This window comes from Microcebus murinus, chromosome 5 (assembly GCF_040939455.1).
Source record: "Microcebus murinus isolate Inina chromosome 5, M.murinus_Inina_mat1.0, whole genome shotgun sequence".
Taxonomy (NCBI): domain Eukaryota; kingdom Metazoa; phylum Chordata; class Mammalia; order Primates; family Cheirogaleidae; genus Microcebus; species Microcebus murinus.
Genome location: NC_134108.1, coordinates 30,541,090 through 30,803,305, shown reverse-complemented (window position 1 = coordinate 30,803,305; position 262,216 = coordinate 30,541,090). Strand labels below are relative to the sequence as shown.

General features: G+C 38.6%; 2 protein-coding genes across 6 annotated transcripts; both read left to right on the top strand.

Annotated features, from left to right (window-relative positions):
* Nucleotides 1-38,429: 38,429 nt before the first annotated feature.
* AKAP7 (A-kinase anchoring protein 7) lies at nt 38,430-165,637 on the top strand. Of its 5 annotated transcripts, XM_020287200.2 has the most exons (9): nt 38,430-38,558; nt 40,991-41,122; nt 51,771-51,910; nt 60,590-60,726; nt 65,235-65,395; nt 88,050-88,162; nt 107,584-107,731; nt 139,497-139,565; nt 163,628-164,451. In XM_020287200.2, the coding sequence occupies exons 1-9, from the start codon at nt 38,540-38,542 to the stop codon at nt 163,822-163,824; spliced, it is 1,116 nt and encodes a 371-aa protein (XP_020142789.1). In that variant the 5' UTR covers nt 38,430-38,539; the 3' UTR covers nt 163,825-164,451. The 5 variants fall into 5 exon arrangements, with proteins under 5 accessions (XP_020142789.1, XP_020142790.1, XP_020142791.1 ...); XM_020287201.2 differs by lacking the exons at nt 139,497-139,565; nt 163,628-164,451 and adding an exon at nt 164,504-165,637; XM_020287202.2 differs by lacking the exon at nt 139,497-139,565 and having other exon boundaries at nt 163,628-165,637.
* A 7,787-nt stretch (nt 165,638-173,424) lies between these two features.
* LOC142870934 (endogenous retrovirus group K member 5 Gag polyprotein-like) lies at nt 173,425-178,748 on the top strand. The gene is made up of 2 exons (XM_076002940.1): nt 173,425-176,713; nt 178,670-178,748. Exon 1 carries the CDS (start codon nt 174,070-174,072, stop codon nt 175,429-175,431), a length of 1,362 nt encoding a protein of 453 aa, XP_075859055.1. The 5' UTR covers nt 173,425-174,069; the 3' UTR covers nt 175,432-176,713; nt 178,670-178,748.
* Nucleotides 178,749-262,216: the final 83,468 nt, after the last annotated feature.

The following is a 262,216-nucleotide window of genomic DNA, read 5'->3' as shown; positions in this document are numbered from 1 at the left end:
CTTTCACAAATATTTGTTGAAAGATTAAAACAGTGAGCCTAACTGAATATGGGTGATGAAACTTCTATTTCCTACAGTTTAACAGACCTGGTATTTGGAGGAAAATTCCCAGGACATAACATCTAAAAATAACAAATGTAATATTTTTTTTATTTTGGCATATTATGGGGGTACAGATTTTAAGGTTTCAATAAATGCCCATTCCCCCCCTCCCTCCACAAGTCTGAGTCTCCAGCATGACCATCCCCCAGATGGTGCACATCTCACTCATTATATATGTATTTACCCGCCCCCCTCCCCCCTCCCACCTGCCCAATACCCTATTACTGTAGTACCTATGTGTCTACTTAGGTGCTGCTCAGTTAATACCAGTTTGCTGGTGAGTATATGTGGTGCTTGATTTTCCATTCTTGGGAAACTTCACTTAATAGTATGGGTTCCAGCTCTAACCAGGAAAATATAAGATGTACTATATCACCGTTGTTTCTTAGAGCTGAATAGTACTCCATGGTATACATATATCACATTTTATTAATCCATTCTTGGATTGATATTTTTTAAACATTTTTTTAAATACATAGCTGAGCCTAATAGAAATGGTAAAGTAATTGTAAGAGGCCAGAATCTATGAGAAAGAGAAAATCCCAAAAGATAAGCAGGTGCTAAAGCTTCCAAAGGCTTCTGTACACATTGGTAAATTTGTGCTCTGCACAACAGATCGCGGTCAAGGTGAAAGGTGTGACAATGTTTAACCCACAGTCAGTTCCTCAAAGCGTGAATCAGGTCAGGTGCAGTGGCTCTCCTCTGTAATCCCAGCACTTTGGGAGACTGAGGCAGGAGCCTTGCTTGAAGCCGGGAGTTGGAGACTAGCCAGGGCAACATAGGGAGACCTCCATCTCTACTTTAAATTTTTTAAAAAAGCAAAACAATTAAAATAGAAAAAAAAGGCTTAAATTAACCCAGTGGAAGAAGTGCCTTTTTGAAATTTGTCACCCTTTTGGGGATGCCATTTATATTGTTTATCCTAGCAGAACCACTGAGCTGCCTTTTGCCTGCAGTCATCTGCATATTTCTGATGGTTTTAGAGCTTTGTCTTTCTTTCATAGGCTACATTATTAGAAGACAGTGTGATCTGAAAAGCAACATCCTTGTGAGTAAATTAGAAAAAAGTCTTCTCTTTAGAAAGACCTTGTATTTTTTTTTTGAGACAGAGTCTCACTTTGTTGCCCAGGCTAGAGTGAGTGCTGTGGCCGCAGCCTAGCTCACAGCAACCTCAAACTCCTGGGCTCAAGCGATCCTACTGCCTCAGCCTCCTGAGTAGCTGGGACTACAGGCAGGTGCCACCATGCCTGGCTAATTTTTTCTATATATATTAGTTGGCCAATTAATTTCTTTCTATTTATAGTAGAGAGACGGGGTCTCGCTCTTGCTCAAGCTGGTTTCAAACTACTGACCTCGAGCAATCCGCCCGCCTCGGGCTCCCAGAGTGCTAGGTTTACAGGCGTGAGCCACAGCACCCGGCCAGAAAGACCTTGTATTAATTTCTTTGTATTAATTCTGGGAAGAAGGGGAAAGGTAAAAACACCTCCCTGAGAATTCCTAACACAGACCCACTGTTACTCAGATTCAGTTAGAATACATGTTGCCTTTGTGGCTTGAGAATTCCGAAGACAAAAATTTAGCATCTGACAGAAATCTCTCAATATTATCTGACAGATTTACTTTGAACCAAATCTCAAGGAATTCTCACAGTTAAAACTCCAAGAAAACATGAATTTACAATCAAAAATCACAGAAGAAGGCCGGGCGCGGTGGCTCACGCCTGTAATCCTAGCTCTCTGGGAGGCCGAGGCGGGCGGATTGCTCGAGGTCAGGAGTTCGAAACCAGCCTGAGCAAGAGCGAGACCCCGTCTCTACTATAAAATAGAAAGAAATTAATTGGCCAACTAATATATATACAAAAAAAAAATTAGCCGGGCATGGTGGTGAATGCCTGTAGTCCCAGCTACTCGGGAGGCTGAGGCAGGAGGATTGCTTGAGCCAGGAGTTTGAGGTTGCTGTGAGCTAGGCTGACGCCATGGCACTCACTCTAGCCTGGGCAACAAAGCGAGACTCTGTCTCAAAAAAAAAAAAAAAAAAAAATCACAGAAGAAGCTGGGCATGGTAACTCACTCCTATAATCCCATCACTTTGGGAGGTCAAAGCAGAAGGATCACTTGAAGCCAAGAGTTCAAAACCAGCCTTGGCAACATAGTGATATCACATCTCTACATAAAAAAAAAAAAAAAGGAAAGAAAGAAAAATTAGCCAGACATAGTGATATACACCCGTAGTCACAGCTACTCAAGAGGCTGAGGTGGGAGGATCACTTGAGCCCAGGAGTTCAAGCTGCAGTGAACTATGATCATGCCACTGCATTGCAGCCTGGGTAGCAGAGTGAGACCTTGTTTCAAAAAAAAAAAACAAAACAAAATATATCACAAAACACATGCATATACCATCATGAGCAAGAGTTAGCAAAATTAAAACTGTACAGTGTCAAACCACCAAGGATTATAGTAATAGGAATTATCAGACACAGAAAATAAAACAAGTATATGTAATGTATTTGAAAAAATTAAAATAAGCTGTTGAAATAATCAATAGTAAGAAATAGTATCTACATACATATTACAACCACTTGGCCCTCTACCCATTATCTTGTGGGAAATGAGAAATCAGGGCAAAAATAATAAAAATAATGGTAAAAGAAAAGATGGTAGAAATTTATCTAAGTATATTGATTTATACCATCAATATAAATGGATCATGTGTCTAGTTAAAAGATGTTAAAAGACAAAATTACAACAAATTTAAAGATCTTAATTGTCTTTTATTTGCTGTTATAGAATCAGGCAATAACTCACTGTATGTAATGAATGTTCCCATGAGCTGAGCAGAGGAGATTGGTTTTCTAGACAGAATAAGGCTGAGGAAAGCAGAAACAGAAGGAAAAGTGGATTGGTCTTTTTTTTTTTTTTTTTTTTTTTTTGAGACAGAGTCTCACTTTGTTGCCAAGGCTAGAGTGAGTGCTGTGGCGTAAGCCTAGCTCACAGCAACCTCAAACTCCTGGGCTCAAGCGATCCTACTGCCTCAGCCTCCCAAGTAGCTGGGACTACAGGCATATGCCACCATACCTGGCTAATTTTTCTATATATATATTAGTTGGCCAATTAATTTCTTTCTATTTATAGTAGAGACGGGGTCTTGCTCTTGCTCAGGTTGGTTTCGAACTCCTGAACTCAAACGATCCGCCTGCCTAGGCCTCCCAGAGAGCTAGGATTACAGGTGTGAGCCACCGTGCCTGGCCAGGATTGGTCATTTTAAAGTTGCTTTTCTTGAAAGGTTAAAGTAGTGGGGACTTCCTTATCATGCTGGCTAAAACTGGCCCATTTGTGGATTTGGCTATTATCTCTCTCTCCTGATTTCTCAGAAGATCAGATAAAAACCTTAGTTTAGGGGGTTGGCTCACCCCTGTAATCCTAGCACTCTGGGAGGCCGAGGTGGGAGGATTGCTTGAAGATCAGTTGAGGTCAGGATTTCAAGACCAGCCTGAGCAAGAGGGACACCCCATCTCTACTAAACCTAGAAAAATTAGCCAGGTGGTGTGGCAGGTGCCTGTAGTCCCAGCTACTTGGGAGGCTGAGGCAGGAGGATCACTTGAGTCCTGGAGTTTGATGTTGCTGTGAGCTAGGCTGACGCCACAGCACTCTAGTCTAGCCTGGACAACACAGCGAGACTCTGTCTCAAAAAAAATAAAAGAATATATGTACCTCAAAAATATAATGCTGAGGTAAAAAAAGCCAGACACAAAAGAATGTACACAGTGAGAGTTTATGTTTATAAAGCTCAAAAACAGGCACTGATAATTTATGGTGATAGCAATCAAGATTGATGGTTAGTTCTCCTGGTGGAGTAGTGACCGAGAGGGTGTTCTGGGGCACTGGAAATGATGTACTTCCTGTTATGGGTGGTGGTTACACAGATTAACTTTGCAAGAATGGTGGTTAACTTTGCAAGAATTCATTGAGTGGTAGGCTTATGATTTGTGCACTTTTCTGTATGAATGTTATACTTCAGTAAATATGTTGAATTAAAAAACAAATGCCAGGAAAAAATATCTATATGATCTCTAAGTATCAGTATTTCTCTGCTTTTATCTTAGGTCTTCATAGCAGAAAGAATTAATCTTCTCATTCTATGTGTATATTTCCAATTGTGTTAAAATACTAAAACCACTTTTAAAATGACACAGACACTGCCCTTAACATTTGGTTTGATAGAATTGGCCTGTTTCCTTAAGTTAAACCTGTTAATTACTGGTATCTAAGTAATTATCAACTTTTATTTTTATTTCTGAAATTTTTTTAAAAAGAAGCAAGCTTGGTGGTCAATATTAAATATGATAGATATTTTTAAGTTTTTTATGTGAATAAATATATTTAATGTTTGTCAACAGCAGTTTTGCTTTGCACTCAGGAAGATTAATTGCTGACTTTAAAATAAATATGCAGCGGAAATGTACATCCAGCTATATGGCCTCCATGGCAATGTATATATTCTTTATTTTTGAACAACATAACAATGTGAACTTGATATGATTGTTCTTGTGAGTAGTCGAGGAATTAGGGCAAAAGCGTAAGTATGGTTTGTGTACATATGGACATCTGAAGAAATACATCCCTCATCATATATTGGTTCTAAAGTGAAAAGTATTTTTAAAAAACTCACAGAATATGGGATGCAAAGCTTTTGGGAGAACTTATCTAGGCAAAGGAAGGCTTGCCCTATCATAGCCTCCTTTTTACCCATCAAGAAAAAAAAACAACAAAAGAAAGAAAAGGAAAAAAAGGATAGAAGACAAATCAAGACAAAAAAAAATAGAATGAGAAAAGTAAACAGGTTTATTTTATTTATTTCATTTTGTGACATGGTCCCTTTATTGAATCACAGAACAATTTTAGTAAAGAGAATTCCTAGAGGAAAAGATGAAAAACAAGACCCAGGAAACAATGTAATAAAAGCAACTGAAAACCACTTCTAAATAAGTATTTAACCAAGTGTTTGGAATAAAATGGACTTAGTTCTACGCAGGTGGAATTTTATACTACGATAATATTTACAATTTATGCCTCCTTTAAATTTCTTTGAGCTACACTTTAAAAGCCAGTTTATTATGAGAGTGTTGAAGTCTTAGTTCTCAACAGTCCCTATTGGCTTAGTGCTATCATGAAAGTCATGTCAAAGAAGTGTGTGTTCTTGTACTCACACCAATTCAGATGGAAAGTATGGTGATGGCTAATAAAAAGAACACACACTGTGTAATAGAGCTCCATCCCAAACTGTGGTAGTAGGGGACATTTACTACATACCCAGAATGACAACAGCTTTGTGTGACACTCTTTGCCATATTATTACTTGTCTAAACTTTAAGCTATCCCTTTTTGTTGTTTTTTTCTGTAGCCTTAAGATATTGTCTATTATAAAAACGGAGAATGCAAATTTTAATAAGTTGTTCTCTCATCTTCAGTCAAAAGCCTTTTTTGGTTTTCATTTTGCTTTTGTTTTTTAATTAGACCCTTTAATCTTCAGACTCTTGAGATTTAAAGCATAAACATTGCCTGTAAATGTCTCATTCATGTTTCTCCACCCATTTTTCCAATTGGTTCCACATTTCTCCTCACCTTTTACTAACTCTTTTGACTATTAGCAAAAGGAAACTTTACTTTCCATGCCTCCAACCTACAAACCTAGACTTTTTACTTCCCACGAAACAAACTGTCATTCCCTTTGACATTATCTCAAGTAAATTGTTTAACTCTGTTGCCAGTGGTCTATGAGTTGACAATGAAGGTTCTGCTCTCGACCCTGACCCTTTGTACTAGGGATAGTATCCTTTGATGTCAATAAGACTTTTCAGCATGTAGAGTTTACCAGCCAATTGGTAAACATTTAAAGGAAGAGATATGAACATGGGAAGTCATTTTGTCATGATTTCTTTTTCATTTCCTTTATAATCTTACAGAAAAGTCTATAATCCTGTATTTATTATGGGACTATAACCATGTAAACTACTTTGAAGTTATGACTTCAAAAAGTTTTCAACATCAAGAGGTCCAACAGGGTAGAGATGACTTACTTTATTATAAGTCCTATTTAAACAGCAAAGAACTTCGATAATTTAAAAAGTTTCTAAACAAAATTATCTAAACATCTGGAAGCTATTAAAGAACTGAGGAAGTAATGCCACAGTTACGTTTAGAAAGGCATTTTTATTATAAATTCCTTATAAAGTCTGTAAAAAACATACCAAATTACCATTTTACGCAAATTTCTCCTATTAATTAGGCAGATTGACATTGAATATAAAATTACTCTTTGGGAGAACAATGACTTAGTGCTTACCTAGGTAAGTAAGGTGGATGATTAAGATTATGAGGTATATAGAAATGCTGATTTTAATAAATATCTAAGACATTACATACATTTTGGTGTATATTAAAATATTATAGACTTAATTAGCTTCACATTTCAACTCCACCACTTGGTAGTTGTAGGAACTTAAGCAAGATTCATCAACTCAGAGCCATGATGTTTTCCTCTATGCAGAACAAAAATGCAACACAAGAAGATTAAGAGAGGGCTTACCTGGAAGTGCCTAGCACAAGTCCTACCACTGAGTATGTGCTCAATAAATGTTTCCTTCCTTCTCTTCCTTCTCTTCCATCCTGCTTCTTTCTCCCTTGCACCATTGGTGTCAATTGGTTTTATATTGGCTTTTTACTTCAGGGTCTAAAGATATGTCTTAAAGAAGTTTTAAAAACTTCTCATATACTTTGTATTTTCCCATTGTTACTAGGAATTGAAAACACTAGAAATCCTCAAGAGGATTATGTGTTTATTTCAGGAGCAGGAGTCTAGAGGGAAAGCTGTGAGAGTATATTTTGTTTGGCAGTAGGTCATGGATAAAGGAAGAAAACTCATCTATTGAGCCATACTTTGAGTCATACATTAGATTTATAATATTTGCTCATGATTTCGGCCGGATGTGGTGGCTCATGCCTGTAATCCCAGCACTCTGAAAGGCCAAGGTGGGAGGATCACTTGAGCTCAGGAGTTCGAGACCAGCCTCAGCAAGAGTGAGACTCCATCTCTACTAAAAATAGAAAGAAATTAGTTGAGCAATTTATATATATAGCTGGGCTTGGTGGCACATGCCTGTAGTCCCAGATACTTGGGAGGCTGAAGCAGAAGGATTGCATGAGCCCAGGAGTTTGAGGTTGCAGTGAGCTAGGCTGATGCTGAGGCACTCTATCCCAGGCAACAGAGAGAGCCTTTGTCTCAAAAAAAAAAAAAAAATTTTTTTTTTTTTGCTCATTTTTCTCTTCCTACAATTGCCTGATAAACTGTTCATGGATTCCCTGACTGTGGAAAAGAGATCAAAACAATAGCTGAGAATCAGAACATGGCCTGAGGCCAGGATGTTCAAAAATGTAAGGCAGACTGGATCAGCTTAGGTTGAGCTATAAATGGAGGGTGTCTTGAAAGGAGGTTGGAAATATATTAAAGAACAGTGTGTGAGGTGAATGAAGCCAGGTGAATCAGGATGTAAATTCTCAGAGCACAGTGAAGTCCTATTGACCCGAATTGGTGAAAGGCAGAAGAAAGCAAGATGGAAGAGAAGGAAAAGAAAGAAGGAAACATTTATTGAGCATATCGTTCCCAGACTGGGGACCACTCCTTAAAGATCATCAATCAGGCTGGACAAATGGGGCTAGAGGAAAGATACCTTCTTACTTACAGTCAGTTCATTTTCTTTAAGGAGCTGTTCCTACTCTTGTAAGCCATCCCTGTCAGTGGTTCACACGTTACTATACATTGGTTTTCTGAGTGATGATAGGAAACAGAGGGAACAGATTTTATAATATAGTTATAATACATATTACTTTCTCTGTCACCTTTATAAGGATTCCTGCTACTAAATATATATATATATTTTAAGGTAGGTAACAAAGTTAAACTAAAACACTATTCTTGTAGTTATATAAAAAGTGTGTTATTGAACTGGTGTGGTGGCTCACACCTATAGTCCCAGCATTTTGGAAGCCTGAGATGAGAAGCTTGCTTGAGGCCAGGAGTTCTAGACCAGCCTGGGCAACATAGCAAGACTCAGGCTCTACAAAACATTAAGAAATAGGTGTGGTGGTGTGCACATGTAGTCCCAGCTACTCAAGAGGCGGAGGTGGAAGGATCACCTGAGCCCAGGAGTTCAAGGCTGCAGTGAGCTATGATCATGCCCCTGCACTCAAGCCTGGATGACAGAGAGAAAGCCTGTCTCTAAAAATTTTTTTAATTTAAAAAAGTTAAATAGTGTTGATTAAAATTATGGATTCTTATCAGATAAATCAAGGTTTAAGCCGTGGTTCTTCCTCCTGCATGCTATGTGACTTACCTATGCTCTTTGAACTTTAGTTTCCTCTTCTGTAAATGTGGCATTAGTGACAGTATCTATTTCAGTTGGAGACTGACAAACTAAGACACCATTATCTTCTAGAACACTTCAATCAGACTGACTTATCTCAATGCTTTGCTTTCCCACGCCTTATTGTATCCATAGACATTGGGTTATCGACTCAACCTTCCCGATATTTCCGGATAGATTTCCTTTCATCCCCTCCCTGCTCTTGTCTTGGTCTAAACCACCATCATCTCTCACCTGGATTATTGCAATAACCTCCTAACTGGTTTCAATGTTTCTGCTTTTGCCCATGCCCCTTTCAGACTTTTCTCAACACTGAATCCAGCATGAGCCTTAAAATAAAAGGAAGATGATGTCCATTGTCTTCTCGAATCCCTCATAGCTTTCCATGTTACTTAAAGAAGCACCTGAGTCCTTGCAATGTTCTCCAAGAACTCACAGGATTTAGCCCACCTGCTCTTCCCATCCTTATCCCCTAATGCACTGTCACTGTCTTATTCTATGCCATTCTCACTGGTCTTCTTGCTCTTCCTGGAAAAACACATCCATGACCACCTCAGGCAGATCCTTTGCACTTGCTAAACCCTCTGCCTGGAATGTTCTTCCCTCAGATATTTGCAAGACTTGCTCACTGCTCCTTCAGGTCTTTATTCAAATGTTATCTTCTCAAAGACACTTTCCCTTCCTACTCTAACATTGCACAACTTTTATTTCTCTGTCTCCCTCCCCCCATTCTCTGCTTTATTATTTTTTGTCTTGGATTGTATCACCACCTGACATTCTATATATTTTAGTTGTTTATCTTTATTTTTTTAACAGTCCCCACTGGAAAATGAGTGACTTGAGAGCACGATTCTGATCTGTTTTATACCTAGCCTGTAAAACAACACATAGCAAATAGCAGTCATTTGCTAAGTAAAGAAATAAACAAACAAATAAATGAATACATGTTGTACCAACGAATGAGTGATTGAGAAGCCATGATGTAGCTCAACCATGTGTTTATCCTTTTTCCCACAGGACACATTTCCTTGGACAACATTGCTTCTTGATGAAAGCCCATTCTGCTGTTCAACTCTAGCTAATAGGAAAAAGCCTTCCCAAAATGTAGTCTTAGCTACTGCGGTGAAGATTCCCCAAGGCCCTAAGGAAGCAGGGAAGGACAGGGAAGCCCTTAGGAGTCCTCAGTCAAGTCTGAAGGCAGAGAGGAGGCCAGGTGGCATACACCCAGTGCTTTGGGAGGCTGAGGCAGGAAGATCACTTGAAGCCAGGAGTTCGAGGCTGCAGTGAGCTGTGATCATTGTGCCACTGCACTCCAGGCTGGGCAACAGAACGACCTTGCCTTTTAAATAATTAATTAATTAATTAAAATAAAGAGGGCAAGGAGAAAAAGTGGGGTACCAATTTCCCAATCACACACAGTGGAGCCACTGTTAATAGGCAAGGGACATACATTGGGGAAGAGGACACCCCTGATGTGGATCAACCAAGCATTTAGGGATCAGAAAATTCCTTTCTGAATAAAGGGACAATGTCAATCACAAAAGCCTTTTCACCTTGAGGTAAGTTGCCTGTATATGGAAGAGAGATGTGGAAGGAAATTTTATCATGGGAGAGCAGAGGGACCCCAGGACATTCTCCAAAAGTCTTTATAAACCTGAATGTTTTAGAAATTTCTGTCTCCTCTCTTTATTCATTCATGCAGTTCTAAAATTTTTATATGGCATAAAATATCATCTGTAGGAGAGTTTGATAAAGAGCTTAGAGAAGAGCTTCCCAATGTTCCTGGGAATAAGAAGGGTAGGAACTGTTTACCTACATTCCACAGCCTTATACTGCTGAGCTGTAACTGAAAAGCTATTTGCAAAGAAAACGTGGAAATGATGAGTTACTCTTTTTCTCATTGCATTCATCATAATTTCTGAGAATATGTTACCAGGGAAAAAGACTTCATGTGTGAGAGAAGCAGAGAAGAACAGAGAGAGAAATGGAGGTACAAGAAAGAGATTAATCAGATTAATAACAAGCAAAGAAAGAGAGGCATTATCCAAATTTGGAAGGAGTAAAATTTTGCATAAGTTGACAGGCAGGAAAAAGGGAGCTGGTGACAGTTAATCTACAGGAAGGTCTTTTGACCTAGAATTATCTTAAAACATGCACTTCTTACTGCTACTAAAAGACCTAATTATGTGATTTTCTTCAGTCTGAACAAATCCTTTCTTATACTGCTCTTTATGGCAGACTACTATGAGTCAGAAATTCCAAGAGCATGATAATCTCCATCCTTTATAGCACCTGCTCTGACATTATGCTAATCATTGGTTGGTAATCTTTAAAGCTGCGGGCTACGTACCCTCTACTGTTGTATCTAAAACTCTGGAGTTTGGGTATCGGGTTAAGGGTCTGAGATCATCATTACTTTTATTTTCAAACATTAATTTTGATTTCAAAAAAATTCAGAAAAATAAATTCCAAGCAGAAAAACTACCATTTTTTTCCTGTTTTTTTATTTTTTGTTTTGTTTTGTTATTTATTTTTAGAGACAAGGTCTCACTCTCTGACACCCAGGCTGGAGTGCAGTGGTATGATCACAGCTGGCTGCAGCCTTGAACTCCTGGGCTCAAACAATCCTCCTGGCTCAGCCTCCCCAGTAGCTGGGACCACAGGCATGCATCACTATGCCCCGCTAATTTTTTAATTTTTTGTAGAGACAGGGTCTTGCTCTGTTGCCCAGGCTTATTTTTTTTTCCTTTAAAAGGCTTAAACATACTTACTGATATTCAAATATTTTAAAAACTGAAAAATGTCCAGTAAACACATCACTGTATAATGACTTCAGGCTGGTGATACATGCCAAAAACCTTTGTTAAATGAGGTTTCTCTTTCACTGTTGCCAATCTGCCTTTTTACTATCAGTGGTATGATAGCCCTCAAAACTACAGAACAGCTTAAATCTTCATTCAGAAGTATCAGACCAACAAAGAGGAGGTTTTGCTTTATTTTGGTAAAGTACACGTAATGTACAATTTACCATTTAACCACACAATTCAGTGGCATTAAGTACATTCATAATGCTTTGCAACCAGCATTGCTATCCATTTCCAGAACTTTTCATCATCCCTAACAGAAACTCTGTACTCAATAAACACCAACTGCCCCATTCTCCCACCCGCTCCTTGTTACCCACCAGCTCCTGGTAACCTCTAATCTACTTTCTGTTCCTATGAATTTAACTATTCTAGCTACCTCGAATAAATGAAATCATACAATAATCCATCCTTTTGTGTCTGGCTTATCTTAGCATAATGTCTTCAAGGTTCATCGATGTTGTAGATGTATCAGAATTTCCTTCCTTTTTAAGGCTGAATAATATTCTATTGTATGTGTATACCACATTTTGTTTATCCTTTCATCCACTGATGGACATTTGAATTGTTTCCACCTTTTGGCCATTGTATAAAACACTGCTATGAACATTGGCGTACAATGTGTTGTTTTTAAATGTTATTATATTTATTTTCTCCTGAGTGATCCGAAGGACTTTTAAAATGACTGTTGCCTAGCCTCTTGGCTGAGTTTACAGCCCCAAATTAAACTTTAGTTAAAAGTATTTAGGAAGTCATTTTTTAAAGTCCCTGTTCCTCAACTAGGACAACTCACAGTGGGCCGGGGGCAGTTTACATCAGTCCACATAGGGCAGTGGCCTCTGAGGCTACACATTAGAATTATGATAAAAAGTACTGAGGCTTTAATCCCTGTACCAGGACCACTAAACCAGACTTTGGATGTCGGCCCAGGCACTGGTATTTTTCAAAACCTCCCCAGCTGATTCTATTATGCAGCCAGGATGGACAACCTTTGACACAGGAGAATCTGCTATCAATCTGATGAACTGCAAGTCAGACTAAGTTAGCCTCCCACTAGAGCACCCAGAGAATTAAAAGGGAATCTTATTTTATAGCCTATATTATACACGTGATCTTACTGTGGCTTATCTTTAATTAGCCACAGTAATATTACTCAGAGTCTCCAAAGTTGTCACTAAAGGAATTCATTTCACTAATCATGGCTACCAACACCAGGCTCTGATCAGGGCACTAATGGATGTGCCATGGCCCCCGAGTCCAGGATGGTTGTGCCTGTAAAACCAACAGAGTGATTCCCCAAGGGAAAGGTGAATGTCTTACTCTGTGTTATGGGCTGAATGTTTGTATCCCCCCATATGTTGAAACCCTAACCTCCAATGTGATAGTATTTGGAGATGGGGCATTAGGGAGGTAAATCAGAGTTAGACAACATCATGAGGATGGGGCCCTGGTCCGATGGGATTAGTTCCCTTATTAGAAGAGACATTAGAGAGCTGGTTCTCTTTCTCTTGGTACCCACACTGAAGAGAGGTCATGTGAGGACACAGTAAGAAAGCAGCTGTCTAGAAGCCATGAAGAAAGCCCTTCCTAGGAGCTGACCCTGCCAGACCTTGACCTGGGACTTCCAGCCACCATACTGTAAGAATTTAATTTTTTTGTTTGTTTTTGTTTAAGCCACCCAGACTATGGTATTTTGTTATGGCAGTCTGAGAAGACTAAGGTACTCTGAGTACATATGATACAATAAGAAATACACATTTGGTCTTTCCCTAATTCCTGACACAGAGCTTCTAAAACCCTTGGAATTTCCTGAATGATAACAAGGTGACTCTTGGGTGCCCCTGGATAGCTTCAGAATGGGGGCTGGTTGCCAGAGGAACCAACCATGTGATTAGAGGGTTGGAACTTTCAGCTCCACCCCTGGACCTCTAGGGAGGGGAATGGGCTGGAGATTGAGTTCAACCACCAATGGCTAACGACATAGTCAATCATGCCTATCTAATGGAACCTCCATAAAAAAGCCCCCAAAAAACAGGATTTGGAGAATTTCTGGGTTGGTGAACACATTGACATGCCAGGAGAGTGGTGTACCCCAAATCCACGGAGGCAGAAGTTCCTGTGGTCAGGACCCTTCCAGATCTCTGTGTGTCTCTTCATCTGGTTGTTCATTTGTATCCTTTTTTATAATAAACTGGTAATAATAAATAAAATGTTTGCCTGAGTTCTGTGAGCCTTTATAGCAAATTATCAAACTTTAGGAGGGTAATCCAAGTGGTTAGTATAAGAACTGAATTGAATTGTAGGGTACCCAGCTTGTGTCTGGAGAGTTAAAGAACTGTTTGTTAGTGTGGAAAAAGCCCACACCTTTTGTGTCAAAAGTGTTATGAGTAAAAACAGTTCATAGTATTCCACTCACCCTCAAAGTAGAGCCTGAGAAAAATAAGAAAAGAGTGAAAGCCTACAAAAGAATGTTATTTTGCCAGGATCTTCCAAAGAACTTCAGAATTGTCCATTAAGGGAGGGAAGAACTCCTGTCCCAACCAGGCAAGAGCTGCTCCATGGGGCATTAATTCCCTGACACTTCCAGCATGCACTTGCTTGAAGGCTAGGGTAGGTCCCTGCAGACATCCCATCCTGTGCTATTAGGGAAGTCCCAGGATAAAAAAATGAGAGTTAAACAGTAAACCCAGGCAAAGTGCTGTTAGGTAATGACTGCATGATGCTGTTTGCTACAGAGTAACAGATAGACAAAAGGATGTGTTACAGGGCATGAGAGATGCTCAGTGCAGGAACTTCTGGAGACTCTAGTCAGACCTATAAGTTTGAGCACCAACTCAGAGCTCTAGTCACAGCCTTCGGTTGGAGGTTTTCCCTCCATACCAAACCTTGATGGCTAGAGTTGGATTCTATTAAGAGAGCTGATAGGTTTTCTCACGTAGATCTCTTGTCTATCGCACTCTCCCCAAGTGACACATAGTTTTGGAAACACAAGGTCAGTTATTTAAAAAACAAAAGAAAAAATAGTAGCCAAGTGCAGAGAGTTGTGTGGGAAGCGGTTCAACTTCCAGACAGCATATGACTAAGAACTGTGACAAATTTGAAGATAAGCCTTTATTTTTCATTTTTTAGCATGTGGTCATTTAGAGTCCTTCTCTACCAATGACTGAAATTACTCATCTAAGGAGAGCCAAGTTTGTTCCATCCAGAAATGAAACCCCTTATAACACTTTATCATCTTTCAGACACTTGATGTGAAAAGATTTTAAATATTTGCAATTTAGTTTTATATTCATTTTGATATTTTATTATGTTGCCTGCATGTCCTTCATGCTCATCTAGAACTGTGTATTTTCTTTCATAGATAATAATCTCTTAGATCAGGGATCAGCAAATTACAATCCACTGCCTGTTTTTGGCTTGCACGATAAGAATGGTTTTTACATTTTAAATGATTTCTAGAACGCCAAAAAATAACATTTTGTGGCACATGAAAATTATATGAAATTTGAATTTGTGTCCCATAAATAAAGCCTTATGGAAGCTCAGCCTTGTTCATTCATTTACATGTTATTTATGGCTGCTTTCACACTAAAAGGGAGAGTTAAGTAGTTGTACAAAGACCATATGGTCCTACAAAGCCTAAAATATTCACAACCTGGACCTTTACAGAAAAAGTTTGCTGACCCCTGGCCTAGATGACAAAAAGATGCTTGTTTAGGTTCCTTTGTGTGTCATCTAGCCTTAGGCTGTTAGGTACTTTAAACTGCTTTCTAATGAAGATAATAATTCGTATGTGTCACTGGTATTGGTTTTGAGTAGGCCACCTAGAATCTATTAGATAGGAAATGATTTTACTAATGTTTTATATTTTTTTCAAATCTAGTACATAGTGTGTATATAATAAATGTTTATCAGATAAATTAGAGAGTGAATAACTCTGATGAATCTGGTAGTGTGTGACCTCAGCAAGAAGCCAAGGAAAAGCATACTTGTTCCTGTTTCGTACTTGTCTAGAGCTTGAAGACATATCCTTTAAGAAGCATATTCATATCTGAGATTACGAATTCTTTCACAATGAGTTTATAGAATGTTAAAGTGGAACGAAAACACCCTCTTACTAGATAGAGATAGTATCATAGAATAATAGAACTAGAAGGCAAACCTGACATGCAGCTGCTAACTTTATGTAGTAGGATTATACATGAATCATTTTCAAGAGATAAGTTTGCTTTTAATAATAATAATTATCTAGAAACACTTTCCCACTTCCTGTGACTAGACAATTTAGAATATTACAACTAAACTCTTAAAAAGTTCTTCCTCTATGTTTATAATGTCAGGTTCATAAAGAAAAAAAAAAAAAGAAAAAAAGTTATTCCTGTTCTTCAGCTTAATTCCTCATGCAATAATATAAGCATATTTTTAATGCCATTTATTTAGTAACTTCATAAACAGCTTTTGCCTTAAAGTTGGACTAGTCATCTTATTCTCAGTTTGGGAGCAATGTGTGTGTGTGTATGTGTGTGTGTTTTAGAGATAGGGTCTTTCTTTGTCACCCAGGCTGGAATGCAGTGGCATGATTACAGCTCACTGCAACCTTGAACTCCTGGGCTCAAATGATCCTCCTCCTTCAATCTCCTAAGTAGGTGGGACTATAGGCATACACCACCATGCCCAGCTAATTTTTTTATGTTTTGTAGAGATGAGATCTGACTATATTGCCCAGGCTGGTTTGAATTCCTGGGTTCAAATGATCCTCCTACCTCAGCCTACCAAAGTGCTGAGATTACAGGCATGAGCCACCACACCTGGCCATGTTTGGTATATATTTATGTGCTTAAAAGTTACCACCACCACCTACTATCCTCAGTACTCACAATAATGGAAATTAATAAATTGTGATAGTAAGAATACTGAAGTTTGTTTTAGTCCATTTGGGTTGCTATAACAAAATACAATAAGTTGACCTTGTTTATAAGTGGGTATATAACTGAGTATTATAAATAACAGAAAATTTTTTCACATAGTCTGGAGGCTGGGAAGTCCAAGAGCAAGGTGCTGGCAGATTCAGTGGTGTCTGGTGAGAGCCCATTTTCTCACAGATGGCACCTAATCACCTCCCAAAGGCTCCACCTCTTAATACTATCACATTGGAGTTCAAGTTTCAACATACGAATTTTGTGGGGGACACAAACATTCAAATCATAGTACATTTGGAGTCTTAAAATCAAGGTTTGAGTTTGGGCTTAAGATAGTACCTACAATACAGTGAATGTTGGTGAATATTTTTTTCTTTTTGTCCTTTGCTTTTTGAAATTGGATGATTTACTGACTTTCTCTGAGCTTCAGTTTCCTCGTCTATGAAATGTGAGAAGAAAAATTTTCCGGGGAATTGATATGGATATCAAATAATATATTTCTGAAAACACTAAACCTATGAAAAAGCATTATATAATTATAAATTATTATGAGGATTCAAAAATATAAGAAAAATATCTACAAGTGGAAATACAAACTAAAAGGTCATAGAATCAATATTTGCCCATGTTCTCTTGCCACCCACTACTAGATTAAGAGACAGAGGATGTTTACTCTTGCCTTCCTAAACAGAGAGCTCCAGGTCTATGCTGTAGGCCAACCTCTCTTCATTCAGGTCAATATGTTCCTTCAGCAGTAATCCCCAGTGAATTCCAAATGAGGGTCCTGACTGCACCGAAATTTGCACTGGGGCATTTTTAGAACAGGCAAAAGTTTTAGTTTTTAAAACATTGTGCTTCATTGGAAGTAGTGATTTATTATGTCAATCGAGTATTACAAATTCCATTGCCCAATAGTATAAGGAAAATACACAGATTTCTCTGAATAGGCTTATTTGATCAGAAGTTAAGAGAACAGTGTAGATCTAGCTGTTTTATACTAGAATATAAAGTCTAAGGGGAAAAGCCCACTTAAATAGGTAGTAATTATTTCAAATCTGTAAAAGAAGCACTTGGTTTTAACCATTATTCATATATTTTAATGTGTATTTTTCCTAAAAGGGCCATGGTTTTGTTTTAGATGTAAATTTAAGACTTTATTTCTATTTATCTTTAGCTTGAGGGCAATATTTTGGCTGGTCTATAAACGTCTTTGCCCCAACCATTCAGGCTGCTGTTGCAGTATGAAAGCAGCCACAGATAATATGTAAATGATGGGCATGGCTGTGTTCCAATAGACCTTTATTTCCAGAACAAATGGTCAGCCTGCAGGCCCTAGTTTTCTGACTCCTGTTCTATAATAATAAGTAAAGATCACAGGAGCCCCTTACTTTTACACAGACATATAAACAGTACACAACAGTCCCGTCTCAGAGCTATGCTAAATCTCCAGCTCTCAGTCTTAATTTAATCTATAGGAACTTCATTGTCTTGCTATCCAACAGACTTCACAGTGGTCTCCTACACTGATGACATAATGATGATTGGAACAAGGGGAGAGGAATTCACAAATGCTGTTTATGTTTTAAGGCATGCGATAGAGGGTGGAAAATCATCTCCCAGCAGACTTCAGGGCTTGCCAACTTGGTAAAATGTCTAGGAATCCAATGATTCGAGGTATATCAAGATGTTACCTGAGGGAAAGATTAAATTTCTGCAATGTGCATTCCCTGTCATTGAAAGTAACTCATATTATTTGCAGTCTCAGAAAATTACTTTGACTACCTGAGGGTAATAAGTCACATATTATTCGTTGATACTCAGCATCACTTCTATTCCCTTTGATACTCCCCTCTTTGTGTCAGAGGTTGGATGAATGAGACCTACATTTTCCATGGTTCCTTGCCAGGAGGGTTCCAAATACAGATTCTGCCCATGAGGTGTATGTGTGCTTGAATGGGAAAAGGCAGAAGAGGGATAGAAGTCGTTCCTCTTTCTTCAGCCATAGTGGGGGACATGGGAACTTAAGATGTGACTTTTTGCAGCCACTTCTCTGTCCCCCTGCATCTTTCACCCCAGGGCTTCAAAGCAACTGTGATTATTGACTTTGGTCTCTTGCATCTTTCTGACTTCTGCATGAAATCAAGGTGTTTCAGATTCTTTGAATTTCAGTGACTATGAAAGCTGGTGGCAGCACCCCTGACTTTCACTCCTCATGCCCTTTTAAGTACAGTACCTAACTCTCTGTAAATTAAATGCTTTTATCTTTAAATATTTAAATTGATTTCCATTTTCCTGCCTGAGAATTGACTGCCTGCAGGAACAGGATCTAATTCATTTTTGCATTTTCTATAATATTCAACAAATTTTGTTGATGGAATGCAGCAGGTTGAATGACCAGATCTTTCGTATACCATATTCTAATCATTTTATTTGTCATGAAGCCCTGTGGCACTGTTATATTTCCTATAACGGCACAGATCATTACTGTGTGTGTTTAAACCTCAAGCAAACTAGTCCTCCTAAAGGATTAGCACAGAGCATTATCACTCAAGCCATCTGGCTGTCTGTTATAAAGATATAAACAAGATATCAGTTGAGATAAAGTCCTTGTTTATATATTGTACACAGTTTGGTCCTATGTTCTGGGGCTACTTGGGAATCATCTTTTAGTAAATAACCTCAGGAGCATAGAAAACAGTGAAATGTAAAATAATTTGAAAGTGATATGTTTTAAATATTTATTACTTTTTAAAATTAACAGCTCATTGAGATATAATTTACATACCATATAATTCACCCATTTAAAATATACAATTCAATGGTTTTTAGTATATTTATAGAGTTGTGCAGCTAACACTACAATCTAATTTTAGAACAATTTCATCATTTGAAAAGAAACCCTAAAAGCATTAGCAGTCACAAGCCTCCCTCAGCCCTAGGCAACCATCTATCTACTTTCTGTTGCTATGGATTTGCCTATTCTGGACATTTTTAATTTCTCAATATCCTTGCCAGCATTTGTTGTCTTTTTTTTGTTGTTTATTGAGAGACAGGGTCTGGCTCTGTCACCCAGGCTGAAGTGCAGTGGTGTGAATGGAATTAAAAGATAGAAATAAAAAATATAACTTTATTTCTCAACATAAGCTCCATCAAGATCAAGACACTTTTGTAAGCTATGGTACCGACCATTTATTTAGTGAATCTCTAGAGAACTAAGGGTCTTGGGAATTTAACCATGGCAATGTAGTCTTTTTTACATTATTACTAAAAAAAAAAAAAAAAAAAAAAAGGCTGCCCTTTAAAGATTTTTTTAAGATTAGGAAACAAAGAGAAGTCAGAAGGAGCAAATCAGGACTGTAAGGTGGATGCCTAATGACTTCCTATTAAAACTCTCCCTTGTTTGGTGAGAGGAATGAGCAGGAGCATTGTTGTGGCGGAGAAGGACTCTCTGGTGAAGCTTTCCTGGCATTTTCTCTGCTAAAGCTTTGGCTAACTTTTCTCAAAACACTCCCGTGATAAGCAGATGTTACCATTCTTGGGCACTGCAGAAAGTCAACAAGCAAAATGCCTTGGACATCCCCAAAAACTGTTACCATGACTTTTGCTCTTGACTGGTCCACTTTTGCTTTGACTGGACCTCTCCCGCCTCTTGATTGTGCTTTGTCTACAGCAAAGCCACATTTCATCTATAACAATCCTTCAAAGAAATGCTTCAGGATCTTGATTCCACTTGTTTAAGATTTCCATGGAAAGCTCTGCTCTTCTCTGCAGCGGCACCCATTGAGTAGAAAGTTTACTCAATTTTAATTTTTCAGTCAGAATTATGTAAACTGAACCAATTGAGATGTCTGTGGTGTTCACTATTGTTTCTACTGTTAATCATTGGTCCTCTTCCATTAGAGCACGAACAAGGTTAATTTTTTTCCTCGAAAATTGATGTGGCTAGTCTGCCACTGTGGGCTTCGTCTTCAACATCCTCTTGACCTTTCTTAAAATAAGTTATCCATTTATAAATGGTTGATTTCTTTGGGGTACTGTCCTCATAACCTTTTTGTAAAGCATCCATGATTTCACCATTCTTTCACCCAAGTTTTACCATAAATTTTATGGTAAATTTAATGTTTGTTCTTTCTTCAATTTTAGCAGAATTCATGTTGTTCTGATGGGGCTGTTTTCAAACTGATTCCTAGTGCCTCAAACTAGATCCTGTTAAGACATTTTATAACAAGTTAGTATGAGTTTATTTTGGTGCAAAACAATTGAAATCTCTATATAATTTTTCATAATATGCATTTTCCATGAACTTTTTAAAATTTTCTTATATGATTTGCAAATATTTTCTCCCATTGTGCGGATTATATTTTTACTTTCTTGATAGTGTCCTTTGAGACACAAAACTTTTTAATTTTGATAAAGCTCAATTTAATCTATTTTTTCTTTTGTTCTTTGTACATTTGGTGTCACATTTCAGAAATCATTGCCTAATCCAAGACACAAAGATCAACTCCCATGTTTTCTTCTAAGAGCTTTATAGTTACCACTGTTTTAAATATAATTTATTTAATTATAAATATCCTTAATTAATTAATTTATTTTTTGAAATAGGTTCTTGCTCTGTTGACCAGGTTAGAGTGCAGTGGCAGCATCATAGCTCACTGCAACCTCTATTCTCTGGGCTCAAGCAAGCCCCCTGCCTCAGCCATCTGAGTATCTGGGACTATAGGTGTGTGCCAGCATGCCTGGCTAATTTTAAAATTCTTTGTAGAGATGGGATCTTGCTATGTTGCTCAGGCTGGCTGGTCTTGAATTCCTAGGCTCAAGTGATCCTTGTGCCTTGGCCTCCCAAAGCACTGAGATTACAGGTTTGAGCCACTATGCCTGGCCCATAATTTATTTTTTAATAATAACTGAGCTTGGTAACAAGCTCTCAAAATTCCCTAATGTTTAACAATTGGTTCTCACAGTCTTATGGGAGACAGTTGCAGCACACCACTGGCACTAAAAATGTACAGTGGGCCAACAAGAAAACCAAGTTAACTCTGACATCAGGACCAATGGGGCTGAAAAAGAAATTGTAGTCACTTACTCATGAAGGCAGAGGTACCTGGGTAAATCTAACCCCACTGTGAAAACTGGTCTTCCTAAAGGCAACAAGGAAAGTAATCTAAGGCTAATCCCATGAGAAGTTTCAGGTTTGGGTCTAGAAACTGTAGTTATGACACACCAATAAGAACGAAATTCCTGAGGACTAACTCAGAAGACCAGTTGGGATAGTGGTGTGGAAGCATTAGATTGACCTTATATTCTGTAAAAGAGATTAGGGCACAGGGAAATAGATTTTAACCTCAGTGAAAGAGAACTGGTAGGAAATAAATGTGGCAGTTTGCTTGAGTCATCAGATTGAGCTCAGAGCAAGGTTTCATACTCTGACACTGGACAGATTGATTGCCAGTCTTTGCAGAGTATGAAAGCAAAGAAATGACACTGATTACTCTGGACTAGACCCATTCAGACTGCAGAGTTAGAAGGAATGAAGAATTGAAGGATATCTTATTCCTACCCACCCCCTACTCAAAACAACTAGAAATATTGGATATACTATAAAAATAATATTTTCAAACATTTTATACATCTAGCAAGACAGTAAGGAATCTATAGAAACAACAAAGAAAGAAAAAGGAAAATAAAAGACTGCTGAAAGGTAAATGATTTCTGAAACTGGTTTTCATCCTAAGGGTCAACCTAAGAAACCTTGAATGAACATTTGAAATTGGTGTTCAGAAAACAGTAGACAAAGCCAAAGATCTGCCTAAGGGAGGAAGCTAATAGATAATCCTTGCGTAGAGCTGAGATTCTAATGGGCAACACTTTTAGTATAAAAGCGAGAAAAAATAAATCTACCTTAAAGAAGACAACATTGAAAACTTACCTTTCTCAATGTTTGCTCTGGAAGAATGAAAAAAAAAAATTCCCTGAGAATTCATAAACTCTAGCAAGATCTTATGTGGGTTTAAGGCCAAATTCAAGCAACTGTATAAGGTTGTCAGATTTAGCAAACAAAATTAGAGGATTCTTAGTTAAACTTGAACTTCAGATAAACAACGAATAAATGTTCAGTATAAGTATGTCCCAAATATTGCACTAAAAATTACTTGTTGTTTATCTGAAATTTAAATTTAACTGGATGTTCCATATTTTATTTGGCAACCCTATCAATGTGATATAAGACATCAAATAAGAAACTGAATTTAAGTTGTTCCAGGTTAATAGTGCCCCCTGGTGACATAGAAATAAACCCATATCCTCTTTGGAGGAATGCAATTTCAAGCCAGACTTCAAAGAATTTCCTCTGATAAAGGTCCAACACAAGCTTACACACACAAACACACAAATCACAAAGCATATAAGAAATAAAGTCAATATAATTGTGAACCAGGAAAAAGAAAATCCAGAAAGTATAATCAAATCCACAAAAACTTCAAATATTAGGTTTATCATCTATAGACTATAAAATAACATGGTTAATATATTTAAAGAAATAAGAGACTTAAAAACATGAGCAAGAAAAAAAATACAAGCATATTTGAAAAAGAACCAGACAGAGGCCCTGGGAATGAGAAATATAGTATCCTGAATTCAAAACTCAAAGGCTGGGTAAGCAGTATATTAGACAAAGCTGAAGAAAGGATTAGTGAACTGGAGGAAATGTTTGATGAAGTTATCCAAAATGAAGCTCAGACAAAGAGATGGAAAATATGGTAGGTCCTCTTATCCTAGAGGGATACATTCTAAGACCTCCAGTGGATGCCTGAAACCACTGATAGCACTGAACTGTGTAGATACATGTGGTACTATGTTTTTTCCTATACATACATACCTATGTTAAAGTTTAGTTTATAAATTAGGCACAATGAGCAATTAACAATAATAAATAATAATAAAATAAAATCATTATAGTAATATACCTTAATAAAAGTTATGTTAGTGTGGTCTCTCTCAAAATCTCTTATTGTGTTATACTGCTAGCAACTGAAACTGTGAAAGGAAAAACCACAGATACTGGGGACCATGATATAGAGAGGTTAAAAAAAAATTGAGGACAAAGTCAAATATCTAACATAAGTCAATTAGAGGTCTAGGAAAAGGAAGTAAAAAGATTATGGGAACAGATGATGAAATAGACAATGGTTGAGTATTTTTCTGAATTGAGAGATATCGATTCTCAGATTCAGAAAGCCTAGTTCCCAGTGTTCCCAAGCAGGAAAAGTAAAATAAATTCATGTCTAGATCCATAAAAGTAAAACTACAGTGCTCCAAAGAGATGATTTTTAAAAATTGTCAGAGATTATAAAACCATAATAGCATATAATTGGCTGGGCTTGGTGGCTCATTCCTGTAATCCCAGCACACTAGGAGGCCTAGGTGGGAGGATTGCTTGAGGTCAGGAGTTCAAGACCAGCCTGGCAGTAGAACAAGACCCACTCTCAAAAACAAAACAAAACAAAACAAATAGCATATAATTGAGATTGGTAATCAAAGTTAAAATTTTCGAGGACTTTTGTGTAATTTGGGAAGAGGGTAAAGATATTTAGATATTTAGATTTTCCTAAGTAGGACAACTCCTGTAAAAACAAAAAAAATCAACATAGAGAATATCACGTCCATATTAGAAGAGGGAGAAACATGGAGTGGAGAGGTTGCAGGAGGATGCAGTCAACCCAAAATAAGGCAAATAAGTGGGAGGGGTTAACAAACAACAGGAGCCCAGTCATTGTGGAGGGTACACCAGAGACCAGGACTGAGGAATAGGAAGCTCTGAGGAATAGGAAGCCCTTCCAGACAGTGCAGTGAAGCTGCTGAAAAATTCTTCCTTCTGTCAGGATTAAGCTCAAGGTCTTGAGGTCAAATACTTTGAGATTCAACCTTTGGGACTATGAAAGTCAGATCTCCATAGAGAAAACAAGGCAAAGGGTAGCTGCTCAAAGGCTTTGATCAGGAAATTACTAGAAAAATCAATGTAAAATACTGTTATTTGTGAATTTTGTAGATTTGTCACTTCACTCTTTTAGGACTGAGGAGATGAGGCCTTGGTGTATAAGCATGAACCAGTCAAGTCATCATTTATTTCAAATCATTTCAAATCATCATCATTTATTTCAACAAAACCATATGAAGTCTGTCCTATGTGCTGAGCAGAGTGTTAGCCTCCATTAAAGTACTAACTATTCAATAAGAGGATCATGGCAAGTAGAATATTTTAATTACCCTCAAAAGGTGAAAATGGAGGAGGAAGTTTCCAGAGTGGAGAATATAGCCCTTGGTTTGAAAGATCAGATGAAGGGAACCTATGGAATGGACCTTAAAGGAGGATTGAAATTTTTTCTGTAGGTAATGAAGAAGACATGCTTCCCTACAACATAGTTGCTGAAAGCCTTCAAGGATGCTCTTAACCACTTCATTACACTGCCCATAGACAATGTTGCCTATTTACAAGACCCAGGGAATTTCTGGCAATTTATTAAGCCAAATAAATTTAGGGTTATTGATAAATATTTGACCAATAGAAAACTTTCAGCATTGCTAATGAGTTAAGAAGTGTACCTGTAACCAATTAGGAAGTACCAAGTGACTAATAAACCTAATGTAGTAAGGGTTTTTGGGAAGAAGATCACTTTTACACTACTTTTTTCTTCTTTAAAAAAATACCCTGTAACATGGAACATTATTCTTAACTTGATAAATTTACTTTTTTTTTTTTTTTTTTTTTTTTTGAGACAGAGTCTCGCTTTCTTGCCTAGGCTAGAGTGAGTGCCATGGCGTCAGCCTAGCTCACAGCAACCTCAAACTCCTGGGCTCAAGCAATCCTCCTGCCTCAGCCTCCCGAGTAGCTGGGACTACAGGCACGAGCCACCATGCCCGGCTGATTTTTATATTATATATATTAGTTGGCCAATTAATTTCTTTCTATTTTTATGGTAGAGACGGGGTCTCGCTCAGGCTGGTTTTGAACTCCTGACCTTGAGCAATCCGCCCGCCTCGGCCTCCCAGAGTGCTAGGATTACAGGCGTGAGCCACCGCGCCCGGCCGATAAATTTACTTTTGATGTATGCGTCAAGAAAATAATATAAAAGAAAGTAAAAAATCCAAGGGTATTTGTAAGTATATTTATTAGAAAGCCAAATATGACCAAAAATGATGATGATTTAGGAACTGGTTAAACAAATGACGGCATATTAATACAAGAAAATGTTATAATATTGTATAAATTATGCTAAATATAAAACACTTATTTGAAATAGCTATTTGAAAAATGTTAATAAAGTGGCATGATCAGTATTGTATATTGTTTATATATAGAGAGATTATATCTAAAAAATGTACTGTTACTAAAAAGGTGATAAGGATTGAAAGAAATCAGAGGACTTGGGTAGTTAATACTTTATGGTGAAGGGATTTTTTCAGTTTTGATGATTATAATTACTCTGGCTTTCTATCACTGTATAACTAGATCAACAGACAGTGAAATAAATTTTTTGAATTGAAACCAGACAATATTTAGACAAAGAGCTTTTAGGTAGCTGATGTATTCAAATAGATGACTATCTGTAAGGAAATCCTTTACTGTGTAAGGAAGAATAGACTCAAGTTTCCTCCAACTCTGATTTATTTTTCTCTGGTACTCAAACATTTTTTTATTTTTTTCCACTTCATATATCTTCTACTTCTTACAATAGTCAAAAAAACCTCATAGTATAATTGTCAATTATACTCTAATTGGAATGCAAATAAGATTAGTCTTGCCAAAGAATACTTATGTGATGTCTGTTTTAAATATCAGTTGCACAACTAAAAACTGAGGAATACTTGTGCCAAATAAGCAATGAGATTAAATTTGAAAAATATGAAATCTGCTAACCCAGATATTATCATTTACATCCAATCTATGTTAATATCTCCCTGAAAAAAATATAATTGTAACTCACATTTAAAATGGGTAATCAATGAGAAGTTTAAACATGAACTATATCAATACTTTCTGGCACATTAGGAGAACAATGAAACCAGTAAATAGTAACATAGAGCCTTGATGACCCAGAAAGTGGAATGTGATATATAGCTCTTAACTCTTTCCTTTTAAATATTCAGGATATCTTACTAGGGAATAACAACAGTAACAAATTATGAATGAAGATTGGTCCATTGGAAATTATAATGATGGTTTTACAAAATGTATATGATACAAAAAATAGCCAGGAAAACACACTAAGAAATCTTGTAAGATACACTAACAAATGAGAAGCTAATCCCCAGCACTAATCAAATTCAGGAAGCCTAATTAGAGCTGTTAAGCCTAATCCTCCAATCTGGCATTTGCCCAAAATGTGGTCAAGATGAATAACTACTTCAGTGTATAAAAATAAAGATTATCTCAAAGCCAGCAATATAAGACATCATTATCTTTGGAGTAATTATACAAACTAGCATATACCTCATAATAAGTAAATGATCCCTCTTATTTTAACCAAAGAAAAAGAATCAATGTTCTTGATGTGATTTAAATGTTCTTACAGTGATTATTTTTTATTCTTAGCCAGAAAAGAACAAATGCAGTAAGAATGAAATAATTTAGGCAGCTGATGAAGTGCACACACACAAAAAAGATTTAGAGATAGTGAAAGTGTCCCATCAGGATCCCCCTAATTTTCTAACTCCATATGCCTTCGCCCTGGGTGACCTCATCCATACCCAGAGTTTCAGTGACCACCTGTACACCTACAACTTCCAAATTGCCAGAGTCCCCCCCTCAGTGTCTACCTGTCCTCCTAGCAAATGACTTGACTACCTATTTTCATCAAGAAAATTGACATTTTTTGAAAGTAGCTCCTTTAACCATAACCCCATCCAAATATTTGCCAGGATCCATCTTTCCTAACTAGCTTCCCTACTATGTGAGATCGATGACTTCCTTCTTTGTCTCATTCTGACTCTAAATCCCCCTATTATTCAATCAGTTGTTCTCTTTTACTGTCTCTAGCTTTACTTGTCCTTTTGGGCATTTAAATAGAATCCAGCTCACTCACCCCTCAATATCTGGCTAAAGTGGCTCAAATTCTGACAGCATACGACAATCCAGCCCCTCCCTAAGATTTCTGTGAATTCTTCAGGGCTTTTAGCCTCCAGGCTAAAGGAGTCCTTGTGTGTTCTCTGCTCCTCAGCACTCTGAGGAGAGTGCTTTGCATAATAATTCACAACTAAGATAGGTGAATTTAATTAGTGACTTTCCTGAAGATGCCTGAGAGATCCAGGAGGGTGTCTTGCTACTCAGTACACAGTTGGTGCTATCACGCTGACTTACTCTCCCCTCTCCCACTCTCCCACTTCTCATCCTCTTCCTTCTGGGCTGCTCTGGGAATACCCAATTCATCCCACTTCTCATGTCCTGGTGCCAGCCAACTCATTTTCTCTCTCTCTGCATTATCAATCATTGAGTTTCAGCAGCTATTGTCTTGCAACGTCTCAATTCTATCACTTTTATTTTATTTCAAGACCAAAACCTTTGTGTAGGTTTCTGTCCCTCACACTTGGAGTACTACAGTATCACGTGAGCTAACTGGAGCTGGGGCTTCGATTCTCTGTTCTCTCCTATGAATCCTGCCTGGGCCTGAAAGATGTGTCTTCCCAGAACCATTCTTCACCATGTCAGTTCCAAGGTCAGACTTCTTTAACAAATCCCAATTCTGATGTAATAAAGTCCCAATTGCTTAGCCTGGCATTTAAGACCTTCTATAATCTGGTCCCAACCTAATTTTACAGCCTTATCTCCCAGTCCTTTGCTACCTGACCCAGTCACACTGGCAGACCCACTTACTTCAGCATCTATTTGCACAGTCCTGCCTCTGCAACCCTGGAATGTGTTACCCTCACTGCTCCGGCTCTCTTAATCCATTCATTTTCAAATCTGGTCTCAAATATTACTGCCCCTTCCAATCCTTTCCTGGCTCTCTGAGGGGTTTCCTAGGGCCTGGGGCTTTCAGTGCTAAGACAGAACAGGCCTGGGCAAACCGGGACAGCTGGTCACTCTCTGTAATACATGTGTTGAGAGTCTTGGGCCAGGAAAGGAAGATGGTGTTTTCTTGAAGATGCCTATTGTGGAGATTTAGAAATTTTTGTGACAAGATTGGCCATAAAAAACTCCAGGGAGGGAAAAGGAAGGTGAATGAGAAAACTTGTTGGACCTAATGATAGACCTGGGGCTAAGACCTTCAAATAAACGTGTAGTCAAAGGGATCCTACTTTGGCAGTTTCCTTCATTTTCCTTGTTTTTTCTTTTTTTTAAAGGGGATTAAGACAAACAAGGGGAAATATATAAAGAAGCTACCTTCTAAGTAAAGGAGTTTTAATCAGTATCTAACAGGGTGGAGAATGTACAGATCATATGAGTGAAAGTCTAGATATGTAAACAACCTTTTCCTTTTATTATTGCCTTAGAAACAGTAAGAATCAGAGCTATTCATTACGAGGAGAAATAAAGAAAAACCAAAAGTTAAGGCCAAACTTTCAGAAGGATTTTGATGCCAAGTTGAAATTCGAGATGAGTTATAAAGTTTTGGTAAAAAAAAAAGCAGCAGATTAAGCAGAGAATCATTTTAGATATTTGTAAAATGCCTGTGTTATACTGTTTGGGAACATTCAGATCTGTTATAAAAGAAAACAAATGAGATGAATGAACTAAGATGTGTCATGAATAGTAAGTGTTTAGTAAATAAAGCAGGTACATGTTAAATGTAGATGCATATTAAAAGAGATGGAAGGACAAAGATATCTAATAATTGTGAGGCATTACATATAATATAAAGCACCTATGGCCAGGTGTACTTGTCCTTCCATCTTTCTAACAGAGCAAGTGGCTTAGGCAACCTTCCATGTATGGGCCCCTTTGCGTAAACCTCAGTTCTGCTTCTCATAACCACACTATGCACAGAGGGCTGATGGAGCAGCAGAGAGACAGGTTGCGTGAATACAGACCCCAGGATTCAGGTAGTATGGCCCAATTACGTCACTTGCATCCAATCCTACGTATGTTAATGTATCCCATTTCTTTCTCTCTGCTTCTCACTATGTGTTTGTTTGTTTGTTTGTTTGTTTGTTTGTTTTGAGACAGGGTCTCACCTCTGTTGTCCTGGGTGGAGTATAGTGGCATAATCATAGCTCACAGCAACCTCAAACTCCTGGGCTCAAGCAATCCTCCTGCCTCAGCCACCCAAATAGCTGAGACTACAAGTGTATGCCACCACTGCTGCCTAATTTTTCTATTTTTTTGTAGAGACTGTGTTGCTCAGGCTGTTCTCAAACTCCTGGCCTCAAGTGATTCTCCACCTTGGCCTCCAAAAGTGCTGGGACTACAGGCAAGAGACATAGTGCCTGGCCCTCACTATGTTTTCTAAATTGATTTAGTAAACTATGTGATGTAAGTAACTTAATTTGCTGTGGGAGTCTTTTTGTTCCATGACCTCTGTGATAGCTTGTCTGGCAGTGGACTTTTTTTTTTAGTTTGTTTTTTTTTCTATTTTTTTTTTTTTTACAGGCATGCACCACCATGCCCAGCTAATTTTTTCTATATATTTTTAGTTGGCCAATTAATTTCTTTCTATTTATAGTAGAGACGGGGTCTCACTCTTGCTCAGGCTGGTTTTGAACTCCTGACCTTGAGTGATCCTCCTGCCCCGGCCTCCCAGAGTGCTAGGATTACAAGCGTGAGCCACTGAGCCTGGCCTCTGGCAATAGACTTGAAAGCCAGGTGACATCAAGATAATTTCTAGGCTGGGCGCGGTGGCTCACGCCTGTAATCCTAGCACTCTGGGAGGTCCAGGCGGGCGGATTGCTCAAGGTCAGGAGTTCAAAACCAGCCTGAGCAAGAGCGAGACCTGTCTCTATTATAAATAGAAAGAAATTAATTGGCCAACTAATATATATAGAAAAAATTAGCCAGGCATGGTGGCACATGCCTGTAGTCCTAGCTACTTGGGAGGCTGAGGCAGTAGGATTGCTTGAGCCCAGGAGTTTGAGGTTGCTGTGAGCTAGGCTGACGCCATGGCACTCACTCTAGCCTGGGCAACAAAGTGAGACTCTGTCTCAAAAAAAAAAAAAGATAATTTCCTACATGACATGATTCTAGAAAAATGTCCTATCTGCCGTGAAGGTGTTCTGTCTCCAATTCTCATTGTGTTCTAAAATATTTACCTTAATAAATAAGTTATACTCCTGAACAAACTTGAAGCTTGAGACAGTTTATAACAATTTATCTTGGTCAACACATTTATGGCTCATTATCTATAACATGTGGCAATATTGTAATTGGATAAGCTTGTTGTCTTTAATTTTTTTTTTTATTGGAAATAGGCAGAGTACCAATAATTACTAATTACACTATTCCTGCATCTCAAGGGTAATGCTTGGGAGTTGAATTAGCTATGTGAATGTTGAATCAATATCCACAAATGTAACAACTTTATGAGGAGGGTGGAAATAAATGTCTACAGGCACTGTTAAACTTAGGAACAGGCAAAATAGCAGACAAAAGGCCTTCAAGTCTCCAAAATCTCCATCCTTGGCTCCCATTAGAGTCACCTCTTTAGGATCAGTTTCAATCTCAAGAAAGTTCATGGAATAAATAACTCATTTAATAAATATGTATTTAGAAATTTCCTACATGCTAGACCCTGGGTGAAGACAACAAAATTCCTGCTCTCATGGAGCTTACATTCCAGTAAGAAAAATAAAAAATATGTGAGTAGTCAAATGGTAGTATAATTTTAGGTAGTGATAATCATTATAGAGAAATTAAAGCAGTTTAACGGCTAATAAAGTAGCCGCCTACATATGTATATAAAGTATATGTTTCCCTGCCATAATTTTGTCAAAATAATTCATTGGGACTTATTAGTACATTAGCACTGTTGAGTTTGTGAGATAACTAATTTAGCAAAAGTATGACCTGAGGCCGGGCGCGGTGGCTCACGCCTGTAATCCTAGCTCTCTGGGAGGCCGAGACGGGCGGATTGCTCAAGGTCAGGAGTTCAAAACCAGCCTGAGCAAGAGCGAGACCTCGTCTCTACTATAAATAGAAAGAAATTAATTGGCCAACTAATATATATAGAAAAAAATTAGCCGGGCATGGTGGTGCATGCCTGTAGTCCCAGCTACTCGGGAGGCTGAGGCAGAAGGATTGCTTGAGCCCAGGAGTTTGAGGTTGCTGTGAACTAGGCTGACGCCATGGCACCCACTCTAGCCTGGGCAACAAGTGAGACTCTGTCTCAAAAAAAAAAAAAAAAAAAGTATGACCTGAGAAAAAGTGACAGGGCAGGTATGTTTGTGTGGGGAACAGACCTTAAAGTTTTTGACTGTAGATTGTATGTCATGATGGCACTTGGACACTTGGTTCCTTTGGAGGAAAATAAAATCTCTATCTCATATGACTTAATCGAATAAGTTCCAGATTCATTAAAGAATTAAATATTAAATGAAAAAAGTAGAAGTCTCTGTAGACAATCTTGTGAAGTGAAAACACTTGAAATCATTAGACAAAGAAATAAAACCACAAAGGAAAATTAATACATAAGACTACATACAAATTGCCTGCTAAAAACTATTATACACAAATTAAAATACAAGTAACAAGTTAGGGAAAATGTTCAGTACATATGACAAAGTATTTTATTTTATTTTTTGAGATAGAGTCTCACTTTGTTGCCCAGGCTTGAGTGAGTTCCGTGGCATTAGCCTAGCTCACAGCAACCTCCATCTCCTGGGCTCAATTGATCCTACTGCCTCAGCCTCCCGAGTAGCTGGGATGACAGGCACATGCCACCATGCCCGGCTAATTTTTTGTATATATATTTTTAGTTGGTCAATTAATTTCTTTCTATTTTTAGTAGAGATGGGGTCTCGCTCAGGCTGGTTTTAAACTCCTGACCTCGAGTAATCTGCCCGCCTTGGCCTCCCAGAGTGCTGACAAAGTATTTTAAATAATTAATAAGTAGATTTTATGAAGTAATAGAAAAAAAGCAAAAGCTCTTTATAGAGACATGCAAGTGCATGTATATATACATGCATATATATTAAATATATGAAATAACATTCAGATTCATTATCAAAAATATTTAAAATCATAACCATTTACTCCTTATAAATGAAAAATTAGAGTAAATGGTAGAATTTCATAAACTTTCAGAAACTGCTTATAAGCATGTAATGTTGCATGAAATTTTGGGTGGATAATTTGGCAATATGTTTCGAAAAACTTACAATAATTCATGATCTTTTACCTATCAAGCCTCCTTCTAGGAACTTACTTTAAGGAAATAAATTAGGCTTTGAAGGTCAAAGACAGATCATGGTATAGGAATGGTACAGTAGCTTGCTTGAACCTGAACCCTTCCCATCCGGTTATCTTGGCAGTGTACATTTTTCTCTAGGGAGAAAAAGGGCTCTGTGTGTAAAGGAACTTGCTATCTCAGTGAATTCTAGAATTCTCAGAGGTCCAAATAGTCTTCTGTGATCCCTCCCACCTAGCCCTAGACCTAGCAGAGTGAAATGTATATGGAGGAGTTGTTCTCATTTGCAAGAGACTGTCCCTGTGAGTACAGAGATAATGCACTGGGGCCAGGTGAACTATTAATAGCTGCTGATCTGTGGTGAGAGCAGAGGACTTTCTGGAATGAAGACAGCACCAGTGGTGCTCAGTAAGGCAAGAGCTGAGAATGGGTGGTAGCTTGGAATAATTCACTGGTGATGCCAGACACTGTTTGGAAATCTAGAGGTATTTTGGAGAGATTTCACAAAGGACTGGTGTCCTGGTATGAGTTGGTAGCTATTATGATGAAGACATTAATGTTAGCTAATTTGTAGCCTCAGGCTGGAGAATATTGGAGGGTGAGCAAGTATATACAAACCTACTCCTAAAGGCCAAAGAAAGAGGCTGAAATATCCAGATTCTCAGATTTTTTTTTTTTTTTTTTGAGACAGAGTCTCACTCTGTTGCCAGGGGTGGAGTGCCATGGCATCAGCCTAGCTCACAGCAACCTTAAACTCTTGGGCTCAAGCAATCCTCCTGCCTCAGCCTCCCGAGTGGCTGGAACTACAGGCACTTGCCACCATGCTTGGCTAATTTTTTTTTTATTTTTAGTACAGACAGGCTCTCGCTCTTGCTCAGGCTGGTTTCCAACTCCTGACCTCAAGTAATCCTCCTGCCTCAGCCTCCCAGAGTGCTAGGATTACAGGCATGAGCCACCACACCCCAGCTTCTTAGAAATATTTAATAGAGACTTATATGAACAGAAGCAATGTTTCAGACAAGTAGATCCCTGAGTGGATCCTGTGCCTACTCTCCAGAAAAGTATCCTTTATGTAGCAAGCTTTACTCTAGAGTAAAGACGTGTGCAGCTAGTCATGTCTCAGACTTACCTTGACAAAACTCATGACCACTGGAGAGGTTAGATAAGATCTTTATGAAAGGTTATCTATGCTATAGGCATTGGTTAAAGACCTTGCTGCAGAACACCTTGGTATGCAGGTCAAACATCGTCATCATGGCAGCTTTGCTTCAAGATGGTGTCACTCTTGCCATGCAACAACAGGCTGTTATTCTACAAAGCTTTACAACATTAAGATTACCTATGATATTGTTTCTTTTTTAAAAAAAATTATTTGGGTGTGTTGCTTTCTTTTTTGACAAATCTGAGTATTTTTTTTTTTTTGGAGACAGAATCTCACTTTGTTGCCCAGGCTAGAGTGAGTGCCATGGCGTCAGCCTAGCTCACAGCAACCTCAAACTCCTGGGCTCAAGCATCCTCCTGCCTCATCCTCCCGAGTAGCTGGGACTACAAGCATGCACCACCATGCCTGGCTAATTTTTTCTATATATATTAGTTGGCCAATTAATTTCTTTCTATTTATAGTAGAGACAGGGTCTCACTCTTGCTCAGGCTGGTTTTGAACTCCTGACCTTGAGCAATCCACCCGCCTCGGCCTCCCATAGTGCTAGGATTACAGGCGTGAGCCACCGCGCCCGGCCAAATCTGAGTATTTAATAGACAGATCTAATGCTTATAAAAGTTTTGTGTATTCACTGAACAACTATTCATTGAGCAACCTCTATGCACTTGGGACTACAAAGACTTTAAAACACAGTCTCTGCCTTCAAGTGGCATAAAGTCTATTGCAGGAAATAGGAAAATGTGGTAAAGGGGACAGTCAGGGCAGGCACAGGGTGTATTAAAGTCCACAGGGGATGCCCTTAACCCAGGTGGAGGTGAGGTCAGGACCTGCTCCCCAGAAGAGGTCACTGACAGTTCTGGACCATAGCTCTGGTCTCCTGTGATAGCAGTAGGCCACTTCAGTTTACTGACTTGGGGAACAAACTCTGTTTGATTATTGCTAGATGGTGCTGAGAATGAGTTAAGGTTAGAGATCATCAAACTAAAAAAACCCCAAAACTCTGGGATATTTTTTTAAGAACTTGACAGAATCAATAAATATTAAAAATCAATTAAATAGATAAATTTGTATTTATTTTTTTATGAAAGCAAAAAAGAACCAGGTTGTCCAGTGCCTTCAGGCTAATGTTCAGGGTCTTCAGCATGACTCCAGAGGGCTTTGATAATCTGGTCCATGCTTCCCTCCTTCTCCTTATGTTCTGCCATTCCTCCCTGTGACAGTACACAGCCCTTCTTTTCCCCAGAGGACAATGTACACTGCCAAGATGACTGGATTGGAAGGCTTCAATTTCAAGCTACCCCACTGTTCCTGTGCCACAACCCCTGATGTATTGAAGAGCTAGAGCCAATTTTCTCATAAAATGTTGTACATTTTGGATTTGTCTGATTCTTTCCTCATCATGTTATTTTATTTGTTGCTGTAGTCTTTGTACTTCTAGAAAACTCAATTATATTTAAAGCCTTAACAGCTTCAGGTGAAACATTTTTGGCAAGAACATTTCCTAGGTGATTATATAGCCTTCATAAGAGGTACAGGTTGTTCCACCATTATTGATGCTAAGTTTAATCACACGTTAAAGGTGGTGACAACCAGATTTATTTATACTGTGCAAAGATATGTTTTCTCTTCAGCAATTAGCAAAGTGTTTTGTGGGGCAATATTTTGGCAACTTATAAATATCTTGTTCCCCATTAGACTTTCATGTAATGGCTTTAGGATATATTGATGGTATAACTTTAGTATTGTGGGAAAATGGTAATGTTCTAATACTTTCATGTCTTTTACATGTATTATCAGACAGTCTTCTGTGAAAACCAGCTTTCTCTTAATACCACTTCTCCTAAAAAGGCATAAGAAATGTTTAATTATTTCCCTTTAATTACCAATTCTCAGAGTAAGGATACTTAGGAGTTGTGTAATTGTCACTTCCAAAGGTAGCCCATTAGTTTTTCTTTCTCATTTTTTGATTATCATTATGGATTTAAGGATTGTATGCAGTCAGGGTGGTATAATAATTACAGTTGTTATTCTTTCTTGATGTCAAGCTGTCTTCCACTTGCTCAAAGAAAGCTGTTTCAAGCTAGTTCCTGTGTTTTGGATAGTCCCCATTTGTCTTTGCTTTATGGGACAATAAGATATCCAAGGTTCACCTTATACTTCCCCTGCCCCAGTCATTTCTCAAAGAAGCTCTGTGAAAAATCTTTTTCAGGATCCAATTCAAATGTTCCTTCACATGAGAGGTATTGGGTAAGACTCTATATTCATAATACCGGTGGTTGACAATAGGTGGCATTTGGGCTGATAACTCTGCTTAGGTAGGGAATGCTTAGGTAGGTTCATATTTCTCTAGGTATATATTATAGGAGAAAAAAAAAATCTTTCCCCTACCTGTTAGTTCAGTAGCTGAGACATGTGGATTAAACTAACAAAAGACAGGTTAATAGGAGAAAAGTTTTATTATACATGCACATAGGGGCTTTACAAGAAAGAAGTTAAATGCCCCAAAACTAAGTTAGATCTGGGGGCTTATATACCATTTTAACAAAAAGTGATAAAGTGCAAAGAGGCTAGAAAAAGGAAAAGGGGGTTGGGCTTCTGGTAGAGGGTAAATTGTGGGAAAGCTACTAGGAAAGGAAAGGTAAATAAAGGTTGCTTAGTAAGGTATGCAATGCAGGTCAGACTCCTTTCCCTTTCCTGGTATGGGAGAGCTGGTACACCATTAAAAATGGAAATTTATGTCACCTTTACAATGAGAAATTTATGCCCTGCTTTTAGGCAGAAAGTGGAAGGGTGGAGAGTTTTTCCTGAGTCTGCAGTTTCTCAATTGCCTCCAATTCAGAAGGATTGGAATTGCCTCCAATTGAGAAAGATTACTGAAAAGTAATCCTTATGCTAAAGTCTAATATTTGGGGTGGTATATTCTTATCTTCTTCAATGTTAACATGGATTACTTTGTCAACAGAAGAGAAGCCAAACTCTGTAAAATAATTTAAAAAGGTTTATTAACCAAATTTGAGGACCATGGAGCCACATCTAAGAAGCCTTGAGCAAGTGACCTCACTGTGGTTGGGTTACAGTTTGGTTTTATATTAATACATTTCAGCGAGACAGGAATTACAGGTAAAGTCATAAATCAATACATGGAAGGCATACGTTGGTTTGGCCTGAAAAGGCAGGACATTTCAAAGTGGGAGTTTACAAATTACAGGTGGGTTTAGGGATCCCTTAGTTGACAATTGGCTGAAAGAGTAAGGCTTTGTCTAAAAGATTAGGAATCAGCTGAAAGAAATGCTTCAGTAAAGATAAGCGTCTTCTATCTTTCATGTGATGCTATACTAGAATCAGCTTGGGAAGTTATATAGGGTTAAGAAAACCTGTTCAGTGAGATTTTATCATTTGTAGGTGTGACTCACCAAGCCACCATAGAAAGGAATTTGGAGAAAAGAAAAAGATCAGAGTTTAGTCCTCAACTTTTTGCAGCTGTTATTTTATTACTTATTGCAGTTACTTGTTTCTTTCTCTGCTATTAGATGATCAGCTCCTTAAGAAAAAGACCTGTCCTACCCGCACAACCTCAGCATAGAGCTCAGGCATTGAATATTAGGGTACCTGACTGTACCTCTCCACAAGCCCATAAATGCTGTGGGCATGGAAACTAGATACTCAACTTGTTAGAATTATTTTAAAATCAGAGTAACTAGCTTGATGACTTCTAGCGTATGGTCTTTATGCCAACTTTATTGTGGTTGTGCAGGGACCTTCTCTTTCCCCTCCATTCTAAGAGGCAGTCAAGGTAAGTGAAGTGTTATTTGCAAAAGGGACTGGACTATTTTATGTATGCGCCTAATTTTTTTGTCCTCCTCCGGTATTTCTGAACTGAAAACAAAAAACAGGCAAACAAATCCCAGTAGCATTCTGTTCCAAGGTGAAAAGTTTTTTTTTTAAAGCCATTACATTTTTTTAAACCAAATTTACTATTGCTTTTTCTCCTTATATACTCACATCATTACCTTATTCTGCAAACACCAGTAGCTGGTTTCCATTTAATGTCTAGACAAAAAATCATGGTTAAAAATTCGAGACTTTGCCACAATTTGCATTTTTAAAAAGCAAGGTAAATAAAATATTTCATGATACAGATGTGGAAGGTCTAGTTGTTGTACATCTCCCTCTTCACAAGTATTTTGCAATCAGAGTCCTGAGTTTTCAAAGCTCTTTGCAAAACTAAACACATGGGTTCTCAGGAGACACCGGGCCAGGGAATGCTTTCAGCCCAGTCCCAACCTCGCCCCTCAAAGCGTGGGACGGGAAAAGCCGCGCCACAGGAAATAACTGAGGGCTGCCAAAGGTCGTGGGGGGGACGCCAGGCTCGGGAGGGCTGGCGGAGATGGAGCCCAGCGCCGCAGGAGGGCCTGAGCTCTCGGCGCCGCGCTCGCCGGCCTCGCCTTCGCCGCCCGCCCGAATCCGGGTACCGCCGGCGCACCGGGTCGGCCCCTTCCGGCTCGTTCCGGCGCGGCATGCGGCTGCCGCTGCCACTGCGGCTCGGGGGGCTGCGGCTCGGAGGCCTCCGCGCCTCCGCAGGCCTGGCCGCCCCGGCCCGGGCCCCCGCCGCCCGCCGCCTGGCCCGCCCCCGGCCCCGCCCCCGCGCCGGCCTCGCCCCCAGCCCGGGGCTGCTGCGCTGGGCCGTGGCCACCGCCACCGCCGCCCGCACGGACGCGCGGCCCGCTCGCGCCGCCGCCATGGAGCGCCCGGGAGCGGGTGAGAGCGGGCTGCCGAGCGGGCCGGGGGGACGACGGGAGCCGCGGGGGCTTGGGCCCTGCTCTGCGCTCGGCCTCGGGAGGGCCGGGCCTCGGGGAGAGCTCGGCCCCGCGCCGGCCCCGCTGCGCGTCTCCCTCTCCCTCCACCAGGACTCGGTGTGGCGCCCGGCAGCCCAGTGGGCAGCCCCGGCGTGCTCCGTGCTGCGGCCGCGGAGCGTCGCGGTGCGCGTTTGTGGGCTCCACCGAAGGCCAGGGTGTGAGCCCATCCCTGAGTTTCACTTTTGTTTCTCCCTTTCTCATCCTGTGACCCTCAGCCAGAGTTCATGCCAGCACGCCGCTGATGGCGTTGGTGTGGTAAACAGAGCCCAGAACAAAAGCGGTTTTATCTTATATCACAAATACTAACTACCTGAACCACCGTGCTGTCCCGGTTAGGGTTTTACGCTAGGTTTGGAAATGACCGCTTTTAAAAGTGGCGCCAAATCTATACTAGCGCCCGGAATGAACTTCCAGCGTGGTTCAGCATTTGCTGCGTGCTGAACTGTACGCGTAGAGCGAGTTATGGGTCGGACTTTCGGTGAAAGGGGCTAAAAACCAATTATTGAAGACGTGCTCTGCTGAAAGATTTTGACAGCATAAATATATATAAAGGTCTAAGAAGCACGAAACGTTAAAATGTGTCATATAAATAGCCATTAACTAGTCTGGATATGTTTACAGTTGTTACGCGAATGGTGATCAAGACCTTGTGGGCGGTGAGGTTTTGAGATGCATTTATAAAATGCTCGGGGAATGAAGATTGTTAAGGAGAGGAGTCACACCCCAGTTTCTTGTATAAGTGTTGGGGCCTTGCAATTCAGGATGCTGTTAACATCTTTATCTTTTCCTTACATTGACAAAGTTTAAGGTGTGTGTGTAGGTTACAGATTCCTTTCATTACTTTTCAGATATTACCTGTTTGCCCATCTCCCCCTAATAATTTGGATTGTACTTTTGTTCCCATTTTATGACGAGAAAACCAAAGCTTGAAGGTCAAGTGAGTTGTTGATTATTGCCCTGCTCTCAACATTTATCCAGATGTGAGAGGCTACTGTTTTTAGGAGCAAAGGCAGGAGGAGAATGGATGGCATTGGCTCTGTCTGTTGGTTCTTGGAGAACAAACTTACTATTTACCTAGTCAAGAGATTAGAGGAGAGTCTTGGTTTTTTTTGCTGCGTTAATAATTCCTATCAACATAGTTGTTTTTTTTTCAATTATTCTATAACTTAATAGAAGATAGTTTGTATTTCAAGTTCTAGACTCCTGTTGATTTTGACATAATATTGCAGTCAAGGTTAATATGCTTTATTTAAGAAGATGAAAAGGATGTTGAGCAAGTGATATTATGCCTCAGTTTTTATTTTTACATCAAATCAAAATACCTTAGCTTTCCTTCATCCTGTGAAAATGAGAGAATCTATGATGTGCTGAGATTGCCATTAAATATAGAGAATTATTTTTCATGGGCACTCAGTTTTATGTAGTGTAACCTGATTGATTGATTGATTGATTGATTGAGACAGGGTCTTGCTTTGTTGCCCAGGCTGGAGTGCAGTGGCATGATCACAGCTCACTGTAACCTTCAACTCCTGGGTTCAAGCGATCCTCCTGCCTCAGCCCCTTGAGTAGCTGGAAGTGGTAGAGGTGTGCGTCACCACACCAAGCTAATTTTTCTATATTTTGTAGAGGCCGGAGATTGCTGCATTGCTCAGACTGGTCTTGGACTCTTGAGCTCAAACTCTATCTTCCCTCCTCAGCATCTCAAAGTACTGGGATTACAAGCATGAGCCACTTTACCTGACCCATTTGCTGCTTTTTTTTTTTTTATTTCAGCATATTATGGGGGTACAAATGTTAAGGTTACGTATATTGCCCTTGTCCCCCACGCCCCCAGTCAGAGCTTCAAGCATGTCTATCCCCCAGAGGGTTCCTATTGCACTCATTATGTATGTATATACTCATCCCCTCCTCCCATCTGCCCAATGCCTGATGAATGTTATTTCTATATGTGCACCTAAGTGTTGATCAGTTAAAACCAATTTGATGGTGAGCACATGTGGTGCTTATTTTTCCATTCTTGGGATACTTCACTTAGTAGACATTTGCTTCTTAATTGAATTTCCAGAAAAGCATATTTGCAGCCATGTATTTTAAATTGCATTTCCAATGTTAAATGTAATGTTGGAGAGAAACTATTTAAAAGTCTTTATGGAAGAAAAACATAATAAGTGATATTGTTAAAAATAAACATGATAAAAGACAACCTTGTTGGTTTGTTCAGGTAGTACATCTCTTGAGAGATTAATTTATATTGAATCAGCTGAGTTGTTTTCATTTAAGATATGCATTTAAAAAAATAAATAGTCCTTTTTTTCTTTTTGTGATATATTAAAGGAGAAATTCATTCCAATGGGTGTGGAAATGTGTCAAAGAAAGAGAAAATGTCAGAGGAATTTGAAGCCGTTACCATGGATCCTCTGGTAGACGTGCCATTGGCTACTATAGATATTAAAGATGATTGTGGAAGTAAGTATTTTATTAAGTAAAGATGTATTTAGAAGCAATGGATAGTAAATTTAGTTATATATATATTTTCTTAATAAATTATTTCACTTGAAATACTCATGTTTTTGAGTTTTAATTGTTAATAATTGTATATTTCTGTTGTCAGAACTATCACAAATAATATTAAGACATGTCTCACAAAATTTTGAGCCAGATGATTCTATAATGTATAAGCTACTTTTGAAAATAATGGGCCAGATCATTCTATGATTTATAACTTCTTTAAGTTATTCTGGAGCCACTGATAATTTCGTCTGTGCCTATGTATCTAACAAATGTTTACTATCTGTTTACTATGCACCAGGCACTTGGCTAGGCATTGGGAAGGTCCTTCAGTGCATGAGATAGGCGTTATCACTGCTGTCATGGAGCTCAGCAGGTAGTGTTGAAAATGGTTAAATTTTTAATTTCTTTAATTTTTTAATTTTTAATTTTTTTAAAGACAGGGTCCTACTCTGTTGCCCAGGCTGTAGTACAGTCTCATCATCATAGCTCACTGCAGTCTTGAACTTCTGGCCTCAAATGATCCTCCCATCTCAGCCTTCTGAGTAGATAGGACTGCAGGCATGTGCCACCATGCCCAGCTAATTGAAACGGGTTTTTTTTGTAGAAATGGGGGGGTCTTGATATGTTACCCAGGCTGGTCTCAAACTCCTGCCTCAAGTGATCCTCCCACCTGGACCTCCCAAAATCCTGAACTTACAGGTATGAGCCACCAGGGTGGGCCAGTTAAACTTTTAATTAAATATGTATTTCAAATTGTATATAACTCACACATAGAAAATGAAAAATGACAGTTTTTCCATTAAATTAGAAAGGATTGTTTTGTTTTTGAAGTTTTTATTCTATTTTCCTAATAAAACACTGTGGCCCCAAGGAAAATACTTTTTTTTCCTAGTGTGGCAATGTATTAATTCCCTACTTGTTGAACAGATAAAATCAGTATATCTGAAAAATTGTATCACTTCTTTCTTTTTTTTTTTTGAGACAGAGTCTTGCTCTGTTGCCTAGGCTAGAGTACCCTGGTGTCAGCCTAGCTCACAGCAACCTCAAACTCCTGGGCTTAAGCGATCCTCCTGCCTCAGCCTCCCGAGTAGCTGGGACTACAGGCATACGTCATCATGCCCAGCTAATTTTTCTATATATTTTTAGTTGTCCAGCTAATTTGTTTCTATTTTTAGTAGAGACGGGGTCTTGCTCTTACTCAGGCTAGTCTCAAACTCCTGAGCTCAAACAATCCACCCACCTGGGCCTCCCAGAGTGCTAGGATTACAGGCGTGAGGTACCGCGCCTGGCCTATCACTTCCTTCTGATTTTATCACTCTCTCCAATTTGGATAGAAAATAAAGAATTCTCATGAATAATTGTGCCCCGTGTGCCCATGGTAGGTGCCTCCCCTCCCCCACTTCTTCCCTCTGAGCCCTTTTCCAGTCTCTGAATCATTCCTGTTGTTGCACTTGTAAGTTAGACTAGAACAAGAAATAACAGTGCTCACTGTTCTGCCTACAGGTACTTCTGACTCATATGTAGCTTACACATATCTAATATATATGAACAAACAGCTTCTACTAGAGATGGACAGCAGGATACATCCAGAATCCCAGAGAACAAATAGTATTTCTACAGCCACTGTATTCTTGTATCTCTACTGGTGAGGAGACCAGTGGCCACTGGGGCCAGAATAGGGAAGGGGATGGCTGTGTTTGTGGCCTGCATTCCCTTCCTGCTCTGAAAGGTACAGCTAATTCCTCAGAGGACAGGCACTGGGAACAGTAGCCAGTCCTTCACATGAATATCTTTTCTCTGCAAGATGTGGTATAATTTTTATCAAAGAAATCATGTTATCCATGTATATTAGGGGCTCAGGCCAGTCCACAAAAGTTTATTTTTAACTATTAATATATAGTGTTATACCAATTTTTGATAGTTGAGGCTTTATGAGTTAAAATTTTTTGTGGGTGAGTCTAGACTCCAAACCACCCACCATGTACAATATTACTTTTGTGGGAAGATGGATTTCAAATTCCAAGCTCCAGCTTATACATGGCTGTGTAATATAATGGGAGAAACAGAAAACTTGTATTTTAAGTTTTGGTTATTTCGTTTTCTACTTGCGTGACCTTGGGCACTTAAAATGTGGATAGTAATTCTTTCCTGCTTCCTTCATAGTGTTGCTACACAGATAAGAGATAATATATGTGAGAAAGCAGTTAAAACCTTATGTAAAAATGTTGTTTTTAAAACCTTTGAAACTTACCCCTTAGTTATTTGGGGACAACTTAATCCTCTCAGTGTTTATAATAGCATTTACTAAATCACTAAGGCACAAACAATAAAATTTTTTGCAAACTAGAAACTACTAAATAGTTTTTGTGGAGTGACATTTTTATAGAAATGTACAAAAACTGGGAATTTTGTTTACCAACCCTTAAACTCTAAGATAGGTATAATAATAGTGTTTGTGCCCCAAAGGATAGTTTGTGGCTTGAATGGACTTAATTTGGTTTTCTCTTATTTTTTAGTTGCGTGGAAATTTAATCCGTCTACTTCACTTTTTTCGTACTAGATAGCGACCTTAAAATTCTCAGGTTGCTGGTCGTTGCCTGTGGTTCCTTCAGTTTTCTTTTGCATGTGGAAATTGTGAGTTAACTCTCAAGAAATTCTTGCTGATGGAAACCCTGGCAGGACAATGAGGAAAGTAGTGCTGAGAAGAACATCATGGGAAGGGGAGTCCTTTCCAGTAAGAAAACTCCTAAATTGGTTAGTTTAGTGTCTCTCAGTTGTCAACTGTTTGACCTTAAGTGTGGGTGCAGTATCATGATTAGGCAGCATGTGGTGTGGTTGGGTGAAATGGGTCTTTGCATTTTTTGGCTAGTTTTCTTTTTAAGGAGGCTTTTTACTAGAATTATATATTAGAATATTAAATGCATTAAAATATTGTATTAAATCTTAGAATATAACATATTAGAATATAAAAATATATTGGAAAAAATGCAAGTGTATGTAACAAAAAAGAAAATCTTTTAGAAATGGTAAGGAAACGGTGTAACTTATGCCACTCTTCGGCTCCATAGGTTGGATAGGTTGGACATGTTCCAGGAGAAAAATCCAGCATTAGTGAGTGGTTGAACTTGACCTACCATGTTTCCTCAAAAATAAGACCTACCCATAAAATAAGCCCTAGCAGGATTTCTAAGCATTTGTGCACTATAAGCCCTACCCTGAAAATAAGACCTAGTGATGGGTGTGGCTACGCAGCACATCTGCACAACCATGCATTTTGTTGTGGAGTGGTAAAGAAGATGAGCAGCCCTTCTTATCTGGCCCATGAGAACTCTATTGCTTGACATGAGAGACTGGGGCCAATGGTTCTAAAGGAAATAGAGTCGCAAGAAATTTAGGATGGAATTCAGGGTTTTGAGAGTTATGATGGTGTTCCGGAAGAAAACGATTTAACTATATTTGAATAAATGTAGATTGTTGTACCTTACTTAAAAAAAATAACACATCCCCTGAAAATAAGCCGCAGGGTGTCTTGTTGAGGAAAAATAAATATAAGACCCTGTCTTATTTTCGGGGAAACATGGTAGATGGGTCTCTTCTCTTTACAACTGTGGTCCCCAACCCCTGGTACCGGTACTGGTCCGTGGCCTGTTAGGAACTGGGCCACCCACAGCAGTGGGTGAGTAGCATTGCTAGCCATCCCTCCCCACCCCTGCTAAGGTCCGTGGAAAAATTGTCTTCCATGAGACTGGTCTCTGTTGCCAGAAAGGTTGGGGACTGCTGCTTTACAAGGGAAGTGTTGTGAGTCAATTGGTTAGAAACCCAGTTAACTCATCCAGAAAATGTTCGGGGTTGCTATTATAATATTCTGCATCTAAAAGTTGAATGGGTGTTTACAGTAGAGTCATTCTACTGCTAATGTGAGTAGTGTGCTTCCCACAGTGTGAATTTGTGGACAGCTTTGATTCTAGTCTCTTAAGAGAATCACAATTCTTAACTGTCAAACCATATTTAAATCAAGATTCAAAAGAAAATATTTGAGAGTTTTTATTTAGTTACATGTCTTTCCTACATGTGGAATTCAGTTCTTCTTACATTGAAATAATTATAATCCTTATTTCACCTTATATCAAATTCCAATCTTGTTAATTACTGGAGATTTTAGAGCCACGGGAAGTTACTTTGTTCTGCATTTATTAACCAATACTATTGTTATATTTTTAAAAATACTTAGACTCTTAAATATTTACAAAATAAATTGAAATTTACCTTTACCTAAAATATAATTTTCATATATTTTACCTAAAAAATATTTTTCATAGAAAAATGCTGTATGAAATAAAGATTAAATCTCCATACCAGATATCGTGATTATCCTGAGTCAATCAAAAAAGATAAATTATGTTCGATGTCCCCTCTATAATTAATTGCGGGGCATATACTGTATATTCCAAATTTTATTATGAAAGGGCTTAAGGCAAATATTTGTTTCAAATTGGTATCTTTTTTCTTTTTTTGTTAAAAATAAAACTATGAATAAAAGTCAGAACAAGTTCAATAGATACATTAATTCAATACATTTATTGAGTGTTTTCTGTACCGGGTACTATTATTTGTGCTGAAACAAGGATGTAGAAAATAAAATTCAACTAGTAAACAAATATATGGAAAATTATTCAACTACATAGGTACCAATAAATGCAAATTAAAATATGATTTTAGCTTATTTGGAACATTTTTAAAAATGACAATACTCAGTGCTTTTAATGTATCTACATTGTTTCTGACAATTCAGTTTATTGTTATAGTATTTTTAGGATGTAGTTGGTTGGGATCACCAGCGTGTTCATACATGGGATAGATCTACTCATGAGACTCCAATATAAGGACATAATCTTGTGGAAAAAAGTTTTATTCACAAATATGGGTGTCACAGTATCTTTTGAATAGTAAAAATATTGGGAAAAGAATGCAGATGTCCAAGATTAGGGAATGTTGAATATACTATATTAGTACCTCTAGGTTACATATTATACAGCTATTTAGTATTACAAATAGTATTTCTGAAAATGATGTTGTAGGGTACATTCCTATATATATGTTTGTGTGTACACATATATATGTAATGCAAAGCGAAAAAAGTAGGGCAAGAATTATATGTGCTGTTTATAATTGTATAAATATGTGATCTATCATCAAAATTCATATTGACTGTGTTAAGGGAGTCGGTTTATTTTGTTCTTTAATCCTCAAATTTGATGGATATTCTTTATTCTTCTACATAAGAATACAATTAAAATTTCATTTTATTTAATTATTTTTTTAGAGATGGGTTCTTGCTCTGTTGCCTGAGCTGGAGTGCAGTGGTATAGTCATAGCTCCCTATAACCGCTAACTCCTGACCTCAAGCGATCTTCCCGACCTGACCTCCCAAAGCACTGGGATTATAGGCCTGAACCACTGCACCTCACCCTAAAAATTTTAAGTGTAGTTAAAAAACTTGTACATTTTCACTAATTTAATTTCACCAACATTTTTGTTAAATATATTTTCTAAGTTAAATATTTATAGACACTTTCCCTTTAAGAGCAATATTTCATAATTATAAGGTTGAGTCCTTCCAGCACATTGTTAAATGCTTTATATTTTCTTAATCCTCATAGAAACTTAAAGAGGGAAATAAAATTATATTTTCAGAAAGTTTTAGTAATTTGCCAAAGATTATTGAGATAGCAAAAGAGAATGATCCCATGGAATGCAGAAGGTAATATATATTCTACTTCATATAACTGAGGAGTTCTAGGAATGTTTACTTCAAAGTTTATTTTAACTGCTTAAATAAAAAGAAAAAAATATCAAAATCTAATTCATTCTTAGCATTTTAGCTAATAGCAAGTGTGAAAACAATCAACCTATGACAACAAATGGACTACTTAATTAAATTAATTTCTCCCATAATTCATTCCTTTGTAGTTTTTGAGGAAATAAATAGAATTTGAGGAAAAATTAGATAATTTACATTAAATGACATGTGGTGCTTTACTTGAAAAGAAAAAAAAAGCATGGATCAGAGAGTTACAGCCTTTGTCAACAAGACCAGATTCATTAGAGCACATTAAAATGGCTACTGAAATCATTATGAAAATTAACAAGTAGAATAAATTGAATTTTTAAGATGGGTTTACAAGCTGTACTCCTACTTATGACTTTTTGGTTAACCAGTCAAGTTATTCTAAATAATCCAATGAAAGATCCAGGACACATAGCCAGAATTTCCCACATTTTGTTTCTGTTAGTCACTGATCTTTAGAATTTTTTTTAGTAAACTAGATGATTACCTGAATATTTTGCTCCTTATGTTTTTAGATGAAGCTAAATAAAAAGAATAACAGCAAATTGTATTTTAGAACCTACATTATGATTTCAGTGTTGGAAATAAAATGGAGTTTAGTAAGGAAAAGCAGAAGGATTTTATACTGTGGCCATACTAATAAATTTTACAAATAAAATAGATGATATGCAAGCGGGAGAAGAGATACTGGGCTTGATATGTAACAAATTAACAGAAAATCAGGACTCACTGAATTAAAAAGATAAAAAAACGCACATAATAAAGGTTAGTAAAACTGTACTATAGCAATAAATACTTCCAGAAACTTTTCCTTTTTTACCCAGCTCTTACCAGATAATTTTAAATTTTGCACTGTCTGTGATACCTAACAAAAGAAAATTTGAGATTGTCCGATTCAAAAGAAAGTTAGATAGTTATTGATAAGATTATAGAAAGCTAAATAAATCCTGTACTATATTATTTTTACCTAAATATATTCTGAGTTGGGTTTTATGCTATGTCATTCTCATGATACCAGAATTGTTAGAATCGTTTTGTGTTACGACGACTACCACCTTGAGAGACTATGATTTTCTTTTTCTGGATGTTAGCAAAATAGATTTATGGGATGTTTGAAATGGCAAAAAAATAAGTTGCTCCAGATAGGAAGACAATTTAGTGTTAAATGGATAATGTATAAAACACTTAAAATGCTGAAAGTGTCAATGGTCTTTTAAACACCATGTTAATTCGGTTCCTGTCTTTAGTATTGGAGCGTGAGTAAAATACAACAAAAATGATTATATGTCTTATGTTCACAGCAAGGAATATATTTTACATTGTCACTCAATACATACATGTATGCAAAAAACTGAAGTAAATGTTTTGCAAAGTAATAACTTACTGTCTACATGACTGCCATTCCATTCCATTCTATTTTATTCCATTCCAGGTTTTGAAAAGTACTCTTTATTATCTTCTAAGCCGATTTCATAACCCACTAGTGGGTTGATGCTTGCAGTTTGAGAAAAAAAAAAAACAACCAGATTCTAGGTTCAGGATTCTCTTGAAACCATTCCTTATTTAACTTCACCATGAAATGTCCTAATTGGTACTGATGTTAACAGTATCTTTACCACAGATTACTAGAAAACTAGAACTGGAAGAGACTCCAGAGAGAGACTATCTAGCTGTTCTTCCCTGTCTCTGTTTTTCTTTTCTTTCTTTTTTTTTTTAATGGTGTATTATAGAAGCTTTCTGGTATATGTATAGTAGAGAGAATAAGACAATGACCATCATGTATTAATTAATTCTTCCTCAGTGGGTTATTTTGAAGTAAATCCCAGACATATCACTGTATCTGTAAATAGTATGTATCTTTAAAAGATAAGGGATCTTTTTAAAAAAGTATATTCAAAATATCCTTACCATACCAAAAAAATGTTGGTAATCCCTGATGTCATCAAATATCTAGTCAATCTCTGATTGTGTCTAGTTTTAAAAATTCTAGATTATTTGAATAAGAAACCAAAGTTTGTACACTATATTTCATAGATACATCTCTTCAGTCTCTTTTCATCTATGGATATACTCCTTTTGTTCTTGTGTGTCTGCAGGTGTGTGTTTATTATTGTTGCAGAAATCAGATATTTTGATAATCTGGTCATTTAACATATTTCTCTGTCTCTTATATTCTCAGTAAACTGGTAGTTAGGTCAGGAGGCTTAAGTTTCTCAGTGTTGGCAAGCATGCTCCAAAGATAGTATTTTGAATTTCCTGTTGCGTGGCAGCAGTAGGCATATCATGTTTGCTTGTCTTGCCTTTTTGTGATGTTAAGATTATCAGTAGCTGTAGGTCTTATGACCCTAAATGTATCCATTATTAAAATTCACCATCAGCCACCACCTAATGGATCATCTATTGATGATCTTTGAGTTGATCCCTTTGTTAAGCATTTCAAAATAGTGATATCTTAACTCTATCATTTTGCATTTATTAGCTGGAAATTTCTATAAAGAATTTAACCTTAAGTAACTGTTTGATTTCCTATATGACTGTTTAGTTGTAAGGAAAGGTGGAATATGGTTGATTTTTTTTCCCCTTTATCATCAGGTTTTTAGGATGTTTCTCTAGACTTGTCCAAAGGGGACCTGTCAGTTTTTACTTTTAATTTTTCTTTTTGGTATCATTATGAACCAATGGATTTAAACATGTGATTTTCTTCATACCACTGAAGTTATTATTCTATTTGTTGCTCAAATTTTCCCATCTTTGGCCAGTGGGAGGACTTTCAAATAGACTCCAGAGACCTTCCGGCATGATCCCAGGAGTCACTGAATTTCCAGGCCTACAAGAGTACATTGTATTTCCAGACCTAGAGTCAGCTCTTTCTCCAAGCATTGGTCAGACTTTCAAGTTCTCAGATAAACAAGTTAAATAACTTGATTAAAAGATGCTTGTTGGAAAACCAGTCTTTAGGCTAGTGCCCTTTTCACCATCTGTTGCCTCTACGGATTGAAACACACAGTGCGAGTTCCTTCCCCATAGCTGTAGCCCCTCCCTTCTTCTTTTTGTATTTTTTCCACAGCATAGGTTGATAACTGCTAGATTTCTCACTATCCCAGCTTCCTGTTGCTTGAGGTTAGCCCTGTGTCCTGATTCGTACATTGAGATGTAAGGGGGCAGATGCTGGCAACATTAGAATTGATTTGCAATGTTACCTTAAAAAATGGGTGTCTTGCTTTTGAAATTTATTTTTCAATACTTAATTTTTTAAAAAACTATTCAAAACAGTTCTTCATGTTCCATACCCACAGAAGGTACAAGTGGTCTGGATGATAAAAACCAATGGATAGTTTGTAAATCATCTGTTTCTCTTTGGAGTTGCTTAAATGACCTTTAGCAGATGTAGATTTATCTCCTTAATTGTGTTTAGTTTAGGCTAATATCTCATAATAGATAATAACCATGCTTGCTTTGCACCAGGAAGTGGTTTAAATGCTTTCATGTATTAACTTGCTGAATCCTCAAAAAGACCCTATGAGGTAGCTATTATTATTCTACAATTACAGTGGGGAAACTGAAGTAAGGAGAGTTTATAGGACTTGTCTAAGATCATACAAGTAGTAAGTGAGAGAGCCAGGATTGTAAGCCAGGCACTCTGGTTCCAGACTATATTAATATTGGTTTCTGTTTCCAGAGTACTAACAGGTGGAGGTGGGCTAGAAATGTATTTATTAATAGAAGTAGATTAAAATATATTTGTTCTTCATTTTGTGGCTTCTGTATAAAATTAGTACATTTAGTTCATGTTACTACAGTCAATCCTAGGACTTTTTCTTAGGTACCTAAAATTGCAGGCAGCCCTATAACATTGATTTGATTTTTCCATATTAAAAAACTTGCATAAACCAGGCACTGCGGCTCATGCCTGTAATCCCAGCAATTTGGGAGGCTGAGGCAGGAGGATTGCTTGAGGCCAGAAGTTCAAGACAAGTCTGGGCAACCTAGTGAAACCTCATCTCTAAAAAAGAAATTGGTAGTCCCAGCTACCGGGGAGGCTAAGGGAGAAGGATTGCTTGAGCACAGGAATTCGAGGCTGCAGTGAGCTATGATTACACCACTCCATTCCAGCCTGGGCAACAGAGTGAGACCCTGTCTCAAAGAAAACAAAATAAACAAAACAAAAATAGGAATACAAATTTAACAGACAAAATTATTCTGCCAAATTGTTATGAAAGTTTCTAAAGCATTCTCTTAATTTTTTCAACAAATAGTTTGTAGTGTGACAAGGGCCACAAACCAAACTTTGAATGGCAGTGCTGCATCTGGTTATGTCCTAGAAGTCAAAAATAAATACACATACACAGCATAGATGGAATAATGGTCTTTCCTAATGTTATGAAAATTGTGACATTGAGGAGAGAAGAGTTATTAGCTATGCTGTAGATCAGGGATTAGCACACTATGGCCTGTGGGCCAAATATGGCTAACCACTTGCTTTGTAAATAAAGTTTTATCAGAACACAGGTATACCCATTCATTTATGTTTTGTCTACAGCAGAGTTGAGTGGTTGCAACAGAGACCATATGATCTGCAAAATATAAAATATTTACTATGAGTTCCTTTACAGAAGTGTTTGCTAATCTCTGCTTTAGATTTGAAAATGATAATTATGAATGATTACTACTTATATATTGCTTGCTTCCTTTTTTCTGACTATATTACCTTTGTTTAAATGTATTAGACATTGTTGTTTGACTTTTTTCCTCTAGTCACTGATGTACTTCAAATAAATTTGGAGAGAGGTAAAGAAAATGAACAAATCAAGAGTGATCAAGTGATGAAGAAGAAGAAAAAGCACAAAGATTATCAACCCAACTATTTCCTTTCCATTCCGATCACCAAGAAAGAGGTGCTATTTTTTTAAAAACTATTTTCACTATGAAGTTTTATTCCAAATTATATTTAAAGTACACTAAATGCTTTTAAGTCCACTTGCTCTCAGCTTCTAAGACTCTTTGGTGGCATTTTAGCAGGACCATACAGAGAATATTCCTGTGTAAATAATAGGAATGTATTTAAACAATAATTTTGAAAAATATTATTTAAACAATTACATCTGAACAATAATTTTGTGAAAGTCATTTGAAGAAGTGTCGTCAGATGGCACATCAAGGTCCTTTGCAAGTGTTTGTTCACTACATGAGAGAAATCCTTTAGAAACAGCAGTAACCAGCTGAGAAAAGAGGATTCTGAAATCTCGGGAAAGTAAACTGGGGTTTCTTGCTGCTTTTTCTTGTTTATGGTAGTGATTATTGCAACATAGTTTCTTTAAAAATTACTCATTGTTGTGCGGTTTAATATTGTACCATGAACTTGCTAGAAATCTATTAAATATCTGAAAAATTAATGTGGTATGAATAATAGGAAATGGGACCAGCCAATTAGCCCATACTGAGAAACCCTTGAGAGAGAAAACTACGGTATCTAATTACAACCGCTAAAGCAGTGTGGTAGGAATTAAAATGCCTCAGGAAAGAACACCTCACTTGGAAGACTGACTGTTTTTACATCTTGGCCCACTTTAGCAGCCAGATCTGAATTTCTGTTTGATTGTGGATTAGCATCTCCATGACCAGGCACATTTTCAGGTTGCTTCTCCCCTTATTTAACCAGAATGTCTCTAGGGAATGCTAATGAATTTTAAAAAATCAAACCAAATTGAAATCAAAGAAATAAATATCAAAAGAAAATCCTGTTGGGGGCATTCTAGAAAATATCTAGTTTGTGAGGCACAGTTTATCTGGGAAGAAAAGATACATGAAAAGAGAAAAATTGCCTAGCCATATAAGATTTTAGATTCGATGCAGTAAAGAATCATATTCTGATTTTACTGATAGATATTTGATTCCTTTGCCTGATTAACAACAAAATAGTCCTTAAAAGTGTTTAGGTGGCACACAGTTTAGTGTAATCTGCAATTATAAATTATATTAAAATACTTGCAAGTTGTTTGGATAGGTTTTCTTTGAAGTATAGGATCATGTATACATGAGGGGATTAGCAGAGCTCAGGGAGTGAGGGATGGTGCTGCTTCACTGAGCAGTCAGACAGAAGCCAGGTCCTAAGGAGACGGAATGTCAGACAGTTAAAGTGGCTTCCCTAAGGACACATGATTTGTGATTGGAAGAGAATCCAGGTTCTTTGTTTTGGTTGGTTTCTTAGAGATTGTTCCAGCACAGAGTCTCTCAATGTAAATGTTCCAGGAGCACTTCTAGGAGTTGCTCTCATTAGCCCTCTCATTTTATATTTCTCCCTTCACACCTCTGTTCTTTGCTCCTATGGTGGAGAATTCTGCATCACCCTCATGCCTGCCCCCACCCTCCTTGTGGCCTACTTCTGGTTCTTGACCTCTTTTATTTTTAGACAGAGTCTCACTCTGTTGCCCGGGCTAGAGTGCCATGGCGTCAGCCTAGCTCACTGCAACCTCAAACTCCTGGGCTCAAGCAATCCTCCTGCCTCAGCCTTCTGAGTTGCTGGGACTACAGGCATGCGCCACCATCCCTGGCTAATTTTTTCTATATCTTTTTAGTTGGCCAATTAATTTGTTTCTATTTTTAGTAGAGACAGGGTCTCGCTCCTGCTCAGGCTTTTTTGAACTCCTGACCTTGAACGATCCTCCTGCCTCGGCCTTGGTTTCTTACCTCTTCCAGTGACGACTGGAAGATTGGGGCGATGTACTGGTGGGGCAGGGCAGGTCAGGAAGGGGACAGAGAGGAAAGAGAAATTCTTTCGTTCTAGAGTTTAGACCACGAAGGAGTTGGGAGGAAGAGGATGAGGGAGTCCTGTCTACAGTGCTTAGTTTTCGCCTTTGTTTCTGCCTCTCCACCCCCGTGAGGCTGTGCAGATAGTGGAAAGAGTGTGGGCCTTGTAGTTCACCAGACCTTGTTAAGGGGAGTAGCAGCTGTGTCACAGGCTCTGCTGTGGGTGTAGGTCAGGTTACCTAATTTCTTTGCATTTCAGTCTCTTCAGGTGTGAAAGGAGGTAGGTGTTAATACCTACTTCAAACGATTATTTTCTAAACCCATATCTGTACATATTGCTGACTTGCCTATACAATTCAGGATTTTCCCATTGATAGTAGAATAAAGACAAACCCCTTACCATGCTCTATCAGGCTTTGTCTGTTCTGCCTTCTCCACTTCGGCCCCTACTCTCCTGCTTGAGCTCCTCCGGCTTGCCTTGGACTTGCCAGGTTCCCTCGGCCCCAGGGAAAGCCTTCTCTGGCTGGGAGTTTCTCTTCCCTCCTCTTGGTTTTGATAATGCCCAAACCTCAGCTCAAACCTCTCCACCCGTGACCACTCTGACTGGGTCAACTGTGTTTCTTTGCTCTCCCCATCCCTCCAGCTAATGGCTTCCTTAGCTTTCTGTTTGTCGTTTGTCATCCTGGCAACTTGATGCTTCCTTCTTCCCAAGGTTTTTAGAGCATTCCCAGTACCTAGGCCAATGCTTGTCCCAGAGTAGGTGCACACACACATACACACACCCCACCCCTGTCATTTCAAGGGTAAAAGTGTGTTTCTGCTTTAACAACTTATAATCAGCACATTAAAAAATAATAAATACAATGTTACAAATGCTGGCTTCATAGTATAGGTTCAATAGCAGTTATTTGTTTTCAAGGAGGTAGGGTGATTTACAATAGCGGGAAATGCAGGTTTCAAGTGACCTTGAAACATAGTTTGATGTTTCTCCCTCAAGAGACTTATTTGTAGTTAACAGCTTAGAAAGTTTATATACAAATATGGGGAGAAGATGTAGGGATTAGGCAAGCTAAGGGGATACATTTTATATCTTCTGCATGAGTACCTTTTTGTTTGTTTGTTTTAAAGTATCTAATGATAATTTTCTTTTTAAACTACTTACGAGCTTTTGTGGGAAGGCTTGGGAAAAGAAGCACCATTTATAACATTGTTTCAATGGAAGACTGTATTCCAAGTTCCAATTAAGTGACCTGCAAACAAGCTTTTGGAAGCTAGCACATTCACAATGAGTTGCTCTACTTTTGGCCTCTACTTGTTGGCATCTAGTTTTAAAGAAAAAAGTATTCGGAATTACACGAGTCTTTGATTTTAAACACGTTCTTAGAAGTTTGTAATTTGTTATTAGTGGAAAATCTTGATTTCATATTTTTAAGCAATAGAATTGGAAAATGAATCAAAATAGTGTCATAAAAATATCCTAATTGGAAGTATATGAAAGTATGTGTTTGTCTGTTAACCTGCAATTACATGTAAGTTTGAAAATAAAAGAAGAAAAAATTTTCATGGGGTTATAATAAATCCTAAATGTTTCTTAAATGGCTAGAATTGTTTAGTTATGAATTCTAGCTGGATTTACTCACATGTTAGTTTTGTGTGCTTTCTTAGATAATGTAAAGTAAATAAACATTGAAAAAATACAAGACATAGAAGCTGGTTAAAATTAGGAATATATTAACTTTTTTGGTATCTATTAAAAATATGCTAGTGGAAAAAGATTTTCTTCAGAGTTTTAAATGGCATTTTTAACATTTAATTCTGTAAAATTTCATCATTTTAGTAATGTGAAAATTCCTGGTCTTATGAAAATGTGAAAAGTAGATTAGTGCATTTAGTACATTTCTGGAAAATGTAATAGTAAAAGTGTTTGATACCATCATATATATGTTAAGCACTTGATAGATATAGAACGTTCTTTTATTTGAGAATGATATTTTTACTTTAACTCCAGTTATTGCTATATGATCAGTTTTTCAAGTTCTTTTCATGGTTGTGGACAAGCAATAAAAATGAGAATATTCAGCTTTAAAGACAAGTTAGACAGGAAATTGACATGATAATTCCAATACATTTGAATGAGGAAAGACATTTTGGAAAAATATATGTAACCGCTTGTAGAAATTCCAAAAGCAACATCAAAAGATAAGGTCAAAGGCATTCTCCTACCATGTACTAGAATGCAACTCTTTTCTCTCATGCAGAAGCATACTAACTTTGAGGCATTTTCTTTGAACTCACATATTATTTGAGTCAATTAGAGATATAGCAACAAATTGCATTATTTTTAGGCATGTGGAATATGGCCTAGTGGTGATGTTTAGCAGATGGGTGTCTGCTTTTATTCTTTAACTCAAAGAAATTACTCAATGAATGAAATATTTAAGATTTCAATAAAGTTTTTATTTTTAGAAGTTTCTTTCACTGTCATATTTAAATTTGACTTTATGGTATTAGGTTTTAAAAATGTACTTTATACAATACTGCCAATGGTTGGGGATTATGGTGACAGATAAGCTTTAATGACTTTATAGAATTTCAAACAGTGTCTGTAAAAATTAGTTTCCTTTGGCCTTTGATGACATTGGTACTTTAAAAAAATGACATACAAAGAAGACTGAAGTGTTTTTGTTTTCTTTTTAAGAATGTAACCAGGAACAGAAAACATTAACAATTTAAAGATGATATCAAGGAATACATAAATTAATTTGGAGCATCAAAGCATATATAGAAATATATTGGTTGATTATATTAACTTTGAAATTTTCATACATTTGAGGCTAATCCTGCATTATGAGTACTGTGTGGCTTCAGAGAAATAATAGTCTTAAAAGTATTTTAGTTTTTAATTTACAATTGTATAAGCTACTGGGTAATTCAAATATATTAATACTAATGGTCTAAAACTGTGATATCATGTAGGCATTATACTAAAATGGAGAATATACAAACAGATGGAATTTTGAACATTGTCCTGAATTTATATGTAATTATTACTTGAGCTTAGAATAAGGACTAAGTTATTATGAAAATGCAGATATTGTACCCATGAGGTACAAATAGCAATCCCCCTCCCCCCGAAATTGAGACAACCAAAAATGTTTCCAGGTATTGCCAAATGTCCCTGGGAGGCAAAATTACCCTGGGAGACAACCACAGATTTAATAATATTGTTAGTGTTGTAATTTTATATTAGGCAATGGTATAGAGCTTACAAAGTACTTTCAGGTACTAATGTGCTCTTTAATGTAACCCTGTTAGTTTGGCAATGCAGATTTTATTATTCCTGTTTTGCAGTTGAAGAAACCAACGCTTATTGAGACTAGGTGATTTGTACACCTCTGGTAAACCTTGGATTAAAATCCAGGATTTCTGACCTGAGTCTAGCACCTTTAATTCACATCACTCTGTAACTATAGTTCCTATCCTAAGCCACTTTCTCATCATAAATTAAACCAGAATAACCATTGTACCAGCTGAGACTTGAAGATGTAATTACATTGTTTTGAGGTCTGACATTTTGAGCATCTATGATGAACTTGACATTGGGCTAGGCCCTTTACATATGTACCTGGATTCCATTGAGCTACTCCATTATTCCTGGGAGCCAATCTCAGCATTTTATTGCACCTGGAAAAAAACTCAGGAAATTACAGTTTAAAATCATTGCAGAATGATGTGGACTTATGTATGCTAAAGGCTTTTTTAAAGATGGTGAGTGTATTCCATGGTCTTAGTTCATTTTGTGCTGCTCTAACAGAATACTTGAGACTGGGTAATTTATAAAGAACAGAAGTTTATTTCTCACAGTTCTAGAGGCTGGGAAATTCAAGATTGAGGGGCCAGCATCTGGTAAGGGGCTTCTTGCTGTGGTCAAAAAGAAAGTGAGTTAGAGAGAGCAAGAGGGGGCTGAACTTATCCTTTCATAAGGAGCCCACGCCTGAGATAATAGCCCATTCCTGTGATAGCAGCATTAACCCCTTCATGAGAGCGCTGCCCTGTGACCCAGACACCTCCCATTAGGCCCCGCCTCCAAACACCCCTGCATTGGGGATCAAGTTTCTACCATATGAACTTTGGGGGACACAATCAAAACATAGCAGATAGTATCCAGAAAGGCTTGCTGATAATCCCCTTTAAATGTCTGTTTCCTTGGTATTTCATTCCTTAAGTCAGTTCCCACATCTCTGCCCCTCTTTTTGCCTCCTCTCAAAAACAAACTCCTTGTAACTCTGTTGGCCTTCTCTCTTTCTCCATTGCTTTCTAGCTACTTCTCTTCAGCCCTCCTGAGTCTTTTCCCCTAGGTGTCCCTCGCCTCTTTTCTCATATGCACTTTATTTTTTTCTCAAGCTCGTTTGATTTTTGTGGTATATGATCTTTAAAGGATTTTTAAAAATCTGTGTTTTAATTTATTTCAATAGAGATAATACCAAGATCTACCTCATAGGATTGTTGAGGGGCTTCAAATGTAAAATACTTACTATAGTACGTAGAACCTAGTGGACACACGATAAAGGTTCGTTGCTTTGCTGCTGCTGTTGTGTAAATATTGTATTTATTATTATTATTACCGGCATTGTGGTGAGACAGTGGTGTAGAAGAAATAGACATTGTCCTCAAAGAATTATAGTTTCTTTTGTTGTTGTTGTTTTTTTTTTTTTTTTGAGACAGGATCTCACTCTGACACCCTGGCTAGAGTGCAGTGATGTGATCATAGCTCACTGTAACCTCAAGCTCCTGGGGTCAGGTGATCTTCCTGCCTCAGCCTCCTGAGTAGTGGGACTACAGGCATGTGTCACCACACCTGGATAATTTTTTATATTTTTTGTAGAGACAGGGTCTCTCTGTATTGTTCAGTCTGGTCTTGAGCTCCTGACCTCAAGTGATCCTCCTGCCTCGGCCTCCTAAAGTGTTAGGATTATAGGCATGAGCCACTATGCCTGGCCTTATAATTTCATTTTATTTATATAAAGTAGAGAAAATGGTGACCTTATAAAATCTTTGCATACCATTATGTTTGGAGCATTTTATTTATCAATCTATCGATATTTAATTGGGTGTCATAGAAGTGACATCTTGTGTTGGTAAATGTTATGTTAGGTGTCATTGTGTAACTTCCTACTGGGCAAACCATTTCTTTTGTTAATCTCTTTTACTTACAAGGCATAGAGAAAAGCTGAGGTTATTTTGGGTGATGTGCATTTATTGTAAAGGTACATGATGTTAAAGAAAAAAATATTCGTGACACCTGTTAAAGATGGTAAGGCAGATTTCATTCAAAAAGGGGCCATGGTGATAGGTACAGGGACCAAAGTGAGGCAGAGAGATTGAACTCAATTTTGACTTGAGCAAAGACAAGTGTGGATGTATGCTAAAGAGAGGGTGGGGGTCAGTAGATAGAAAATTACTTAGAGGAAACAGCAAGAATAAGGGGTTTCTGGCTAAACTGACTTGATAGGATTATCAGTGAAGGCAGGCCAGGGTGGTAAGGTCTCGAAGATGGGTGGTCAGATACAAAGGTGGTATTGACTTAGTAGAGTTCTTGCTCCAACTGGAGTCTATAATATAAGAGAGACGAGAGAGAAACCCAAGGTCTGGCCTAGTCAAACAGAGGACTCAGAGGAGCCTGAATAAAGTTTTAGTCAAAGGAGAGAGTCTTTGTCAATGAGAAGTCAGATTCCAGGACAGCATCTCATGATTTGCCCAATCACATTCCACAGATAATGGGAACATTGTTCTGGATAAAACAGCCACTTTAGTATCAGAACAGTCTGCTATGCTCATGATTCAGTGTTTTCTTATCTCTGCTTTTTTATGGGTACTGCTTCTGCTGCTACCACCCCCATTCCTTCTCTGTCACTAATTCTGCTGCATCGGGCCTTCTGTTTCCTTCGGGCTTCTATGTGCTTTCTCCTTTCTCTCTCGCTCGCGCTCGCTCTCGCTCGCTCTCGCTCTCGCTCGCTCTCGCTCTCTCTCTCTTTCAGGATTTTTTATTTCATGTTCAAACTGCTTTCCATTACACTCAAATTTAGAAGTTGACTAGAGTTGGATCTAACTGGAAGTGGAGGAGGGAGGATGCGTCATTCCTCCCCATGTTTCAGAGGAGTAGGTCCTGAGAGGGAAGGCAGGTCGGGTGTCACCTGGATGTAGGCTATGACTGTTTTCCTAAAGTATGCATTTGAACTTCTTTGCAACTCTATCTTCATGGTAATGCCCTTCCTCACATTTCTGCACAAGTGACTGTTGTCAATCCTGTTGAAATTATTGCTTAAAGGTTATGAGGAATGGGTTCTCAGACACATTCATTTGGTGACAAGTAAATATTGCTTCTAACAGAAATGGAATGTTCTTTGCTGGTTTGACCTTTCTGTGGCAAGAATAAAGCCTTTTTCTTAGGAAAGATCATAATTATTGAGTCATATTGTGTATTCCAAGGACAAATTTCTGAAAACATGCATGGTCATTAAGAGTTTTTCTGCTCAACCACTGATCTGATCTGCAAAATAAGGGTGTTGGGCTCAATGTTCTTAAGATAGATGAGCATTGTATGATTTTTCAACTTTCTAGGATATTTGTGAACATGAGTAGACCATTAAACATTTGTTTGGTGGAAGAGCCTTGACATTGTTCTAATTTTGGTTGTTGCTTATTTTTCTTCTTGATTTACATTTACCATTAAGAAATTTTCTTATCTAACCTCCTCTGGGTCTTTTGTATGTATATGTGTGTGTGTGTATGTGTATGTATGTGTGTCTGTGTATATGTATGATTAGATTACAAGAGGAATTAAGATCCTGCAAAATACAATAATACAACAAGATCAGCGACTGGCCAAAGCAATGGTTGGTGATGGTTCCTTTCATATTACCCTGCTAGTGATGCAGTTATTAAATGAAGATGAAGTAAACATGTGAGTAATAAAAATTTAAGTATTATTTTCCAGGTTATTACTTTAATATGAGTAACCATAGCAGAACCCCAAGAGGCATTGAAATTCTAAACAAGTATTCTTTATTATAATTTGTTCCAATTAATTGTTAGGCAAATAATTAACTATATAAATATTCTTCTATTTAATCTAGACTTTTTTCTCCATTAGGATTATCAAATGGTAGCCCTTGGTTACATAATTGTTTTGCCTGTGCTCATTATATAAACACTCTGGAGTTTGACCATTTAGGTTAGGATTCTAGGTAAAGAGTCTGGAACTGGCACAACCACCTCTTATTAGCTGCCTGACTTTAGGCAAATCATTTATTTTGTAAGTAGATGGAGAAAATAATAGTACCACTACATGTAAGAGCTCTTTGTATAGGGCATGGCACATAGTAGGCACTCCCTTATTAGATATTAGAGCTGCCATTTTACTATGCCACTGGACAATTTTAGCTTTACCTTGGTCATTATTAGAGTCCCTCTACTCCATACCACTCATCCCCATTGCCAGGGTAGTGCCATGATGGTTGGTGAGTCATTGATTATTGCTTTCTAATCTGGAGTGGAGAAACCTTGCTCTTCCCCCAATTCTGTGGGACACTCCATCTGTACTTAAGATTTTCCCTTTCCTTGTTATCTTCTGTATAGTCCACTTTATTAAGCTCAAGCTTAAGCTTTTTGGAAAACCAAAGCCAGAGTGAATTGCAGGTTACTTCTGATTTCCACCATGACATATATGGCTCCTGAGGGAATGATGAACAAAGGCTTGAACTGGGAAGGGGATGAAGAAGAGGAAAAAAAGGGAGAAAGCAAAAAAAATTAATAACTCAAAATGTCCAGCCCCATTATGATTATTATAGTTATATCTTTTAAACGGCAGAAGCTCATGTCTTTAGAGATCAATCTCTTGATCTATCCCCAGCTGATCTATTACAGAGCAGCCTTGAGCACCCTGCAAGAGGCAGAGAGGAGCAGAGATTATATTTTACTTACTTTGGCTGATCACTTTGCCAAACAATAGAAAAAATAAATGCTCTCCTGCTCTTGAAAAAAGAGAAGCCAAAGAAGATGTGGCCCAAGAAGATGACAGGCTGAGAGAAAGGAGTAGTGCTCTGTGTGAGTTAGAATGGTATATTAGTCACGGTTCTCCAGAGAACCAGTAGGATGCAAATCTATATAGCTATGTATCTATATCTATCTGTGTAGACATATATATCTTTATGCAGAGAGATTTATCTTAAGGAATTGGCTCACATGATTGAGGGGGTTGGCAAGCCTGAAATCTGCAGGGCGGTCTAGCAGGGAAGAGTTTATATTGGAGTCTCAGATCCAAAGGCAGTCTGGAGGCAGAATTCTTTTTTTCTCAGGGGGCCTCAGTTATTTCTCTTAAGGTCTTCAACTGATGGATGAGGCCAACTCACATTCTGGAGGGGCAGAGGTGTCAATTTTCAAATGTCAGTGAGATTCTAGGTGTGGCCTCACTTTGCGCAGCTATACAGTGATAGTGAAATTGATCGAGTTTCTGAGAAGACATTGTTTACATGAAGGATTTTTAAAAACTTTCTAATTTTTAATATTTATCTTTTATCATATACTGTAAAAATATGCTAGATACCTAGATTGTCAGTTTCTTGTCTTATATTCTTTTCAAATCTAATATCAAATTTTAGATGTTGTATAAAGTATTGATCAATAGATTGGATATGGAATGTGCAGAGACATTTTTTTTTTTTTTTTGAGACAGAGTCTTGCTCTGTTGCCCAGGCTAGAGTGAGTGCCGTGGCGGCAGCCTAGCTCACAGCAACCTCAAACTCTTGGGCTCAAGCAATCCTGCTGCCTCAGCCTCCAGAGTAGTTGGGACTACAGGCATGTGCCACCATGTCTGGCTAATTTTTTCTATATATATTAGTTGGCCAATTAATTTCTTTCTATTTATAGTAGAGACGGGGTCTCACCCTTGTTCAGGCTGGTTTCAAACTCCTGACCTCGAGCAATCCTCCCACTTCGGCCTCCCAGAGTGCTAGGATTACAGGCGTGAGCCACTGCACCTGGCCGACATTTTTTTTTTTAAATCATGAATTTCTTCAGGTAGATGTTGCCTAAGGTCCTCTGTATCCTCACAGTGTAGAAGAAAGGAATAGAAATAAATATATTTGGCTAAACTTGGCTACTGATTTGAAAAGATGGCTGTCTTTTCTTAATTTGAAATAGCCTTTGGGTTTGAACTCAAGTTTCAGAATTCTATTTTTTACATAACATATACTTTTTACTTATTTTACCATAAAGAAGTCTTTCCACATACCACTCTTGAAAACATATTCTATTGAGAATAATTGACAGGTAGTGATACACTACAGTAGATACTGTGATTCCTTCTCACTCTAGGAATCAATGGCTTCTTATTAGGGCAAATTTATTTATTTATACTACTTAAAAGAACTGAAAAGTTAGACTGAGTTTAGATCATTTATATTTCTTTAAAGAAAAACAGGGTATAGAATTTACTATCTCTGAAAAGTCTTAACCTTTCTCATGATCAGCTTTAGCATTTAGTTGCAATTAAAATAAGTATCTTGAATTCCTCCAATTTATGATGTATGAGCCAGAGGTGGCTGTTGTGTTCTCACATGCTTTAATTTACAACATACAGGGAAGGACGATGTTGAATTAGACATGTGTTTGTTGTGTCATTTTGAATGAACATAAATAATGTTAGGTAATATTGGATTTAGAATGTGGATTTGGAGGTACAGTGAGAAATGTTGACATTTACAAAGCTATTCTAAAGTATATACATTATGTTATGACAGAGAAATAAGTCTGAGTATGTCAGTCATCAGAAAATCAGTTAAAAACTTTACTAATTTAGAAATATGAAATATTTAGAAAAATACCTATTTTTTCAAATATTTGGTGAATAAATCACAGATCAAGATAATTTACATTAATGATTCTTCACTAGAAGGGCATTGTAAAGCTCTCTCCATGCTATAAGAATGTGCTTATTTCTTTTGTAAGTAATTGCTGCCCTCTAGTGAGATTTTATTTTTTCTTATAATAGAGTACCTATACCAAAATTCTCTTCAAGATGAAACTAATTGATCCTAATTTTCAAAATCTGATAATGTCTAATTCAATAGTATAAACATTTGTTTTTATAAAGAAAAATAAAGCATTTGAAACAGAGGGTAGCTGTATAATCACATAGGCTAACCAGGTATAACAACAAACACAGTTGCAGTAGGGGAATGTAATTAAACTTGTATTTTGTTAATATTTGAATCTGAATACAGTAAATTATCTTATTACAGAGACTACTATATTTTAAAAGATTATATATAAGTTTTAGGCCGGGCGCGGTGGCTCACGCCTGTAATCCTAGCTCTCTGGGAGGCCGAGGCGGGCGGATTGCTCAAAGTCAGGAGTTCAAAACCAGCCTGAGCAAGAGCGAGACCCCTTCTCTACTATAAATAGAAAGAAATTAATTGGCCAACTGATATATATAAAAAATTAGCCAGGCATGGTGGCACATGCCTGTAGTCCCAGCTACTCAGGAGGCTGAGGCAGTAGGATCGCTTGAGCCCAGGAGTTTGAGGTTGCTGTGAGCTAGGCTGACACCACGGCACTCACTCTAGCCTGGGCAACAAAGTGAGACTCTGTCTCAAAAAAAAAAAAAAAAAAAAAAAAAAAAGAAAAAAAAAAAAGATTATATATAAGTTTTAATAAAGTACCTCATAAATAGTAAGTTCCATATAAGTAAGGATTAGTAGTTTTATTAAGAATCTAGAACTTTTAACATAGTCTAAGATATAAGGTCTTTTAGGTACTGTGTTTTTGGGATATGTTATCAGTAGTTTTTTTTTAGTTGTTCATGCAATATTTCCTTGTTTAAAAATTTTTTGGTGAACTATAAAATGGTATCACTTTCATTTCTTTATAGCAATTTATAATTAGGTAAAGACTTAATTTACTTCTCTCATAGTTTTTGTTAAAAAAAATTTTTTGTTTTTGAGACAGTCTTGCCATGGCATCAGCTTAGCTCATAGCAACCTCAAACTACTGGACTCAAGCGATCCTCCTACCTCAGCATCCCAAGTGGCTGAGACTACAGGTGTGCACCACTATGCCTGGCTAATTTTTTTTTCTATTTTTAGTTGCTTGGCTAATTTCTTTCTACTTTTAGTAGAGATGGGGTCTCGGTCTTGCTGAGGCTGATCTTGAACTCCTGACCTCAAGCGATCCTCCCACCTGAGCCTCCCAGAGTGCTAGGATTACAGGTGTGAGCCACTATGCTCAGCCTTTTGTTAAAAATTAATATTAGTTTTATTCATATAGGTTAGATTTAGAAGATATTTTGAGCTTTAAAATAATTAGTGCAAATATCAGAATTAATTTATCTTTCTAAAATTGAGTAGTTTCTTTTTTGGTTTTGTATATTTTATTACTTAATGTTTTACTGAAAAGTATATTGTCTCTTACCAGGGGTATTGATGCTCTTTTGGAATTAAAACCATTCATAGAAGAAATCCTCCAAGGAAAACATTTGATTTTGCCCTTTCAAGGTATTGGCAATTTTGGAAATCAAGTTGCATTTGTGAAGCTGGCAGAAGGAGATCACATAAACCCACTTTTGGAGATAGCAGGTAAAACAGACAGCAATACACTCCTGAAATCTTATCTGTTGAAGAAGCAATTCTTTCCTCCCAATTTTTATAATAGAGACTTGACATCTTTTAATTTTGGGAAGTTAGTATAACTTCACTTTATAAGTGAGCTGCTTTGGTATTTGCTTGTGTAAGTAAATGGCAAAATAAAGGGCCTGAAAACTTGATTCTTGGACTTGAGGAATATGTTGACTCTGGGGCTTTCTGGCAGGTGGTGGACTAGACTCAAGTATTTGTGAAGGACTGTCCCAATAATAAGTCTGAAGAATCTCAGCGCTTGTCATGACATTTGACACATAGTTATCACTTAATAAGTTTTGAGTGAATTAATAAGAATCACCAGTTGCTTATTCAAAGGCTTGTGGGAAGAGTTAAGTGTTTGATGTGAGGCTTTATGGGATGTACATAACAGAAGGCAGTGGAGTCTGGAAGAAGAATAATAGGACTGAAGATTAGGGTTAATAGAAGTATGAGTGAGACAGTTAGAAGCTGTGATCAGAGAGTTGTATGTTGGATTTTAAGAATTTAGGAGATGTTTGGTTAATAAAGAATGTGAAAAAACCTTTCCTTTTGACTTCATAAGGAAAAACAAATGGGAAAAAAAAGAAAAACAAATGGTAGGTGGAAGTTTCAAAAACAAGACAAAGTAAAATTACTAAAACTAATTATAATTGATACACAAAAAACTGTAAATAGTTAAAACATTTTTCTGTGATATATAATTTCCAATAGCAACAAAACAGTAGGAATGTGTAGGAATAAAGGATATGCAAGACTTCTGTGGAGAAAATATTTTGGCTATTGCATTTTTACAAGGATTGTTTATCACAATACCTTACTACTTTTCTCCTTTCTTTTTCTATTTGTTATAATAGCATTTATTTCTCTCACTGAGAAATACATTCTTAGACTAAGCCAGACCATGAAAAAACTAAATATATACTTAGAATAAAATCATGTAAATCTCTGTGGAATTGATATTACACAATTGCTTTTACCGTCTTTTTTTGGCATATATTGATGATTTTATAAGAAATGGGCTTATAGAAATCCTCTGTGTTTAAGTTTTTTTTACAAAAATAAATGTTGATTGTATTTTGTTAAATAATATAAGAACCGATTGGAAAAATTTCTTTTTAAATCTCAATGTCAGGATTTTATCCCTTGAACAAATAGTTTGTTTTTTTACCTTGTGAATGTTGAATATTTAACTTGTGTTTTTGGATTAGAATTGGTTGCTTGAAAACTTAAAACCTAAGTTTATGGCTTATTTCAATTTAGAATATAGGACATAATGCCATTATTTCTTAGTATGTATCTCATACCTAGTTTCATCTTATCTTTCCAGTTTTAGTTTTCCTTTGTTTCATTTTCCTTATTTTAAATTTGCTTTTCCTATTATACTGTATACTTCTTTGGAGTCATCTTAAATCCTATTTTGGGGGCTGGAACAAAATATGTGTAAACAAACATGCAAACAAATAAACAATATTTAAAAGTCAAGTAAGACTTAAAATCACTAGTTGGCCAAGGAGAAGGCAATTCTAATAGTTTCAATGGCAAATCATTCAGAAGCTGCTGCTTACAACTAAACTTCATCTGTTCTTCCTGACTGCTCTGGAGAAAATGCTACACTTGTATCTTTTCTTTTGAAATATAAATATATCTGCGCTCAAGAAATGTTTCTAATCAGTCATTCGTTGTTCTTTTGAATAATTCAATGGGTGCTTGCAAAATTGAGAATTCCATCCATTCTTTGCAAATATTCTCACAAAGGCGTTCTCCAATATTGATGAAAGTTCCATTGTGTGCTAAGGAATGTAGAATCTCACCAGCTTTAATATAAATATGACCACAAGGATGTTGGTTTGTCATTTTAGCAAAGGCCACTGCCCCTGTTATTCCTTTCTTGATTCCAGAGGTATTAGGTACTATCGCTTAAACATATTTATGTTTTTCCAAAAATTTCAACAAAACATTACAAAAAATGAAAAAGGGAAGGAGAACAGTATTCTTTCCCTTCATTCAATGACTGTTATACTTTTAATCTTTTATGTGTATATTTGCACTGATGCTTTTGATTATAATTTTCTGTACTTTTATTTATCTATTCTTTTGAGACAGAGTCTCACTCTGTTGCCTGGGCTAGAACAGTGTCAGTAAAATAACGTTTGTGTTATATTTTAGAAACTACTTGTACAAATGATATATTTTACTTTTTAAAGAATATATTACATTGACCAGGGCACTACATTTCTTAAACTTTTGTAATAAACTATGTATATGACTACACAGGAATAGTAAAATCTTGTTTGTTCAGAATAGTGGAGGAAGAGCTAGTCTGACTTAATGGAAGACAGGAAAATTTGTGAAGAATGTAAGCATAGTTGACCTCAAACAACATAGGGGTTAGGGGTGCCACCCCCCTTTACCCTTAGTCAAATATCTGTTTGTAACTTTGACTCCCCTAAAACTTAAGCACTAGTAGCTTTTCTTGTTGACCTGAAGCCTTACTGATAATATAAACAGTTGATTAATACACATATTTTGTATATATATTATATACTGTAGTCTTAGAATAAAGGCAGAGAAAAGAAAAAGCTATTAAGAAATTTATAAGGAAGAGAAAACATTGAATATTTATTAAGTAGAAGTGGATCATTATAAAGGTCTTCATCCTCACCGTCTTCATGTTGAATTGGCTGAGGAAGAGGAGGGGTTAGTTTTGTTGCCTCAAGGGTGGCAGAGGCAGAAGAGGTGGAGGAGGGGGTAGGGGAGGCAGGAGGGGTAGGCCCAGTGAGTAACTTTTATTGAAAACAATCCATGTATAGGTAGACCTGCGCAGTTCAAACCCTTGTTGTTCAAGGGTCATCTGTAGTCTGCTACCTAATTTTCATTGAGAGTTTTTGGATTTACAAGTTGAGAGGAAGGGCATACCTCTCTAACCCTTGCTAGGGAGAGGCAAAGATATAAAATGTAACCAAAATGTTAAGAAAAAAAGGAAAAACATTTGTCAGGTGTGGGACAGGTGGGAAAGGGGAGGGGATGGGTATATGCATACATAGTGAATGTGATGCACACCGTCTTGAGGATGGACACGCTTGAAGCTCTGACTCGGGGGAGGGGAGACAAGGGCAATGTATGTAACCTTAACGTTTGTACCCCCATAATATGCTGAAATAAAAAAAAAGAAAAGAGAAAAAAAAAACAAGTTAAAAAAATAAATTCTTAAAGTATTACATAATTGTTATGAAAAAATGAATTTTAGACACTGTTGTTTGTACTGCTTACTGAAAAATTTCAGGATAAAGAGTAATTTACAATTTTTAATGGGTAAAATTGAAGGAAATTATTGCACATTTTGAACTAGTAGAGACTGAATTGATGAGTTTTTACCATTGATGGGAGTCAAGACAGCTACCCCAAAATATTTTAAGCTGAAGGAATTTGAGAAAAAAGGAGCAGGAAGGTCATTCTCTGACCTCCCACCCTTTTTCTGAAGCCGGTCACAAGACTCACATTTGGGAGGTGCCCTCCCTATACTGATAGGAACGTCCTCATCTCTGGGACACAGGGAGGAAGAGAAGAATCTGAATGAATAGGCCTTGCTACATTCCCCCCAGTTTACTACAATTAGGTCTTACTTTTTTACTCAGTTTTACTTCTCCACAGCTATCCATTTCTTCATCAAACCTAGCATGAAAAAAAATACAGGTTTACATGTTTCTTTGGATCTTCATTTCTTGTTGATGGCTCCCGTGTCACAAGAAGCTTATATTAAATACATTTGTATGCTTTTCTCTTGTTAATTTGCATTTTGTTATAGGGTTCTCAGCCATGAACATAGGATGGGTGAGAAAAAGCTGTTTCTCTTTTCCTACTCCACTAATACTTGAATTATGCTGCTACTGATGGTTATTTTTGGTATGTGCTGTGGGCTGACGAGACCAGCCCACCTTTGCACCCCTGGTACATGTGGATTTGTGGCAGTAGCCACTTGGGGGTAGGTAAGATATGTGACCTCAGAGACTGACCACTTTGACCTTGAGTGATCTTGTTTTTCCAGAATAAAACAGGACCTTCTCCTTTCCTAGTATTACCCAGTAGCTCATAGAAGTAAAAAAATATTGAAAATTATGCATTTATAGGACATGTCCCCACATTTTATAATGATGAAATTATACTGAAAAGCTTTTTGCATAGAAATGGATATGTGATTTCATTCATTTTTTCCAGCTACATGTAATTTTGTTAAGAAGGTTATTTGATTGAGAGATTGCTGAAAATTTAGTCTACTAGAATTATAATAGTTCTTGCAAATCTTTTTTTTTTTAAATGGGAAAAGCGCCTTTGGTTAGCATGATAAAAATTTTAAGTACATTTTTCTCATAAAAGAAAAAATGAAGTGTTTTTAGGATGTTAATTTGAACATTATGCTTTCTCTTATTTTGATTCATTTCCCCCCAAAGGTGGGGAGAATACACCCTGTGTTTTCTGCTCTTTATGGAGAATCTGTTCAGTTTCTGGTATCTTTGGGTCCTTCTAGTTTGCTCTATTACTACATGAAGTCTTGGACTTCTAGCCACCAAAGGGTGTCCCAACAGCTCGCTGATCCCTCTCCTAATGGCTTAGGTGAGAATCACTTTAGAAACATCAAAACAACTTCGCCACATTTCATTTAGAACTAAGCAAAGACCAGCTTCTCTCCCAACCAGGATGTCTGTGTTCATAGTCCTGCACCACTGAGGACCATCAGAGCCTCAGTTGCATCCCCTGCCTCTGTTTGCATGCTCCTTCAAGCACACTGCCTCCATTCTTCCTTCCTTTCTCACCTCTCTCTTAACCTTTTCCATCATCCCCTTTCTTATTTACTTGATTTTCAATCAAACACCTTCTAAGTGGATTTACTTTGTACCATCATCTAATCATCTTACAAATATTCATTTAGTCTTAACAAACCTGTGAGCTAAGGGCCTGTCTTAGACTGTTTTGTGTTGCTATAACAGAATACCTTGAAACTAGATAATTCATGAAGAAAAGACATCATTGACCTTACAAATCTGCAGGCTGGAAAATTCAAGACCATTGTGCCATATCTGGCTCAGCTGGCCAGCTTCTGGTGAGGACTGGGTCAAAACATGGCAGAGGAGTGGAAAAGTGAGCGAGTTTGTGCAAAGAGATCTTGTCATGAGAGGAAGCAAGAGAGAGTCTAGGGAGCTGAATTCAGTTTTATAACAACCCACTATCTGGGAACTTAGCTAGTCCCATGGGAACGAGAACTCACTCCTAAGAGAGGGCATTAAGCTATTTATGAAGGATCCACCTCTGTGACCTAAAACCGTCCACTAGGCCCTACCTCCAGTACCACCACAGTAGACATCAAATTTCAGCATGAGTTTTGGTGGGGACAACCAACATCCAAACCACTGGAGGAACATTATCATTACCACACATTTAACAGTGAAACTGAGGCACAAAGAAGGGATTTGTTAGTAAGTGGTAGAGCCAGGACTCAAATCCACACAGTCTGACTCAAGATTCTGTGCTTTTAAACACTATGCTGGTCTGTTGGATTGTAAATTAGCAACTGGACTCCCTACACTTTTTCCAAGAACATCCTCTTTACCATCTTGCCTTGAAACTGGGCTTTTATCTGAGCTCGCAGCTTCCTCTAGGTGAAGGCTGCTCATTTCGCCCAGTCCCTCATACCATGGGACCCGGGGGTGTTGTCCACATTTTCTTAGTTCTCTGTTCCTTTGTCCATGTTCTAGTCCCACACGAAGGCCTTTCCTTATTGGTGGTTCATGCTGTCTGGTTTTGTTACCCCTACCCTTCCCTGTTGCTATTATCTGAATTCTTGCTGTCACTTTTTGAGGATGTTGTTTCTTGGCTCACGTTGTGACCTGGCTTGCTTCAGCAGCATGTGCACAATCGGTGCATCCATCCTGGCTGCAGGTGAGATTTTCAGTCACTCAGAATTGATTGAGCAGCCTGGTACCAGCTGAGTGGCTTTAAAGCAGTTTACTTCACCTCTCAATACTTCAGTTTTTTTATTTGCATAATGGGTGCATAAGAGTATTAGTAACTATTTTGAAAATAAAGTGAGGTAATGTATATGAAGTACTCAGCACAGTATTTGGCACATGTACAATGTTAAACCAATGATATCTATTATTATTATTAATAAATACCCCATCCCCACTACTACCATCACAGCTATTACTTTTCTGAAAATTCCTTAACTTCTTTAACTTAAACATCCTACACCCCTACACCCTTCCCACAGTTCATAAGCGTAGTGAAGCCTTTGAATTTTCATATGCAAGAACTAGCCAATTTCTGAGACTTTAAACTTGGAGATAGCTGTCTAGCACCACAACTTTCTCCTCTTGCTATTTCACTTCCTTTATACCACTGCTTATGCTGTGGAACCTCACTGAGGCATCTGGTCTCTTCCAGGCCAGTGTAGATTTATTTCCTCCTAAACTAGTCACAGCCTCAGGTTACATTTTTTTTTTTTGGCTCTTACATTTGTCCTGTCTTCTTGTTTTTGTTTGACCTGACTGGCAAACACCAATAGTAGATCAACACGGTTATTTGCATTTTTGTCCAACATGTAGGCAAATAAACTCCAGCCTCCCTGCTGTGGCCCATAGTATCCTCCATGTTCTGGTCCTCCACCTCCATCTACCTTATCATGGTCCTCTGTCCTTGCCCACTGGGCTCCAGGTACACTTCCTTCTCACAGGGGCTGGACTCAATAAGCTCTATGCTGCCATAACTTCTGCAAATGCCTGAATCTTCCCTCTGCTTGGACCTTTTCATTCTTCAGGTTTCAAATGTCACTGCCTCAGAGTCTTTCCCTTCTTGCTGTGAGTAGAGTTTTCTTGTAAGTTCTCTATCATTGTCCCCGGGAAGATTCCTTCAGGACTCTTATCATGAGTTGTAATTACATAATCGTCTATCTGGTTGACTATCTCTCCTACTCAATTGGGCTCCAGTGAGGGCCAGGACCATGACTGTTGTCCACCATTGTATACCCGGTACCTTCTATCATGTGTGACACATAAAAGGTGCTAGTAAGTATTTATCAAATGAGTGAGGAAATGAGGAAACCACAGGGTGGTGTAGGTTGGTTCGCCTGCAGATGCACATTTTCCACACTTAAAGCTCCTGCTCCACAGTCCCCTGCTTTTGCTTCATTCTTTCCCTCGTCTGCTGTTACTGCTCCATCCTCCTGCCAGCTGTAACGTTCCAGCAGATAGCACTGAGGCCATGACCTGCTCACTTCAAGTCTCTGTGCTTAGGAACCTATCTGCTGCTGCATTTTGCTTTTCTTTTCTTTCTTTCTTTTTTTTTTTTTTTTTTGAGACAGAGTCTCACTTTGATGCCTGGGCTAGAGTACCATGGCATCTGCCTACCTCACAGCAACCTCAAACTCCTGTGCTCAAGCAATCCTTCTGCCTCAGACTCCTGAGTAGCTGGGACTATAGGCATGTGTCACCATGCCCAGCTAATTTTTCTATATATATATTTTTAGTTGGCCAATTAATTTCTTTCTATTTATGGTAGAGACGGGGTCTCGCTCTTGTTTAGGCTGGTTTTGAACTCCTAACCTTGAGTGATCCGCCCACCTCGGCCTCCCAGAGTGCTAAGATTACATGCATGAGCCACCGTGCCCAGCCTGCATTTTGCTTTTAAAATCTCAAAAAGTTTTAGGAAAAGAGGTATCTTATCTGTTCAAGATTAATTCCTTCAGCTTGTTCTTGATCTGCTGATCTCAACCTGGTTCTTGCTCTACTGGTTATATTCTCTCTTTCTGTACATCTATATTTTCAACTTTTCTCTTCATCAGTTCCTTTCCCCCACTTTATTAACTGGGTAACTCCTTTTCTATCCCCAAACAAAATAACAAAGTAGAAAAGCCTAAGAATTAGCAACAGCAAAACCAGAACACTCCCTTGACCTTGAATCTCCTACATTTTATCTTTCCTTCCTTCTGACCCCAAATCTTTAAAAGCAGCCCGTGTTCTGTGTCTGTAATTCTCAGCTTGCCTCCTTTCTTGGACCTCAGTGGTCAGTGGGTCATAACCTGCTCCACCACCAGGCCGTACCCCAGGCCTCTGATGGCTCCCTCATCCCTGAGTCTAGTGGATGCTTTGTATTTGTTCACATGACCGAGCACTCCTTTCTTTAAATTCTCCTTTTGGCTTTGGTTGATACCACTTTTTTGTTTTTGCGTATGTGTGTTTTATCACTTCTCTTCATATGTCCTCTCAGTTTCCTTTTTTATCCCTTTTTTCCTTAAGTATTTGTATTTTCAGGCTTCTGAACCTGTCTGCTTCTTAACCATATTTCTTCTTTTGTATTTAGTATCATGATGAGTCTTCCTACTATTTTAACAGAAACCATGTGCCGGAAATCCAGGTGTCCTCCTAGACCCCCGCATCACTTGTTCTGGATGTCCAGCCATCAAGTGCTGTACATTCTGTCCCTTAAATACCTCTGCCATCCATCCCTGCCTTTCTAGTCGTCTTGCTGTGCCTCAGTCCAGCTCTGCTCCACTTTTACCTACACTGCTGCAGTAGTCTTGTCTACAGTCTGCCCCTTCCAGACTATTTTTCCAAAGCACAAAACTAGTCGTTTCTATGCTCCCTGCTTAAAATAATTTATTCACTACTTACTGGATATAGGTTAAAATCCATTCTTAGGATTCTCAGTTATTTGGCTCTTGCCTATGCATTTATCATTATTTCTTGTGTTGTTTACACTGCATCCACCATTTAAAATGTGCTGAACTACTCATAGATCCTCTGATACACTGGGCCATTTCATGTCTTCATGCATTTAGCTTCTGCTGCTGCTGTCTCATTCCTCACATGACCAGACAGCAACACCGATCTTTATTAAAACAATTTATTTTTAATTATAGTAAAGTATACATCATATAGAATTTACTATCTTAACTATTTTTAAGTGTACAGTTCAGTAGTGTTAAGTATATTTATGTTATTGTGCAACCAGTCTCCAGAAACTTTTTCATTTTGCAAAACTGAAACTCTATACCCATTAAACAACAACTCATCACTCCCTCCTCCCCCTGGCTCCTGGCAACCACCACTTTACCTCTGTCTGTATGAATTTGACTACTGTGGCTACCTCATATAAGTGAAATCATACAATGTGTGTGTAGTCATACAGAATGTATGATTGTCTTATTTCATTTAACATGTCCTTAAGGTTCATCCATGTTAAACCATGTGGCAGAGTTTTCCTTTTGTTTTAATTTTTAAATTTTTTATTATATTTGATTATTATAGGTACATAATAGTAGTTGTATGTATTTATAGGGTACATGTGATGTTTTGATATACAGGCATATAATGTATTATTATTCAAATGAGGGTAATTAGTATATCCATCACCCCAAGCATTTGTCATTTCTTTATGTTAGGAACATTCCAATTCTGCTCTTTTAGTTATTTCAGAGTATACCCTAACTCATTGTTGATTACAGTTACTTTGTTGTGCTGTCAAATATTGTTCATTCTATGTAACTATCTGATTTTATTTTTGCACCCATTAACTATCTCCACTTTATCCCCACCTCCCTGCTACCCTTCCCAGCCTCTGGTAACAATCATTCTACTCTCTGTCTACATGAGATCAATTGTTTTAATATTTAGCTCCCACACATGAATGAGAACATGCTAGATTCATCTTTCTGTGCCTGGCTTATTTCACTTAACATAATGTTTTCCAATGACAGGATTTCATTCTTTTTTATGGCTATGTATTAATAATATTCCATTGTGTATGCATACCACAATTTCTTAATCCATTCATCCATTGATGGACATTTAGGCTGATTCCAAATCTTGGCTATTGTGAAAGAATTTTCTTCCTTTTTAAGACTGTATAATATCCCATGATGTATATACATACCCTATTTTGTTTATCCAATCATGTGTTGATGGACTCTGGTTGGTTGATGGACTCTTGGCTGTTGTGAGTAATGCCACTATGAAAATGAGTGTACAAATATCTCTTTGAGACCCTGCTTTCAATTCCTTTGGATATATAAATAGAATTGAAATTGCTGAGTCATCTGGTGGTTCAATTTTTTAGTTTTATAAGGAATTGCCGTAATGTTTTCTATAGCAGCTGCACCATTTTACATTCCCTCCAACAGTATACAAGCATTCCAACACTTGTTATTTTCTATTTTTTTGATAGTGGCTATTCTAATAGGTGTGAGGTGGTATCTTATTATGGTTTTCAGTTCCCTAATGGTTACTGATGAGCATCTTTTCATGTTTTTTTTTTTTTTGCCATTTATAGATCTACTTTGGAGAAATATCTATTCAAATTCTTCACCCATTTAAAATCAGCTTTTTTTGTTGTTGAGTTTTAGGAGTTCTTTATATTTTTAATATTAATCTATTATCAGATATATGATTTGCAAATATTTTCTTCCATTCCACAGGTGGTCTTTTAATTCTATGGATTATGTCCTTTGATGCACAGAAGTTTTAAATTTTGATACAGTCCAATTTATTTTTACTTTTGTTTCTTGTGTTTTTGGTATTATACCCAAGAAGTAATTGCCAAATCTAATGTCTTGAAGCTTTTCCCCTTTGTTTCCTTTGAAGAGTTTTATAGTTGTAGCTCTTATGTTTAGGTCTTCAATCCATTTTTAATTAATTGTTGTATCATAGTGTAAAGTAAGGGACTAACTTTATTCTTTTGTATGTGGATATCCAGTTTTCTGAGCACCGTTTGTTTAAAGACTGTTTTTCCATTGAATAGTCTTGGCACCCTTGTTGAAACCATTTGACTATTTTTGTAGTCCTTTCTTGCTGCTGTAACAAAATACTTTAGACTAGGTAATTTATCAATGACATAAATGTATTTATCACAGTTATGGAGGTTGGAAGTCGAAGATCAGGGCACCAGTAGATTCAGTGGCTGGGGAGGGCTCTCTGCTTCACAGGTGGCATCTTGTTACTGCATCCTCACTTGGTGGGAGGGGCATACACTGTGCCTTCATATGGCAGAAGGACAAAAGGCAAAAGGACAAATAGGCCCCTTCAAGCCCTTTTAAAGGCACTAATCCCATTCATGAGGGAAGAGTTCTCATGACCTAATCAGCTCCCAAAGGCTCCCCCTCTTAATACCATTACCTTGGGGGTTAGTTTTCAACATATGAATTTTGGAGGGACACAGATATTCAGATCATAGCCACCACATATGAGGGTTTGTTTTTGAGCTCTCTGTTCTATCCCATTGGTATATATGTTTGTCTTTGTGCATATACTCCACTGTTTGGATTATCATAGATTGGTAATAAATTTTGAAATCCAGAAGTGTGAAATTACCAACTTTAATCTTCTTTATCAAGATTGTTTTGGCTATTTGGGTTCCTTTGAGGTTCTATATGAATTTTAGGATGATTTTTAAAAAATTTTTGTAAAAAACACAATTGGGATTTTGATAGGGATTATATCAAATGAGTAGATTGCTTCAGGTAGTATTGACATTTTAACAATATAAAGCCCTTTGATCCATTAAAACAAGATGTCTTTCTGTTTATTTGTGTCTTCTTTAGTTTCTTATAGCAATGTTTTGTGTTTTCAGTGTATAAGTCTTTCATCCCCTTGGTTAAACTTATTCCTAAGTATTTATTTTTGATAGCAAGTGCAATTTTTTTCTTAATTTCCTTTTTTGGATTGTATCACTGATCTTTAATAAAGACTCATTTAAAGTGTCACTTCTAAAATAAAGGCTTTTTCAGATTCTTCAAAGCAGAAATGACAAATTTCTCCTCTAATTCCCTTGCCCCTAGATAGATATCTACTGTAGAAACTGTAACACTTTATTGCATTTAATTGTTTAGAAATCTGTTTCTCTAAACCAGAATGAAAGCTCTTTGATGAAATCTTTCACCTCTTTGTCCCCAGAGCCTGCGACATAATAGAGATTCAACAAATATGTTTTTAATAGATAAATCAATGAAAAAAATGTGTGATGTAAACATAAAAGTCTAATTGAAAGAACATTTAACATTTGGTTATTTCTCTTCCCTTATTTACATTCATGTCTAAATCTTTGCATGAGAGTTAAACTGGTGTTTCAGTTTAACTGGTGTTCAGTTTCTGGTGTTTCAGATTCCCTAAGGATGATGTATCAGAGCTCTCTTACAGTTCACTTGGACTTGCTGGTTATTAGGATAAGGAGGGACCTGAGAGATAATTTATTATGATGTCATCACTTTTACTGTCAGGGCTAAGTGATGTGTCCAAGAACACAAGCTGAATAATAGGAGAACTAGGTCAGTGTTAGAATGCTCAGTCTGCTTCTTTCTCCTTAACTGCAGTGGAATGAATATAATTCCTCTGGCATCAAGGTGCAATTTTAAAGACTTGCTTTTAAGAATGAAACATTTAAAAATTCTATTTGACAGTTTTACATAGTAATCAATTGTAAATATCTACTTAAAGTGATGAGCATAAAAATTTTAAATTGAAGTTGGTTTCAATATTATGTCAGCTTTTATATTGATATATATAATTCAGATGACTTGTTAAAAACATCTAAAATGATGGTTTAAGTAGCATATGGAAACAGGAATCCTTTAAATAGTAATATCATAGGAATAACAAAAACAACTTTATGGCTTTTATTGATTTTGAGTTTTAGATGACTAAAAGGCAATTCTAAAATTTTACTGAGACTTTTCATATTTTATGTGACATAATCTCACTATAACTTACAGTGGTATTAGAAAGTATCTTCCAATTGGAAAACATGGAAAGTACTCATTGCTTGCTATTATATGGTATATTGTTTCATTACAGATAAATCTTTTTAGAACTAATGGCTACAGTTGAAAATGCATTGAATACACCTTACCTACCCAAACATCATAGCTTAGCTTATCCTACCTTATACGTGCTCAAAACACTTGCCTTTAGTTGGGCAAAATCATCTGGCAACACAGTGCACTGTAGAATATCGGTTGTTTACTCTTGTGATTGTGAGGCTGACTGGAGCAGTGGTTCACTGTGGTTGCTAAGCATTGCAAGAGAGTATCATACAGCATGTTTCCTGGGAAAAGATCAAAATTCAAAACTCCAAGTACAATTTCTACTAAATGTGTATCGCTTTCGTACCATCATAAAGGTGAAAAATCCTAAGTCAAAATATTGTAAGTCGAGGACTGTCAATGTAAGCTTAAAATATGTTAGGACTACTTAATTTCTTTTAGCATTCCAGACTGTTCAAATTAATAAACCTTGTTATGATTATTCCCAAATTAGAAATCATGCTATCATACAAATATTCCTAACAATTTTAGAAAAATGGAGAAAATGGCAAAAGGGAAGAAAAGGGGGGGAATATTTGTTCTGCAAAAAAGTGTATGTATTGATAATTGAAAATATATGATTTTGTTAAAATTGATCTGTTACAATTTACTTTGAGGCAACTTTTAGCAACTTCTTTACATTTTAAGTATAAATTTATTGTTGCTATATATTTAAGAGAGTTCACCTAAAAACAGGTAAAGCTGTATTTTTTAGGGTTACAAAAGTATTGTTTTCTTATTAAACTATTTATTTCAATATTCTTTTATATAGCAAAGTCTCCTAATATTTAAAAAATATTTTAAAGAAATTATTCTTCAGACAAATTTCTTCTTCATCTGTGAGATATATTTATTTAGAAAGCACGCTTACCTGACTTCTGAAGAATATCTTACGTATTTGGTATGTGATTTTCTATTTAGTGCTCGAAGGAATGTCTGTGGTAGTAGGAGAAATTGAACAATCTGTTCAGGTATTCATAAGCTTCTCTTCCAGAACATAAGTTAACATAGATGAAAAATGACGTGGTTTTTTTTCATTAGCAAAACAATTCTTATCTCAAAGATGATGTGTATTTCTATAACCATTACTTAATTCTCTGGCTAAGCAATATATTATACTTCTATTAAGAATATAAAACCAATATTAAGAAGTACTTTTCAAAAAGAAGGCATTTTCTTTTTTCCTATTTCTGTGTACCTAGAGGATATGCTGTTCTGAAAAAGTATATCAATAATAATTAAATGTTCTTTGTGTTCAGTAAATGTTCAGTAAATAATGAGGACTGGAGTCAAATCTGATGTGACTGAAACTATTAATAGTAAATTGAAACGTTTTTTAGACTCAATAATAAGATTATTATATCAAATAATACATAAACGTTAATGTAGATAGTAAAAAAAATAGTACAAGTGCCCACTATTTTAATTTCTGTTAAGAAAAGTTATTATATCCATTGAGTTTTTTGGTAACTCTGAACACTGGGGATTCTTTCATCTTATTGGACTGAAATCTGTCCCATGAGACTAAAAGCTCCATAATAGCAGGGAGATACTTGCTGCCATTAGCAGATACTGTGCTTGGCACATATGGGAAGTGCTTAGTAAGTGACTGAATAAACGGATTTGTGCTGCCACACCTTTATGCTTTTCGCTTTCTCAGGTGATACCAACATGTTGCTAATGCTTTTATGTGATAATTCAATATATTTGAAGACTTAGAAATGATGCCCTCATCCCTTCATTCAAATCTTAGGAACTTAATTAGTTCACCATGGTATATGTTATACTGTAAGATGATGCCAATATTTGACTGTTTTTGAGGTATAAAAATGACAGTTTGTATGATTCAGCCTAATATTTCAATATGAGGTGTTTTTTTGACAGCATTTATTTAAATCATTGCTCAAAATTCAATATACCCAGTGATGTCAGTTTTATAGTGTAAATATATAGTTGTAGTTGTGATATCTTTTTGGGTCTTGTCTCATGAATGTATTGATGGACTTGAGGTTAAGTCTATGAATATGTGCACTGAATAATGAAACCTTGTAAATCTCACAAACAAGAATGAGATTAGTTCATACATACAACTTGTTAGTAATAAGATAATGACTGAATTTTCTGCAACTATTTCCATGATCAGTACATGTTTTAATATAAATTGGTTGCAGATGGTATATTAACCCTTTGCACTTGCTTGCTTTTTTCTCGATTCCTTTATTTTCCTCAGGATTTAATTTTTTAAATACCTCAGATTTTACAAAGCACGGCAGTAGAATAAAAAACTGGAGTTTCTTTTCATACAAACTTATTTATTTGGATTTTTTTATATTTTGAATTATTGATACATTCAAAGAGTAATTTTAATTTCTATAATTTTTGCTAACTGTGTCAAGTCATACTCGACATCTGAGTGCAAAGGGTTAAAATGTGGACCTAAAAATAATTCCACTGTAAATTTAGCCATTGTATATTTAAATTTACTCAGTTAATTTTTATTGACTGATTTGGTCTCAGACTAGAATCACTTCTGTCAGCAGCTATGGAAGAATATATAAAATTTAAAATATCTGGATAAAATATTTGTTATATAGCATGCAAGGATATAAATGAGGGTCATTGAAGACAGCTCTCTAAAAGTGATAACATAAAAATTTTAAAATCATTATCAAATAAGTTAATATTTAAAAAGAAATAAGTCATCATTTTTGTCTTATAATTAAAACTTAGTGAATAAAAGCCAGTAAAATTGTCACCCTATTATCTGCCTGCTAGTGTAGCTATTTAGTAAAGTACCTCAGAAATACTTTCTAGAGCCTAAAAATATTCACATTTTTGATCCAGTAATTCAACTTCTAGGAGTTTATACAACAAAACACACTAATTTCAAAATCTAAGTAATCTAGTGTCAGAATTACTTTATACATTGTTATTTACTATTGTTTTTTCATTCTTCTACATATGGTGATCCAATTTTCCCAGCACCATTTATTGAATGGGGTGTGCTTTCCCCAGTGTATGTTTTTGTCTGCTTTGTCAAAGATCAGTTGGTTGTAGGTATATAGTTTTATTTCTGTGTTCTCCATTCTGTTCCGTTGGTCAATGTGTCTATTATTATATTATACCAGCACCATGCTATTTTGGTTACTGTAGCCTTGTAGTATGATTTGAAGTCCAGTAATGTGATAATGTGATGTTTCCTGCTTTTTTTTTGTTGTTTGCTTGCTTAGGATTGCTTTGGCTATATGGGCTGTTTTTTGGTTTCAAATGAATTTTAGGATTGTTTTTTCTAATTCTGTGAAAAATTACGTTGGTATTAATATTTTGATAGGAATTGCATTGAATCTGTAGATGCAGATTGCTTTGGAAAATATGGTAATTTTAACCATATTGATTCCTCCAATCCATGAACATGGGATGATTTTCCATTTGTTTATGTCATTTATGATTTCTTTCATCAGTGTTGTATAGTTTTTCATCTTTTACCTCCTTTGTTAAATATATTTCTAGGTATTTTATTTCATTTTATTTTTTACAGCTATTGTAAATGGCATTGAATGCTTGATTTGGTTCTCAGCTTGGTTGTTATTGGCACATAGAAATGCTACTGATTTTTTGTATATCGATTTGTGTCCTAGACTTTACTGAATTCATTTATCAAATCTAAGAGTCTTTTGGAGGAGTCTTTAGGGTTTTATAGGTATAAGATCATATCAGCAGAGATAATTTGACTTTCTCTTTTTCAATTTGGTTGCTCTTTATTTTTTTCTCTTTCATGATTGCTCTGGCTAGGACTTCCAGTACTATGTTGAATAGAAGTGGTGACAGTGGGTACCTTTGTCTTGTTTTTAAGGGTGAATGCTTTTAATTTTTCCTTGCTCAGTATGATGTTGGCTGTGGGTTTGTCATATATAGCTTTTACTATTTTTAGATATGTTCCTTCTATGCCTAGTTTGTTGGGAGTTTTTACCATGAAGGGGCACAGAATTTTATCGAATGCTTTTTATGCATGTATTGAGATGATCACATGGTTTTTATCTTTAACTCTGTTTATGTGGTGAATCGTTTGTTGACTTGCATATGTTGAACCATGCTTGCATCGTTGGAATAAAACCTACTTGGTCATGGTATATTATCTTTTTGATGTGCTGTTGGATTTTGTTTGTTAGTATTTTGTTGAGGATTTTTTTTTTATTTGGCATATTATGGGGGTACAGATTTTAAGGTTTCAATAAATGCCCATTTCCCCCCCTCCCCCCAAAAGTCTGAGTCTCCATCATGACCATCCCCCAGATGGTGCACATCTCACTCATTATGTATGTATATACCCGCCCCCCTCCCCCCTCCCACCTGCCCAATACCCTATTACTGTAGCACCTATGTGTCCACTTAGGTGCTACTCAGTTAATACCAGTTTGCTGGAGAATATATCTGGTGCTTGTTTTTCCATTCTTGGGATACTTCACTTAGTAGTATGGGTTCCAGCTCTAACCAGGAAAATATAAGATGTGCTATATCACCATTGTTTCTTAGAGCTGAATAGTACTCCATGGTGTACATATACCACATTTTATTAATCCATTCTTGGATTGATGGGCACTTGGGCTGTTTCCACAGCCTTGCGATTATGAATTGTGCTGCTATATGTTGAGGATTTTTGCATCTATGTTTATCAGGGATATTAGTTCATAGTTTTTGTTGTTATCACTGTATCCTTTCCCAGCTTTGGTATTAGGATGATACTGGCTTCATAGAATAAGTTAGAGAAGATTCCTTCCTCCTCAATCTTTTGGACAAGTTTCAGGAGGATTGGTACCAGTTCTTTGTACCTCTGGTAGAATTTGGCTGTGAATCTGCCTGGTCCCAGGCTTTTTTGTTGTTGTTGGGAGATTTTTTATTATTAATTCAATTTCACTACTCATTATTGGTGTCTTTAGGATTTTTGTTTCTTTCTGATTCAGTCATGGGAAGTTGTATGTTTCCAGGAATTTATACATTTCCTCTAGGTTTTCTCTTTGGTGGGCATAGAAATGTTCATAGTAATCTCAGATGATCTTTTGTACTTCTGTAGAATCATTTGTGATGTCTCCATGTCTCCTTTTTCATTTCTGATTGTGCTTATTTGAATATTCTCTCTTCTTGGTAGCTAGTGGTCTATCAATTTTGTTTATCTTTTCAAAGAACCAACTTTTCATTTTGTTGATCCTTTTTATGTTGGTTTTTTTGGTCTCAATTTAGTTTAGTTCTGCTCTGATCTTTGTTATTTCTTTTCTTCTTCTAGTTTTGGGTTTAGTTTGGTCTTGTTTTTCTTGTTCCTTGAGGTGTGGCATGAGATTGTTAATTTGTGATCTATCTTTTTGATGTAGGTATTTAATGCTATAAAATTCCCCCATCACTGCTTTTATTGTATCCCAGAGGTTTTGATATGTTCTGTCTTTATTTTCATTTGTTTCCAAAATTTTTAATTTCTGTTTTGGTTTTGTTGTTGTCCTAAAGATTATTCAAGAGCAGGTTGTCTAATTTCTATGTGTTTGTATAGTTTTGAGAGTTCTTTTTAGAATTGATTTCTTCTTGTATTCCATTGTAGTCTGAGAAGATACCTGATATGATTTTTATTTTTAAACATTTATTGAGACCAGTTTTGTGGCTTAACATATTGTCTATCTTGGAAAATGTTCCTTGTGCTCATGAAAAGAATGTATATTCTGTAATTGTTGGGTAGAGCATTCTGTAAATGTCTGTTAGTTCCATTTGTTCTAGAGTCCAGTTTAAGTCTGATGTTTCTTGATTTTCTGTCTCAGTGATCTGTCTAGTGCTTTCAGTGGAGTTTTGAAGTCCTCCACTATTATTGTATACTAGACCTCTTTTCTTAGTTCTAGTAGTATTTGTTTTATGAATCTGGGTGCTTCAGTGTTGGGTGAATATAGATTTAGGATTGTTATAACTTTTTGTTGGATTGATCCCTTTATCATATAATGACCTTTGTCTTTTTTTATTGTTGCTGTTTAAAGTCTGTTTTACCTGATATAAGTATAGCTACTCCTGCTCACTTCTGATTTCCATTTGCATGGAATATCTCTTTCCACCCCTTTGCTTTGAGTCTATAAAAGTACTTTACCAGTTAAATGAATTTCTTGCAGGCTGCATACATATGGTTGGATTCTATTTTTTAATCCATCCCATCAATCTGTATCTTTTACATGGGTCATTTAGTGCATTTACATTAAATATTAACAAGGTTCTGTTCCTGTTATAATGTTAATTGTTACCTAGTTGTTTTGTAGTCTCAAGTGTATAATTGCTTTATAAGACCTGTGAGTTTTATGGTTTCCTGTGTTTTTATGAGAGTAAACGTTGACCTTTCATTTCCATGTTTAGAACTCCCTTGAGCATTTCTTGTAGGGCTGGTTTAGTAGTGACAAATTCCCTTTGCATTTGCTTGTCTAGGAAAGACTATTTCTGCTTTATTTATGAAGCTTAGTTTAGCAGGATACAAAATTCATGGCTGTCAGTTCTTTTCTTTAAGAATATTGAAAATAGGACCCCAGTCTCTCCTGGCTTGTAAGGTTTCTCCTAAGAAATGCACTGTTAGTCTATGTTTCATTATTTTCATACGGACTTCATATGGATCAATCATTATAGCAAAACCCTTCATTTCCTTAGAAAGGATGATATGGTATCTTTGTTTGTTTGTTCATGCATCTGTTTCATTTTAAGTTCCCTTGCAGGAAAATAGAAATCTTACACTATGTAAGAAATATTCAGGCAGAATGGAAATATACTGGGTTTTATTTTTCATTCTAGTATTCTGGTTATAATTATGTATATCATTAGTAACTTCCACACTACAACAGAACTGGTGGTTAAAACTAAAGCGTACTATGACTCCAGTATTGCATTAAAAATGTCTTTTATTTTTAAGGGTTTCAGCCCCAGGATTGTACAGTGAAACATGACCAGTGTAGGCCACCCCACCTACAGTTCCTTCTCTACCATAATGAGTATAACCTTAAGCGTTGACTTCCTGTGTTTCAGTTATCTTATCTTTAAATTGATTTACTAGTAATAGCCCTACCTGTTTTTGGATAAAAAGACCAAATGAAAAAAGTTTTTTACTAATGGTCTTTGAAAGGTATGGATTTTTCACATATATGGCAAATAATTCTATCTTCCTATTTGTGAATTCTAGTATGATGCTTGTACAGTCATCATGTTAGTAAAAACATACAGTGAATTTATTTTCTTTATCTCTCTTTTATAATATTCCATGGAATCATGTTATAGATATAGTAACTATGCTACTTGTCTCTTTTTTTTCTTAATCGATCATGGAAATCTTCTCAGGTCCATATGTGTAGTTCTATTTAACTCTTTTTTTTTTTTTTTTTTTTTGAGACAGAGTCTCACTTTGTTGCCCAGGCTAGGATGAGTGCCGTGGTGTCAGCCTAGCTCACAGCAACCTCAAACTCCTGGGCTCAAGCAATCCTCCTGCCTCAGCCTCCCAAGTAGCTGGGACTACAGGCATTCGCCACCATGCCCGGCTAATTTTTTGTATATATTAGTTGGCCAATTAATTTCTTTCTATTTATAGTAGAGACGGGGGCTCGCTCTTGCTCAGGCTGGTTTTGAACTCCAGACCTCGAGCAATCTGCCCGCCTTGGCCTCCCAGAGTGCTAGGATTATAGGCATGAGCCACCACGCCTGGCCTATTTAACTCAATATTAGCTGCATGGCAGTCCTTAGTGTGGCCATATGGCAATTGATTAGCCACTTCTTTATCAATGAAGATTATTTCAAGTTTGTGATAATTCAGATAATACTTTAATAAATACATTTTTGTAGAATTTTATGTACTGGTACTTTTATGCCTTTGTATTTTCCTAGAATTGGAATTGCTGGTTCAATGCTTGTGTAGTTTAAATTTTAATCATTACTGCCCAGATTATTCCATTGTGGTTGTGGCAACTCTCATTTCCCAACAAACATTATTTCTTCAAATATTTTCACTGACTCCTCTCTTTCACCCCTTTTTCAGGGACTTCAGTTATACATACATTAGACCACTAAAAGTTGCCCCACAGCTCACTGATGTTTTCTTTTTTTGCTTATTTCCTTTTTCTTTCTGTGTTTAATTTTGGTTGGTTTCTATTGCCGTGTCTTCAGATTTACTATTTTTTTGTTCTGCAATGTCTAATCTGTTATTTCTATCAGTTTATTTTTCTTAGACATTACAGTGTTCATCTGTATAAGTTTGATTTGGTTTTTTTAAGAATAGTTTTCATGTCTCTACTTGACTTTTTGAACATAGGAATTATAGTTATAATAACTATTTTGATGCCCTACCTGCTAATTCTAACATCTATGTCAGCTTTGGGTTACTTTTGATTAATTGATTTATTTCCTCATTATAGGTCATATCATCCTGTTTGTTTGCATGCCTGGTAATTTCTGATTAGATGCCAGGCATTGTAGAGTTTACCTTTTTGGGTGCTGAATAGTTTTGTATGCCTTTAAATATTCTTAGGCTTTGTTTTGGGATACCATGAAGTTGATTGGAAGTAGTTTTTTTCCTTTTGGGTCTTTTTTTTGGGGAACAAGGTCTTACTCTGTTGCCCGGGCTAGAGTGGTGTGTCGTCAGCCTAGCTCACAGCAACCTCAAACTCCTGGGCTTAAGTGATCCTCCTGCCTCAGCCTCCCAAGTAGCTGGGACTACAGGCATGTGCCATCATGCCTGGCTAATTTTTTCCATATATTTTTAGTTGGCCAATTAATTTCTTTCTATTTTTAGTAGAGATGGGGTCTCGCTCTTGCTCAGTCTGGTTTTGAACTCTTGACCTTGAAAGATCCACCTGCCTTGGTCTCCCAGAGTGTTGGGATTATAGGTGTGAGCCACCATACCCGGCCTCCTTTTGGGTCTTGTTTGTAAGAGTTGTTAAGTGGTATAGAATGGTACGAGTCCAGAGCTAATTATTTCCCACTGCTTAGGCAAGGCTCTTCCGTTTACCCAATGTCTCATGGATCTTGAGGTTTTCCAGTCTGGCTAATGGGACAGACGTTTTTCCTAACTCTGTGTAAAAACTGGGCACTGGTCCCTCTAAACCTTTTGAATGTGTTTTTCCCCAATCTCCTTGCACACATGCACTGACCATTCTTGGGAGACCCTGTACAGATCTCTGGAGTTTTCTCTTTGTGTACGTCTCACTTCTCAGTACTCTGTCCTGTAAGCTCTAGCTGTCTTGGCCTCTCCTCTCAGCTTTTTCCTCAACCCAGGGAGACACCTGGGCTCCATCTGGGTTTCTCTTCCTTGTACAGGGACCTGGACACTCAAGGATGTAAGCTGGGGCAATCAAAGGACTCACCTTGTTTGTTTCTTATTTCTCAGGAAGGGTTTCTGTTACTTCATCTTGGAAGCAGAAGTTTTAGATATGAGAGATTACAGATAAATTAGCTGTTTTTTATATTAATACACATGGAAACCACTGGGATGTTCAGGGAAAATCAGCATCATATCAGTCAAACAGTATTTTATTTATTAGATGTTCCCTTTTCAAATTATTGCTTTTGTGTTCCTTGCTCCATTTGAAATCACTAGAGATTTAACTGTAATAGTATTATATACATGTGGATATTTTATTTTTAAAAAATTAATATCTCAGATATATGAAAAAATCTTCATTATAAAATAGTTATTTTTGAATTGACATTTTTACAATTAAAGGCAACTATGTGTTATAGTAGCATTTTAATGTTTCTCTTTATTTTCTTCAGAGATTGCAAAAAGAACATTTCAAGAAAAAGGCATCCTGGCAGGAGAAAGCAGAGGTTTTAAACCTCATTTGACCTTCATGAAATTGTCAAAAGCGCCATGGCTTCGTAAGAATGTGAGTGCATTTTTTTTTGTAAGCCTGTTTACCAGGCCTCCTCTGCCTTAAGCATGGTCAAGGCATGGGTGATATTTGCAGTGGCCTTGGACGTCCTACCACGTTGCCCCTGGGATTCCAAGTCAGGTTGATTCCAACTCCTAAGGGTGCTGAGGATGCTAATGGCCCTCGATGGAGGCTGTTCCAGCGGTGCCCTCCTTTGCCACTGTGCCTTTTAGTTGCATACTCTGACCATCATCAATTTCTCCTTCTGTTGCCACCTCTGCCCTCTTCCTTCAAGAGCCTAGAGGCGGTACCAGAGTTCACTTTTGCCGCTTTCTTTGCTCGTGGTTATTTGCATCCTCTTGCTCTCAGAGCTCCCTCTGCTGGCCGGCTTACACTGGTGCTACTCACTGCAACCGGTGCTTCAAGGTGGGCACAGCTTTTTTGCCCCTCGTTATGTAGTTCTTTCAAAGTTTCCAAAAGACCACCTTGCTCTGTGAGCAGTTGCCTCCCTTGAGGGCTTGAAGCAGGTGTGCTGGGGACTGGGGACGTAAAAGTACCCCTAAGGATGGTCAACAGTGACCCAAGCCAAGGGATGGGGCTTTTGACTTCGCCTCTCTCAGGGTGATTTACTCTGTTTCCAGGCCACCCCCTCCTCCTTCAGAGGTTGGAACAACTTTTGACTTTATTCTGGATTCAAGGGCGTTTCTCCTAAAATCTTAAGGGCACCCTTCATTGCTTTTCCTGTTTCAGCCGAAGGGGTTCCTCATGCAAATTAAGACATCTGATGGCCCTATTTGATATACCAGTTTTAGAGACGAACATGCAGGTTAATATCTACTCCCTGTTCTCCATGACCCTTTGCTGCAGTTAAGACTAATTTGTAGCTCAGTAAGTGAAGGTCATGTTTATCAGTAAGTGGAACTTTTTTCTAAATTTGGCATGATTTGAATTTAATGTGTGTGTCCCCAGAAACTCTTAAAACATAGATTTAACTCTTTAAAACTTAGATTTGGGTGATTCACTGTCCTGTGGTTATGGGTTTTCTACAAACTATTATTAAAGATATTCTCAAAAAGATATCTTGCATGGTGTTTTGGATAACAATGCCATACATTTAGTAATATCTACGTTAGGTACCATTCTAGACTATTTTAGGTAAACATAATTGGTATAAATGGTAGGTTTTTAAAATCTACAATGATAACTTATAAAACTTGTAGACTGACAGTTTCCTTCTTTACTGGTTATCTTTCTTGTTTTGCTTTCAAATGGATTGTCCTCTTCCAAGTGGTTTCAAACTTAATCACAGAATGACAAATCAGTGGTGAAGGTAATATCCCCATTTCAAAATGTTTCTTTGTTTTTATAGTATTAACTTTGAAATGAGAGTACCCAAGGACATTTATTAAAAGAATGTCTGTACTACACTAGAATCTATATTTCAACATTTCAGGCTATATTTAAATGATCTTTTGGCAGTTAATTTCACAGAATCAACCCTATCACCCTATAGCAAAGGGACATAAGACTTAGAAAGTTTAAGTGGTATCAATGAGCTCACAGCCTCATCAGTTATAGAGCCTTGTCTCTGTACCTGGGAGCCCATCTCATCTAATCCTCAGTCTTTCCTCCTGCTGGCCAGCTCCAGTTCACCCAGAGTCATTTCTGTGTGTGAGGAGCTCTCTGTTCTAAATCATGTTAACTCAACAAATACATACCAGGAGCCTACTGTGTGCTTGGCATAGAGTGGTGGTCAAAATAGAAACAGTCACTGCTTGAATGGTATATAAAATTTAAATTAGATTGTATTTTGTTTAAATTAGAATGCTTAATTATTAGAAAATAAATTAGATCTTCTAGAAAGCCAAATAAAATTTTTTTCTTTTAATTTATGGAATGATTCTATTCCAGCCACTACTATGCCAATTAGCATACTCCTTCCTTATTTTGATTTGACCTGGTAGATGGTAGTCTGCAAATAATTTTGTGTATGGTATTGGTACACTCTTAAGATACTAGTGGTACTACTGTTGGAGTGGGCATGATGATTGTTGGTAGAAAGGAGTGTGCTGGGTAGATGAGTGCTCTGGATATTATAGGACAATGCTGAGATAGTTAAGATAGATGGTCCCTTCACTGTTGTCTGTAGGAGGTTAATGAAATATTCTCTAGTCGTACCTCCGTTGAGGTGTTTTCATCATCTAGTAATTGTCATTTTTTAATGAACTGAAAAAGGCTGTTATCCATATCAACTTGAAAAAATAGTTTCAGAGTTAGAGCTATAACCGGCCTGTTTATGAAGGTAAAACATCTCACTGACATCAAAGACGTAGAAACATGGCTAGTGCAGGGAATGAGTTCACCCCCTGGGGTGGTACACATCTAGTCTGAAGATTTTCCAGTGGGGTGCAGAAATCCCTGGACTTCTGGGGTCCTGTCCTCTGGCACCTGTTTGTAGGAAGTAGCATACATAAAGTAACCCAAATCCCAGAGGGGTAACCAAGAGTTCTATATATTGTGTTTAGAATTTTGAAAATACAGCAACTTTTCCTCAAACGTACTGATGTGGAACTTCCTCTACTACGGCCTGGAATTCTGGTTCCCAAGTTAACGAGCTGACTTGAGGCTAAGGGGTAATTGTAGGAAACATAAGGCTTTTCTTGGCAATTATATATTTTTCTAATACCAGGAGACATTAGTCAATGTATCACCTTTGTATATTCTTAATTTCATGAAATTCTTGTAGATATATTGCATAAGAGAATATTGATAGGAGTTATTATAAATTTTAGAGCTGTTCTGATTATCACTGTGCTTTGTTTCTCCATATGAACAAAGCCTCAGAAAATCTTATTACGATGTTTCTGAAATAGTAACTAAAATTCAAGTTATTTGTACAATTTCCTTAAAATATAGTCATTTGACATGGTTAGTCTGCTATTTGTTTAGCTCCATGCTTTTTATAGTGTATCCTTTTGGATTTATTTTTCTTATTGAATGACTTTGTGTTTTTGTGATTTAAACATTGCAAAATCTGGTTGGTTAGAAGTATGTGCTAACACTTGGTGGCAGAAGATGACCAGTTTCAAGCCAAACAAGCATCTTAATGCAGATCTAGATTCCTCAATAAATAAATGTGATCTCCTAATGGATAAGTTGTTTCTAGGCATAAGTTATTTTCTGGGCTTCTTAGATCCCTTCCCTGATTTATGACTCTTTCAAATTATTAATACTACCATAGCACTTGAACTAACAAAGATATGGTTTATTAATTGGCTCTTCTTGCAGCAGCTTTTCAGAATCAGACAATGAGAGTATTTTAGAATGAAAAAAATGACCTTTGAAAATTGTTTCCTTTCCCCGAGACTGGTTTATTTTGAATACAGAGATTGATGTGCACATATCAAGGGCTGAGGGGGAGTGTGGGACCACATGAGGAGGAGGATGTCGAGGGGAAGTGGGAGGAGGAGGGTACAGGGCAGTCTTCAGTAGGAGTGGCAATGGGAAGCAAAGAAGAAAGCTTGTGGGTGAAAATTCTGTTAATGGTACAGTTAAGGCGGAACCCTAGTTCCTGAATTGTTTGGTGACTGAATATACAGAACCAAGGCTGTAATTAAAAATTTCTCTAGTAGGTTGGCTGAATCCTTTCTCTGCACCCTTCGCCAGCTACAGCCCCTGATTTCATCTTTCCTTACCCAATATCATTATTATTCCTTTCTATCTATGTGTCTGTCATCTATTAGGTAGCATATTCTTTCAGGATTTAGTTAACTGGGCCTGGTATAATTTGGCTGTCACTCACTTTTGGGGGGTCTGCATGACATTGGGGCTTTATAAACCATTTATTAGCTCCACAACACTAAGACTATTCCTTCTCAGAGGAGTCTTGTAATGTATTTGAAGGAGCATGAGTTTTCTCGTCTTAGCTCTCTTCTTTATCCCTGGACAAGCCACATAACCTCTCTTGACCTCTGTTTACTCATAGTGAAAGGAGGAGCTTGGTCTTAATCAGTGGTCCCCAACCTTTTTGATACTAGGGACCAGTTTCATGGAAGACAAATTTTTCTTGGACTGGGTGGGGATAAGGGACATGGTTTCAAGATGATTCAAGTGCATTACATTTATTACATTTGCAGCCACTCCCTAGCTCTAGCATCACCACCTCAGCTCCACCTCAGATCATCAGGCTTTAGATTCTCATACGGAGAACAACCTAGATCCCGTGCATGCACAGGGTTCACGCTCCTATGAGAATCTGATGCCTCACTGATCTTACAGGAGGCGGAGCTCAGGTGGTGATGCGAGTGATGGGGAGCGGCTGTAAATACAGCTGAAGCTTCACTTACTCACAGGCCACTCGCCTCCTGTTGTGCAGCCTGGTGCCTAATGCCCAGTACTGGTCTGTGGCCTGGGGTGTGGGGACCACAGGTCTTAATGACTCTTGACTCCTGTGCTGTTCTGAAATGTCTATATGATAAGCACTTTGACTAAATAGGCTAATTTGGCTTCACGTGGAGATTTTTTGACTTCACATAGAGTTTTGTTTTGTTTTGTTTTGTTTTAAACCTCAGATTGGCTTTCTTGTCTTTCTCGAAGAATGACAGAAAGGAGAAAGGTCTTCAATAGGATGACCTGATAAGAAAATGGTGGCCATTTAGATCTGAATCTTTCCACCTGTCTTCTCGGAAACCATACAGAGCAACAAGGATGATGAGAAAACTATCACACTCTGCATTTTTAGTGAAACCAGGAGAGAGAGAAATCCTGTAAATACCAAATTATATGGAAGGGCTGATGGTAGAGGCCCTCCTGAACCTGAGAGGCAGAGCAGGCAAGCCTTTGCAGGGGTGTGTATTTTAAAGAATACTCCTTCACTGTAGCAAAGGAGGAGGGAGCCCTTGAGCGGAGAAGCCATGGAAGACCACCCTGCCACTTCTCTACCCTTTCTCTGGCAGAGGACACTTTAGATGTCCTTATTATCAGTGAGCCTTTATTGTTCCAGACAAAAGCTTAAAAATACTCTTAGTACAAGATAAAGAAAATTCTTTTGGTAACCTATTCCTGAATCTCCCAGTGCCAAATGGCTTACTTACTCACAGTTTTTAGTTGTTTTGAGTCATTTTTCATATTACTCGGTATACTTAACAGATTTTTTTTTGTTTTAATGGCTTTTTAAAACTGAAAATTTCAGTGAAATCTGATGTGAGATGGAATTATAAGAGCACTATTTATAACCAGTGACTTCACTTAGGTTTCTAATGCCATTTTCAAATTTAGGCTGTTGTATCATCTCTTTCAATATATTGCAAAAAAACAAAATAAGTAAGCCTACAATAGTTTAACCATTGGAAATTATATTTACAAAGGTAAACCTGCTTTAATGTTCATTTGGAACCTTTCAGTATTTTATATGTCTTTAAAAATTGAGATACAGTTAAACAGAAGCTAAATTATTTTAATGAGGGCTTTTAGTAATTAAATCAGGATTATAAATCATTCTTGGTTGGCCCTGTTTCTACTAGAGAATTTGAAAACTTTGAAGACTCTAGAAAAAATGGCAGGTTAACCTAATAATAAATCTTCAAAATGGGGCAGATTTGAAGCAAGTATTTTCATTAGCATTTTCTAAAATTTTTCTCTTAGAACATCTCTTGGGGTTTTATGTGAGACAGGAATCTGTGATCAAATTATTGTTAGCAATGATGGGTTAAATAAAGAATCTGATTCTTTGTTTCAGAACTTCTTAGGATCTCTGAAATGCAAATATTTATTGTGAATCTCAGAAGCTTACAACAATAAAGATTCATTTTTTGCTTATGTTCATGGATCATGTGTGTCTCTGTGCCACCTTGTTTTCACTCGGGACATTGGCTGGGCAGCCTCCATCCAGGACATGGCTGGACTTCTGGCAAAAGGAAAAGAGAGTTGGTCAACCACATGCTGATTCTTAAAGCATCTACTAACGAGCCACACACATCATTCCTGATCACATTTTATTGGCCAAAGAAAGTCACTTGGTCCCTTCTGATTGTAGCAGAGCAGAATACGTAGTCTGCTTGCAGGAAGGGACATCATGGGAGGGGCAGTGAATATTTGAACAGTTGCATAATCTATCTCAGCATCGTTTCCCAGCCAAATGCATTTGACCAATAAGTCCTTTATTCATGGACCATCTTGTAGCCTTAACATTTGGTAGAAGATAATTTAGGAAATGCTGAATCTTGAAAATTATATTTTTGCTTTGAACATCTATATTTTGTGGGCCTTTTTACTTATTTTCTGGCATTTGCATCTGCAAACAAAATTCTGATTTAAGTGTAATTGAAGAAACAGTTTTAGAATTTGTATTGAAAGATGCAATAATGAAGTATTCAAGTTAATTAAAATTGTATGTGTTTGCCTTAACTATATTAAATATAAATGTTATATCTCAACTATTACCATTAGTGATGGGAAAATTTTTTTCTCAACAAGTCATTTTTAGCTATTTTGAAACTTCCATCAGCTGGTCATTAATTTCATTTTCTTAGTCAAGGACAGAATGGAACATCATGATCTTGTAGGAAACAGACAAGCCCCCACAGTGGATTGGTTATGGGTGAAGACAAAATAGAATATATGGTTAAAAAAACTTAAATTTTATTCCAAAATTGTGTTGATACAGAGCTATGTAGCTTTTTTAATAAGTAGCTAATTTCTGACCCTGTCGAATAGTCACATAAAAGCAAACCAGCTAAAATTTGTATGGCAATTAAGATTTTCTCTGTCACTGGAAAGATTGGCCAACCTCACTGGCAAACCAGCTCTTGTTAATTATAACTAACTACATAATGAAAAGTGGTAAAGCTATATTTTTCTTGAGAGACTCACTTAGATGTGAGTGGGTAGTGAGGTTGCAATCTGAAACCATAACTAGTTTATATTGGTCTTATACTACTGTTCCTAATATGAGCTGATTTATTTTGACCATTCGTTAGAATCTTACTCTTTCAAGGAGGATACCTTAAAAATAGAATAATACTAATTAGTTGAATTACTGAATTGCTCAGTTATTTTTCAGTTGTTTACTATAGTAAATTAAAAGAAAAAAAAAAAAACGGTATTGGCTTCTTTGCCAGGACCGAACTTCACATCGTCTATGGTTGCATATCTAACAAAACTTGCTCATGTCACCTTAGCTGCTAGCTACCCTTGGCTACAGGCATTTCTACTGTAGGTGTAAAACCTACCTGATAGCAGTAATTTTAACTGTTGGCCAAGTCTGCGACACCACTTTGGAGACCCATCTTTAAGGCCTTGTACAACTGTATCTTTACACTGCCCTCACACTGATGGCCAAAGTATGAAACTATTACTTCTCTTCCTTCATTGGCTACTGCCTTCCCCACAACTGAATTTGGTTATAATAATTTGTTATGTAACTGACAATTTCAGGTTTGGTCTCCAGCACTCCTGTGGATCTGCATCACCCATTACCAGGGAGAATGTTCTATGTGACTCCTTCTGGTGGTCTTGCACCTTTAGCAGCAGTCCCTCCCTAGCTGTCCTCATTCTGTTTTTCATTACTTGGTCCCCTTGGATCCCACTTTCCTCCTCACTCTCTCACCCTGATTGCTTTGTGCTGCTGGACCTCCCACCCAAATATCTCTAGAACTTAGTTCAATGGAATTAAGTTGAGAGTGGCAGTGGTCTCCTGCGGATAAGCTGAATGAATAGGGAATTCACATCAAACATACTTCTCAACAGGTGGTAAGTTTCCATCACATGTATCTCTACTGGCAGAAGCCTAAAGTGTACAAAGTGGGGATGGGATGGACATGGAGGGGATGGCGTTGTTTGGCTTGTCTAGCTTCCCTGGGACCATGCGCACAATGATATCACCTACTGGATATAGCAAAAGGGGAATATGGCAGTGTATATAATGTTTTGTATTCTGTCATCTTGCTTTTTGTTAGCTTTTTCTTTTCCTATCCTTTTTTTTTTTTTTTTTTTTTTTTTTTTTTTTTTTTGAGATACAGTCTCGCTTTGTTGTCCAGGCTAGAGTGAGTGCCATGGCGTCAGCCTAGCTCACAGCAACCTCAGACTCTTGGGCTCAAGCGATCCTACTGCCTCAGCCCCCCGATTAGCTGGGACTACAGGCATGCGCCACCATGCCCGGCTGATTTTTTCTATGTATATTAGTTGGCCAATTAATTTCTTTCTATTTATAGTAGAGATGGGCTCTCGCTCTTGCTCAGGCTGGTTTTGAACTCCTGACCTTGAGCAATCCACCTGCCTCGGCCTCTGCTGCTTATTTTATTAGTCTAGAAGTACTTCTTGAAATTTTGAAAAGATGCTTAACTTTTAAAATCTCGAAAAGAAAAGGCTATGTGGCAATTACGGACTGGTCTGGTGCCTTTTTAAACTGTACTGTTAAAAGCAACATATAATCTAATATTCATAGGTATTGGCGGACTCTGAGTGCATTAGAAAACCTATGTAATTCCTGTAATTCTATACAGATGTTCCTTAATTTATGATGGGGTCACATTCTGAAAAACTCATCGTAAGTTGAAAATATCATATGTGGAAGATGCATTTAATACATCTAACTGCCTAGCCTAGCCTGCCTTAAATTGCCCAGAACACTTCCATTAGCCTACAGTTGGGCAAAAACATCTCACACAAAGCCTATTTTATAATAAAATGTTGAATATCTCATGTAGTTTATTGAATATGTCCCTGAAACTGAAAAATAGAATGGTTGCATTCGTACTCAAAGTACAGTTTCTAGTGAATTTGTATCACTTTGACACTATTGTAAAATCGAATAATTGTAAGCATTTTGCAATTAAATATTTGATTAAATTTGAAATGTGGACAAAAGAAAGTTTTCAGTTACATACATATTATATACAAAATTATTTTATATAGCAGTGTGTGTCCTATTTAAAAAGAAAGTCTTTGTATACAATTTCTTGCTCTACCTAGAGAGAAACACTCATTTTTAAGTTGGCTTAAAGGCCATACATGATTCCTGGGTCATATGTTTAATGACTATTCTATATCTAACTATTGCCTGTTTTTCTGCCAAACCCCCTGTTATCTATTGTGATATTCAGGGAACATTTCCAGCCAAATAGGGTGAAGAGGCTTGTATCATTGGTCACCTTTCTTCCTTGTTCCATTTCCTAATCTATGGGACAGTCACTGTAAATCTCAGTGCCATCATTTCTTCCCTATTCCTTCACCCAGTTCTTGTATCATAACATTCAGTTGTTGGAGCCCTTCCTCTGTTAGGTAGGGGCTTCTCTGTTCTAAGTCATGTGCAGGGAATACTCCTGGGTGGTTAGAAGAGTATTGAGTTAGGTGAAGTATAAGGTGTTCTATTGAGAATAATATTGGCAGTTTGAGGAGGAGGGAACGAAGAAGGAAGAATGTTGATAGGAGAGGAATCTCGGAAATTGGTTAATTCATAAGAAACTGGGAAAAGAAGAAAGTACTAGGAGCATAGGAGCAGGATGAGCTGGGAAAATGCTTTATGTCTTGTTTGAAATTATAAGGCTACACTTAGCGGTATCTATGGATGCATTTAAAATATTTTGCCTGTGTACAGTCCCTTCTGAACTGTCTAGGTATGGTATTTAACTCTCATTTGGATTGTATCTGAGGCTATGGTTAGGTCTGATGTTCTGTCTGTAGAAAACATAACCAATTGAGGTCAATGAGTCCCTACCTTTAACTTGTATAAAAGCAGAATGTATTCTACCATAATATATAAGTATTAATATGTTGCATATATAGGCCAGTGTTATTGGATAAGTTAAAATTTTTAGAATTTTTCTGTGAACTGATTTCTGAATGATTTTCTACAGAACAGCCTCACTCTCCTGTTTCCTTGCTGAGTCTTGAGAATTTTTTATACTAGTGGCTTGCTGGCATTAATTACTTGATGTTGGAAAATATCGATTAGAAGGAAAATCTATGTCATTGAAAGAGGAAAACAGATGAAATTGTAAGTGTATAGACCCTAGTTGGTGAGAAATCTGGGGTGGGGAATTTTTATGTTTTATCTTTAGAATATAGAAATAAATGGTTAAGTTGGTGAATTGAGAACATGCACCAAAGAGCAAAACATTGGGAAAACAGATGTGATAGGGAGGCGGCTGTAGCTTGTTTACATTTGAGTGACCAGAGATTGCTGAGCCAAGACCACAGCTGGAGTTTGGTGAAGGGGAGCTGAGAGCTCAGCTGAGATTGCACTGCCTGGGAGCCATGCTTGGATGCCTCACTGTGGACCCCCTTCTTTGTTTCATTATAAGGAGAAAAGCCACATGTACCTGTAACAATTATGTGGCCTCTCATGCTATACTTGAATAGGAATTGAGAAGGAAGAATTGAAGTTGGCTGAGTAGACAAAGAAGGAGCTTATATAGGAACAGACTGTGTTGTAACTAAAAGTGTTGCAGTGTTTCAGTACCATACTTGAGCTGGCAACCCCGAGGAGTTGTTGGGTGCCTGTGTCCTTTTACCTCTGTGGTTAACACGGCCTTAGTCCATGTAAATGAACCAGATGTTTGTGGATGGAAGCCATGTTTCCCCTTCTGTTCTTTTTGATGCCAGTATTACCACGTGGAAAGAAACTCCATGACCGGAAAGGAATACAGCATCTTCTCTTGGTGGGTGGCCTTTGTGAAGTGGCTTGTGCTGTTAGGGGTTGTGTAACCTTCCCTCTGTGACTGCTTGCCTTGTCACTTAAGGCCACCAAGCAGCATCTAGCACCTCTCAGAGTATTATGATAGGTAAAAGGAGGTGTCAGCAGTGGATTTAAAACCTGTAGCTCTAGCAGCTGTTTCTGCTTATTACTTGCTGGAAGATGTAATATTGTAAATGTTAGATAAAATGCTAGGGTAAAGAGTTTCTACTCTTCTTTCCCTAAAACCTCAAGATTAAACCAGGCAAGAATGCTAAGAGCAAGTTTATAATTAGAGGAATTAGGGAGATGCTTGCTTAAAAAAAAAACCCTGATGAAATATAGACACATTAGCATAAAGTGAAATGGAGAATTAAGAAATATTATACCTTCAAATAAATACCTGGTCTAGAAAACTCAGACAACCTCTGACAGTATTTTACTTGACTATTTGGATATTAGTCATATAAGAAGAGTTCTTTTAACAGGCTGGACTATTTAGATAATTTTTGGTGTATATAAAATGTGGAGTCCATGAATTCTTTCTCATCTCCTTTGTGAAATTAATTTACTATAGACACATACTTATCAGTTGGTTTATTAATATTAATGCAGCTTATTAAAGAAAGGTATTTTAGAATGCTAGAAATTCTCAAAGTAATTTTGACATTGGTTTGAGAAACATGGTAGTATATATAATTATATCTTAAGAATGATTAATATTTTTAGAGTTTTAATATTTTAAAGTAAATAGTGAAGAAAATGAGGAGTATTCTGTTTTTCTTTCCAAAGTATTGTTTCTCCACATACCCTGAATCTAAATCCAAGCTCTACCTTTTACTAGTTGTGCCCTTTGGTAAGTGACCTAATTTCTCTGTGATGTGGTATTCTTATTTAGGGGTAGTAATGTTATCGTGATTATTTAATGAATTAATTGTTGTGGCCTGCTTGCAGGACGGGGGATGACACACATAAAGACATAGACATAAAACATGGACACAAGAGAATTGGCTGCAGTCCCAGGAAAAAAAAAGCCTTCAGACACAAAGATGGTTCAAGACTGCAGTGCTTAAAGCACCAGTCGTTTTATTTTTATACTGTTTAATTGGGTAAGCGTCGCATAGCTATTTCCTCATGCCAGCTATTTTCCCAGTTACTTTCTGGTACGTGACTTCCCACGGGCCAACAGAACCTGTTCCTCCAGACCTAGCATAAGACATGCCCTTCAACGCTTGATACCATTTGCGGATAACAAGATGCCTGGCTTGGTTGCATAGCACAAGAGAAGATGATGTTCACATTCTCTCTTCTACTGTCTGGTACCACATGCGGATAACAGACAAACTCAGCTGGCTTGCAAAACCATAGGTCCTTGGCTGTCTGTAACGTCTGGTCCTCGTGCGGATAACAGACAACCTTGGCTCGCATGCGAAACCACAGGTCCTTGGCCATTTGCCCAGAGGAACAGTTCTCTCTGCTGGTCAAAAAGTCACGTCCTGCTCCCATTCTGCTGACTTTGGGTCTTGGCCAGTCTGACCCAGGGACGTCTCCTTCAGTTAATTAAAGTTCTTAGAGCAGTACCTGTCCATAGTGAATGCTATGTATTTTCTATTATTGTTATACGGATGATAGGAGGCATCAATTTTTTTAGATCGGTCCAAAATAATAAAGTGACGTTGTCTTTTCTATTTCTCGTCACTCCTCACTTTTCTAAACTTACTGGCAGGCACTAGGCAGGGTGTCAGGGCCTCAGCCAGGCAGGAAACAAGCACATTTGACCAGGGGACCAGAGCAGAGCCCAGCCATGTAGATTGGCCCAGAACAGCGGGAGGGAGAAGCTGGGAAGGCTGTGAGGCAGTTCTCTGTGCGGATCTAAAGTCACTGGATCTAAAGTCACCGCGCTATTCTGGAGCCCACTGGCTGGGGTGGTGAAGCTTCTCATCTCTTTCCATCCCTGTCAGGAACAGGCGTGGGTGGAACCGAGCCTGCTTGGAAGGGCCTCAGTTGTCCCAACTTAGAGGAACTGAGGGAAAGCTGCATCTGGCAAGGAGGACATCAAGTGTTCTGTCTTAGGACGATGAAAATGAAATAGTACAAATAATAGCAAAAAATGTAGTTATGTAAAGAGGTAAAGGGGTCATGAAGAATTTCAAGTCAGATTTGCCTCAGATAAGCCCTATGTCAAAAATACTATTTTTATCACTTTGAATCCCCAGTATATAAATTTTCATTAGGGGTAGTGGTCACTAAAAATGATTGCAATTTTTTAGCCAATTCACTAAAGAAATGTAACTTTTTCCACTTATGAAAATAAAGTGTTGTAAAACCTTTTTTCACACACATGAAAAAGCATTTAAAATAAATAGTAAGATATTATACTATTCCTCTTTAAGCAGCCTCAAATGAAAAGTCAGTTTGGCTCTTAATTAACATGATTAATTTTGGTTTCAAGTCATTGTCACAGGAAATGTAAATTTCTTTTATAGCTACTCCTATGACAGTAACAAACTATTGGAAAACATAGCAAAGATCCAGGAATGCCAAGCTTATGTATCAGTAGGACAAATAATTTCTTTGTCTGATGTGGGGCCTGCTTATAGTTTCATCATGGAAGTTGTGATTATTGTAACAACTAACAACAAGAAGTTATCTTCTATTACAAAAAAGGTCTCAACCTTCTTAATAAAATTACTGTTCCATTGCTCTGACCACAATAACTTTGTCATACAAATTAAAGATGAATAGTATGTGTTTTATCTTTCAGAACCTTAAATGAGTGATTTTTACTTTGTTAACTAACGTGAATTTTCATGTTTTGTGGCTCAGTCTGCTTCCTGCGTTGGAAATAGAGTCGGAGGCATAGTAATAAAAGTCTGAGCCCTCTTTGGTACACATTAAATTATGCATATCATTTAGCTAAATGTAAGTGTTATGGTGAGTACTTCCTGAGTAAATAATTTCTGTTAGTTATCCGATTCAGTCATCTGATGATTCTAAAAATACTTATGCTTTCAATGGCATTTGTTCTGGAGTTGGCCGTTTGGGTGCCAAGATACAACCAAGAATGAAATTCCTCAGTTTCATGGTACATTGTATCAAAGGTTATCAAGAGGCTTTGAACATCACTGATAATTTTCCCTACATTATGACTTAAACTAGGCGAAAGGGAAGTAAAACTTCAGTCATTTCCCATGATTAATTATGATAGTCTCAGAAATGTTTTTTCTGTTTGATCTTTCTTGCTACTAATTTATTGTTTCAAAGTCTGATGCCCTGTATTTAACTTTCTATTTTCTCTTTCAGTGTTGTGTTGCATAATTAATGTTGCTTATACTGGATATGATTATAAATGTGAAGCTCTTAAAAAATATGCCTTGTCCTTATTAGGGTTCAAGGCAAAAACAACCTTCACACAAAGTACTAGACCATCACAAAACATATTCAAAATTCCAGGATGTAACACCCTTAGCATGGTTTTGTTGACAATGTCCCACAATGTCCCAATATTGTTTCTCTACATTTGAAATAATCCCAACTCTGTTAACCTTTATAGGTCAAATTTTCCTGGCTTTAATCATTTTTGTGATATTCTTTGAGCTCTGCTAACATGTTATATACCTCCATTGATATTTAAGTGGTGGGGTGCCTTGGGGAGGATCTGGCCTATGAGAAAGGGAAGCAGAGAATAATTTGGGGGTCCAAAACCTAAAAATAATGCTGTGTCCCAGCTTTTTTAGCTTTAAAATATAATCTTGAAGGATGATGTCTCTGAGACTATTCTGGCAACCCAATGGATTCATTCAGAAAATAGGAGCCTTCTTAGCTTTATTCTAAGTGATATCCACTTTTGATATACTTATTTATTTTCTCAGAATGATAGTCTTTTCTTTCATTATGAAAGAAAAACACCACCTGCTGCAGCTGGTTGGTGAGATTAATTCATATATTGCTAGAAAAGAAATACATTGCCAAATAAAAATTTCTGCAGAGAACAAAGATCATGCTAATGTTGTAATATAAATCAGACAAAGCATATTCTTATCTATTTCTAGATTGTTTATTATTGAAGATTTTTCTGGTGAGGGAATATACTTTCAGTGCCTTCTAAAGGTCTCATGCCTTTTTGAACCGCAGCTCTTTCTATAAATTATGAGTTAAAGAATTAATTCCATTTCACTTGGTAGTAAAAAATTAACTCCTTAAGACTCATGTTGGAAGTCATCTGTGCAGAATTTTTGCAAAATAGTTGGTGCTTACCTTTTGCTAAAATTAAGTTAATTAGCCTTGCAGATTAGAGTAACTCATGTTTATTTTTTACTTAAAGTGACATTTTACAAAACTGAAGTAGAGATTATGGCTAGTCAATGCTGGCATTAATATCTTTAAAACTGATGGTTCTTCTATGTTATCACTAGTTTTCTGTCTGGTATAAAGTAAGGACTCATAACCCCCAAACATATACATACACACACAAATGAAAAAGCATTTAAAAGAAAAATAAGAATGATCAGTTTCCATTTACTCAAATCTTACTCTGACTGAAATTATTCCCTAAATTTCACTAATGATAATAATGACTATATATATGTATGTTTATAAATTATATATAATATCATTTACTACATTTCATAATTTTAAGGACTTTTATAAATTAACTTACTTAGTCTACAGAACACATTGAGGTAGAGGAAGTGAAGTGGAGCCACTTAGAGCACAGTGGCAGAGGCAGGATTTGAACTTGCACATCTGGCTACACCTTATCATTACACCCCACTGCCTCCCTCGTGGCATCCTATTCTCCAAATCAAAAGAAATCCAGTTGGTTTCATTCTTGTTGAACTCTGAATGAACAATGGTTGGTGTTGTCAACTATCCTCTTCTTGAGACTTTATCTTCCTTTGGGTCTGTGACAATTGTTTATTAAGTGATGCACCATGTCAAGCACTGTTTTAGGCCCTGGGGTATATCAGTGAATAAAATTCAGACAAAAATCCCTCCTTTTGTGGAGCTTACATCCTAATGAGGAGAGACAGATAATGACAATGAAAAATAAACATAATACATAATTTATATAATATTTTAGAACATGGTAAATGCTATGAAAAAATATGCATAAATATATATGTAAAGAGAAAAGGATATAGAGGATTTGGGGGTACCACTTGGAGTGGAATGCAAAATAAGTGGGTTGGTCAGGGGAGGCCCTACTAAGTGATATTTGAACAAGGAATTAAAGGAGATAAGGGATGAACCATGAGGATATTTGGGGGAACATTCCAGGAACAGGCAAAGGCAGTACAAAGACTTTGAGGTGGACTTGTGCATGTTCATGGGGTAGCAAGGAGGTCAGGGAGGTGGAGGCGGTGAAGATGGTAGGAGACAAGGTCCAGGAAGTACAGGAGTGGGCAGAATAGAACCTCATGTGGGGTGGCTCCGATAAAGATAGCAATGGAGTGGTGAGAATTGGATATATTTTGAAGCTAGAACCAACACAATTTGATTGCATGTGCAGCTAAGAAAAATGGAGGAATCAAGGATGACCTCAAGGCTTTTAGCTTGAGGAACTAGCATAGAGTTACTGCTGGCTGAGACAGGAAAGGCTGTGTGTAGAACAGTGGTGGGGGAAGACCAGGAGCACCAGTTTGAGACATAAACAAAAACATATATCCATCTTGAATTGATTTTTGTAAAAGGTGGGGATCCAGTTTCAATCTTCTGCATGTAGCTATTTGGTTTCCCAGCACCATTTATTGAAAAGAGATTCTTTTCCCCAGTATATTATATTTTTGTCTGTTTTGTCAAAGATTAGATTACCATATGCAGATGGTTTCATCTCTGGATTCTCAGTCCTGTTCCAAAGGTCTATGTCTCTGTTCTTGTGCCAATACAATGCTGTTTTAATTACTATAGCCTTGTAGTACAGCTTGAAGTCTGGTAGACTGATACCTCCCAGTTTGTTCTTTTTACTTAAGATTGCTTTGGCTATAATGAGGTCTTCTCTGGTTCCATACAAGGTGTAGAATTATTTTTTCTAGATCTGTAAAGAATGATGATGGTACTTTGATAGGGATTGCATTAATTCTGTGGATCACTTTAGGTAGTATGAACATTTTAACAATATTGATTCTACCAATCCATGAGCAAGGTAGATTTTTCCATCTGTTTCCATCTTCTACAATTTCTTTTCTTAGTGTTTTGTAGTTCTCCCTCATATAAGGCGTGAAATCTTAAGAATTCTAGAAGATATCTGGAAGACCCTTTCAGACATCAGTGTAGGCAAAGAATTTTTGAAGGAGACCCCGAAAGCTCTCACAGCAGAAACAAAAATAAATGAGATCTGATCAAATTAAAAAGCTTTTGCACAGTCAGGGAAACTATCATTAGAACGAATAGATAGCCTACAGAATGGGAGAAAATATTTGCTCTCCACACATCCAATAAAGGGCTAATGAGAATCTATCTAGAACTTTAAAAAAATCAACAAGAAAAAATCAACCCCATCAATAAATGGGAAAAGGAAATGAACAGAAACTTTTCAAAAGAAGACAGAATAATGGCCAGCAAGCAAAAAAATGCTCAACATCTCTAATCATTTGAGAAATGCAAATCAAAACCACAATGAGATATTACCTAACTCCAGTGAGATTAGCCTCTATCAAAAAATCCCAAAACAACAAATGCTGGCATGGATATGGAGAGACAGGAACACTCTTACACTGCTGGTGGGACTGCAAATTAGTATAGCTTCTGTGGAAAAGAATTTGGAGATACCTCAAAGAGCTAAAAATAGAAATAACATTCAAACCAGCAACAGCACTATTAGGCATCTACCCAAAAGAGCAAAAGACATTGTATAATAAAGACATCTGCACTCGAATGTTTATGGTAGCACAATTCACTATTGCAAGGATGTGGAAACAACTCAAATGCCCGTCAATTCATGAGTGGGTTATTAAAATTTAGTGTATATATATATATATATACAATGGAATTATTACTCAACTATAAGAAATGACAGTGATCTAGCAACTCTTATATTTTCCTGGATAGAGCTTCAGCCCATCTTCTGAAGTGAGGTATCGCAAGATCAGAAGAATAGGCTTCACCTGTACTTGCCATCAAATTGGCACTGACTGACACTAAGGTGCTCACACGGTAGTAATATTCTCTAAGGATTAAGGGGTTGGGTAGTAAACTAACAACTAATGGATGTGGTGAACATTGTAGAGGGGAAGGGCATGCCTCTAATCTTCGATTGGGTGAGGCAGAGATATAAAATGTAACCAAAATGTTTGTACCCTCATAATACCCTGAAATAAAAATTAAAAAATGGTATATCAACAAAATCATGTTTAATATAACATTGAAAATTAAGAGCACCCTAAATGTTCAACAATAAAGAATTGGAAGAATTATGATACTTCCATACAATGGAATACTACTGAGATAAAAATATTTTGTACATCTGTATATTACTTTCTTGGCATGGCATATTTACTGACAAAATAGTTATCTAATAGTACTCAGGGCACAACACATTCCTATAAAAAGGGAAATATGTATTTGCATGGAGAAATAAAACATATATAAAAATTGGAGTAGTGGCATAGCAGTTTGGGTTGATTTAATTTTTTGTTTTTATATCACCATCAAAAAGTTTCCTGTAATATGTTTTTGTCAGTAAAAACAGAAATATGCATTCTGTTTACCTTCATCTTATGGACTGTGTTTTGAGACTATGGGGCTGAGTTGCATGACCATTGTGTAGTATAGGGGAGGCAGAAATATTCTTTCCTATGTTTTGGGAAACTACAGAGGTACCAAGGGCATCCCACTGTAATTTTTCAACAACCAGCTGTTCCTGCTAAGAAAGTGCTCTGCCAATAAGGATGGACAGATAGGAACTTGGAAGACCCACTGACTTCCTGACTCCAATTCAAATTACCTTTGTCTTTCAGATGATTGTCACATAAGAAGTTTATAAATTGCATCCATCTTATTAGAATATTTTTCCCACTACAAAATGTTAAGATCAACATTACTTTAAAAAAATTCATTCATTTCTCCAATTGTTGTTGGGCATGACTACTTTTTTTCTTGCTTTCAAATTTCAGCTCAATATACTTTATTATTTCTGAGGCTATATGAAGTCCTGAATGCTGCGCCAAATTTAAACTCAACACTCTTTAAACTCAACACTCTTTACTCTTTATGGTTTTTTACATATAATTAATCCTAGGCAGGGAGACTTTAAAAACAACTTTTTTTTTTTTTTTTTTTTTTTTTGAGACAGAGTCTCGCTTTGTTGCCCAGGCTAGAGTGAGTGCCGTGGCGTCAGCCTAGCTCACAGCAACCTCAATCTCCGGGGCTCAGCGATCCTACTGCCTCAGCCTCCCGAGTAGCTGGGACTACAGGCATGCGCCACCATGCCCGGCTAATTTTTTATATATATATCAATTGGCCAATTAATTTCTTTCTATTTATAGTAGAGATGGGGTCTCGCTCTTGCTCAGGCTGGTTTTGAACTCCTGACCTTGAGCAATCCGCCCGCCTCGGCCTCCCAAGAGCTAGGATTACAGGCGTGAGCCACCGCGCCCGGCCTAAAAACAACTTTACAACATTTTTGTAGTATCTATTTTCAAGTGACAGTAGGCAGTACTTCATACCAAAATGTAATATCAGTTTCTAAGAAAGTGATATAAATATGAACTGGCTGCCTGGGTGAAATGATTGATTGATGTGATTTTTATTTTGTCATTTCAAGGGAGTGAAAAAAATAGACCCTGAATTATATGAAAAATTTATCAGTCACAGATTTGGAGAAGAAACATTGTATCGCATAGATCTTTGCTCCATGGTGAAGAAAAAACAAAGTAATGGTTATTATCACTGTGAGTCTTCAATTGTGATTGGTGAGTGTCATTTAAAAAATTATTATCTTTATTTTTTATTTCTTTAGCATCACTTTATTTTGGCAAATATTTAGGCTTAGTTGTATATGTTTTTCTCAGTGACATATTTTCCTAAATACTATGTTTTGACAATACTACATTGAAAATTTTATAGAGCATTTTTAGTATTTATATTTATCAGTCAAGATTTTACTACCTATAGTTTTTATACTTCTGTGCTTTAATTATAATTATATTGAAGTCTTGAAATGTTTATTCAAAATTAGTTTTGGTTATTTTATTACATGAACATGAAGAAAGCATTTTTTCCAGTGAAGGCCTAAATGACCGCCATTTTCATGTTTGCTACTTTAAATTAGGAATAGAATGACCTAGGCCAGAAAGTTTTACTCTGAGAAGAGAAAATGTTGTTGGCCTGCAAAATCGAAAAATTCAGTTTCTTCCCTAAGGAAAATTCATTTTGAGGGAAGTAAAGATTCATGCCTAAATTCTTCTGTCAGATGTCAAGAGATGAAACAGATTGTTGCCAGGTGGAAAGTGTGTATACTAAAGGAAGATCTTTTAACCAGAATAGGGCTGTTTCCCTCTTTTTGCAATGTGAATGTATTTCAAAGGAGCCTGCGCTGTTGTGATTCAAATTTATAATTTTAAACCAGACACTCTTCTTATAAAATTGTGAACTTCAAGACAACCTGATTTATATCTGTTTAAAGTAACATGAAAATACTCAAAGAAGATATATACAGGCATACCTTGTTTTATTGCACTTTGTTTTATTACATTCTGCAGATATTGTGTTTTTTTTACAAATTGAAGATTTGTAGCAACCCTGTATCAAGTAAGTCTATTGGTGCCATTTTTCCAACAGCTTGTGCTCACTTTGTATTAATTACATTTTGACAATTTTCATGATATTTCAAATTTCATTATGATTATGTCTGTTATGATGATCTGTGATCAGTGATCTTTGATGTTACTGTTCTGTTTTGGAGTGCCATGAACCACACCCATATAAGACAGTGAACTTAATTGATAAATGTGTATTCTGACTGTTCCACCAACCAGCCCTACAATGGCCTCTAACTGTTCAAGTGAAAGAAGAAATTGTGTGTCTCTTACCTTAAATCAAAAGCTAAAAATGATTCAGCTTAGTGAGGAAGGCATGTCAAAAGCCAAGATGGGCCAAAAGCTAGGCCTCTTGAGCCAAATTGTTAGCCAAGTTGTAAATGCCAAAGAAGAGAAATTAAAAGTGTTATTCCAGTAAATACACAAATGATAAGAAAATGAAGCAGACTTATCATTGATATGAAGAGACTTTTAGTGGTCTGGATAGAAGATTAAATCTGCGACAACATTCCCTTAAACCAAAGCCTACTCCAGAGCAAGATCCTAACTCTCTTCAATTCTATGAAGGCTGAGAGGTAAGGAAGCTGCAGAAGAAATGTTGGACGCTAACAGAAGCTGGTTTATGAGGTTTAAGGAAGGAAGCTGTCTCCGTAACATAAAAGTGCAAGGTAAAGCAGCAAATGCTGATGTATTAATAGAAGCTACAGCAAGTTATCCAGAAGATCTAGCTAAGATAATTGATGAAGGTGACAACACTAAACAGTAGGTTTTCAAAAAAGAGTAAACAGCCTCCTATTGGAAGAAAATGCCATCTAGGATATTCATAGGTAGAGAGGAGAAGTCAATGCCTGGCTTCAAAGCTTCAAAGGACAGGCTGACTCTCTCGTTAGGGGCTAATGCATCTGGTGACTTTAAACCAAAGCCAGTGCTCATTTATCATTATGAAAATCCTAGATAATGAAAATCCTTAATAATTATGCTAAATGTACTCTGTCTCTATAAACGGAACAAAGCCTGGATGACAGCACATCTGTTGACAGCATGGTTTATTGAATAGTTTAATCCCACTGTTGAGTCCTACTGCTCAGAAAAAAAGATAGCTCTCAAAATATTTATGTTCATTGACAATGCACCTGGTCACCAAAGAGCTCTGATGGAGATGTATATGAAGCTTAATGTTTTCATGCCTGCGAACACATTCTGCAGCCCAGGGATTGAGTAAGTTCAGTTTTCAAGCCTTACTATTTAAGAAATATATTTTGCAAGGCTATATCTGCCATAGATAGCAATTCCTTTGATGGATCTGAGCAAACTGAATGGAAAATCTTCTGGAAAAGATTCACTGTTCTAGATGCCATTAAGAACATTTGTGATTCATGGGAAGAGGTCAAAATAGCAACATTAATAGGAGTTTGAAAGAAGTCGATTCTAATCCTTGTGGATAACTTTAAAGGGTTCAAGACTTCAGTGGAGGAAGTAACTGCAGATGTGGTAGAAATAGCAAGAGAACTGGAATTAGAAATGGAGCCTGAAGATGTGACTGAATTGCTATAATCTCATGATAAAACTTAAGTGGTTTCTTAAGATAAAATCTACTCCTAGTGAAGACGATGTGAACATTGTTGAAACGACAATAGATTTAGATACTACATAAACTTAGTTGGTAAAGCAGTGGCTTTGAAAGGGTTTGAGAGGATTGACTCCAGTTTTGAAATAAGTTATTCTGTGGGTTAAATGCTGATTATCAAACAGCATCACATAACACAGTGAAATCATTTGTGAAATGAGAGTCAACTGAAAGCAAGAGTCAATAAAGTAGCAAACTTTATTGTTGTCTTATTTTAAGAAATTGCTATAGCCACCTGAACCTTCTCCAAGCACCACCCTGATTAGTCAGTCAGCAGTCATCAACATTGAGACAAGACCCCCCAGCAAAAAGATTAATTCAGATGATTGTTAGCATTTTTAGCAATAAAGAGTTTTTAATTAATGCATGTACACTGTTTTCTTAGACATAATGTTATTGCACACTTAATAAACTGCAGTATAGTGAAACATAGCTTTTATATGCACTGGGAAACCAGAAGATTTGTGTAACTTGCTTTATATTGCAATGTTTGCTTCCTTGTGGTAGTTTGGAACTGAACTCGCAATATTTCTGAGGTGTGCCTGTATATGTATTTAGTATCTAAATATTTCAAGGTCTTTACCAATGTAATTTCTCTGGATATATATATCCTGTAAGAATCTAATACTGAAGTTTATTAAGGCATTTAAAACATGTTCAAGAGTCACAACTTTATTTCCTAATCTTCAGAGAAGTCGTCATTCTACCTTCCAAAGATCTTAGCTATCTTAAATAGAAGATATTCAGTGTGTCATTTGAATTTTATATTCTGAAACATTTCAAGTCTGTTTTGAGGAGGATTTTCATGTTGTCAGAATCTCTATAAGAGACCTGTCTTCCATCCAAGTTTTAAGGAGGACCAAACATTTCTATTTAGGTTTATTGTAAAGGGAAAATTTAGATACTTCTTGTACAGTACAGATTTTGGCCAGATTTCTCTTATCTTTTCTGTAATTACTTTAAGGCCAGCCTTGAAAGGAAATGAAGCATGTTACTGCCTCTCCTATTCCCATTAGAAAACAATGAGGAATATGTAGATTTCACTGAAGATATTGTGGGACTGACATTTTACAGCTTATAGCTACCATTAGACAGTTCTGTTCAGCTCACCCCACGTCACTGTCCTAGCCACTAAGATTTCCTCTTTCGTTGCTCTTTTTCACCTTGGTCTTTAAATTTCCTTTTAGTTGAGGTAATTTCTCTGTATCTTTCTTTCAGGCCTCTTTTTCTCTTTTCTGATTAAGATTTTGCTTTTTTCACACTTTGCCAGTCTTATATTCCCATGCCAATCATTTAACATTATTTTAGAAAATGCATTTTGCCTATTATGAATATTTTTTGTCACAGTTGGCAATACCAATATGAACTTTAAAGTCATATTTGCATCTAAAATGATAATTTATGTTATAGCTAACCAAGTTTTATATACATCAGAGTTCTTTTATTTACTTATGGATAATCATCAATTTTCTCACTCTTACCTGAGTTTTATAATAGAATATTTGTCAGGATGTGGGATACTTTGTTTCATTTCTTAATTTAATTCAGATTTAATTGCCTTCTGTTGGTTTGGTTCTCTTGATTTTAACTCAAATGTAGTGTCTGTTTCTTGAGCCTTTAAGTATTTTATATTTTATGCATTAATAGAATAGGACAGAATTCAGATCTTAAGATATTTTATATTCAGAATTCTGCGGTAAAAGTTGGGCTTCATGGACTTTGGGAACTTCCTGAGGTTGTTTATAAAATTCTGTAGGGACATATATGAATTTTTGTGGGAAGGAATTTAGCTTTCAACAAATTTGTATATTTCCTGTCTCCTAATTTGGTAATGGCACGTTCTTGGAGAATGCTGGATTCCAAGTCACAGATTTTCTTTTCAGCCATCTCTATTATACCATTTATGGCATCTTTTTTTAAAAAAATATCAATGACTATACGCTGCATTTTCAAGATTTCCAATTGATTCTTTTTTAATAGTTTCTTGTTCTATTCTTTGCTTCATCAATACTATTTCTTCTTTTATGTCTTTGAAGATTTTAATTTAGTTAATTTTTAAAGTTCTTATCACATTTTTAAAAATCTGAGTTCCTTGAGTATGAATTCTTATATTTGGACTTTTGTAGCACTAAATTTCCTCTTGTGCAGTCAGTTTCCTTTTGTGCTTTTTAAGTGTTTTTCAGAGGTCAACTTATTGTTCATGTTTCCCATTCAGAACCCCACATGGGTTTTGCAGTTGTCTCAGCCCTGGTCCCACAGGGTACATTGCTTTGAACTGCATCGGGAACTGGCAAGTGCAAATCCTCCTCCTCCATAAGGAGTTGGAGCTAATTCTTGATTCTCTTACCAATTGGTAGTGAGTTGGTAGTAAAGGTATTAGCCTTTTGTTGCCATATTGGCTTCAGATGTTTTCCAGGTTTCATTTTGCCTTTAATTTTAGACAAGGAATTTTTTATGTTAAATGTTAAGTTTTATTAGATAAAAATTTATCCTGTGATCTCTTCAATTACTATTATGATTAGAGTTCTCTCCAAACCAAAGATTTGATACTCATTTATATTCTAGTTTTTTTTTTTTTTTTTTTGCATTTAGACTCTTAATCTACTTGACATGGTGGTTATTGTAGGTACTCACAGAGGATAAACACAGAAATCCCATTCCATTTTAATCCATTTTTAATAGGTGTGAAATGGGGATTTAGTTTTAGAATTAAGGATATTTTTTATATTCCACCAATCTCTTATTGTGTATATCAGAGATCACAAATTAGTAGCCCTGCATGTACTTGATGGGCACAGGCATTTTTTTGTGCTGGTTTTTAATAATTTGAATTACTTGTCAATACTGGAGTGATTTTGTATTAAAAATCTGGATCTCTGCCTTCTTCTGAATAATTAGAAAAATGTGGCCACACTGATCCCACATTCTTGCATGGCACTACAATTTCCTGGATGGAGTAATAGGCATAGTGACCTCTAACATTGTTGCCTTTTATCATCCCCCTTACCTCTGATTTTCTTCTTGTAAAAATCTGCCTAGCTCATTCACATTACCTACTTGGCTCCTGAGAGCATCTGAGTTTGTACTTCCTGCCAGCTGTTGCTATTCCTTGTGCCTTCCTTTACATTTCCATGGTGAACATTTTCCTCTTCATCTTCTGCCATTGTCTGCCTTTATAGGGAGTGTTAGGGGAATTCAGTAGGATATGGAGCCAACATTCATATTTTCAGATATAAGAAAAGGTACAACATTTTAGTGGTCTCAAAGCTTTGGGTGATACTATGCGTACTTATCATTGGGCTACAACTCCTTGCAAACCTAACTGTACTAATCAGCTAAAATTCAAATCCAAAAAAAAAAAAATATTGAAAACTGCAGTTCTTTCTGGGGAAAACCAGGAATGAAATATGGTTCAGATATCCTAGGATTACGAAACCTGTTCTCTGTGAGCTACTTACCGGAGTTGGGTGAATTAATTTTTCTCAGGCAGCTATGTTCCATTTATATTTCCCTTGGGAAGGTAATTGACTAAATGACACCCTTTGTAAGATTGATGAGCAATTTAGTGCTTGCAAAAACTAGTTTACTTTCAGCTGTCAGACATATCTTTTATGAGGCAGTGGGGAATTTGGAAAGGTCTAGAAGTTTTGTTGTATTTTTTAAAATTTTTTTGTAGGCCAGTGTATTTGTTTATAACCTCTGCAAGCAGAGGTGGAAACAGAATGCTTTTTTGGGGAATGCCAACTGTTTTGTGTTTTTTTTTTTCTTAATGATTATTCAACATTAATTTGATGAATGGTATTGAACATGTACAATGTGCCTACTCTTCTCTTAGGTTTCATGAGATGCAGAGAAGTATAAGACATAGCCCTTAAAAGTGATACAGAGTTGCTGGACAGCTAAGAGTACCTCTTAGAAATGGAGAGAGAAGGAACAGCTGAATAGGGCTTGCCCATAGCAATAATGGGCTTTGATAGGGCACAGTGGAAGAAGCTTCTAAAGTTACCGTCTAGGAGAGTGTGGGGATAGGGTGTAGCAGAATTCAGCTGAATGGGGATGAGATTGAGGATCAGAGAGATGGATAGCAGAGAAGGAGACTTTCTAGAGCAATAAATATGATTTACCATGGGAAAGAAGCGATGGATTGGGAGGCAGGGTGGAGGCACTAACAGTGGTAGGAGATACCTTGATTGACCTACAGTTTGGTTAGGTAAAGCAGCTACAGTGGGAAGTTGCGAGGTTTGTGTGTATAAGGAGTTGGTGAGGGGATGGACATAGTTACACATACTGAGGCAGTGAACATATAATAAGGGAGACTGAGTAGATGGATGTGGGGGACAAAAGGTAAAGTTTGATATTCAGCATGACACAGGACTGGAGCCTAAAGATAACACCCTCAGTTAATTCCAGACTATAGCACGAGAGGCAATGAGGTGGTTAGGGTTGGGCCAACCGTAGGCCCAAGTAGTAGCAAATAGGTCTGCACAGACTTGGTGATAGAATAGGAAAGGGTCAAAGTCAGGTCAGTCAGAGTCACCATTGCTAGAGTTTATTCAATCTGTGTCCAAAGCCAAATAGGTCAGACCAACAGGATACTAGACGTAGGCTTTACGGCTGAAATGTTAAGGAGAATTCTGAGTAAGTTGGGTGAACAAATTTATTTCCTTCAGTGGTCCCTGTTTTTTGAGACTCACCCTCAAGACATCCAGACAACTTAGATTAATCCTGTTAGTCTTAAAGACTTGTCATGGCCCACCTGAGGATTCCTGGTAGTTGCTCCTGAGAGACAGTTCAGCCAGAAGAAAAAGATGTTTTGTGTTGTACCTGAGGTTGGAGTCCTTTTGACTGAGGAGACCCTAAGCTCTGACTTTGGCGCCCTAATCTTTAGTGCCCCTTCACCCTCAGGGGCCAGGGCAGAGCTCCAAAAGCATGGAGTTGCTCTCTCCATGGAGTTGGATCTTGCCCAGTAATAGTGTGCAGGCATGGGGTCTTCTTGGTGGGAGCAAGTAGTGCCAGTGTAATTGTCCTATTGTTTGATGTGGCAGGAAGGGTAGAAGAAGAAAACCAACCAGTTTTTTCACTGGGTGAAAGGCATAGCTAGGACAGGAATCTCAGAGCTTTCTAGGATCCTTACACCAGGACCTTTGTCTGACAAATGATAATTTAAAAATGTTTAATTTATGGTGACAGGCATACCAAAAAACCTGACTTAAGCAATATACAAGTTACTCTTGTAAAAAAAACACTTGTACCCGCTTAATATTTTGAAATAAAGTTTAATTTGAAAACATTTGTATTGCTTAATGCCTTATGCCCATTTCAACGTCCACTTAGTGGAGAGGGATGTTGGTGATAGATATGTGATTGAGTGTCTTTTTAAAAAAAATTTACTTTTTGTAGTAGAAAAATGTACCTCACTGCGATTATCTTATAAATGATTTAATATTCTAATAATTTACAAGGGTACACTTTTGTTGGGTTTTAAATTCTTTTTAAAATATAACATAGGTTCACCAGTTTTTTATTTCTGCATATTGTGAGGGTACAAATGTTTAGGTTACGTATATTGCCTGTGCCCCCTGCCCCCCACAGTCAGAGCTTCAAGCATGTCCATCTCCCAGATGGTACGTCTAACACTCATGTATGTATATACTCATCCCCTCCTCCCCCCTCCCATCTGCCCGACACCAGATAAATGTTATTCCTATATGTGCACTTAGGTGTTTATCAGTGAAAACAATTTGCTGGTGAGTACATGTGGGGCTTATTTTTCCATTCTTGGGATACTTCACTTAGTTGAATGGGTTCCAGTTCTATCCAGGAAAATATAAGAGGTGCTATATCACCATTGTTTCTTAGAGCTGAATAGTACTCCATGGTATACATATACCACATTTTATTAATCCACTCATGTATTGATGGGCACTTGGGTCGTTTCCACATCTTTGCAATTGTGAATGCTGTAAACATTTGAGTGCAGATGTCTTTTTTATAGTGTCTTTTGTTCTTTTGGGTAGATGCCCAGTAATGAGATTGCTGGATTATATGGTACATCTACCTGTATCTCTTTAAGGTATCTCCATATTGCTTTCCATAGAGGTTGCACTAGTTTGCAGTCCCACCAGCAGTGTATGAGTGTTCCTGTCTCTCCACATCCACACCAACATTTATTGTTTCAGAGCTTTTTGATAAATGCCATTCTCACTGGAGTTAAGTGATATCTCATTGCGGTTTTGATTTGCATTTCCCTGATGATTAGAGATGTTGAGCATTTTTTTTATATGTTTCTTGGCCATTTTTCTCTCTTCTTTTGGAAAGTTTCTGTTCATGTCCTTTGCCCACTTTTTGATAGGAAAATCAGCAAGAAAAAAAAATCAACCCTAAGTTCTAAATAGATTCTAGCAATCAGCTCCTTATTGGATGTGTAGCATGTGAAAATTTTCTCCCATTCTTAGGTTGTCTGTTTGCTCTTCTGACAGTTTCTTTGGCTGTGCAGAAGCTTTTTAGTTTGATCAGATCCCATTTATTTAATTTTGTTGTTGCTGTGATTGCCTTTGGGGTCTTCTTCATAAGGTCTTTGTATAGGCCAATGTCTAGAAGAATATTTTCAACATTTTCCTCTAGAATGCTAACAGTTTCATACCTTAGGTTTAAGTCTGTTACCCAGCATGAGCTGATTTTTGTGAGAGGTGAAAGGTGTGGATCTTGCTTCAGTCTTCTACATGTGGCTATCCAGTTTTCCCAGCACCACTTATTGAATAAGGATTTTCCCCAATGTATGTTTTTGTCTGCTTTGTTGCAGAATAGATGGCTATATGAGGATGGTTTTATATCTGGGTTGTCAATTCTGTTCCACTGGTCAATGTCCCTGTTCTTGTGCCAGTCCCAAGTTGTTTTAATTACTATAGCCTTGTAGTATAATTTGAAGTCTGGTAAATTGATACCTTCCATTTTGTTTTTATTGTCTAGGATTGCTGTTGTTATTTGGGGTCTTCTCTGGTTCCATATGAAGTGTAAAATTGTTTTTTCTATATCTGTGAAAAATGATGTTGGTATTTTAATAGGGATTGCATTGAATCTGTAGATCACACTGGGTAGACATTTTAACAATGTTGTTCTGCTGATCCATGAGCATGATATGGTTTTCCACCTGTTTACGTTCTCTGCTGTTTCCCTCCCTCAGTGTTTCATAGTTCTCCCTGTAGGGGTCTTTGACCTCCCTAACTATATTTTCCTAGGTACTTTATTTTCTTTGTTGCTATTGTGAAGGGTATTGGGTCTTTGATATGGTTCTCAGTTTGACTGTTATGGGCATATATGAATGCCTCTGCTTTGTGTGTATTGATTTTATATCCTGAGACTTTACTGAATTCATTTATCAATTTAAGGAGTCTCTTGGTTGAATCCTTGGTGTTTTCTAGATATAATATCATATCAGCAAAGAGTGAGAGTTTTATCTCTTCTGCCCCCATTTGGATGCCCTTGAATCGGCTCTCTCTTTTTTTTTTTTTTTTTTTGAGTCTCACTTTTGTTGCCCTGGCTAGAGTGAGTGCCGTGGCATCAGCCTAGCTCACAGCAACCTCAAACTCCTGGGCTCAAGCAATTCTCCTGCCTCAGCCTCCCAAGTAGCTGGGACTACAGGCATGCACCACCATGCCTGGCTAATTTTTTGTATATATATTTTTAGTTGGTCAATTAATTTCTTTCTATTTTTAGTAGAGACGGGGTCTCGCTCAGGATGGTTTCGAACTCCCAACCTTGAGCAGTCCGCCCGCCTCGGCCTCCCAGAGTGCTAGGATTACAGGTGTGAGCCACCGCACCCGGCTGGCTCTCTTGTCTAATTGCTATAGCAAGGACTTCTAGCACTTTGTTGAATAGAAGAGGAGATATAAGTGGAATCAGACAAGGTTGCCCACTAAGTGGGAATGCTTTCAATTTTTCCCCATTCAGTATGATGTTGGCTGTGGGTTTGTCATATATGACTTGAATCATTTTTAGGTCAGCCCCATCTATGCCTATTTTGTTAAGCATTCTTATCATAAAAGGGTGTTGAATTTTGTCAAATGCTTTTTCTGCATCTATTGAGAGGATCATATGGTTTTTGTTTTTGCTTCTATTTATATGGTGAATTACACATTTATAGATTTGCATATGTTGAACCATCCCTGCATCTCTGGGATGAAGCCTACTTGGTCATGATGGATTATTTTCTTGATAAGCACCTAGATTCGATTTGCTAGGATTTTGTTGAGAATTTTAGCGTCTATATTCATAAGGGATGTTGGTCTATAGTTTTCTTTTTTGTTGCGTCCTGTTCTGGTTTTGGTATCATCAGGGTTGTGTTGGCTTCATAAAATGTTTTGGGGAGGATTCCATCCTTCTCGATGTTGTGGAATAATTTCTGCAGGATAGGCACCAGTTCTTCTTTGTAGGTGTGGTAAAATTCAGGTGTGAAACAATCTGGTTCAGGACTTTTCTTTTTAGGAAGGTTTTTTATTGCTGTTTCAATTTCAGTACTTGATTTTGGTCTGTTCAGTAATTCTATTTCTTCCTGGTTAAGCCTAGGGAAGCTGTGTGTTTCTAAACATTTGTCCACTTCCTCCACATTTTCCAGTTTGTGTACATAAAGGTTTTTGTAGTATCCATAGATTATATCTTGTATCTCCATGGCATCAGTTGTAATTTCTCCTTATTGTTCCTGATGGAGCTTTAGAGATTTCTCTTTTCTGCTTTTCATTAGTCTAGCCAAAGGTATGTCAATTTTGTTTATTTTTTTCAAAGAACCAACTTGTTGTTTATTAATCTTTCATGTAGTTTCCTTGTCAATTTCATTTAGTTCTGATTTGCTCTTACTAATTTCACTTCTGCTGGGTTTGGGGTTAGTCTGTTCTTTTTCTAGCTCTTTGAGTCAATTCATTAGATTGTCTATTTGTGATCTTTCTGTCTTTTGGATATAGGTATTTATGGAAATAAACTTTCCTCTCAGGACTCCTTTAGTCGTGTTCCATAGATTTGGTAACTTTTGTCTCCATTGTCATTTAGTTCAAAGAATGTTTTGATTTCTATCTTGATTTCCTCATTTATGAAGTAATTGTTCAGCAGAAGGTTGTTTAGTGTCTATGACTTTGTGTAGAAATCAGAGTTTCTTTTAGGGTTGATTTCTACTTTTATTCCACTGTGGTCTGAGAAGATACATGGTATGATTTCTATTTTTTAAAATTTTTTGAGACATGCTTTGTGTCCTAGGATATGGTCAATCTTAGAGAATGTCTCATGAGCTGATGAGAAGAATGTATATTCAGTGGTTTTTGGGTAGAATGTCCTGGAAATGTCAGTCAGGCCCATTTATTCTAGAGTTCTGTTTAAGTCCATTATTTCTCTTTTGTTAATTTTTTGTGTGGTGGATCTGTCCTGTGCTGTCAGCAGGGTGTTGAAGTCTCCAGCTATTATGGTGTTGCTGTTTATCAATTTGTTTAGATCAAGTAGAGTTTGCTTTATAAATCTGGGTGCAGCTAAGTTGAGTGCATACATATTTAGAAATGTTATATCTTCTTGTGGAACTGTACCTTTCACCATTATATAGTGACCCTCTTTGTATTACATTTGTTGATTTAAAAACTAAGTTATCTGAAATCAAAACTGCCATGCAGGCCTTCTTTTGGCTTCCATTTGCTTGAAATATTGAGTTCCACCCCTTTACCTTGAGTATAAATGCATCTTTGCAGGTTAGATGTGTTTCCTGAAGACAGCCAGATACTTGATTTGTTTTTATCCATCCAGCCAACCTGTGTCTCTTGAGTGGGGAGTTTAAGCCATTCACATTTATTGAGAGAACTGGAAGGTGGGGCAAATTTCTGTTCATCCTATTGGGTTGAACTTTGTTGCTTTCTCTCTTGAGCCATTGTGGTATCTGGCCTTTGATCTTTAGCTTTTGAGTGGATTTACATTCGTGAGTGTTTATTATGCTGATCCGTGGGTAACCCTGTTTTGAGTACTACTTGGAGGGCTGGTCTTGTCTAGGTGAATTCCCTCAGTCTTTGCTTATCTGAGAATGTCTTTATTTCTCCTTTGTATACAAAACTTAGTTTTGCAGGGTACAAGATCTATGCTGGTCATTATGCTGTTTCAGAAGAGTAAGAATGGGGTTCCAGTCTCTGCTTCCTTATAAGGTTTCAGTTGAGAAGTCTGGAATTATTCAGATGGGATTTCCTTTATATGTACTTGTTTTTTTCACCTTACAGCTCATAGAAGGGCCTCTTGTTGATATTTTGGTCAGTCTGATGACTATGTCGTGATGTCTTCCTGTTTGCATTGACCCTGCCAGGGGTCCTTTGAGCTTATTGTACCTGGATATCTAGATTTTTAGCAAGGCTTGGGAAATTTTCCTCTATTATATCTTCAAATAGTTTATCTAACCCTTGCGTGTTTTCTTCTTCACCCTCATGGATGCCCATAACTCTTGCATTAGGCTTCTTCAAATAATCACACATTCCTTGTAGGCTTTGCTCTTTTCTCTTTCTCTGCTCTATCTCTGTGACTGATTTAATTGGAAGGTATTATCTTCAGTCTCTCAGATGCTTTCTTCTGTTTAATCTACCCTGTTCTTGAGGTTTTCCACTGTGTTTTGTAGTTCCTTGAATAGATTCTTCATTTCCAGGAGTCAGTTTGATTTTTCTTTAATATTTCAATTTCTTTTGTGAATTTTTCTTCGATGTCCTGGATTTTTTTGTGGTTTATGTTGGTTATCCATTTTCTTGCATATAATTAAATTTTCTTATATCCCATGTTTGAAATTCTTCTTCTGTTATTTTAGTGTTCTGAATTTGGTTAATGCCCATTGCTAGAGAGCTGATGTTCCTCTTTGGGGGTGTGCTTTCCATTTGATTCTTCATACTTCCAGAGTTCTTTCGCTGATTCCTTCCCATCTGGATCAGCTGTTGCTTCTTACCTTTAGATTTTTGTTTGGATAATGACACGGCATGTTTATTCTCTGAGCCAGTAGGTGGTGTTTGTGGGTGAGATTTGACCACACTCTTTAGGATCAGTCAGTAGATGTAGTAAAAACGTGTGCAGAATGACCTCTCTGTCAATAGGTGGTGCTTGCTGGGAAGAACAGGCTACAGTGTTGTTTTTGGGTCCTGTAACCAGCTCTTGTTCCTCTGGAGAGGCATCCTGTGCCTGAGGTGGTGGGTTTGTGCCCTGGGACTTCCAGGTGTGTCCTTATTCTCCACCTCAGTGGGAACAGGTCTGGGAGTGAGTCTGGGTGGAGCTGGGTTGGGTAAGCCTGCCCTCAAGTTTCATAAATGTTGTTAGCAGGGGCAATGATCTATTTTCTGCTTCTGGGCAAAGCTGCCAAGGTGGACTGAAATGGCCTTACTCAGCCAAAAAGTCTGTGTGGGAATGAGGCTGTCTGAGACCTGCAGTCTAGAGCAAGCCTCTCTCCTTTCCACCCTCCCCTTTTCTGCGGTTTCTCCTGGGCCTCTGCCAGCAGGTAGGACTTGAAGCCAGCAGATCTCCTCTGGCTGTGATGTAGGCCGAGAAGTTCCCTGCCCAGGATTGCAGCCTGGGCTGGCACATGGCCTTCCCCTGGGAAGAGGGTTGCCCCTCAAGCATGCTGATCTGCTCCTGAAGACACACATACCTCAGTAGGTTTATTCCCAAATATCCCTTCTTTGCCGCAGGGCAATGAGATCGAGACCTGGGTGTATGGGATCTGGTCTACAGGCCTGTCCCTTGGGCCCTGGAGATCAATTCCCGACTATTCCAGGGAGAGGAATGCTAGTCTAAAGTCACCCATGGGGTTTCCAAGCTGGATTGATGTCTCTCCATCTTGGGCTTTGCCCTGTTCTTCTGGAGTCACAAGGCTAGCAGCAACTGGGAGGGCTGTTGCACAGGGAGCTCACAGCCTGAGTACCCCTCAGTCTGTTGTAGGGCCCCAAAGGAAAGGTCCTATTCCTTGGAGATGCCTCTGTGTGATGGCTAAATTGTCTCTCTGGGCACCCACGGGTAGGGAAGGGGAAGGGTTGAATGAAGCAATATGGTGCCTGATGATCAGCTTGGGTCTGTGTGCAGGGAGGTACCCTGAGGTAACTGGGATCCTAGTGCCCTATCCTCAAGAAGCTCACCACTCACTGGTGGCAGCTGTCTCTCAGCTGGTGTTAGCAGGTCTCTCCAACCACTCAGGAGCCCACCAGCAGTCAGAGATGAAAGGGAGGGGAAAGTTAACTGCTCTGCCTACCCTTGTCACTGGTCTCCAAGCCTCTCGGGGGCCTTTCTCTTTTCTAGTTCTCCTTTGCAACTTCTCGTGGAGTCTCCTGTAGCTTCAGGCACCCTTCCTTTCCACCCTCATCCTATCTGTGTTTGTCTGCTTGTTTAGTTTTTTTCACTTTCTTCTAAAATCTTTTTTGCAGAGACAATCTGGCTGGTGGTTTTCTCATCTGCCATCTTAGAGATGTCTCTGTCTGGATCGGTTCACTAGTTCTTAAAATTTGCTCCATGGATCTCTAGCAATCTTTTAGATACTGTTAGGGGGTCAGTGAGGGAAAAACTATTTTTATAATAATATTAAAACATTATTTGCTTTTTCCAATGGGTTCAAATTTACACTGATGATGTAAGAGCAATGGTGGGTAAAGCTGGGTGTGGCCAGTATCAACCAATGCAGTTGCAATTAAAAAAATGTTTTGAGGGCATTTTGACATAAGAATGTTCTTGCTGAGTAGTAAAAATTATTAATTGTATTTAGTCTTATCTTTGAGCATATGTCTTTTTCATATTCTGTGTAATGGGAAGTAGGCATAAAACACTTGTGCTACATTGATGTAGGAGGTTAAACTGAAATAAGATGCTTATGTAATTGTTTAACCTGTGAGCTAAGGTAGCTGCTTTCTTTCATGGAACACCATTTTTTCCTGAAGAATTGACAAACTATAGTTTTCAAACTTGGTTATTGAAGGACATTTTCATACAAATGAACAAGTGAACCTGTCACATTAAGTACAGCAACTGACATTATTTACTGCTAATGATCAAATTCAAGCTTTCAAGCAAAAATAAGAATTTTTGAAAACTCAAATCTGTTACCATGAGCTTGACAGCACTTAAAGACATTTTCCTGCTTTTTGTTGTAGACATTTTTGTGCACAAAAGTAGAAAGCATAGTGTAGAATAATGAACTCCATTTTTTGTTTTTACCTATTACTATGTCTTATAAGTAAAATTTTTAAAATATCATTTTGTTGAGGTATAACTTATGCCTGTAAAACCTGCACAAACTTTAGGTGTTCAACTTGATGAGTTTTACATATGTATACACTATCAAGATACTGAACTTTCCATTGCCCTCAAAGTTACATGTGTTCCTTGCCAATCTGTACTTAAAGACTTTTCTAATGAGGTGGGGATAATATTAATGAATGTGTTTTTTTTATGTTATATAATGAAATTGGTTCAGAATTTGGAAGATCTCCATAACTCTGTAAATCAGTATTTTTTTTTTTTTTTTTTTTTGAGACAGAGTCTCACTTTGTTGCCCAGGCTAGAGGGAGTGCCGTGGCATCAGCCTAGCTCACAGCAACCTCAAACTCCTGGGCTCAAGCGATCCTACTGCCTCAGCCTCCCAAGTAGCTGGGACTACAGGCATGTACCACCATGTCCAGCTAATTTTTTCTATATATATTAGTTGGCCAATTAATTTCTTTCTATTTATAGTAGAGATGGGGTTTCACTCTTGCTCAGGCTGGTCTCGAACTCCTGAGCTCAAACGATCTGCCCGCCTCGGCCTCCCAGAGAGCTAGGATTACAGGCTTGAGCCACTGCGCCCAGCCTGAATCAGTATTTTTTAAATGACCAGTGCATGTTGTTACAAAGCCATACAGGGAAAAAAGATTCCTTAAAATCTCAAGATAGATCAAAAGATTTGAATGCAAAGAATATAAAAAGTTTATTATTATGGTTTAAAATTCTACATTGCAACTAAATTTGAAGAAACTATAACTTGTAAAGTTGTGGTATAATATAAAAAAATGTCCACAATTATCCGAAATTATTAAATATTTATAAATATAACCTACATCAGCAAAAGCTCTAGGAGGGTATGGGGGGGGTCATCAGTAATTTTGAAGAGCGTAAAGGTGTCCCAAGGCCAAAACATTTAAAAACCTCTGCTTTTAGTTCATAGGTCCAGGGAAACTGTGAAAAAAATGTAATCTGCTCAGCCAACCCTTCTAAATGTAACCACTTTGGTAGGCGCTCACCGACTGCGAAACCTTGCCCACAACCGGCACTCATAGTCCTCACGATAGTTTGTGCTGTGCATTGACGACGAATCCGTTTTACTCTTGTGTGATGAGGAAAGCTTTAAAGCACTGAAAGCTTGTTAAACTTTACAGGCAGCTTTACTTGTAATGTAAATCAGAATAGGTAACATATACATATATGTTTTCATTACGTCATTTTTAAATGTTCACAATTTTATTTTGATAAATGAAAAATTAGAAAAGTCATATCACGGCTGTGAGCTAAAGTCAACGCTTGGCTGTGCGGCTTCATCTGTGGCTGTCGACTATAGTAGACGCTCGTACTGAAGTGGTTAATTTTGATCAATATTTCAAATATTTTCTTCCAATAAATTAATTTTGATGACTACTTGGCTATCTCCATGTAAAATATAAACTGGTTTGATTTCTATCTCAATTTTTTCCTCCTTCCCTCTTTAATTTCTATTTGCAAAAATGTAACTAGTGCAAAAATACTCTAGACTGACATATCTATATGAAATGACTCATCTAAAAATCATTATGAGAAATTAATGTTATATAATATAGGAATGTCTCTTTTGTGGTGGGCGAGACCAAAACATTTATCTTGTTTTCTTTTGCACAGGCTGGCAGTGAGATGATTAAGAAAATTTCATCTGTACTTAGACTAAGATGAATTTATTTCAAATATGTTAGAAGAGGGAACAGTGAAAAGACAGTTTATCATCTGAGGGAACTGTGTGTACATATATATTTTTTTTCACTTGAAAACTTTGGCAGTTGGAGATTTTCTCTATTCAAAATTATGAAATGATTTAATAAGAGTTGAGAATAGGATATTTCCTTATTTTCTTCATGACACAGAAATTGGGTGATCATATAATTTACCATCCAATGGTACACTTGTGAGTGTCAAAGGGGATCTATTCGTGACTATGCTGAGATAAAAGAGGAAAACCAAGACTATACTAGTTCAACTGGGATTTATGTCACTCTTTCAAAAAATATGTTCTTGAAAAAAATGGAACCTTTGACTTATTAGATACTACTATATTTAAATGTCAGTCCTGTTCCTGTAATCTAAATGTCCTCCTATTTCTTTGATGAAACATATCTTCTAAAAAGAAAATGTTTGAAATTCATTGTTATATGCCCCTAATAAAAATGAACAGGAACTAAGAATTGGAACTCTAAGTTTATTTTTTATATCTGCTATAATTCTATAAGAATTATAACTCTAAGTTAGAGGAAGCTTCACAATAAGTAACTGAGAAAATTAATCTTAGTGATGGCTAACTGTATTTTAACTGGTGTATCAGCTAATAATTTGGATGCTAACATAAAGTGGCAGCTGTGACTCAGGCTATTTTGAAAATCTAACCATCTGTTGGCTTGGTTTCAAACCTTATGATTTATATTAGACATATTAGTAACTCTACCTATTAAAGAGGCAGTGCTAAGTGGTAAATTTAACTAACAAATTAAGCATCACTACTAGAATGATGCAGTAGTAAATTATTCCATGAGTTATTTGTGGAGCCTTCAATTTTGAGTGTGTTTTAGAAAATACGAAGGTAAATATTGAGTTCTAAATGAAAAGAAAAATAAAACTACATGAATGAAATTCTTCAAGTGTAGAGTCTATGGTCAAACAAAGCCATTAAGATACAAGGAATTAGTATTAGGAGACACTTCCAGTTGCCAAAAGTTATAGCTAACTGGCCCATCACATTACCTAATTGCCTCTGAATGAATACATTTTTCACACTAATTAATGTTTATTAATGTTTTAAAAGTGTTTAGGACAGTGCCTGACTATAGTATTATAAAAATGTCATTTTTTATATACAAATGTTCATAGTAGATTTGTAATAAACCCAAACTGGATGCAAACTTAATAGTCTTCAGCAGGTGAATGATTAAGCGAACTGAAAATGTCACTTATTATTAGCAATGACAGTCATATAGAATACTTAATGCAATAGTTTTCTTTTCTAACATCAGAATACCCATTTTATGGTTACTAAAAGATTTGCACCATTCCTAATGCTTTCCATAAATTGGTATGTGATCAAGAGTGTGTTTCAAAAATAAAAATGCATATATATCCCAAGTGATTTTACTTATTTATATAACATTTTCTATTGTATATAAATACATAGGTGCAGATAAAAACTTGGTTTAATTTTTTTGACTATGAGAAAAGCAATAAAATTGTTACGGCAAATCTATATAATGTAGTATTATTTAACACTGTATAGATTTCAGGGAAGCATAGAGGAATCAGGATGCAGAGTGGTTGAGAGAGAGAGAGAGAAAAAGTACACATAAACTACAGATAGAAAAGCCTAGTAACTCATAAGTTCCTAGAATCAGACAAAGCTTGTTCTAATTCTAATTGTCACTGCCACTTCCTCACTGGGCAACTTTGTGCACACTATTTAACAACTATAAACCCAGTTATCATATCTATAAAATGGGGATCTTTATAATAGTTGTTTCCTCATGAGGACCGAATGAGGTAATGCACAAAAAGCTTTTAGCATCACACCTGGCACATACTCAGCGCTCACCAATGCCCATTGTTATTGCTGTAGAATGCCTGCAAGTTGTATGTACAATTCTTATGACCAGGACAGATGAGGCTGAGAGTGACTTAAGGAAGGGTTAGTCTAAAAAAAAAGAAAGAAAATGTCAATTTCCTCTCAATCTTTACTAGAAATACACTATTCTAGGCATTAGGAAAAAACTTTAGACTCTAAAGGATTAAGACACTGGAACAAGATGTTAAGGGAATTGTAAAATGTCTTTCAAGATGGCAGAGAGAGTACCATTCATGAGGTTATCTAATATGGAGGTCTGAATAACCTTTGGAGGTTTCTTCTATCATTAGAATTCACAAATTCTCTATTTTGTGTTAAATTGTTATATTTTAGTTTTTTGCCAAAGCTAGACTTTGATTATTATTGCATCTCTGATGAATTGGGAGAGGTAATAAAATTCTCATTCTTCAGCTCTATTTGCAAATCTAATTCCACTGTATCCTTTTGTTATATAGTTACTCTTAAAATAGGAATGGGGAAGTTTGGTTGTAGTGAGTAAATGGCTCTGGTTGTCACACTGGCAGAGTGGATTCAGGATTCATCAGTATTCCCCGAGTTACCAGTTCATTCATAGCCCCCTCCAGGCATTTGAAGTGTTGCTAACTACCGTGCACATAAAGGCTCCTTCTTTACTTTAAAACTTGTTCAGTCCAATTTTCGTTATCATTTGTGCAATTAACTGAACAGATATTTACGGAACCTACCAAATGCCAAGTGCTATGCTGTGTGATGATCAAAGATGGGCAAACCCGAACCATACTTTCAAAGCCTTTTCTTTCTAGTGGGAAGTCATGCAAATAAACAGTTATAATATAAAATGATAAAGACTGTCATGAAGTTAATGGGAACCAAGTGAGGGTGTTTCCAGTTCGGCCTGGGATTTTCAGGAAAGACTGCACAGAAGAGGAAAAGTTTGAGCTGAAAATGAGAGTGTTGGGAAGGTGGCAGTTTCAAGGGAGATATTTTCCAGGCTGAGGAAGCAGCATGAGAGTGACCCAGAGGACTCTGTGCAGGGATGTGTAAGTAATTCACTCTGTACATGAATTACTTATCCTTAAGGAGTTCAGATCTTATTTTGTAGGGAATGGCAGCCATCAAAAATTTTGGAGCTCGAGATGACACGGTCAGATTTGTGCTTAAGAAAAGTCACTCTGCCAGCAGGTTAAAAACTCAATGGTTGAGGGGAACAGGAGGCTGAATCAGCAAGACCAGTAAAGACGCTGTTGTGTTCGTCTAGGCAGGTCATGATAATAGCCTGAACTTGGCATTTGTAATGGAGATGGAGAAGAAAGGGTGCATTGCAGATCTCAGTAGCAGGAGAATCAATATTTTACGGTTTCAGGTGGATTTTGAAAGACAGAGGATAAGCCTAGGATGGCTTCCAGATTTGGGATTTGGACAACTAGAAAGAGGATAAAAGAGAAAACAGATTTTGGTGATGTGAAGATGATTTCAGTTTGAGGCATATGAAAGCACCTGTGGCCCAATCGAGGGGCATGTTGAGGAGAGAAGCCTAGGGCACAGATATATTTGAGAGAGACAGGATTCAGTGACTTTGGGATAGTAGTTCAAGCTATGGGTATGAATGAATAGCTGGGGGGTATCTGGAAAGCCTGGGACTCTAGACTTGCTTTGCAGCTAGTTACTGAGATAAATACTGTAGAGAAAAGATGGAGACTGTAAGCCGGGCGCGGTGGCTCACGCCTGTAATCCTAGCTCTCTGGGAGGCTGAGGCGGGCGGATTGCTCAAGGTCAGGAGTTCAAAACCAGCCTGAGCAAGAGTGAGACCCCGTCTCTACTATAAATAGAAAGAAATTAATTGGCCAACTGATATATATATATAAAATTAGCCGGGCATGGTGGCGCATGCCTGTAGTCTCAGCTACTTGGGAGGCTGAGGCAGATGGATCGCTCAAGCCCAGGAGTTTGAGGTTGCTGTGAGCTAGGCTGATGCCACGGCACTCACTCTAGCCTGGACAACAAAGCGAGACTCTGTCTCAAAAAAAAAAAAAAAAAAAAAAAAGATGGAGACTGTAAACAAGGGACTAAGATAGAGAAGAAAGGTTATGGAAATTAAGTAAATATGACAAATGTTTATTGCTTCTTGTTGGTCTATGGGACAGCAACAGCATAAAAATGCCTCTTTACTATTTAAGTTTGCTTCTTTGACAGAGACATTTGCTCTGGTAGAAACAGGGATAATGAGGGTTAAAGAAACACAGAGTATATTTTATTTCCCTTCATGAAGCACAAATTCTCTTTTTTCATTAACCCCATGAAGATTCTATTATATTTTATCTGACTTTAATGTGTTTTATATAAAATGCCTCAAGGAGTAAGAACAACAGTTTGTCAGATTATGAATTGTGATTCTATTTGATCTTTTATTGACTAATGATTCAGGTGAGTATTTTGTCTTGTTTCTGGCTATGGGTAAAGGAGGGCTGTATTTGACCATCAGAGTTTTATATTTCATACCAACGAACCATAGCTGCCAGATATATTTTCATTGCTAATATCTCTGATCAAAGCAAGAGCTTTTACTTAAGCATTCAGTCTTAGCATAATAAGGTTTAGAGAAAGGCAGTTCATAGTTTTGCTACTTGTTCTTCAGCCATGTATTTTAGCAAGAATGTAGTTTATAAGGATCAGTATATGATAGAATGTTTTATTAGCATCACACTTTTTTTCAGTTTACTTTTTAGTAAAAAAATTTATTTTTGCTATATAAAATTACTTACAGACTCTTTCAATCGCTTTCTTGATTTTAATTAATCAAAAAGTAGATACCACATTTTTATTAAAAGGTAAATATAAAAGTCTAGCAGACACTGGTGGTTTGCCTAGTCTGGGTCCACCCTCTTTCCCACCTTTTCCCCTCCCACTGGGATGTGGTGGGCTTGGCTTTGGCGCTGCAGATGATTGCTCCATTCTTCTTGCTAGTGATTAGTTCAGGGGGTGGCATGTGGTCTGATTCTGATATGTGAGGGAAACCTGCTCGGGGCCTCAGAGCATAGTTTTCTTGCTGATAGAAAAAGGATTTGGAGGGAAGTGAATACCATTTTTTAGCTGGAAATTGTTGGGTATCCACCATGTGATGCCTGGACTTTGCTGTCTTCTTAACTGCAGAGGACACTAGAGGTGACTACAGGCACCTTTGCTGAGTGTGGGGCACTAGAAAGGGGAGTCTTGATGATCTTGTTAAGCCACTGAATTACCCAGCTCGAGTGTGACACTATCACAGATTATAGGAGATAATGACATTCCTTTTTAACCATTTGAATTAGGAGTTTTCGTATTTGTAGCAGATGCATCCTACCAGATATACATTTCAGTTTGATTTAATAAATGTATTAACGGAAGACAGACTAGTGTTTTAGTTTTATGGATATTTAAACAACAATTCTGACACTGCATGTTGTTATTAATAGAGGCGTCCATAAACAGACGAATAGAATGAATACCGACATAGTGTCTCAGATGAATGTCAGCCTGGGCCATGCGGATCATGAGAGATACTGAGAACTGCCAAAAACAGCCTTGCATTTCATTAGGACAAAGGAATTTTCATTATCTTGGGGATTCACTTCCATCCTGATTTTAAGGATGATATTAGAGAAAAAATCTTTAATAATCATATGTTGACTTAGTAAGCCCCTTTTATTTGAAGCTTGACATATAGGAAATATAACAGTTGTCTTGCCCAAGGTCAAACAGTGGACCACCTTTGGAGAGAAATATAGATTGAGAGCATTCCACATAAAGAACAATTAGGACCTGTGAAAGAAATTGTAGAACCCAATTTTGTGTTGTTTACATTGTGAAACCACAAATAAAATCTGCTCACTGAGTCCTATTGGCATTTCTGAAATACGTTTCTTTTCTTCTTATGAAGGGTGTTGCTTTCTCCTCCAAAAGGTCCAAGGCAATACAGGATTAAAGGTGTTTGAATAAGCAAGCAGCCATGTGTTATAATACAAATACTAGCCAGAAGATTAAGTATATTTTTTGCCTTTCCTCTTTCTTTCCTCAAACAAGGTTTTGATGTCCAAACATTTAACTTGCCCTTGACTAAGTAACTCATGTCAGTTTCTGTGATTCCATTAATGCCTGGAAAGAAGGTCAGACTGTAAAAAGCAGGGCTGAGCAGTATCTATGTAGAATAACTGTTTGTTACTGGGACTTACCAGGATGGGAATCCGGAGCTACCTCCTGCTCCCCCAGGGCCGTGACTGCATAGAGAGGTGCCTGTCCTTTGGCCCTGGCTCCCTCACCTACTGTGGCTGCACTTCTCGACGTAAGAGTTAACCCTCACCCCAAGAACTTATGTGATTACCATGTTAGCACATGATATGTGTTCAATAAATAGTGGCCAGAATTAATTGGATAACATGGTGTGCTATAAATGCAAAGCATCCAACTAATATGCTATAAGTCGTAAGCCCTTCTTCCAGCCTCCTACACCTCTGTTGCTCTGCTGCTGCCTGTCCTTTGAGCAGGGAAATAAATTCTCCTAATTTCTCAATTAAGGAAAAGGCTTTGACTACATACATTGTTTAAAGTTGGGCCACACATAGAAAAGAACTGTGACTGAATAGTAAGCATGGGGGAGACAATTTGAAAGTTGGCACTAAGCAGAAATGCACCAGCAGAGATTTCGGAAAGCCTGCTGTGATTGGTGAAGAATAAGGACTTCTTTTGTGGCTCTAGTTGTCTACTTGTTTCTTCTCCTTTCCTAAATGCATATATGCTGTGTATGGTATGTTATGTTTTTCTCCTTGTGTTTTATAGAAAAAAAACCACATTCTCTTTCCAATTACTATACATACCAAAATTGTATAATATATGGCAATTTCAAATACAAATACCTATAACTTTTAGTTTTAGAGAAAAACAAAAGCACTGCAAAGAGAAGTAAAAAGTCTCTTGAAAGTATAGCTCAAGTAGGAGTAACAGTTTTAAAAAAGGATTCTTGGCTCTCAAATTTTAAACTGAAATTCTTTTCCTGGGTAAATAAAAATAGGACTTAGCAGTGAGATTCATAGGTAGTCCCTCAAGTTATCAGTTATGGTTTTCAGCCTCTTCCCCTTACAGACAACCCCTCATAAGAGCCACTTTCAAATACCAGTATTTAGTGATACAGTTTCAGAACCTTTCTCTTTGGTTACAAAATCACCACCAAGATGCAGCAGTGGCCGCACAATGGAGGAGCATCTTCTGGGCCTAGTGGTAGATTTATGCTTGTTATGGGTTAATAATTGAGAGTCATATTTTTTGTACAAGAACATAGAGAAATAAAGCACAATATTGAGTATATCCATCCACTCTCCTTTAGGCCCAGAATAATTATCTTTTGGCACCTGCCATCAACATAAAAATTGGAATATATTCCAAAACATTCCAGTTTGCATGAGTTACATTTCCACAGGTTGTCAAGCACTTCTTGAACTTACGTACATTTTCATTGAAACTGACATTTCTTGGAATAGCAGTTTCCATACGTGTGCTACCTGCTGTATAATGAAATCTTCCTGAAGTGTCTATTTTATGCTTAAAAGCATTTCTTTCAAGGCTTGGTTCCTGAATTTGGAGGGATAAAACAGTTTTTCCCTCTTTATACTTCATGATTTAATGTCCTCCTTTTTCTCTCCACTCTTTTCAATAAAGGGACATTTACTTTTTATTTTCTCATGTGTTTCCAAAAGTTGTCAAACTCAAATTTCCTTTAATTAATGCATTGGAGGTCTCGGAAGAATTGGTAATTTGTACAGGTCTTTTGTTTTCTTGCATTATGATTGCTAATTTTTTTTGAATTTTTGAAAATTTGTACAGTTTTCTAAAGTCAGAATCTTACAGTGAGGTTTGCTCTTTGAGTCAGACTTTTCTGAGAGAGGTTGCTCAGAAATCTAAAAATATATGTATGTGTTCAGTTATAGATAGAAAAAGATGCCAACCAATGGCACAGGAATAGAATTTTGGGGCATAGTTAAGAATTATCTTTTCCCACTAGAGACAATAATCAGAGCTGATAATTCACAGTAGCAGCTGCCTCCCCCCCCCCAAATACTTTTTAGTTTTATTCCTGCCATTTTTAAACATTAAAATAAAAATCCAAAAGACTATAACCGATACAGGCAATTAACCTCACTATGATTTGTCTGCAGCCAGGCTGTGAGAAAAGAAAACACAAAACAGTTGTGGTTCTAAATTTATGGACATGATATCAGATATTTTTCCTCATGAAGGTTAACCTTCCTCTTTTATAAATCATCTTCTAGTCACAGTAGACCTCCATATATTACTGAAAAATGTTAATCCCCTAATGAAAGTCCATTAACATCCTTGGGGATTGTTTATGAATGGTAGCAGTTGCTGTTTTTCCTGGAAGACGTTTGCATTCAGGGGCTGTTCTGGTATCTTTGTGCTGCACACTGAGTTGTCCCTCCATCGTGTGGCAGGCGACAGTGCTGGGCTCTGGCTCCCAGAGAGCTCTGTCTTTAGGTTCTTTGTTTAAAACCAGGATTATATCACTCTAGCAACAATAAAGGAATTTGGTGGCAACACAGGAGAAACCAAGGCAAGATTTTAAACATACTACCATAGAGCTTAGTTAAATTCTTCTGTACATTATTCTGAAATTGTAGTAGGCTGTGATTAATAATACAGGACTCTGGATCAGATGCTTAGGGTTTGTAGAGTCAGACAAACTGAGTTCAGATCCCATTATTGTCACATACTCAGAGATTTTGCCCAAATTACTTTTCTGAGCTTAAGTTTTTTCATCTCTAAAGTGGGGATAGTAATAGCACTGTCCTCATTAGAGCTGTTGTAGGGATTCAGTGAGAGTAAAATGTAAGGCACTTACCAAGTGCCTGGCATATAGTAAATGTCCAGTAAATGTTAGGTTTTTAAATTCCTATCTTGAATTTCTCCATTGTTTTCTAATCTTTTATTATGATTCACTTTTAATACTTATGAAAAAGTCTCTAACATTGTATAAGTATATAGTTCCCTCTTAGTTGCAGAATATCCTGATAAATGCTGTTACTTAGACAATGACATATTTTATATATTCTTTTTGAGACAGAGTCTCTCACTCTGTTACCCAGGCTAGAGTGCAGGGGCATGGTCATAGCTCACTGAAATCTCCAACTCCTAGGCTCAAGCAATCCTCCTGCCTCAGCCTCCTGAGTAGCCCGGACTACAGGCCCATACCACCACACCTGGCTAATATTTCTATTTTTTGTAGAGACAGGATCACTCTTGCTCAGGCTAGTCTTGAACTCCTGACCTCAAGTGCTCCTCCTGCCTTGGCCTCTCAGAGTGCTGGGATTACAGGAGGGAGGGCCACTGTACCTGGTCTATATTTTATTCTTAATTGCACATTTTCAGAAGCAGTGCCAACAGGGAATAATAAAGTTAAGTTGGTAAGGTTCATCACAAGAATGTTATCCTCCTGGGCTCTGCGTTCTAGTGTGGGGCCTTTTCATTTATAGGTAGATGCATAAATATTAACTCAAGATGGCAGCTAGCAGGGCACAGACTTGGAAGACACGGTGGCAAGATTGCCACTTGGTGCTAAGAACACTGGGGTGCATATAGATGCTGTCATGGCAATCTGTTCTCTTCTTCCTCTCCTCCCAAATACGATCTACTTTGCAGTAACAAATTATAGACTTTATAATGAATTACCTGATTTACAAGTGAAGATATGAAAACTCTGACAAAGAGGTCCAGGTTTCATAACTGTAAATTCCTGAGAGATCTGGGATTCAAACCCTTGATTTTTCTGATTGTAAAGGTTTTATCAGTACACCAATGCTGGTGTGATTGGGAAATGCCAGGAGTTGCTCATTTTCCTCAGTGAAGAATGTTCACTGCATATTTTTCTTTTAACACAAAAAGTAATGTTTAGGATAATTGTTCACTGGTTGTCAGACTATTTCCTTTGTTCTTTTGATCACAAAATCATATAATTTTAGCACTGTAGAAGATCTTAATATTTCAGCTGCCTTATTTTTAGATGAAGAAACTGAGGCCCAGGGAGGACCAAGGACTTGTCTGGTGTTTCTCAGCTGGTTAGTAGCAATATTAAGGGCAGGAAGGGCCCCATGCTGTGTCATGTCTCCAATGTTCAAAGTACACTCTCAGTTCTGATTTTACCTTTTTTAGGGCTATAGGCCATTTATTTGCTTTCTAGTATTAATAGGTTCATATTATTGCTTTTAGGACTATTTTACATACAAAATTATATTTTATATTTACGTGTTGGTGAATTTGACAGGGAATATTGGAACAACTTACTGTTAATTTACAGGCTGATAAGCTGTGAAGAAATAAAACTGGTTATAAAAATGGAATTTCACTTAAAATTTTATGCCAATTATATGATAGAATGGAGTGTGCTCTTTAAATCAAGGCTAAGTATGCATTGTATTTACATTTTCAATAGTCTGAAAAACTGAAAGCAATATTTAAGTTATGTAGCATTTCAAATGTTAATTTTAACTATGCAGATAGCCCTGCCAGTTTCATTTAATCAATCAAAGCTTTGCTTTTTATTACATAGATCTTCACAATATTTCTAATCTTGGGAAATCAGAGTGCATATTAATGTACCTGTGATCCACAGAAACAATTTACATTGCTTGATAACTCTAAAATACTCCTTGATAATTGTATCAAACTGTAATTATCAAAATTGTTTCTGAAAAAAAGCATGGGAAGTATATTCTAGTGCTTTTCAACTTCTTAATGAGATTAAAAATGCAACATACAGAATTTGTAAAATTGACAACTTTCATTCTTCCAAACTGTACATTCTTTTTGTTTGGATGAGTGTGAAAGTGGACGTAGTATGTTCAGAACCACTTGAGGTTCTCAGCATCATCCTTTATCCTTCCAACTCCTGGTAAATAGGTGTGTGTGCCTAGCTAGAAAGTACAGTAAGAATTTGTATGGAATTTCTGGCATTAAGAGAATTTTTCATTCCTATAGTGTCACAAAGTAAGTCTCTTACCTCTGCAAGATAACAGATTTTGAACAATTACATGAAATCCGTTATTTCATGTCATAAAGTACAAGATATAGCGTGTCTTAAAATTAGTTGTTTGTAGCCCCTGAATTTGTTCAATCACCTTGTGGCTTCATACAAAAAGACACCCTAATCCTTGATCTTTTTCCCAGTGATGCATCTGTGTGTGGGTAATTTTCTAGGCCATTGACATAATTGATGCAACAATTTCAAAATTCATAGTATTGATTACTGTGTTAGAGGCATAAGGCAATTTCAGAAAGCAGGTATTTGACTTTAAAAGATATGCTATCATGTGCAGTTAACACTTGATAGTCACTTTCCTCCCACTTTCCTGTCGTTTCTATTATTCATACAGTTTGTTAGGTAGTTAATTATGCTTCATACAAGTTGTTTTCAGTGTTCTGCTATGTTGGGTTCCCTATTCATATAGCAAACAAACAACACAACGATCTCCCAGGGATAAAAGAAAGCTCTTCCTCTTTAAATAGCAGACAGAAAATAAGGGGTTTTTCTGGTGTGAATTTCCATGTGTAATTACTGCATTTGTCTGCAGGAGAAAGGACTCATGATTTTTCTCGGTTATCTTCCTTAAAGACACCCACAGATAGCTGTAAAGTGCACGTGGCACTGATCTGAGACCGGGGGCTCATGGTTTTGTGAGAATTAGGCCAATGTACGGCCACTTCTTTCACTGAATGCCAGTCCCAGAGCAGTTGCGTTAGGCTGGAGGACTGGAGGTGGAGCCTTTTTTGCTCACCGCAGCGAGTAGCTTCTCTCTCTCCCCTGGAGGCGTGTGCATTGGCTCTTCAAGCTTGTGTGCTGCTCCGTGGAGTGCAATAGGCAGGGTGTGCTCGCAGACCGTGCTATAAACTGCAGTTTCTATTTGGGGTGCTCTCGGAGAGGAACACCAGGAAAGACAGACAGTACCAGTGCCATGGGCCAGCTTTGCTGCTTCCCTTTCTCAAGAGATGAGGAAAAAATCAGTAAGTGAGATTTGTACTGTGCAGAATCCTAAGTGCTGGACTATTTTGTGTGGTTGTCTCCTAGAGATAGTTTTGTTTTTTCTTATGGAAAAAATAGCAGACTAATCAGCTGTGATTTTTAATGTGCATTTCTTAAAGGGACTGGTAGAGGTGTAGCTATAAATTAACTGTGACAGTACAGTAACTTAATAGATAGGCTATGTTAAAAATACAAAATAGTGAAAAATTTCTGATTTTCTTCTGTTGGTATTCTTATATCTCATTTTTATCAGATAAGCTAAAGTCAGAGTTTAGTTTTGAGTTTTTTTAAATCACTACATTCAATTTGCTATATTGTACAAGCCAGACTTTATATTTCTTTCCTGAAACTGGCATATTTCTAGAAAAAATATGCTCAATAATAACAGAGAGGATAAGCTTATTCTTAAATGATGTGTATTTATACACTTGCAAATATTTTCATGTGTCTTCTGCTTTGTTCTTCCCGGAAGGGAAGTAGAAGACCACTCCAAATAAGAGATGCTGCTTTGCTTCCAGCAGAAACCTCATTGAATATTTTTAAACAAATACCAGGGAAATTTCACATCTGCTTATGGCCCAGAAAAGAGAAGTTAAAGTTGGTGACATTTGCTTTGAGATTTTTTCCTCACCAGCTTTTATGCATCCCCTTACATTTTAGCTTTGCTTAAATAGCATACTGGCATTTTAATTAGTGTGCTGGATAGAGTTTGTCTTACACTCATTGCCCTGAAATATGGAATTTTTACTTACTTTTTAATAAAACATTCCCAGTCATAGTTACTAAATTTGCAGCCACATTTCTTTCACATCAGCACTTGATTATAATTTAAATAGGTCCACAGAATTTCATGATACCTGGTTCAGATACTCTTAAGATCCACATCTGGTTTATATTTCCCTCTACTAGTTTCCTCAGGAAACTATCCAGGGACAGTTTAAAAAAATTAATACATATCCTATACCTATTCCCTCGGGAAATAAGTCAGTTTTTACAAGCAATCTTTTGGGAATGCTTTGGAATAAATGCTGGAGTCTCCAAGGATTGGAGACTTGGGAGCATTTGATTAACAAGAACCAACAAACTATGCTCTAGATTTTATTTGTGAAATGATACTCTACAGTATGTAACAATCTTGATCTTACAACCTGAGATGACCTTACAACAAAATTGTTCACTTTCTAACAAAGAGCACTGGCATTCATTTGGCAGCCTGAGACTTGTCAGCTTATTTGTCAGAATGATTCATTTGTAGTTCCTGAAGATTTTTTGTTGATTGATTCATTTCTTGGGGAACATTCCTATCTGAAAAACCTTGGCACAAGCAGATCTAGGGGTAGTGAATCTTTTCCTTCTTCTCCACTTCCTAAGCCACTGCTCACACAGTTTTCCCTTGGAGCACTTGCTCTCCTGTTCCGTTTCTCTTCTTGCCCGTGTGTAAGCTGCCTTGTGGCTTTATCTGAAGATGTCAACTCAGGGAGGAATTTGCTCTTTTCTGTCTTTCGTATCCAGGGCTGTTGGATCACAAAGTCTTGTGTTTTATATACAACGCTTCCTAATATTGATTTATGGGGTGTGATGTATACAGCTTTTTGGGTTCAATTTCCAAAATTCCAAGCTTTCAAAAAAAAAAAAAAAATGAAGACAGGATACTGTGTCCAAAGCCAAGTTCTAGTCTGGAGATGCAAATTGTGTTTAGAATAAATGCATTCACGCCCCTCCCCTCATTCACTGCTGCTGGTCCCTGGTATTCCCCATTTTCTCCCCATCATTCATTCTTCTTTCATCTGTTGTTATTTCATTCTTTTTCTCCTCCTAATCTGCTTTTCATTCCATCCACACACCCCTTGTGCACATACATGCACATTATAGAGCCGTTTCCTGATTCTGTTTAATGTCCCTGCTACAAGGATGGTCTAAAGAGAAGCTTCTGTGCCAGGCACTGCTGTTCTGCTGGTGATACATGCCTCACAGTACTTATAAAGGGAGCGTAAAATAGTGGCAGAGAATTCATTGCCCAGCCACATAGAAATTAGCACTAGCTGTAGGTATCCAGTCCATAAGTTGTGCTGATAACATGTGAAAGAATCCATGATAGACATTTCGGAGGACCCAACATTTTTCTGATCTTGCTGCTGGATTGTACAATAAACTTGCTGGTTCTTAGTCATCATTGTGTCTCCACCTAGTAGTCTTGTTAGCTTGTTCTGAGCTATATACTTTATGAGCACCTACTAAGGCCAGAGCACAAAAATGTGAATACCCACACCCTTCTAATTCTACTATAAAGGGCAATGGCCCTAGAATGTTCCTCCTGAGGGCAGCTCAAATTATGGAAAATTTGATGACTTTTTGGTGAAAGTTTAAATTTGTGGGTGTTCTCAAAACACAGGTGAGTTGGAAAGCTCGTCCTCTGCAGTGCTACAGAGATACAGCAAGGATGTACCCAGTTGGCCAAGTGGTAAGAATCAAGTGACCCTCTTTCTCCCCCTGCTGCTATTTTATCCTGCTTTTGCGCCCTTGGTGGTGGTGATAGAATTCAATTTAATTGATTTATTAGTGCTACTATTTTAATCTATTGATAACAAAATGATTTTTTAATCAACTAGTTGTGTAGGGGCCTAAGTTTGTGTGGAAGGTTAACTATAAGCATAGCCAGAAATTTTTTTATGCATTCTGCATTTATGCATTGATACATAATAATTGTACACATTTGTGATATATACATGCATTCAGTGTGTAATGATCAAATCAGAATATTTAGGATATCCATCACCTCAAACATTTATCATGTTCTTTGGGGATTTCAACTCTTCTCCTCTAGCTATTTTGAGATATGCAATAAGTTGTTAGCTATAGTAACCCTACTATGCTATTGAACACTAGAACTTGTTTCTTCTATCTAACTGTATATTTTTACCCATTATGCAACCTTTCTCTACCCTCCTTACCTCCCACTTCCCAGCTCCTGGTGACCACCAGTCTACTCTCTATGTCCATGAGATCCACTTAGTTCCCACATATGAGCAAGAGCATGCAAGGTTTGTTTCTGTGTGCCTGGATCATTTCACTTAACATAATAACCTCTGGTTTCATCCATGTTGTCACAAATGACAGGATTTCATCCCTTTCTGTGGCTGAATAGTATTCCACTGTGTATATATACCACATTTTCTTTACCCATTTATCCATAGATGGGCACTTAGGGTTGATTCCATACCTTGGCTATTGTAAATAGTGCTTACAATAAATGTGGGGGTGCAAGTATCCTCTTTGATGTACTGATTTCCTTCCCTGTGGATAAATACTCAGTAGTGGGATTGCTGGAAATCTCAAATAATGGAGTAAACAGTCAAGTACAGCAGAGCTCATCATGATTTATCAGTTAATATGTCAAAAAACAGCTAGGCCCTTTTTGTTTGAATCCCAGCACAGCTAATAAGTAAACTATACTGACTGATATTAAGTGCATGTTTCTTATAAGATTAAGCTCTTTCTATTGCTCCACAGGAACATTCTTAACCCTATAATATCTATAGTAATTTTAATGTTAACAAATATGTAGATGTTCTCTAATGTCATTTTTGCTGAATGCTTATTTTCTTGTTTTCTTTGAATGACTTGTTTTCTTTGAATGACTTAATTTCTCATAGCGAGCTGCCTGAAAGGAATGTTCATGAACAGAAATGTCATTGCACAGGCAATACTGTTTATCTCATTAAGTAAACCTCAAAGGAAAACTTAGTAACTAAATGGACACATCTCTAACTAATTAGAAAACATTGTACTTGCCCTTTTCCTCTTGCAATTTTTTCCATTTTGAAGTATATTGCTTTTATGTAGAATGAAATAGGTGAGTGTCCAAAGATGAACTGAACTGCATCACGAGGTAGTCAGTCCCCTGTCACTGGAAATATTCAGGCATAGGATGGGAAACACTCTTAGGGAGGTGGTAAGGGAGAATGGACCTGCTCATGAATGGATGCACTGACAACTCGGTTACTTCCTACTCTTGATATTTTGTGATGCTAAAAGTGAAATATTAGAATAAGTATGTATTTTAACACAACACCCATTTTAATTTTATACATGAAATGTTTTAATATAGTCTTTTTGTGTGGGATGAATTACCAGGACCATTTATAGTACTCATTTCATAAATATGAATCAAATCTCAAGATAATTTCTGATGATTTGGAGTCTGATGGTATTACATTAATAGATAAATTGAGGTGTGCAGTGTGGACTTCATGTCTGGTGAATACTTACATTTTTGAACCTTAATTACAATGGTGGTGATTAAGTTATACACAGGGTGATTAAGTTATAATCAAAATCTGTATTTTGATTTTCTAATTCTCCAGAAGGCTTCCTAGAAATCTTGTAGCCTTATACCTTTCCCTTCCTGTTTGCACTGAAGATACGCTGACTTCATGGTTATCTTTCATGTGTTTTCTCTATCTTACCACATGCATTCAAGCTCCCCATATTCAGAATATGTATTGTACATCTCTTACTAGCACCAGACCCTCACATAATATTCTAACCCAGAGGAGGCATATTCTAAATGCTTGTCAATAAGGAGAACGATACACATTTCCTGATAGAAATGTGAGAGAATTTCATTATAAATAAGCCTATCAGAGGGCAGGACATGGAACGACTGGAAGCCATGAAGAGCTTTGGTTACTGAATGTACCAGAGAAACATTTTGATAGATTCTCACATAGACTGTAAAGCCTGGCCCCCCGGGACTGTGGATAGGAAACCTCCCCTCAGTGGACAGTGACATTTATTGTCTTTCCTTGCCAGTAGAAATGCATTTTGCATGGAGGACACAGCATAGCACAGTGCTGCTGCCCGTTGAAAACATATGGGCCCATTGCTTGGCGTGCAGTTCTTACTGTAGACAGCACAGGACTGAGTGAGAACTGGGTGAGAAACCCAGCTCTGCTACTATGTTCTATCTGCCTCTGTGCAGGCTGCTGATCTCTCAGGGCCTCACTCACATTTAAGAAGTGGGGGTCGAACTACTATGATTTTGAAAGTTTATTCATTTTCCCCCAATTTGTCTCTTGGAGCTAAGAGACTAGGGAATAAAAGAATGAGAGATATAGATATAATGTAATTCTTTTTCTTCCTCCTCCAACTCTTCTTCTCCCTCCTCCTCTTCCTCTTCTTCTTAATTTATTCAGTGCTATGTGCCAGGTACTATGCCAGGATTACTTTTCAAACCACTTATGAAATGCAACTGTTAGAAAATAGATGCTCCCCAACTGTTCCATTTAAGAGAGAGGAAGTTGCTGAAAGGCAGAAGCGTGGGGGGTTTCTCAGTTACAATCCTCCAGGGCTGTTACGGGGCTGAGAGCTGGCAGGAGGCTGGGATTGCCAGGCAGCTCAGTACCTGCTACCCCCCCCCCCTTTCTGAAGCAGGGAAGCCAGAGGTGCTGTGTGTAACCTGAAACTACATTTTGCACAAGATCTCTGTGGGTAATATTGGGGTGGCAGCAGGAATGTTGTACAATGTAAAACACTTAGCCATGGTCACGAACGATTAGATTTTTCCCTTATTAAATAATGTATACTTAGGCGGTATATGTTTCTAAAATCATGTATAGGAACATTAGAGCAAGTGCTAACAGTTATTATTCTTATCTTAGTACCCCAATTCCTTCTGTTTATTCACAGGCTACATGGTAACTGTATTTCCTTTTCTTGTTGTTACCAAACCCTTTTAGAATTTGCTTGGATTCTACTATCAAATGTTGAGTGATTTTCATTAGGTGCACCAAGGGTGTAGAATTGTCCCCAGCCCCTAGTGTGGCCATTGGATGCTGTGAGAACTCTGCTTAGATGATGACCTGTCCCTCAGCAATGGGACAGGACCTGACCTTGTGTCTTCTTTCCTGGGGCCATGAAAAAAGGAGCAGAGAATCTGATATCCACAAAGGTTTTGGCTAATAAAAGAAAGTTCATATCTGTTATTCCTTTCTGGGGTATTTGCATTTTAATAAGGCCAAATTATCCTAAGTGCTCTTGGGAAGTATTTGTAGTAAAATAGTAAATTAAGCAGCAGTGATGTCTAAGCCCCAAATACTCTCTAATGGCAGAATTTCAGACATTAGGCTAAGGCTAGTATTAATAAAACTATTTCAGGATATCTGATAGATCACTTGCTATAGATAATTGCCTTCTGTTTACTTCTGGCCATAATTAACATGTAGGTCTTTGAGCTTCATCTACAAATTTCTGATATCCACAATAAATAAACTCAAAAGAGCTTCAAAACTCTCAGTGTTATTTGGCAGAAAAATAAAGGTTTTGAGGACAGACTGCTTCAGTTTGCATTTTTGATTCTGACATTTACTGTTTAACTTCTCTAATCTTCTGTACACTCATCTTAAATAATATCTACCTATTGTGAAAACTACATAAGCTAATGTCTATAAAATGCCTGACACTGTGCTTGGTGTATAATAGACTCAGTAAATATAATTTCTCTGCAACAAATAGTGTGTTATAATAATTGCATAACTGTAGTCACCTTAGAAGTCAGCTTGGCTGAACTGTTTTTCTTTCTACCTTACCCAGAAGGGGAAAAAGGGGGAGCTTAGAATTTCAGACCCAGAACTGTTGAGTAGACTTGCAGCATGGATCTGTGCAGCATCCTTTCCTATGGGGGACTCCTTCCACCTCTCCTTGGGGTCCTGTCCATCCTGATGCCTTCCTTCCTGCGCTGGGAGGCACCTGTGGGGCCAGCAGGGTCAGCCAGAGCCTTCCATTTGATAGGACTCTGTCTTCCTTTTGGGTAGTGAATAGAAAGGACGTAGACATAATATTACAGCATGTGCTCATGCCGTACAAGTACAGTGAGGATGAGTTTGAGAATGAAGCCAGCACAGAAGAGAGTAGAGCCCATGCAGGGAGAGAGAGACAGTTTTGGTGACAGTGTTTGAGCCTCTGAGTTCAGCCATGCCAAAGACCTTCTCACTACATGAAGCAACAAATCCTCCCCCCTTTTCTTTGCTTAAATTTGCTTGAGTTAAAATTTTATAACCTGCAACCATAGGCTTTGGATGCTATTCTAGGGGACCCTCAGTGTATATAAGTAGAAATAAAACCATAGTTCTGCTGAGCTGACTTCTGAGATCACTGTGGTCATGCAATTCAAATACTCTGGTCTGTTGCAGATAAATTGTATTTACTGAGTTTATTATATGCCAATCCCCAGTGTATACCCTGAAACAAATATTACCAAATCTATCAAAGAAGTGAAAGCTGTCTGATTTTATCTGAATCTTCATGTTCCATTTTAGTTGCAATGAAATTTAGCCATAAGTGAGAGCTGCTGTGAAGAGCAATCAATTCACTTCAATTAATATTGTTGAGCCATCACATTTGGAAAACTCTGAGCCAGGTGTTCTGGAAGATACAATGATGAGTAACACATGATATTGTTGGAGAGTTTTTTTTTTGTTTTGTTTTGTTTTTTAATTTTAAAAGAGAAATCTCTTGGATCCCAAGGTTTATTATACCCTGAAAGGAAAAAGCCAAGATAAAGGATCTTTATGCTTTCAGTCTAACAATCAAATTCATGCCGCTTACATGCCAGGGGACTTGCATAGGGAAGTAGCTAAATAAGCAAAGTCCAGCCACAGTGAGTTAATTACCACCAAGATTGGAAGTTACCTTATCTCCTGCTACAGGCAGGGTTTACAACTTGACATGAGCAAACATTTCCTACAGCAAACATTTTAGCAAATAAAGTGTTCTATAATAAACATTCATAATGACAGCATTATAAGTTAACAGACCTTGGAACTATTCAAATACATTTTTCAGTTTCATTGAACTGTATGATAAAAATTTTATAACGAATAAACGTAACTTAAATTTTACGCTAACCAGGACATAAATGTTGTTAAAGGCTTAATCAAAGATATTTGAGGCTTATAATTTTTTGTTTTTACATACTCCCCCGAAACTTATTTAGTCCAAGACTCTTGTCAGCATAAGATATATATACAGAAAAATTTATACTACCAGGGAGAAAATGATGTACAAACAAGATGCTTGGAGTGGATAAAGAGAGGGTTTCACATTCCCAAGGGTGATAGAATTTACCTAGTTGATAATGCTGATGGGAGAGGAAGGAAGGAATCTGGTGGAAAAGGGTGATCCACTTTTAATGACCTCCCTTGAGCCCCTCCCTCCTGCCTCTCTTCCAACTTTGTGGTCAGATGATTGTTGTTGGTATTTGCCATTGAATTACATCAAGCTTCAATTTGATGGCTCACATCTGACTGTGAGCAAAAATAAAATTCACTTTCTAAGCATTTTAAATGTTCAGCTAAAGCTAGCTGTAAAGTGTATCCTTTTCAGAGTTTTGATTGATGTTTATGATGGCTAATAAACTGGCAAGCAGATGATTTGTTAATCTATGGCTTTCTATCCAGGGCTATGGTAGTCAGACCTTATTTAGAGTTCTGACAAGCTGCAGTGTGTCCTGAGGGCAGCCAGGAGGGAGAGGAGCCTGGAAACCACATCCCAGGAGGAAGGCTGCTTAGCTGGGGCAAGAGAAGGCGGAAGAATTAGTTATGTTCAGACATTTAGGGAGTACTTTAATGTGGAGGAAAGAAGAGTTACTTTGGCTCCAGAGGGACAAAATTAGGACAATGGTTGTGATAGGTTTTTAACACATTTTCTTTTGGTGGTCTTAGAAGTCGAGTGGTAAGGATACATTAAACCCAGTAGTATTCTAATTATGTTTGCAGTAAATCTTATTTTAAACAATGAAAATACCAAAAAGGAATCTTAACATAGAGACATTATCATAGTCAAATTTTGCATTAATAATTCATAGTACATTGCCTGAAAGGATTTTTAAGGCAGAATTTTTTCAAACTATTTTAGGCTACCAAATTCTTTAAATGGAAGACCAAAATTTTAACGAAAAATATATGTCTTTATTTCTTAATTTTTAATAACTATTAAATGACTTACATTAGTATCTTGAGCATCAAACTTATTCAAAAATAGAACTGTAATATAGGTACATTGTTGTATCACCTATGTACTACATAAAATGTTGATTATTGAACTCATGGTAGTAATTGCTGGCAGCTGGTATCAATGAGTCCTCAACAAGCTAAGGCATATTGCCTATTGTATGATTGTCTTTGTAAATGAATTTATGAAACTATTGTCCAAATTTAGATTTTAAATTTTCTCTAGTATAAGTATGGTAAATTTAAAGTAAAAATTTAATATGTTATGTGTATATACTACTATATGTGCTTAACCTCCAAGATAAAATTAGATTTGCAGATTTCATAGAACCTAAAAATGTATATGTAAATTGATATGAAAATGAATATTAAATTAAAAGGCACGATAAATATTGTTTTATGGAGAAGTTCATGAAATAGGCAGTTTTTCTGAAAAACTTCAAGCTTATAGCTGTTCCTAACTTGGTACTCTTTGCTTCTGTTGTTCACATCTTAGTCCTCTAACTACAGCATTGTGGGAGAAGAACACAGAAGTAGTTTGTATCATTTAGGGTCCAAGAAAATAGGAACTACACCAGTTATTTCAACAGAGAGAATTTATCATAGGGAATTAGTTAAGTAGGATTTGGAGGACTGAAGGGTGGAAAAGCAATATTAAGGAGAAACAAAGACAGTAACTTTCAGGCTGGGTTAACTTGTGGGAAGGGCTCCCACGTAGCTGAGGCTCAGATCTTTGTTAGGGATTGCTGTCCTCAAGGAAGTGCCCCAGGAATACAGAAAACAGACCCTTAATTTAAAGCTGGGCTTCCAGCCTCTGAAAGAGGGCACTGGCTACCTTCGCCCTCACCTGAGGGAATATGTTGATGTGAATTCCAGCAGATGGGAAAAAAATGAAAACTGGAACCAGCTGCTACCAGAAGCAGTTGTCACAGCCAGGGGGAATAGCCATAGCTGGGGCAACACTGGTAGGAACAGAGCAGATAGCAAACAGCAAGAGCCTTTTCCCTTTGTGCAGCTGTCCGGTTTCCCTTTAGCGCCCCCTCTTGGCAGAACCTAATACCCAGGCGAAGGAGAAATGTTTGCTGAGTTCCAGCTCCAGTATCATTAACCTGATCAAGGAAGGGTGGGTTTGGAGCCGAGAGGCGATAATTTAATAACTGGTGCATAGTTGTTGGCTGTGTTTTAACAATATTTTTTGTTGTTCTAAGGTTAAGCATTTAATTTAGGCCAATTTGTGGTTCTTATTTCTTTTGGGATAAAAATAATAAACATGTTAAATATAGTGTATTTTCACCATAAAATGTCATAAAATTTTACAAAGTATGTAAAAATGTGACTATTTTAAAAGAAATGCAGTTAAAAAAATAAGTATATTACAGTAATTCAAATTTGTTAATGTTTCCAAGGAAAACCCTCGCCCAGATCAAATTTAACAAACTTAAAATTTTAAATTCATCAACAGTTTATGAACACTCATTACAAATAATTTACTTAAGTTTATTAAGCATGTGCTCTGCAATCTTACAGTAGTTTTTTTTCTTTTTGGTATTTTTTAAACCAGTTTTCTCATATTAAATGATGTTCACTATGATGTCAATCTATGATATCAATGATGTCAATCTATGATATAGGGAGAGGTTAGTGAATTTGTTGGGAGTTGAACCTGCAGCCAGGTGGAGATGGCATTTGAGAATGGTAAGCTGTGCTCTCATGGCTTCTGGGTTTACAGCGTACCGAAGGCTCAGATGCCAGGAGGCCAAGGCAGTGGCTGGAATTTTTTGAGAAGTCTGCAGAATTCTTAGAAGGGTCTGGGAACCAGTCAGAGCAGAAATAGAAAAATGCAGTAGGAATAGTCAAGGCAGTGAGAGGATAGATTCCAGGAGGTCACGTAGATCAAGACAAATTTATTCTTTTTTTTTTAAATCCAAAGGGAGAATTTATTGGCTTGCATGTGCAAACAAGACAGGGATAGAAGTTGACCTTGAGATTGATTAACGAACATTATCAGCCCTCTGCCTCTCCATCTCTTCTTCTGGCTTCTGTGTTCTCACCCTCCCTGGCTTCTCTCAGTGATGGAGATATGACTTCCAGCAGCTCTGGAGAACATTCTTGCTGCTCAACATTCAAGTAGAATGAGTTTTTCTCTCCTAATTCCCATGTATAAAATCTGGAGAAAGGTACAGGTTGTAAACTGTACAACCTGTGAGGGCATTTGTATATCAAAGACACTGTAATTTACGTATTATGGTATAAAGTGTTTTTATATACTAACAAGAATAGTATTCTTATATCATGAAAATTACCCAAAAGGTACAAATGAAGTGTCTTGAAGAAGGGGCACCAGTGGTAGCTTTGAATCAGTAGCCCTGTGGAGCCTTGTGGTAGCCCAGTGGTAGCTTTGAATCAGTAGCTCTGTGGAGCCTTGTGGAACCAGAGAGGAGCGATTTACCGAAGGGGAGCAGTGGAGTGGGTGCTCTTACAAAGAAAAGGGTGGAGGGTCGCTGAGGAAGGGATTTGGGGCAGGCCATTGGAAAGTGGGTGTGGCCTGGAGCCCTGTGGGATGGTGCTGCCATCACTCTGATCCTGAAGGGATCACTCACTCTGATTCTGAAGGAACCATGGTGTGTACTTTGGTGTCTTGGCAGCAAGAACCACTGTGCATTGTGCATCCCCTTTCACTCTGAATATCAAGAAGCCCAGAACTCAAACGATGGCTCTAGGATGTGCACCTCTGCAATCTGTATTTCCCCCTTTTCTTTACTTAGCATTATAGTGCCTGTTTTCTCTTGGTGCTGATTTTTACTTACAGTGTGCCTTTTGCTGAATCTTCTATGACATTAATTATATGACATCTTCTGGGGATTTGACAAAAAAAAATGAATGGTTGGAAAGAAGCCCTGGGACTGAAAGTATGTGTTGACTCTACCAGGAAGGTGAGAGCAAAGCTCAGATTAGGGTTGATCGTGACACTACGTATGCCTAACACATATTCTGAGGTAGATAAGTTCTTGAAAATTTGCATATAAACTGAACTTGATTTAGATTGGTGCATCTAGAAACCTAAACCCATCTGTATTACTGCACCCTTTCAGCTGTAGTCTATTCATAGGTCTGCTGGAAGACTTTTGCAAGATTAATTAGCAGTAGCTCTTCTCTTTGCCCATGATGGAATGTCACTTAGTTGTAAAAGAATGTAAATGGAAGCTATATAGAACAATGCATTCAGATTCTTGTTTGCAGTTATTCCAACATTGTTTCAAGAAATATATTGTATAAAGTGGGCAGGTTTCCCATGTTATGTTTGCTCACAGGGATGTTTATGAGGGAGATCATAAACAAATAGCCTGTAACCTCCTTATACAATAAGTTGACAGAGGGTCACAGTATCACTTTCATTTAAATCAAAACAGAAATCATAGTAGATAATTTTATTGAATACTTACTATAAGCCAAGCACTGTGCTAACTGCTTTGTATTTTCATGCTTAATTTTCACAGCAGTGCTATGGTATAAAACTACTGCTATCCCTTGTTTACAAATAAAGGAAGTGGGCCATTGAGAGGTTGAGCAACTTCACAGGGATGCAGAGTAGTGAGTGAGGGAACTAGGATTCTAGCCCAAGTATTCTGACTCTAAATCAAGAGGAAGCACTATAAGCATTTTCTGGTTAGCAGTCTCATTTTAGACCAAAATATATTATAGAAGGTGTCATAGAGATATATTTCCAGTTGTCAGAAATAGAGCATCATCATAAGATAATGGCAAAAGTGCGATGTTTTGGAGCCACACGTAGATCTACATTTGAATCCTAATTTTGGCAGTTTTTAGTTGTATGGAGTTGGGCAAGTCTCGTGTGGCTTTTCTTACTCTTGGTTTTCTCATATGTAGAATAGTGATAATAATAGTAAGCTTTTTGACTTCAATGTGTGTGTGTGTGTGGCGGGGGAAAAAGCCAGGCACATAATAGGTGCTTAATATGAAGTAGGTTTATTATCATCAAAAGGATCCATAAATATAATTATTACAAATGAGTAAAATGATATTGTGTTGGAAAATATATATGTGCAGAGATCTGGGGCTCCACATGGAGGACACAAGGTCTTAGCAGCTGGTGATGAAGGAACATGGCTCCGTACCCCCCAAAGCTCCTGGGAAGAGACCTAAGCAGCTGCAGTGGGCAGACTCTGGTTTATTCTTCAGGGAGAACAGTGGGACATTGTAGAGGACAAGACCAGGATCATGCCTGATCTCCTTCTAACCATCTTTTCAGTTCCTTTTTATCCCACAGAAATCAAGTGTGCCTTTAGGGTGGCCTGTAGGAAGCCCAGCGTCGTAGTGACTGTTCTTTGTCATCCCTGGGACTGTATGTGCTTGTTTCTTATTGACACTTGAAATTTCTTTGCTTGGGAGCAGTTCTGGCATACTTAGAGATCAAGAGCTTAAAAAGCAAATGTCAACTGATGGACCAAATGAATTAACATTTACATATCATCAACACGTTATCACTCAACAAGTTTAAATGCTAGTTTAATTTCCTGCAGTAAGAATTCATACATTCAAAAACCTTTAATGACCAGTAGATATAACCAAAAATAACTTTAAAAAACTGTTTGGTTTTTGTCTGAATGCTTTTTGGAAGCCTCTAGAGAATGAATAGTCTTAGGTCACTGAGAAAAGAAACATCCTAAATTACTTTCTTCATTTCTCCTGAAGCTAAAGCAATAAATTTATGAGGTTGCCAAACTTCAATTTTTTTTTAAAAAAATGTGTTCTGTTTGTTCACTTTTATTACATGTCTAGAAAGGATGGCCAAGGATGACCTTTTATCTTGATTTTTTAAAATTTATTTCAGAATATGATGGGGTACAACTGTTTTGGTTAGATGGATTGCTTTTGTACTGCTTAAGACAAAGATACAGGTGTGCCCATCATCTAGATAGTGTACATTGTACCCATCACCTAGATAATGTACATTGTACCCTTAAATTTTTAAATGATCATCTTCAAGTTCTTGTTAGCATCACACATTCTCTGTTTGATCCATTATTATTGCTTTTATAATGCCTAATAGACTTGGTCCACAGATTTTTAGTATTCACAAGCAAAATATACTGACCAAATTTTCTATATATCTAGATTTTTTTATTCAGACTTTAAAATTGTTTTGGGAAACCATCAAAGAAAAACAGCATCAGTTCAACCTATTTTATATATTAGCTAGCTGAATAGATTTAAAAATTTGCAGTGTAAGACACATTCTACACACTCATCCAAAAAGTATTTGGTTTAGTCAGCTAATTTTGAATTTTAAAATTTAAAACAATTTTAATATAATTTTTTCAGCCTGTGATATTTAAAATATTTATGATGCTCTCGGTTACCTTGTAGTTCATATTTTAGTCCCTCCTTGCTAAGCTTAATGACTAGTAATTGGTGTCAAACCTAAAATGAAGCAAAATCACTGGTCAGTGGCACATCCGATGTTTTCCTATGAAATAGCTGGAATGTTCTGAGACCCAAGTTTACATTTTAAAGCAGTAGCAGTTTTCTGAAAGTTAAAGTTTCTTTAACATTATGCCTCACAGACTGAAATAAGCAATACCTTGAAGACAAGGTAATAATTTGTGTGTATCTCAGAATCTGGAAGTGTAACTTGATCATAGTAGGCACTCAAGAAATAAATGATGTGCAAACTCTTCATTATGTCCTCCTGGAGCCTTCATAGTCTCTCCCCTGCATGTGTTTCCAGCCTCATCATTCTCCTCCCTCCCACCTCATCAGTCACTTCATATTAGAGCAAGTTCTACCCCGTTACTAAACGAGCCACTCTGATCTTAACTCCCTCCCTGTCGGGCCATTTCTACCCTGGCCCCACCTGACAAGTACTTAACTCATTTTACAAACTCCAACGTAAGCAACACCTCCTATATGACACTTTTTGGGGATATATTCCCTTAAATAGAATTGAGTACTATTTGCTTTGTGCACCCACTCTGCATTGTGGATCTTTCTTTCAGAGCATTCATCATCTCTTATTTGTTAATGTGTTTCTGCCTTTACTGAATTTCAGGGTTCCTAAAGGCAGGGCCCATGTTGGATGCCTTTCTGTATTCATAGCACAATGCTTCTCACAAATTGAGGGTACTCCGTGAGTACTTGTGTCAGGAAAGATGAAAGGAAGGGAGGGAGGGAGAGGTGGGAGGAAGGATGGACTGTATTGCATTAATCAGCATTCATTATTTAGTATTGAAAATTTTAATCTGAAAAAGAAATCTGACTTTTTCTGTTCCAATCAACTGATAATTATGTAGTGTTTCTCAAATATATACCTTCATTTTCCCAATGAGAGCACTGTGGAGTCTCTGTGTAGGGGTGGGTGTTCTAGATGAACTGAGATTCCTGATTTCCAGAGAGGGAATCACCATTCCTATCCCTACTGCTATGTGATTACAGGCAATTTATGTAATCTCTTGGTTCTCATTGTTTTTACCTGTAACATGGAAAGAACGACACTTATTTTCCCCAATAAGGTTTCTGTAATGACCAAATACGTTGTTTCTGAAAGTACTTTGAGAAGCATGAAGTCTGAATGAATGGAGGGAAGTATTCCTGTCACTGCTGTTAGTCACCTGGCACCACCAGCAGTTTCTCAGCCTGTGGAGACTGCTGATCTGGGTGTGTCCTTATTGCTTATAAAAGAGGTAAAGTGATATCTACAGTTTATGATTTATTTTACTAGATTAGATTGAAGGCAACATTTATTCTGCTGACCTATCTTGGGGAGCATTGCCTGCAGCACAGGAAAATGACCTTTATTTCTGATTGAATCAACTCCTAGCCCTAGAATATCAGCCTATAAAGACGAGTGTATGTCATCATGAGCAGGTGTGTTGGCTAAATAGGTGAAAATTGGTCCTAGTTAGTTGTGCTTTAAAGTTTTATGTAAAACTCTTTTAAAATAGATAAGTCACATGAATATAATATTTAGATTCTAGCAATGCTCTGTTTTCTGGCTTCCTTATTTTTCTGCCAGTCAAAGCATAATTTTTTGAAGATTTATTCTTGTAACATGTTTGAAACTATATTTCTTCTTTGTCATAAAAATAATTTTTCAATGATAGCCATACTTCTGTTCATACTCCTGTGAATCAGAACTTGTGTTTGGAATGTATACTTCATGTATCACTGCTGAGAATTGCACCTGTGAGTCAGTTTTGCCCCAGATGACTTAAAGAGGTCTTGAGCAACCAGCAACCAGACTTAAAGAGGTCTTGAGCAACCAGTCTCAAGATCTCAAGGGATCTTGAGAAGTCTCTGTATTCAAATCTGAACAAATATAGGAACCAAAATTCAGAGAAGAAACAACCAAGATTTCTATATAATACAGAATTATTTATGACATGGAAGAACAGATGGGAGCCTACAAACAAGACAAAGCAAAATAAATGAGCAGGACAAACCACCATGAGCACAGTGCCCCCCTGAAATAGATTTCAACAGCAGAGTGATGGTTATCACTTGTCAGAGTACTGGGTACCAATTTAATTTCTACTTTCTGAGCAGATTGGAGCAGATGATACATGTCTGATACACTGAAGGGGAGAATTAAAGCAATTTATTTGGGTCTCATTTATGCTCAGAAACCATCTCAATCTGTTTCAGTGGAAATTATTTTTCATATTTTAATATTGAGCACAACAGAAAAATACGATTCAGAAGGAAAGCAACTAAAAATCTGATGCCTGCAGCTGTGAGAGATTACAGATATTGCAGTTGGGATGTGTCTTAAAGCAGAGAGGGCAGCTGAGAAGTCATCCTCATTACCATATACATGGTAATTATGATGAGTGACTGGGCACTAGTCTGTTCACCGAGTTCACATGTTGACCCCAATAGAGGCTGAGTTGGTCCCTCATCACGGGGAAGAAATTGTTCTCATTAGTGTTTTCTTCTAAATTGAGGTATAATTTACATACAGTAAAATTCACTCTTGTATAGAGTTCTGTGAGTTTTGATCAACACATGAAGTTTGTCATTATAAATCAGGATTGTGGACAGTTCCATCACTCTCCAACATTCTCTCATGTCACTTCACAGTCAACCCTTCCTATTACCTCCACCCCTGGAAACCGCTGGTCTGTATGTAGTCTAGTTTTGCCTTTTTCAGAATGTCATAAATGGAACACATTATGTAGCCTTTTTGATCTGACTTCTTTCACATAGCATAAGATATTTTAGATTCATCTGTGGTGTTCCATGTATCGGTATTTCATTACCTTGTATTGAGTACTGTTCCATTGCATGGTCTTACCATAGCTTGTTGCTTCAGTCACCAGTTGAAGGGTATTTGGATGATGTCTAATCTAACCCTTTGTCATTATGATAACTTTGGCTGAGGCTGCCTGGATCACCACCTGAGCCCACTTAGCCTGTCTGGTGCCTATTGGGAGCTCATCTCCCTTTGTTTCCCTCAAGGCTACTCTTGATACTCAATTTAGCTGCATTCTACCCCTACCCTCCCCCCAACTGAAAAATGATGAGGGTGGATGGAGGGACATACAGTGTAGTGGTGTCGAAAACCCCTGGGTATTGTCCTTTTGTATATTACAACAGCATCATTTTTCTATTTATTCTGTGCTCCTGAATCTGGAATAAAACATTGGCCAGGTGTGGTAGCTCACACCAGTAATCTCAGAACTTTGGGAAGCCGAGGCAGTAGGATCACTTAAGCCCAGGAGTTTGAGAATAGCCTGAGAAACAGAGCAAGATCCTGTCTCTACAAAAAATAGAAAACTTAGCTGGGAGTGGTGGTGCACACCTGTAGTCCTGACTACTGAGGATGCTGAGGCAGGAGGATCACTTGCACCCGGGAATCTGAGGCCGTAGTGAGCGAGGATCCTCCCACTTCACACTAGCCCGGGCAGCAGAGCAAGACTGTCTCAAAAACCAAACCAAAAAACCCAACTTGAAAAGGCATGGTTCCTTCTCTTTTGAAATTTATATTCTAGAAAATACTTCGAAATATAGTTTTAGTTATTTAATTCTAAAATTTTCTGGTGTGTGTGTTGGGGATGAGTTTTGGTATTTGGCAAGAGGAGGGGAACTTTATTTACAGGAGCTCCGTTTCCTGGGGCATTTGCAGCTAATACTGTTGGAAGACAAGGGTCTAAGGACAGTGTCAGTTTAAATGGGCACTTGAGGGCGATTCCTGACCTGCCCTTCCTCACAGATTAGTTGCAGATAGTGTGTAGGAAGCTGAGTGTGCCAAACTAACTTTTTGAATAGCCTACAGATCTTTCATTAGTGTTAATATTAGCTAAGTGGATGAAAGAAAAGGTAAGCTCAGTTAAAAAATTACTTCTAAGGACACAATTGTGCTTCAGGAACAAGAAGTGCAGAGTGGTACAAGTGATGGAAAGATGCTTAGGAAGCCTTTGTTCAGATATCAAATGAGATTTTTGATAGTCAGTATATTAGCAAGTGAGAACATTTTTAAAAATTGCAAAATATTAAAGGTGTCCAAATTTTTAATATGGATACCTTGTGTCAGAGATTTTAGTGTGCCTATCACCTAAATAGTGTTCATTATACCCAATAGGTGGGTTTTTACTTCTCCCTTCCTCCCCCCTCTCTTCTTGATTTCCATTGGCTTATGTCTCTTTGTGCCCATCAATTAGCTCCCAAGTATTAGAGAGTACACATGGTGTTTGTTTTTTTCATTCCTGAGATACTTCACTTAGGATAATGGTCTCTAGTTCCATTCAAATTGCTGCAAAGGGCATTATTTCATTCCTTTTTATGGCTGAGTAGTACTCCATGGCATATATATATGTGCCACATTTTGTTAATCCATTTATGAATTGATGGGCACTTAGGTTGATCCCACATCTTTGTGATTGTGAATTGTGCTGCAATAAACATTTGAGTACAGGTGTCTTTTTGATAAAATGACTTTTCCTATTGGTAGACACCCAGTAGTTGGATTGCTGGGTCAAATGGTAAGTCTATTTATTTCTTTGAGGAATCTCCATACTGCTTTCCTGTATTTCTTTATTGATTTTCTGCTTCAATGATCTGTCCAGGTCTATCAGTGGGGTCTTGAAGTCCTCAGCAATTACAGTGCTACTGTTTATTTCTTTGCTTAAATCTAGTAGGATTTGCTTTGTCAATCTGGTAGCTCCTGTTAGGTGTGTATATATTTAGGATTGTTATGTCTTCTCATTGAATTGCTCCCTTTATCATTATATAATGACCATCTTTATCTTCTTTACCACTGATGATTTAAGTATATTTTATCTGATGAGAAAGGCTACACCTGCTCTCTTTTGATTTCCATTTGCATGGAATATTTTTTTCATCCCTTCATTTGAGTCTGTGTTAGTTTTGGGGGGTTAGATGTGTTCCTAGGGACAAGATACATGGGTTGTGTTTTTTCATCCATTTAGACGGTCTTTAGGTGGGATGCTGTTCTGTTCATCATGTTGGGTTTAACTTATTGTTTTGTTAGAGCTGCGAGCTTTAACTTTCGGGTGTTTTTACACTAGTGGGTATCTATCATGCTGTTCGATGTTTAATGCAGTACTGTTTCCTGTAGGGCAGGTCTAGCAGTGACAAATTCCCGTAGCATTTGCTTGTCTAAAAAAGTCTATTTCTCCATCATTTATGAAACTTAACTTTTCAGGATGCAAAATTCTTGGCTGGCAGTTATGTTTAAGGTGAGTAAAAATGGGGGGGCCCAATCCCTTCTGGCTCATAAAGTTGTCTGCTGAGTAGTCTACTATTAGCTCAATGGGTTGTCCTTTGTAGGTTAGTTCTTGCTTTTGTCTTGCTGCTTGTAGACTTTTCTCCTTCATTTTGACTATGGCCAACTTGATGATTGTGTGTCTTGGAGATGTTTTGTTTGCTATGAATATTCTCAGTGTTCAATGACCATCTTGTATCTGGATATCTTAATCTCTGGCAATATTAAGGAAGTTTTCCTCAATTCCCTTGAATAGATTTTCCATGCCTTGTGGATGGAATCTTCTCCTCGCCAAGGATACCTATAATTTGTATATTAGTTCACTTCATATAGTCCCATATTTCTCTGAATGATTGTTCTTTATTCTCTTTTCTGCATCTTTGACTGAGTCAGTTTGAGAATGTTGTCTTCAAGCACTGAGATTCTTTATTCTGCTTGGTTTAGCCTGTTGTGGATGCTTTCTGCTATATTTTGAAATTCTCTAAATGACTCATTTTTTTAAGTTCTATTATTGTCTTTCTTATGTTGTCTAGCTCTTTAGTGACTTTTTCATTTTTTCATTGATGTCCTGAAATATTTTTGGCATCTTTTTGTTGGTTTTCTAATTTCACTTCAATTCCATTCATCTTATTTGACATCCATATTCTGAATTCCTTTTCTGACATTTTGACCATTTCCTTTTGGTTGGGATCCATTGCTGTAGATCCATTGTGATCCCTTGGTGGTGTCAAACTGTTTTGATTTCTTCATGTTGCTGGATTGTGTGTGTGTGTGTGGGGGGGGTTTCTTTTCATCTGAATCCTCTTCTCCCAGCTCCGGGCTGATAGGTACCCTGCAAAAACCTGTTTTTCTTTGCTGGGAACTCTCCCACTTGATGAGAAGGAGAGGTCCCTAGATGGCACTTTTGTGACCTACTCTGGAAGACTGAACATGCAGGGGAGGGGCGGATATACTGAGAGCCTGCATTGCAGCTCTTCTGTGTTGTCCCGTTTCCCGTGTGATTGTCACAGTCTAAACCTGTGTTGGATGATCTTTGTGCAGAGCGGTGGGTGGTTACCCAGGCTGCTGTTGGAAGCTTAGGTTGGGTGCTGGGTGAATCCCTGTGCACGGAAGACAACATTGCAAGAGATTGCTTTGCCTGTATCTCCACATGGTGGTGACAGTGGTAGCTGGGTGAGGCTATCTAGGCTGTGATCATAGGTGTCAGGGCTGGGTGTGTTCATTCCAACTGGACCCAGGTGCAATGGTGGCTGGAGGTTAGTGGGGGTCCTTAGTGGAACACTACACTGCAGGGGTAGTTCCTGCCAGGTGTCCAGTGGGAGCCATGGGGGTGAGTTCCGGCTGCAGTGCTGGGGCCTTGGCAGTGAAGCTGTGGGGCCTGGCATCAGTTCTAAATCCTCAGGGGCAGGGCCCTCAGACTTGGTGGTTATTGCTAGAACCCTGGGGGTGGGGCCTTGGGGCCTGGCAGCAGCCAGGGAATCTCAAAGCTGAAGCTACAGGGGCCAGCCGGAGCCTCAGGGTCAGAGCTGCAGGGCTGGGCAGTGGCATGGGAACTGTGCAGGCAGAGCTGCAGGGCTGGATAGCAGCATGAGGGTTGTGAGGTTGGGGCAACAGGTCCGGGATGCTGGGCAGCCAGGGCTCTCCCCCTGCCCAGGTCCCGTGGAGGCAGTCGCTGCAGGGCTTCTCAGGTGGTATCAGTGGAGTCCATCTGCTCAAATCTCCTGTGCGGGAGAGGTGCTTGGCTCCCAGTCATGGTGTGTGTGAAGGTGTGTGCTGTGCTCTCCCTGCTTCCTCCCAGCCTGGCCAGGGCCACACGGAGGGGACTGCCACAAAGCTGAGCCCTATGTAGACCAGGTGCCCTGGACCTGAGAGGTCAGAATGGTGTCAGCAGCAGTGACCCCGCAATGGAAACTACCAGGTCCCTGCTGTGCCCACTCTTTAGTGCAGTGTCACTACACAGATTCCAAGCAGCTCCGTGATCAGTCTGGAAGTTTGTAGTAGTGTCCTCTCTGCCCCCCACAAAGCTCAGGTTGCAGTGGCCTTGTGGAGAACATGGAGCCCCAGGATTCTCTCTCCTTGTCCTTCCCCATGTGTACCTTCCAGTCTTGCAGAATGAATCGCCGCATCACCTTCACTCTGTACCCCATGCTTCTCTGATGATTCACAATGCTCTTTTCAAGAAGGCCCATCAATAGGTGGGCAGCCACCTGCAATTTGCATCCTCTCGAGTCTGCCATCTTGCCCCTCCCTCAGTTCTTTCAATGCCTTCATGTTTAATGTTTGAATTTTTTTTAATTTTAATGTGGTTTCACTGTCTCCCTTCATCTTACATCATATTGTGATGAAGATTTTCTTCATTTTCCTCTTCAGAAAATTTAGTGGGACTTATTTTTGTCAGAACAAACAAGTTCCCAGATATTGGCAGTAGATGTGGGGTGTTGGTTTTTGGAGCCCTTCATATGACATCAGTTAAGTTATTGTCAACTCACTCAATAAGACCAGGTGAGCCACATTAACGTTGACCTTCAATTATCCTAACAGGTGTAAAACATTCTTGCTACCACACAGGAGTTTATTTTCATTTTTATGACTACAAAAATAAATTGTCCCTGTGCTGGGTTGGTATCAGGTATCTCAGGTACTATAAACAAAAACAGAATCACAGGTACAAATCCTGGGTTCATGATGCTACAACTTCTACAGAGGATAGAATTGCTTACTTGAAGTTTGTTGAAAAATTTCTTAAATCTTCTTTTAGGGACACTACTGTATTTGGGATGGGCTTAAAAGATTTTTCATTACCTTTTATATTTTTACTATTCTCAGAATTTGATCAAGGTTATTCTGGGGGTATTTCTAAAATAATGGTGTCAAAGACAACGTTTAATCTGTCATTTTATGTAGGTATGATATTAGGTAACCCAGGTAGACCAAGAAAGACCAAGAATTTTTCCCATCTAAGTACTAACCAGGCCCCACTCTGCTTAGCTTCAGATGAGGTTGGGCACGTTCAGGGTAGTATGGCTGCAGACCAAGAAAGAACATTTCTATCATGAGTTTGTTATTTACATTGGGAATATTTTGTTGGAATTTCAAAAAATGGTTTATGTTGCAATGGCATTTTGAACTGTCATTGTTAACCAGGATACAGTTAAAATTGGAGACATCCTTCTGAGAGTCATCCTTCTGAGAGATACAACCTTATTCTAGTAGTGGGCAGAAGAAAAATACGCTGTAACTTTAATCATAAATGCCTCTTTTTCATTAAATTGAATTAAGTCTGCTAAAAGTTGGAACACAAATAAGATCTGGAATCAAGATACACATTTTTTTAGTTGCTATATTTTTGCAGGGCTCTGTGATAAGCTTTCCTATGGGCTTGTTCCTAGACTAATGTTGCTCACTGGAGGATACTTTGAAGAAATCATAAGGGAGGCTGGAGTCCAGGATAGATCTGGACGACACATTAGATTTATTTTTCTGATTGGTTAACTATTGTAGGTAGTTAATATAGTTAATATTTTGTCTTATTGACTAGGTTCATCAAGCAAAGTAGATGTGTATTTTTTACATGGATATTTAAATTATTTTGGGATTCTCTGCTCTTGTTTCATTAATATTAAACATTTACATTTAATATTAAATTTAAATTTCTGGCCATGGTATACTCTCCTTGTAGGAAGATAGAAACATTTAAAAAGGTTATTACTGGCCAGGCGCAGTGCTCCTGTAATCCTAGCTCTCTGGGAGGCCGAGGTGGGCAGATTGTTTGAGCTCAGGAGTTCGAAACCAACCTGAGCAAGAGCAAGACCCCGTCTCTACTATAAATAGAAAGAAATTAATTGGCCAACTAATACATATAGAAAAAATTAGCCAGGCATGGTGGCACATGCCTATAGTCTCAGCTACTTGGGAGGCTGAGACAGGAGGATTGCTTGAGCCCAGGAGTTTGAGGTTGCTGTGAGCTAGGCTGATGCAATGGCACTCACTCTAGCCTGGGCAAAAAAGTGAGACTCTGTCTCAAAAAATAAATAAATAAAATAAAAATAAATAAATAAATAAAAAGGTTGTTACTGCCTTTAAGGACTTCAATCAACTATTCTCTTCACTTAGAAATATTTATTAAGTCCATGAACTATGCCATATGTTAGCAGAAGGGGAGATAACTGAGAAACCTAAGATGTACTTTCTGCACTCATGACTGTTTTTATTAATAGCAGAGCAGATAATGAATCAGTAGTGTTGAATAAATACATTAATACACAATGCTCATAATTTGTAAAGGAATTAAGAATAGAAAGCCAGTGGGATGTTGCTTTGCTCACTGCTGTATTGTTGTAAGGCTGGAAGAGTTCCAGGCATATAGATCCTCAGTGCACACTTGTTGAATGAATGGCCAAATGGCCATGCAGTTAAAGTTGCCAGAATACAATGAAGGCTCCTGCACTTCCAGCTGGGCTAGTCAGGGAAGGCTTCATGCACTAGGTGGGATTTTAATTGCAGAGAGAGAGGGAGGGCTGTCTAGATCTAGGGAATGGTGTGCAGGCTCCCGAGGAGATGTCAGAGGCTGACAGTCACATGGCAATAGTGGGAGATCCAGCTGGAAAGGCAAATTTTAGAAAGTGTTGGAAGACAGGTTTAGGTTTCCTTGTAGAGAGTGAAAGGGATGTTTTAGAAATATTAATCTAGAGGTGTTAGACCAGATGCACTGAAGGAGGAGGAAACTGAAGTGCACGTTGACAAGGCTTGGTAACTAAGTGGGTTGATGAGGGAAAGGAAAGCGTCAAACATGGTGACAGTCTTGTTTTGAGCATGATTGACTTGAATAGTAAATACATAAACAAACATAGGATAGTCAGGAGGAGGAATTAGCTTTCTGTGGGAATATTTTTGTGTTTTAGGTCTCTTAATGTTTAAAGTAATAGGGACACTTGATGTGGACTGATAGAAATCACAGAAGTATGAAATATTAGACCTAGGAGGGATCTGGGAGATTGAGTTATTAATTGGACTCAAATACAACCCTGTTACCTTACCAGTGAGAAAGCTGATAGGTTCAGAAACAGCCCCCAGATATGCAGTCTCTGGCCTTGTGGCAGAGCATGACTGGGGTGGCAGATGCAGAGAGTCATTTACAGTGTTGTGAAGGTGCTTAAAAAGTATTAATTTGCAGTTTGAGTTTCCCTTTTAAATTTGAAGAGCCATTGTACAAATAGTTCCAGGTTATGCATTTGGAGATGCCATCTATACAGTAGAAACACTATTGTAAGATCGAGATAAAAGTCCTTTAAATATTAGGGAGTATACGCATTCATTCTTAGTAATATATATACTGTTAACTTGCCCCCAAAAATGGTATCAGTAGTGAATCTCTTTTAATACTATCCTATGTTTAGTAAGTTCTATATTGTTATCACTGAGTTGAAGTGTACTCAATTCTAAACATATTTTGCACTGCAAATGTTCTATCCTGGACTTTTGGTCTGAGGTGCCATATTGCCTCCTCTGAGGGGAAGGCAGCTGCTAAGGTTTCCTACGGTTATCCTCTCTAGATGGGTCTCACCCCATTTTCTGCTTCGGATGTCACTAGGAATGATGGGGGTGGTTGTAAGTGGAATTGGTCCTGGATGTGTGTCACATATGAGCAGTGGGCACTGAAGGGTTGGGGGCCAGGTTTTCCGCCTTGGCATAGCTGATTCTGTTCTCCAATCCCTGTTACATATGAGGATAAAAAATAATGTCCATTTTCCAGGGCACACACTTTGTATCTACCTGTCCCAGACTGAAAGATGCAAGTGCCACAGTGGCTTTGCCTTCTGGAGCCCTTGGGTGATCTTCCAGAACGGAGCTGATCTTAATGTGTGGGCATTCTGGTGACTTCTTTGCCTCCAACCATCTGCCTTCTGGGTCCACAGCTCAGTGGAAGGAGAGTGCTGAATGGACATGGGAAAAGGGCCCCTTAGTTCCTTTCTCCAGCTAAGGGAGACAAGGAAGGGAGTGACTGGGAAATGTGTAGCGTGAGAATAGATGGGAATCAGCTCTTTTACAGTAGAATGAAAGATGGAGTGATTAGACCAGGATCATCACTCATGAGGAAGCAAAATGCCATAAAATATTAACATCTAGTAATTTACCATCATAACCCAAACTGTTCTTTGGAGAATTTCCTCTTTCTTAAATTGTAGCAATAGCACTGAGACTAAAAAGAATATTAGTCTTACAAGCTTATTTTAAACCTGTTCCTAGCAGTAGTAACTGCTTTTGTCATCGTGGGAATGCCGAGACTTTATTAACAACCAATCTATAGGCCAAACATTTTAAAATTAGCAATCTGAAGTCATGAAATGGTAGGAAATCTTGACCACCTGCTATTTGGCATTGTAGAAGGAGAAGCAGAGGTAGATGTACTTGGTGAGTTCACACGTCTGATGCTCCAGGTAGTGGGCACATGGACGTTACAGTAGCAATTAGCCTTGAATGAGAGAACAAAACTTCCAAGCATAAATGGCAAGCTTGCAGCATTGGTAGGTAGAGCATTTCTAGATTGGGACTCATGAACTACTTTTTCAATCTGAAGGCTTCAGCAATAGGCAGGCTCCCAATTCTGCAAATACCAAATGAAAAGCCACCTACTATTCTTGGATTTATAGATCCAATTTACTAAGTTGAAGGACACTTGCTCTTTTTAAGCTAATGGAACTAGCCGCCCCCTGCATGCTGAGTGTCTGTGGCAGTGTGATCTCAGTGACTTCTCTTCTCTGTTGTGGAATGTAGGTGAAAAGAGCGGAGGGGAGCCCGATGACGCGGAACTGGTAAGGCTCAGTAAGAGGCTGGTGGAGAACGCAGTGCTCAAGGCTGTCCAGCAGTATCTGGATGAGACACAGAATAAAAACAAGCCAGGGGAGGGGAACTCTGTGAAAACCGAGGAGGCTGATCGGAATGGCAATGACAGTGAGAACAACAGGAAATGAGTCCTGAACCAGAACCAGGCTCCTGCCGCTCCGTGGAAAGCATCCCTGCTCCCCTCTGCTGAGTCTAGAGACTGACTCGCCATCTGCCAAGTTTCTCTCGTCCAGTCCGTGGAGATTGCCTAATATTTTTGTGATTGATGTGTTTGCATTTCTGAAACACGACGGAAGAGGAAGGGAGTGCTGGGACTGGCAGAGGAAATTACTCTATGAAAGAAGAATGTCCCAAGTTTCACTTCCGCTCTGCCAGGCACAAGGGAGAAGAAGGGAACTTGGGTTTTGCCTCCTGGACACAGGGCCATGGAAGAGGCCTTGCCATAAACAGAATACTGCCATTTATCCTGACTAGCAGGGCATTTGACTACTTTATCTGAGGCCAAAACTCTCACACACAGCTATCAAGTGCTAAGTTTAAAATAATCACTGTTGAAATGATCATCTGTACTAGTCCATGTTTCATGTGTGTCCTAAATGTGCTCTTGGTATGCAGTGATCTTTATTTATAGTAAATTATGTCTCATGTAAATGATATATTTTTGGTGAAATGCAACCTTTTCTATAAAGTGTGGGCAACATTTTAAAGGTTTTTTTTAACCTTAATTTTGATATGTCAGTGTGCCATAGTTAATGTTTTTCATTGGCATTTGTACTTTAAATGTATTATATAATTTTTTTTTCTTAGGCAAGAAACCTATTGGAATTCAAGACTTAATTAATGAAGCACTGCATCAAGAAAGGATGGCTCTGAAGTCCAAAGTGAAACAGATAAAGGAACTTTTATTAAAGCCTGAGACTCAGGACAAAATTAGGAGGGAGCTATTTGAAGGAAGACTGATTAACAACAGTAATCAGGCAAATGATGTTGATTCTGGCATGACTTTGACATAAGCTCTACATTGCTATTATGGCAACAGTTTGTGAAATCTTTTCAGCTTATTAAATAACTCTTTGGTAAATACCAAAGAAGCATTCTGACAGTGTCTACACAACAGCAAACCAACATTTGGTAAGGAATTAATTTCTTGCCAAAGAAAACTGATTCAGCCCTATTACTTTCTGATCTAAACTTGTGTTGTAAGAATGTCTGTTTCTGTTATATTGATAGTTGTTTTATAGAAATGACTTCTTAATTAGCTGTTTTGTGAGATGTTTCTTGGGTCCTTGCAGATAAAAATATAGACTGTGAAAAAAATCATTTGCAGACAAAAAAGCCAACAACAGTATTTAAGGGTCATTTGCTTCCTGTTAACATGATTGTTGTTAAAAACAGCACTGTTCAGGCCCGTCTACATCTAGTGTTACTTTTAATGAAAATTTGAATGTTTATTGAACATTAGTACTTGAATGAACATTTATAAATGTAATTATTGCAATCATTGGTTAGGAATGTTTTATAATATCCATATATTATTTTTCACAGATCAAAATGTAGTTTGCTTTTTCATTTCTTAATGAATAAATGTTTGGGATTTTTATTTTCTACTTTTTTGAAGATGAGCTCCAGGTTTTATCATATATCCCTTGTAATTTGAATTTGTTTGCACTGGTTTATTTTTAAAGAGCACTCTTGAAAAAATTCCCCAATTATGATGATTATTGTTAACAGCTTTTTCTATAGTCATTGTAAAATTGCTGCTACCAATAGATCATGATGGAGGGGGAAGTTATTGAAGATCAAATATGTAATCATTTCAAATATAAAATCCAGTTTACTCATGGATTTTAGCTATTTTTTCACTGGGCAAATTATACTGCATTTATTTATAAATGAGTTTATGCATTTTCATGCCTCTTAATAAATGTATTGTTTTCCCTTGTTGCCTTTCCTCATTTTTTTTTTCCTCTTGGAAGTTATTGGATCTGTGTTTGTGTAATGAAGTCATGGACAGGAGCTCTGATAGTTTCAGCGTTTCTTCACCTGTCCTTCATGCTAGGATAGCACAGTTGTCAAAGCACCTTCAACTTTAGACTTTTAAATCATTTTAAATCAGTCAGCTTCACAGAGAATTCACAATAGAACTTTACATTCAAAAAAAATTTAAATAACAAACAGCCAAGAATGTGTCTGTCACTGAAGTGGCATCAATAACAAAGATGAAAATAGTAGATCCACTCATGTGCAGAAACCTGGGAGCTGCTTGCCACAAAACCCCCTTCAACAGAAGGGTTTTATTGTTTGTAGATGCCTTCCTTATTAATAAATCCTTAAGGTAGGGAACAGAAGTATTTTTGGTCTTGCCTTGTTTTTCCAACAAGCAAACAGACTCCAAGAGGTGGAATGCTTTATCCAAAGGCCATGGCTATTAGGGAACTGGACCTAACTATAACCCAGGGCTCTATGTCAGTGTGCCACATCCCATAATCTAAGTTAATAGTATTTTCAGAGAGAGCACTTTTCTTCATATCTATAAATATCTTATCCTCAGGGAGCTATTCCCAATCCATCTGAATAATTTGAAAGGCTAATATACTTTTTTCAATTTGGGGTTACATGTCTTATTGTTACTTTATTTGGGAATCATAATTTCCATTGTTAAATACCTGCTAGGTCCCAGGCTGTGTGCCAGGTGATTTTAGCACATGATTAAATTTCTTCCCTTCAGTGAACCTGTTAGGAAGTAATTAGTGTTTTTTCAGATTAGGAAATTGGGGCCATATATGGTTAAATGGCCCAAGGTCATAAAACTAATAAAAGTTTGGACTAAATTTAAATTTGGATCTGTTCTACTTCAAAGCCAACACTCTTTCCACAATGTAACACTTCCTCTCTCCACCAAGTACAATATATTTCACAAATTAAGGATGTGTACCAAAGGGAAAGTCACTTTCTTTTGAATAAGTCAGATCCTTTGCAGCCTTAATTTCTATGAGCATATAAGAGTGATCAGCTGATGTGATGGAGCTGGGGAAAAAAACCCACAAAAACCCAGATATTTAATTTAGGGATTAAGGATTCTAATCTTTATCAATGAAATATCCATTTAAGCAGGTCTATGAAAACAATGGAAAGTATAAGTTGTCCTTATTTTCTTTTTTTTAAAGACATTAATTTGTAAAAATCTAAGTTTAAGATCTGCAATGTTCAAAATGACTTTATTCTTGTTAATCAGAGTTACAGAATAATTGCTTGTTGGGTCACATAGCCAGAGTGAGTTGTCCTAAGTTGATACTGTATGTTGTATACCCTTGTCTTCTGACAGGGAGACTGCATGGTTGGTGACAGAGTGGCTGGCTTAGGCCAGGAGACAGACTATGTCTTTTAGACTTGCACTTACTAACATGTGATCTTGAGCAAACTGATTCATTTTTCTGAGTATCACACTTCCCAATCTGTAATTTGAGAGTTTGGCTAGGTGATTTCTAAGGACGCTATAGCAGTGTTCTTTGTGACTATACTGCCATGGTATTCATGCTAATGCCACCATCTCAGCTACCACTGTGTGCAGCCTTCTTTTTGGGGCCCCACTCTTCCATCAGTTGGCAACGGGAGTCCTTTATGTTCCAGTTTGCTTGTGTGGGTTGTCAATTTCATGTAAGGAGGCCCAGTGGCACATATGCACATTTTTAAACACATTCCAACAGTTTGGGGGATGAGTGACTGGAAAAATAGTAGATCCTATATCAATATTTTAAAGGATGTCAAAAAGTAGTATTTTCAACAGCAGGACAAGATTCTGTCAGCTTTGAACTTGGTCTCATTTATAGAATCTTAAGTTATTTTATTTAATATATTTTAATATTATATTAATTTACTTCTTAGTGCTAACTATAGGCCTTTAATATACTAGTAAATATTATAGTAGTTATAATTACTAATATATCTAGTAAATTTTAATTTTAATTAAAATTTAAGTTAAAAAAATCTTAATTTTTCAGATTTTAAAATTCAAATTGTTCATTCCAAAATCCCAAATGTGTCACTTCTCATTCTAGAAACCAGATGTTCCCATAAGGAGGTAAATTAAAGCAGTTTGATTTCATATGCTAGATGTCATTTCAGGCATATGACCAAAAAGATATGTTTGCACCTCTGTGTTCAATCACAGATGCATAAACCAGCTACCATATTATGTAACAAAAAATTTATTTCATTATACAAGCAAAGACAACAAACATAGTATTCTCCAAACATAAATTGATGAATGGATAATCATTGTTTTCCAACACTTTCAACTCTCACCTATAATTTTATTTTTAAGTAAATTACAGATGCATTCCTGAATTCCAATTTTTCCAAGTACATAGAATTTATATAAAAATAAACTCAGTGTATTTATAAAAAGTAGTTTCCAGGTCTCTATGTGAATTTGATAGCAGCATACATGCTAATAAGACACACCCTGAGATTATTTTATCCACAGTAAAAATGAACATTCGAGTACTTCACTTGGAGTTGGTGAATTTAAAATTGTGATACTAGCTACAACACTTTGTTCCCTGGATCACGGTTTTGGGGATAATAGGCTTGTGTATAAGGTAATTTGAAAGCTTTTGAAGGAAGGTGCTATTATCATCTCCAGTGTAATCTGCTCAAAACTACTTATTAGAATCCATTAAATGTAAGTGATAAATTAAGGCAATTTGAGATGATTTTAAAATGTAAACTGCAGTATTTATTCCTCTATGTATTCCATCATTAGTCACCTATCAGAAGACCATGAAGTTCTGTTATAACGTCAAAGGAACAATGAAACTGAGAAATTGATTCATTGTTTCCAGTAAACCTATGTTGCTTTCCCTTTAATGGTCCAAATTATTTCTGAAAAGCTCCTATCATGTGACACTGCCCTATATATGTGGTACGTCTTTTGCCCCATCTTTGAAAAGTGACAAAGTCCTGCCTACTTAAGCAGCTGTATGGTATATGCAGTGCTGCTTCTTAGGTAAAAATACAGCAAATTAGTGCAACATTTCAAATTATTCTCTACCAATTCCTGCCAAAGACCACTTGGGCACAATGTCACCATAGCAATATCTTTGAACCAAAGTATGCTGTAGTTTCTTCACTGATTTTTTTTTTAAGGCACATATGTTATCTTACCCACAATTTCAAAACATTGTTTTTTGAAAACACTCATGGGATATATAAAGTTGTATGAGTTGAGAGGGCAAAGAAGTAGGAGTTTACAGCTGGAAAGGAATTACATTGCTGAGGAAAGCAGTGAAAATGATACATATGCACCAATCCAAAAAATATCTGATATGCTAATTGAGGTAGAGAAAATGGCATGAATATGCAACAGTGGGGAGAAACTAAGTATATCTTTTTAAGATTCTGGAAGACAAATTTAGAAGATATTTTTACCAGCTCCATGCTTGGTAAAGTGCCTGTGGGGAGAGGCATGTGACAAGGGCTTTTGGTGATTTGGTGGACATTTGTCATACTTAAGTGAATGCCTGGCATCTTCTGAATACCTTTCCTATGTTTGCATAGTTTCTGACCTTGTGAGTCCTGCTTCCCCAGGATGGAGGGCAGGAACTCACCGTCTCAGTTTTCTATGTCACTAGGGTTCAGACATGTGACCTGGGCTCCACCAAGCAAGAGAGAAACCCTGCATGGAATCCATTCATTCTGGTGAGGATGGTGGAGAGATACCCAGCCCTCAGAAGCAGTAGTGGGCAAAGGCCCTATCTAGGGTGTCACACACTCTGTGTAGGTAGGACAAGTTGGCAGAGGGGAGTGGCAACAGGGCTCCCCCAAAGCAGCTGGCGGTGTGATGGGTCATCGTTCCTGCTTAGCCATGTGGCCTGATTCTCTGGGCCCTCTGGAGATTCTGCGAGCTACCAAGTATTCTTTAATAAGTTCCTTTCCCACTGAAACTAGCTAACGCTGGTTCTGTTGTTTGCAACTAAATATCTTGACGAACATAGGCTACACTCCACCAAATCAGTATTTCAACACAGGGCACAATTGGCATTTTGGTTTGGATACTTCTTTGTAGTGTGGGATGATTTCTGTACATAAGAAGTTACCATTTCTGACCCCCAGGATTAAAATGCCAGTGGCAGACTCCAGTTATTGTGACAACTAAATATAATCACCTCACTTCCCAAATCCACTCCAGGTTGGGGTCACATAGCCCCTGGTTGAGGAGCTCACTATTAAATAGTGCTCTCCCAGCAGCATGAATGAGTGCTCCTTCTCATCTCCACTTTATCAAGAAGTAATTTAGTCTCCAAGAGCACGTGCTCACTGGGGCTCTGTACACACATCATCCTGGATAGAAACAGGAAAATGAAACCACCTGCATATGTGACATAAATCAAAACACCTAGTTACTGCACTTGGAAAAGAGCTGAAAGGATCAATTGTGATGATAGTTATGTCATTGTTGCAAGAAATTGTTTGGTTTATACGATTGTTTGGGCAGACTTAGAGGGGAAAAAGATAACCTCCAAATTCTAAAACGATATGACACGATTAACATTATTAGGTAATACGACAACAGGGCTATTATTCACTTTATAAAAGCATATGTTAAAAGTATTTGATATTACGGGGACATAGGCTTTTAATCTGTTAAAGAATATAAAAGAAAAATTTTAATTTTACATTATATGCTTAAGAGAAAAAGTCTATAATGAAATGTAGGGATACAGTAGTTCCCTTTATTGGTAGAGATGAGGGATATGTTCCAAGACTCACAACAAATGCCTGAAACCATGGCGAGTACTGAACCCTACACATAAACTATATATTTTCCCTATACATATATACCTATGATAAAGTTCAGTTTGTAAATTAGGCATAGTAAGAAATAATTATAAAATAGAATTATAACAATATGCTGTAATAAAAGATGTGAATGTGGTCTCTCTCTCATTATGTTGTACTGTACTCATCTATTTTCAGACCTCGGTTTACCTCATGAGTAACTGAAACTAAAGAAACCATGGATAAGGGGGGGACCATTGTATTTTAATAAGAAATATTAGATATGTATTAGACATATAAGGGGAATTTTAACATTAAAACATTGATTTTCCCTAAGAGTCATGATAGAAAGATTTCAGATATATTTAATAGAAATGGGAGAGAGCTATTCCTTTTCAGCCCTACTAACGTCTGGAAAAAGGTGGCTCCTAAATTAAGTGACACACATGGAAACAAAAAAGGTCAATGGAGCATTCCAATCAAAGGAATGAAAAAGTATATAAATGAGAATGAATGCATCACATTAAGTATAGACTGTGGAAGATTTGTACTTTATTTTCTTAAGAGAAATTATAGTCTTTAGTGTAATCAGAATGTCTTCCAAGCCCATGCTAAGTATTATAATTTGTTGTTTACCATGAAGCATTTTAACAAATCAATGATTACTCTAGACCTAACTATTAATACAATGAAATACAGTTGTTCTTTTGTCTTTGGGGGATTGATTTCAGGATCTTCCAAAGATACTAAAATCTGGGAAGTTGAAGTCCCTGATATAAAATGGCATAGTTTAATATAACCTACACACATCCTCCTGTATACTTTAAATCATCTCTAGATAATTTATAAGACCTATTACAATGTAAATGTTATATAAATATTTGCTACACTATTTTATTTGTATTATTATTTTTCCCCCCAAATGTTTATGATCCAGTTGGTTGAATCCACTCATGCAGAACCCTCAGATTTGGAGAGCCAACTGTAAGTAAGAGTGTTTAGGCCTGGTGTAGACTGGATTATTATTCCCAATATTTTCTTCTCCCTGTATCATTTTCCATGTGACTTCCACGTGACTGCCTTTTCCATGTAAATTACAGTTAATCTCCCCAAAAGTAGAGTACAGTTGACTTTTTTTTAATTTCTACATGCGTTTTATTTACATTTAGTTTCCAAGTATACAATACATTGTTTTATTTTTGCTTTAAAAAGTTGATTATCTTTTAAAGAGATTTAAGTAGCAAGAAGAAAACTTTATATTTACCCACATAATTACCATCTCCACTGCACTTCATTTCTTTGTGTAGATCCAGATTTACCTCTGGTATTATTTTCCTTCTGCTTGAAGGATTACCTTTAACATTTCATGTCATGCTGGCTGGTCTGGTGATGATAAACTATTTTGTCTTTTGTGTGTCTAAGAAAGGTCTTTATTCCACCTTCCATTTTTTGAAAGCTATTTTGGCTGGGTAAAGGATTCTGTGCTGGCAGTGGTTCCCTCCAACACAGGTTTGAACTTGGAAGGTCCACTTATATGCAGATTTTTTTCAACCAAAAACGGACAAATCAAAGATACAGTATTCTTGGGATGTAAAATTTTAGTAGGAGCACCCACTTTAGTTGGAGCACCAACTTTTCCTATATGCAGGTTCTGACTCTAGGACTTGAGTCTGCATGGATTTGGGTAAACACAGGCAGTCCTGGAACCTATCCTTCGAGTATACCAAGGGACAACTGTTTCTCTCTTTGCCCTATTGATGTTGGGCTTGGCTGTGTCAGTGGTTTTGGCCAATGAGATATTAGTGGACATGAAGCAAGTAAAGGCTTGAGATATAGAGACATGTGGGACGCATCTGACCAAATCTGCAGCCAGGAGTCAGGTCCCCATGTGCAGTTGTGACTAGTAGACCTGTCCCTGTAAGCATGTGAATGAGAACCCATTCTATTAAGTGAAGTATCCCAAGAATGGAAAAACAAGCACCCCATGTACTCACCATCAAAGTGGTATTAACTGATCAACATTTAAGTGCACATACAGTAATAACATTCATTGGGTGTTGGGCAGATGGGAGTGGGGAAAAGGGGATGGGTATGTACATATATAATTAGTGTGATGGACACCATCTAGGGGTTGGACACACCTGAAGCTCTGACTCAGGTGGGGCAAGGGCAATACACATAACCTAAACATTTGTACCCCCATAATATGCTGAAATAAAAAATTTTAAAAAATGATGGTTGGCTGTTATGCAGCAGTATTGTGGCAAAAGCTGACTAGTCCTACAGGACTTAGAAATTGAACTGAAACAGCAAACAAGCAAAGTTATATTTTCAATAAAAGGCCATAGTATCCATGGAGGACAGGTGATTTTCTGGCTATGTAAATGCAATATAGTATAATTTACCTTAGGATTTTTTATTTTAATATATATGTTTATGTAGGCATATAAAATGTTAACAATGATTTCTGAGTGGCAGGATTATAGGTGAATTTACTTCCTAATTTATGTACTTTAGGGTTTCCAAAATGTCATAAGCATTATAAATCAAATTGTAATTGCTATTTTAAAATAAACTAATATATTTAGATATTAGATGATTTATTGCATTTCAGCATAAAAAAGAACTATATTATTCATAAACAGGGTCCACTTATTCATTCATTGATTGATTCATTCATTCATTTCTTGTGGGTCAGATACTCGTCTGGGTGCTTGGTATGCAGAAGACCCATCTGTTGAAATGACATGTAGGATATTGATTTAGGTGTTTGTATTACTTTCTCTGAAATCTCTTTGGTTTGCCCCATCAGCCATCTTATTTCACATAAGACCTTGTTCTTTGGTGAGAGACTACAACCAAAATAGGGAAATGAAAGAGGCTGATGTTCATGTTTTTTGGCTTTGGAGCTCCCAGTGGCCCAATTCTTAGAATTGTGGGGCGCGGTGTTAACGCCATTGCAAGATGGCGCCTGTTTCCGGCTTTGCCTAGAGCAGCTAACAAGTTCAGCGCAGGCACAATTGTCGGTTGCCCTGTGGCGCGAGAATGCAAACAAAGGGTCCTGATATGGGCTAATGCTTTGGGGGCTCGACAGTTGAGCGGCCTATCACAGCTTAGGGGTTGTACTTCTGGGGTATATAGCGGCCTGCGCGCTGCCGGGCTGGGTCTTCCTCATCATGCAAGTTTAAAGGGAACCCCATTAAAGCACGGTCAGAAGAACTCCACTTGCCGCGTCCTCCTTGCTGGCGAGGCGGGCGCGACAAGTGGTGCCGAAACCCGGGACCTCGTGCAACTTTGAAGCACCAGCGGAGACGACCTCGACAGAGGTGAGTTCAGAACTGACGTGTGGGACGGCCAAAACTCCCCTGCTTCCAAAAAATGGGTAATATTCTGCTGCGGCCCTTTTTGTGGCCTATTATCATAAAATGCCTGTATGATGAGACTTCAGGCCCGCGCGTAGCAGCTAGCCAAAGTGCACTGAGTGACTTGCAAGACGCAAGCTCAGAGAGAAGCAGTAAGGGAAGGACCGCGGTAAAAGGTGGAAAAAGAAATATAGAGCTAAAAAAAGGAAGTGTAAAGCGCTTGAAAAGAAAATGCAGGGAGGGAAAGCGCAGCCCGATCTGCCTAATTGTGACCCCTTATCAGATTTTGACAATCTTCACTTATCTGACACTGCTGACTCTGAGGCAGACTGTGAAAATAGCCCAGAGTCAGATGAGGAACTAGAAAAGAAAGAGGAACCGGTTTTTCAGGAAGCGGCAGGTTATGAGCGGTATCGCCTATCTCCGTCTGCCCCGCCTTATGAGGAAATAAGCGTTGGCCCCAGGCAGAGAGGCGCACTGCAGGGTGCTTCATTCATTCACCCTGAAGAGCAAAAAGAGCTGTTTCTTACCTTTCCTGTCTTTGAGAATGATAATCAAAGGGGCTGGGAGCCAGTAAACGCCAAGCAATTAAAAGAGCTGGCGGAGGCTGTCCGAAACTGGGGACATGGGGCCTCCTACACCTTATCTTTGGTAGAGAGACTGGGCAATTCAGCAATGACGCCCAGAGATTGGAGTCAGCTCGTCAAGGCAGTACTGACTACAGGTCAGTATTTAGATTGGAAGTCCATTAACCAGGAAGAGTGCATGGAGCAATCCCGGAGAAACGCCCAGCGTGGGCAACCAGCATGGAATTTTGACATGCTCACAGGGCAGGGGCAGTGGGTCAACAATCAGGTCGCCTACCCAGAGGAGGTATATGCCCAGATCAACTCCATAGCCATTAAGGCGTGGAAGAGCTTGCCCAATCGTGGGGAGGTCAGGGGTAACTTGACAAAAATTATCCAGGCCCCTGCTGAACCATTCTCAGACTTTGTAGCTAGGCTAGTAGAGGCAGCAGGAAGGGTATTTGGGGATCTAGACACAGCCATGCCGCTCATTGAGCAGCTTGCCTTTGAGCAGTGCACTACGGAATGCCGTAATGCAATTGCCCCTTGGAAGAATAAAGGCCTTAATGCCTGGCTAAAAGCATGCAGAGAGATAGGGGGTCCCCTGACCAATAGTGGCCTGGCGGCCGCTGTTTTAACAGCTCAAGCAAAGCAGGAACGCAATTGCTACAATTGTGGCAAACCTGGGCACCTTAAAAGGCAATGTAGAGCACCTCCTAAGCAAGGGAGCTCCTCTAACAAACAGCCAGGCATCTGCCCTACCTGTGGCAAGGGGCGACATTGGGCTTCTGAATGTCGCTCGATGAAGGATAAGGATGGAAATCCCATAGTTCGGGATCGAAATGAAAAGCCTGTACCTAAGCAAAAAAACGGATGGTGGGGCCCCCGACCCCAGGGCCCGCAAATATATGGGGCCATGCAGGGGAATACCCAGGAGAGGTCGCTCCTAGCGCCTCCGGGGAGCCAAGGAGAGCCACTAAAGGTTCTGCAGGATTGGACCTCTGTGCCACCACCACAACAGTATTAACCCCCCTCATGGGGTGCCAACCGGTCCCATCTGATTTTAAGGGACCGTTACCTAATAATACGGTAGGACTCATCCTCGGCAGGTCTTCATCAACTCTACAGGGATTGATAATTCACCCAGGAGTTATTGATTCAGATTTTGAAGGGCAAGTAAAAATTCTTTGCTCTTCCACTAGAGGCATAGTTTCCATATATCCAGGAGACCGGATAGCACAGTTGCTAATTTTACCTAGCCTCCATTCTTTATTCCTTAGTAAACAAAAAATCAGAGGAGAAAAAGGTTTTGGCTCCTCTGGAGGAAACTGTGCATATTTGTCATTGAATTTAGATGAACGTCCTACTATGGACTTAACCATACAAGGAAAGACATTTACAGGCCTCCTAGATACAGGAGCTGACACTAGTATAATTTCTGAACGCTGGTGGCCAAAAACGTGGCCATTGGCCCCCTCAGCTCAGACTCTGCAGGGATTGGGATATGCATCCTCTCCAGTGATCAGCGCCCAGACGCTGAAATGGAGGGATAATGAGGGTAGAGAGGGTAGTTTTCAACCTTATGTTCTGCCTTTGCCTGTGAATCTTTGGGGTAGAGATTTACTACGGCAATTGGACTTCAAATTGTCCAATGACTACTCTGTTCAAAGTCAAAAGCTGATAAAGAGCATGGGCTGTGTCCCAGGTAAAGGGCTTGGGAGGAACTTGCAGGGAAGAACTGAACCTATAGAGCCTGTGCCACGACCTTCTAGGCAAGAGCTGGGTTTTTCTTAGGGGCCGCTGGGGATCCTCTGCCCATACCCTGGAATACAGAGGAGCCAGTGTGGGTACCTCAGTGGCCTTTACCCTTTGAAAAGTTACTTGCGGCCCATAATCTAGTGCAAGAGCAGCTTACTCTTGGGCATCTTGAACCCTCTCAATCTCCTTGGAATACTCCTATTTTTGTGATTAAGAAAAGGTCTGGTAAATGGAGACTGTTGCATGACCTTAGAGCAATTAATGCCCAGATGCAGCTTATGGGGCCTGTTCAAAGAGGACTGCCCCTTCTCTCAGCTTTGCCTAAACATTGGAGTCTAATTATCTTGGACATTAAAGACTGTTTTTTCTCTATTCCCTTGCATCCACAAGATAAAAGCAGATTTGCATTCACGCTTCCTTCCATAAACCATGAACAGCCTGATGCAAGATATCAATGGCAGGTTTTGCCTCAGGGCATGGCTAACAGTCCCACTATGTGCCAACTTTATGTGGCCTCAGCTATCCAGCCGGTTAGGCAGAAGTTTTCAAAGGTAAAAATTATACATTATATGGATGATATTCTCTTGTGTCATTGTGATAATGGCGTACTTCGCCAAGCTTATGCGTCTCTCCAGGCTCACTTAAGGGAAAAAGGCTTGCTGGTCGCTCCAGAAAAGGTGCAAGAGGGAGAAGTAGGCGCGTTTCTTGGTAGTAGTATTCTCCCTGACAAAATTGTGCCTCAAAGACTGTCCATCCGAAGAGATGCCTTAAAAACATTAAATGATTTTCAAAAACTGCTAGGGGATATTAATTGGCTTCGACCTTTCCTATGTCTTACCACAGCAGAACTAAAGCCATTATTTCAGATTCTAGAGGGAGACTCACACATCACGTCTCCTAGAACTTTGACTCCTGAGGCCCTAAAGGCTCTTCATAAGGTAGAAGAAGCCATTCAAAAGGCGCAACTAGTGCGCATTCAACACCATGATCCTTTCTCCCTCTGTGTACTCCCTACTCCCACGCTCCCTACGGCAGTGCTTTGGCAGAATGGTCCACTTTTATGGGTGCATCCTCAAGCCTCTCCAGGAAAGGTGATTGGCCATTATCCTACCTGTGTGGCCGAGATAGCTTTAAAGGGTATTAGTTTGGCTGTGTCCCATTTTGGACGTCACCCTGATAGCCTGATTTGTCCATATACTGCCAATCAGGTAAACACCCTATGTGCCACTCTTGATGCATGGGCCATATTGAGATGCACCTTCCCGGGGAGCATTGATAACCATTATCCCAGACATGCCTTGTTGCAGTTTGCAATGCGGAACGAGCTTATTTTCCCAAGAGTAACTTCACTGCTACCTTTGGTTGATGCCTTGAATGTGTATACCGATGGCTCTAAGACAGGTATTGGGAGCTATGTCATTCAGGACAAGGTGTATACAAAACAGTTTAACTATTCTTCTCCTCAGCTAGTAGAGTGTGCCGTAGTCGGTCTGGTTCTCAGTACCATCACTGAACCTATCAACATCATCTCAGACTCCTTTTATGTGGTCAACGCAGTTAAACAGTTAGAGAACTCCTTTCACATTCTTGCCAAGAGTACTGTCTTTTCTGTATTTACAGAAATTAGGAATACTATTCAAAATAGGAAAAACCCATTTTCCATTCAGCATATCAGAGCTCATTCCTTGTTACCTGGACCTATGGCTGCGGGAAATGCTATGGCAGATCGCGCCACTCGCGCCCTCTGGGTGTCTGATGGCCACGCCGCCGCCATAAACTTTCATAAACTTTATCATGTGCCAGCTGAAACCTTACGACTTAAGTTCAGCATCACGCGTGCAGATGCTCGTGAGATTGTACTGCAATGTCCAAGTTGTGCTCCTTATCGCACTGTTGTTCATACGGGCGTGAATCCTAGGGGTTTGCGTCCTCTACATATGTGGCAAATGGATGTAACTCACATCCCATCCTTTGGGAAGCTTCAGTATGTTCACGTGTCTGTTGACACATGCTCAGGCGTCCTTCATGCCACGCCTCTGACTGGAGAAAAGGCAAGTTACGTTATCATTCACTGCCTAGAAGCTTGGGCAGCCTGGGGCAAGCCCCGGGTTATTAAGACAGATAATGGCCCAGCTTATACCTCAAAATCTTTTCAGCAGTTTTGCACTCGCTTGGGTGTGGAGCACCGTACCGGTCTTCCCTACAACCCTCAAGCACAAGGCATCGTGGAACGTGCTCACGGCACGCTCAAAATGTACTTACAAAAACAAAAAGGGGGAGATGCCCTACAGCTAGGGCTATCACCCAAAGGACGCCTCTCCTTTGCTCTCTTTACTTTAAATTTTTTAAATTTAGATGTCAAGGGACGTTCGGCAGCAGACAGGCATGTCACGCCTGCTCCGCCACAGAAAGAATTAGTGAAGTGGAAAGATGTGTTGTCTAATCTATGGAAAGGCCCGGATCCAGTGTTAATGAGATCCAGGGGAGCTATTTGTATTTTTCCACAGGACCAGGACAATCCCATCTGGGTGCCCACGCGGCTGACTAGAACAGTGCAGCAGCCTCCAGAGCAGCATGGGGACCCAGTGGCTACTCCTCCTGACGACAGTATGGATGATCGCGAGGACGGCAGCGGAGCCACGCTGGAGGATCCTGTCAGTGCCTCCCCTGCCGATGCCTGTGACACATAACTCACCAATTTTCCCTCGCTTCTCTTCTACTAATGTTTCCTTGGGCACTGCGTACATGCCGTTGGACACACAGAGTAGTAATCTGGAGGGAAATAGATCCTTCTCCTTGAAGGGGACTTTGTGTTTTGTGTGGAGTTAACGGAAGCTGCACGGACTTGGCCCCCCTGTCCATTGGTGGCTGGGGGTATGGCAAGAAATGCTAGTTTCGCATGGAATCTTAGCGACTCTTTTAAAGGTTCTGTGAGGGTGATTGCGGGAGGGCAAAAACGCGACCTTTGCCCCTACCCCTGTCTGGGTTTGGCCCCCGTTTATCTGGGTGGTATCCACGGAAAAACCCTCTGGTACACATGTGAACTGTTCCTCTAATATGTGCAATTATACATTGTGTTGGAATGCCACGTCTCACCCCTCTGCCATTGTTACTTGCTTGCCTAGATACATTCCTGTTCCTGTTGAAGCTCCTAGCTCTATGACTTTGTTTCGGTCTTGCAGCCACGGACCATGTGGTATTGGCACAGACATTTGCTGCGCTTGAACTGAGACAGTCTGCACAGGTGTGGTTGACCATGCTAAAAGGTTAGCCTAGTTTTGGGTTGCACCCGCTCCTACCCCCAGGTATTTTAGCAGACATGGCCTTTGTACTCTGAGGGGTCTCTCCCATTGCACCAAATAAGGCATGTCTCCTATCCCACAGCCAGCCTTTGCACACCTCCGAGTTGTGCTCATTGCACGAGGATAGGTGGTTGCTGGTGAAAGTGAGGCTCTGCAACCTTGATCGCACGGTCGAAGGATGGTGCTGAACGGTTGCTCAGCTCTCATTAAATTAATAAAACAGGGGGAGATGTGGGGCGCGGTGTTAACGCCATTGCAAGATGGCGCCTGTTTCCGGCTTTGCCTAGAGCAGCTAACAAGTTCAGCGCAGGCACAATTGTCGGTTGCCCTGTGGCGCGAGAATGCAAACAAAGGGTCCTGATATGGGCTAATGCTTTGGGGGCTCGACAGTTGAGCGGCCTATCACAGCTTAGGGGTTGTACTTCTGGGGTATATAGCGGCCTGCGCGCTGCCGGGCTGGGTCTTCCGCATCATGCAAGTTTAAAGGGAACCCCATTAAAGCACGGTCAGAAGAACTCCACTTGCCGCGTCCTCCTTGCTGGCGAGGCGGGCGCGACATAGAATGAGCCATGGGTTTGTCAGTGTAACAGGACGTTGGAATTGTGCTCGGTGTGCTGTTTCCACTGAGGCATCAATGAGCTAGATACAGAATCCCATCGTGTGTGTGAGACAGACCCCTCCCCATAGTCTTATGAACAGAGGGAGGGACATGAAAACCCTGCAGTGAGGTCAAGAACGTAAGAAAGGGCTGAAAGAATTTTGCGAGGAGGATATATTTGGAGCGAGCTGTACTTTGTAATACATATCCTCTCCGCGGCAGGGAGTGTCTGCTAAGAACTGTGAAAACCGTCTGCTGGAAGGAATCCATCCAAACCCCTACACTGACGGATTTGACCAAACTCTGCTGTGGCTTTTAGCAGCCCAAGACTGTGTCCCTGGGACGTCCTCCCACACCCTTGAGTTTCCCTGTGGAAAAGGTCAGGGCTGTGAAGAGAATTTTCCATTTGTTCCAGCCAACACCTGACCATGGGCTCCTGACCTCCCTTTCTTAGCACATTTACTAAAAAAAAAAAAAAAAAAAAAAAAAGCTTACAATTGTAAAAGCTTCCTTTGTCCCTTTGGGAAGTATTATCTCTCCTAGGACCTAGGAGTGTTTTTCTCAAAAAACCTGAAAGCCATCCCTTTGAAATGTCATCCTCAGGAAGGAGAGGGCCTTTGTCTCCCAGGCTCTTTGCAAGGCAGAAGCCGACTCCCACAAATGAGGTTGGCACACATGATAGCCTAGCGGCTTTTGCTTTGAAAAACCCTCTTACTGGCTTTTTGTATTTTTGACTCTAGTCTCTGGCTCAAGTCCTGGCTCGCCCTCCCTTCTCCCCTCATTCCCCCTTTAAAATGCCCAGGCACCTCTGTACACACTGAAAGGGAGCTCTGGCTCTTTCTGGAATAAAACCTGTGTAGGGGAAAGTAGTATCTTTTCTTCCCATCAGTAGGCTCTGGTCTGAGACAACTATAAGACAGATTAACAAGAGAAAAGCATACATGTTTATCTGTATACATATAAATTTTACATGACAGGGGAGCCTTTCAAAAATGAAGGCCCAAAGAAACAGGGAAACCTGTGCATTTCTTATGCTAGGTTTGAGGCAGAAGCGGATTGTTGAAAAGTCTGATTGGACAAAAGGTATTATCCAATGGTAATAAACTGGGCGGAACTGAGCAAGGCCCATTTGTTCAGCTACTTCTGTGTCCCTGTGTCCTCAGATAAGCCGGCCCTTTCCTTTGGGCATAGGGTGGGCACCTCCCACGTGAGGGTCTTATGACCTACTTCGCGTGGAAGTCAGAAAATTCTTTTCTAGGTTTTTGGGCTTCAGGGGAGAAGGCCAGAAGAAAGTCACAGAGACCTTCCTTTTTCTGCAGTTTTCCCAATTGCCAAGGTACCATATTTTGAGGTAGTGTGTCCTAAAGCCCATCATGTTTCTTCCACCTTTTTTTTTTAAGACAGGGTCTCACTTTGTCACCCAGGACGGAGTGCAGTGACCAGATCACAGCTTACTGTAGCCTCGAACTCCTGGGCTCAACCGATCCTCTGCCTCCCAGACAGCTGAGACTACAGGCTCTGGCTGTTTTCTCCACCTTAACCAAAGTCCAGCTAGTCTTTAAAAGGCCCCTGTAGAGAACCTGGGACTGAATTTCCAGCAGTTGGCGCAGCAGAGGGCTGCAGTCCCAGTGCTGGGGGACAGCCACAGTGGCGGCCGCACTCCTGCCGGGGAATTGAGAGGTAGACTCGGGCCTGCGGCCTGCGTGTGTGCTGCTGCGTGGGGCCCTGCCGCTGCCCAGAGGGGGTGACTTCCCCAAGGGGAGAGGCCCGGGGCGGCTGACGGCTGAAGGCCTCAGCTAAAGAGGTGGGAGGCTTGGGGGAGGAAGTGCGGGGAAGAGCAGAGCCACATACTCTGGGGTTCCAGGGAGCTGGCTTAGGCAACCTGCGGGACAGCCCACAAAGAAAAACAACGCTTCAGTTGCTTGTTTTCTCACTCCTGATGCCAGCTGGAAAAGTGTCAGTTCTGAGAGCCTGAAGCTGCCAGGCCTAGGTGCCCCTTACGTCTCCTCCCTGCCTGACAGGGAGTGGGGCTACAGGCAGGGAGTCTGAAGTGGGGAGGGGTGAAGGAGGGGGGAAGGGGAAGGGGCAGGGGGAGGAGGAGGACAGGACGGAAGGACCACACCCACCTCCAGGCTCTGGCTGAAGCAGCCCAGCATGGGCAGGGCAGGAGATTCAGGGCTGGGTGGGGGGGCTTTGACTGTCACCAGGACAGGACACTCTGATGATCAAAAGCCAGCGAGACGGCGTTTGTGACTTAAAATGACTGTAGGAATATATATAATATGAAACAGAAGCTCCTAAATCCAAAGGACTGCTAGAATTTTTATCCTGGGAGAAGATGATCCTCACAGAATAGTTTAAAGGGATGGGAAAACAAAAACAAAGCTGTATTTGGATTTCATGACTCCTGTTTATTCAACTAACTGGTCCCAGCAACATGATTCAATTAATCTTCCACCGCCTCTGCCCAGGCCAGATAAGAGCCTCACACCTGGGGTGAGGGGAGGAAAGGGAGGGAGCTCAGTGAGAGGAAAGTTATGTCGGGGGACTGTGCCCCCCATGTCTCCTCTGACTTGCTCTGGGGGATGGTGGGACCTGCCCTTCCCTTCAAGTTTGGGGAACCAGAGTGGAGCATTCCTTTGCCTTGTTTCTGGTGGAAGTGCCAGAGAGGTGGCTGGCTTAGGCTAGAAGTGGCCCTGCTGCTGCCCTGGAGGTCAGCTGAAAGCAGAAATGGGGGCAGCCTTGTTTGGGTTTGTGGAGGCAGAATAGAGCCTGCACCTCCCTATGGGTGAGTCTTTTGCCAACTCGGCGTGTCAGAAGATCTCAACCATCATAAAATAGGCCAAAAACAGCTCCCAGAAGAAGATATGAATTGGGCAAAATCATATATAGACATATAGACCTCACTAATAAGTTAGAATAATGAGATACTTTTTTTAAATCTATGAGAGAAGATTTAAAAGTTTGATAATATTAATACATAGGCTTAGAATAGGTGTATAAATTAGGAACTCTCATCTTTTTGGTAGAAATATAAATTGATACCTTATTTTGAGAGGACAATTTGGTGAAATTGTTGACAGTGAAAGTGTTAACCCAGCAATTAATTCCACTTCAACTTTTTTCTACAATTATATTTGCATGTGTTTGCAAAAATGTAAGTAACAAGGATGTTCACTGCACCATAGTTTATGATGCTAACAAAATAATGCAAACAACTTAAAGATTTGATTAATAAGCTATGGTATATTCCAATCATGCTATTAAAAAAGAAAGTGGGCCGGGCGTGGTGGCTCACGCCTGTAATCCTAGCACTTTGGGAGGCCGAGGCGGGCGGATTGCTCAAGGTCAGGAGTTCGAAACCAGCCTGAGCGAGACCCCGTCTCTACCAAAATTAGCTGGGCATGGTGGCGCATGCCTGTAGTCCCAGCTACTCGGGAGGCTGAGGCAGTAGGATCGCTGAGCCCCGGAGATTGAGGTTGCTGTGAGCCAGGCTGACGCCACGACACTCACTCTAGCCTGGGCAACAAAGTGAGACTCTGTCTCAAAGAAAAAAAAAAGAAAAAAAAGAAAGTGGATATAGTTATTTTGAAATATAAGGACAAGTATATGAAGCAAAATGCAAATCACAGGACAACATGAATAATATTCTTCTATTCATAAGTGTGTTTTCCAAAGGTATGTGTGTAGAACATGTAAATACAGGCAAGGTTCTGCAAGGATACCCAAGAAATCATTGAAGATGCTTCTTTGGAGAGTATAACTGAGGATCTGGAAGGAAAATAAGATGAACCTTCCATTGGTGCATGCTGGGAAATGTAGGAAGGTCTCCAGAGGAAGTCTCAGATCAGGACCCAGCCAATGCTAGGGACTGGGGAGGTGGGAACAGGGGGCGGGCCAGGGAAGCCTTCAAGAAAAGTTCAGTCTGTGATAAAGTAAATACATAGAGTCACCATGAAGGACAAAGAGAGGATAGCAAGGGGTAGAGGACGACTGTGAAGAGGTAGGAATATACCGTTCTCAGGACAGAGTTGCAAACAGCACGTGCTCAGAGCCAGCTGCGGCAAATGTGGAGATTGTTAGTGAGAGATCTCTACGGCGTGCCATGAGAACATAGTTTCTCCTCTTGAGGCTTTCATTAGGGATTTGCTGTCAGTACAGGATTTAGAGGAGTTAAGGAAGAGACGGTGTGGACACTCCTATTCCCAGAAACACAGCAAAAGAGAAAACGCTCACCCCAGGAAAGGCTTAGAAAGAGCTATGAATGTCAGGATCCATGATCAACAGAAGTGAGAAGTCTTCGCTCTCTGATGCCGACTCTGGGTGTGAAAACTGTATATGGCAATAGTGTATATTCAAAAATAAAACATCATACTTGATATTCTATTAACAACTTGAAAGTGGCAAAAGGGAAGGACACCAGAGACAAAGAGGGAAGGAGCAGCCTATGCAAGTCTTTACACTATGTCTGCATGCCATTGATACCGAGTGGTTTGATGAAAGAAAAACCATGTCTCAAAAATGTGCAAATGATATAATTTTCTCGTAGTTTCTCGTTATTCTCTTAAAGAAGAGTGAAGAAAATGAAGAGAATTTTTGGCGAGACATAGCTTTTTGGTATGAGAGAACAAAAACATCTTGTTATTTATATATCTTGCTAGTTATGTATTTAAAAATAGTCACCCAGAAGCTAGAGAAATGAAGTGTAAGTCAAGAAAATGGGAAAAGTAGATGCTTCATGCCATTAATTCGTTTGAGTTACACTTAGTCAAGAGGCTTAGGAAGTTTAGGTGACACTGAAATAACAATGTTGTAATGATACTGGAAATAATACTGCTACAGTAATGCTCTAACGATGCTGATTGACATTCTAGGTGAGATGCTGAATCTCAGCATCATTACAGTGAGGAGAATCTTGTTGCGTTGGTACAAAATAGGCACTCAAATAATTTTTAAGTCAATAAATTTTCTATATATTAAAATTTAATTGGGGGAGTGTACTATAAGTTTTTATGCATGCCTAGATTCTTATAACCACCACTGTAGACAAGATATAGAACACTTAACATGCAGAAGAATCCCTTCACATTCTCCCTGTGCATTTGGGCTCTCCCTCCCCCCTTAACACCTGGCCACCACTTATCTGTCTTCTGTTCCTACATTTTTGTCTTTTGCGAGATATCACACGGATGGAATCATATAGTAGGTAACCACTGGAGGCTGGGTTCTTTCATTGATGGTAAAGCATAAATAGTTTATTTTTAAAAGGATATTTATCTTTGCTGAACATAAGGTAAAGGGAGAAGGCAGGAAAGATTCATTTACTGCAGAACTTACATGGGTAACATCTTGACATCCTAAAAGAAACGGAGAAGTAAAGGAAGCACTGCTGAAACACTGTTTTCCTTCATATGTAACAAGGACTTCATCTATTTAAAGCATATGTATTCTGGTTTGCCTTTTCTATTTTGGGCACATTCAAATATATGTCCTCTAGAGGGAAGAAAATTCACCTCCCTACAGACTTTCCTGAGTCTCTGCATATGGAAACGTAATTATTCAGTTTTAATTAAATTTTTTCGTTAGTTGGGCACTGAGTTTATTCTCATGCTGATGAGATAATCCTTAGCAGCACATTTCCTTGTTCCCTGGAAAACTGCTGACCTTCCAAGAGGCATGGGTTGATTTAGCATGGGCTGTGCTGCTCAGCACAGCTGCGCACACCGCAAAATTGAGTTGGATCTATAAGAAAGTGAGAAGGGGCATGGCTCGTCCCGAGGGACATAGCCAGCTTCCATCAATGTGCTCCCACTTCTAAGTAACACATTCTCTTTGCTGCTGAGTTCTGCTCTTTCACAGGCTGAGAACCATTTATTTAGGGAGGGAATTAATATTGTGCTTTGGAATTCCCATTGAGGTAAGCATATTTAGCAGAGAGTTCAATAGCTGCTGAGTAAATAAAAACAGCAACTTTGATTTCCAGATATCCTTTTCTCTCTCACACACGCACACTCGTACTCATGTGTTGTGCAGGAGTAGGGGAGAGGTGGCTTGCAGTATTAGATAGGATGGCCGGGGAATAGTCGACTTTGCAGATTGGTTTGCTGTTGTGTTTTTAATGGTATGGGTTACTTCCATAAAGAAACAGATGTGTTGTGGGATGTGTAAGATATGCCACTGAGCCGAGATAATAGCTATGTGAAAACGTGCTTGACTTGTTCAGATGGTTAATATCAGGTCATTCGAATTTATCTAGTTTGCCACTGGGCTCAATTCTGTACGTCCTAGGGTTTTCTTTAAAGTGTTATACTTAAAAATGGGTTTGTTTTCAGTTTTAATTTTCTACTGCATTTCCTTGGAGGTTTACCATGTTCTGGTTGTTAATTTAAAACCTTCATGTTTGAAGTTATGAAAAGTTCATGATCAAGAAGGGGAGTAGTTTAATAACTAGAGTATTGAAATGTGTTTATATCACCATTGTTGTGCTGAGCGTACTAGAAAACTCTTCATTGGTTGGTCTTTCACACGAGATAAAGTACTGTAGTAGAGACTAATAAATGAGTAGAACATTGTCCATACCTCATTGGGTATGTCAAATTGACTATATTTCTTCTGGCCTGGTAACCCTCTTCTGCAGTCAGAAGGTTATGAGAAATCTGTTTTGAGTTATGTATTTGGCTGCCACCCAAACTGTTGTAAATGCTTCCTTCTTTGTGCTCTCCTTTCACCTCAGTCTTGTCAACATTGGTGTAATGCGGCTGTCTTTCCCTCTGGAGTCTTGGAGGACTTCAGTGACGAGGACTTTTTCATTGTACACGAAGGAGCTCAATAAATGTTTTTGTATTGAAGATTATATAGATTTACCAGTGCTTCTAGACCTAAAAGACAATATATTATGGCTTTGAAAATGGATGTTTTGGAGATCTAGTCTGCTGTAAAAATAAGCCAGTCATTTGTAGGTCACCCCTCCCTACTACTCTACAACACAAGAATTTCTGAGAGGCCTCCTCCAGTATCTTGTGCTGTTGCTGTTGTTTATTGCCATTCTTCTGCCGGAATCTGCCTGAGCATCAGCTCCTGAGAGTCTAGAACTCCACTCTCTATGCTCTGCCCTGCATGCCCCTTTTGGAAGAAAGTGGTAGTGTTACTAGCTCCATCCCCAAAGTGGAAAACATTGAGGTGACAAAATGGTATTGCCTTCCCTTCAGTCATCCCTGAGTGGAACCATGATTGTTCCTCACAGGAATGGAGAGCATTCCCCTTACCTCAGTATGATGGCATATTTTATCATCTGGACCTCTAAACACACTGCCCAGTCTCACAGTGTCATTCACAGAAAAGTACTCCACACTTCTACTTTTGGCTGTGATGAAAAAGTATGACCAGATATCACCTTCTTCCATAAACAACTAGAAAACTGGACATAATATATAGCACAACTGTTTTCAGACATTGGATAATAGGCAGTGTAAAGTTGTGATCCTTGAGAGAAGAGAAACAAACCCTAAAGATCTCATTGTTCAGCCCCAAAGTAAATTTCAGACTGGGAGATGAGCCCAAAACACTCTGGTGGCCTCACTGAATTGAAGATGGAGATCAAAGTTCAGGGAAGCTGAGAGGCCTGAAATTTTGGGGACAGTTCTGGAAAAGGGGAAAATAAAGATAAAAAGAGTTCTAGGAATCTGTATAAGGGTCCTCTTGAGTTTTTGCTAAGTGCTAGGCTAAACATGTATACATTGAAACTATACAACATGAAAAAAGTCTGGTGTGTTGTAAGCAGAACAATTCCCAGAGTTCACACAAGACAAGGTGATGTTTGAACTCTGGCCAAAGTGAAGATTCCTGAGTAGTTTATCTGAGGCATCCATTGGAGACTGAATAGTGGCAATGCCTTGGTAGTAGATCTGAACTATCTCTTGGATGAAGACTATACTATTAATAGAATCATTAAAGCTTAAAAACACAACTCAAACTGATCTTCCAAAACAAAGGCCAATGCTCTTTAAAAAAGGCAAAAAGCTTCAGATACTCAACAACTTGATAATGACAAAGCTAAGCATTTAATGAAAGTTTACTAAACCTACCAAGAAACAGGAAATGTGACCCAAGACCAGGAAATTGCCAAGAAAAATTGACCCCCAAGTGACGAAGATGATGAAATTAGACAATAATTAGAAAAGGAATTAAAACTATGTAAAGTATTTAAAGGAAAAATAAACATAGGAAAACTAACTTCCATAAATCAAAAATCTAATATCTGATATGAAATTTTCACTGGATAAAAGAAAATTAGACACTGCAGAGGAAAAGGTTAGTGAGATCAAAGGCATAGCAATAGAATTTATCCAACATGAAATAAAGAGAAAAACAATTGGAAAACAAATGAACAGAGCCCTAATGATGTATGGAACAATATCAAAGAGTCTGACATACTTGTAATTAGAGTCTAAAAAGGATACTGTGAGGGAAAGAATATATAATTGAAGAAATAATGCTTGAAAATTTTTCAAAATTTGATGAAAACTATAAACAAAAAATCCAAGGACTTCAACAAAACTCAATATTAAACATCTACATCTTTATATCTTCACATATCACATCGAGGCCTAATCAAGTTTCTGAAAACCAGTTATTTAATACAACATAATGACAGCAGACTTCTGGTCAGAAACTATACAAGCATCTTTAAAGTGCTGAAAGAAAAAGATTTCAATACAGAATTCTATAACCAGCAAAAATATTCTTCAAAAATTAAAGCAAAAGAAAAAAAGCCTTTTCAGAAACAAAAGCTGAGAATATTAGTTGCCTGCAGACCTGTGTTATGAGAAATGTTAAAGAAAATTCTTCAGATGGAAGGAAAATGATACAAACTTGGACCTACAATGGGGAGTAAAGAACACATGAAATGGTAAATGCCTGGGTAAAGATAAAAGTTATTTTTTTCCCCCGGTTAAAAGGTAAACATCAAATTGGATGAAAAAGTAAAGCTTAATTATATGCTGTCTTTGAGAAGCCCACTTTAGTAATAAAGACATACATTAAAAGTAAAAGGATAGGAAAATATATACCATGTAGACATGACATATAAGAAAGCTAGCATGGCTACACTAATATCAGACAAAGACTTCAAAAAGATAGTTAAGGATACAATGGGTTGTTTCATAATAAAGGGGAAAATTCACCCAGAAAAATATTAAATATGTATAAACCAATAACACAACTTCAAAATACACAAATTAAAAACTGACAGAACTGAAATAACACTGTTAACCAACTTCACCTAATAGATATTTGTAGAACATTCCACTCAAGAACACCACAATGAACAGTCTCTTCAAATGCACATAAAATATTGACCAAAATAAACCATATTCTGAGACATAAAATATCTCAAATTTAGAAGGATTGAAATACTGCAGAGTATATTTTCTAAACAGATAAATTTAGTTAGAAATAAGAGAAAGATATCTGGAACATGCCTAAATATTTGGAAATTAAATACAAATTTACAAATAATGCATGTGTTAAAGAACTATGAGGGTAATTATAAATTTGTAAGTGAATGAAAATAAAGCATATTGAAATTAGACACAGCTCAAGTAGTGATTAGAGGGAAACTTAGTTTTAAATATTGTAGATTGTAGAAAAAAGAAATGATCTAAGCAAGCTTCTACCTTAGGAAGCTAAGAGAGAAAAAAAGAGGAAAAAATAAAACCTGAAGTAGAGGGAAAACATTTAATAAAGAGCAGAAGTCAATGAAATAGAAAACATGCACAGAATTGAGAAAAAACTTATTCTATGAAAACAAATTAAGTTGATAAGGCTCTTTTCAGACTAATTTGAAATAGAAAGATGTAAAATTACCAATACCAGGAGTGAAAGATCTTTATATATTTTATAGATTTGTTTTCATTTTATAGATATTAAAATGATTATAAAGGAAAATTGAAAAAAGATAATAGACATGAAATGGATGAATTCCTTGAAAGATACACATTACCAGCAGAGACTTAAAAATAGAAAAGTGAATAGTATTATATCTATTAAAATTAAACTCAATTAAAAACCTCTTAAGAAAACTGCTAGATCAGATTGCTTCCTTATTGAATTCAAACAAATATTTAAGGAAGAAGTCATACCAATCTTAAACTCTTCTAGATAATAGAAGAGGATTTTTAAATCCATTTTATGAAGCCAGCATAACTCTGATAGCCAAACGAAGAGAACACAAGGGGGAGAAGACTATAGGTCAATATTTCTCATGAATAGACATAAAAATAAGTAACAAAAACATAGCAAATAAAATAAACTATGTGTGTTTGTATCACGTATGGTTTACATTAAAATTGAAATGTTTAATATTTGATAATCCATATAATTTACTAATAAAGGAGAAAACCATATGACCATTTCAAGAGATGCAGAACAAGCACTTGACAAAATTCAACACCATTGCATCATATGAAAAAAAAATCGAAGTAGGAAAATGGAACTTTCTGATAAAGAACATTTATTAAAAACCTATCACTAACATCATACTTAATGGTAAGAGACTGAATGTTTTCCCATAGGATCAGAAATAAATTAAGAATGGCCACTCTCATGCTTTCTATTTAACATTGGTCTGGGGGTTGTAGGTAGCACAATAAGGCAAGAAAAAGAAATTAAAGGAATACTGGTGTAAAAGGAATAATTAAAAAAGGTTTAATTCACAGATGACATACTTATATACATAGAAATGCCTATAGACTATTAAAAAGTTGGTAGAATGAATTTAGTGTGGTCATAGGATACAAAGTCAAAATACAAAATTCAATTGTATCTTTGATGTATTAGCAACAATTAGATATTAAAATTTTAAAAATCATTTACTATAATATCTAAAAACATGAAAAACTTAGAAAAAACTTAAAACATTGCTGAGAGAAATTAAAGAAAACCTAAATAATGGATAGACCATGCTTATGAACTAGAAAACTCAATATTGTTTGGGTATCAGTTCTCCCCAAGTTGATCTATGGGTTCAATGCATCCTTTTAGGTAGAGGTTGCTCTCACTTTAGGCAGGGGAAATTTCCCTTTGAGGTTGTTCATCCTTATGTTCTGCTGAGCTGAAATGCCCTGGTTGAGCTCACAGTCCCTGGAGTTTATGCTGCATGGAGAAAATGATTTTTTTTTTTTTACATGTTCTTCCATTAAATTTGATATCTAAGAAACATGCTTGTCTGGATGGAATGTTTTCTTTGGTAGCAAAGGTGATGGTATTTCAAAATTAAATCTTGTAATATTTTCTGGTTTCAGATTAGTTCTCCATGGAAACCATTCAAGAAATTAGAAGGGTGAGTGAAATAGTAATAAGTATTTGAGCTCAGCTATTTCAAGTTCATTTGGGATTGCTATTACACTAATTGCCAAAACATACCTTTATTTTTCCTTTTCATAAAACTGGTCCCATAACTGGAGTTTTAATTGGCAGTTAAATTCATGGTGATCTAGGACTTGGAACATTGCCTGTAATTCAGTATTGGAAATGAATTTGACAGCAATTATAGTACCTTTTCTTATTCTTTATTGTCTTACTTCTCAAAGGGTAAAAAATGGACTAGGAAAATGGATTACAACAGGACACATCTTAGAAATGCAGAACCTCAGAATACCCCAACTGATTCAATCAGAATCTGTATTTTAACATGATTTATAAGTGATTCCCACATATGTTAAAATTTTTGAAGTACTGCATATTTATTTTCTGTGAAAGACCCCCCACCTCCCACCCCACCAGTTAATCTTGGCTGCCAGATTTTGTTCTGCAAGAAGAGTGAAATAGCAGGGATATTACCAATTAGTATTATAACCTCATTGAGAAACTTTTCTTCTCAAACTTATCACATGAAATCTCCAATAACTTTGATTCATTAGTTTCCTCTGACAACATATGGAATTAGTCTCAATTAGTGTATTGTTGAGGTTTCACAAAGCTTACATTTTGAATTTGACTATATATGGATACTTTAAAATTATATGTGCTTTAGTGAAGTCTGTATATATAATTATAATATAGATAAAAATAATTTTATGCTGTGCCTTCTAGTTTAGAAAGGAGACCGGGCGCGGTGGCTCACGCCTGTAATCCTAGCACTCTGGGAGGTCGAGGGGGGCGGATTGCTCGAGGTCAGGAGTTTGAAACCAGCCTGAGCAAAAGCGAGACCCCATCTCTACTATAAATAGAAAGAAATTAATTGGCCAACTAATATATATAGAAAAAATTAGCCAGGCATGGTGGCGCATGCCTGTGGTCCCAGCTACTCGGGAGGCTGAGGCAGTAGGATTGCTTGAGCCCAGGAGTTTGAGGTTGCTGTGAGCTAGGCTGACGCCATAGCACTCACTCTAGCCTGGGCAACAAAGCAAGACTCTGTCTCAAAAAAAAAAAAAAAAAGAAAAAGAAAAAGAAAGGAACCCTTTAAATTTTTTGTGTATGTCTTAGGTAGCAGTTCAGTTATTCATCCGTTTGCTCATTCATTGATTCTTTAATTATCTATTAAGTGCCTACAGTGTATCAGGCACTATATTAAATGCCAGGGACACAATGTAGGGATAAAACATGGTCCCTGTTTTTGAAAAGGTAGCAAGGAAGAAAATGTCATAAAGAATTAGATACTGTGATAGAGGCATCTACAGGGTCCAGGGACTAAGGAGAAATTTGCCTTGGGAGACAGTGTTTAGAAGGAGTTCCATAGAAGAGATACAGCCTGAATTGATTATTGAAAGATACATTGGGGAGAGGTCAAATATGAAGGGAAGGTGCTCACGTTTTAAAACCTCATATTATTGCTCGTATTATTGTTAAAGTCCATTCATATGAAATAATATGTGTGTATGGAGGAGATGTTTGAGGGGCTTTTTAGGCATAAAGAGGTTAATGAAAGGATGGCCATCACAATGTTAATGGTCCTGTCTCATGGTGTTGAGATTCCAGGGACAAAATGAGTAAATCCAGAAGTAAAACCTTTTTCATGTAAAGGCAGGCAAATTTAAAAAATCTCTTTACTTTTTTTTTTTTTTTTCCTTTTTTGAGACAGTCTCACTTTGTTGCCCGGGCTAGAGTGCCGTGGCATCAGCGTAGTTCACAGCAACCTCAAACTCCTGGGCTCAAGCAATCCTTCTGCTTCAGCCTCCCAAGTAGCTGGGACTACAGGCATGTGCCACCATGTCCAGCTAGATTTTTCTATATATTTTTAGTTGGCCAATTAATCTCTTCTATTTTTAGTAGAGACGGGGTCTCGCTCTTGTTCAGGCTGGTTTCAAACTGGATCGCTCAAGGTCAGGAGTTCAAAACCGGGAAATGCAAATCAAAACTGCAATGAGATAACACTTATCTCCAGTTAGAATGGCCTTTATCAAAAAGTCCCCAAACAATAAATGTTGGTGTGGATGCAGAAAGGAACACTCCTACGCTGCTGGTGGGACTGCAAACTAGTTCAACCTCTGTGGAAAACAATATAGAGATACCTCAAAGCGATACAAGTAGATCTACCATTTGATCCAACAATTCCACTACTGGGCATCTACTCAAAAGAACAAAGGACACACTACAAAAAAGATACCTGCACTCAAAGGTTTATAGCAGCACAATTCACAATTGCAAAGTTGTGGAAACAACCCAAGTGCCCATCAATACCTGAGTGGATTAATAAAATGTGGTATATGTATACCAAGGAGTACTATTCAGCTTTAAGAAACAATGGTGATATAGCACCTCTTGTATTTTCTTGGATAGAGCTGGAACCCATTCTAAGTGAATTATCTCAAGAATGGAAAAACAAGCATCACATGTACTCACCAGCAAATTGGTATTAACGGATCAACACCTAAGTGGACATATAGGAATAACATTTATCGGGTGTTGGGCAGGTGGGAGGGGGAGGAGGGGATGGGTATATACAAACATAATGAGTGAGATGTACAACGTTTGGGGGATGGTCACACTCGAAGTTCTGACTCGAGGGGGGACCATGGGCAGTATATGTAACCTTAACATTTATACCCCCATAATATGCTAAAAAAAGAAGAGTTATATGCCCTTTTAAATCATTCTAAATGTCTTAATTTTCTTGGTTCTTATGCTAACCCAATAAAGGTTGGAAGTGTAAGTATTCCTCCTCTTATTTTACAGATGAAGAAACAGAGGCTCATAGACTAGTGCCTTGTCCAAAGCCTCTTAGATAATAAATAAAAAACCAGGGTATACTCTAAAACTCAACCTATACATATCATATTATTAGAGCAATCACTGAATGGTAGTTAACAGAAGCTGGCTCTAATAATATCCTATGGGAAAGTAGAGTATGGTGTGAAATAATGCATGTATGTGATTGTTGGAATTTAAAGACTGCTTCACGTACAATACAGCCAGCTGGTAGTTTATTATTACCCATACAGAAGAAACTAGGGTTTTACAGAAGAAACTAGGGCTTCTTTAAGTCATTTAAGTAGTTAATGACTGATATAAAGGATACAAAAATCAGCGTGTAGCAGTCCTGATACTCAATATTGGTCTTCTCATCCTTCTTCCATTTGAATGCAGTCAACTTACCAACATGACCCAATCCTGGGAGTAACCACTCATCCAGGATGAATAAATTTCAGTGACTAGTTTTTCTGTTTTTTAGGATTGGCTCTCTTTGCCTCATTCTTAACCTGTAGATCTTTGTATTACAAGCTCATTTACATTCTGAAGTACCCAAATTGCTTTTTCCTCTCATTTGTTTTGCAATTTTGTTGAGGACTGGACAATGTCTCACACATCATTGCATCTTCCGTAGCACCCAACACAATATCCTGGTAATACAAAGTGCTCAAAAGAGGGCTGTTAAATGAATAAATGAAAGAATGAATGGATGAATGCACACTGTGGTAATATGCCCAAAACCACACAGTGAGACCAGAATGAAGCAAAAGTAGAATTCAAAGTTCTTGGCTGAAGACTTAGAGACAAATCAATGCTGCTCAGCTTAATAGAAAAATCTCAATAAAAATTTCCAAACAGTACCGAAGAACCAAATTTAGACGTCTTGTCTGGCACTCATTTTGTGGATAGCACCTGGCTGATTCCATATTTGGAATTTCACTTTCATACAGAATTGGAGTTGGATCAAGTTTTAAATCAAAGCAGCCAAAGGGAAACGTTCAGTGACTGCAAATGTAACATCTGTGCCACTGTCCAGCCTCAATGGTTCATTACCCACATATCATTAGGGGTGTGTTGAAACCAGCCCTGGGTGGGCAACTGGGTCCTAGTTTCAATTTGGCCACCTAATTTCTATTAGACTGTGCATAATTCCAGCTAATATTTCCAGACTTCAGTATTCTCCACGGCTGACCGGTGATGTTTATATGGGATGTGAGGTGTATTAGATGGGGGATTTCTAGGGATTTTTTAGCTCTAGGGTTTTTAAAAAAGTATTATTTTGCTACATATAACCACGCTTTTCTTAACTTCTTGAAGACCATTTTTGTCAGATTTTATGTGCAATTAAGGTGGTGGGTTTGCAGAGATCAAAGAGTTGTGAGCAAAGAAGGTGCTCAAAGAAATTACTGCTAGAATAATGACTGCTGGTAGAAGGGCTATAACTCAAATATTTGTTCAATCAATATATGTTGAATGCTTTGGGGGTGCTAAGCCCTGGGAGTACAGGATGAACAAAAGACTCTTACTTAAAAAATTATCATAAATTGGTGATAAGCCCCATTAGGAGGCAGCTTAGTTCAAGGAAGATTTTACACAGCAAGTAGGAAATCTAGACCTGGGGAAATGGAAACAAGCCAGTTTGGGGTATAGAGAGTGATAGGGAAGGTCATGGAGGTTGTGGTCCTGCTACCTGATCACAGTCAAAAGGACAAGATGCACTCTTAAACCCAAGTCCTTTGTGGTGAGGAACATTGCTGAGCTCAAGGGAGGTCCCTTTAAAGGAGTGGTGGGGGCAGTGAGATTCGGAGGTTTTCCTAGTATATATCCCTGAAGAAATAAGTTCCCTGCATGCCAAAGTGAGGGACTGCAGTTTGCATGATTCACAAACCAATCAAGAGCTGTGAGATTATGCCAGAGACCCTTTGAGTCTGTAGAACTGCCAGGAATGTTGGGAAATATCTATGTGCTGCTCTCAGAAACTGGAATGTATTTGTTAACATAGTTTGTCTTCTGTAGAAGATATGTTTTGTTAGTTTTTAGTCTCCATTTGTCTGGAGACTAATATGCTGTGGGCAGAGAGTTTGCAGTAGGACCTATGGAAAGATGCTGTTACCGATCATCTAGGCTTATGCCAGCAAAACTGAAAACTCAGGTGACATGTAACAGGGGCCTCCAGTCCAGCAATTGTAGGACAGTGTCTTGTGATGATTTGAAGGTGTAGTGAGTTTCAAAGATCATCTCTCTACAGTTTTCCCCATTTCAACCTGATATTCTCTTTTTACCACCCACCCATTTTCTTTTTCCCAGGGGTGTTCTTTCCTGCTACATTTAGATACAGGTCTCTGGTGGGCTCTGCTTGCCCACATCCTTGGGCAAATATTAAATAAGTTTGATGTCAATTAGTCTTATTCTCAGATCTAGCCTAGTTTGTGTGAAGGTATAAAAGACCCTTCAGTAAATTGAATAATCTTGTTTGCTCTTACCATTAGTTATAAAATGTTAGGGAAGTAGAATTTTTTTGTCAACAGAGAACTTTCCAAAAGATGTCACAAAGATTTAGAAACATCTACATTTGTTATGGAGTATATATTTTCTGTAATAATTCAGTTACCAAGACTGAATGGGCAGCAAGACCTTTCTCAGTGGCGGGGTGATGCTGGACATCTTTGCTTAGTTAGTCCTCAGAAGCCTTCAAAGATCTTCCACATGTTTTCTTAATGCTCCTCTCTGGCTCCTTAGATCATGATGGAGGCCTAGATTCTGTTAGATTGAGCAAGGACGGGATATGAAATTCTGCACCAGGCACAAGGGTAATCTAATTTATTTAGAATTCTGTTATCTGTACAATCTGGTTATCAATTTTTTTCATGGTTTGGCATTAACAATGGAAAGAACAAATTCAGATGTCCCTCCTCTCTGAGTGATTCCAGTGCATTTTCCATTTCCTTTGACAACTTTCTGAATATTTTCATGGTTGGTTCCTTAATAGTTCACCAAAATTATGTGAATGAATGAATAGAATTTATAGTCACTAAATACATACCATGTGCCATATATTTCAATATAAGATACCTTAGCATAAATTCAAAAGGATTAGCAATGGGTCTTGGTACTAAATTTAGGATTTCTTCCATGCTCCAGTAATTATCAAGGGCCAGTGGAAGTCTTTCCCTGTGTTTCCCAGTCACCATATTGCTTTCATTATCACAGCACAAGACAGCAGCAGCCTTTTATAGCAAACATTATAATAATTATTTTAAACAACAGTCTTACTAGTCATCATTCTTATAATCACAAAAGATAAATGAAATATCTGTAAGCATTAGACTACACCTAAATGTAAAGACTTAAAATATTTTAAGTATTAGAAAATCCAAAAGAATTCTGATTTTCACTTCTATGCCTTCCTTTACCCCCATTCACTTTTTAAATTGAAGTATGGTGTGTATACTATGAAATTCACCCATTTTAAAGGCATGTTTTAAGTTTTTACATTTTAACAAAAATTAAGTTGGAAAGTAAAACCACTTGTTAGGATTTTTTAAAGAAAATTTCAGAAACAAATATGGAATGAATTGATAAAGCTATCAATATTCCTTCAAAGACATTAAACTTGGGTCAATCTATGGGTGCTATTACTTCCTTCTTTCAAGGATCAGCTAATTCCATGCTATAGAAATGAGTTTGAGATAGAGAAAAAGATTTATAGTGAATAGATTCATATAGTGAATAGATTCATATAGTGAATAGATTCATATAGTGAATAGATTCATATATTTCATGTTATGAAATAAACTCAATATAAAAAATAGATACAGACAAGATGCCATAGACCAGTCTCAGTTATTGATATATTTATGTGAAAATTATAATGGATTGAATAGAATTTAGAAATGTATAAAATAATTTATTCTAGGAATCTGATTATAGTCACCTATATTAGAAAACTCACTGAAATAATATAACACTAATGAATAAATTAAGAATGGGATATGTTTATCTCAAAGTAGGTCACATAAGTATTTGAGAGAATCTTTTCATTTTTTTATTTACAATAAAATTTAAAACTTTGTAAAGTAGAAGAACCATTCCTTAATGTGACAAAGTATATCTATTATATTTGAGATCAACAGAGTTTAATGGTGATACTCAAACATTAGGTTATCTTTTATCAATATTTTAATAACACTCTAGAGTTTCTAGTCAATACTATAAGATATGAAATTGAATAGAAATACACGTTAGAAAGTAAGTCTCAACTTCAGAACTAATATTTTTGGGTGACATTATCACACATTTATCATATCATAGACAACTCAAAAGATTCCAGAGGAAAGTTATAGGAATTTTAAAATTCAATGAAATGGCAGGGTATATGATACATCACAAGTCAACCCATATGCCAGAAATGAGTTTAAGTGTAATGAAAAAAGCAGCACTCAACTGCAATGATTATTTAAAACTACCCACCAAAAAATCTTAAGTAAAAAATGATCAATCATGAGATTCATAGTATTCATAAGATACACCCAAAGTAGTTTAGGAGAAGTGCAGATTGTTCCAGTAATGAGTCCTTGGAGGTGTGGAATGGTATGGTGTAGACAGCATCCTAAACATACTTTTGTAAAAGGTACAAAAGCAGTTTTTTCTAGGGGTCACTTCTAGTATTTATCAAGGCATTCCAAACTTACAATCATACTTAAGTATAATTTGGTGAAAGCTGTCTAGGGGGCTAATAATATATTTCAGATGTATGCTTATCTGATGGCTCAGCTTGATTTAAGGACAGGTTTAAGATAGAAGCAGCACAGAATTGGCATGGCTATGGTGGTTGGGCAATATGCACAAAGGAGGTTCATTATATTATTCTGCCTACTCTTGTGTATGTTTGAACTTCTCTATAACAAAAGATTAAACAAACCAGATGAGAACAGCAGTTCTTAATATAGGCCCAACCAACCCATAGAGGGATTTCAGGAGCCCAATAACCCTCCTGAAATTATATATAAAATGTCATGTGTATGAACATATGTGCATTTTTTTCTGGGGAGGTGGTCCAAAACACTAATCAGTCTTAGCCATCTATTTTGCTAGAATGTTAAGAACAATTGGAGTAAATAGGCTACCTAACCTTTAGCCATCCTGCCATGAGGATTATTTTCTTACGAGTAATATTTACAATCTCTATTTCCCAATTTCCATTATAAGGCTAGAATCCGTTGCAAAGACCCTGAAGTACAAAGGAGACTTCTAAGTCTTTGCAAGTCTCATCTGTACTTGCCAAACTAGGACTGTTCTTGAAATCATTATAATAAAAGAACTAGTGATTGAGGAACCTAAGACTTAGTGGGAAAACAGAGTTGGGAGGGATTGAGGATGCAAAAGAAATTGTGAAGGCTGTTATTATATGCTGTAAACTTATTACAATACCACAATTGGGGCAACACATTAAAGCAAATGAAGGTAACATCTTATAAATCCTAAGTAATTATGGGCCTTATAAAATTAATTTCCATTTATTATTTCTAACTCTGGAGAAACTTATTCATCATCCCCCATTGAGCTCCTTTCAAATTCATTTTGCTTTGCTGCCCGCCCATAATTGCATTCTTTTCAGAATGCAATTCTGCTCTCCTCCTCCCTACCTCCTGCTGCCTAGTTTGACTCATTCTTGGCTCAAATGTTCAAGACCTTTTAAGTTTTGTCATTAGAAGTTGTTGATTCCCACCTCCCAAGCCCACAATGTTCTAGAAACAAATAGAGTGACATAGCACTTTTTAAGAATGTTTCAATACCCTCTTTTAGAAAAGACTCAGGTCTGTGATGATTTTTTTCCCTCAACTTCCAACATCTCACATATGGTTTCGTTAGAAAACTTTAAATTCTACTTTGTCATCCACATCCATCCTTTCCTTCTATAAGTAAGTGATTTTTAATTAATAAACAGCTATGTGGTGATGATGACAGCTAATAATTACTGTCAGATACTTTTCTTTGTACTTTGTGTATATTAACATATGCAATTCTTGTATCAATCTCAGTAGCTGGTGTCAGAAAAGTGATCTGAAACTTAGAAATAGATTTAAAAAACCCACAACTGAATTTTTTTCCAGGGCATTTCTGTGGTTGCAACTTTGATTTTCAATTGCCTGGACTATTTTATAACTCTGTAGATTGAGAGCTTAGTTAACTTGTAGATTTGTGTCACGATGCAGATAATTCTATTGGGTCAGTGGGCCAGGGGTATGTGTGTTAGGAGGTGGGGTATGGTGATAATATCCAAGGTTGTAGTTCAAGAAATAAAACCTTTGACACATGCTCATTTATTTTAAACCTTTGAAAAGCATACTGTAACACTAGGTATATTACATTATTATTTTTTTATTGGTTACAGCTACCTGTGAACTGCAAGCAATTTACTACACTGATTCCCTCATTGTGGGATATTGAGATTGCCTCTAATATTTTTCCTTTTAAGAAAAAGTGATATGTTTTGTGGCTGAAAATTCTCATTTGTTTAATTATAACAGTATAGTTGGAATTTCTGGGTGAAAAAATATTCGCATTTAAGAAACAATAGGCAGACCTTGCTCAGTTGCCCTCCGGAAAGTTTGTGCCAGTTTACAGTTCAGCAGAATATGAGAATGTCCCCACTGTTATTTCTCAGATCTTTTTTTCGTCTGATTATTCTCATTAGGGGTGACTCATACATGTAATAAAAAAGGAATTGATAAAATTGCATAACTAAAATTTAGAGAAATAAGAACATAGTTGGGGATAACTTGCTGCATTACACATTAAGGGCAGATTATATGATTTGAGAAATAACTGAGTAGGACTAAAGATATTTAGGCTGTTAGGAAATCTAATGTGCCTGGATAACTGCTTAAGTGTCCTTCGTGCAAAGATAGGGCAATGGATTATTTCAGACATGACAAAATTCTCTCCCCTCCCTCCTTTCCTCCCTTCCCTTTGTTCCTTCCTTCCTTCATTTCTGAAAAACCTGGAGCTCTCCAAAACATAAATGAGTACAATTAGCACTGCAAATTTTTGTGTCATAAAGCATGACAACACTAATTTCAGAGTGGAAAATATTCATAATATTTATTATGAATACCTAACTATGGCCTTGCACAAATAACCCAGGGATCATCTAATTTTAAGCAATATACTTTATGTAACCATCTTCTATTTTTATAATGAAATTTAAAACTTATTTTCTGAAGTTAAAGGAAAACAGCTGAGTGAATTTAAAAAGATTTTGGCAAATACATGTTTAGAAAAACATAACACGGTGGTTCCTATATTATTCATATAGAATTTAATCTATTTTCGGGGCATCAAAAATGCAAGTTCCTTAAACTTGTGATTTCTTAAAGTTAACTGGAAATAATGCCCATAATATTCCTGGCAACTACTAGTTTTACAAATGTTTAGTACCTTTTGAACATTCGTTTTAATATTTGATGAAGGATGTCAGAAAGTGCAGACACAGTGGGTTACTGGAAATCTATTCAGGGCTCAAAGAACGAAGAGGAAGAGGAGGGATGGAAAGAGAGAGGAAGATCCACTGCTTCTTGAAACAAGTTAAATGTATTTTCTTCTTGTTATGGAAGAATTTCCAACACAATGAAAACATTGTAAACTTGTCTTGAATACCTCACAGCTTCCCATTTAGTCTCAGAGTGGTCTTGAGTTGGGAAGGAGATATACGTGTTAGCTGGAGTAAACCCATTAATATATGTAAGCTTGAATATGAAAAAAGCCAATTACCAAAATAAACAAGAAGATTCTGGTGGTCAATTAGGCACCATCGGCCCCAGTGTCTGGGATTCCTGAGGTAGGTGAGCAGCAGGCAGAGAGGAGGAAAAGGACAGCAGGTGACCACTGAGAAATTCGAAGATCTAGGGAGTGTGCTCTCATTTTATCAGATGTCTAAACTGATATCAGACCTGTTTGGAAAAAAATACCCTTGTTATGCTATTCCAGGAACTGTGTTTTATTATCCTTTTGTGTATTTACTAAATATGTGCTAAAAGCACTTAGTACTTTCTAGTTCTTAGACACATTCCATATTTTCATAACCATTAAGGTGAACAACAAAGGGTTACCAAAGTCATTAGCCTCAGTGATCAAATATCCTGATATTGGGGGATGTTTACCAGAAGTTTACCCCAATGAGCCAGACTGCTTTGGCATAGATTTTGGGTGTCTTTAAATAAGCTTTCTTGGAAATTAGTTTAAGAATATCCTCTTTGGCAAAGGTGCCAAACCTCTGTGTCTGAGATATTAAAAATTTATTTCTAATCGAAACGTTTTAAAACAAGGAAATAAGTCTCTTCAGAAGTTCAAACTGAGTCCAGAGCAAGGCTTAAATGGCAAAGAGTTTGAGGGATTGAGCTCCCTGCCTACTATAAAATAGAGTTTGTAGCTTTAATGTGATGAACAGATTAGGTCAGTGAGCAAAGTATGCATTGAGCTTGAGAATTCTGGGAGAATACTTTGAGAATACTTTCCAACAACTCTAACTTCAAGTACTCTGCGTATCTAGGTCTCTATGAAAACCATTTTAACTGAAGAAATGGGGGCACAATATAATGATTTCCCCACCCATCTCCATCTGATTTCTTTCAGGAAATCCCTTTTCCTTAAGGTTAAGTATTCATAGGAATCTGCCTTCTGTGCCTGAATTCTCCACTGCCAAAGACCAGCCCAGTGTTCCAGCCCAGCACTTGGTAGTGGAGTCTCAGGTGGGACAGGCCCTTGGTGCCCAGAGAAATTATAGAACTGAAAGTTTGGGTTCAGCCGAGTGTTGCTATTGTAGTGCCAGCCTGAAAAGCAATTGTAAGATAGCCACAAGAAGAGAGAACTGGGGAGACACTGGGCTAACCCAGACTCCCAAAAGCTTTCCCTGAATGGGATTACAGTTGTCCCTCAGTGTCCATGGGGTATGGGTTCTAGGCCCACCTCAGACAATAAAACCCAGGGATGCTCAAGTCTATGATATAAAAAGGTATAGTATTTGCATATAATCTATGTGCATCCTCCTGTATGCTTTACCTGTGGTCCCCAAGCCCCAAGGGCACAGACTGGTACCAGTCCATGGCCTGTTAGGGACTGGGTTGCAGAGCTCTGCCACCCTGCCCTGTCTGTGGAAAATTTGTCTTCCATGAAACTTAGGAAACAGGGGGCAGAGCCATACAGGAGGCGGTGAGTGGCAGGCTAGGGAAGCTCCCCATCACTGGGATCACCACCTGAGCTCCCCTGCCCTCAATCCATGGAAGAATTGTCTTCCATGAAACCAGTCCCTGGTGCCAAAAAGTTTGGGGACCACTGCTTTGAGTCATCTCTAGATTACTTTTAATATCTAGTACAATGTAAATGATATATAAATAGTTGTTGTATTATGTTTAGGGAATAATGACAAGATAAAAATTCTGTATGTATTCAGTACAATTTTTCCCCCTAAATAATTTTGATCTGCAGTTGGTTGAATCCACAGATGCAGAGCCCACAATCTGAAGGGCGACTGTGTATACAATGAGTTTGTACCCTGGGAGTTTTGAAATATAGTTATTTGTCCTAGGATCAGGTCAGAGTAGGATTTGCCTCAGTGTGGTGATAGAAGTTGAGATGACTTGTCTCACAAACTGAGTATGCTCTTTCTAGGTCAGACATCAGATTTAACTTTAGCACTAGACAGTTGGACCATCACTTAATTTCATGGTTGCCTTACATCATATGCCTTTCTAGTCATATAGAAAACTAATGTAGGCCGGACGTGGTGGCTCACGCCTGTAATCCTAGCACTCTGGGAGGCCGAGGCGGGTGGATTGCTCAAGGTCAGGAGTTTGAAACCAGCCTGAGCAAGAGCGAGACCCCGTCTCTACCATAAATAGAAAGAAATTGACCAACTGATATATATAGAAAAAAAATCAGCCGGGCATGGTGGCGCATGCCTGTAGTCCCAGCTACTCGGGAGGCTGAGGCAAGAGGATCGCTTGAGCCCAGGAGTTTGAGGTTGCTGTGAGCTAGGCTGACGCCATGGCACTCACTCTAGCCTGGGCAACAAAGCGAGACTGTCTAAAAAAAAAAGAAAACTAATGTGAAGGATGGAAACTGGGAGCTAAATGGCACCTTTTAGATTGGAGTGGTGTAGAGAACTGTGGCTGAGAGGGTGTGGTCAAGAGTCCTTGGGTCAGTGCCAATGAGGGGAAGGAGGGGCTCTGGGCCACCATCTTGGAGGTAGAGAGGGATCTTGGGTAATTATCATGATGGGAGAGAGACTGTCTTCTCCAGGCCCTTCCCTAAAAGTCTTATCTTCTAGTTTTTAAGATCTGATATGACAACTAGAAGAAAATACCAAGGATGGTTTCTTATGTGTGCAGGATTTGATCCAGAGGACATTTAGGACATTATTTAGAAAATTGTACTATTAAAGAGTCCCATTGATTCCAAATCATGGTACTTCGGGATATTGTAAATTGTGGTTCTGAAGCAACCAGGCACACGGTAGGCATAGCTTTCTGAATAGAAGTACACTGCCTTTTCAAAAGCTCTTAACCAAATCTAATTTGATTTTTCTACATGTTTCCTGTGTTCATTTCTCAGAAACCAATCTCAGAGGTAAACAGTCATCTGTCAAATTCACTAGATTTAACAAATGTAATGTAATTGTATAATTTTTCACTGTTTCCCAATTACTCTTCTTCTTATGCCTCAGATTGCTAACGGAAGCTATTTACTCATGACATTAACTTGTTTATCTAAATCCTAGGCAACTTAGTTTCCAAATAAACTGACGTTTATAATCTTGTAATGTGATACTGCAAATGTAAGGCTAATATTTATCATGGGAATAAGTATTTGAAGCACATGGGTTTATTTCCAATTTCCTTTCTTCTCATTACTTCTTAGGCTATTTCACTCTGATAGCTCTCAGATTACTGCATACTTTCCAAGGAAACTTTGCAGATTTAAATATTTTCTATGATAATTTCTAATCCTGGTCAGAAATATGACATGAAATACATATATTTCAGGTCTTTACTATTAATGTGAATGTGAAGATAAATTGATATATTTTTATATCAGTTCAATACAGACACTAATAAAATTAGCTTTAAAAATGTACATTAGCTTAAACTAAGGTTTGAAAAATAGCTATTAAAATTATTTGGTGGATTGTACAGCTGACAATAGTTCTATGTTCCAAGAGTTGAAAGAAAGCTCTTTGCATGCATTCTTTCACTGAATCCTCACAACATATTGTGAAGTGGATGTTACAGATAAGGAAACTGAGATTTAGATGTTAAGGAATTATCTAAATCACATAGCTAGAAAAAGAGGCAGATCCAAGGTTTAAACCAGGGGTGGAGAACCTTTTCATGTTGGAAGGCCACATTAGTTTACCTGTAATTAAATAGGGCTACATTCAAGAAACTTCAATTGGATATACTTTATGTACATTATTTTGTAAAAAAAAAAAAAAAAAGAAAGAAAGAAGAAAAAAAGAAAAACCAAAAAAAGCTACAATAGTTCTAATTTTTTGAAATTAGAAAGTTTAAAGTTAACTAATCTTTTAATGACTTTGTTGTGTCTTTTTGTCAGACAGCATTTGAGTATTTGGTTGCAGCGTGAAGGTCCACAGTTTTAGTTGGTCCTCTAGATGGGGATCATCTATGACCTTAGGGTCATTTGTGACCTTAAGGGTGTCTTGATTTCGGTTAAGTAGGAGAATGTAGATTGGTAGCAATGTATGGTTGAAAAGTAAGAAAGTATTTTTTAGGTATATTGCCAAAGGTGTGGGTATTCTACAGCATTTTTCCATATTTCAATTGGATCTTTCTTAGAAAGAAACAATGACTTTAAAATGTCATCTACTGAGAGCTCAATCAATTCCATCTGTAGTTCTTTAGGTGCCATGTCGATATCAAATGGGTAAGGCTGAAATGCCAATCTGAGTGATGTCATGGTTCTCAAGGTCAGTGAACCTTTCATTGTGTTCTCTATAGCAGCTGTGTATTCTTTGAATTATTTGCATATATTATCCTGCTCGTCAATGACCTTTGCTAACTGGGGAAAATTTTCATCTGAAATTTCCATTTGAAGAAGTGTTTTGAAAAAAGATAGTTTTTGAAATGCTTGGATTTTTTGCCACATATCGTGTATAGACTTAGTTTTGCCTTGCAAAAAAATATTGAAGTAATTTTGATATGTCAGAATATCACACAGAAATGCTATATTCCCTACAAAAATCTTCTTTCAATAATTCACACTGCTGATTTTGTTCTTCATAAAATTTAATTATCTCTTCTTGCAGAGATAAAGTTTTGACCAACACCTTTCCCTGCGATAGCCAAAAAAATCATACAGCAAATCCACACCGAATACCTCATTGTTCTACTTTTGCACATTATGAAACTGCTGTGTTGCATTTGCATAAACATGGTTAACAATACTTATAACTTATTGCAAAGTATAACTTAAAATAGTAGCTTTAGCACAGAGATTTTCCTGATGCAAGATACAATAAAGAAGTGAAAGCATCTGGCTCTATTAATACTTTATCTGTGCAATAAGCCTTTCATGTTTTCCTGTAGTGGAAAGTGCACCTTCCGTACATACACTCACTAAATTGACTAAATCCAGTTCAATTTCATGACATTTATCTTGAAATTGAAGATATCTATTCCCTGTGTTCTGTTCTCATGAGTGCCCAAAGCGAGTAACTCTTCTTAGCAAAGAAAATCTTATTACGACCCCAATGAAGTATAAAAACCTGTGCTGAGTCAGTAGTATCAGTAGATTCATTCAAAGCAATTGAATAATATATATTTTCCTTTTGAAGTATTACATGAAGTTGTTCTGTTAAGTTGGAGACTAATTCAGCTGCTGATCAGTTACTATTCTCCTTGAGAGAGACAGTTGTTTGTATTTTGAAATGTTATTGGGGTCTAAGCATCCTACAACTTTGACAATGCATTCTTTCACAATTTCTACATCACTGAATGACTTTTTCCCCCAAATATGTAAGCTACTTTATAAGTTGCTTCAGTGGCATTATTTCCAGGCCTTATTGCTGCTTGAGAGAATTGTCTTTGCTTTTTTGCTTTTCATCTTTTAATTTCTGCAACAAAACCTTTTGTGCCTCTCCCTCTAATTTAAAGTATTTGTGGTCCGTATGTGGTATAATGCAGATGAGCATTGAATTTTTTTAATGTTCATGTTGCAGTATCACAAAGTGAATCATCTTATCTTTAGCAGAAACAAAATAGTACTGCAATTCCCAATCCTCATTAAAAAAAAATCTGTTTTCTTTCTTCAGCGTTCTCTTGGTCTTCTTTAACATCATGGGCTGTTAAGCAGACAGAATTTAAGAAATACTGTTGAGCTGTGCAACTATTCACAAATTCAACCTCAAACAGAAACACAGTGCACCACTGTTAAAAACCGATAGCAGACTGGCGTACTTGACTCCCATAAACTCTCACCAGCTAGCCTCTTGCCATAGGGGTGCCAGTCATGTGGGTAAGTTACAACTAAATCATGAGTGTAGCAGCCATCAATTTAGCCCTTATGGCTTATTAATGTTCTAATTGTGTTGGTCAGTCTGGGAGAATTATTTCATTCAGACTTGTTCTTTGGTGTTTTAAATATGTTCATTTCAAAAATATAAAAGATGAACAAAAATGTATTAATAAAAGTAAAAGGATTTGTTATGTAAAATTTGGATTCAATCAAAAGGCTGCACTTAAGGACCTAGAAGTCCACAGGTTTCCCACCCCTGGTTTACACCCAGGTTTCTGATACCAATGCCTTACATTCCCAGAAAGTCTCCTTAGCCAGATTTAGAACAAACATATAAACATAGCCATACTTTTCCTTGAGATCCATTAAATCTCATTCTTTGGTTTCCAAAATTTTCTGATTTCCTAAACTTAAAATTCAGTCTACATGAATTACCATATGATGTTTAACATCAAGGAAATAGGTTGATAGGTGGTGGAAGTACTCAAGATGATATCCCTAATGTTTTAAAGAAGTTCCTGAGTTTGTCTTTGCAATACACCTAAATTCTAGTTTGTGGTTATTAAAACATGATTAGACACTGAAATTACATTTGAATCTATCTACCATCTAATTATTTTATTCTAATTGCTGGGGCTTCCAGATGGTATATCCATCTTTGTCTTACACCTGACTTCTTCCTGGGTAATTTCATGTAAGGGATCAGGAATTTTTCACATGTCTTTGAAATTAGATCTAGTTCAAAGTCCCTTTGACCTTTATGGCTTATTCAACAAGCAATTCTACCCAACCACTGGCAGAAACATTGTCTAGACAGAATTTTGTGCTTATGTTTAGAATAAAGTGATCTCAGCCAATGTTCAGTACATGACACATTCACTATTATGGTTCTTTTGCTACTTTGATGTTCTGTGAATTTGTATATACTTGATTTTGTTTAAGCCTCCCACCAAGTCCTTTTCTCATACTATTGAAACAAGTAACCATTGAAGAAATTCAAAAGATGACTTTTGACTTTTCATTTTATTTTATATTATTGCCTTGCAATAAAGTATATTTAAAAGAAAAACTAATATAGAAAAGAAAACCCACAAGGGAATTTATCAGAATTGAATCTCATGTTCTTTGCAACTTCCCCAAGGCCATTTTTCAACCTACATTGTTTTTACAATAAAGCAGTTGATTTCATATAACATCTGTCGCTATGGCGACAATAGGACAGTGATAGCTAGAAAAGCTAATAGTGCTTTTCTAACTTGCCTTCTGGAATGTGTAGCTGACATGGGAGCAACAGCAAAATGATTAGTAAAGGGAGAGCTCAGTGAGCCCATCTGGTGAAGCATTGTTGATTCTCCAAGTCAGGAAGGACCAGGGCCTTTGGCACCCCGCTTCTCAAGGTTAAGGCCCAAGTGTCCAGCTTTTCATCAGTTGTAGAGCCTGGATTGAGAAGAGGTCAGAAGAACAACACTGCTAAGAACATAATGGCAAGAAAGAGAGATGGAGAGATGCAAATGTAAGCAGCAATGTCAGGGCTTCAAATGACCTAAATCAAAGTAAGCCCTGTGAGAGGGAAGATAGGGTAGCAGGAATTGCATAAAGGGGTAAGTGGAGGCAAGAGGCAGCGGCATGGAAGGCAAGGTTTGCTAGCAGCCATGTGGCAGTTAACACAGTCTGTGTGATTCACAAGCTTAAAAGCATTTACTTTTTATGTATTCGTATCCATGTACTTCTGGCTATATAGGATTATTTGAGCACAGCTAAAAATACAGAAGGATACATATAATTGCTAGCATGGGTTACCTCGGAAATGGCATGTTTGTGTGGAAATGAGGTGGGAGAGGGCAAGTGGGAACCAAGAAAAAATAAGATGAAGCATCTATGTGGTCATCTTATGTCTGTAATATTATAAAAAGATGTATAAAGAAATTAGTAAATCCCTTCAGATTTTAAGGGGCTTACTTAGCACAGATAATCCCTTGGGACTTGATGAAAGAAGTTTTACATGGGTGTGTCAAGTGAGGGGCTGAAATTGACCAGAAGAATATGTAGGCTGCTCTTTGCTGCCCTAGTACTCAGTTCTAGAGTTTTTCTCCATAGTTCTCTTATGCTTTTGGCAGTAGGGGTGGGGAGCGGGGCATGGAACTCTAGAAAATGTTGGAAAAACTCTTCTGTTATAGATATTGACCTAGGCAAAGAATTTATGAAGACCCCAATGGCAATCACAGCAACACCACAAATAAATGGGACTTTATTAGGTTTAAAAACTTCTGTACAACCAAGGAAATAATCAACAGAGCAAATAGACAACCTACAGAATGGGAGAAAATTTGCAAGCTATATATCCAATAAATGGCTAATAACCAGAATCTACAAACAACTCAAATGAATCCGTAAGAAAAAAAAAACATCAAACCCCATCAAAAAATGGGCAAAAGAATAAACAGAAGCTTTTCAAAAGATAGACAAATGGCCAATCGACACATGAAAAAATGCTCAACGTCACTAACCATTAGGGAAATGCAAATTATAACCATAATGAGATATCGCTTTATCCCAGTTAGAATGGCTTTTATTGAAAAGTCCAAAAACAATAGATGCTGATGTGGGATGTAGAGAGAAAGGAACACTTATATACTGTTGGTGAGATGGCAAATTAGTACAACCTCTATGGAAAACAGCATGGAGATTCCTCCAAAAACTAAAAGAAGACCTACCATTCAGACCAGCAGTTCCACTATTGTATATCTACCCAAAGGAAAAGATGACTTTTCATCAAAAGATACCTGCACCCAGATGTTTATTGCAGCATAATTCACAATTGCAAAGATGTGGAATCAACCCAAATGCCCATTAATTCATGAGGAGATTAACAGAATAGTGTATGTATACCATGCAGTACTACTCAGACATGAAGGAGAATTTAAGGCCTTTTGCAACAATATGGATGGAACTGGAGACCATCATCCTAAGTATCTAAAGAATGGAAAAACACATACCACGTATACTATTAGTTGGAACTAACTGATGAACACATGTGCATAGAGGGAAGTATAACCCAATGGAAATCAAACAGGGGAGGGGGAAGGAGGAGATAGGCAAAAACCTGCCTGATGGATACAATGAACACTATCTGGGTCATGGGGACCCTTGTAACCCCGACTCGAGCATTACAAAAGCAATCTACATAACCAAATACATTTATACCCCCATAATACTTTGAAATTAAAAAAAAAAAAGTAAAAGTATCTTGTTTAGAGATGCCTAAAATTTCCCCTATAATTAAACAAGGGCAGTAAAAAGGTTTGAACTCCAGGACAACTCCATTCCATTGGTTGTCACTGTGTAGTGTGCCATTCTATTTATTGCTGTCTAAGAACCAGCCCAAAACTTAGTGGCTTAAAACAATAGATATTTTATTATTACTGTTGGTTTCTGTAGGTCAGAAATTCAAGGAGGGCTTAGTTGGGCGATCCTGATGCAAAGTCTCTTGTGTAATGGGGTCAGGGCAGTGGGGTCTGGAGCAGCTGAGGGTTGACTGGGCATCTCAGTATGTAAAACACATATGTAGATAGATACATATGTATACATAAATATTCACATACATATGTATACACATGTTTACATATATACACATGTCTATCTGCAGGGCTAATTTAGACTTCCTTACAGCAGAGTGGCCTTAGGGTAATTGAATTGCTTACCTGGCACCTAAAGACTTCAAGAGTGTGTATTTTACCTTTAAGAGCGACCTTTCCAGCTACTAAGGAGGAAGCCGCATTATTTTTCATAGCCTAACCGTGGGAGGGCAACACAGTTGCTTCCACTACATCCAGTTGGCTGCCAGTGAGCCACAAATCTGCCCAGACTCAAGAGGAGGGGACTCAGACTCCACTTCGAAGAGAGGGAACAAGTTTCCAGAAAACATGTGGGGTGGTGGGAGATATGGTTGTGGGCATCTTTGAGAAATATAATCTGCTACAGGTGCTTTATCGTGAAGGATTCGAGGGCCACGCCATGGCACATGAGGACGCTGTGATGTGGGAACGTGTGGGCGTGCGTGGCAGGAAGTGGTGAGTGATTGGATGGATTCTCGTCATGTGTCTGTCCTTCCTGCATCATGCACTTTCTTCTCTCTAGCCTTTCGAAAAATGATGGTGTCCCGCTAAGAATTCCATTATTTTCTTCTGTGACAGAGCCTATTAAGTCTGCAAAAACAAAACAAGTAAAAAAAAAAAAAAAAAACAGACTCAAAGATATTATAGGAATCTACAATTGCAAAGGCTACAAAATGCAGACAATATATTTCCTTGGAATAGAGATTATAGTTGGAGTAAACTTTTTTCCTTTTTATTTTAGCGAAGTATGTGGGTACAAGTGTTAAGATTACTTATATTGCCCATGCCCCCCTCTCCCCAGGAGTAAACTTCTTAAGCAAGACTTTTTTTAAAAAGCCACAAATAATCACCTAAGAGGTCACATAGGTACTACAGTAATAGGGTATTGGGCAGGGGGGAGGCAGGAGGGGGGGCGGGTATATACATACATAATGAGTGAGATGTGCACCATCTGGGGGATGGTCATGCTGGAGACTCAGACTTGTGGGGGGAGGGGGGGAAATGGGCATTTATTGAAACCTTAAAATCTGTACCCCCATAATATGCTGAAATTAAGAAAAAAAAGCCACAAATAATTGACAGAATTTTTTTTTTTTAAACACACAAAACGAAAACAATCAGAAGACAACCAGAAAGGCTGGGAGAAAATGTTTGCGAACACATAACAAAGAATTATGTTTTAAAGAGCTTCTAGCAAATGTGCAATTCAGTAGAAAAATGAGCTGAGGATATCAACAGGCAGAGGAGAGAAAATGTCCCTAGGGGAAAAGTAGTAATATCTTTCTCACCCACTGCGGGCTCGTGGCTGACACCCCTATAACACAAGACAGATTAACAAGAGACAAGCACAGCACGTTTATTGAACCAAAGTTTTATGTGACATAGGAGCCTTAGAAATGAAGACCCAGGGGAAACTTTTATGCTAAGTCTGATGAAAGAAGTGGGTAGTTGTGGGAGAAACGTGATTGGACAAAAAGGGGTATGGATCTAATAATAAACTGAGGGGAACTTGGTATGGCCGATTTGTTCAGATTTTTAGAAATTCCACACTGTCTGGGGGATGGGCACGCTAGCAGCTCTGACTCAAGGTGGGAGGGGAGGCAAGGGCAATGTATGTAAACTTAACGTTTGTACCCCCATAATATGCTGAAATAAAAAAATAAAATTCCACCTCCCCTCCAGTGTGGGCCAGGATACCTGTCACATGAGGATCTTCAGGTAGAGGAGGAAGTCAGAGCACCTTCCTAGGTTTTATGGCTTGCTTTAGGGGAGAGGAGTTTCAGTTTCTGTGACCTGCTTCAAGGGAGTCAGAGGTTGGGAGAAAGGAAGGCAGGAGAAGGTCAGATAGACCTTGCTTTGCAGCCTCTCCCAATATCCTTCAGCTCAAAATACTCAGGATGCCAAGGTGCCACACCTTGGGGGTATTGTGTTCTGAGCCCCAACAGGTCCAGAAGTATATGAACCTTGTTGGTAGTCTAGGAAATGCAAGTTAATAAAAAATGAGCTACCATTTTCAACCATTAGATTCCAAAATATTGAAGGGAGACAGACTATGCCACCCCAAAATAGGCTACTTTGGCATAGGGATTATTTTGAGCTGAAGGCAATTGAGAAAAAGGAGATAGAAGGAAAGCTCTTTGCCCTCCCCCGATTTGCCTAAAAGCAAGATGTGAGTTTTTCAAGGTGTCTTCTTACCCCTCTCTACCAGGAAGGACAGAAGTTAATCACTGCAGACAACTCTGTGCCCTTATGAGGGCAGCCTAGCAATCTACTGAAACTTTACGAACTAGCCATCTTCCAGTTTCTCCTATACAACATTTGCCTTCTTGAAAAAGTCCTTTGCTTTTGTCTCGTCACTTCTCCAAGAATGTGTTATTCTTTTCTTGAGATGCTAGATAAACCCAAGTTCTAACCACCCTTTGAGTTGCTCACTGCCCGAGTGCTCCATGTGTACTGCTGGTGCACGTGCCAATAAACTGCTGTTTTACTCTTGTTATGTCATTTGTTAAATCAGTTCACAGGGTCCCAGCTGGAAAAATAAAATGCTTCCTTTCCTATAATATCAAGCATTAGCTTGTGTGTGAGGAACTTACATGCCTTGTTGGTGTATTTGTAATTGCCATACTTCATGCAAAAGTAATCTGGCATTTTTATTAAAATTAAAAATGGATTTACTGTATCTTTAAGGCAGCAATTATAACTTTGAGAATAAATTCAGAACATTTTCATGTGAACTTAAAGAATGTTTATGGTAGCAATTTTCTTATTTATAAAAACTAGAAAAAAGGAAGCTCTCAATAGGTAATGATTGAATTTTTTAAATTATTGAATTTTAGACCATAGATTATTTTGTAGTTAAATGAGATGTATCTTATGTGTTATCATATATCAATATAGAATTTTAAAAAAAGGTACAGAATATGTATACATACATACCTAATGTTTTAGAAGGAAATAAGTATCTTAATATTTAAGCAAAGGAAGAAGCATACATAGATGAATTCACTCAAAATTGTCAGTGAGATTAATAAAGTGTTAGCACTTATTCGGGGTAAGAGTACAGGGGAAACTTTATAAACATTTTTATCTTTGGAAATGTTTCCACAAATATGTATTCTTGGTGGTTGATCCAAGACTAAAGAAGTGGATATTATACGTTAGGTAGACCAGTTCTTGATACAAATAAATATCTGTTGAACTAGTGAGTATCTTGGATCTATTGTTACACCCTTAGGTGTGTCTGTTTCCTGCATGCAGGGAGCTTTGTGTTTCTATAGTTAAGTCCATTAAAAAAAATCATGGATAATACTTTTTGTTCTTTCCACAAGGGAGATTGTTCCAGTAAATTAAGTTTCTATTTTGATACTTCAGTCCTAAGTAATATCTATTGTCAAAATAATTCTGGTTTAAAAAAACAACAAATGTAAATGGCTGTACTGGTGCTTTATTTAGTTGGAGGATCAACTATTTGTAGCACAGGTTTTCCAACTTGATTTGGTTCCCTGCCCAAATTGACTAGAAAATTCTCATTTCATGCAATTATAGATCTTTATTGCTTTTCATTATACAATGTTTTCCTTAAGGAATAGACTATTTTTGAGAAAGACTAATTTTCTGGAGTGATTTTAAAAATTGTGGCACCTCATTCTTTTGAAAATTGAATTTGAACAAAAATCCAAGAGTACTTTAAAATTCAACTCCTACTTTAGAGGACTCCATTATAAATCCATCAATATCTATAAAGCACCAAGAGTCTGTTTCTACTTATTTTTATTATGTGATTTTAACAATGGCTTAATTTTTGATTAAAAAAATAGTACTTCCCACCTGCATTGTCATCTGTTTGAACCTGGGTGAGCACTAACTTAGTTCTCTAGGGAGGAGGATAGAGGAGGCTCAGTCAACTCCTACCTCTTTCTCCTGTACCCAATTTATAATGCTCCTATTATAAACATCCTTGGATTGTGAATTCATTATCCCTCACACTGCACATAACACATGAGCATCTCTGCATATAGCATGAAACATGTATGAACCTGTGAAGGCAGAGCACCCACTAGACAAAGCAGCTTCTTACAAACTTCTGCTTTCTCTAGTTCCTATGTCCATGCCATAGTCTGGGTGTGCTGCAGAAAGCCATGCCCCCTCAGGAAGGGAAAACTCACTTTATTCTCCCACCTGCAGAGAGGCTGGGAAGGTTGTGCAGGTCAGGGTGGTATAGCCTACATGAGAAAGGCAGAAAGATCTCAGGTGACTTTGACAGTGTTTGATCATAGGAAATAGGATAAAATGCAACGGTTTTTGTGCAAATAAGGATTTTCCACGGTTGAGTGGTCTCAATCTAGAAGATCTTCTCACCTACTAAAATGAGGAGACACAGCCCTCCTGTGACAGTGACAGGCAAGCCATAGGAGCCTCAGAGCTGAGAGGCAGAGAACTGCTCAGTTTTCTCTGGGCACATTTTTCAGAGAGATTGGAACTGAGGGAGCGACTTTAATTCTGTGTGATTAGGGAGTGAGATAGAGCACGGAAACCCAATTGATGTAATTGTAGATATAAAATCTAAACTTCAAATTATTGGGGGGACTGGAAATGTTGGCACATTGGTATTAAATGTCATAATGAGGAAGTGACCATTCCAGCCAAGACCAGTCTAAATAGAAGAGGAGCAGGGGACGTTGCAGATTCTGGACAAAGATAGAAAATCCAAACCAGGAAAATGAGAACTCCCTTAACCATATCTAATGATTTTACTAATCACCAATGAGGGGGAATTGAAAGTTAATAGAAAACCACAGGATATTCAATTTATAGCTTCAATATATTAGCATATACTTAATTACTTAAGTTGCTTTCTGTAATTCTCATTTCTTTGTGTGAAATTATGCATTCTTATCTGTCCTTCTCAGGAGGAGATCAAATGGAAGCTGTCTCAGTCTAGAGAAATCACAAAATCACGCACTCTGGTCTAAATAGATGGCTGGCCCCATCCCACCTGGGTCCTCAACATGACCCAGTGTTCCTCCCAGGTGTGCCCACTATGACTCCCTGGTCCATTCTTGACCTGGGTGCATGGGCTAGAGAATGTAATGAAATGTAGTCACAGATGGGTATTACCCTAGACCATACTAGCTGGTCAATTAGAGAATAAGTCATAAGGTTCAATTAGAATCACATTTAGAATATACGCTCTCAGGCAAAGTTTTTTTTCCTCGAGACAGTCTCACTCTGTTGCCACGACACTCTAGCCCAGGCATCAGCCTAGCTCCCAGCAACCTCAATCTCCTGGGCTCAAGCAATCCTTCCTCCCGAGTAGCTGGGACTACAGGCATACGCCACCGTGCCTGGCTAGTTTTTTCTATGTATTTTTAGTTGGCCAATTAATTTCTATTTTTAGTAGAGACAGGTCTCTACAGCTCTTGCTCAGGCTGGTTTTGAACTCCTGACCTTGAGTGATCCTCCCTCCTCGACCTCCCAGAGTGCTAGGATTACAGGCATGAGCCTCTGTGGCCAGCCTCAGGCAAAGTTTTAAAAAGCTTATTGTTCCTAATTACTAATTCTGATTGGTAGGAGGTCTTGAGTGGGGTTTAGAAGTCAGTTTTTTAATAAAAAGCCCAGGTGAATCTGATGCAGGTGGCCCATGGCTCACGCTTTGAGGAACATTACTTTAAGGAAAATTTGGTTCCTGAGCTAAGCTATTCACTGATTTAGTAGAGAGTAAAAACAATTGAAATTTCATGGCTGATACTTTCAGTGTCTGTGTGTAGAAATGAGCTGAGATACAGGTGTTGTCAGGAAGCAGGGTTTCTCTGGCCCGGTTGGCTTGGTGCTTTTTGGGCTGCCGTAAGCATTTTTCACACCATGTAGAAATTGCCTTCTTGAGATGCCGCCAAATCAGAATGCTGTAAATATAGAAATGGGGGAGGGGAGGGGAATTTTTTTTCATAAGGATTAAAAATACTCCAAATTCAGCCTCTCCACAAAACCAAGTAAATCAATGAAAATAAAAGCTAGAGTAGGCAGGAAAAAAAGCACCATTGCAATGGTAAAAAGAGGCTATGGGAATAGCTGTGAAAGAGTCAGCAAAATGCACTGCAGGAAAATAAGGACAGCCTTCTGGGCACAGCAGCAACCTGAAGGTCTTCCTCTTTGCAGGGGATGGGGGGTAAGGGGATGGGGGAGTGTTTTCCTGTTTCAGCCACATGGGGCAACAGCTTAAATAAGCCCCAAGCACCAGTGTGTTCATTTCTTTGAGTGCATATTTAATAATGGAAAATTATTTTTGGTGTGCTTGTGGAAATAGTAATAAATCTGAGCTCTTCTAAAGAGACTTTAGAAGGACCTGAGACAGGGCACTTTATGAAAATCATGCTTCTCTTGGGATTTGCCTACACTAGGAGTCTCAGGATTTATCCTTTATCTTTAGGTCTATGGTGGATTAGGTCTATGGTGGATTCTTTTAAACTGGCTTGTCCCCAAAGGAAGGTAACTCGGAGCCAATTTTGAAGTTCTATTTCCTTCTTAGTATTGTTAATAAGGCCACATCTTTGATGGTTACTGACCTGGCTTAATGAGATCTCACATACAACCTAACCTTACCCTGGAATGATTTGTTCCCAGTTAATGCTTAGTTTGAACTTTATCTCCCTAATCATTCTTTGGTGAAGATGTTAATAAGCCACAAGGAACAAGACACAGCTGAGGTGAGGCAGGTGGGAGTGGGGGAGGGGTGGTCATGATGCAAAACACAAGATGTCCTCAATTCCTGACCTTGAGGGTTTCAATGATCTACCCAAAATATGTCCTTTCCACCCACTTCACACCTACACCAACTGAGCACATTGCTGTGTACACACAGTAGACTCAGTTAATATTGCCTGAAAGACAACACATACCTTATCACTATTAATAGAATGAATATCCACCTTCCTTTTACATTTATCTCATGTCAACCCATGTGTTTTAAGGTCAGTTCTCCTGTTTGGAGTGAGGGAGGGCCTGCTGTTGCATGGAAATTTAATGTCACACCTCTGCTTCTGTTCATGCCAACAGTCCATAGGTGTAGTATCTATCTCAGTGGCTGTGGTGAGTACTTTGAGAGGATGAGGATATAAAGGGAGGAAAGTAATAGACACTAAAGAGCACTCTATAGGGTGGGAGAAAGACCCTGGTTAAAAACAAAACCAAGACAGGTCCTATCACTTAATATATTTCTGATCATTTCATTTCACTTTTGAACCTCAGTTTGCTCACCTGTACAGCGGGAACAATATCTACCTTCGATGGTGTCATAAGGATCAGATCAAATGAAAGTTGCCAGATTTAACAGATAAAAACTGTTTTAGCATAAGTTACATCCCACCCAGTATCTCAGACATACTACTGTGTTTCCCCGAAAATAAGACAGGGTTTTATGTTTATTTTTCCTCAAGAAGACACCCTAGGGCTTATTTTCAGGGGATGTGTTATTTTCCCCTCAAAGCCTCAGTGTCCAGCACACACAGGATGGCTGGGACTTGACAGGGGAGCCATCCTTGTTGGTGGGGCTGCCCGCACCTTTCCGGTCACCCCTAGGATAGTAGCTGTCACCATGGGGCAGATGAGAAGGGCTGCTTGTCATCTTTACCGCTCTGCGACAAAATGCATGGGTTGTGCAGATAGGCATGGCTACATAGTGTATCACTAGGTCTTATTTTCGGGGTAGGGCTTATATTGGGCAAATGCTTAGAAATCCTGCTAGGGCTTATTTTATGGGTAGGTCTTATTTTTCAGGGAAACATGGTAATAACCAGAACAGTATTTGTCATTTCTCTGAAGTCAAATTTAACTCATGTCCTGCATTTTGTCTGGCATGCCTAGAAATAATGTGTGATAATAGCTGCCATCTTCTGAGTGCCTACTTCATATGCCAGGAACAACTAGGTACTTCAATTACACTGGTCACAGTTCCAACAGCAGCTGAAAGCAGTTATTACTGACCCCATTTTGCATCTACGATGTGGAAGCTTCCCAAAAATCAAGTAGTCAGTAAATAGCAGAGGCAAGATTCAAATCCACCATATCGTGCTACTTCTTCAGGAGTTGAAAGCATTTTGGAACTGGAAAGTATCAAAGTAAACACTGATCTCTGTTCATTACCTTGAGCACAGCTGAGGGACTGCAGAGAGTAATGGGAATATGGACATTAAGAGCTGCCATCAAGTGTAGCAAAAAGCCTGTATTTACTTCAACTTCTAGGAGGTCTATTTCTGGAGGTGCCAAGGCAAGGGCAGTAGAGGGAATACAGCAACACCCCCATGTATAATGTGACCCATGAGATTATCTGCCCCAAAGCCCATGACGGGGCAGAGATTAAATTAGTTCTGTAAACTAGCAATTCACATGTGTACCTTCTCAGAAACCTTTCAAGTGACTAGAATATCCTAAACAATGGGTACCATTGCCTATTACAAACAACTAAACAAAAATTCCAGTAGGGATTTTTCTCTAACTCCTCCCTTCCCACCCTCCCAGCCACAAGTAACTTCCAGTCTTGCCATTAGGTAACAGATTCAGCTTAATTACCTTTCAGGTATGGTCAGAATTTCATTCATTTGTCTATCATCCATGCATTCAACCAGCACTTATATGGCACTTTCCAGCCACTGTTTTAAGCACTTTACAAAAGTGTTTGTCAGTTCTCATAACCATCAAATAAATAGACATTACCCCCATTATAATCGGGAATGGTGATCCCGGGTTCCTGCTAGAACTCTGTGGTGGCCAGAAGGTCCCTAGAGATGTCCGTACCCTAATCCTTGGAACCTATGAATATGTTACATAGTAAAGGGACTTGCAGAGATAATGTTACAGACCCTAAAATAGAGAGTTTATCCTGGATTTGAGGTGGGCCCTTAAATATGGAGAACTTTCTCTGACTGAAGGCAGAAGAGATGCAGCAGCAGAAGTCAACGATTAGAGGCACAAGAGAAACTAGATGCACTGTCGCTGGGTTGAAGGTGAAAGGTATGGCATGATGCATGATGCAGGTGGCCCTAAGTTGCCACTGGGCCTCCCAGCTCCTAAAGCAAGGGAGGAAACCGGACGTCAGCCCTGTGGCTATGAGGAAGATGATTCTGCCAGCAACCCGAGTCAAGTGGGACATAGATTCTTCTCCAGAACCTTCAGATGAGAGCCTAGGCCACTGGACACCTTGATTTCAAGCTTCTGAGACCCAGAGCAGAGGAATCAGTTGAGCTTATACGAAATGTCTGACCCAAGGTATGGTGGGATAATGCACTTGGAATGTTTTAAGCTACAAGATTTGTGGTAATCTGTAAAGCAGCAATAGAAAACTAATACAGATCATGTCATTTTAGAGTATCCTTTACATTTTAAGATGGTAGTTATATAATCTTCAGTTAGATTTAAGTAGAATTCCTTTCTGTAATGACTGTGCTGACCATGTGTAGTTTGTATCATGTATAGTTGTGGAGGTTTGGTGTATAGTTCCTCAAATGAACCCCATCCAATTCTGGGACTTATTCTTGCATTACTGATTTACCTGGAAGAGGAATCAGGCTAACAGGAAAGACTGTAGGATGGAAGAGGGACAGGCTAGTGAACTGTTGACTAGGGAAGGCAGCAGGGTGAGCATGTTAAAAGCCCAGACCCCCAGACTGAGTCTGGGCTTAAATGCAGGCCCTATAACCTACTAGCTCTGTGGCTTTGGGAAGGTTACTTAACATCTCTGGCCCTTGGTTTATCATCAAAATGTGGATGATGGTACAAATAGTACTGAGGGCTGCTGTCATGATTTGACAGTTAACACGTGTGGCGCACTCTTGGGAAATGGCCCGAGTACTGCAAGAATCTAAGTGTCAGCCGTCATCATTGGCCTCCTTGGCGGAAGAGTTTCACAGGAAGGGGAAGGTGGAAGCACACCAAATAAAGAAAAGCTCAAAAGGATTTGTAATCAGTGAAATAGAAATCGAAATAGAGAGATATCCCTTTAAACCAATCAGTTGGGCACAAATGAGAAAGCTGGATGAGGCCGAGTTGGGGAGGATGTGGGACTTGGGAGCCACCCTCGCCACTGCTGTGGGGAGTGTGACCTGTGCTGTCATTCCATTGAGCAACCTGATACCACTTAGGATAAATTTACATATCCCCTGTATGTAAATTAGTTTCGATTTAGTTTGGATTCTCCCAGAAACAGCCATTGGGGTGTGGATTTGAGTGGAAGTGGTTTATTTAGGAGACACTGGCAGGAAGGGAAGGCACTCAATAGAGTGTTTTCAAGCAAGGTACCACTGTGGGTCACTGGAGCTTAACGGGGGACTTGCTCTTTTTTGTTCTACACTGGCTCCTGCATCAGTTTTCCCATGCAAGGGGCGAATTGGGGTATTTATAAACAATGCTTCTCATGCATAGCTGAGGGCCACCAAGACGGCCCACAGCCAGAGAGACACAGGTGCAGAGGCCCAGCCGGGGATGGGACAAGGGCACGTGGGTGTGGTGCAGAGTCTGCCACCCGCTGTGGCCCGGAAAATCCACTCCTCAGTAAAAACCTAGAGAAAATGATCATGACGTTTTGTGTGGGACGCCTGTGAAGATGTCCTTTGCAGCAATATTTGTGATGGCAGGAGTTCTAGGCAGGCTGGGAGACCCTCAGTAGGAGGGTGAGTAGAATCCCTGCAGGGAATGTGCATATGGAGAATCGTGCAGTCGTTAGAGCAGCAGATTGAGGTAGACAGAGCTACATAATGAGTCTTAAAAATAATCCTGGGTGAGGAAAGCAGCAGAATGAGATCTATAAAACATACACGCACATTCACACACACGCACACACACCCCAATGAGCATTTTATAGCAACACACTTAACCATAAGATTCACATAATAGAGGAGTGGAGGAAAGAATTAACTATGGGAATAAGAAAATAGGTAAATAATTGATTTAATGTTTTTGCAGCACACAAGGGGAACCTTGACTATGTGCCTCATGTGCCATGGACTGAGCACTGTGACTTCCAGCGAGCATAGTGTAAATATTTAACAGAATTATGGAGTAGACTTTCGTGCAGCATGCAAGAGAAATTCATTAATTTAATTTGAAAACCATGATGAATTCAGGGTACTATTCCCAGCACAGTCATGCAGATGAAAGTTAAAATCACAGTCTATAAAACTGATCCGTCTTTTTGAGACAGAGTCTCATGTTGTTGCCCAGGCTAGAGTGAGTGCCGTGGTGTCAGCCTAACTCACAGCAACCTCAAACTCCTGGGCTCAAGCAATCCTGCTGCTTCAGCCTCCCAAGTAGCTGGGACTACAGGCATGCGCCACCATGCCCGGCTAATTTTTTCTATACATGTTTTTAGTTGGTCAATTAATTTCTGTCTATTTTTAGTAGAGATGGAGTCTCGCTTAGGCTGGTTTCGAACTCCTCACCTCAAGCAATCCGCCTGCCTCAGCCTCTAAAATTGATCCCTGTTAAGGGTCTATGATGCTGCTGGAAGTCAGAGAGTGTCCCAGAAATTCATTAATTTGAAAACCATGATGAATTCAGGGTGCTATTCCCAGCACAGCCTCACCATGGCAAGAAATTTCCAATAACATGGGTTTTTATATCACACTTCCAGAAGAAATTTAGAAATAGAGCTTTTGCTCTAAGACCAGTACCTAGGAAAAAAAAAAAAAGTGATTTGACCGAGAACTTGGAAAAATTGGCAGTGTTTGCAGTTGATTGCAGAGGTCTTATCTTCTACCACAGCCAGCTTCGCTCTCCCCAGTTGTGTTTGTAATATAAAGCGTTCTGGCCGATCTGCTTAGCTAGATGGACGGTGAGATTATTTTTGCCTTCTTAGCCATGCGATACTGGACTCTGATCGATTGAAATGCTTTGTGGTGGCAGAATGCCTTCTCTATGCCAATGCAAGAAATCCTAGTAAATGGCAAATTATAAAATCTCCGAGTAGCTCCCAGAGGAAATATTGTTTGTATTCTCCGTAATAGATCTTCCCTTTGAAGCAGCTGCTATTTCAAAGGAGATTGTAGGCATTTGAAAAATCTAGGTCACTCCTCACACATTCCAGAAAGAAATCTGTGATAGACTAAGGCCTCAGGACCCATCTGCAGCTGCGTGGGAACTGTGCGAAGTTGTAAATAAAGCCGGTGGGGCACTTGGAGCCGCTTTCAAAACCTGACCCTCAATGCCAGGATTTCCAAACACTGAAAACTGTCGATGGGGGAAAAAAAAACCCTGAAAAACAGGGTCTTTCTATAAGTACATAATTGGAATGCTAATCATAGTCACATTAATAATGAGGGTTTTAATATTAAGGAAAGAATGACAAAGGAATTGGGTCACATCGGAGGATTATTGAACTTAGCAAATAGTGTGTTTTCCCTGACAATTGACCATTCTTAAAAAAGAGTCACGTTAGCCTCTTTTTGGTTAAAAAGGTCACATTGGTAGTTTTTAGGACAAAAGGCTAACACTTCCAATCGATAAGCGATCTGATTGGCAGAAGGTGGGCGGTTGACCTCCCCATCTGTCGATGTCCCGCACGTGCACACGCAAACTCAGACTCTCCCGGTATTTTTTTTTTAGTGCTTTTTTCATATTTTCTCAGCAGCTTTCTCTGTTCACAAGTGAAAGTTTTAGCTGGACATTCTGCCAAGTTAGACACATGGCAGACACTTGATAAAATTCACTAAGATTTCAGAAAAGTGTGGATTTTCACTAAGCAGGAAGGGAAAAGACCAGTGAAAAGAAAAGGGAAAAAAGAAATCAAAAGACATGGTGGTAGGCTGCAGCTAGGTTAGGTTGAAAACTGAAAACATTTAAGACTTAAAATTATTTGGAAAGTTGTCTTGTACATTGGCTTTTCAGGTGCTCAAGAATGAAAGAAACCTTTTGTTTCCAGAAGGATGGAGTAGATATTTTTCCTTATTCCTCCTGCTAAGTATAACTAAAGCCCTGGACATTATATACAGAACATAAGACGACTCTGAAAGGTAGAAAGGCAGCTCCCTGCATAGCTGAGCACAGGGAACAATACAGTGGTGAGTTCCTCAGGTTCTCTTTTTGCTTCCTAAATCCTGGACTAGGAGCTGCAAGAAGCTGTCACCACAGAAATGCCTACAAGTACAGATGAAATGGCCCAGATAAAAGCCTGCTCTGTAGCCAAAGAGCCAGGACATGGTTAGCAAAACAAATGTTTTAGACAATAACCATTCTATTCCAGTCAAACACCACGGAAAAAACTGGCCACCCCCACCCCAGCAAAAGTTGAATGGGGTTTGACTTCCAATCTTGTCAGGCTATAATGCCCGGGTCTCTCCACCAAGATGGTGTCAGAGGATGAGTAGGGAACAAGGCTTTCATTCCCTGTCACACTGCAGTGAGAGGGAAGACCACGTGGAGAGCCTAGACCTCCACCCCAACCCAGCAGTAAAGAGGTGCCACACCTCTCCTTGCTGGATGGCGTCAGAGGCGGCCTAGTAGGGAGACAGGACTCCACCACTGCCCAGCAGTAACGGGCCACTCCCTTCGCTGTGGCACCAGTGGGAGCCCCCGAGAAGCAGTGGTGAGGCATGACAATCCTGCCAGCCAGGGACATGCCAGCGGAGGCCTAGTTTGGGGGCTGGATCTCCCCTTCAGTCAGCAGTAATGAAGAGACATCTTGGGTATCAATGGGGGCTGTTTTAGTCAGGGCTCTCCAGAGAGGCTATTTATCTACATATACACATACATAGAAAGATATGAGAAGGGATTTATTAGGGGAATTGGCTCAGTCGATTACAGGAGCCGAAAAGCCCCATGAAAGGCCATCTGAGAGCTGGAGAACCAGCAAAGCTGGTCCTATGGATTGGTTCAGGTCTGAAGGCCTCAGAACCAGGGAAGCTGATGGCGTAACTCTTAGTCTGAGGCCAGAGGCCCAAGAGCTTGGGTGGGAGGCACTGGTGCACGTCCTAGAGTTCAAAGGCCAGAGAACCTGCAGTTCTGATGTCCAAGTGTAGGAGAAGTAGGGCATTTCAGCTTCAGAAAAGAGCCAGAATTTGTACTTTCTCTGCCTTCTAGTTCCATGTGGGCCTCCAGCTGACAGATAGTGCCTTCCCACATGGAGGGTGGCTCTTCCCCAGTCTACTGACTCACCCACCAATCTCTTCCAGAAAGACCTGCTTCTGGGGCAGCCAAATCATTCTATTCAAATACCACACTGCCTGGGTTTCCCCTTCAGTGTCTACTATAGCATGAGAATAGTTAATACTTTACCAGCTATCTGGGCATCCCTTAATCCAGTCAAGTTGACAGAATCAACCACTACGGAGGCCAAGTGAGAAACTTGAACTTCTCCTACCTGGCCATAATGAGGCATTATCCTCCCTTGCCTTGCTGGAACGGTATCAGTGAGAGCCAGCTAGCATAGAATTTAAGAATTGGAGTCTCATAATACTGGAAGTGTCCAGGTTTCAATTGATAATCACTTGTTATACTAAGAACTAGGAAGATCTCAAACTGAGGAAAGTAGATGCTGCACTGGTCTGATAGGGTTGCCATAAAATATCACAAACCAAGTGGCTTAAACAACATTTCTCACTGTTCTGAAGGCTGGGAAGACCCAGATCAAAGTGCTGATAGAGTTTTGTTTCTACTGAGGCCACTCTCCTTGGTTTGCAGGTGGCTGCCTTCTTGGTACATTCCTACATAGCCCTTTCTCTCATAAGTGTACATCCATTGTGTCTCTTTGCTTATAAGGATATCAATTATATATTAGGGCCCTGACCTATTGGCTTTATTTCAATTTAATCACCCCTTTGAAGGCCCTATCTCCAAATAGTCACATGGATTAGGGTCCACCCCTTGTTTAAAGATTATTTTCAAATATGGTTACATTCTGAGATTCTGGATGTTCAGATTTCAATACACAAATTTTGAAGGGGGGCGGGGATACAAATTCAGCCTATAACAGAAATTTTAGGATTATCTTGATGCTGGCATCTGTTATCTGACAAAAATTACAATGCAGCCATTATAAAAATGCTTCAAAAAGCAGTTATGAACAAAGTTGAAATAAGTTAAAAGTTTGTCTAAGATATAAAAGCCTCTGTAAAGCAATGAGAAGTGTAAAGAACCAAATGGAAATTTTAGAACTAAAATAATTAAGATTAAAAACTCAGTGGGTAGATTCAACAACAGAATATGGGAGACAGAAGAAAGAATCAGTGACCTAGAAGAGAGAACACTAGAAATTACTCAATCTGAACAGCAGAGAAAATAGACTGAGAAAAAAATTTGAACAGAGCTGCAGGGACCCAGAGGACTGTAACAAAAGATTTAAGGCCGGGCGTGGTGGCTCACGCCTGTAATCTTAGCACTCTGGGAGGCCGAGGTGGGCGGATTGCTTGAGGTCAGGAGTTCGAAACCAGCCTGAGCAAGAGCAAGACCCTGTCTCTACTATAAATAGAAAGAAATTAATTGGCGAACTAATATACATAGAAAAAATTAGCCGGGCATGGTGGCACATGCCTGTAGTCCCAGCTACTCGGGAGGCTGAGGCAGGAGGATTGCTTGAGCCCAAGAGTTTGAGGTTGCTGTGAGCTAGGCTGATGCCATGGCACTCACTCTAGCCTGGGCAGCAAAGCAAGACTCTGTCTCAAAAAAAAAAAAAAAAAAAAAAAAAAGATTTAAGATTTTTTTCTTTTTCATAGGAGGTGTGGAAGGACAGAAAGGAGGGTGGAACTGAAAAAAAAATAGTCAAAAAATGGCTGACAATTTCCCAAATTTGACGAGACATAACCCTGTAGATTCCAAAGATGAGCAAACGACTAGCAGAATAAACCCAAGTAATCCACACTGTGACATGCTCTACTCACACTTCTGAGCATTAAACGCAAATAGTAAGTGGTGAGCTGTGCTCTTCTGCACATCAATGTGTAAGAGGGCAGCAGTGTAGAGGTTGGGAAACGCATGAGCTCTAAGGTCAGGAGTACGCGGGTTTCAACCTGGGATTTGCTGCTTTTAACATGTTTACCCTGGAGAAAATTACCAAATCTCCCAGTTTCAGATTTCTCATCTGAAAAATGGAAGAATATGCTCCCCTGCCTCCATGGCACTATAGGTGAGGATTAAGTGAGAAAATATCTGTAAAAATCAGGCAGGATTTCTACATTGTAGTCTTGAGACTGTTAGGTGGACAGCCAGGGACCTCCAGCCTCTTCAGGGGACAAAGCCAGGTGCTCTGAACGATTGCTAGGTCTGGACAAGGAGGGAACGCCCTACAAATCTGCAAATCAGAACTTAGCATTTCAACTGCAAAAGAATGCAGAGGACTCTAGCTCATGGGCCAAGCAGCACAGGCACAATAGGGTCCTGGGAGTTGACCTAGGACAACCTACGGCAAATTATGTCATTAGCTTAAATCTGCATTGCAGTTCACCCTCAAAATGGTCTTTCAGAGAGGCTCATGGGAGATCTGCATGTGCAGTAAGACTCAAGTCATATAACACCTAACTGTCCAAAGTGATTCCATGGTGACATTTGAATCACAGGAGGGCCCAATCCAGACACTATAAAACAAGACCCCACACCACGACCAAGGCCTTTTAGTGTTGCAAGGGGTCTTGTTCATCTGTGGCAAATGTATCTTGCTCTTGCGCTATAATCCTGTCTTTCTCTCAATAAACCTCATTTCGTGCTTACCTTGCTTTTGGTGTGTCTGGTCATTCTTCCGCCAAGGGCACACTGAAAACTGACATTTCAGACTGCGAACTGATAAGTCCAAATTCCTTCTTTTTCGAGGAATCACTTTTTGCTTCTCAGACCTTCAATTTATTGAATGAGACCCAACCACATTACGGAGAATAATCTGTTTCACTCAAAGCCTAGCTATTTAAATATGAATCACATCTGAAAGATACTTTCACAGCAACATCTAGATTGGTGTTTGGCCCAACAACTGGGCACCATGACCTAGCCAAGTTTATTATCACATACAGAGAAATTAATTTTATGTTTAATGAAGTTGTTTGCCTTTTGGATGTTCAAGATTGGAAAAATTGCAGGCAATGAACTTGACTAGGCATAGTGAACTGTCCAAATTTGGGATATGAAGTAATTCCTATGAACGGTAGAACATCAGGTACTATCATCTCTCAGAAGTTCAGCTGTATAGCTCTGCTGATCTCAGGTACCTCTCTACTGCCTGACTTATGGGGATGGTGAGGCGACAAGTGCGGCCTCTTGCGTGCATTGTGAAATATGTGATGGGAATTTTTTTTTCACATAAATGCATTAACCCACTTAAGTTGCGGTAGAGCCAATTTTTATTTCTTCAGATGTATAAGAAGGCATGTGTGGAGCCTGAGGTACCTGGCAATTCATAAGTTAAATTGAAGTTTAGCAAACATACTAAGTCATTTATGACTTAATATCATGTATGGATCAATGTCCTGTGTAGCTCCTGAGCTGGCCTCGTCTGTAACAGGCTCTGGTACTCTATACTACATTGGCAAGTCTGGCTAAGACACAGAATAGTGACTGAGTTGTTTGTTCTCTTAGCAGAAGCACCTCTGTACTCGAGCCATACCTGATCCATTTCACACACACCTAAGCTGGAAGGCCTACACTCCAAGCCTGAGCAGAGAGAAATGCTTTGGAGACAAATTTAGAAGGTGGCAGACGTTCAGAAAGAAACTGAGAAGCAAGGCTATATTTTATTGTTTAGATCTAGAAAAACTCTTAAATATGAATTAAATAATTTTAGTGAGTTTGCTGTGACAAAAAGTTATGAGAAAACTGAAATCAAAAAATGTAAACTGAACAATTTTACATGAAACAGTGGTTTCATAGTCAACTAATGGAGTTGGAAGGGCATTACAGTCACCTAATCCAGCTTCTGTGTCTAGCCTAGAGAGGGGCTGTGCTTGCCAAGTAAGTAGTTGCTATACAGTTGCTGAACCAAGACAAAAGCCAAGTGTCACAACTTCCAGCCCAGGGCTCTTTCTACCATAGGATGTGCAAAGTTATTCAGTATTTTTAAATTTCTTAAAAATTCCTTTATGAATTAGCTTTGAAATTGTAGGGCAGGGGAATGCAAACAGAAGAACTCAGATGTTTGTATTTGTACATCACTGCTTTCTTTGCAGATGTTTTCATCCTTGAAACATCATGGTTTGGGAGCTTCCACTAGATCCCTGGAGTACATCAGTGGACACTGAGGATGAGGCCTGCCCCTGAACTCACCTATTCAACGAATATTCACTGAGCACCCAACTGCCAGGCAGTATGCTAGGTGCTGCAATTATAAATAGCAAATGATTTTCCCCAAAGGGGGCTTAGTTCAGTTGGAATAAAGCATGTGTAATCAGATACATTGACAATGACAAAGTGCTATGATTGTGGAACAATATGAACAATATGGAGGACTCGACTCTAAACGAAAAAACTGTTCACAAGTATGCAAGAGTTCCTTTCAGAAATACCATTTGAAACAGTGTAGGAGGATGAGTAGTAGTTTATCAGGCAAAGGAGAACCTGAAGGCATGCGGAAGGGCCCATTGGGAGGTGTTCAGAGCATGACAGGATTAGGAGACAGGAAGAAGTTGTGGGAAGAGAGAGAGCTGAGATGGGGCTTGGGCCTAGCTCTGGAAAGTTCTTAGGGTGTTCGTTGGGAAGTCCTTTTCCCATGGAGGATTCTACCATGAAGGTGAAAATACACGTAATGTGATGCTCTATCACAGAAACTTTCAAAAAAGAGGTGATGAGGTTTGACGTAATCAGATTTTTCTGAAAGATAACACAGATCCTCAATTACTTCACTTAAGAATGAAACGAAATATTCCTATGTTTGTTGTAGGGATATGAAGTAGTGCATATGAAAGTGCCTGCTAGATCCTATAGCAAGATATAGATGTGAAATATTTGTTAATGTCTTTTGATAATAAAATCAGATGATATATCTTCTGAGAATGAATATTGAGCAGACAGCATACTTCTGTGCATCCATAGCAGTTTGAGATTTAATCTTGAAGATATTTCAGCCAGATTTTTCAGGTATGTGATGAAGAATACATCAGGGATGCCGTTCTCAAGATTGCCTTAACTCACTTGCACATTCATGCTCTACACGTGGCTTTTAATTGGAGGTTTTTACAAGAAACAGCATAGAAATGGCTTCTGTGTTCCTCTGACACTCTAAGAAATTTGGCCATTAAATATCTCAATTTTTCTTTCATGAGTAATGTATTTACAATTAATGCCTACTAAAGAGGATACGGAAATTTAAATACTGGGATGTTAAATGGAACGTTATTTGTAATAGGGAAAATTTTTTTTTTTTTTTTGAGACAGAGTCTCACTTTGTTGTCCAGGCTAGAGTGAGTGCCGTGGCGTCAGCCTAGCTCACAGCAACCTCAAACTCCTGGGCTCGAGTGATCCTTCTGCCTCAGCCTCCCGAGTAGCTGGGACTACAGGCATGTGCCACTATGCCCGGCTAATTTTTTATATATATATATCAGTTGGCCAATTAATTTCTTTCTGTTTATAGTAGAGACGGGGTCTCGCTCTTGCTCAGGCTGGTTTTGAACTCCTGACCTTGAGCAATCCGCCCGCCTCGGCCTCCCAAGAGCTAGGATTACAGGCGTGAGCCACAGCGCCCGGCCATGTAATAGGGAAAAATTAGAAGTGACCTAAATGGCAATTCTACGCAATAAATTATGGTTTATTGACATGGAATATTTTATAACTATCAATAATCATGATTTCAGACTCTTTAATAACATGAAAAAGTATTCACAATATTTAATGAAAAAAATTGTGGGCACACCATTTGCTCCCAATTTGGGGGCCAAAAATAGTCCCCCCAAAGACTAAAAAGATCGAATTGTTAAGTTTTTCTGCATGAAATTATAAAAGTTTTCAAAACTTATTTTTCCTGATAACATAATCAAAACTTAAGAATTATTCTACAAAGTAATCTTGTGCTGAGAAGATATCCTTGATCATTCTTCCATGGTTTTATATTTATGGTATCTGTTTCAACTATTAATGCCAGTCTGGAACATTTTACTTTAATAACTGTAGGTTCTTTGTTTTAAATAGAGCCAAAGTCTTGCTTTGTCACCCAGGATGGATGGAGTGGCATAATCATAGCTCACTGCAACCTTGAACTCCTGTGCTCAAGCAGTCCTGCTGCCTTAGCCTCCTGAGTAGCTGCAACTACAGGTATGCACCACCATGCCCAGCTAATCCTAAAGTTTTTTGTAGGGACAGGGGTCTTGCTATGCTGCCCAGGCTGATTTTAAACTCTTGGCCTCAAATGATTCCCTCTCACCCCAAAGTGCTGGGATTATAGGCATGAGCCTTGGCCAATGGCTGCTTTCCGAGTTCAACTTTTTCTTTGAGAGGGATGAACTACTCTTTCTTACCCAGGCATCCTCAAATTATGGCCTGCGGGCCACATGCGGGTGTTTTTGCCCGTTTGTTTTTTTACTTCAAAATAAGATATGTGCAGCGTGCATAGGAATTTGTTCATAGTTTTTTTTAAACTACAGTCCAGCCCTCCAATGATCTGAGGGACAGTGAACTGCCCCCCCCATTTAAAAAGTTTGAGGACCCCTGTACCACTCTGTCAATTGTTTCATTAATAAAAAATTGACTTAAAAATATATTAATCTGGCCAACCAAAATATTTTGATATAAAATTAAGTGTGCTGAGCACATAAAAGGTCTATAATATTATTTCTCTGCTTATGAAGAGCTCAAGATTTATGTGGGAAGACAAATGCAAGGAACTACAACATAAGAATCAGTGATTTCATAAGCTTGTGATTTTTCTAAGATTAGTTCATCACATTTGTTTGGTGGATGAAAAAACTGAAGCCCAGAGATAAGCGATTTTTTCCAATACTGCATGAATAATTAGAAGGACCCAGGTCTTCCTGTTCCATGGCGGTGTAAGAACCAGGGTATTACACACAATCCAAGAAGAAACCATGGTCAGCTTCTATGGAAGTTAAAGGAGAGATGAGGGGGCCGGCTGACAGTCCCAGGGGCTATGACTCTTCAACAGGTAACGTGCTCCAGGGGCCCTTCAACCACTGAGACCACCCTTGTGATGGCATCCCACTATGTCTGTGGCTTCGGGCACAAGACTTACAGGTGTAGATCACTTTTACCAAGCTAAAAATTAAAATTTCAACTGGGCTGTGAATTCATCTGGATACTCAATTGCAAATGACAGAAAACCAACACGAATCATAAGCAAACAAGTTAGAAGTAGGGGAGGAAGTTATTGATATGTAACTGGGATGTGGTGAGCCGTCTAGCTTTATCAATGGCAGGTTCGAGGAGCTCTGATGTTTTAGAGCTCTGGTTCCCTCTTTTTTTATCTCACCTTGTGTCTCAGGCCATTTTGTGTCACCATAACAGAATAGCGCAGATTGGGTAGTTTATTCAAAAAGATTTTTTTCTTACAGTTCTGGAGGCTAGGAAGTACAAGGTCAAGGGGCCTGTACCTGGCAAGGAGGGCTTCTTGCTGTGTGATCACATGGTGAAAGGGCAAGAGCGCATGAGAGGGGAGGGAGGGAGAGAACACGCATGATAGAGCATGAGCACACATGCACAGGAGAGGGCCAAACTCACTTTTATAACAAATCCACTCTTGCGATGAGTCCACTCCTGCAATAATGACCTCAACCCATTCTTGAAGACTCCCTGCCCTCATGCCCTAGTCACCTCTTAAAGACCCTACCTTCTCAACACTGTTGCATTGGGGATTAAGCTTAACACAAACTTTGGGGGACACATTCAAACCATAGACCTGTCTCTGCTTAGTTTCATTCTTTGGGCTGCCAGAAATCAAAGGCTCACACTCTGCTTAGGAACCTGCTGGGTCTGTTTCTCTGGAAAGCTCTAGATGAAAAGTCTCTGGGAAGACCTTTATCCCCCAGACTGTGCCATCTGCTTGTCCCTGAACCAGTCACTATTGGAAGGGACTTTGGATCTTTAGAGATTCAGCCGTTTCCTAACCACATGGAAAGGATTCCCCTTGGTAAAGGGGTGTCTCCTCTTAACAGAGGAAGGGGTGGGGAAGCAAAGGGGGTCTTTACCAGTGTCCACGATGGGAGGTAGTGCCAAGGATGCAAGCATTAAATGTGTAATATAGATGATAAATGCCAAAGGGAATAATGGGACTATTATAGTTTTCCCGAGAACCTGGGTGATGACACATACCAGGGTAAAATTCTGTTAATAAACTAAATAAAGCCTAATTGTGAAGTAAATCTCCTTTTATGAAAACTCATTCTACTTACAGAGACCAATTTTTTATGACATTTGCTTTTAGTCATAATTGCAGTGATGAGACCAGTCCAACTTGCAGCTACTAGGAAATTCTTTTGAACACTTAGAATGAAGTCTGAAAAGCAAAGTTGTAATAGCAGTATCTCTTTAGATAATGACTACAGAGGCTAATCATTCATAGAGTTAATGGAGATTTTAATTAGGTAGCATAATTTCTAAAAACAAAGGAGGAAAAAAAGCACACACAAAAACAGTATTACCTGTGTGTGAGAGCGAGTTCTCTCATCACCCACAGAATTCATCACAACAATAGCTCTTCCTGACACTTGCATCATGCTTTTACGCTGTCAGATATTAACTAGGTTGATCTTTATAGCATTCCCAGGAAACAGATGTATTATAGCCATTTGTGTTTTATAGATAAGAAACCTGAGGCACAGAGGTCACACAGCTGGTGAGAGGTCACTAATTCTCCCGGTGTTTTTCCAGAAAGGAACACATGTTCAGAGGGGAGAGAGAACCGAGTTTGAATCCTGCCCTCCAGTCTTTTTAACCCTCATTTTCTAGATGTAAAAATGTGACAACTGTACCTAGTGTAAGTTGGGTGTAATATTACAAATTGTCTCTCATCTTAGCTCCTCTCATGGACTTGCTCTCCTGCACTGTATGTCATCGAGTTTGGCCTTGAAGCTGGAGTGAGGGAGGAGGAGGAGGAAGGACCAAAGCCTGTCTTCCTGTCACGTGCCTAGTAGACGCGGCTACACGGATGGTAAAAGAAGGAGGCACAGTCTGCGCCTTCTGGTGTAAGGGGTAAAAACAGAAACAGAAGTGGAGACAAAAGGCAGAAGCAGAGTCCTAGTTTTCTCCTTCCACCTTCTCAGGCATAATACTGAGGGGAAGGGACGTGGGTGAGCTGACAGCAGAAGGTCTATCTGCCTCTTTTCATGCAGAGATGCTGGAAGGAAATCTCATCCGCAGGCTACTACAGCCCTGTGCTGAGTAGCCACGTCAAAAAAGCTTGGTGCTCAGTCTGACACCTTCTCCTTGGCAGCGAGAAGGACCCAATTAACCTCCCCAGAGGCCCTTCCTGCCCGGGAATTTGCTCGTGTCCTAATAACTGAGGTCTCTGGGTAGACAGAAGGACCCAGAAGATGCACAGGGATCAGAGTCAGAGGTTTAGATTTAGAAATTCTAAGTCTAGTTGAATGCTTTTTTGCCTTTTACCATAAAAATACAATTCTGTTTTTATTAATATAGCAACCAGGATTCTCTTTTGCAATTCATTTTTGCAGCCACTATTCTCTTCACTCAGAAAGTAAAGAAATCCATAATATCCTTCAGAAGCATTAACTAGCAGGGGATAAAGATAAGGTTATAAGTCAGAATGTAGGTTCTTTTCAGTCAGCTTTAGTGCTCATTTCCTGTGAAAGGCACAATGCTGCTTTAAAAAAAAAAAAAGTAGTTACAATACTACTGCTTGCTCATGTGGCTCAGCCTTTCGCCCCAAGAGCTGATGCGCCCAGGTCCTCGTGGGAACGGTCTGCAATTAGGCTGTCAGTCACCAGTTCAGAGGTTTGAACAATTACCAATGCTGTTAAACTGGAAGCATGATGTAAACATAGGTTCATGGACATTATAAATCTGCATTTTTTTCCAGACCTTCACCTGAACAGAATGTAGTCTGGCCAGACTGTCATTCACAGAGACGAACATTCTCCTTGTGCATACACTCTCCCCCCTCACTGCGTGTGCCTGCAGGGCAGAGCTTCTTGACCAAAGGCCCGCCGCCATTTTGGGCCAGACGATTCTTTGTAGTGGGGACTGGTCTTCACACGGTAGGATGTTTAGCAGCTCTCCTGACCTTTACCGACTAGATGCCAGTTGCAACGATGAAAATGGCTCCAGACAGAGCCAAACGTCCCCTCGAGTGGGGTGGGGGAATCACTCCAGGTGAGAATCACTAACGTACAGTGACATCTGGGTATACTTCATCTATATGCAATGTCTCCCGGTGAAGTACTCGATATATTTATGTAAGAATGATTTGACACCTTTCAGAAATTGCTAACTACTCTGTAACTAAATTACTATTATCACCAGGTGAAGTCAAACAGTTTACCTTAAAAAAAAAAAATAGATAGTTCATTGACTGTCATCTCTCCTGGGGAGTCCCTTGGCCCAGCCTCAGCCTGAGTCTACGTTAAGTCAGTAAATCAGGGGAGCTTGGCTAGTGGGTGCAAGTGCCTGTGAAGTGGGTGGGGGTGGAGAAGAGAGTAAAGTCCTAGCCTCTGGCAAAGTCCATGTTTGCTTAATTCTCTGCAGAATGAATTCAGTAAATTATCAGTATAACTACCATGATAGGCAATGGACTTTTTTTGAACTTCAGTTAACTCTCAAAAAGTTATCCTGTTTATTCCAATGTGCTGGGCAAAGACTCTTAACGTGTGCCATAAGTTTTGGAAAGCATTGTGATAGCTATTTAAGGACTTCCTTAGTACTCAGAGCCAGAGGGAATTCTTGTTTAAAATGCAGGTTCCTCACTCTCACACCAGACATATTGCATCAAAAATCTCATGGTTAGCAGACCTGGCAATTTGCATTTTAAGGACCATTGAGTTAATTTTTCCTATAATAAAATGCTTTTACTTTCCTTTGCAGTGTAGAGATAGGCACTGAAAACATGGGGCAGTGACTAGCAAAGAGGTTCCCTCAGGGCTTCTCTAAATCCAGTTTCTAATGGTGATTTTGCTGCTTCCTGTGAGCAAGCTGGCCTGCTATTCCTCAGTTGGCTGGGCGGTTTCATTATTTCCCAGTTAAAAAATCAGAAAAGATGGGGACTCTCACCCAGAAATGACGTTTATGATTATTTAACTGAATAATTCCCCCAGAAATCAATACCCTGGGCTGTACACATCTACAGCATTTTTCGGAGAGTGAATGTTTGGCTCAACCAGTTAAAAATTGCGAACTGAAACAAACAGCTGGATTCATTTAAGACATTTCCTTTTCATTTTAACCTGAAATAAACTCTTCAGCAGATTGCTGTGTGGTAGTTGAAGGCCAATATAAATTTAAACAGTGGGTTGCTTGTCTTTAAGAAACCAAGACTTCCTGGTGTTTCTGCCAACAAAGCCTTCCTCGGGAGTTGGCAGGCTCTCGGAAAAGCACCACACTGTCAGCTTCATGCACAGAAGGGGACGCTCGCTTTCGGGGAAGACGTGACCAATTCACATACAGCCTGGCAGGGGCATTCTGAGGACGTGGCTCACAAGTTGTCAACTGATATCATATCCTGCTACTCACCATGGCCCCCTGCCCAGTCCCTCATCTTTCCTCTCCGTTGCATACCTCCTACTCAGGCAACAGCACAGGGCTAATTTTCCAAAGGCGGAAAAAAAAAAGCGAGAGCATGCTGTGAAAATCTTTATTGACTGTGCAAAAGCAGTGTTTGTCCTCGGTTTTCAAACCTCAGCTTTTGTTCATCAGGTTTGTAATTTTCTCAGTGGGAACAAAGCCATCTAGATTAGCTAAGGATTTTTGCCCTGAATCCAATCCAGGTATGTCCATAGCTGCATCGATGGATACCACCCAACAAAGTGAGATGAGAAAGTGCAGATGAGCAAGCTGATCATTTCATTTAACTCATTTGACAAGTATATATATTGGATATCAGTCACGTGCTAGATTCTTTTGGATGCTGGGGAGACAATGGAAAACAAAAATAGTCTCCATCGCCGGGTGCATTGGCATTAATCAGATGACCAATAGGTGTAAAAGCACAACTATGAGAGGGGTCCTGAATGATAGCAGGCTAGGAGGTCAGGGTAGGCCTCCCAAGAAAATGAGGACTGAGTTGAGAGCTGCAGGGTGGGCAAAGGGGAGAGGGGTTGGGGTAGCATTTGTTAGAGAAGTGTGTTCCCCGGAGGTGGGGACCGTGTGCCACCTTTGATGGACAAGGTGCACGTGGCTGGGCCACAGAGAACCAGTGACGATGTGATGAGAAATGAGACCAAGGCCAGATCCAGGGGCTGGACCTTGCAGGTCCACATTTAGTGTTAGGCCTTTATCCCCTGAGCAAAGTGCATATCATCAATGGGTTTTGGCAAGGATGCGGTAGGACCAGTTTTGTTTTAGTATTAGATCATGTAGGGGAGGCCAAAGTTTATTTCTACCTTCTCAGGGTTTTTCTGCTGGGCCTGTGAATTAAACTGACATAAGACTGATAAACAGATAAAGCATTCACATTTAAGTTTTAGGTGTCGTGGAAGCCCTTCATACATAAGAAAATGAAGACCTAAATAGTGGCAAGTCTAGATGCTTTATACTGGGTTGAACAGAGGCAATTGTGGGAAAATAACTGATGGAAGATAAGAATGATTTTAAAAAGGTCTTACAGAAGTTCCTCATTCAACTTCCTGATAATGTTACTTTCCTCCTAAGTTATTTGAACTTTTGGTTGAAATGGCATAGGGTAAGTTAAATTGCTACATTAATGTGAATGTCTTTCTGAAAGCAAATTATATTGATGTAAGTCTTATTAAAGACCAAGCAAGCAGACAAATAAAAGCAATAAAGGTCATTGTGGCTGCAGCAGAGAAAACGGATTGGAAGGAGCCAAGGCTGGAGACAAAACTCTGCACTGGAGAGGAGTTGGGGGTTTAGTGTGTCTGAGTGGGGGTTGGGTTCTGTGTGCAGAGAGAACTCCGGGTGGGGGTGGCCCGAGTCCTGCACACTGAGGGCAGAGTCTATATACTTGAACAAGGTCCAATGCCTGCTGCACGTGCTCGTGCTAGGACGGAGAGCACCCCTGAGGGGCATGGCAGCCTGGGGACCAGAGGGTCATTTTCAGGGCATCATTCTCTGGGTTTAGTGCTCAATTATTTAGAAAAATTAAGATATCATGACCGTATATACCCAACGTTGTAAAGTCAAATCATACTAGCTACATGAAGTTTGTGAAGTTTGCACTCTGGGGATTAGACTCTACATGAACTTCTGAGCCAACGTACACAACAAAAGGAGCCAACTCACTTGTTTAGGCTCAGGGACTATCTCCATGACCGGTTCCACCCAGAGTTACTTCTGCTGCCTCCCACTCCCTGTTTTCTGGCTTCCCCGATTCAACTTTGGTCCCTTTGGTCCTGTTTCGTTGTGAATCAGCTCTTCTTCCAGATGGTCAAGCTCTCTAAAGGCAAGTTGTGGAAGGGCTTATCACTGGTCTCTAGGTCACTATGTAGACCTGTAGCAAGTCAGCTGACAAGTTCGACCTACACAGGTGCCTGTGGGCAGTGTACCCTCTGGAAGGATGCACGAGCATCTGGTGGTGGCACTGCGTCAGGGGAGGTGAAGGCATGCTTCTCTTCACTCCGTTTCTGAATGCTTTGATTTTTTGGAATAGTAACACACGTATGTAAAAGCAGATACTAAGCAACAGAAGATATACCATTTAAATACAGATGATTTCATGCTTCAACCAGGTGATCCAAATTCCTGTAACTTTTTCATAAAGAACCAATTCCCAACCATTTTGTATACATTTACTCATTTGGTTCTTAGAACCACCCATGTGGTAAGTGCTACTGTCATCCCCATTTTACAAGTGAAGAAATTGAGGCATGGAAAGATTAGGTAATTTGAAGATTGCAGAGCTATGACGTGACAGTACTAGGGTCAGAACTGAGACAGTCTGGGTCCAGAACCATGATCTCAGCCGCCACACACCGCCTGGCCTGTGACTGCTCTGGGAGGTCATGCAGTTGTTCGATGGTTTTGCTCTGTTTCCTTGATCCTGTTCTTGGGAATATCTGTCCAAGCCTGTCAGAGTGGGATCTCTAGGAGTATATTTTACCCGAGGGACCAAAGCTTGAGAGAGAACATGGGGGAGGAAGAGGAGGAAGGGCCATGTTTGGTTAGAGGATCCCTTGATGTCTGTCTCTCAGCCGACCTTCCAGGCTGGCCCTTGTCACGTCATGGCTGGGACATGTGGTGAAGTGGCTGCAATCTAATGTAAAAATGAAAATGGCTGTGGCAGGAGGAGCACCTGCACCCCAGTCTCAGGAGATGGTGATGGAAGGGTGATGGTGATGGGAGACGCCACACTCAGTGTGGGAGTCTTCCCGGCTGGGCCCCACGCCCAGCTGCTCTGTGGGGTCAGCAGTGGAGCCAGTAGCAACAGCAGAGTTACAACATTCCCTCTCAGTGACAAGGCCCATCCCCCACTGTGAAGTGGAACAGGCAGGAGGAAAGTGGCAACTGCCACGGCTGAGGGATTAGCTTGGGAAACATACATGAAATATCGCTGGAAATCCCTGGAGCTATTTGGAAGGAATTTCAGGAACACCGAGTGACTGCAGAACAAGGTGCTGTGAAATTAGAAAAATATTCTTTCATTCTGACTTTACTCCTAAGGCTACTGTGGTCGGATTTACACAGGCTCAACATGAATCTCAGTTTTATAGAGTCTGAATATCATACAGGCTGGGAGGCCTTCTTCAAGGATAGAAAGTTACAAACATAAAATTAGGCACAGGGCCTTGGAAGAGGCCCAGGTAAGAGGCTTTACTAGTTTTAATATAATCAAACTCTGCCAAGGTAGGAAATCTCCGTAATACTTACCAAATGTATCCCACATTCTAGAGTCTTCAACTTGTTTTGCTCAGCTATGGGTTTTTTTTTTTGGAGGGGGAGGGGGAGTCTGTTTTTAATATAAGTAGAGCATGTTTTGGGGCCAAACTTGATTACAACCTGAAAGCATAGATTCAAATTGACTTGAATGTGCATTCTGATTAGCAGTAGTTATAAGTAGATTTTTAAAAGCAAATAAATAAATAAAAATAAAGGACAGTGGGCTGACACAAAGTTGTATGTCAGGAATTCTCATTGGTTTACAAAAATAACTAAGTGATTGGTTATCCATTGTTAAACAGCTGAGTTTTGAAAGGGTCTCATTCTAAGAAAACAAAACATAAGGGTAAGATAAGTGTAAGTCTGCAAATACCGCTGTCACAAAACTTCAGCGCGTTGAATAGTGTGGAAGTGATTGTAATCACCCCCAACAGAAATGTGCCCCTAACATTTTTCAGTTGGAAGTGTAGGTATATTCTGCTAAGTAGCAGATTGAAGGTCATGCTAAGAGAAAACCAATTATCTAGTGTGAAATGCACTGATGCTTAATACTTTTTATAGGCACAGAGCAAATTGCTCCAGAAAGGACACATTTGCAATATGAAAAAAAAAAAAAAATCACATAATGACTCTATGGATGTCATGTACTTTAGCTTTTGTCTCCCATTGAGGGGGGGAAAGCTGAAGAAACCAACCATTGAGCTTACCTGAGAACTAAAGCCACAAGAATTCCAATTTGGTAACTGTAATGACATAGTAACCAGTAATGACAGATGTTAGGTAACTGGAAATTTAAGTATCTTTGGTTAAATTTGTGTAGCCAAAGTGAGGAAGAGAAGTGCAATACTGGATTTCAATGTTTTTCCTACATAGCAATTTTTCAATATTGTTATTCTCTCAAATTTTGGTTTTGTCCAAATTAAGCTAGAGGTAGATAATTCAAGCGACAGTGAGTTTCTGCTTTGGTGTTGCTTCCTGACTCCCTCCAATCCAGACTCCATTTTGTTGCTTGAGTAATTTTTACTATCCTATTCCACTAAACATCCTTAATTCTTACTAAGACACACAAGGCAAGACTCAGCTCCAGTAACACTTTCTCTGAAGCTTTTTCAGAGGAATGATCATGTTTTTCCTGTATCCACTCTCCCCCATGGACCCCTGCCCAAAGCACATTGAAACTCTTCCAGTAATTATTTACCAATCTCTCCCTTCTAAGCTGTAAAATCTTAAAAGGTAGAGGAGACCTAAGACCATGCCTTATGTCGCATGCTTTTCTGCATTGTCACTAGTTTGTGCTGGGTACATACTGGGCACCTAATAAACATTCAGTGACTTATAAAGGAATGCACTGGAGAATAACTGAGATAAACTGTCTTCCTCCAATATCCAAACATTCTTCAGGTGTCTACACAAATGCTGCCATGTATAAAATGACATGTCCCCTCCTCTTGGTGACTGGCACTGCCATACCCCGCTTTTTCTCCACGATACTATGTTTACTTGTTTCTTTATTGGTCGTCTGTGCTCCTGAGCTCATCAGAATGCAAATACTATAAGATTAAACACCACAGCAACAAAGGATTTCTTGTTATACTCTTCCTAGCACTGAGGGGAAGAGTGCCTGACAGTCAATACATTTTTATTGACTGGAGTTAGTCAATTCTCAACCATGATGCATAGTTCCAAGAAACAGAACTGGAGTCATGCAGGAGTAAGGTCGCTGGATTTAAGCAAGTAAAAACACAGGATGTCCAATTAAATTTGGATGTCTAATATAAGGAAAAACACTTTAGTATAATTATATCCCATGGAATATTTCAGATACATTCATGTTAAAGTTTATTATTTATCAGAAATTTAAGTTCAGCTGAATGTCTTTCATTTTACCTGGCAATCCTTTTCAAACTCAATGTAGTTTCTCTTGTCAGAGATTCTGAAGAGTTTTGAATTAACCATGCTATATTTTGCCATTTTGACAGTGAGATTGTTTCAAATCCTTCAAATGTATTAGGGTGAAAAAATGATTGATCACCCTCATGGCAAGCCAACTTGTACATTTTTATAAAAAAAGGAAAACATAGGACCAAGAAAATGATAGAACCAAACTAGTATAGGTTGGATGTTTTTCCCGATTCACCTCACTGTTTCACTGTGGGTGGTCTAGCTACAGAGTAAGAATTATCCTAATTTCATCAAGGGAGATCAGCAGTGTGAAACAATTCAGGGTGGTGGAAATGCTGAACTGATCGGTCTTGGTTCTAGACACGATGGCACACCCAGAGCTGTGGGGGCTGCAGGGGAGTCCAGGTGTGGGGGAAGGCTGCGGGCCCTGACCTGGCTGAATACAGGCAAGTGATGGAGGGGCCACCCCAGCCCGATGACATCGTGTGCCCTTCTCACAGGGGAGAAGAGGCTTGGCACAGGCATCTAGATGGGGCAGAGGGTGCACCGCTTGTAGGGTTAAAGGGATTATGGAGGGAGATGAAAGCATATGAAGCACAGTGGCAAAAATTATTTCTAGGCTGCGTTAGCTGGAGCCAGTTCCTGAAGTCAGAAGTCTGGTGAGCTCCACTGGTTTTTCTGCTCTGGGTCTGACAAGGCCTAAAATCATGGTGTCAGATCTACTGGGTCCCCACTTTCTTGCTGGCTGTCCCCGGGGCAGGGTGTGTTTCCAGCTTCTCGAGGGAGGCTGCTGCCTGCACTCCTTGGCTCGGGTCCCCTTTCTCCATCTTCAAAGCCAGCGGCAGTGGGTTGAGTCCTTCCTGTGCTCTGAATCTGAGTTAGGCTTCTGCCTTCTCTCTCCTGCCTCTTCTGTAGTGATTAGCTTACCCCCCTCTACACCCCCCCCCAACTCCAGGATAATTCCCTTCTAGGATCCACAACCTTAATTCCCTCCATGTCTATTTTGCCATGTAACATGTTCACGGACGTGACATCAGGGGTAAAGATGGTGGGACCACAGTCCTGCTCCCGCAGTTCTCTAGCCTTGGAAATGAGTAAACACACATGTGCATATACACACATATTAGGGACACGTGAAACAAAAGAATATGTAGTTGGCTGTAGTTAGTGGCTGGTATGAAAAAGCGGTTTTGGACAGACTTCTCAGAGTAAAGCATTTTATATCATTTTGATTTTTGAAACGGGAGAATGTGTTATCTGGTTTAAAAATAAGTATCCTCAAAAAATTGAGAATTACCATATTGCAACCGTTAGTTTTGTTAGTTTGTGCTATAGGGTGCCCAGATTAAATGTTATTTCTGGTTGAGTCTGTGAAGTTATTTCTGGATGAGATTGACATTTAAGTTGGTGGACTAAGTATTAATAGATTGCCCTTCTCAACGTGGGTGGACAGCATAAGATCCATAGAGGGGCTAAATAAAACAAAGTTGGGAGGAATTTGCTCTTTTCCCTGCTTGAGCTGGGACATTGGTCTCCTCCTGGACTGGATTTATACCATCAGCTCCTCTGGTTCTCAGGCCTTCAGACTCAGACTAGAATTATACCCACTGGCTTTCCTGGGTCTCCTGCTTGCAGATGGTGGGACTTAGCCTCCATAGTCATGCGGACTACTGGACCAATTCCTTATTATCTATCTCTTATTGGTTCTGTTTCTCTGGAGAGCCCCAACATATGTATGTTCCAGTAATTCCGCTTCAGGGTATATATATGAGAGAATTGAAGGCAGGTCTTGAAGAGATATTTTGTACACCCATATTTATAGCAGTGTTATTCACAATAGCCAAGAAGTGGAAACAACCAAAATGTCTATTGGTGGATGAATGGATAAAAATATAGTCTATACATACAATGGATTATGCAGCTCTAAAAAGGAAATTCTGATATAGGCTACAACATAGTTGAACCTTGAAGACATTATGCTAAGAAATAAGCTAGTCACAAAAAGACAAGTGCTGTATGATCCACATGAATTATCTGGAGTAGTCAAATTCCTAGAAACAGAAGGTACAATGGTGGTGGCCAAGGGGAAGGGAGGTGGGCATTGTTATTTAACAGAGTTTCACTTTTGCAAGAGAAAAAGGTTCTGGAGATTGGTTGTACGACGGTGTATGTTTACCACCACTCAACTGTACACTTAAGAATAGTTAAGCCAGGTGTAGTGGCACACGCCTATAGTTCCACCCTCTTAGGGGCTGGGGTGGAATGAAGGATTGCTTGAGGCCAGGAGTTCGAGGCTGCAGTGTGCTGAGGGTGCCTGTGATTAGCCACCACACTGCATTCCAGCGTGAGCAACATAGCCCACTTCTAAAAATAAAGGAAAAAATGTGTATTTTACAATTTTAAAAGTTACGTTCTCTCAGGAGGCAGATGAAATCAAGCAGAGAGAGGAGTTGGCATCCCTGTGGTCCAGACCCCTGCCCCATCCCTCCCCCCTGACCCCCATGCTGGCAACTGGGCTACTGTGGCCAGTGACTTAGTCCCATGAGTTAAACTGGGCCTTCTGGGCTTTCTCTACCTGCGGCCTAACTGGCATAAACACCACAGGGCTGCCTCCCTATGAGCAGGGCTGACTCATCCCAGCCATGGGCAGGCATGTGGCAAATCTGTCTATGTCTTGGACCTCAGACTGAATTCTTGTAGGGATGTCTTGGTCTATGGTTTCCCTGGGTTTCGTTTCCTGTTCTAGAAAAAGTTACTTCCTCAGATGACCGACAGTGAGAACGTCCAATCTCTCTGGGAAATCTCCACCCTTCACCCATAGATACCTTTGTTCAATGTCCCAACAGAAAAATTTGTGAATATAGTAGGTTTGGGTCATGAATAACCACCATTTATAGGATGAGAATATCAATTCTCTTTTTCATTGTCTAGACTAAGATGCCATGGACCAAGTTCAATTCATTTTGTGTTTCTTATCGTCATCTTTCCCATTTCTTATCTTGCAAAATTAAGAAAACTTATCAGGTGATGTTGTCAGCCGAATTGTGTCCCCCACCCCCAAATTTATGTCTTGACTACCTCTAGTACCTCAATATATGACTATCTGGAGAGTCTTTAAAAAGGTAATTTAACTTAAAATTAGGTCATTAGGGTAGAGCCTAAGCCAATAAGGCCAGGATCCCTGTAAGAAAAGGAAGTTAGGGCACAGTCAGAGAGAAGAGCTGTGAAGACACCAGGAAGATGGTCACCTACGATCCAAGGTGAAAGGCCTCGGAACAAACCAACCTTCCTACACCTTGATCTCAGACTTCTAGCCTCCACAATTTTTAGAAAATAAATCTGTTGTTTACCTCACCCAGACTGTGGCATAACTTTGTTATGGCAGCTCTAAAAAACTAATTCAGGCCAACCACTGAATCTCTCCAGAAACAGTTAATTCCATGTAGAGAAAACAAACATTTTCCTGAAGCCAAAAAACAATTTTCTGAGAGTTAGTTCTGGCCACACACACACACACACACACGCAAGTTTACTTTACCAAAATGAATACTTCCTCTTCTGGCTACAACATCTGTTCTCGTTGCTTAAGATTTTCTTGAAGATGCATGAGCACTTTAAGTTTTTATAATTGAAAGCGAGGGGTGTTTGTGTGTGTGTTGGAGCAGGAAGGAAAGTCTGCACTGGGAAGGGGTGTTGCTCCAGCTGTCCCTCCAGCTGAGGCCTGTTGGGCCTTAGCAGTGGCCACTAGTCTCTAAAGCACAAAAATGTGGTGCTTCCAGAACAGTCCATCGGACCCAACGTGTCACACAGCCGACTCTGGACTTAATTCATCACTGACCGTTAGTCTCCCTTCCACTCTCACCTCCCAAGTCAGTGCGTGTAGGCTTCAATCACTACGAAGCGAGAAGCTGCCTTGCTGCTGGTTACAAGACACACCTGCCCCAGGAGTGTAGGAGAAAGATGGCATGCCTTACTGGAAAAGCACAGAAGTGGGATAGTGTTTAAGGCCCCTTTTCACTTTAAAATATGTTTCTCCATATACTTATAGGAAGATTCATGTTACTTTCTGTCCTCATCCAGCGTGGAGGGAGAGTGAGGCCAGGAAGATGGCATGTCAGGAAATGGGGAGACATTCCCATTTGTGATATCGCAAGGGGAAGAGGGGTGCTCATCCCCCCCCCCAAGACTTGCAGGGTACTGACACCGAGCTGCAGCGATGCCTACGGCACTGTGGTTAGTGCCCGTGTAGAAGAGCAAACTTGGCTGTGCTCCTTGAACTTGGGAGTTGTGCAGGGGGCTTTCCTTAGTGGAATGGGGGATTGGGGTGAACTGGCTATGTTAGGATCCCTTATTGTATGTTCACTGTGGCTGCTTAGAAGATTTGAGCTGCAAGAGTGAGGCAGTCTTAATAGTTTCTCTACAAGCATGTTTAGACCCAGATCAAGGCAGACACTAAATGGGATATAAAATGGCTGATTTCTCTCTAGCCCTAGAGGCTTTTCGCTGGTTTCCTCAGCTGAGCTGGAAAGGCACTATGAAGCCTGAGGGCTTGTTTCTAAGTGCACGCACACCCCATGGCTCTCGTTTGTTTATAAAGATACAGACTTTAGGCCCTATCTCTGTAGAACTGCCAGTCCTCCTCTTATGGTTAGAACTGAAACATAAGCCTAAGCTATTTTGAACATAAACACTTCGTTTTTCCATAGAATAGAGGCCTTTCAATTTGACTTCCTTGGTCAAAAAGCCAAACTGTTACTAAACAGCAACTGTTGATCGTGTAAACCAGGAGGGAAGAGTATCTAGAATTACTAAATGTTTTAAAAATAATTTTTCTTTTAAATCACAAACAGCAACAAAGATCTGGAGTCATCAAAGTCATTGATTATCCGCTGGAACAGATCACCGCGAATTCAAACAGGTGAAATCCCACAGGCCAGGACCTCCAAGGGCAGATTCCAGCCCCACAGAAACACCCAGTAGAAACAAGCAGGTCCCCTGTTTAGTCAACCTGGGTCTGGGACGGCTCTACTTATGCGCAGGCAGCAGGAGAGCAGAAGGTCACATTTCAAATGCTGAATCATTAACCAGGAAAAGTCCCCCTAGGAAGGCAGAAGGTGCAGCTGGCCTACGCCAATTGGCAAGAGCAGTATAACCCAGTGCCAGCACGGGGCATGTCCCTAGTGCAGACGGAGGGTGGGAGCGTGGCTAGGATGCTACGAATAGCTGTGGAACCGAGGCGGCTTGTCGCTCAGGAAGTTGGCAAACCAGAGAAGCTAGGTCTCCCTGGGCCTCAAGTTCTCACACGTTAAAAATGAGGAAGTTGGACCAGATTGGTGTTTCCTAAGTGATGATCTACTAAAATAGGTTTCTATGGGTAAGATTAGGAAAGTCTGGATTCAGTCAGAAAAAATAGGATTCTTTACTTCAAGATTTCTTAGGTTTGATATTGTGACTTCCTCCAAATGAGAGTAAGGTAAGTGACGTTTCCTAAATGTACTTGAACATAGACGCCTTTGCCAAGGCTGAGCCAGCAGGCCTAATATTCCAGGATTCCAGTGTGGACGGAAAAAATCCAAACCCTGAAATATTTGAAAGAAGTTTATTCTGAGCCAAATTTGAGGACCATGACCCGGAGCCACTCTCAAGAAGCCTTGAGCAAGTGGGCTCTCTGTGGCCGGGTTACAGTTCAGTTTTATACATTTTCAGAGAGACAGTGGTTACAGGCAAAGTCACAAATCAATACATGAGAGGCATACATTGGTTTGGCCCAAAAAGGTGGGACATCTCAAAGCGGGGTGGCTTACAGGTTATAGGTGGGTTTAAAGATTTCTTGGCTGGCAATTGGCTGAGAGAATTAGATTTTATCTAGAAGACCAGAAAGGATATGCTTATTTTAAGATAAGGGTGTGAGCACTCTGGGAGGTCCAGACAGGAGGACATTTTAAATTTATGATAAGCGCCAGCTAGGATGATTTAAGATGCTTTAAGTTTACTATAGGCACCTACTAGGATGCTTGAGTTAAGACAGGGGCTTCTTATCTTTTAGGTGATGTTAATGCCATACCTGAATCAGGTTGGGAAGTAAACCACCGCTTTATTTGGTTAACAAAAGCAGCTTAGTGGGAATTTACCGTTTTTTTCAGCCTGACCTAGCTGGCCTCTTTAGGAAGGAGTTTTTAGCAAAAGAAAAAGATCAAGAGTTTAGTCCTCACCAAAAAGAGAATGAGACCAGGAAATGCAGGAGTAGGGAAAGAGAAACACCTGGTTCTGCCTCCAGAAACCCCTAATGCTCTCCTGAGAACAGAAGGAGCTGGAAAGGCCCTCAGAAGTCCTTATGGCAAAGACAGGGCTTACAACTTTGCAAGAAGAATACCCACTATATTAGTACTCTCTAATGAGGGTGGAACATGTTTAGCCAGAGCATACACTGACCTGTGATAGACGGTTTAGATGCTGAAAAGTTAACTCCACACCCTTAAAATTCCTTAGCCATCAACAATGAATCCCTTAGTTCCAGCCACATTTGTGCCACGTTAAAATGCAAATACCCCAAGAGAGCCCCTTAAACCTAATATAAGTGTGTAAAGTTCCTTTTTTTTTTTTTTGAGGTAAGGTTTTGACAGAGATAGAAAGCAAGCAAGGGAGGAGGTGTAGAGAAAGAGATGGGATTAGAAAAACAGCATAAGAGTGCCTCATGTTACCTTGCATTTCATTGTCTTAGATTAGGTTCCCTAGAAGCAGAGGCTGAGAGGGGGATTTTTGTTGAAGAAGCTTGTTGAGGGCATGCTCTTAGAGAAATAGGGTAATTAGGAAATGGAGATCTGAAAGGGGAAGAAAGCTAAACAAGGATAAGTCCTGGCACAGCCAGACCCCACCCCAATGAGGGGGCCGCCAGCCTTTTGTACCTGTGTCAGGCAGTCATTGGCTGCTGGCTGTCCCACCCTCTGTTCCTGGGCCGGGCATACCCTTCCAGGCCAGGAGATTCCCATCCAGCTGAGGGCACTGCCCTGGGGAAGGACGGACACCTGGAGGGGAGGATGGGGTGGGGCACCGGCTGCGCCCACTCCACACATGTTCAGAATCGGCTCTGTTTGACTAACAAAATTTCGAGCAACTGAAATAGCTTATGAAATTCCTCATGTTCCTCCTTCATTTTGGAGTCCTAAGTGTTGACTAAAAAAAGCTCTCTCTGGCAAGAGCTTGACATTTCCTTGGGAGAATTTTAACAATACTCTAAGCTCTTCTCTCGGTCCCAGTGATTATTATTAAGGATTAAAGGAATTGTGATGTTCTCCCGTCTGTCTAGATTATTTTTCTTTCTTTCTATCAAAAGGATTTTTCAAAGGGCACTTGGCATGCTCATAGCCTTTTGAGCAATACGAAAGATCTGTATTGAAAAAAAGGGGAGGGGGGTAGTTATCTTTTGAAAAGAAAAAGCTAGTTTCATGGCTTTCATTTTTCTCACAAATCTACCCGCAAAAAAGTTGAAAAGAGAGAGAGAAAAAAGAAAACCTTCTGCTTTTCAGATATTTTCTTTTCTACCATAAAGCAGTTCTAGACCTATTTCAAGGAGATTTCAAGGTAATCCTCTGTAGTTCTTAGTGTAAAGAGCACTGTGCTTCTTAATGTAAAGATTATTTAATTAATTTGCCTCATAATTATTATTTAGCTGTAAAGTCTTTTTTAGCATGTGCCTTAGAGAACTGTGAAGGGCTTAGGCTTCTCTTTTCAAAGCTTCTAGTTTCCTTTTCTGTATATTTATCAAATGATAGAGGGAATTCTGCTTAGTCCATTCCCATATTTCTGCTGTCCATTCCCTCCTGTCTATTCTATAAAATTACATTTCTAGTATTCCTGGAAAATCATCAGGGAAAGCTCCATGGAAATTTCCAGAAGATCCTATCAGAGGCCGTATGCTCTCTGTAAGCCCAAGCACAGAGCCAGGAATCAGCAAAATCTTAGTCAGTATGAAGAAGACAAATGACAATCCACAGGTTTCTGTTGAGAGGGTCTGTCATCCTCACCAGATTATACAGCCCTTTTCTGAAAAGGGGTTTTCTTTTATTCCCCATGAACCTTGCACAAAAGAGGCACTTAAAGTAAATTACAAAACTCCTCACCGTCCTGCCTGCTGGCCAGACTATGCTATATTCCTTCCGACGGTGTGTGTGTGTGTAGGAGGGGGGGCAGTGAGAGGGATGCCATCTGGCAAAAACTATTTTGTCATCTTTCCCTTTTCCATGGCTTATTTGTAAATATATGCTTTTGATTTTCCAGGTGTTGGTTCTATGCGCAAAGTTAAACTCTTGGAATTCCAAAAATAATATCCTCTTCTCCTTTAAAAGAAAAAAACCCCCAAATCCTTCCTATTTTGTCTCTCAAAAAAGCCTGGCTCCTATACATAAAAAGTGCTATGGCTTCCAAGCAATTGGGTCTGCTATGAATGTACGAAATCCATGCAGTAATTCATTTGACTCCAGGCTCCCTCCCCTGGAGAACAGTGTGTATCTAAGGGCAGTGAAAGCCAAACTGGTTTCCAGGGTGGGAATGTACGAGGAAGAAGGAGGAACAACAGCTTCCTGGTGTGGCCAGACACTACCCCTAATACATCAGTACCTGTTTGTAGAATTAGATTGCATGCTATGGGCATAGCTGAGGGTTTCCAGTAGGGACCGGGAACAGAAAGCCACCCCCACCAGCTGTCAGCACATCTGGGTCTTACAAAGACACTCCCCAGCATAGTGACTCATTCTCCACAGAGAAAACAGAAGTCCTGAGACTGAATCGCCATCAATTTCCTTTCCCGCCCCCCCATTGCTAAACTAACCTCAGTGCCTATTCGTTTCTTTTTTCCTCCTGACTCAAAAGATGAACTGTTCCTATTTCTGTCTAATGCCAACCCGGGAAAATGTCTAATTGTCAGTTACGGCACGGGGCCAGTGCCCCCTCTTGTGTGACTCCTTGGCTGAGTCAGCACCTGTCACCCTACCTCTGTGTTCCTCCCATCTTGTCATTCCTCCTGCTCTGCTCTGAATCTCTAGTCTGGACACATCTGTCTCTCTCTGACTGGGCTGTGAGCTGCTCAAGTGTGGAGACCAGGTCTAGTTTCTGTTTTCTCTTCAGAATGTAGCACGGTGCTCCTCACAGGAGTGCAGAACAGCTACAACATGAGTCCTACGCTTCAAGAACATCAAAGGGGAGTACTGTGTAAAATGGGCAGGAGAAAAGAAAACTTGGCGATGGAGTTAACTGTAAGAAAGCTAAGAAAGCTATCATAGTAGTCTGTGTGCTGGGTAATGAGCGCCTGAATAGCCAAGTGTGGCAGGTAGAGAGAAAGGTCAGCCCAAGAGAGAGCTCAGAGGCAGACCCGGCAGGCTGTGGTGCTGACATGACGCAGACTGGTATGGAGGGGAGTGGAATCAGAGATTTGGGAACCATTGTCAAATCGTGACAGCATCCATTCATTCAATGAGTATGTAGTGTCCCTTTCCCATGCCAGGTACTATTATGGGACTGAAAAAAAAAGAAACAAATGAATATAAATCCAGTAGAAGAATCAGATTGAAGGGGGAAAGAGCAGTAATACATTCCATTTTTTTTTTTTTTTTTTAGCTTGTTACGTTTGACATGTAGTGGGCAGTTGGAAATCTAGTACTGGATCTCTGGAGAGAGTTCAGATATTTATATAAATATTTGGGAATCATTATGGAAAGGAAAGACTTATTCTAGGAACCCAAGGGTAATGATTGCAGGGGAAATTAATGAGAAGATATGGTCTTGTGGATTTTTAAAAATATATATTTTGAAACATAAAAATATCCTGTCAACATTTCAGCAAAACTAACAAAAGTTACCCTTTTGCGGAGAGAACATGGGCTAAGACATACTAATGTAGAAGCTGAAATAGTCGTCAGGATTAGTCACAAATATACTGGTTTTCTTTTCCTTCTGGGAACACAATAGAATTACACATCCTTAGCCATGCTTTGTGCAATGGACTGTGAGTGGAATGATGTGGCTGACTTCCAGCTGTAAGTTTTAAGAACAGCACACAGTTTGCCAATTCCCTTTCTCTCCTGTGTGCTCATGAAAGCACATATTTAGATGAAGCCTTCCATTAGGCTGGATCCCTGAGTGGCTACATGAGTAGATTCACTCTGATGATTTGTGTTCGATGCATAGCATGAGTGAAAAAATGAACCTTTATTGTGTTAAGCCACTAAACTTTGGGGTTGTTTGTTACTGCAGCATATCCCAGATTATCCTGACTGATACACAGTCTAAACCACTATGATAAACAACCTGAATAAACTGTCTGCCACATGATCATTCAGGGTCCCAGGGTTCCATCTATTTTATAGCCTTGCCATCCCCCTAGTGCATTTCTTCATCCACATAAAGATTGTTCACTAGTTCCACATCGCATCCCAGCCAGAGGGAAGGGGCAAAGAGGAAACAAAGGGCAATCACTTTGCTTTTATGGAAGTTTAATTCAAGTTGCATATATCACCCCTGCGCACATTGCATTGGTGAGAACCTGGTCACAGGGTCACACCTGGCAGCAGGGGAGGCTGAGAACTGTAATCCTCAGCTATGCAGGCATGGACCCTACTAAATCTGGATGAAAGTGGGATGGGTTCTATTACTAGAAAGAAGGGGTAATAGGACAATTTACAGTGTCTGCCACAGGGTACACAGCATGTTCCAGGAACTAAAGTCAATGCAGTGTGGCTGGAGAATATAGTGAGGCATGGAGGAGAATAAATATAGTGAGGCATGGAGAGTGGCTTGAGGGAGGCAGTGGGGGGCGGGGGGGGGGGACAAGATCAAGAAGACCTGACAACATTTATTTAGATGCCATGCAAAGCCATTGAAGAGTCTTAAGTGGAAGAGTACCCCAGTCAGATTTGAATTTTGAACCTCTGGTTGCAGGAGGCAAGAAAGATTGAAGATCAGTTAGGCAATTTTTGCAGAATTCAGGTAAGAGCTGATGGTCACTGAGACTGGGGCAGGAGCATAGAGCTAGGAGAGGAAGTTGAATTCTATAGCTACGTAGAACACAGGATTGAGAGTATGGAAAGATACAGGTTAGGGGTATAGGGGCTGAAGGAAAGGAGAAAGTTAAAGATGTTTCCAGATTTTCTGGCTTGAGGATTGAGATGCATAGTTCTGTCATTTTCTGGAGGGAAAATTCTGGTAGAGGAACAGGTTTACTGGGGAAGAGATGAGTCTCATTTTGAGCATGCTGTGTTTAATGCCTGTGGGACAGACATCCAAATAGAGATACCTAGTAGTCTGTCATGTATCTGTGGGCTTGGGCTCAGGAGCGAGATCTAGGATACACCTAAGGGTGAGGAATTGTTAGCATATGGATGATACTTAAATGCAAGGAAGTGGATGAAATGCCCCAGGAAAAGTGGGTTACAAAATAAAAAGGAGCTCTGAAGAACATTAGCATGTAAGGAAAGGGGAGAGGGGGAGGAGCCAATTTTGATAATTGAGAAGAAAGTGCTCATGGGAAGGCAAAACACTGGGAGAAATGTGGCTTCATGGATGCTGAAGGAAGCAAGAATTTCAAGGAGGTAGTAAGCAAAAGTATAAAAACTTTCTGAGAAGTAAAGCAAAATACATATAGAAAATAAAATAAATGAAATATAGTCCATACAGTCCATCTCCAACAAGCAGAAAGTGCTAGTATGAAAAATACTAGTCAACATAAAAAAATAGGAGGCATGCAATAAAATGATTGAAGTTAGGTCAAATATAACAGCTATGTCATGAAGGGTAAGGTACAATTGAAAGATTTCAGATTGTTTTTAAAAATCAAAACCCAAATATATGTTATTTACAGGATGCTTAGTGGAAATTCAAGACATCAATAACAGTGTTTGATGGAATAAGGAAGCAAACACTGCTTAGAAAAACTGAATAGTAAAATTAATATATATGTAATGATTAATTTCACAAAGAAGCCACTCCAGTTTCAGTTCCATTTAATCATTATACAATGATTAAATGTAAAACCTTTAATATGAAAAATGTTCTGGAAAAAATTACCAAAATTAGTTCAAAAACAGTTTTAAAAATCTTAACAAATCAATCAGCATAAAAAACAAGAGTTTTCAGCTCTCACATCTTTTAAAAAATATTATCAGTTATGTTTTTTAATTTAACAAATACATTACTTTTTTGCTACTGAAACTAATTCAGAATGTGGAAAAGGTTTCAATTTCAAAATTGAAAGAAATAAATTGGACTTCATCAAAATTAAAAACTTTTCTGCATCAAAGGACATCATCAAGAAGGTGAAACACACACTGAATGGAGAAAGCATTTGCAAATCATATATCTGATGAGGGTCTAATAACCAGAATATATAATGACTCTTACAAATTGGCAACAAAAAGACAAATAACTCAATTTAAAAATGAACAAAGGGTCTGAAAAGAAATTTTTCCAATGAAGATATACAAATGGCCAATAACCACATGAAAAGATATTCAAATATCATTAGTCATTAGGAAAATACAAATACAAATAAAGACCACAATGAGATAAAAGTTTATACCCACTAGGATGGCTAAAATCTTGGACAATAACAAATATTGACAGGAATGTGTAGAAATGTGTGAAATGGTGCAGCCATTTGGAAAATAATTTGTCAGTTCGTCAAAGATTTCACCATAAAGTTACCATATGACCTAGAAATTTTATTTCTAGGTATACTCAAGAGAGTTGCAAACATGTCCACACACAAGAACTTGTACATGGATGTTCATAGCAGCATTATTCATAATAGTGAAACAATCTGAGTGTCCATTGACTGATAAGTGGATAAACAAAATGTAATATCTCCATTCAATGGAATGTTATGCAGCTATATAAAGAAATGAAGTACTGATATGACATATGCTAGGACATGGAAGAACCTTAAAAACAGTATCCTAAGTAGTACAATTCAGTCCACAGGTGCATGTTTTATGATTCCATTTATACCAATTGTCCATAGAGACAGAAAGTAGATTATTGGTTGCCAGGGGATGGAAGTAGAAGGGATGAGGAGGTTGCTATGCTTTTTTATTTCTTATAAGAGTGATGAAATGTTCTAAAATGAGACAGTGTTGATGGGAGCACAACTCTCTGAATATACTAAAAACCACTGAATTGTACAGTTTAAAAGGAATACTTTTTTAGCATGTGAATCATATTACAATAAAAAATACATTATGCTGTCTTTCATATATATACCTTTACAGTTGCCTTTATTTCCTTGTGTAGATTCAAATTACTGTCCAGTGTCCTTTCTTGTTGACTTGAATGGCTCCCTTTAGTGTTTTTAGTAGGGCATATCTGCTAGTGGCAATTTCTCTTAGTTTTTGCTTAGCTGGAAGTGTCTTAATTTCTCCTTAGCATTTGAAGGGTAGTTTTGCTGGATATAGAATTCTTGGTGAATTCCTTTTTTATTCCCCCCCCCCAGAACTATGGCTATGTTATCCTGTGACCTTCTGGCCTCCATAGTTCCTGATGAGAAATCAGCTCTTAATGTTATTGTAAATCCCTTGTACAGATAAGTCATGTTTCTCTTATTGCATTCACATTTTCTCTTTGTCTTTTAATAGTTTGACTACAATGTATCCATGTGCAAATCTCTTTGTTTGTAATCTTAAATGAAGTTCACTGAGCTTCTTAAATGTGTAGTTTAATGTTTTTAATTACTTTGGGATAGTTTTCAGTCATTCTTTCTTTCTTCTTTCTATTCCTTTGTCTTTCCTCTCCTTCTGTGACTCCCTTTAGGTATATGATAGTAAAGTTGATGATGTCCCATAGGTCTCAGAGGCTCTGTTCTTTTTTCTCCATTTTTTTCCCTTTTGTATCTCAATTGACCTATCTTCAATTTCACTTACTGTTTCTTATGCAAATTCAATCTGCTGTTAAGCCCTTCTAGTGAATTTTAATTTGTTATATCTTAAACTATAGAATTTCTAATTGTTGCCATTCATAATTTCTACCTATAGATAGTCTATATTTGGTGAGACATCCTCATAGGTAATCATTCTTATAATTATATTTAATTCTTTAGATATGGTTTCCGTTTGTTTTTTGAACATGTTTATAATAGCTGATTTAAACTCTGTCTTAGTAAGTCCAACATCTAGGTTTCACTGGGGACGGTTTTTATTGGCTGTTTTTTCTACCTGTGTATGAGCAATATTTTCATGCCTATTTGCATGTCTTACATTGTTTTGTTAAAAACTAGACATTCTAAATAATAAAATGTGGCAGCTCTAGATATCAGATTCTACCTCCCCTACTTTGGGGTTGTTTTTCTTACTGTTTGTTGTTGCTGTTGCTGTTTGTTTGCTTAGTGTCTTTTCTGGATAATTCTACAAAGTCTATATTCTTTGTGTGTAACCACTGATGTCTTTGTAGTTAGCTTAGTGATCAGGTAATGGTTGGACAGAGATTGTCTTAAGTAACTTGAACCGATAGTTCTTCCAATCTTTGCCAAATGGCTCTATGCATGTGTTGAGGTATGACTTCAATGATCTGGCAGGCAGTTTACAACTTTGCTTTAACTGAGTTTTAGCCTTCCTAAAGCAGATTTTTATGCTGAGCCTCAAGGTCAGCCTGAGATGAGATTAGAGCCTTGTTAGTTCTTTCCTGGGCATGCAAACAGCCACAATCATGCATGTGAGCTTCTAAAATTCCAGGAATATGTTGGAATTTTCTCAAACCCCTTTATGGATATCTCACTCTTCAGTTTTTCCTTTTAATATTTTTGGTCAGCCTCATGTTGGCCCCAAATAGCATCACTGCCTCAGGCAGTAGTGATGTCAAACAATTGATACTCATTAATTTTGACAAATGTTCTGGTGATAGGATTGTTTACACAGGGCATGCTCTGAGTAGGGTAAAATAAAGACAAGCTCTGAGAATGAAGCTTTTCCAGTCTCCAGGTCAAATATTCACCTATTTGGGGGAGATCCAAACCCATTATGCTCCCTCCAGTGGCTGCCAGGCTGCTGCTTTGTACAGTTACTGTGGTTGCAAGGCTGTTGGTTTTCAAGGCTACAAGGAATGAGAACAGGTCAAGTTAATACTCCACAAAAGTCAGTGCTCTTACTGACATTCATCTGATTTTCTGGAACAGACACTCCTCAGATTGTTGCACACCTTTGGTTAATTGCAAGAATTCTGAATTTTAGCAAATTTTGCCATAGCATTCTCATTGCTTGTATGGAGAAGCAGATTTTTGGAGGTTCCCATTCTACCAATTTGCAAGTGCTTCTCCTAGAAAGTATTTTAAACTGAATTAAAATGAAAACACAACATAATATAATAAATAAACACAACATAATATAATAATTATAGAAATTATAGAAATAGAAATAATTGGAGGAAATTTTATAGCACTAAACACCTATATTAGAAAAGGAGAAAAGACTCAAAACCATGACCTCAGCTTTCTCCTTAAGAAACTAGAAAAAGAAGATTAATGAAAAACACAGTAAGTAGAAGAAAAAAACCAGTAAGCATCAGAGTAGAAATCAATGAAATAGAAGACAAAAAATACAGAAAATAAATGTAACACAAAGCTGATGCATTTAGGAGATTAATAAAATTAATGTACTTCTAGATAGATTAATCAGTAGAGAGGGGTGGGGGGAAAAGAGCTCAAATATCCAACATCAGGAATGAGAGGGGGCCATCATTATCACTACACTTTCTGCACATATTAAAAGGATAATAAGGGAAGGCCGGGCGCGGTGGCTCAAGCCTGTAATCCTAGCACTCTGGGAGGCCGAGGCGGGCGGATTGCTCAAGGTCAGGAGTTCGAAACCAGCCTGAGCAAGAGCGAGACCCCGTCTCTACTATAAATAGAAAGAAATTAATTGGCCAACTAATATATATATATATAAAAAAAAAATTAGCCGGGCGTGGTGGCACATGCCTGTAGTCCCAGCTACTCGGGAGGCTGAGGCAGAAGGATTGCTTGAGCCCAGGAGTTTGAGGTTGCTGTGAGCTAGGCTGACGCCACGGCACTCACTCTAGCCTGTGCAACAAAGCGAGACTCTGTCTCAAAAAAAAATAAAAAAAAAAAAAAAAAAGGATAATAAGGGAATATTATGAACAACTTTATGCCAATAAATTTGACAATTTATATGAAAAGAATAAATCCCCAGAAAGATAAAAACTATCAAATATCAGTAAAAAAAAGTAGATAAACTAGATTGTTCTATATCTATTAAAGAAAGTGAATTTATAATAAAATTTTAATCATAAGAACTCTGATGAAAAAAAAATCAAAGATCCAAATAGAGAGCTAGTCCATGTCCATGGATAGAAAGTTTTAATATTGTTAATATGTTAATCCTTCCCAACTTGATCTGTAGGTTTGATGCAGTCCAAATCAAAATCCCAGCAAGTTATTCTGCGGATATTGATAAAATGACTCTAATACTTATCTGAAGAGGCAAAAGACCCAGAAAAGCCAACACAATATTGAAGAAGTAGAACAAACTCAGTGGACTGGCACTACTTGACTTCAAGACTTATTATACAGCTACATTAATCAAGACATTGTGATATTGGCCAAATAAACAAATAGTTCAATGGGACAGAATACAGAGTCCCTAAAATAAACCCATACAAATATAATCAATTCATCTTTACCAAAGGAGCAACAGCAATTCAGTGCTGAAAAAACCAGTTTTTTCAACATATAGTGCTAAATCCACATGTAAGAAAATGAATCTAGACATAGACCTTATTCCTTTCACAAAAATTAACTTAAGATGAATCATAGACCTAATGTAAAACGCAAAACTATAAAACCTCTGGAAGGTAACATAAGAGAAAATAGGTGACCTCAGGTTTAGCAATGAGTTTTTAGATACACCACCCAAAGCATTATCTATGAAAGAAAAAAATGGATAAATTAAACCTCATTAAAATTAAAAACTTCTGCTCTGTGAAAGACACTGCTAAGAGAGTGAAAAGACAAACTGTAGACTAGGGAAAAATTTTTGCAAAACACATACCTGACAAAAAACTTGGATCTGAAATATAAAAAGAACTCTTAAAATTCAACAATAGGAAAACAAATGTCCAGTTAAAAAATAGGCAAAGGATATGAAGATACATCACTAAAGAAGATACACAGATGATAAATAAACATATTAGAAGATGTTGTGAAAATAAGCTCAATCTCATGTCAATTGGGAATTGCAAATTAAAAAAAACGAGATACTATTACACACCTACTGAAATGGCTAAAATCTAAAATACTGATGACAATGTCCCAGAAAGATATCTTGCATTGTTAAAGAATGATCACAGCAGCCTTGTAGTAGCAACAAAACCCTGGAAATAATCAAAATGTACATAGGCAGAAGACTAGTTCCATATACTGAAGTATATTCACACAATGGAAGATTATAGAGCAGTTGAAACAAAAGCGTTTATAAAGCAAACTATAGATTATTACACAGTGTATAAAACAATTTTTGCAAAGTAAGTATGAACAATATATTGTTTAAGCAAGGGTTCATATATATTCAAAGTATTTTTTAAAACACAAGGGAAAGCTAAGCTCAAAACTGGCTAGTGGATTCTTCAAGGGAATGAGGTAGACAGAGGGGAACGCACAGTGGGTTTCTCATGTGTGGCCATGTCCTATTTCTTAAGGTAGGTGAGTTCATTTTTAAAAAATTATATTTCCCAACTTGCTTGTCAGTTTTATACAATATTTTATATACATTAAATATAACAATTTAAACATATTTAAAGGGGGTCTAATATGTAACTCGACTAAGAAACCCTGTCCCCGACTCTTATTTTTATTTTTAAAAAAGTTCAAAATCACAGTTAAAAAATCTCTTTTACCATTAAAAAAAGTCTGTGATAAAGCACATTCAGAAGGATAATATTTAATTAATATAATTTCTTATTAGATACTTTTAGAACTTATATAATGTACCCTTAGTGAAGTGTATGAGTTGTATTCGCAAATAAAATGTTAAAAGTCATTTTCCAAAAATTATAACTTGCTTTGGAAACATTGAGCTTTAACTCTTATTTCTAATAGTACTATAAATAGCAAGGCCAAGCTCTGTTAAAATAATTACTGTTGTGTGACAATGAGTCATGTTGTCTGCACATAGAGGAGTGCTTATTGTTTTATGCTTTATGCATTCAGCTCATCGAAAAGTGGTCTGAAATTCTTTGTGAGTCAGGTTACACCTCTTATAATTCCAGTAACATTGTTATCAGACCTGTGTTCCCACAGACTCTGACACTTGTAACAATAACGAGATAGTTCTCTATTAGAATCAATAGCTGGGGTTGTGTTTTGAATCCAAAGAGCTTAGCTCATCCTCTATACCAGCCCATGGCATCAAAGGATAGTAAAGATAAGGAAAACTTTGAACAGCCTTGTTGAATTTCTTACGTTGCCCTTAAGAAAATTTTCCATGAGGGGCTTGCTACAAAGGGAGAAAGAGTAGCCACCTCTATCAGCCTAAGAAGCCTGGATTTATACTTAATTAAGAAGGAAATTGATATAGATATTACAGGAAATATCCAATAGGTTATTGTTTAAAATATGTGGGTAGGCCAGGCGCTGTGGCTCACGCCTGTAATCCTAGCTCTTGGGAGGCCGAGGCGGGCGGATTGCTCAAGGTCAGGAGTTCAAAACCAGCCTGAGCAAGAGCGAGACCCCGTCTCTACTATAAATAGAAAGAAATCAATTGGCCAACTGATATATATATATAAAAAAAATTAGCCGGGCATGGTGGCGCATGCCTGTAGTCCCAGCTACTCGGGAGGCTGAGGCAGAAGGATCACTCGAGCCCAGGAGTTTGAGGTTGCTGTGAGCTAGGCTGACGCCAGGACACTCACTCTAGCCTGGACAACAAAGCGAGACTCTGTCTCAAAAAAAAAAAAAAAAAAAAAATATGTGGGCAGTAGAGGTTTACCTTTTTAAAAAAAATTAGTATACATGATATGTGTCCAAGCAAATGACCGTAAGGTTGGCAGTGTTCCTGGAAAGATCTAGAGACAGGAAATACTCCCTGGGTACTTTATTTTTCCAGAAGTTTTCATCCTACCTTAGGTGAATTACTGAATCTAATCACAAAGTAATCTTAGATATTTTAGAAACACTTTTCGGCATTTCATGAATTTTAGACAAAAAGCATATTCATCAAATGGCATCTCCATTTTTGATCAACCTCCCTCAGTTGAGTCAGCATGGGATTCTAACCTGAAAAAGCTGAAAATATTTTACAAAGTTTGATTGTGTAAAAAGTGGCAGAGCAAGAACCAGAGTCTCAACATCAGGAAGGCTGGGGCTTGCTGATGGCTCTGAGGGCCTGGCACGAGGCCAAGCCAAGCCCTTCACGTGTTTCTCTCCTTCAGTCCTCAGATCACTGTGAGGTCAATGCTGTTATCATCCCCATTTCACAGATGAAGCTTAGAGCCTTAGAGATTAAACATTGCACTGCTGAATCCAGAGCCTCTTCACCATTTCAATAAATAAATGCAAAGTGTAAATCTGTGCAAGATGATGCACATACAGAGGATGTGGAGAAATTCAGTTTCTACCAGTCCTATTACAGCATAGTCAATTCCTCCTGAGGAGATCAAAGGTTGAAGGGATGGTTTGGAGGATTTGGCACTCGCCTCTTTTTCTCTTCAAGATTTCCTCTCTACATCAGAACCTGAGCAATCTGGTGGATACGCAGCTCCTAATGGAGCACTGCCAGGTCATCATGAACGACTACCAGGTCTTCATAGATCCATCCATTGCTCTAACAAACAATTCAATAAAACACATTGAATTTCCACTCTAGGTGCAAGGTTAAGTAAAATAAACAAGGCAGGATACCTGTCTAGTTGGGGAGAGGAGGTGTAAGCAAGGGTTACAATATTGTTATTAGTAGTTAAGTGGTTCCTTAAAATACAATCTCCTGTTGGCAGTGCTCCCTCCCTCCTTAACACGCTAAGTGC

What these genes read in the sequence shown, in the direction of transcription:
- AKAP7 (XM_020287200.2), top strand. An exon ending in AATGAAGATGAAGTAAACAT is followed by an intron (nt 60,727 to 65,234) that starts GTGAGTAATAAA and finishes GTCTCTTACCAG; the next exon opens with GGGTATTGATGCTCTTTTGG. An exon ending in TGTACCCAGTTGGCCAAGTG is followed by an intron (nt 139,566 to 163,627) that starts GTAAGAATCAAG and finishes TGTGGAATGTAG; the next exon opens with GTGAAAAGAGCGGAGGGGAG.
- LOC142870934 (XM_076002940.1), top strand. Translation starts at nt 174,070, where the DNA reads ATGCAGGGAGGGAAAGCGCAGCCCGATCTGCCTAATTGTGACCCCTTA.